This window comes from Bos indicus x Bos taurus, chromosome 9, assembly GCF_003369695.1.
Source record: "Bos indicus x Bos taurus breed Angus x Brahman F1 hybrid chromosome 9, Bos_hybrid_MaternalHap_v2.0, whole genome shotgun sequence".
Classification (NCBI taxonomy): Eukaryota; Metazoa; Chordata; class Mammalia; order Artiodactyla; family Bovidae; genus Bos; species Bos indicus x Bos taurus.
This window is the reverse complement of record NC_040084.1, coordinates 82890562-83129914: the sequence shown is the minus strand read 5'-3', so window position 1 is coordinate 83129914 and position 239353 is coordinate 82890562. Positions and strand designations below refer to the sequence as shown.

The following is a 239353-nucleotide window of genomic DNA, read 5'->3' as shown; positions in this document are numbered from 1 at the left end:
TGCTATCCAGCCATCTCATCCTCTGTCGTCCCCTTCTCCTCTTGCCCCCAATCCCTCCCAGCATCAGAGTCTTTTCCAGTGAGTCAACTCTTCACATGAGGTGGCCAAAGTACTGGAGTTTTAGCTTCAGCATCATTCCTTCCAAAGAAATCCCAGGGCTGATCTCCTTCAGAATGGACTGGTTGGATCTCCTTGCAGTCCAAGGGAGTCTCAAGAGTCTTCTCCAACACCACAGTTCAAAAGCATCAATTCTTCGGTGCTCAGCCTTCTTCACAGTCCAACTCTCACATCCATACATGACCACAGGAAAAACCACAGCCTTGACTAGACAGACCTTTGTTGGCAAAGTAACGTCTCTGCTTTTGAATATGCTATCTAGATTGGTCATAACTTTTCTTTCAAGGAGTAAGCATCTTTTAATTTCCTGGCTGCAGTCACCATCTGCAGTGATTTTGGAGCCCAAAAAGATAAAGTCTGACCCTGTTTCCACTGTTTCCCCACCTATTTCCCATGAAGTGATGGGACCAGATGCCATGATCTTCGTTTTCTGAATGTTGAGCTTTAAGCCAACTTCTTCACTCTTCTCTTTCACTTTCATTAAGAGGCTTTTTAGTTCCTCTTCACTTTCTGCCATAAGGGTGGTGTCATCTGCATATCTGAGGTTATTGATATTTGTCCCGGCAATCTTGATTCCAGCTTGTGCTTCTTCCAGCCCACTTAGTCACTTTTATAAAGACCCTTTCCATATAAGCTACCAGTTACGGGTTCCAGGGATTAGCACCAGACATTGTTGGAAGCTGTGATTCAGCATGATTGGGGGATGCATTCAGATCCACACTGAGAGAACACAAGCTGCCTTCCTGTGATGCTGGCGTTAACAATGCTGAATGAACAAGACGTTCAGTGTACCTGCTCATGTTGAGATCAGGGAGAGAAGAGGAGTGAAAAAGACAAGACTGAGACTGAAAATCCATCACAGAACATTTCTATAGGGACTTCCATTTTGAGCTTTAGCATCCTATTTTAAAGTTTTAGGGTTTACATTCTGGAGCGGAAATAAGCAATTTGGATGTAAAAGAAGGATATGGATCCAGCCAGTAAGTGTTGGCAGTCTTTAAGTGTTGTGCCCAATTTTGCCATTCACTGTAGAACTTCACGTGCCAGAATCCTGCTTTCTGCCCTCTGTCCATCCCTCCACCTGACAGAAATGACAGGTGACTGTGTAGCTGATGTTTGTGTGGGACAAGCACTTCTGACTTCTGAATCCCTGGTGGCCAAGGGCTCAGATAAGAAATGGCAACTCAGAGTCTCCTTTAACCCTTTTATGCCACTGGCGGCCTCTTCCTTTCATGGAAAATAAGAGGTGCATCTGTGTCCCCATTTTCCCAGCACATGAGCACTGCACCTTTGGCTCCTCGAATGCTACCTAAGATGAACCCTCTGCCACTTTCAAAATGAGGTCAAAAGTTGCTTACTCCTGGGGATGCTGCCAATAACGTCTGATAATAACAATGCCTCCTGGCTTCCCTGGTTGGCTCAGTGGTAAAGAATCGCCTGCTAATGCAGAAGACACAGGAGATAAAGGTTCAATCCCTGGGTCAGGAAGATCCCTGGAGAAGGGAATGGTAATCGCCTCCAGTATGCTTGCCTGGAGAACCCCATGGACAGAGGAGTCTGGCGGGCTACAGTCCATGGGGCCACAAAGAGTCAGACATGACAGTACACAGGGTTTCCCAAATGGGGCCTGCAGGTGAGTCTTAAACTCCCTGGAACCAAATTTAGAGAGCCCCCTGCTCTATACAGACCTCCCTGGTGGCTCAGACGGTAAAGTGTCTGTCTACAATGCGGGAGACCCAGGTTTGATCCCTGGGTCAGGAAGATCCCCTGGAGAAGGAAATGGCAATCCACTCCAGGACTATTGCCTGGAAAATCCCATGGACAGAGGAGCCTGGTAGGCTACAGTCCATGGGGTCGCAAAGAGTCGGACACGACTTCACTTTCACTTTCACTTTCTGCTCTATACAATCGCTCCTACTTTGTCCTGAAAAGCTCGCTGAAGCAGATGAAGCAAGATGCAGCTGAACCCAACTCTTGGAGAGACTGCCCAGACTCTTCTCCTTCAGGACGCAGCTCCCTGAGAGAAGCTGGTTCTGGAATTTACTCTGACACCCATCGCTTCTCACTGTGATTGGGATGGCAGCTTGAACTGGAATGAAAAGTAACCACTTATTTCCTTCCAAATGCATATGGGGAGGGCATTAGAGGGGTCAAAGGTGCTGAAATGTGAACTCCAAAAGGGGCTGAAGTCAGGGATGATCACAACTATAGGGAAGAAAATAGTCCAGAATAATGAAACTATAGCAGTTTATGAAAATGTGCAGTTTATGGTTCTGAACATCCCATGCTAGAAATAAACAGAAAAGCACCATGTCTCAAATTATCTGTTTCTGTTTTGAATTTTATTTATTTCATGCTTTAGATTTACTGGACTTAAAAAGAAAAAAAGGACATTAACAGAGGAAGATAGTGCCAGTAACAACTTTGCCTACTGCTAAAGACCTAGATATGTGGCAACTGAAAAAGAAACAAATAATCATTTCAGCGTAAACTGTCTCAGAAATCTGGGATATCATCAAGCCTTGGTCCCTTTGGGCTTTTCACTTGGAAAGAATGATGTGCCTTTTCTTAAAGTTGTCTTTATCCTCCAAGCCTTTTAAAATCTCATTCATAAGCTAAATGACTTTTTAAATGACTTTATCTTTGAACCAGATACCGAAGTGTTGCCTTGTTACAAGAGGCTTTATTATTTGTTCTGTTTTTTGTTTTGTTTTTACTGTAATTGCTATTTTTACTTTTCAAAAAATGTTCCATTTCTTTTTCAAGCATCTTTCTCAATTAAATATATTTGGGGTAAATAAAAATAGTGAGGGTTATTCAGTACTAAATGTCTTTAAGGAATAAATGTGAAGATCCCCGAATTAAAGGTCCAAAGCAAGAAAAGGTAAAAAGATGAAGAATAATGAAGCAAGAAGATGATGCTACAGGCTACAGCCCTGAGGGTTTTTGCCTTAAATTAGAGTCACAGACAAGAGGAGAAGAGGTGAACTAATTTGTCAACAAGATATGAGAATAAACCACTCATACTGAGAAATGCTTTGTGGCTTCATGAAACCACTGCCACCCTTATGATTCAAATTACTCATGTGGATAAATAATAAGTAAAAAAGATTATCATGTAAGATTTTAACACAATCTACTTAGCAACAATATCCCAATAATCCCCTGGAGGAGGAAATGGCAACCCACTCCAGTGTTCTTGCCTGGAAAATTCCATGGACAGAGGAGCCTGGCAGGCTACAATCCATGGGGTCAGAAAGAGTCAGATATGACTGAGCAGCTGAGCACAACACAACAACAACCTCAACAATACATCACGAGAAAGTCTTCAAACCCCGGTATCCTACGGAGCATAGGTCTTGCTGCCTGACAACTAGCCACTTAATGAGTCAGTAAAAGCAGCAGGAAGCAGCAGCCAGAAGATGCTGCTTGTCAAAGTTACCTTTCTAAAAATACTTAGATCACGTCATTTCCCTACTTAATACCTATTCCAGCTCCTTGTTGACAATGGAAATGTCCCAAACTCCTGAGTAGGGCACAACTGTCCTTTATTAGCTGGCCCAGCACTACATGTCTGTTCCCATCTCAGCCACTGCTGTGAACTGTATTGTTCCCCACTCCCCAAATTCATATGATGAACCCCCGGTGTGATGGAGTATGCCCTGATGGCTCAGTTGTTAAAGAACCTATGCAGGACAGGACACACAGGTTCAATCCCTGGGTAGGGAAGGTCCCCTGGAGGAGGTCGTGGCAATCCCCTCCAGTATTCTTGCCTGGAGAATCCCATGGACAAAGGAGCCTGGCAGGCTACAGTCCACAGGGTTGCAAAGAATCAGACGCAACTGAAGCAGCTTTCCGTACATGCACGTGGCAAAATGCCAGCTCACCAATGTCATTTTCATCCAGATGACTTAAAATATTTGTTGCTTATTGAAGGGGCTATACCACTTAAACTTGGGCAATATATTACAACATATGAGCATTTATCCATGCATTTCTTTGGAAACCTGGTCTTATATATGTCCACTTTTTACAGCTAGTCTCAGTTATAGTAAGCGTGTTGTTCTAAAAATTTCTCCTTTGGTTAACCTTTAACCAAAATTTCTGCATTCATTTTTCTTATTTTCAGGCCCCAACATAAGTCGTGCTTCATCTAAAAAGCCTTCACCCCTTCACCTGTGCTTCCTTGGGTTTTCTTTTGCACATTGATGATGGCACAGGGTATTATGAGCACTGTGGTATTTGGTCGGCTTACACAGCCGCCTCCAGGCTGCGTGGCTGTGCCAGGTGTACCTTTATATCCTATTCATTATTACAGAGTCCGACACAGTTGTTGTTCAACGTCTGATATCCTTAGAGCCAAGCTCCAGTCTAGTGAGATTTAACACTAGGCAGAGTTTGATCTTCCTCACTCATTCATGCATGCAACCAAAATTAACTGAGCACTTACCACAGGCCAGGTACCTATTTGTGGCAGAAGCTGAAAATACTGAGACTAAGACTTCGTCCCTTCTAGCTCTAGAATCCGGGAAACTTTGGTGGCATGTAAGAGAGGGTTTTCTAAGACACTCATGGAAATAGTTTGATGGAAAACAAAGACAAAATTTTCTGTACTTCTTCAGTACTCTTATACAGGCATAAAATCTCTGTTTCAGAGAGAAATGCCACATCTCATACATTCGGAACATAGAGTTTGACACTCAAAACATGAAAGTAGTTATTTAACCCTGTCTATGCGACTGGTAAACTGTACTTTAGATTTTGTGAGTACAAACATCAGACACAATACCTGTCTTTAAGTACACATTGCACTCTTCGATGATAAATACTTGTGTTAAAATAATTTTAGCAGTGTAGAGGTTTCTGTTAGCATACAACTTAAATTTAAGTTGCAAAAGGCTAAATGGTGTTTACAGATTAACAATGGTTCAACAAAAATCTACTTTCAATAACACTAATGAGACTGCAAAATATGTTTTATCATTCAGAAGGAACAGAGATAGAATTCCACTTAAGGTTCAAAAGCAGTTTATACTCTTCCTGGCATTCTGACACATGCTGCTTGTCTTTCTTTTTTTCTGTTCTTCTAATTATGGTGTTCACAGCCTGCAAAGCTGACTGGCCATTGTCAGCAAAACTTCCACAGTTTTTCATATTAGTTTGGAATCAGAAACATCAATTAGAAAGCAATTCTCTAATGTCCACTAACATGTCCTCGTTCTAACTGACATCTTATTACTGCTTAGTTGGTGACCCTTACTATACTGACTTTTCATTTCTTTGTTTTTGTACTTGTATTACAAGTGTCTTTCATTTGTCATTTGAAAAGGCGCTCCCATATTGCTTTTTGGAACACAGACAGTTTTGTACCCAAATTGGTATTATTATCTCCAGGCATTGATTTGACCAGATGGGTAAGTTATTCTGAATAATAATGATGTATACTTTATAGTACAAGTAAATACTATGTTCATAGAAAGAACAGCACTGAAAAGAGTACATTAAATTGAAATGTTAAATATTTTATTTTGATTTTCCCATAGAAACAATGTTACAATAGAGTTCCTAACCAGAAGCCCCATGCCCAAATTCTATAAATTATGTCAAATGTCATACTAAATAAAAATAAGTAGTATATCATTTGAACAGTGTCATTTTTCTAAAGTCCATATGGATCAATTAGAAAAATGCAAAAACTAACCATCAAGAGAAAATTACATTTCATATGACAGGCTAATTAGGTGAGAGGAACTTGTTGGTCTTTTGCTGAATTCCAAGTCAGGATTCACTTCTTCAAAAGCGATTGGACCTACATTTTGCTTATGTCTGCTCTTATCTAAAAGTACATGCGTGCGTGCTAAGTGTCTTCAGTTGTGTCCGATTCTTTGTGGCCCCATGGACTGTAGCCTGCCAGGCTCCTCTTTCCATGAGATTCTCCAGGTAAGAATACTGGACTGGGTAGTCATTCCCTTTTCCAGGGGATCTTCCTGACCCAGGGATCAAACCCGCATCTCTTATATCTCCTGCGTTGGCGGATGGGTTCTTTACCACTAGCACCACCTGGGAAGCCCACTTATAAGTACATGCACACACAAAAGCTGCCTGAGCAGAAAGTTTGGCTCGCTTTTCATGTTTCTGGAGATTCCCATGCTGTATATTTTATACCGCCAAAATATAAGGTCCATAACAATCACAAACACAATGGTTGAGATTAGATTTGCTTGGTATTCTGCTATGAATTATATAATTGGTTAGTGAGTCACCAAGTGATGTCTGACTCTTTATGACCCCGTAGACTATAGCCACCCAGGCTTCTCTGTCCATGGGATTTCCCAGGCAAGAATACAGGAGTAGGTTGCCATTTCCTTCTCCCCAGGAATTTCCTGGATCAGGGACTGAACTCGTGTCTCCTGCATTGGCAGGCAGATTCTTTACCACTGAGCCACCAGAAATATAGCCGTGAATTATATAGACATACAGGCAAATGACTCATTTGAAAAGACCCTGATGCTGGGAATGATTGAAGGTGGGAGAAGGGGACGACAGAGGATGAGATGGTTGGATGGTATCACCAACTCAATGGACATGAGTTCGGGTAAACTCTGTGAGTTGGTGATGCACAGGGAGGCCTGGTGTGCTGCAGTCCATGGTCGCAAAGAGTCAGACACGACTGAGCAACTGAACTGAACTGACAGGCAAATGAGAAGAGCAAAGTCAGCGTAGACCACAAGTAAATTCATGTTTGTCAGCCCCGTCGTGAGGAGCCATGAAATCCAAACCACAGAACGCTGCAGGTCTCAGTGCCAGTAGTAGAAGGGCAGGATGCTCTGTCTTCCAGCATTAGTGTTTCAAACCTTTAGATTTTCTGTAGTTCTGTGATGCATTTGTTGAATATTGTAGAGGGAAGAAAGAACAGAAGAGAATTGCTCTGTTCTTTAACAGTTTTTTATTGAGGTGTACATTCACATAATAAACAGCACACAATTAAATTTTCAGCTTTATAAATTTTAACATCAAAATATCCTCATGAAACCATCACTACAGTCAAAACCATGAGCATCTCCATCATCACAAAAAGTTTTTTCATTTATTTTTGTCATCAATCCCACCCCCACCAAATCCCCTCAATAGATCTGCTTTCTGTCACTAGAGATTCATCACATTTTCTAGACTTCTGAATGAATGAAATCAAACAGAGTACACATTTTTTTTTGCCAGGCTTCTTCCCCTAAGCATAATTTGTTGAAGATTTATCCATATTGTTACATGTATCAGTGACAGAGACAATCATAGTTCTCACCCTATCCATTTTTGTCTCAAAAGGATCTCTCTCCTGCATTGCCTGAGGTCTAGAAAACCATTGTTTTATATATTCAATTTTATCAAGGGCAGGATTTATGCTCCTGTTATGAAACAAACAAACAATAAAATTGAATCTGCAATGGCCAATGAACTAGCTACCTGCCACATGTAGCTCTTGAATGCTTTAAATGTGGCTAATGTGACTTGGGAACAATATTTTTCATTTATTTTAGTATGGGTTAGTTTAAATTTAAAATAAACCTCCACATGTGCCTAGAGGTTGATGTATTGAGCAGTGCAGATCTGTCTCAAAGAAGTTTCCATTTCTCACCCATGAAAGTGAAGTCGTTAAGTCATGTCCAACTCTTTGCAATCCCATGGACTGTAGTCTACCAGGCTTCTCTGTCCATGGGATTTTCCAGGCAAGAGTACTGGAGTGGGTTGCCATTAGCATTTGTAAGATATTAATTCAAATCTATGAGAATCAAATAAAGGCTCCAGCTTCTCTCTAGGATTTCATTGTAGTCACTCTTTTTCCCCTTCCCCTCCAGACAGTATACACACACACACACACTCTCTCTCTCTCTCTCTCTCTCTTGCTGTTGCACTAGATGAATAGCTATTTCCTGAGTATATCTTGGGCTTCCGTGTTGCCCGGACTTTATAGCTGTGGTTTTACCTGCCTGGCATGCCCCTCCCCTTTGCCTTGCAAATGTCTCTTTCATTCTCAAAAAGTCATCTTCTCTTTCTTGCTCCCCTGGTTCCCGTGGACAGGGTCCCTGGTTCCAGTGTTGCTAGGTAAAGATGATATAAAATGGAGTATCTATCAAGTCATACACAGCGAACAGATGGAGTAGCAGGGAAAGAAACAGGAGGCAAGAATATCCAAATCCAAATCAATACCACAGAACTGCAGAGGGCATGAAGTGTCCCTAGTACCACATCAAACCTCTTTTCGAGATAAAGTTCAGCTCTGCCTCAGTTATCTGTAAGATGGTTTAGGGCATATTGCTGTTTTGAACAGGGTTGCTATAGTTCCTTCAGTTGAGAAATACAAGTTTGTGTCATAAATGTACCCCATCATCTCACGTGGAGCACAGAATTGCCAGTTTGGGGCTTTCCAGTAGAACATGATGGCTCCCCAGGACACTTGGATACGACTCTCCTGAAGGGTAGAGTTCAGGAGTCTTTACTCTGTTACTCTTCAATATGATCACGGTGTCCCTAGAGTTGGTAAGAATAGGGCAGACTACAAAAGAAACCTTTCAGGGCACTTTGGAAAGAGTGCTCTAAGTTACTTCTCATTACTAAAGGACAGCTGAGATGTGCCACTCACATACAAAGAACTTGCCCATCAAGCGGATGCAGTGAGCTAACATCCTGCAGCTTTGGTACCTTCGGGAACCTAGACAGCTCCCAGGCACTGCTTGGGCATGGCTTACAGGAGCCCTGCCATCTCTCTCCAATGCAGAGCTCCCCTTCAGTCAATCTTCCCACCACAGCTGCCTTTTGGGTTGGCCCAAAATAAAATGAAAACAGACTGATAGATGAGGGGAAAAAACAGGGGAGAGGAAGGTGGGAGAGGGCAAAATAGATGCAAGGGATAAGAGGCACAAACTTCCAGTTAGAAAATGAAGAAGCCACCAGGATGGAATATATAGCATAAGGAATATGGTCAATAGTATTTGAATAACTTCGTATGAGGACAGATGGTTACTAGAATTACTGTGGTGATCATTTCATAATGGACGCAAATGTCAAATCACCACACAGGACACCTGAAAAACAAACCTCATCAGTTTTTTCATAACCACCAAGAAGGTTGATTTAGAGAAAATTAACAGTCGAGTTGCAACCAAAAAGGCATAAAATCTGAATGTGCAGTTAACTGTTGGATCCTGTGGAAGCAAAAGCTAAAAAAAAAAAAAAAATGGATTCTTTGGGTTTTTGTCAGTTTTTGATCTATTCTTTAGCATGCAGGGTACAGAGCCTCCCCGACAGGGGTCATTAAAGCCCTTACAGATTACAAAAGAAATCTTCTTGGCTTGCCCCACCCAAGCACACTTTTATGAACGTGTTGATCAAATAAATTTAGTTTATTTGACTAGAAACAACTGTTATCTTCTCAGACAGTGTTTCCAAAAGATAAGGTGGAAATTTTTGAGTTTTCAAGGCCATATGCAATAACATTTCCTTTTAATCAGAAACGAGATCTCAGCCAAAAGGCTGAGAAGTGATTCCCTTTCCAATCAGGAAGGAACATTACTAATGGGGTAGTTGTGACCTCTACTCAGTTATGTTCCTTATTGTCAAGTTCAATTCTTCAGCTGGGTTCAGAGTGTTACTTAAGAAAAAGTTGAGGATGTGGATCATTATTTATGACGAATTCAACATCAAACTTTTCATATCGTATTCATTTACTTCTTTTAGTCGGATTTTAGGCCTGTAATTATCCAGTAATTATCCTGTAATTATCCAGTTTGAAAACTGCTGAGTTATCCGTCACACAATGCCAGGTTTGATAGGCAAAACTCTACTAGTAACAAGAACAAATAAGAAAACAGACAAGTGCCACATCATATAGGAAGCTCTGTAATATCAGAAAGAGTTAAATCCAGTTTGGTGAGAGTAAGAAAGTAAGACAAAAACTGGAACCTGAAAAATGAGCACGGATTGGCAAGATTTCAGCAAGGTTTGGGGAAAAGGGAAAATGCTAAGTTAGAAAAAGTAGCATTTGCAAATTTCCCTGAAGCAAAAGAGACTGGATAGTGTTTAAGGTTAAGTATAGAGTTTGGAGGGCTTCTCTGGTTGCTCAGATGGTAAAGAATCTGTCTGCAATGCAGGAGACCCTTGTTTGATCCCTGGGTCAGGAAGATCCCCTAGAGAAGGGAACAGCTACACACCCCAGTATTCTTGCCTGGAAAATTCCATGGACAGAGGAGCCCTGTGGGCTACAATCCATGGATCACAGAGTTAGACACGACTAAGTGGCTGACATTACACTTTTCATAGCGTTTGGAAGAATGAGGGCAGGTGATGCTGAAAGGTAAGATTGGAGATGCAAATGGGACCAGGTCCACAAGGAAGGATGCGTTCATGGAGCCTTCACCTTTAAACTTCGTTGCTAAATCACAGGTATGCTGACTCCTCATTTATTCCCCATGACAAACACGCTTAGAAAGTGTATTGTCATTGTTATAAAAGAAATTAAATTGGCTCAGTGAAAAGTGATTTGCTACATTTATTTCATAAAGGTACTCTGTATTCTGGGCATGAGACAATCCCCTCGACATGAAAGTGACAGGTGGTCGAGGAAGGAATGTTGAGAGCCAGAAGGAATGTTGCCTTTCTTTCTGCAGCTCACAAGCTGTTCCCAAGCCACAGATTTCCACACCCTTCTGCACACCCCATTAGGAAATTCGTCCATGACTCTTGTAGGATTACACCTTAGACTGATTCCCAAGGGGGGTCTTTGGCCAAAATAAAAAGTGACTCATTCGACAGAATTAGGACCCTGAGAGTCTTGCTTCTATTTTTAAAGGTATTAGATCCAGAGAATCCAAGTTATAATGACAGACTTCATGGGTAAGTTAACTGAGTAAGAATGACAAACCAAAACTTCCCTGGAGTGTAAATTGCATAGTCACAACTACTTGGCAAGGCTAAGAACAAAGCTTGTACAGTACTTGAGTAATGTGGTGACCTGTCTGTCCTCTCCATAAAAGTACTGGTCACCAGGCTGACAGATGATAAGCTAAATCAAGATAAAAGGGTTTTAAGTAATATAAAATTAGCATTATTTTATATTGCACTTATTGCTCATTTTTCAAGGGTCCTTGCTAAGGTCCTTATAAAACAATGCCTAAAACATTGTATTAACAAATTAACATGTATTACTACATAATATGTAATAAATTAATACGTGGCAACAGCAGGATTTCTATTCTTTGAGCAAGTATAATCTTTGACTTTAGGTCTTCTCGATACCTTCAAGTTGGGAGGAATAAAACTGTTAAAAATAATGAATAAAATTATCTAGGAAACAAGTCCAGATATTTAGGTCTGTTGAGGTTTCTTATAGTTATCTGTACTCCATATCACAGTTCAACTATATCACAGTTCTGCTCTTAGCAAACTGGCAAGCTTCCCATTGGGGTTAGGGATGCAAAAAGAAATAAAAAGTATGTTCTCTCTTAAAACAAATATGACTGTGTGACTTTGCATTCCAATTAAAAATTAATGAGTATATTGGAACTTTCTCAAAATTAGGTTGGAAATCTATTGTAAACCACTTTAAGCTTTGGGGTGGAGGGGGCAGAATTTATTGCCTTAAGTAACCAGACAGGCCATTATGGGTCGGCTGTGAACAGGTTCAGGAGAACATGCACTGTCGTCAGGCTCTTTTCTCCACCTCAGCTGTGTTGCCCTCATTCCCAGGCTCTTTCAAAGGGCTGGCAAAGATGGCACCAAGCCACTCTAGACTCCATTTCCTTTATGGCTGTAGGTCCCAGTGAAAGAGAGCACCTCTCCTCTTGACAATTAGAATTCCTTGCCCACCCTTGAACTGTTTGCTGTGTGCAAGGGAGTGAAGGAGTCTTGACTGATCTGGCCTAGGTAGCTGCTACCTTGACCTTGGATGAATGAGGAGTGGGTAATGGGTTCGGTCTCCAGAGAAAAAAAAGTACAGAGTGAACAACAAAAAGAAAACAAAAAGAAAAAAATAGGTTGCAGATATCTTCTAGTTCAGTTCAGTTCAGTCGCTCAGTCGTGTCTGACTCTTTGCGACCCCATAGACTGTAGTACGCTAGGCTTCCGTGTCCATCACCTTCTAGACAGGCAATCAAATCAGAAGTTTCTTTATCAAGAGCTAAAATATATAAACATCTTTAGAAAATAATTTTCCACAGTTCTGTCCACACTTCACAAGAATATGTTATAATACTGTTTAGAAGGAAAAACTATTTGTCTGTTCTACCAAAAAGGATTATTTCAGATCACAAAAAATTTCCCAGGACACTATATTAAAACGTATTTTAAAATAGTGTATTTAAAGTCAAATGACTATCAATAGACATATTATTTGCAGTGGAAACAAAAACACTTTGCTCAAAATATGTCTTAATGGAAGTTAATTGGCTCACATACCAGGCAAAGAAAAAGAATCAGAATGACATTTTGGGAACTGACTAAAAGGTTGATCTACGTCTGAAACTTATTCATTGTGCTATACAACCAAAACCCACTAGCTTCTTGATGAAAATTCTTCAGTTCAGTTCAGTCACTCAGTCGTGTCCAATTCTTTGCGACCCCATGAATCGAGGCACACCAGGCCTCCCTGTCCATCACCAACTCCCAGAGTTCACCCAGACTCACGTCCATCGAGTCAGTGATGCCATCCAGCCATCTCATCCTCTGTCGTCCCCTTCTCCTCCTGCCCCCAATCCCTCCCAGCATCAGAGTCTTTTCCAGTGAGTCAACTCTTCGCATGAGGTGGCCAAAGTACTGGAGTTTCAGCTTTAGCATCATTCCTTCCAAAGAACACCCAGGACTGGTCTCCTTTAGAATGGACTGGTTGGATCTCCTTGCAGTCCAAGGGATTCTGTAAATCCTTAGGGTCTTCAAAACTTTCTTTGTATAAGATACATTAAATAAAATATTGACAAACATATCTTTATACATAACCTAGAGGGAGTGATCTTTATTCCATTACCGTTAAATAAAAGGATGCTTTGTTGCTGTTTAGTCGCTAAGTTATGTCTGACATTTTTGCGACCCCATGGACTGTAGCTCACCAGGCTCCTCTGCCCATGGGATTCTCCCAGCAAGTACACTGGAGTGGGTTGCCATTGCCATCTTCCTGAGCCAGGGATTGAACCTCTGCCTCCCACATTGGCAGGTGGATTATTCTTCACCTCTGAGCCACCAGGGAAGCCCTAAATAGATGCTTGCAAACATACTAAGTCACTTCATTCATGTCTGACTCTGCGACCCTATGGACTGTAGCTTACCAAGTTCCTCTGTCCATGGGATTCTCTAGGTTAAGAATACTGGAGTAGATAGCCTTTCCCTTCTCCAGGGGATCTTCCCAACCCAGGAATTGAACCGGGGTCTCCTACATTGCAGGCAGACTCTTTACCAACTGAGCTATGAGGGAAGCCCTGGAGTGGGTTGCCATTTCCTCCTCCCGGGGATCTTCTCAACCCAGGGATCGAACCTGTGTCTCTTACCTCTCCTGCATTGGCAGACAGGTTCTTTACCACTAGTGCCACCTGAGAAGCCCCAAATAGATGCCTACTCTTAATCTGTTGCTATTGAAGCCAATTTTGAGAGTGAAGACGGGAGAGAAGGAGGGGTGGAGTAGGGAGAGAGAAAAGGCTACAGAGAGAAAACAACCAATGTTTTATGTTAGACAGACAGACAGAGAGACAGAGAGAGAGAGAAAAGAAGAGAAGAAAAAACAAACCAAGAAAAAAATAAAAGAAAGATTGACTTGTGAAAAAGCTGGTACAGTATCAGACCATAAACAGAGCAGATTATACAAAAGGCATTTCACAAGTTAAACAATCCCCTAACCATCAAGGTTGTGAAAGACCAGAAACTAAAAAAGGAAGCAGTCTCTCCTCTCTCTGTATTGGTTAAGACAGAAATTCCTAGTGTCTTTGAGGCTGAATCTCAATCTCATCTTGAGTTTGATTCCCTGACATGCTCTCCAACCCCTCATTTCTTCTACAAGTGTGATATACTATCCATTCCTCATGAAATTAAAGCTAATTTTATTTTAAACACATTTTATTCCACCTTTTAATTTGCTTGGGCTACACTGTGAGCTCTTCCCAAACAGAAAGTGAGGATGTAGAGTTAGCAGATGAGAGCTGCCTGGGAAGGAGCTGACCTTTACAGGCATAGTGCGTGGTGGGCTTTTCCATCCACCCTCCCTTTCTCCACTGGGCACCTAACTATATTTAAGTATAATTTCACCCTGCATGAGCTTTTTCTAGGTAAAGACTGGTTTCTGGGTCAGAACTCTGCTCTGTGAATACTACTAAGGTCCATGTTTTGAACATACAGGCTTTGAAAATCACAATTTCTTTTATTTTAACAGTTCTGAGCACAAGATGGTTAGGTGCTTAGATAAAAAAGAACCACAGTACCTCCTTCTCGGGCTTCCCTCCTAGCTCAGACAGTAAAGAGTCCACCTGCAATGCAGGAGATTTGGGTTTGATCCCTGGGTCAGGAAGATCCCCTGGAGAAGAGAACGGCTACCCATTCCAGTATTCTGACCTGGAGAATTCCATGGACAGAGGAGCCTGGCAGGCTACAGTCCATGGGGTCTCAAAGAGTCGGACATGACTGAGGACCTAACATACACACCTATACACCTCCTTCTCGCAGAGCAACTTATGGAATTATTACAAGCAATTTTCCCAGTGGTGGAGAAAGCAAGAAAATTAGTGCCTGGTAACCAGATGCCTGCACAAGCTGGTTTGTCTCGAATAATTATTACTAATGCCTCCTTTTACTCTCGAAAAAGTTCTGGTGTGGATGAAAAATATAAGATCACTCTACAAACAACCCTAGAGATATTTTTAAAGATACCCTTGCAGTCTGTGGACATGGATATATACTATGACACACACAAGAGTTCCTTGACAATAAGTGATTAAGGTAATTGCAATAATCAGAAGTCTGAAAACATATCACAGGCATTCACTTTATTGTCCTTTTACAGATACTGCATTTTTTTACAAACTGAAACTTTGTGGTGATGCAGTCCAAAGAAATAATGAGTGTGCTGCTCTGCGTGCAAAGTGGACTCTTGAGGAGAAAACTGCTCCTGGTGAAGATGTTGAGAAGATTGTTGAAATGACAACAAAGGATTTAAAATATTACATGAAATCAGTTGATAAAGGAGCATGGGGTTTGAGTGTGTGTGTGCTAAGTTGCTTCAGTTGTGTCTGATTCTTTGTGACCCTATGGACTGTAGCCCCACCAGGCTCCTCTGTCTATGGGATTCTCCAGGCAACAATACTGGAGAGGGTAGCCATTCCCTTCTCTGGGGGATCTTCCCAACCAAGGGATCGAAGATGCATCTCTTATGTCTCCTGCATTAGCAGGCAGGTTCTTGGAGAGGACTAATTATGAAAGAAACTCCACTATGGGAAAATGGTATCAAAGAACATTACCTGCAACAAAGACATCATTCATGAAAGCAGGAGTCACTCAATGTAACCAACTTCATTTCTTTTCTTATTTTAAGAAGTTGACATAGTCACTCCACGCTTCAGCAACCACCGCCTTGATCAGAAGCCATCAACACGGAGGTAAGATTCTTCAACAGTGAAAAGAATACAACCCACCAAAGGCAAAGATGATGGTTAGCAATAAAATATTTTTAAGTTAAAGTATGTATATTGTATCTTTAGACATAATGCTATTGCACATTTAACAGTGTAGTGTAAACATGACTTTTGTATACACTGGGAAACCAAAGCATTCTTGTGACTCACTTCATTGCCTATTCAATTAATGGTCTGGAACCAAACCTGCAATATCTCTGGGGTGTGCCTGTAAGCAATTAGTGATCCATTATCTTGTTCAGTTCTAGATTTTCCACTGAACCTGCCTGTCAGTCCTGCTGAGCCCTGAGCAGTAGACAGTGAGCACATAGGCATGCAAAGAAGACAGGGCTGTCTGGGAAGCAGGGGAAAGGCTTGCACCACCCAGAAGAACTGGGAGAATATGAGCCCTGGGAAGGAACTCACGTGTTTTTAAGCGTGGAAGTCATTACAAAATGATGAGTCCGGAGGGGAGGGAAGGGGTGATAGGAAATCATATGTTGCCTCTGCCTGGTTCTGCTCCTGCCTATTTTATCTCACCTTGTGGCAAGGGGTGAGGAAGTTTTTAAAAAGCACTTAAGTTAAAAGCGCTTGTATTGCCACCGTCCAGCTTAGAATATACTCTGCCCAACATCACACCAACTGTCCAGGATGAACTGCCCCTCGTGGCCGCCCCCCACCCTCCCTGCATGTGTTTACTTCCAACTGTAAAAGGGAAGTTACGGTGCAAGCATGAAGGTGACAACCGCTTGGGAGACAAGTTCCTGACAGAAGGATGGCATCGTCAGTGGTCTGTTCTGTTATCTAAACTGCAGTGGGGACACTCATAGTCGCAACTCAAACTGCGAGAACATTTACAACCATAATCATCGCTGGAACTGCAGGGAGGAAAGAAAACCATGCGGTGAATAAACACTAGTCAGCTTAAAGAAAAGAATATTGCTCAGTATACACACGAGTACTTTCTCCACAGCAGAAATGCCTAATTTTTAAATAAATAAATTGAAATTTATTCTTGGTTTTAAATGGTTTCCTCTGGTGTTTGTTATATTGTAACACATTATGAAAGCAGATCAGCAAAGCAAGGATGTCTGCTTGGCATTACTCCTTGAGACTCTTCAGTTTTCACTGATGAAATAAGAGGAAAAAGTCACTTGTATTAGGACTCTCCAGAGAAACGAAACCAATAAGAGATATATTAAAATTTTTGTATAAAAATATATTAAAAGTTTATCTAATATAGATCATTATATATATAATTTACCATACAAATTAGACCTACATGTATATAGATATTTACATTATATATATTACCTCTTCTGTTTTTTATCTCTTCTGATATATATAAGAGAACAAGAGAGAGAGATTCATTTTAAGGAATTGCCTCATGCTGTTGTGGAGGCTGGCAAGTCCAAAATCTGCAAAGTAGGCTAGGAGGTGCAGACCTAGGCAGGAAATGCAGTTCAAGGCCACTGGCTCTCTGCTGGCTGAATTGCCTTTCTTTCTAAGAGGTCAGTCTTTTTTGATTAAAGCCTTCAACTTATTGGATGAGGCCTACTTACATTAAAGAGAGTAATCTGCTTTACCAAAGTCTACTGATTTAAATGTTATTCTCACTTAAAAAAATCCACTCACAGAAATGTCTAGAATAATGTTTGACCAAGTGTCAGGACAGAGTATCCTCACCCAATGGATATATGAAATTAACCATCACAATCAGTGACCCCAGTGTGATGCTACCTTAGTCTTGGTCACACCTTCAAAGCCCACTTAATAGTCAAAGGGACTATATTTGTAACATAAATAAAAATAAGACACCTAATAGAAAATTATTTGCAATTAGTAACATGGAGCAGAGTTCTTTCCTAATTTAGTACGAAATTAATTCTCTTGATTTTGTCCAGGTTTCCTGAACTATATTGTGAAGGATACCACCTCTAGGCAAATGATCATACTGATTCAGTCTTTGCAACTGAGAAACATAATCATAAGATGTAGATAAATACAGAAGGCTACATTGACTCATTCAGACTTGCTGCTTCTGACCTGAATAAAAGAATATGCAGTGGATTTATCTCAGAACATTGTCAGGAAATCGTGTTTTTAACTTGGAAATGCAAAAGGTTTTTTTTAATAAAGCATACTTGATATGGAAATGTGTTTCACCACCAGCACAGCCCTTCTATTTTTAATCAAGGGTAGTTTCCTAGTGTGCAGTAGTCACTCTGCACAGCCCCTAGGACAATCTTGGAATGGAGTGGTGACCCAACAGTGACTGTCCCAAGAGGTTCTCTAGATGCCAGAATACCTGAACCCCAAACAGAGGCCCCTGGGCTGACATGTGGGGCTGTCAATAGCACAGATACTTTAAATAGAAACTTGAAACTTGCTGTCCCAGAAAACCATACCAGTGTTTATTTTTCTTTCAGAGAAAAGTAGGCTGTCAAAGAGATTTTTCAAAAATAGACTAAGACACTTACATAGTGAACTTAATATAAGTTATCTCCATATAAATGTAAGACATCACCCTGAGATGAACTGTTCTTTATAAAAGAAGTAACATTGATTCCTGGAAATGAGAACAAAATATTGTTTGTGGTGAATGATTTCTATTTGCATTTTATCCCTGGTAGTAAATAATTATTTTTACCACTTAAGATTTAGATTAATGAAAAGTGTGAAATAGTCAATGATCTTTTCTTCCTGTTATACTCTCTTGTTTTGGAGAATATTTTCTATAAAGATGATAGTTCATTCATTTTGCTCCTTCAACATATTTTGAAAGCTGTGTGCTGGCATTGTGAGATATGCCAGAGATCGGTCAAAGAGTAAGACTCAGCTCGTAACCTCAAAGAACTCCAGCGCTAGCAGGCTAGGGGAGCAGACAGGTGAGCACCACGGGTATGTGTCATGAAAATAGAGGAACAAAGACACAGGGCAGGAGGGATGAGCCTTATTCAGAGAGAAGAGGTTAATGACAGTGTCAGCCAATAAGAAATACGTAAATTCTCTAAATGTGTGCTATGTGCCCAGCACTAGATGTCATCACCTTCTTTTGCCTGCTGTTAATCCCTCAGCAATGGAGACCCTGAATCAAGTTGAAGCTGTGTTGACCTCATGGCTCTTCAAGTGGGCTTCATGGAACATGGGATCTGAAAGAGGGCCCTTCTCACAAAGCTTGATTACAAGTCAGAACAGAAGCTCCAATGAGAGGCTGATGACTGAAGCACGGTCTTTAGGAAACTCAGAGCACATCTTCCAACATCTGTCAAACATGAGGGCTATTACCCCCATTCTCCTGTCTCGACCATCCTCCATTTGAGAGGTGTGAAATAGTCTGTGTGTATTTACTTATCAACATTTATTGTTCATACCCTGCTGCCTACTTCCAGAAAGAATTTGGGAACTCTTCCTTTTGGTAAAGATATCCATATGACATGGCCATTGAAAAAATAAAACAATACATGGTAAGTAATTGAGGAGGTAGTGAGTATTTTAAGCAAGTTTGCTGCAAGTGAGCATTAAATTTACCTCTATTCGTACACTGATAGTCAAGGGGGGAAAAGGAAAGAAAGAAAGAAGGTGGGGAAGGGTGAACAAGATGGCACTCACGGAACTTTTATCATTAGATAGAAAAGAAAATTAGCAATTCAGAAAAGTCTTTACTCTTCCTCTAGGGCAAAATCCCTAAGAGAGGAATAGTGTAAAAATGTCTCTACAAAGGGAATTATGTAAGCAATATTTAGGCAAAGGATGCAGATACATGCTCTGTGTGTGGTGTGTGTGGGGGGGGTGTGTGTGTGTTTGTGTGTGTGGCGTATGTGTGTATAGCTGAAAGCAAATTGTTAAAGCTTCCAAAAGGTCCTTCTATAGGGAGCCAACATAATGATAATAGCTCGCATTTATTATATGTTGACACTGTACTAGGGCTTTATGTGTATTTTCTCTGATAATGTTGTAAGATAGATGCTGTTTCTCTGATAATGATGTAAGATTGATGTTCTTCCACAAGCTACTTAGAAAGGAACTTAGAGAGACCAAGGAATTTGGCTAAGTTGTAAAGCTAAGATATGGATCTGTCTCTGCCTGATCTAAAGTCTATATTCTTTCCACTCTACCCACCAAAGCATGTAGAATTCTGTTGATTTGACGTGGAGACAGAAGTAGAACAACCTGGAAAGTGCTAATCATCATGTCCTTATATCTCCAATAACTATTGTCTAAATCCACTTTTGACACAGTCAGAAGACCAAACCATCTGAGTTTAAGATTGCTGACAAAAATCTGCAATGCTGGTATTTTGCAAAAGAAAATTTAAATGTTTTATACACCGGGACTCTAAGAAGCATAGCAGAGTTTCTTTTAAAGGAAGGTCTAGCCAGGTATACACTTTTCAAGGTGCGGACTAAATCCTATCTTCCTGCAAGGTTAGGCTGTGGGGCTGATTATGGTTAAGGCCAAAGCTTTTCTTCCTAGCCAGGTTAGCGCGCTGGATTCTACGCAATTAAGCTTAAAATAACATACGTCAGATAAGACTCTCACTTGAAAGTGACAGAAATCCGATTTGAATAAATATGGAAAAAGGATTAGTGATCTTACAAGATCAAAGGAGAGGTGAACATCCAACCACCTGAAAGGTAGAGATTGTGCCCATGAGTCAAAAGAATTTCCCACCAGGTCTCTTTTCTCTCTCTCATTTGCTGTCTCTTTCTCTGTGCCGAGTTCTTGCACTGAGTTAGGCTTTCTCCATGTGGCAGGAAATATGATCACTCACAGTTCCCGAGTTTTACACAATTCCATCATAGGGTAGGGCTGTCTCATACAAACTACTTCTCCCTCCCCAAGAAACAAATAAACAACCCGAGTAGAACATCTTGGTTTGGTTGCCCAACTGTGGAGTACTCAACACTTTCAAGGGAACAGAGTTGATCAGAGAACTGCATGATTATAGTAGAAAGAAGAGCAATTTCCAGAGGAGTTGTTTTTCCAGAAGTCAGGAGATGATTGGTAAAACAAACAGTAAGTACACTCCATAAGATTGTCTTGTGTCAGTGACTTTTAAAAACAGAGATTAGCAACAGTCAAGTATTTCTGTATAATAAAATAATATTTTTTAACTGATGGATTAAAATTTTCATTTGTTAATAATCTTATTGCAAAAGACATTCATGATCACTTAAAGGGATATATAAAATAAACCAGTTACCAATAATATATGACAGTAAGTCATAAACTACAAATTATATGAAAGTCGAAAAGTTAAACATGGAGGCAAAAGTAGAAGTAGAAATTAATTAGGTGAAGAGTGCAATCATACTGTTTATTTTGAGTTACAAATTTTGCTCTATAAAAGGGAATGATAAGACAATTCATGGTACCCATAAAATAAAAACAAATCTATTTCTCAAAATGACCAGGACTAGTCCTTATAGTAGGTCCAAAAGAGAAATGTTCCTGAGCTGCTTCATAAAGTAGAGAAAGTGTATTCCAATAACACAAGATCCAGAGGAGAATTAATAGAAAAATTCTCAATACAAACCCAGGGCTGCATACCCAGTACAATTCAAGAACAACAATTCTGCAGGGGATGTAACAGTCTGTTCTGGAAATACATCTCCTGGCCCTTAAGAGATTTAATCCAGTGATAGATTTCATACATTTACCCAGTGAACAAGCACTGTGGTGTGCCTACTAATTGCCAAACATGGATGTTGGAGATATAATGGGAACAAAATAGGACGGAAAAAGTGGAATGTGCGTCTTTCCTAAATCATTCTTGGACACTGCTTCTCTTAGTTGAGCTTTTAGTAACAACAACAAAAAATAACCTGAATAACAAAGAATTAAAAAATGTACTCTCAGGTTTCCTGCGTGGCACGGTGGATGAGAATCCGTCGGCCAGCACAGGGGACATGGGTTCAATTCCTGGCCCAGGAAGATTTCACATTCTAGGGAGCAACTAAGCCCATGTACAACAACTACTGAAGCCTGAGTGCCTAGAGCCTGCAATAAGAGGAGACACCGCAGTGAGAGAAGCCCATCCACCATAACTAAAGGGCAGGTCTCACTTGCAGCAGCTAGAGAAAGCAGGCGCATAGCAACAAAGATCACTGCAACCAAAAATTAATAAATAAATAAAAATTTTTTTAAATGTACTCTCTGGCAAGTGGCTGCTGCTGCTGCTAAGTCACTTCAGTCATGTCCGACTCCAGGTGGCTAGCAACATTCTATTTTGCCAATTAAGGACACAATCATATGGCTCCTGCAGGGAAGAGTGAGGGTTAGAATAGATAATTTGTGAAGAACGAAGAACTTAACAAAGACATTTTCCCTGAAACAATTCCACTTCCTCCTGGAGGTGGAGGAATTTTTGTAGGCAGAGCCAAGATCTTTCTTAGAAAATGATGACTGTCAAAAGGCTCCAACTTTCTCCACCAGATAATTTGACAATTATTTTAGTTGACCAAAAAAAAATCATAAGGCAGTATAAGTATATTTGAATGCCAATCTCAACATACTAAGATCCCTATAAAACACTCAAGAGCACCAAGTTTTTAACTACTCTCTGATACAGCCTCCAAGAGGGAATATTTGTCAAATATACATCCAGGTAAACAGACAAGACATCATACTACATTGAATATTAATAATAAAGACTGAGAGTTAGCCACCAAAAAATAACTCTGAAGTTCTATTTTGGGGGGCTCCCTTGGTAACTCAGCTGGTAAGGAATCCATCTGTAATGCAGGAGATCCCGGTTCAATTCCTGCATTGGGAATATCCACTGGAGAAGGGAATGGCTACCCATTCCAATATTCAGGCCTGGGTCCCAAAGAGTTGGAAATGACTGAGTGACTTTCACTTTCATTTCTTTTTTTTTTTTTGGAAGGGAGGCAATAATTGAGTCAATTGCCTGTTAAAGGTCCTACATTATGTTTACAAAATTGTACCAGATATGTCTATAAAAGTACTTTCCAGAAATCTGTAGTACAGACCTGTGGACTAGCTCTCCCTTTTAAAAACTCAAGTATAGTTGATTAACAATATTGTGTTAGTTTCAGGTGTACAGCATAGTGATTCAATTAACAGATACAAATTACTATCCATAGGATAGATGTGCAACAAGGATTTACTGGACTAGTTCTTTTTTGAGCAGACTGTATCCAGATAGACCTGCCTGGTATCCGCAAAACAGGTATCCCAGATAACTCTCTATGTTGCTAATGTTAAATCATTCCTCAGAACAGAGTTACATAGCACTGACTATATATTATTATTACTATTATTATTATAATTTTAGCACCACCAGTCAATAGGTTAAGCTGATTTATGAAACTACTTTAATTCTATAAGGGTATAACTCTTACTACTTGACTTGTCAAGAGAGCATGCATCTAATTAATACAAACCGATTTATTGGCTCTGTTTATGAATGAAATTAACCTACCAGTTCTTATCTACTCTTATTTTTACAGGTAGTCTTGTGGTAAAGTGTCTAAATCTACATTGAAAGCCTGCTATTTATATTGAAATGATCAAGGTTGGCCCTTGGATCTCTATTAAACCAAAAGAAGACAATAAATGATGCACAGGTCTGATTTTTCAAAAGACACAGTCAAAGACATTTAAATAATAAGGAGGTTACATTTTCTGATACAAAGGCCTTCATTTCCTGGCTACATACAATTTCTGAAGCATTTAGTCACTTAATATCTCAGAATGCCAGTTACCTCATGTGAAAAACAGAGATAAGAATAAGGCCTCCCAAATAAGTTGTCAGGAGAGTCAATCTAAAGGCTCTACTGAAAGTGTTCCTTGAACAGTAGTAGGGCATTGTGATAATTTTTCATGATCAAGTTAGTAACACATGAATAAAATTCTCAAGAACAAACTTGACATTTGATTGCAACTTCTGTTGCTTGATAAAAATATTAATAGCCACAATTCTCAGGGGTTGCTAATATTCTCCAAAGGCGGATTGCAGATATTATGTGCCTTCTGGCTGCAGTATACTTATTCTTGGCAAGTATTCTTGCCAAAAAATAGAACTTGACTCTCATCAAGTGTCTAGATATAGTGACTGATGTACAGGAAATCTTTACAAAGCTGGAGGGCCATCAGTAAATTCTAGACTGAGGGAAACCCTCTAGGACAAATGACCTGGTTTCTTTAATAAAGAAACTTCAAGGAATAAAATAAAGAGAGGACAAAAAGATGGAGGAGGAAACTGGAGGTTTAAAGTGATTTAAGAGGCACACAAATCAATTGCAAATGTATGGCATACCACCCAGTTTATTCAATAAATCCTTTTTAGGAGTTAAAAAGAGACAGGGAGAGCCCAGCATTTAAGGTAGACTTCATCAAAATCTGAAAATATATGTTACTCAAAAGACATCTTAAGGGAAGGAAAAGACATCAGCAAAACACATATAATAAAGGACTTTTATGTAGAATATAATATGAATTCTCAACACTTAAAAGAAATTAATTTGCAAGTGTCAGTTTAAAACATGGACAAATGAACAGATACTTCATCAAAACGACATGGGTGGCAAATAAGCAGATGAAAGATGCTCAATATCATTACTCACTAGGGAAATGTGAATTAAGACCATAATGAGATCCTACCATGTATCTATTAGAATGGCTAAAACTAAAAGAAAAAAAAAAAACCTGACAATATCAAATACTGGGGCAGATGCAAAGCAATTGAAACGCTTATACACAGCTGCTGAGCCTGCAAAATGGTAATCCTAGAAAATAGTTTGGCAGTTTCTTACAAAGTTAAACTGCACTTGTGAGTCAGCAGTCATACTCTTAGGTATTTAGCTAAATTTACTTAGAAATGTGTGTTCACACAAAAATCTGTATGTGAATGCTTATAGAGGCTTTAATCATATCAAAACTGAAAAAACCCACATATGGATGGTTAAACAAACTGTAGTGTGTCCATACAATGGAATGCTGCTGCTGATGCTGCTGCTAAGTCGCTTCAGTCGTGTCCGACTCTCTGCAACCCCATAGACAGCAGCCCACCAGGCTCCTCTGTCCACGGGATTCTCCAGGCAAGAATACTGGAGTGGGTTGCCATTTCCTTCTCCCATACAATGGAATAGTACTCAGCAAAAAAATGGAGAAATTACTAATTACATAATCAACATAAATGAATCTCTCTACTTTAAATGTGTTTGAAATTTTCTCTAATACAGCATTTATTTTTTATCTTTTTTATCATGAAGCTTGTTTTATTATAGCAACTAACCTAATAGTAAGTCTTAAAAATGCAGCATACTGTATATTGTTTAACATAAGTTAACATGCTTATTTAAACAAACTTTGGCCACCTGATGTGAAGAACTGACTCATTGGAAAAGACCTTGATGCTGGGAAAGATTGAAGGCTGGAGAAGAAGGGGACGACAGAGGTGGCTGGATGGCATCACCTACGCGATGGACCTGAGTTTGAATAGGCTCTGGAGTTGGTGATGGACAGGGAACTTCGGAGTGGTGCAGTCTCTGGTGCCGCAGAGTCAGACATGACTGAGCGACTGGACTGAACTGAACTGAAGTTGCACTACTTTTTGTAATGAAAGATTTTTACTAAATATTGAGTAACAATTTAATCCACCATCTTTATAGTTCTTACTATGGTCTTTTGGCCCAAACTCTGAGTACTGCTCCCTATAGTGAGAAGATTTAAAAAATAAAAATTGTGGACTCTTTTGCATGGAAACTTAGAGTTTGTTTTTTCTTGTAATAAGAACACTTGACAAGGGATCTACCCTTTAACAAATTTGTAAGTGCATAATACAATACTGTTAACCGTAGGCACAATATTGTAGAGCAGATTTCTGGAATTTATTCCTCCAGTATAACGGAAGCTTTATACGTGGTGAATAGCAGTTCCCACTTCCCCCTCCCCCAGACCCTGGCAACCATTTCTGGGTTTACATATCATACATCCAAAATAGTTAGAATCAGGATATTAAAGAGATATCAACATTCCCATGTTCATTATTACATTATTCATAATAGCCAAGATCTGGAAACAACCTAATGTCCATTGACAGGTGATTAGATTAAAAATGTGGTAGAAACATACAATGGGATATTTTTCAGCTTTAAAAAGAAGGAATTCTTGCCATGTGCAGCAACATGGATGAACCCAGAGGACATTATGTTAAGTGAAATGAGCCAGTTCCAGGGCAAGTATACAATTCCACTTATATGAGATATCGAGTGACACTTTTAAAAGAATGGACAATAATTAAAAAAATAGAACTCTTCACTCTATAAATTAAAATATATGTATATATAGAAAAATAAATCTCTGCCAGGGAAGTCAAGGCAAATATGGAAATTTAAAGTGTGAGTTGCTTTTTAAATTCCCAGATGGTACCAATCTTCACTGGAAATCCATCATGCCTGGCATCAGTTCTTATTTCCAGACACTTACTCCACCTTAAGCTAGTTGTAGTTTGATCCTAAGGTATGAAGTCCTGAGCTTCTGAGACATTATTATCACAGATTTGCCTCATAGTCTCACATTAACCTAAAATATTTTAGTGTTCAGTACAAACCATAGGCCTCTGTATATTTCTCTCATTGTTGCTGTCTGTTCTTAGAAATGTTCTCTGCTTTCTGGTTTTAGAGTGCTTTCTCTTCTAGTTAGAATGACTATAAGAGACGGGAAAGGCTACCCACTCTGGTGTTCTGGCGTAGAGAATTCCAAGGACAGTCGCAAAGAGTCGGACACAACTGAGCAACTTTCACTTTCACTTTTCATACCAATGGTACAAATTTTACTTCATGGAACCCTGCTTCAGACTCTGGAAAATGCAAATGTATTCATAGGGGAAGACAACAGACAGATATATAGGGTCTTATTACAGAGTACTCAATAGTTGGAGGAGGTCCTCTTATGATGGAGTCACTTCTGTTTTTAAAACGTCCTCCCGTTGTATATAGTCTTCAAGTCTTCAGTACGCCTCTGTTCTTCATTCCTAATGAAGTCACAGAGGACAAGAGTCAGAGCAGGAGAGTCAGGGCCACAGGCAGAGGAACACCACCAAACCCGTGGACCAAGGCCAGCCTGGCTCAGGCCAGAGCAGGAAGCAGCCAGCAGCAGCCAGGCCAGCAAGAACTTGGCATGGGTGTCCGGGTCATGCAGCCAGAGGTAAACAGGTTGGGGGAGGTCAGAGCCGAGCAGGGCCTCTCGGAGCTCACGGGACAGAAGGCTTGGCCCAGCCCTGCCTTTCCCCGTGACCAGGCATTTGTGAAGTGGTTGTATTTCAGGCACTGACTCGAGCTGCCTTGCTGTTCTCGCCTGTCTCCTGCACTTCTGAATGACAGTAAACTCCTTAGTTTTTGCCCCTTCAGCGGCTCATTCTGAATCTAAAGTTGCAGTAAATATTAATCAAATATTTAACTAATATTAATCAGGGCAAATTGCAGAAACTGTCAGTAAGCAATTTGGACTGTCAGACTTCTATGAGATATGTGGGTTATTTTTTTAAGTTTAAATGCCTCATTTCCAAACATGATATTTTTCTTGTATTAAAACATAGTATTTTTTTCCTGTGTGGTTTATAGTAGAACATTTTATGAAATACTTTATTTAAATGGAATTATGAATGAAACGAGACATTTAAATCTATGGTTCTCTAAATCACAAATATAACAAAACACTATTAGGATATAGATGACTTTTTGAGGTGTCTTTTAGTCTAAAATTAGAAACTAAACTACCTTTCTTTTTTTTTTTTTTAACTTTACCATATTGTATTGGTTTTGCCATATATCGAAATGAATCCACCACAGGTATACATGTGTTCCCCATCCTGAACCCTCCTCCCTCCTCCCTCCCCATACCATCCCTCTGGGTCGTCCCAGTGCACCAGCCCCAAGCATCCAGTATCGTGCATCGAACCTGGACTTGTGACTCGTTTCATATGTGATAACTGACTTCAATCTGGGCATCACTAAAAAAAAAAATATGAAGAAAGTGGTTTGTTTCCCTTCCAGGAGCTACTGATCCCCACAATCATAGGTATCTCTCTTGTTCCATTGAATTCCCTTGTCATTAACCCACAAATCCTTAATTCCGATAGAATGGATTCAGGACCTAGTTCCTAATCTTTTCACCACCAAAGCTTCCCAAATAGATAATTCCTTTTCTTCTTCTCTCCATGTATGCAGAAATAACACTATAAATGATAATTTCATTGCCACCCTGAGAAGGAATAATATCACTTACAAGTAAAGAAGCTCAATCTTTCCTTAGCCTCTGCAGTATATAATGTGTAGTGGCTATACCCAGATAGAGCATACCGGTGGCCTCATTAGGAATTGCTGGTTGTGAGGTGTACAACTACAGAAAGAAACCCTTATAAACACTCTGAAAAAGAAGGCATCAGTATGTTGCTCTTTTTAAGTGCGGCCTCAAAGTGGTACACGTGAACTTATTTACAAAACAGAAACAGAGTCACAGATGGAGAAAACAAACATGGTTACCAGAGGGGAAAGGGGAGGAGGGATAAATTGGGAGATTGGGATTGACATATACACACTGCAATATATAGAATAGATAATTAATAAGCTCTATATAGCATAGATCTCATCACTTCATGGGAAATAGATGGGGAAACGGTGGAAACAGGGTCAGACCTTATTTTTCTGGGCTCCAAAATCACTGCAGATGGTGACTGCAGCCATGAAATTAAAAGACGCTTACTCCTTGGAAGGAAAGTTATGACCAACCTAGATAGCATATTCAAAAGCAGAGACATTACTTTGCCAACAAAGGTCCGTCTAGTCAAGGCTATGGTTTTTCCTGTGGTCATGTATGGATGTGAGAGTTGGACTGTGAAAAAGGCTGAGCGCCAAAGAATTGGTGCTTTTGAACTGTGGTGTTGGAGAAGACTCTTGAGAGTCCTTTGGACTGCAAGGAGATCCAACCAGTCCATTCTGAAGGAGATCAGCCCTGGGATTTCTTTGGAAGGAATGATGCTGAAGCTGAAACTCCAGTACTTTGGCCACCTCATGTGAAGAGCTGACTCATTGGAAAAGACTCTGATGCTGGGAGGGATTGGGGGCAAGAGGAGAAGGGGACGACAGAGGATGAGATGGCTGGATGGCATCACTGACTCGATGGACGTGAGTCTGGGTGAACTCCGGGAGTTGGTGATGGACAGGGAGGCCTGGCGTGCTGCAATTCATGGGGTCGCAAAGAGTCGGACACGACTGAGCGACTGATCTGATCTGATCTGATCTGATATAGCATAGAGCTCTAATGGCCTATATGGGAAAAAAAATCTAAAAAGAGCAGGTATATGTAGATGCATAACTGGCTCACTTTGCTGTATACCTGAAACTAATAAGACATTGTAAATCAACATACTCCAATAAATTTTTTTTAAGTTTGTCAGACAATTAGTTTGCTGAGTTTCAGCTGTTCTGATTCTGCAGTTAACACCATGACCTTGTACAAGTATTCAGTGTCTGCTTTTAGTGTCTTTATTTATAAAACGATGGGTTAATCATCTCTAAGGTCCAACTTATTTGCTCATCTTATTCCTGAAAGAAGGAAAATACAAAACCAGTGGACCCCAGCTCTGCTTTCTGTTCTGTGGTTTTGTGTTGTGAGACCTGGAGGTCAAACTCACTTGCACGCTGCTTGCCCCTGTTTCCTCAAGTGCTAAGTAGGGATAGTTTGACTAACTCATGAGATCGATAGTGAAGTTACAATAATTGGTTATATAAACAGCTTGAAATAATTTATTATACTATAGTGTATTATACAAATGTAAGGAACCCTCCACTTAAAATTGTGCTCAGTTGTTCTGTTGTGGCTGACTCTTTGCGACCCCATGGACTGTAGCCCGCCAATCTCCTCTGTCCATGGAATTCTTTAAGCAAGAATACTGGATGGAGCATGCACAGGGACCCATGGGGAATAAAGAGGATTTCTTTACCACTTCCCCCCTCAGTCAATTTTTTTTTACCATCCACCCGATCCGATTCCTGATCCTGAGGTCCTTATCTTTTCAGGCATCTAGGTCAAACTCAAGGGTGCTTTAATGTTGCCCTTTATATCATCCCAAGTCAGGGGCCTTGTAAACCATGAGTTTGTACAACAGTTAGATTAGGTGCATTTACTTTGATGTACTTTGCATCAAGGCCAGTCCTGAAAAGTACTAGAGTAGTCCCTTGGTATCGGTGGGGCATTGGTTTCAGGACTCTGTGGATACCGAAAATTCGAGGATGCTCAAATTCTAGAGTTGGCATGCCATATATGGTAGCTCTCCATCTGCCCTAGATTAAACCAACCGACCCTATACTACTGTATTTGTTGAAAGAAAAACCTGCACACCGGTGGATCCATGCAATTTAAACCCATGTTGTTCAACAGTCAACTGTATTTTTCTCTTCTTTCCAAAGTCTGCTTTCCTCTATTTTACAAATGCATATGTTCTTTAACAAACATGAAAAGCATTTAACCAAATGTGGGAAGCAATTGAAAGTTATTCTAGTGCTGAGGCATCAGTCAGTTCTATTTCTATAATGTCCAGGAACATTATTGTGTGACCTCACTAGGAAGGGAAGAGATAATGTTGTTTATAATGTTTCTCTGCATAAAATATGCTGAGCAGTGAGTGAGCAGAATCAGGGTGTGGCTGGCTGCTTTAACTCTGGACACAGATTAGGCCCCCAGAAAAGATGACGAGGCATTTGAATTGTGGTGACATAGGCTTTAATGAATGACCTAAGTGGGTTCGCTCTAGACCTCTCCATTTCTGGTTGGAAATGAAATTAAGCTTCTGATAAGTAAACTGCAAGTCCATTTACGGTTAATTTAATTTTTTTATGTGTGTTTGTTTTCAATATCTTGTTAATTAAATCACAGTGTATGGTACTTAGGTCCTCGACTCGAATCCTGGATCACAAATTGATTTTGCTGTCCCTTCTACTCACAAATACGGATGATATGAAAATCCGTAATGCCTTGGATAACATAAAATGACAATGAAGTTAGTTCCAGGATTTCCACGAAAAGGATATTAAGGGGAATACACGTTGGCCTTCCTTTGTGTCCAAAAACTTCGTAAAACTTCTACATGGATCAAAACTTGCCCAGCACTATCAAGGAAAATTGACGAAGAGGATGTCAGAGTTGTAACCCATGCAATTCTGATTATACTACAACTTAGTGTACAAACTGGGGCTTCCCTGGTGGCTCAAACTGTAAAGAATCTGCTTGCCAATGCAGGAGACCTGGGTCCAACCCTTAGGTTGGGAAGATCCCCTGGAGAAGAAAATGGCAATCTACTCCAGTATTCTTGCCTGGGAAATCCCAGGGACAAAGGAGCCTGGTGAGCTACAGTCCAGGGGGTTGCAAGCTTAGGACATGACTTAGCAACTAAACCACCATCACTGTGCAGATTGTATGAAAACAAACAAACAGATGCAGACCTAGACCTGGGATCACTGAGACTCTCTCCAGAGTCCATCGGTGAAACAAAAAGGATATGGATATAAACTTCCAGAGCTAAATTTGGAAGCTTCCATTTCTCCTTTTAATCTTCTCACCATCCTGAGCCCCACATTTCAGATCTTCTTCAGACTTTCAACTGTCCATAATCCTTCTAAATAAAGTACTGCCTAGTCAAGGGTTATCTGTCTTTTAATAGGTGATCCTAGAAGACCTCATAGTCATCAAAGAAACACAGTGATAAATTGGTGTCCCACCCAGAGGACTTGTCTTTCACATAGCTGTGTAGACCTCAGATTTCCCAACCTTGAAGAAGACAAGACACATTCTCTGCTAGAATCTTGTTTTCTTCAAAGGAAAGTCGAGAGAGAAACCAGGAGGCCATTCCCCAGACAGTAGCTTCAGCTTAGTAAAGAATGGAGAAAGCTCTCACTCTTGAATCCTCTGAATTCTGGAGGAGAGAATTAGAAAGGCCCACTCTCATCTACACTCTGAAAGACACCTAATTTTTGTTTTACTGGGAAAACGCCCCTAAGTTCTCATTTTGGCTTTCAGTACTGATGTGACAGACCCTTTCCTATTGCAAGCCTTTCCTACATTCCTGCGGACCTGCTAGAATGATCGCTGGTATCAGCTAACACTTATTGGACCTCCCCAGTGGTCCAGTGGTTAAGACTTTGTGCTTCCACTGCAGGGGGCTTGGGTTCTACCCCTGGTTGGGGAAATAGGATCCCACATGCTGCATGGCCAGCCAAAAAAAAACACAAACAAACAAACTTCTTTCTTCCAGCCCCATCATCTATATTTTCCCTCCAGCCCCATCTTCTAAATTCTGAACACATACTGAACCGTTCGTCTACCTAGAGAGAAATGAAAGTGTGTGTGTAGGCATGCTAAGTTTCTTCGGTCGTGTCTGACTCTTTACAACCCTATGGATTGTAGACAACCAGGCTTTTCTGTCCACAGGATTCTCCAGGCAAGAATACTGCAGTGGGTTGCTGTGCCCTCCTCCAGGGGATCTTCCCGATCCAGGGATAAAATCCACCATCTCTTATGTCTCCTGCATTGGCAGGAGGGTTCTTTACCACTAGGGTCACCTGGGAAGCCCAGAAGAGACATGAAAGTAATGCTGGTTAATTGATTTATTCAGGAAATTCTCTGTCTAAGCAAGACAAACTAACCAGGCTTGTCACTTCAGCTATTTCACTGGGGTGGGAAATAACCCATTGATCCTGAAGATCAGCTTGCCTCTGCTCCTAGAAATATGCCAAGGTAACTGTGGGCAGGTGAAGGGCTAGCCTAATGTTATTATGCACTCTCTTTCTTTTATTCTCAACATGTAAGGTCTTGCAAGAGAAAAGTCTGTGAAAACTTGCTGCCATCTCAAAGTACAAAATAATAATAATTTACTACTACTGGGGCAACACAAATGTCTTTTAACAAACATTTGTTTAACATCATCTGTATCATAATCCCCTGTGTTCTGGGGAAATAGGCAAAACAGACAGTAAACCCTGACTCTAGGTCATTTGGGCTTACTAGATTGGTACTCCAAGGCTTAATAGAAGCATTGTTATAAATCTTGATGGTAGGACTCACCGCCTTTCACAGGTTCATCTCACAGGCTGCCTCAGTTGTGTCTGGGTTTTCCCAGGGAGTTCGACACATGTGCTCAAGAATAAACCCACTAATGATCTTCTGCACTGCCTCTTCTTCAAGGCCCAGTGCCTTCCATGAGGACATACTCTTACCCCTAGGTTTCCATAGGTAGTCCTGTCATTCTGTCAGGCTCTTCAGCAGTTTGTCCATGGTTGTACACAAATGGGAACAAATTTTCCTCTACTCAACACAATATCACAACTTGGCTTGAAGCAGCACAGAAATAGCTCTTCCAGCTTCTACTACTACATCTTCCTGGCTAAGATGCCTGACTTCACTTCTAGAATCTGCCTGAGGATAAGATGCCCAACATTACTGAGTGCTCATATGTGCCAGGCATTGTTCTAAGCACTTTATGTGGATGAACTCATTTAAACCTCACACTAGCCTATGTTAGGCGTAGGCGTGGACTGTGCTATTACCTTTTCCACCTTAAAGATGGGGAAAATAAGGCATAGTATGTTAGTTATCTACTGGTACACAACAATTGACCACAAAGTTAGCGGTTTAAAACAATAGATACTTATGTCACATTTTCTATGGGTCACTGCATAACTTAACTGGTGCCTCTGCCTCAGGGTCTCTCATTTGGCTGCAATCAGAGTGTTGGCTAAGGTTCAGGTCTCATCTGAAGTCTTGACTGGGAAAGATCTGTTTCTGATCCCATGTATATAGCTATTGGCAAGAGTCACTTCCTCTGGGACGTTGAATTGAGGGCCTTAGTTCTTAGCTGGCGGTTGTCCTGTGGACACCCTCAGATCTCTGCCATGTGGGCCTTCCCAACCGGGTGAATTACTTCATCAAAGCAAGCAAGGGAAATAGTCTGGCAAGAAGATAAAAGTCACAGTATTTGTAGCCGAATTGTGGAAGTGATACCCCAACTCCTTTGACATATTCCATTGGTTAGAAACAAGTCACAGCTCCTGCCCACACCCATAAGAAGAAGATTATGTAAGTGTCCATACATACAAGGAGACATGAGTCATTGGGGGCCATTTGCGGGTCTGTATGCCACATGCAGAGAGGTTAAGTAACTTACTCTCTTATCCCTTTGGGACAGCTATAACAAAATATCACAGATTAAAGTGACTTACAAATAACAGGCATTTATTTCTTCCAGTTCTGGAGACTGGAAAGTGCAAGACCATGGCACCAGCAGATTCAGTGCCTGGTAAGAGCCCTTCACTGTACCCTCACTTGGTGGAAGGAGCACAAAGACTGCTGTAGGGACTATTTTGTAAGAACACTAATTTTATTTATGAGAGCTCTGCCCCCATGACTTAATCACATCTTACAGGCCCTACCACCTAATGCCATCACCTAGGGGATTGGGTTTCAGGATATGAATTTGGGTAAGAGCCACAGACATTCCATCTACTGCACTTACCCAAGAATTAACAACTAATAGACAATTAAGTCAGCATTTGAGTCCAGGAAAACTAGCTCCAAAGGATAGTGAAGTTCAAATGGACTGTAAATTAGGCTACACTCAGAACAAGGATGTTCTCTTTTATCATCCTTGGAATGAGTCACTAAAGTAAAAGTTGCTGAAGATGGAGGCTTTTTTGTGGTTATTGATTTTTTCCCCCATACAGGTTTTCAAAAACATGAAAACAACACTATGTGACTTAAACACAATTATCTAGATTGCCCTGGGTTCACGGGTGCTCAGGAGTGTCCGACTCTGAGTGTCCACTAGACTCCTCCCTGGAATTTTCCAGGCAAGAATACTGGAGTGGGTTGCTATTTCCTCCTCCAGGGGATCTTCCCGACCCAGGGATCAAACCCATATAGCCTGCATTGCAGGTAGACTCTTTACCACTGTGCTACCTTGAAAACATACTTAGGCTGCCAGGAGCTTTAAAAAAAATAAACAGAAGATGTGGTAAGCCTGTTTCCTTCATTTTCAGGTTGCAACAACTATTGTCTACAGCTAAGTAACAACTTAGTAACAATATGCTTGTCTGATTCCAACAACTCCCTCTGAGCCCATTTCCTGTTACTAGCATGCCCTTTGACTGTAGGCATTTGATTTTGCTACCATTAAAATTGAAAAGAGGGCATAGTAGGCCTGAACACAGAATTAGTTCAGTTCAGTCGCTCAATCATGTCTGACTCTTTGCGACCCCATGAATCGCAGCACGCCAGGCCTCCCTGTCCATCTAGTCAAGGCTATGGTTTTTCCTGTGGCCATGTATGGATGTGAGAGTTGGACTGTGAAGAAGGCTGAGCGCCAAAGAATTGATGCTTTTGAACTGTGGTGTTGGAGAAGACTCTTGAGAGTCCACCAACTCCCGGAGTTCACTCAGACTCACGTCCATCGAGTCAGTGATGCCAGCCAGCCATCCTATCCTCTGTCTTCCCCTTCTCCTCCTGCCCCCAATCCCTCCCAGCATCAGAGTCTTTTCCAAAGAGTCAACTCTTCGCATGAGGTACCCAAAGTACTGGAGTTTCAGCTTTAGCATCATTCCTTCCAAAGAAATCCCAGGGCTGATCTCCTTCAGAATGGACTGGTTGGATCTCCTTGCAGTCCAAGGGACTCTCAAGAGTCTTCTCCAACACCACAGTTCAAAAGCATCAATTCTTTGGCGCTCAGCCTTCTTCACAGTCCAACTCTCACATCCATACATGACCACAGGAAAAACCATAGCCTTGACTAGATGGAACTTCGTTGGCAAAGTAATGTCTCTGCTTTTGAATATGCTATCTAGGTTGGTCATAACTTTCCTTCCAAGGAGTAAGCGTCTTTTAATTTCATGGCTGCAGTCACCATCTGCAGTGATTCTGCAGCCCAGAAAAATAAAGTCTGACACTGTTTCCACTGTTTCCCCATCTATTTCCCATGAAGTGATGGGACCGGATGCCATGATCTTCGTTTTCTGAATGTTGAGCTTTAAGCCAACTTTTTCACTCTCCTCTTTCGCTTTCATCAAGAGGCTTTTTAGTTCCTTTTCACTTTCTGCCATAGGGTGGTGTCATCTGCATATCTGAGGTTATTGATATTTCTCTTGGCAATCTTGATTCCAGCTTGTGCTTCTTCCAGTCCAGCGTTTCTCATGATGTACTCTGCATATAAGTTAAACAAACAGGGTGACAATATACAGCCTTGACGTACTCCTTTTCCTATTTGGAACCAGACTGTTGTTCCATGTCCAGTTCTAACTGTTGCTTCCTGACCTGAATACAGGTTTCTCAAGAGGCAGGTCAGGTGGTCTGGTATTCCCATCTCTTGCAGAATTTTCCACAGTTTATTGTGATCCACACAGTCAAAGGCTTTGGCATAGTCAATAAAGCAGAAATAGATGTTTTTCTGGAACTCTCTTGCTTTTTCCATGATCCAGTGGATGTTGGCAATTTGATCTCTGGTTCCTCTGCCTTTTCTAAAACCAGCTTGAACATCAGGAAGTTCACGGTTCACATATTGCTGAAGCCTGGCTTGGAGAATTTTGAGCATTACCTTACTAGTGTGTGAGATGAGTGCAATTGTGTGGTAGTTTGAGCATTCTTTGGCATTGCCTTTCTTTGGGATTGGAATGAAAACTGACCTTTTCCAGTCCTGTGGCCACTGCTGAGTTTTCCAAATTTGCTGGCATATTGAGTGCAGCACTTTCACAGCATCATCTTTCAGCATTTGAAAGAGCTCAACTGGAATTCCATCACCTCCACTAACTAGCTTTGTTCGTAGTGATGCTTTCTAAAGCCCACTTGACTTCACATTCCAAGATGTCTGGCTCTAGGTCAGTGATCACACCATCGTAATTATTTGGGTCGTGAAGATCTTTTTTGTACAGTTCTTCTGTGTATTCTTGCCACCTCTTCTTAATATCTTCTGCTTCTGTTAGGTCCATACCATTTCTGTCCTTTATCGAGCCCATCTTTGCATGAAATGTCCCCTTGATATCTCTAATTTTCTTGAAGAGATCTCTAGTCTTTCCCATTCTGTTGTTTTCCTCTATTTCTTTGCATTGATCGCTGAGGAAGGCTTTCTTATCTCTCCTTGCTATTCTTTGGAACTCTGCATTCAGATGCTTATGTCTTTCCTTTTCTCCTTTGCTTTTCACTTCTCTTCTTTTCACAGCTATTTGTAAGGCCTCCCCAGACAGCCATTTTGCTTTTTTGCATTTCTTTTCCATGGGGATGGTCCCGATCCCTGTCTCCTGTACAATGTCACAAACCTCATTCCATAGTTCATCAGGCACTCTATCTATCAGATCTAGGCCCTTAAATCTATTTCTCACTTCCACTGTATAATCATAAGGGATTTGATTTAGGTCATACCTGAATGGTCTAGTGGTTTTCCCTACTTTCTTCAATTTAAGTCTGAATTTGGTAATAAGGTAATAAGGAACACTGAATAGTGAGCCTGTTTATGGGGTAACTTAAAATTGGTTTCTCCCTTATATCTAACCTATATCAAGTTTCTTTGAATAAGGCAGTGTTTATACACATAAATTAAATATCACCCTCAAGATGTGCTATCAGCTTAACAAAGTTACACATATTTATTTGTAGACCATTGATATAAGACAATGTCATTATTACCCTCACCTGCGAGAAGGCTACCTGCTTATCTGCTTATGCACAAACTATTCTACCTAGTGGTAGCTACCTGAAATATAAATGCAACACCTTAGAGGAACTCAAAAACCTTTTGGGAAATAGGATTATTCATTTGTTCCTTTATTTGATCAGTAGACATATATTCTGTACGCTAGGGCATGCTAAGTCACTTCAGTCATGTCCAACTCTTTGTTACCCTATGGTCTGTATGCTAGTAACTGTACTAATAGGCCTAATTATAATAACTAAAATTGTGAAACACTGAATGCAGATGATTGATAATATCAACAGTGTCCTATACCAAGTTTGTGGTATACAGGAACAATACCTGGGTCCTTGTTGTTCAGTTGCTCAGTCGTGTCTGACTCCTTGCGACTCCATGGACTGCAACATACCAGGCTTCCCTGTCCTTCACCATCTCCCAGAGCTTGCTGAAATTCATATCCATCAAGTCAGTGGTGCCATCGAACCATCTTGTCCTCTGTTGTCCCCTTTTCCTCATGTCCTCAATTTTTCTCAGCATCAGGTAGCCAAAGTATTGGAGCTTCAGCTTCAGCTTCAGCACCTGGGTCTTCTACTTTTCGCAAAATTCCAAGCTGCCTTGGTTCAAATCCCCTCAGTGGTAGTGGTTTAGTTGCCCAGTGGCGTCCAAGTCTTGCGACCCCATGGACCGTAGCCCCCCAGGCTCCTCGGTCCATGGGATTTCCCAGGCAAGAGTACTGGAGTGGGTTGCCATTTCCCTCTCCAGGGGATCTTTCTGACCCAGGGATTGAACCCATGTGAAAAAGTGTCTCCCGCATTGCAGGCAGATTCTTTACCACTGTGTCACCTAGGAAGACTCAAATCCCCTTGATTATTTAAATAAAATGGCAAGGTTGATTTGGGGTTATGAACATTATCCTTGGCAAGCTGTTTCTAAATTACCATATAATTGTATGTTATTTGTCACATTATCCATACTTCAAATAAACTATATAAGAAATATAATTAAAGCTATTAGGTTCTAAAGTCTGGCAATTAGGTGATTCAAACTGGCTCTTTCTCTCTTCTAATTCCTTAGGCACATATCATAAAAGAGGAATGGTATCCCCCACCGCAGCCCCAGCTGGCAATTCTGATTGTCCCGTGATTTCACAGCTGCAAATCGGCCCCCACCCTTTCACACTTGTCTCAGGCCAGGGATGCTTTCTTTAATTAGTACATGACAAACTTGAGTCCTGATTTGTCTGTTGCTTTGGTCCCTGGGTTACCTGAGTGCAGGCTCGTCTAATTGGGAAAGAAAACCTACTTAACCAGTGATGCTATTTGCCTTACACTGAAAAAGGGGGAGAGTAATTTTTCTGGTTGTTGAGTTTGCTTTCTTTATCTACTGCATTTGCACTCACTGGGAACTTCTCTCTCTTACAATTTAGTATCATGTCTAAGCTTTGTACCTACATTTCTGCTGTTATTTTCATTCTTATGGTTCTTAAACCTTCTCCAACTTGAAAATGGCCTCTTAAAAAAGCCACTAAGAGCTAAGCCTGTGAGAGACAGCCTGCAGAGTGTGATTTGAGGAGATGCAAGGCCCTCCTTTTTGAGGGCAGAGGTGAAGCAAACCAAATACTGCCCTTTCTTCCTTTTTTATTTTAAATTGTCAGGGTTGCTTAACCACTTGTCTCAGTGGTTAAGTCACATAGATGATAGCTTTGTTCTAGAAGTCCAAGTTGCGCACAGGTAGAGAAGAGAGCTTAGGTAAGGAAATCTGTGATTCCTGGCATTCTCTCTGCTTGAAACAAAAGTTTAAGACCTATTTTCTTAAAAAGTTACCAAGAGGTTTCCTGAGGAATGAGACCATAGGACAGACAGTGAAAATGGGGATAGGATAAAATGAGAGAAGCATATGTTTTATTTGCTTTGGAAGTGACAAACAAACATTAAGCATCTACGTTATACAGGAGGTAGTCAAGGCTATGGTTTTCCAGTAGTCATGTATGGATGTGAGAGTTGGACTATAAAGAAAGCTGAGCGCCGAAGAATTGATGCTTTTGAACTGTGGTGTTGGAGAAGATTCTTGAGAGTCCCTTGGACTGCAAGGAGATCCAACCAGTCCATCCTAAAGGAGATCAGTCCTGGGTGTTCATTGGAAGGACTGATGTTGTAGCTGAAACTCCAATACTTGGGCTACCTGATACGAAGAGCTGACTTATTGGAAAAGACCTTGATGCTGGAAAAGATTGGGGGCAGGAGGAGAAGGGGACAACAGAGGATGAGATGGTTGGATGGCATCACCGACTCATTGGACATGAGTTTGGGCAGACTCCAGGAGTTGGTGATGGACAGAGAAGCCTGGCGTGCTGCGATTCATGGGGTTGCAAAGAGTTAGACATGACTGAGCGACTGAACTGAATATTAGATACTGAGGGGAGATACGAAAACAATGCAAAACATGCTTCCGTGGGGCTGGAGATACTGCAGGCTGATACACACTGGTGAAGCAGGTGACAGTGGCATGAGGCAGAGGTCAAAGTGCTGCACACAGGCAGGTTGTACTACAGAAGTGCCTCACGGAGGACACGGGGTCAGAGCTTCACAGCTAAGAGGGAAGAAGTTCAGACACTATTATTACATGAGCACAGATGACTTGGAATTGGACTGTGTATAGTGTGTGATGGAGACAAGAAGGAAACTGATCAGGGTAGAATGAAAGATTTACCTCAGGCAGTTTAAGACAGGAACTGAGACTTACCCCATGAGCATTAGATAGTCATCATAGATATCTGAATAGAGAAATGACAAAATGAAATGGATGTCATAGGAAGAATGAAGTTGGTGGTGGTTTTGAGGTGGGAAGCACTGGAGGAGGAAAGACAGGTCAGGAAATAGCAGAAGTCCAAATGTGCTTAGGATGGTAACAGGAAGAAATGAACAGGATGGGAAGAAAGGATTTTTTTGTTTTTTAACGCCTGCACATAGGATATTATTGAGATGGAGGGGGCAAAGAAGACTGTGAGGTCTACCCCCTAAATGACTCAGCTTGAGAGGGGTTGAGAGTGACTCAGTGTCAGCTAGGTGACTTAGTAAAGGGGAAAACCCCAGATTTCAATAAGTATAAACACAGAATCAAGAGAATTTAAAGCTACAAAGGGCTTCAGAGATCATCTATTCTAGCCCCTTCATTTGATAGGAGGTCAGCTGAGGCACAGGGCAGATGTGTCACTCAACCTAGGGCAGTGAGCAAATGTAGGGAAACCGAGGAGCAAAGGAGGGCCAGTGTAGCAGCCCATGCAGATGGCGGCCCACATCTTTTCCCACTGGGCCATCCTGCCTGCTTCACCATTCATTCTGTCTAGTTCTCAGGACAGTAGCTCTCAAACTCAGGACTAAGGACCAGGGCCCATCTACTGCCAAATTATTAATAGACAAAATAAAAATAGACTAACTTTTTCAAAAAGCTAAGTTCATTTATTTAAAGAACTAACCTTTATTAAGGGAGTATGTCCTTGTTTAATAGTTGCTGTTACAACCCCCTTTCATTTAGGAAATGAGGCACTGATATGCATGGTACAATTTTTCCTGTCTTTTTTAACACTAGCTTTTATATACTGTTAGTCATCATTTCTTTATCCTTCTCTTGCCTTGGGCAGGAGCCCTCAGGATGGACACTGGGGTAGAGGTAAGGGGAAGTGAAAGTGAAAGTTGCTCGGTCGTGTCGGACTCTTTGCAACTCTATGACTATACAGTCCATGGAATTCTCCAGGCCAGAATACTGGAGTGGGTAGCCTTTCCCTTCTCCAGGTTTCTTCCCAAACCAAGGATTGAACCCAGGTCTCCTGTATTGCAGGTGGATGCTTTGCCAGCTAGGCCACAAGAGAAGCCCATGAGGGGATATAAGGGATAACTACTACCGGGCACTTTTACTCCCTGTCCCTTGGCCTTGGACCAAGGCATGGCAGTAGTGGTGGGAAATGGACCCCAGTTCTTTGATATGGCTCTGTGATATTTCTTCAACCCTTAGTCATTTGCAAAGTAACCTGCAAAAGCAGTTTCTAGCTGCCTTTCCATTAGATCGCACTGTCTTTCCCACAAAGTCAACCTCACTGCTATGGTCTGTGTGGAGGATCATAGTCCCTCACAGAAGCAGACTTTGGTGGGCTGCTCCACCAGGGCTTCGAGACAGCTGCCTGAATCCTGCTGGGCTGAGCTTGGTCCCAGGGGAAGCAGAACTTACAAGAATCTGGACACCCCAAGAAAAAGAAATGCAAAAAGTCAAAATGGTTGTCTGAGGAGGCCTTGCAAATGACTGAAAAGAGAAGAGAAGTGAAAGGCAAAGGAGAAAAGGAAAGATAAACCCATTTGAATGCAGAGTTCCAAAGAATAGCAAGGAGAGATAAGAAAGACTTCCTAAGTGATCAATACAAAGAAATAGAGGAAAACAATAGAATGGGAAAGACTAGAGATCTCTTCAGGAAAATTAGAGATACCAAGGAAACATTTCATGCAAAGATGGGCACAATAAAGGACAGAAATGGTATGGACCTAACAGAAGCAGAAGATATTAAAAAGAGGTAGTAAGAATACACAGAAGAACTGTACAAAAAAGATCTTCATGACCCAGATAACCATGATGGTATGATCACTCATCTGGAGCCAAAGTCAAGTGAGCCTTAGGAAGCTTCACTACAAGCAAAGCTAGTGGAGGTGATGGAATTCCAGCTGAGATACTTCAAGTCCTAAAAGATGATGCTGTTAAAGTGCTGCACTCAATATGCTGGCAAATTAGGAAAACTCAGCAGTGGTCACAGGACTAGAAAAGGTCAGTTTTCATTCCAAACCCAAGAAAGGCAATGCCAGAGAATGTTCAAATTATTGCACAATTGCACTCATCTCACATGCTAGCAAAGTAATCCTCAAAATTCTCCAAGCTAAGTTTCAACAGTATGTGAACTGAGAACTTTCAGATGTCCTAAATTGCCAACATTTCAGAGATCAAATTGCCAACATCTGCTGGATCATCGAAAAAGCAAGAGAGTTCCAGAAAAACATCTATTTCTGCTTTATTGACTACACCAAAGCCTTTGACTGTGTGGATTACAACAAACTGTGGAAAATTCTTTAAGAAATGGGAGTACCAGACCACCTTACCTGCCTCCTGAGAAATCTGTATGCAGGTCAAGAGGCAACAAACAGTTAGAACCTGACATGGAACAACAGACTGGTTCCAAATTGGGAAAGGCTGTATATTGTAATCCTTCTTATTTAACCTATATGAGCCACCAGGGAAGCCCTAATATGCAGATTGCTGCTGCTGCTGCTAAGTCACTTCAGTCGTGTCCGACTCTGTGTGACCCCATAGACAGCAGCCCACCAGGCTTCCCCGTCCCTGGGATTCTCCAGGCAAGAACACTGGAGTGGGTTGCCATTTCCTTCTCCAATGCATGAAAGTGAAAAGTGAAAGTCAAGTCACCCAGTCGTGTCCGACTCTAGCGATCCCATGGACTGCAGCCTACCAGGCTCCTCCATCCATGGGATTTTCCAGGCAAAAGTACTGGAGTGGGGTGCCATTGCCTTCTCCGAATATGCAGATTACATCATGTGAAATGCTGGGTTGGATGAAGCACAAGCCGGAATCAAGATTGCCAGGTGAAATATCAACAATCTCAGGTATGCAGATGACACCACCCTTATGGCAGAAAACAAAGAGGAACTAAAGAGCCTACCAATGAAAGTGAAACAGGAGAGTGTAAAAGCTGGCTTAAAACTCAACATTTAAAGAATTAAGATCATAGCATCCGGTCCTATCACTTTATGGCAAATAGATGGGGAAACAGTGGAAAAAGTGAGAGACTATCTTCTTGGGCTCCAAAATCATTGCAGATGGTGACTGCAGCCATGAAATTAAAAGACGTTTGCTCCTCGGAATAAAAGCTATGACCAACCTAGACAGCATATTAAAAAGCAAAGACATTACTTTGTCAACAAAGGTCTGTAGAGTCAAAATTATGGCTTTTCCAGTAGTCATATATAGATGTGAGAATCACACTATGTAGTAAGCAAAGCGCCGAAGAATTGATGCTTTTGCACTGTGGTGTTGGAAAAGACTCTTGAGAGTCCCTTGGACTGCAAGGAGATCCAACCAGTCCATCCTAAAGGAAATCAATCCTGAATATTCACTGGAAGGACTGATGCTGAAGCTGAAGTTCCAATACTTTGACCACCCGATGCAAAGAATTGACATTTGAAAAGACCTTGATGCTAGGAAAGATTGAAGGCAGAAGGTGCCGACGGGGGATGAGATGGTTGGATGGCCATCACCAACTCAATGGACATGAGTTTTAGTAAACTCCGGGAGTTAGTCATGGACAGGGAAGCCTTACGTGCTGCAGTCCACGAGGTCACAGAGTCGGGACACAAGTGGGTGACTGAACTGAACTGGGCCCTATATCACACAAGACTAGGGCACATTGGGTCAGCCGGCAGGAAGGCCTGCTCATCAAAGATTCAGTGACAGCTGCCGCATTTTCTAAATATGACGTAAGGGGAAGACTGCTGCACCCAGAATTAAGGTATTTGGGTTGCTTATCCTACAATTAAAAGTAGTCACTTTCAATTGGGTCTGTTTCCTGAATTCCAAAACTGCGTGCCTAGGATTCCGTTCAGGAATACAAGCTTCTAAAATCGAACAGGATTCGGTAGACTTGCAGGGCAGAAGTCACGTGGAGTCCAGCTGGAACCACCCCCCCGCCGCAAGCTGAACGCGAGGAACCCAGCGAGTTCTGACTCCAGACCACACCCTCCTGCCACGTCCCTTCCGGGGAGGAGGGCGAGTGACGGTGGGACCTCAGCGTGCGCGCCCCCGGCAGGCTCGGCGCGCGCGTCTCCGCCCGACTTGCCACAGATCCCGTCTGGGCTGGGTGGGCGGGGCACAGCGGAGAGGAGCGGAGCGGGGCGGGGCGCGCGGAGAGGACCGGCGCCCGGATAGGAGGCCGGGGAGGAGGAGTAGGAGAGAAAAGCCGGCGGCCCGGTGGGGCAGAGGGGCGAGCAGGAGGCCGGTTGCACGGGTGTGTGGGGCGCGGAGCGGCGCCGGGACAGCGGGGAGCAGCTGGGCACGGGGGCCGCGGCAGCCGGGATTTGGGCCGCGGTTCGGCCGGGCCGGCCGGTGAGTGTCGGGGGCAGCCTGCCCGGGAGGCTGGCGCGGCCCGAGCTGTGCCCGAGGGCAGAGGCGGCGGCCGAGCCGGAGGCGGCGTTGCGGCGGGCGGGCCCGGCCGGGCCTGGGGCGGAGTAAACACGGCCTCACAGGGATTCCGCGAGTCCCAGGCCGGGTCCTGGCGGCGAGAGGGCGGCGGCAGCTTGGCCTCTGCGCCCAGCCCGCTGCCCGGCCGGCCCTGGAGGCCGCCGGCAAATGGCGCCTCAGACCCCGCGGGCCGACCCCTCGGTGCCACCCGGGCTCGCGGGTCTGTGGGTGAGGGTAGGTGGGGAGAAGCCAGAGTTAAACTTAGGAAGCCCTAAGATCCTCGAAAACCCGGCTTCTCTTCCCTTTTCCAGATTAGAAACTTGCTTTGTTTGGGAACAGACGGGTGAAAGTAATGCTGAGAGGCATCGCAGACTGTCTCCACGGGATGAGTGAAGTTGGTAACTTTTCCATTCATGGAAGTGAGAGGATCTTAGTCTTAGCCTCAGTCCTCGTTTAAGAGGAATATCCTGATTTTATAGGTCTGAGGGATATGACCATTTCCAAGTTGTTTGTGTCCTGTCTCGTGGAAGTGCATTGCTGGGAAGGTAGCATAGCGTGCACGTTGAATTCAAAGTAATCTCCTTTGAGCGCGTTTTTTTACGCGTGTATTTAGAGAATAGAGCCAGAACAGCGTTTTGTTTATCATGGTTCTAGTACTCCATTCCCCGCTCTCCCTGTGTCTTGTTTTTCTTTCTGAGCCATGTCGTAAGTCTTGGATAAAAGATGCTTGGGAAGGAATTGACCTTTTATTCCATAATTACTTTGTTGACTCGGATCCAAGATGAAGTTATTTATGGGCATTCTGGTATCAGTGTAGATTAACTTAAAACTTTACATACAAAACCCCAAGCTTTCTAAGCTTTTAATTTCTGTTTGCTACATTTCAATCCATTTTTGTGTCCTTTAGAGTCCTAGAAATTCTATTAACAGATTTTGCATTTCCTCATATTTTTTAAGCTTTTCCAGAGTTGTTGACGGCCAAGAGGGAAGAGAGTAGCATAAAATGTAAGATGAGGGTTTTCCTAAGGGATCAGGTTTTCAGTTTACAGTTTTCGCTGAATCATGTTCTTTATGCTTAGTCACTGTTTCTTACTACAGAAGTTTAATCGGGGATAACATGATGTTTTGCTAACTTTTTAAGTTGCTAATTTGTTTTTATTTGGTATTTTAATGCGATGACATAGCTCTTTTGTGTATGTGTGATTCTGGAATTGTTAGTGGGTGGAGTTTTGAGAGTGTTATCAGAGAACTGAAGTTTCCGATATAGGCAAACTTTTATGCATTCCAAGTGTACTAGGTATTTAATTTCAATCCAGTACTTTTGTATGGCTAGCATTGGAGACTTTTCTTTTTTTTTTAATAAACAAAATGTCCTAATATGCTATTAAAGAAAAATAGTACATATTTTGGGATACTGTATATAGTTAGAGAGGTGCTTTAAGGTCACCAAAATAGGTCTTGTTTCATGTGTGTTTACTATTTGATAGGCTGTGTTACTAAAATGTGGCTTTTAATGGCATAAGCCTTATGCTATTTGGGGTGGTTTTGGTAACTCTTGTAACTAAGTTACCATGACTGCTTGTTTCATTAAAAGAAGTTAGCACATACTTTGGAATGACATGGTATTTGTAGAATTTATTAATGTTCAAGTCTTCAGTCAAAAGGCTATAAAATATTATTTAATTTCAAATTTATTTTTGATGAAATAAGTGAGATTGGCTTTGGACTAGTGGTTTTTACACTATAGGTAGCTCAATAGTTAAATACAAGATAAGCATGCCTCAATTACAACCCAGTCTTTGGAAATCTTTTTCCAAAAAGGTTTGTCTTTTTTTTTAAGAGTGGGTAATGTTAGCATTAGATCCTCATATGATTGTTTTTAATAAACTTTATAAGTATAAATGCCCTGATATAGAAATATATATATATAGATAAAGTTTTGTGCATGTGTGTGTGTCTGTTGTGTAAAGTGATCTGTCTTCTGAGCAATACTTGTTTGTGTCGTACTGGACACGCTAATAATTATAACCAACCTTTGTAGAGTACAAGGTGGTTTTCACAGTACAGTAATTACATCACGGTCACAAAGCTGAGTTCTTGGAAGCCCATTCCCCTGTTCCATGCTGCCCGTTGTAGTAAGTTGAGTTCCACCATTCTGGTGGATTATTTTTATCTGAGTATCAACTCAAATAGGTTCTGGTATGAATATTAAATATCAATATTTGTTATTTTAATTTCTGATATAAGTCTATAGTAATTTCTTTTGTTTATTTAGTGGAGAACAATTTCAAGTAGTTAGGATTTTCACTTTGAGATGTTACCTATGATCGTATTTAGAAATGCAAGATTTATGTTTTGATTATATCATAACTGGAAGGGTAAAAACTTGAAAACAAAATTCCACATAATTAGGTCATCATTCTGTTAAAAAAAAAAAAGTCAGAACCAAAATTTAATAAAAGAATGTATACAGTGTAACCAGTTTAGCCATTTTGAACTCATCAGTAGGCCAGGTAGTTTGAGATGGGAGTTTAATGATCTTGGATTTTTCAGTCTTGGCTAGTCATCCCAGCCCCCCTTTTTATACCAATAAAGTAAAATATCCAATTGAGGTTATATTTTTATTATGGCCTTTCAAACTGAGTGCACCTATCAGTAAATCAGCAGCAATGTTTGTATTTATTGTGCAGTAGCACCTCTGACTATGCAGTAAGCATGGGACTTGCTCTGGAGGAGTTAAAACTGATTGCTAAATATGAAATTTCAGTCATAGACTTACTGGTTAACTAATGAGCCAGTCTGTCTGTCTGTAGTTCCATTTCAGCCTTTCAGTGAAGCAACATTTTATTGTCTCAGTGGAATTTTTTTTTAATCTAATATCATTCAGTTTAGTCGCTCAGTCATGTCCGACTCTTTGCAATCCCATGGACTGCAGCACGCCAGGCTTCCCTGCCCATCACCAACTCCCAGAGCTTACTCAAACTCATATCCATCGAGTTGGTGATGCCATCCAACCGTCTCATCCTCTGTCATTCCCTTCTCCTCCTACCTTCAGTCTTGCCCAGCATGAGAGTCTTTTCCAATGAGTCAGTTCTTCACATCACGTGGCCAAAGTATTGGAACTTCAGCCTCAGACCTTCCAATGAATATTCAGGACTGCTTTCCTTTAGGATGGACTGGGCTGATCTCCTTGCAGTCCAAGGGACTCTCAAGAGTCTTCTCCAACACCACAGTTCAAAAACATCAGTTCTTTGGTACTCAGCTTTCTTTACGGTCCAACTCTCGCATCCATACATGACTACTGGGAAAACCATAGCTTTAATATACGGACCTTTGTCAGTAAAGGTCTAATATCATATTGTAATATTAAGGAAGTAGACTTATGACACTTCCTTTCCTCACCCTCTGCGTACTTAGTCACCTGCACACATGTGGAGACCTTGATTTCTGCTTTTCTTTTTGAATTGCATCCCTCTATAGTCAGTAAACTAACCAGACTGCAGGATTCGTTAAAAAGTTAAAGAAAATATACAGTTAAACATTTCCTTCTGTGCCTTTTGTTATTATTTTTTTAAACAATGGAAGATTGAAATTAATTTTCTTTATTTTTCCCTTTGATTTGCTTTTTTTGATGGACAGTTTAGCTTATTCCACATATAATGCCTGGAACATATGCCCTAGATGCTCAGTAAATATTTGAATACTTTTGACACTTTGTAGAAGGTACAATGAAGTAATTTTTGATTTTGACTCAGTCTGGTTGACTAATAATAGATTTATAAAATATGTTTTTATGACGTATGTAGCTTTCCATGGATCAAGAATTGTTTTGGAATCCATTTGGTTATTTCTTGTACTATAATAATTTCACTCATATTAATAAACGAGGCTCTAATTAAGGCACAATCTTGAATACAAGGAACACTGGAGATCCCCTGGAGAAGGAAATGGAAACTCACTCCAGAATTCTTGCCTGGGAAATCCCATGGACAGAGGAGCGTGGCAGACTATAGTCCATGGGGTCATGGAAGAGTCAGGCATGACTTAGTGACTAAACAGCAAGAGCAACATGACTGGTATTACCAAGGAAAAATGCTGTGTGTGATGAACACATGAGTATATGGAATCTGTGTCTTACCTTGCCTTTGCGTATGTGGAAGAGTACCATTTAAGCTGATAAAGATTTGAGACAACAGGAAGGGGGGAGGAGAGAGAGAGAGTGTGTGTGTGTGTGTGTCCGTATCTGTGTCTGTCTGTCTGTGAGTCAGAGGCAGACCTTAAGATCAGCCTGAGGCAGCAAGTTGTGTTGAATATTTGGATGACTTGATTTAGCGTATTTTAAAATCACGTTAATTTGCAGTTCTTTATTTATCTACGTATTGTAATGAATTTGGAAAAGTAATTCTTTTTTGAGGCAATATCTTTATGTCTAGAAATAGCCTTAAATAACAAGATCTCATTTCACTGTATGGGCAAATGCCATGTCTTAAAATTGTTTTTATGGATTGCTTGTCAGCCACAGATTATGAGTTGGCCTAGAATTTCTGTTGGAGAAAATTGAAACTATTGTAAAGCATTTAATCATTTACAGTATTTTGCAGTCTAATGAAACTTTTTCCAGTCATTCAACTTTAAGTGTAAATAGATATGTTATTTGGAAGATTAAGATTCTGGTTTAGAGTTTTTTAAAAAACTTAATGTTGGGGAGTTTTAAATTAAGCTCATCTTGAGCATGAAGCTCAGTTGTAACAATATGTTTTCTGCCAAACCTGCTGTGTCACTGTTCAACTGATAAATCAGGAATCAACATTTTAAACTTGTTTCATAGAATTCCTGAGCGATTGTGAAATACTTTTTGCAGGCATATTTAATTTGATAATAGCGATTTTGAAAGAGGATGGATCTGAAAGTTGTAAATTTTGAAAGAATACCTGAGAATACTCTTTGGGTATTGTCTAGTGCATTCTTAAAAATCTTATTTCTTAATATATTTAATTGTAAAATTGACTTAAACTTGATTGCTTCTTTGTATAACTGTTTTGAGTAAACAGCTCAGTTTACAAACAGTAAATTTGTACTGTTTTGTACATTTATATTGAGCATTACATATGTAAGTTTTTAAAAAAATAATTTAGTAAAACACTAATGTTCAAAGCAAAGTAATGTGCTATTATAATTAGAAAGGACCAAGAAGACTTTCTTGACCACAAGAGTGATTAAGTGCTGGGATAAACTACAAGCAAAGCAAAGTTGTGTAACCTCCATTCCTCAAATAACATCTTAAAATTGCATCACTGGTTACTGAAGTGCTGTCTTATTTTCTTAAACTTTTGTAAGTAAGCATATCTGTTTTTGTCCATATATATTGATCAGATATAGATTGCAGTCCTAGCTCTGCCACTTACTAGGTAGATGACCTTGGGTAAGTCACTTAGCCCTTCTGTACCTCAGTTTTCTCTGGGCTGTTACAAGGATTAAGTGACATTAACATGGTATATATTAATACCAAGAAGGATAGAGTACCTAGTTAATGTTCCTTTTTCCTTTAAGCCTACTTCAATAAATAATAAATGTTATGGACTTACCGCTGTGGATACTTGTTTTTATTATTTTTTTAAACATTTGTCCAAAGGAGGAATAGTGTGGAGGAGTCTATTTATTTTGAACCTTGAGAGCCTTCTACTTCAGCCTTTTAAAGTTGTTGCTGTTATGCATTAACTCAGTTGTTTGTAACAGTTGCTATTTTAAACACATCTGAATTAAGGGATGTTTTGAGGTGTGTTCTGTCTGGTGTGGTCATGTGATGTGCATGTAACATAAAGTGTTCCTATTAGTTCTGAGAGCATTGGTCACTTCTGTTGGAACTGCTTGTATTTTTAGGTTTCTCTCTTAGTAACAGTCAAGTTTATAACCTTCAGCATGTGAGATGAACTCAGTCTAGTTGTTGCAAAATAAGAAAGCTGCAGCTGTTTTCACAATCTAATCATTCAGTAAAATTTGTCTTCTTATTAAAGTTTCTCTGCATAAGTTACAGATGTCATCAGTAGCCTGTCATTTGTTCTATTTTGACCCCTTTAGCAGTATATCTTTAATTTATAGGTCATTTCCTTGGCTTTAAATTTCATAGGGATAAACATTCAGAAGTATTCATAATTTGTAACTTTTAAAAACATTTTAAAATGTAGTTTTGTTGATAAATGTGTGCCTTGTTTTCTTCTGTCCCTGGCATCAGTACATACCATAATATCAACTCAGAACTTTGCTGCTTAATCAACAAAAACTCTGTCAAATAGCAAAAAAAAAAAAAAAAAAAACTTGCTATTTGAGTTTGAGGAAAATTAAGTCTGTCCTAGAGACAAAGAAATAGCTATCTGGGGAATAATTATTTTACATTAGCCACCTAGATGCAAGATTTGAATTTATGGAAAAAAATATTGAAAGAGCTAGCAATCTCTTATGCACTGAAGTGAAGAAAATAGGCTAAAAATTGGCTTCTTATCCAGGAAATTATTAATTTGGGGAATTTTGAGGTGAGTTACCTGTGCCATATGCAAGTGGAGGTATATAGTAAGTACGTAGCTGTAGAGATCTGAAGTTTGGACGAGGGATCTGGGCAGGAGGTACAGATAAGTTTTCAGCATATAAATGGCAATTGAAGCTTGTGAGAAATTGAGAGCACCCTGGGAGAATGTATAGATTGAACCAGAAAGAACATGGATCCTTGAAGAAGAGAAATATTTTAGAAGAAAAGATTAAGGAATAACCAGAAATAGGGGGAAAAGCAGGGAGAATGTATAGATTGAACCAGAAAGAACATGGATCCTTGAAGAAGAGAAATATTTTAGAAGAAAAGATTAAGGAATAACCAGAAATAGGGGGAAAAGCAGGGAAATGTGAGATCATAGAAACTAAAGAAAGATAGTAGTTCGGAAAGGAGGAGGAATTAGTCAACAAAGTGATGTAATGGCTAAAAAGATGAGGTCTAGAAAAAATGCCCTTTGAATTTAGCACTGGGAATCTTGATGCAGCGGTTTTAATGAGTGGTTGTAAAAATAAAGCCATGTTAGAGGGCTGAAGAGTACATGGGACGTTAACAGGCTTTGTTTATTTGTTGCTTTTCTTTTGAAAGCTTGAGTGAATAGGAACAACGTAGTAGCAAAAGCAAGATACTGCTTTATTACTTAGGGTTTAAAGAAGAAATAGTCTTCTAAGTTTTTGCTGCTAATAGGAACAAGCCATTAAAGGAGTTGAAGATTTACAGAAAAGAAGACATTGAATAGGCTTAGTAATTATAATTTAAATCGGTGTATTGTGGCATTGCTTTCTCTGTGTATAAAACTTTTCTTGATAAAAGCAGGGAAAACCATTAGTTATCTGTAATCCTTTCATGTTATTTTATGGCTGCTATTTCTTTGCTTAAAATCCTCAGTGGTTTCTAACTACTTGAAGTCTGAACGCTTTAGAATAACATACAGCACACTTTCCGTGATCTGTCTTATTCCTGTCTGGCCTCATCTCTCACAGGTACTTTGCATGTCACCTGTGAGCCAACAACACTGGGAGACTTGAGGGCCCCTCAGCATGTTTTGCCAGTTTTTGCGTTCTGTATTTGCATATGCTGTTACTTCAGCATTGAATACCCTTCTTCCTTTCTAACCCTACCCTCCTATGCTTAAGACTTCTCATCTTTCAAGACTGCTGTGAATTCTTCTCTACTCTCTTCTCGTATTGATTATTTTCTCTGTCGTGTTAATCATATTAAAAAGTGGCATGACTTTACTTTCATCTCTGATCTTGTGCTGTAGCTCCTTGAAAAGTGGCACTGTGTCTCCTAATCTTTATATTGCCATACCAAACACATGGTACATGGCAGTTAAGCAATAAATAAGTGTTGAGAATGGAAACCATGGCCCTCAGAAGTAAGTGATTTGCCCACTGTCACAGAACTGGAGCTAGAACTTATATTTTTTGGTTAAGTGCCCTCTATGTTTTATTAATAATAAGGCTTACTCTCTTGATTTGTTAGAGAATTTCTTAAGGCATATGTAGAAGGAGAGGTCAATAGCTGAAATCTGAATTTATGTATTTAGAAAGAATATAAAGAAAACTTCTAATCAGATGCTAGTTAAGTATTTTCATGAAATTTAGATTATTTTAGGAATATGATGAGGTCTGTGCAATGTGGGGTACATTATAATCAGTTTAATTAAAATGTAAAAAGATACAAGTGTTCTCTGAAATCTGGAAGTTAAATATGTATTAACTTGTTTTTGACATTAATTTATATACTAAACAATGTACTAGAATTTAAGTATTATATTTTGAAACGTTTGGCCTTTTGAGCAGATTGTTATGTGTTATGTAAAAATGAATTTTTGACTTCTTGAGTTGATTTCTTAAGTCGGTTCAAGATAGATCAATTATATGTAAAATAAACTCGTTAAATGTTTATTGTATATATTTCATTCCGTATAAGCCAATATACCTTCATGATTTGATTTTTATTCTTAAAACATTGTTTTAAAAACCAACTGCTTTTTGCCTAACATCTTATTTCTTTTCCATCTCAATAACCAGAGCTGGACTGGCCATCATGGAGGAGGAGCTGCAGCATTCGCACTGCGTTAATTGTGTCAGTAGACGATGTATGACAAGACCAGAGCCTGGGATTTCCTGTGACTTGATTGGTTGTCCATTGGTTTGTGGAGCAGTTTTCCATGCATGTAAGGCTGATGAGCATCGACTTTTATGTCCATTTGAACGAGTGCCTTGCTTAAATAGTGACTTTGGATGTCCATTTACAATGGCTCGAAATAAAGTTGCTGAACATCTAGAAACGTGCCCTGCAAGTGTGGTGTGCTGTACCATGGAATGGAACCGATGGCCAGTTAGTTATGCAGACCGGAAATCATATGAAAATCTAAGCAGAGATGTTGATGAAGTGGCACAATTAGACATGGCCTTGGCCCTTCAAGACCAACGGATGCTCTTAGAATCTCTCAAAGTAGCCACCATGATGTCAAAAGCAACTGATAAAGTGTCAGAACCTAGAGAACAGATCTCAGTTAAACCAAGTGTCTCAGAAATACCACATACTAATGGTTTGGTGTCAGTTGATGAAGAATCTTATGGTGCACTTTATCAAGCTACTGTTGAAACAACCCGAAGTTTGGCTGCTGCTTTAGATATTCTGAATACTGCTACAAGAGACATTGGCATGCTAAGTACGAGTCTTTGTGCTTCCCTAAATGAAATGAATGAAGAGCAAAAAGCCAGGGAAGGCTTACAGAATAGAAACCAGAAAGACCAGGACCATCTTTATGAGGATGAGATGGGAGCAGTAGGTGGAATTGACCATAAGGACACGAGTCAGAATGCCCAGTTGGAACAAAATGGTTCAAGTGATTTATTATGTGACTTTAATGCCAGTTCTTATGGCACTTCTGCTCTTTGTAATGGCTTTCCTTTGGAAGATATATGTGCACAGGTCATTGAGCAGAACCAGGATTTACATACTGACTCAAAACAAAGTAACTTAACAAATGGAGAATGTGTAGCATCAGGTGGCTCTTCAGAACCTTCTAGTTCACTTTTAGTAGCAGCACAAGTTCGGGAAGTAATACCACCTAATGCTTTGCCTAATGGCACGGTTCAGCATATCCTCGTGCCAGATGATGATGAAGACTTGTGTTGGAAAAAAGTAGACTTAGGGGACCTACGGAATGTGGATGTCTTATCTTTCAGTCACCCTCCTTCATTCAAATTTCTTTCGAATTCATGTTGGTCTAAACCAAAGGAAGATAAAGCAGTAGATACATCAGATTTGGAAGTTGCGGAAGATCCAATGGGTCTCCAAGGAATAGATCTAATCACAGCAGCATTACTGTTTTGTCTAGGAGATTCTCCAGGTGGGAGGGGTATATCTGATAGTCGCATGGCTGATGTTTATCATGTTGACTTTGGGACTCAGACTTTTTCACTTCCATCTACCATTTTAGCTACAGATACAATGGTTGGGGAAATAGCTTCAGCTTCAGCTTGTGATCATGCCAACCCACAGCTTTCAAATCCAAGCCCTTTTCAGACACTGGGGCTGGACTTAGTATTGGAATGTGTCGCTAGGTACCAGCCCAAGCAGCGTCCAATGTTTACATTTGTTTGTGGACAATTATTTAGAAGAAAAGAATTTTCATCACATTTTAAGAACGTGCATGGTGACATTCATGCTGGACTCAATGGCTGGATGGAACAGAGGTGTCCTTTAGCATATTATGGTTGTACCTATTCACAGCGTAGATTTTGTCCATCAACACAAGGAGCAAAGATTATACATGACCACCATTTGCGGTCATTTGGAGTTCAGCCGTCTGTATCTACAGTGTTAGTAGAGCCTGCTAGAAACTGTGTGCTGGGTTTACATAGTGACCATCTAAGTAGTCTTCCTTTTGAAGTCCTGCAACATATTGCAGGATTTCTCGATGGCTTCAGCTTATGCCAGCTCTCATGTGTATCCAAGTTAATGAGGGATGTGTGTGGCAGTCTTCTCCAGTCTCGTGGAATGGTCATACTTCAGTGGGGGAAAAAGAAGTATCCAGAAGGAAATTCGTCATGGCAGATAAAAGAAAAGGTTGGTGTCATTTAATTGTATCAACCCCATATTTGACATATAATAGGCAGTTAATAATGTTGTTGCTGTGAAATTGATCATCCTTGTTGTGAAATTGCGTGCATGCATGCTAAGTTGCTTTAGTCATGTCCATCTCTTTGTGACCCTATGGACTGTAGCCCGCCAGGCTCCTCTGTCCATGGGATTCTTCAGGCAAGAGTACTGGAGTGGGTTACTGTGCCCTCCTCCAGGGGATCTTCTGACCCAGGGATCAAACCTGTGTCTCTTAATGTTTCCTGCACTGACACGCAGGTTCTTTACCACTAACGCCACCTGGGAAACCCATTGTGAAATTGACCATCCTTAAAAATAATTCAGTATGATGACAAACTTTTTTATAAAGATAATTAATAAAAATGTGAATACATTGTTAGAATTGTTAGTCATAATCACATATTTACTGCAGACATCCTAGAACTAGATTCTAATGTCATATGACAGAGGCCACTTGTAGTTCTTCAGTTGAGGGGTTCTGTTCCTACTTCTTCTGAAACAACTCCCTTTGCTTGAGTCCATATTAACCACCTTCTTTCTAATTTGGGCTCCATCTGAAACATTTGCACTGTAGGATGATGGAGGAATCAAGGAGAAGGTTTCTTTTTAATTGCTTGCAGTTGGCAGCTTCTGTACATTCTTAGCCCTTTCTTTCTTAGAATTTGGTTGTTACAAGTAAAACTTAAACAAGGAGACATGAAAAAAAAAAGTCTCCTACTAGCAGGTGACCAGTGGAGTATTTGGGGTATGTTGTTCAGTCCCTAAGTTGCATCTGACACATTGCAGCCCCATAGACTGCAGCAGGCCAGGCTTCCCTGTCCTTCACTATCTCCCAGGGTTTGCCCAAATTCATGTCCATTGAGTCTGTGATGCCATCCAACCATCTCATCCTCTGCTGCCCACTTCTCCTTTTGCCTTCAGTCTTTCCCAGCATCAGGATCTTTTCCAGTGAGTTGTCTCTTCACATCAAGTGGCCAAAGTATTGGGGCTTTGGCATCAGTCCTTCCAATGAGTATTCAGGGTTGATTTCCTTTAGGATTGACTAATTAGGTCTTCTTACAGTCAAAGGGACTCTTAAGAATCTTCTTCTGTATCACCACAGTTTGACAGTGTCAATTTGGGATATAGAAAACAAAATGGATGGATGTGGAGATGGCTTGCAGTGAAATAAAGGCAGTAGGATTTGTTGGTGGTGGTGGGGACTGTGGGTTTAGCACGGAACAAGGGTGTGTTGAAGATTGGAAGCTTGACCAGGAGATTTAGGCAGGTCTGGGAACAAAGCCTAGCTCCACCATTTTCCTTGTGTGATATCTTATTTTTGCCAGCTTCTGTTTGAGGCACTATCCAGTAGAAACTAGAAGGCATTACAACTGTCTTTGATTGAAAGTGTTTTTTCATTTTAGAGCATTTATAAAATGAAACTTTGATTTCATAAAGTACAAAAAACTTTAATAACCTTCATATTGGTTGAACAGGGGTCATATTTCTGGGTACTTTGTTTTTACCACCCTTAGGTTTTCTCTTATTTTTACTCATTGCTCCAGTTTTGTTTTGTTTTTTTTTCATTGCTCCAGTTTTTGAGAATTTTGCATCTGCTTCTGTGCTCTCCTGAAACTTTGACCAGTAACTGAGCACGTTAATTATTTTATGTAGAAAATTTCATAGTTGCTGTGTATATGTGAGCATGTGTTTGTCTTCATTTACTACATGATTTGGTGTATTTCTGCCGTTGGGCTGGGACACTCAGAGCATGGTCCCTTTTTGTCCTTGCCCACTAGTATTGATCTATGAGGTGAAATATTTTCTGGGGATTCTGTCACTACAGAAAATGTCATCTACTCGTGGAGTTTAAATTGCCATCATTTATACAAATTGCTTACATGTGTATATCCCTGGCCATTTTCTCCTCTGAATTCCAGGTCATTATATATAGGCACCTACTGGACATCTCCATTTGATTATCTTCAGTAAACTCAGCTTATCCAGCCTACTCCATTTCTCTACCCCTCTTAATCTCAGAAAGTTGCATTAGCATCTCTTAAGTGGCCTAAACTAGGAATTTGGGAGTTAAGGTTAGCCCCTTTCCCCCCTTTATTCCCTTCTCCTGGTATTCACACAGTTCTGCTGTCCCTCTTCTTGACGTCCCTCAGGTTCACTTCCCTTTTCTACTGCTGTTTCCCTGATTGGTCCTGCCTGCCGCTCTCTTCTGGGTTACTATAGCAGCCACTTCCTTACTGGGCTTCTGTTTCCAACTGAGTCCCTCTCCAACATATTGCCTGTAGAAGACGTAGAGTGGTAAATAATTTCTTGAATACAGTTCTTACGCTGTAGTGCTTAAACACTTTTAAAATGTCTGTCCATTGCCCTGGGTTAGGGGCAGATTCCTTAATGAAACATTTAAGAGTTTTCATAATTTTGTCCTTAGTTGCCTCTTCAGTTTCCATTCCAGCCATGGAATTTACTAGTAGTTGTTGAATGTTTTCTTCTTGCTTTAAGGTGTTTGAGTACACTGTCCCTGAAACGTCCGTTTGAATGCTTGAAATGTGTAGATGGTGTGCACTTTTATTAGTTTATTTAATCTACTGTCCCTATTTATGGATTAAAAAAAACTGGTTAAGTAACTTGTCCTTGGATTCAGACCTGGGAACCTGTTTCTGGAGCTTGTGATCGTCATCTCCTTGGTATATCCTGCTTATTCTTCAGACCTTATCTTGTCAAGAAAGCCTTCTCCAAAAGTTCTTAGGTGCATTTTTTCCCAGAAATGCATTCTATAATGATATGGAATTAAGAACTGTTCATTTTACAAAAAGTTCTATAAAAATTTCCAAAAACATTGAAGTACTTGTATTCGTCAGTATTACTAAATGCCTTTACTATTTATACATAGTGAAGAGAAAGGTTCCTCTGCACAGTATCCTAGAGTGTTTTTTAGTATACTTCATATGGTGTAATGGACATTTTTTTGGAGAAAAAACACTTGTATTATCAATATCTCCTATATACATAGTCCTTTGGGTAGGATGAAAATCTAGTACAGTATATGTTATTTTAGGAAGTGACTCTAAATGTTCTATAGAAATTAAAACTTGCTTAATGAGCTAGGTTGGATATGATTTTTTAATGCTAAGTTTTTTTCTTTTTTGTTATTAGATTTCTTAAAGTCATAATGTCATAGAAGTTATCTTATAAATATTTAATAAAAAGATTTGTATCAAAACGAATTTTGTAGCAAGCCACCTGAAACTTATTTCTTATAACAGAAATGAATGTAGTTCGAGCAAGAAACATGTTTTAATTCTTATAAATTGGCTGGTTTAAATCTGAAGTAGAATTTTGTTCTAGGTATGGCGATTCAGTACTGCATTTTGTTCTGTCGATGAATGGAAGTTTGCTGACATCCTGAGCATGGCTGACCACCTGAAGAAGTGCAGTTACAACATTGTAGAGAAGCGGGAGGAAGCGATCCCACTGCCGTGTATGTGCGTGACACGAGAACTCACTAAAGAAGGACGTTCACTTCGCTCAGTTTTAAAACCTGTACTTTAAAAAGTCAAATTCCACTTGCACATACATGCAAGCTCCTAGTATAATTTCTTTGTAATATGTGACACCTTATTAATGTATTAAAGATTACAACTAGCTAAATTTATTGTCACTATGTATATAATGTTTTGAAGTGACATATATTTTTATAAAGTACTGATTAGTTGGGAAAAAGTTGCCTTAATATTTGAAATGTGTGAATTTTTTGGAACTTGCTGGACAGGGTGATTTAATTTTTGGCTACATAATTTTCAGAATTAGTATTTTTAATGGTGTGCATATTTTGGTTCTTACATTTTTTGCTTCTTAAACTAACAAGATCCTGACCAAACAATTTACTCCTCATTTTCTGTGGGTTACAACCCATGCATTCAAAAAGCAAAACTTTGATTCTGATTTTTACATCATAGGCTCTTCAGATAAAACATTCAGTTGCTTAAGCACTGCATAAAAACATTATAAAATTTTTATTTTCTAGTGTTCCCGTTACATAATTGTTGATATGGAAATGATCTGTAATGTAAACATAATATTTAAATCGTGAATGATGTTGATAATGCCATTTATCGTGTTTTAAAAATAATCCACAAAAATATTGTCTCCTTTTGTGTTTACACCTCTCATACAGAGAGTTACCATTTGCACCTTTTTTTGATTAGATGCCACATCCAAAGACTCATAGCAATATGTTACATGACAGGTTAAAGCAAAATCAAACCCAAAAAAAGCCTGTGAATTTAATTTGAAATTGTATATATTTGCTAGGAATTTGATATTTGGAGAGAAGAAAATACAGTCGACCCTTCATATCTGGATATCCATGGATTCAATCAAAGGATGGAAAATGTTTGGAAAAAAAAAATTCCATGAAATTCCAAAAAACACAACTTGAATTTGCCACTCATCTTCAACTATTTACATAGCACTTACATTATATTTGGGCTTTCCTGGTGGCTCAGACGGTAAAGTATCTGCCTGCAATGCAGGAGACATGGTTTGATCCATGGATCAGGAAGATCCCCTGGAGAAGGAAATGGCCACCCACTCCAGTATTCCTGCCTGAAGAATTCCATGGACAGAGGAGCCTGGCAAGCTACAGTACATGGGGTCGCAAAGAGTCAGACATGACTGAACAACTAACATTACACTACTACTACATTATATTTACAATTATTTACATGGTGTTTTCATTACATTCAGTTCAGTCGCTCAGTCTTGTCTGATTCTATGCGACCCTATAGACTGCAACGTGTGCCAGGCTTCCTGTCCATCACCAACTCCTGGAGCTTGCTAAAACTCATGTTCATCGAGTCGGTGATGCCATCTAACCATTTCATGCTCTGTCATCCCCTTCTCCTGCCTTCAGTCTTTGCATTAGGTACTATTAATAGTTTAGAGATGCTATAAAGTGTATGGGAGGTGTGCATGGGTTATGTGCAGATACTGTGCCATTTTATATGAAGCAGTTGAACATCTGTGAATTTTGGTACTGCAGGGAGTCCTGGAACCAATCTTCTGCAGACACTGAGGGACAACTGACTGTATGCCCCATTTTAAGTTTGAGTTGGGCATGTTCTGTGAATAAATTTCAGATATTCACAGTGCAAAGGGCTTAACCTTTTTCAGAAGTGTTTAAAATTTTTGCCTTTTGGTGTTTATAAAAATCACAATTATGTTGTTTTAAGACATGTAAAAATGTGCCATTTGCTGTCCTTTTAAGATGACAATCATGAACTGCAGAGAAGCCTGTCTTGGTTGACAATCTCTTTAAAACATTTCCAGGTTAATATTCCATACACTTCTCTACCAAAAAAGTTAAGAATTGCACCTTTATGTAAAAATCAAAATTTAACAGAAATATCTTCAAGGACCTGTTCTTGAGGTATTTGATTATAGTTTTCAAATCGATTTATGCTATCATTAACCTGATATGGTCAGTTTAAAAAATGAATATATCAGTATTAAGAAATAAATGGCAAAGATGGGGACATGTACTTAAATAATTTAGGTAACTTCTGGCATTTGGTAGTCTGAAATGGTTACAAATTACATTGTTATATATAAAATTTCAAAACTCTGTTTTGTCTTCTCTTCCTACTTTTGTCCCTAAGAGTGCTCTATTGTTAACTAGATTCTTGATTCCCATATATGGCATTCGGGCTGGGAAGAGGCATTCTTTGGGCATTACAAAAGAATTCTGAATTGCTTAAAACCTGATTTGGTTGGATCAAGTCCTTATTACAGTTGAAAAATACAGCATTGAAGACTAATCAGTTGTTTTGCCTCACCTGTCATTTTAACTAGTAGAATACTTATTTCTCAGTACTTAAACTATCATTTTGAACTGTGAGATTTGAATTACATAAACAGTCTATTTCTGTGAAAAAGTCAGAAGTAAGATATCAAATACTGTAAAATATAATTCTGCCTCTTGAAGTTTTGCTGAAGAATATGTCTGGTTAGGATAGCACAAACATTAACTTTTTGTTTTATGGTTGTGCTTTTTAAAAATCCTTGTTCGTTTAAGTTTAGACGCCTTATTTTCACACTAGATCCAGAGATATTTACCATTTTTCACCTTTTATTTTCTTTTACACATCTTTGGCTGTTTTCTTTTTGTTTGTTATGCCACCATATTATTTTGTTAAAATGTTTTCTTTGTGTAGTATTTGTTCAAGTTCTAATAAAATTAATATTTTCCTTTATATGGCTCAGTAACTTGAAAAAAACCTACATTTAAAATATTCATCCTTGTTTGACAAAGTTGAGACACAGTCATACTGTTTCTATAGTGCGGTTTTCTGCATGTTATAGGAGTTGCTTGATGATTATCATTGCTCACCCATGTTTTAATGGTGAACATTATTACTATTTTTATTTAATACGGAAAACTCAATAGTTAGCTTTCTCTGCCCCTTCAGTGTCTTCTTTAAAGTAGCCCCACCTGGGGCTGTTGAATGGCTGAAGAGTTTCTGGCAATAGTATTTTTCTAAAACTTGTAGTGGGAACAATCTGTCTAGCCTTTTAAGCATGAAAAGGTTTGTGTGTTGGCCAAGTATGTTGTCATTTGAGGTCTTTATTGATTCCTTAGTCTTTGCTAGCCAGCAAGATAAAGGCAAGTATTAGGAAGGAAGGAAATACCTGAATTCACTTTTCTCCTCTGCCTTCATCCCCAGAACTGCCTATTAGCTTAATCTCAACCTTTCTTTTCCCCCTTCTCCCTCCGTCCTTGCCTCTTTCTCTCTCTCCCTCTCTTTCCCCCCTCTCTGTCCCTCTTTCCTTCTCTCTCCCTCACTCTAGCTTCTGAGGTTCACAGATCACTTAAGAGTAGTGTTTCCCAAAGTATGGTCCCTTGACCATCAGCATCACCTGGGAATTTGTTCAAAATGCAGATTTTTGGACCTTTTCACAGACTTACAGCATCTGAAACTCTGTGGTGGGAACCAGTAGTCTTGTAACAAAGGCCTCCCCAGAGGATTCTGATGCATGGTAACGTGAGAATTTAGAGGAAAGCCTGGGACATGCCCAGTTTTCTCGTGAGTAATACGTTGTTAGAACAGATACATGTGTGTATGTACCTACATGTATAGTCCCAAAATTAAGAGTAATAGTAATTTATTAGTATTACTTAAGTGATTAAATTTAATGATATATGTTGTCTTGATCTTACAGCCATATGACAAATATTAATACATTGGGTACCATGATTGTTGGACATTTTTTAAAAAGCTAGTATTTACTAGTATTTTAAATTTACTTATTACTAGTGTTTCACTAGTGTTTCTTCTGGTCGAAGTAAATTGCAGATTGTTTATTAGCACTAACAGTTAGCTTATCGTCATTCATTCTCTTGTTTAGTGATTGTAGACTCGTGAACATATTAGATTTCTAGGATAAATGGGGTAGATATAAAAAGATACTGGATTAAATTTGAAAAGAATTCTGTAGTAATTCTTTCAGTGCTATCAATAAGAGGTATTAAAGATTGGGTTTCTGATTTATCAGTAATACTGACTCTCTTTTGGTCTTTGACCCTGTGCTACATGTCCCAAGAATATTGTTACTATTATTAACTATCCTTTAACATTGAAGATTGGGATCCTTGCAGATTTGGTAGTTTATTCAACAACACTGCTAATAGATTTTTAATTTCTGGCAATCTGTATGTAGGTGTTGGTGTTTAGAAGCAAAACATGATTTCATGTTTTGCATCCCAGTCTAAAAAGACAGTTTATTTTTTAAATTTTCTAAGGGATAGTTTTGGAAACATTAAAAAATATATCATGCATGACACATCACACTGGAAAGTGATTAATTGGAACCTGTAGAGGTGAGTGTTAAGAATTACAGTAGAAAGAAATCCCTCATTCTTTCAAAAGGCTGGACAGAGCCTTCTGATGGAAATAATTTCTCTGATGTATATTTAGCTGGTTAACTAAATGTAGCTCTTTGCAGTTTTGACAAGCCTGTGAGGTCTTGGAAGCAAGAATGTGTAAGTCATGCCTTTAATCAGTTTATCAGTGACTCATCCATTGTGGTTAAAGTAATTCAGTGATATTTTTAAGATTTTGATATAAATCTGATTTCTGAACAAAAAAGTATAAGGTGTACAAAGTAAAGGCCAACTAGTAAAGTCCTTTTTAAGTAAAATAAAGGAAGAGGAAGAACAGTTTCCTTTAAAGTCATCTTTTACACTGTTTTTCCTTGATTTAAAAGCACTAAGTAAGTTCAAAAGGTAAGACCTTTCTTTTAAGTTAGCATTGTATGGATGAAAAAACCTAGGTACTGATGAGTGTATTAGAGTGAGAGCAATGTGTTCTGACACAGTTGTTTACAAATGCATAAAGAGAAGGGACATTCAGATGTAGGGAAATTATTTTGGAAAATATCGTTGCATAGAATATTTGATTCCTAACAAGTGTTTTAGAATGAGTTATTGGGTAATACCAAAAGGAAACAAAGTATTAATAGAAATCAAGTGCAGAATGCTGCTCTGAAAATCCTTTGCAAAAATATAGTCTTTTGCTGAGTTTTCAGGAGTATTTTGCTGCATCTGTGATTTGTAAAATTCTGTAAATGTATTGTCTATACATATATTTATTTGTATATGAAATCTCCATAAATCGGCCAAGTATATTTTAATAAACAACATGTTGAGATATACTAATGGAGATACATCTTGAAGTGCTGTTTTACCTTAGGACATTTCAAAACTGACGTTTTGTATTCAGAATGTTCGACATTCCAATGTGTTATGTGGGGAGTGATTTTAAATTAATTTAATAAACTACGTAGAAACGAGTTACATACAAGGATGATGCATGAACATGCTCTGTAGAAATACAATAAAATTCATTGATGAATCTCCTATTTTATAATTTTTTATTTTTGACATGCTGTACTGAAGCATCTTATTTACTATGAAGAAAAGCATTTTCTGAAGCAAACTGACAGCAGAAGTAATGGAAATCTGTTTCTTTTTCACTAACACCAGTAGAATTTTAAGCATCCCCCAATCGTATTATTAACCTGTTTGCTTGTAAATATGATAAGAAATGATCCTCCAGTACCTGAGTTGTAGTAGTGGTGTTTAATTGTTTGTTTGAAAGAAAGAAAACTGCATTTCTGTTGAACTCTTTTAAGACTAACTGACTAACCAGGTCAAATTGTCCTTTCTCAGTAAAAGCAAATTTATCAGGTTTAATTTTTCCCTTTTTCTAATACAAATTATTAGAGTTTTTTACTCAGATCTTCAAACAGGTAAATAGGTAGATATATGTGTTGTTTCATCCTTGTGGTGGAGGAACTGACTAGAGTTAGATAGCTTTCTATACCCCTTCCAGTCAGAGAGTAACACTATTAAATTCTTATTCAGTGGTCTAATACAAGAACAGGAGCAATAATTTGTTCTCGTTCAAAAGATTAAAGTTGAAAAAAGAAGATCCTGCCTTTTGTTGTCCTAGATTTTTTTTTTTTCCCATTGAAGTCTTCTTTCCATATTAATTGCCATTGTTTCTTGTTTTATCCTATGACTTCAATTTTCTGATCAGGTGATCAAAAAACCCAGATTAAGCACATAGAGTTTTCAGAAACTTTTGCTGATCAGCCTATGTTTTGTCACTTGGTCAAGAAAGTTCAGATTTGATAAAGTAACTTAGTTTTTTTTAAAGTCTTCTTTTAAAGCTCACAAGTTTGTAGGGTTGAAGAATTATCAGTATTCAAGTTTCATCACATTATTTGATTAAAAGAAGTCAAGTCATAGAAATAGAAACAATAATGGGTTACTACATCTGTTCAAGAGTAAAATTACCCAGTGAATATTTAATTATGTCAACTGGATGTCTTTTATATCAACCAATAACTTTAAAAAGCTGTTAACCTATTAGAGATTTGAAATGAATAGTTTTGATTGCCTACAACATTCCAGTAGTCTAGGATTAAAAACTCTGACATATGAAATACGTTGCTTTAAATGATTACTAAATCAGTGGATATGAATTCTAAAGACTTTTATGCTGCATTTAAAGTGTTGAAGATGTATTGTTCATCGGAGCAGTGTTTAAGCACCAATCAATCCTGAAAACTTGAATTGCATTCTGAGAGGTAATTGCACTGACTTGTTAACTTACCTCAGATGTCATTTAGTTTCCAAAGTATCTTCTTTTCTTTCTGATTGACATAGTTTTCTTTATTTTAATTGCAAAAGGGTATGGTATTTCTTGAAAAACATGCTAAGCGAAAGAAGCTATACACAAAAGGCCCCATGTTGTAGGATTCAATTCCATTTATATGAAATAATCCAGAATAGGCAATTCCATTGAGAGAAATAAGATTAAGGGTTGTGCAGAGGGAATAGTAGGAAGTGACTGTCTGATTGGGTACTGGTTTCCTTTCAATAGTAAAAATATTCTAGGACAAAACATTGTGGATCACACAATGCTGTGAATGTACTGAATGCTACTAAATTGTTCATTTTTAAATGGTAAATTTATGTGTATTTTACCCCAGTGTTTTTAAAAAGAGGGAGTGTTTGCAAGTCATTACTAAAGCCAAAAAGTAAAGTGTTCTCAAGTGTGCATGCTCAAGCTGTGGTTTAGAATCAAATAACAGTGTTAGTAATGTAACATTTATTCAGTTTAAAGTCCTGGTGAAATTCATGAATTCCATCACAGAAGTACTGCTGACAGCAGCAGAAATAAAATTGTAATTCATCTTAATTCTTCTTATATTTAAAGAACTGTTAACAGGGAGTATTGGCATCCATGTTCATTTTTCACCTTTTACATTTTCTATTGATTCTTTGCGGCACAAATCAATCACACTTTTTAAAGATCCGTATATAAAATCATGCTTTGAAAAAATGTGTATAATTTTCATGGTCATTTTTTATAGTTTTATATTTTGTGTTCCTTTTAAAGAGCAAATACACTGATGTATTAGATAAGACTAATAAATTGAACTGATGTGTATACATTTTGTATTTTGAATTGTCTTGTGGGAAAATACCTGAATCTTGGGATTAGTAGGGATTTTAATGATTTAATTTCTCACTTTGTGTTTGGAGAAATCGAACTGTTTGTCTGTGTTTGTTCATTAAACAAGAATTTCTTGAGTGCTGATGCCAGGCACTGTGTCGGCTGAATTCTGGAAGGTTATGACATGCCTCATGAATTAGTACTACCTGCTTCCTCCTCCTTCTCCTCCTATGACTACTGTGTATGTGGTAACTAAGCCAGATACACGGACAGGTGGATAAGTTCCAGAAAAGGAAAGACTTCAGGCACTTCTAAGTGTTCTTCATATATATCTTCCTCAAATTCGAAAGACATATTCTTTAGTACAGTAAAATACACATGATTCCAAAGAGTCTACTACTTGAGGAATGCATTTATTAACAGGTTTGTTTTCACGACTTTAGAAAGGAGGTATTTTTAGGTTACTTTAAGCCATTTACTTTCCATTGTGTTCTAAAGAGCTGACTCTGAAAAAGTGTTGATTAAAATTGATGTTAAAAAAGTTAAATTCACAAATAACTGTGCATCTCATGATTGGGGGTATATATGCCAACTAAGGCACAGGTGTGCTCCAACTTGAGCAATAAGTATAATTAAATGAGCTGAATAGACTGAAGCTGCCAGTATGATCTAAACTGTTAAGATAAATGGGGTAGACAAAAGGAGACTTACACCACAATAGGTCCACTTACACCCTGCAGTGAGGTCCACAGTCAAAGACTAGGAGGAAGGGAAATAATTGTGATAATTCATACTCAATTTGTTGTGATTTTTTACTTTCATGATTTATCAATTTTGTGATATTTCTACAATAGCTAGGACTTCTTATCAAAGAGGTTATTTGACCCAGATTTCCTTAATCATTACTTAATCATCATAATCTGTCTTCTTGTAGGCTACATTTCTGCACCATTTCTCAAACAGTTTATATCCTTTCACATCTCTGAGCCTTTACATATGCTTCTTTTGCCTACAATGAAAAGGGAAATTGTTAGTTGCTCGGTGTGTCTGGCTCTCTGACTCTTTGTGACCCCATGGACTCTATCCATAGAATTCTCCATTCCTTTCTCCAGAGGATCTTCCTGACCTAGGGATTGAACCCAGGTCTCCTGCACTGCAGGTAGATTTCTTTACTGTCTGAGACACCAAGGAAGTCTTGCCTAGGATGGCCTCCAAATTTTTTCGTAAACTTCAGATGCTTGGTAAGGATCCAGTTCTGATATCACCTGCTTTTTCATAGACCATCCCAAGCCAATGAGTTGCCCTCATCTATGTTCTCATCCACTTTTTTAAAAAATTGTATCTTTTTTTTCAGTATTCATTACACTGCACTGTCATTTGCTGATATCTACCCTCTAGGCAGAAACCATGTCTTAATTAGCTTTGAATCCCTGTGCCTAGCAGAAGGCCTTACACAAGGCATTCAGTAGTTGTCTGCTAAACTAATCATGAAAAACAATTGAATATTTTTAATGCTATTTCAGTTAGCTGTTAGTGGTAAAGAATCTGCCTTCCAATGCAGGAGACTCAAGAGACACAGATTCAATCCCTGCTTTGGGAAGATTCCCTGGAGGAGGAAATGGACTCAATCCCATGGACTGAGGAGCCTGGCAGGGTTCATGAGGCCACAAAAGTGTCACATACGACTGAGAACCTGTACTTACCTTTTGCTGCATAACATGCCACCCCAAAACTTCATGGCTTGAAACTAGTTTAATTAACTTATGATTAGTTGACTGGGTTTGATCTGGCCTGACTTAGCTGATCTCTATCTGGTTGGCTTATGCACCCACGGTCAGCTGATGGGTCAGCTAGAGGTTAGGTGATCTAAGACAGCATTACAGACATATCTGGCAGTTGCCAGGTTGTTGGCTGGAGTGGTGGGGATCATTAGGCCACATGTCTCTCATCATCCCTCAGGCTAGCCCAGGCTTATTCATGTGGCAGCAGCAAGAACACAAGAGAGTAAGCCCCAGTGTGCAAGCTACTGCTTGTCACCTCTGTGAATGCCCCATTTCCCAAAGCAGCTACATGCTAAGCCCAGATGCAAGGGATGGAGAAATAGATTCTGTATCTGGGTGGGAGAAGAAGTAAAGGCATGTTGCAAATGAGTGTGTGTATAGAAATGGGGAGAATCTGGCCATTTAAATCTACCACAAATGCCCAGGAAATTTCCAATCTGGTAGTCCTGCCTTTCCTCTTTAGATTTTTCTAGCAAAATCCCCTAAATATTACACACTATTCAAAAATTAAGAGCCAGTTCCAAAATGGAGGAGAGCATCATGATTTCTAAGGGCAGGGGGTGGGGCTGCACAGGTCAGAGAAGCAGCAGCAGGAGGGGAGCATTGTGGTAGAAAAGGGACTCCTTTTTATACTTTTAATGTTTACAGGATCTGTAGTCATCACCTATCTCTCATTGCTAATATTAGTAACTTGTAAGTTCTTTTTTGTTTTTCTTAACTACTTTTGGTAGGGCTTTATCTCTGAACTTTCTATCCTGTTGATTGGTCTATATGACCCCCACTCCTAGGCATATACCTGGAGAAAACCATAATTCAAAAGATACATGCAGCCTAATGTTCAATGCAGCACTGTTTACAGTAGGCAGGGCATGGAAGCAATCTAAATGGTGATCAATAGAGGAATGGATAAAGATGATGTGGTACATATATACAATGGAATACTATTCAGTCATAAAAAAGAACAAGACAATGCCATTGGCAGCAATATGGATGGACCTAGAGATGGTCATACTGAGTGAGCTAGAGAAAGACAAATATGATATCACATGAAATCTTAGAAAAGATGAGCTTGTTTACAAAACAGAAGTAGAGTCACTGATATAGAAAACAAACTTATGGTTACCAGGGAATAAGCGGTGGGAGGAGGAGAGAGAAATTGGGAGACTGGGATTAACATATGTACTGCTGCTGCTGCTATCGATTCAGTCGTGTCCGACTCTGTGTGACTCCATAGATGGCAGCCCACCAGGCTCCCCCGTCCCTGGGATTCTCCAGGCAAGAACACTGGAGTGGGTTGCCATTTCCTTCTCCAATGCAGGAAAGTTTAAAGTGAAAGTGAAGTCGCTTAGTCGTGTCCGACTCTATGCGACCCCATAGACGGCATCCCATTCCTGGGATTCTCCAGGCAAGCACAATGGAGTGGGTTGCCGTGAAAGTGAAAAGTGAAAATGAAGTCGTTCAGTCGTGTCCGACTCTTCTCGTCGCCATGGACTGCAGCCCACCAGACTCCTCAGTCCATGGGATTTTTCAGGCAAGAGTACTGGAGTGAGGTGCCATTGCCTTCTCTGGACATATGTACTACTACATATAAAATAGATAACTAATAAGGACATACTGTATAGTACAGGGAACTCTACTCAATAATTTGTAATGGCCTTCATGGGAAAAACAGTGGATATATGTATATGTATAACTGATTCTCTTGCTATATACCTGAATCTAACACAACATTATAAATCAACTATACTCCAATAAAAATTTTAAATAAAAAATTAAAAAATAATGCAAAAGATATATCCTGCAAGCAATAATCAGAAGAGTTGAGTGACTCTACTCATATCAGACAAAATAGACTTCAATAGAAATGTGTTACTAGATGTGAAGAAAGATTTTATAATGATAAAATGAGCAACCCATCAAGAAGATATGACAACTATAAACCTGTGTGCATTTAATAAGGGAAACATAAGATATAAAACAAAACCTGTCAGAATTAAAAGGAAAACTAGACATTGAACAATAATAGTTAAACCTTCAATAATTCACATTCAATAATGGATAGAACAAGCATCCCAGAAAATCATCAAGGATATAGAAAACTTGATTAAATACTATTAATCAATTAGATCTAAGAGACACCTATGAAACATTCCATCTAACAATGGCAGAATACCTATTAAGTGCACATGGAGAATAATCCAATGAAGACCATATTTTAGACATGAAACAATATATTTAAAAGGATTAAAATCACACATAATCTCTGACCACAAGGAATAAAATTGGATGTCAATAATAGAAGGAAATTTGGGAAAATCACAAATATGTGGAAACTAAGCATCACATGCCTAAATAACCAATGGATCAAATAGGAAATCACAAGGAAAATTAGAAAATAATTTGAGATGAATGAAAATAAAAACACAAAATACTGAAATAGGTTGAAGTTAAAGCAGTGCTACAAACACCTTTATAAATGTCTACATCAAAAAAAGAAACATCTCAAATATCTCAATCAATTAGCTAATCATCTACCTTAAGAACGTAAGAAAAAAAGAACAAACTAAACTCTAAGAACATAAGAAAAAAAGAACAAACTAAACTCCAAGCAAACAGAATGGAAATAATAAACTCTATAGAAGAAATAAAGGAAATGGAGAATAGAAAGTATCAACCAAACCATCAGTTAGTTTTTCAGAAAAATCAATAAAACTGACAAACCTTTCCCCAGACTGACCAAGCAAAAAAGAAAGAGGACCTAAGTTACCAGAACAAGAGATGAATGGGAGGACACTGCATCATTCCATTCGTACGAAATGTCCAGAATAGGCCAACTCATAGAGAAGGACTGAGACAAAAGGAATATATGGAGTTACTCTTTATAAGTTGGGGATTCTTCTTCAGGTAGTGAAAATATTTTGTAAAAATATACTTGAGGCTTCCCAGGTGGCTCAGTGATAAAGAATCTGCCTGGAAGGTGACACAGGAGATGCAGGTTTGATCCCTGGGTCAAAAAGATCCTCTGGAGGAGGAAATGGCAGCCCACTCCAGTATTCTTGCCTGGAAAATTCCATGGACAAGAGGAGCCTGGCAGGCTGCAGTCCATGGGGTTGGACATAGAGGTGGACATAACTGAGCATGCACATATACTACAGAGCAGTGAATTTTGCACCTAAAAAGGGTAATTTTGTGGCATAAGCTCTATCTCAATTTAAAATATCCACACACAGGATTTATTATCATTAACCTACATAGGGTATTGAAATTTTCACCTGTGCTTTATTTTGTCTGCTGTTAATTTGATCATCAAAATTGTTGTTACAAACAGAAATGTTCAGAGCATTAATCTCATTTGTGTGCTGCAAAGTAGATCTAACACTCATAATTTCCTCATTTATCTTTGCTTCCTTCTGCATTAAAAATGTATCCATGTGTAAAATTAAAAGTACAAACAACTGATTACAACATCACAACTGATAGGCACTTTGAATAATTGATAATCTAGCAACAGTAAAAGGTTCAACAGTGATAGTCACCCATTAATGAGTACAGCACAGAAAGGGACTTCAGTTATTTACCATTCTCTTCATGTTGACTCTAATATCCTCTCCTTTTTTTGCTACTCAACCAAACACTTCTGGAAAGCCAGTGAGTGGAAATGATGTTTACCTAGTGATGAACTTTAAACTGCACCATTGTCAAACTTTGGATCTTTGATACTAATAGCAAGTTAGTATGAGACACTGGAGTTGAGAACTTGAGGACAAACCCTAGTGCAAACCCCAGGCTACTGAATATTTACCTCTTAAAATAACCTCCTAAAAAATAGTTAATTCTTTATTGTATTACTGCATTCACATTGCTGCTCTCTACCATTATTCAGCTCCTTTTTCAACTCTGATCAATACTTTCTTAAGGAGGTATACTGTGAACCCTAGAAAATCCTGATATCAAAGGGTGTGTGGAAACTTTTAGTTCACTGTTCTCATTGAGGGTCAATGTCAAGAAAGTATTTTCTAAACAAAACACCAAAAGGCATGCGGAGCTACTCAGCCACTCTGCATTCCCTCAGGGTCTGGAACATCTCCATTCCTTCACTCTCAGTGGGGAAACTTGCTTGTAACATAACAGGAAACAGAAGATTCAATCAGACAGCCCAGCATGTTCCTCCCCATATTTATTCTAAATTGTTTTTTTGCATGTGTATTTATCTTTCTCTCCCCCTACCAACCTTTGTTCGTTAAAACACTCCTCCTAAGTGGTTTAAAAGGTTAATCTCTTATATTAGTGCTCTGGATCTCATCTTTCTCTCCATCCAGGGAAATACGCTCCATGCATTAGCATTTATTGCCCTGTACATTCAAATTCCATCTCCATATTAAATGTTCTCTCAGTTTGTAAATACAATTGCGTTCTTCATCTTAAGCAGAAACCTCCATGTGTGTTTCACTGCCCTCCTCCCTTTCCTCCATCCCATCATATCTCGTGGTTTATCAAGCCCCTTGAAAGAGTAGTTTACCCTCACTGTGTATTAGTTCATGTCTCATTCACTAGCCACCTTAAGCAATTTGCTTTCCCCTGCAGCAATGGCAAAGAAACCATTTTTAGTAAAGACTTTTTAATTGCCAATTCCATGAGAGTATTTTTCTGTCTTTATCTTATTTAAACACTGTGACACTTGAAACTCTTGCTTCCCTTGTCTTCTCTTAACTACTTCCTCCTATTTTCCTTTAATTTATTTTGGCTGCTCATAACTGGTCTTCTAAAGGGCATGGACTATGTCTTCTTTGTCTTTCCATTACCAAGCTCCTGCCAGGTAGAGCGGACACACAAGTAATTGTCAAATGAATGAGTAAGTGCTCCTTCTCTGTGTCAGGGCTCTTTGACACTGGGGCACACCAGAACTTCACCCTTGGCCCTTTATCCACTCATTGTAGCCAATTAACTGGGTAATTACCTTCACTTTTCATGTTCTGGCACTCCAGATTTGATACTTCCAAACAGACATGACTGAGGGACTGAACAACAACAGCAAAATCCAAACCTCCTTTAAACTCTATAGTGTTGACCTATTTGTCTTTCAGGTAACATCTCCTACATGGCCTGCAAGTACCACAGTTCAACATGGACAAAGCTTTCCTCATCTTCCTTTCCAAATCACTTCTTTAGATCTACATGAGCAAGCTCCGGGAAATAGTGAGGGACAGGGAAGCCTGGCGCGCTGCAGCCCACGGGGTCTTAAAGAGTCAGACACGACTAAGCAACTGAACAACAACAGATGTCTACATGAGTGGCTGTTAACAGCATGGATGCTGTGAGCAGACTACTTCTGTTCTCAATTAGCTAATTTCTGAGTGGAGAGTGCTTTGATTCCTTTAGTTTTCGAAAAGAAATATTCCTGAGACAGACAGTTTTCTTACTAATAGACTGTTTTTATAGCCCTCCAGTACTCTTGCCTGGAGAATCCCATGGATGGAGGAACCTGGTAGGCTGCAGTCCATGGGGTCGCTAAGAGTCGGACACGACTGAGCGACTTCACTTTCACTTTTCACTTTCATGCATTGGAGAAGGAAATGGCAACCCACTCCAGTGTTCTTGCCTGGAGAATCCCAGGGACAGGGGAGCCTCGTGGGCTGCCATCTGTGGGGTCGCACAGAGTTGGACACGACTGAAGTGACTTAGTAGCAGCAGCAGCAGCATAGCATAACCTATATGGGTCTTGGGCTTCCCTTGTGGCTCAGCTGGTAAAGAATCTGCCTGCAATGTGGGAGACGTGGGTTCAATCCCTGGGTTGGGAAGATCCCCTGGAGAAGGGAAAGGCTACCAACTCCAGTATTCTGGCCTGGAGAATTCCATGGACTGTATAGCTCATGGACTCGCAAAGAGTTGGACACAACTGAGCAACTTGCACTTTCATATGGGTCTCTGAATCTTTTCTATGCTTTGCCAAAGTCTAAAACTTCATTTTGGATTATTCTGTTTGGGGATGGACCAGAGCCTGAAGATATCACTGGGAAAAGTGTGTGTGTGTGCGTGTGCACACACGTGCAAATGTGTGTGTACACTGTTAGTGAAAAAAATTGAGAAAAGAAAAAATTCCATTTTGCCACATATATAATAAAATGTAAAAGTAAGTATCTTTTAAAATATTTTTCTATTTATCTAGAGATACAGATAGATATTGAGCATTAAAAATTTTGACCTTATCAAGCACAAATGTAATGCTTATTCCAATCGCATTGCTAGCTCCAGACAACTTGCTATGTAATTTCATCTTTTGAGTATATTTAACTACATGTCATCAGCCCATCTGCTTGTCTACAGTTTCCTCAGATACTGATTATAAATAATAACCACTTGTTTAATACTAATAACTCTAAAGATTTTACCACTTATGTAAGTAAAAAGCTAATTTGTTCATAATTTGTAGATTAAATATCCTCCTGTTATTTTTTCCCGAGGTGAACTCCTACTATCCCACTGTTCTTTTTTTAATATTATACTTCATTTTATTTTATTTATTTGGCTACACCAGGTCTTAGTTATGGCATGTGGATCTCTTTTTATGTCACGTGAACTTCATTGTTGCATGTAGGATCTAGTTCCCTGACGAGGGATTTAACCTGGGCCCCTTGCATTGGGAGTGCAGAGTCTTAGCCACTGGACCATCAGGGAAGTCCTATAGCTACTGTTCTTATCCATGTCCTTGTGATTTGGAGCTGCTCACGTCTCCTTCTTACCACAGCTAGGATGATCATTATTCTCCATCCCCAAGCCTATTAGTGCTCTTAAATACATACCCAGCCCACCCTCCCCCAACAGAGCCAAACTACACTGAAAGGTCATTATTTTTCTACCTCACTACTCTTATATTACCTCTGTTGGGCTTCCTTGGTGGCTCAGAGGTTAAAGCGTCTGCCTACAATGCGGGAGACGCGGGTTCAATCCCTGGGTGCCCTGGAGAAGGAAATGGTAACCCACTCCAGTATTCTTGCCTGGAGAATCCCATGGACAGAGAAGCCTGGTAGGCTACAGTCCACGGGGTTGCAAAGAGTAGGACACGACTGAGCGACTTCACTTGCTCACTCACTCTTATATTGCTTTCCTTTTCTTCTACTGTTGTTAGTCAGCACACACACGCACACATCCTAAATCTCTTAGGATTCGTGTTTAGGATTTTAGGATTGTGTTTTTGCTGTTTTATTAGAAAAGACTCACAAATTCTCTTTGGGATTTGTGAATCCCAAACCTCATGTATGATATTATAGTTTAATGAAATCTTTTATTCAAAATCAAATCTTAAGTGGTCAGGGATTTAAATGATATTCCTTTTGCAGAATCAGACAATTAAATTTATTTCTTTATAGTGTGCAGAAATTGAGAAAAATGCTACCTAACATCACTTTTTAAAATCATATAAGTTTCTCAGAAATCTATCATTCTTGATTTTGAGACACTAAGTTAGTAATACTGTCCAGAGTTAGTTTCATGTGTTATCTTTAGCTTAGCTAGCAATAAAAGAATCATATCTAGAAAGCTCACAAAAAAGTTACCTTGACATTTCTAATATTTTCTACTGAAGATGTAGCATGTATTACATTTGTGAACTTATATGTAATTTTACTGTTGAAAACTTTTCCCCTTAACCATAATAATTTATTTTGTATTTATCCTCAGTAAGGCCAAAGTTTAAAATAAACATGGTTTTTTATGACCTTTTTTTCTAATAAAGGATCACTTTACTGTGAAGAAAGAAAGAGAATGTGGTTCAGACATTTCAAAAGAAGTTGCTAGAAGTTACAAAGTAAGATCAATAAAATAAAAAAACATGAGTCAGAGGGCAATAAGATTAGAAAAAATAGTGATTTGACTCATGGAAATTAAGTGGAAATTAGATGGAAAGAATAAAATGGGAGAGAAAAAAAATGTATGCATAATAGGCAATGAGGAGAAGAACAATGAAAAAATACAATTTTCAAAGCTTCTATTTCAATTCATCTTGAAAAAGGTTTTACAGGGGCATTATTCCAATGATTTCAAGTTTTCTGCTTTAGAATAATATCAAACTTTGATGTTATTGCCCATCATGCATAATAATTTTTTTCTTTTTCATTTTATTCTTTCCATCTAATTTCCATAAGTTAATCACCACTTTTCTCTAATCTTCTTACCTTCTGGCCTACCTTCTTTTATTTATCTTAGCTTTAAAGTAAATTAAAATACAAAAATACAAGTGAGCTAAACATTTATCCACCAAAATGAATTTTTGTCATAACAAAAATTGGATAGACTTGAGAGGTAACCAGAAAACATATCTTACCTCTGTTAATTCGGGTATTAAATTCCTCCTACTTGATTATTTACATTATTCTGCTAATTAACACCTGTTTTCCCTAAATGACATTGTTTGACTTCCCAAGAAAGAATATGAAATTCAGTATTTATTTTAAAATAGAATTCTTTTATATTTCCTAGATTACATCAACCTCTTTAATGTATAAGTATTAAATAGTTGGTTTTTTTAAATTTAGAAACATGTTTTCAAGGAAAGTGTAGATTGCTTTTTAAAGTAGTCCTCCCAAATCTCTACTTACCTCAAGTCTCAGTAATATGTTTGATGTCTCTATTAACTTAGTGTCATTTGACTGTAGCATTTATGTGGTAGCAAATAAAAGCAAAGCCTTACAAATATCTTATTAAAGAGGCCATGGGAGTCATACAGTTTTGGGTTCAAATATTGGGTCAACTCTTTCTAACTTGTAACGGAAGAATAATTTACTTAACTACTTGAGCTTCACTATCTTAGTCAACAAAATGGAATCATAATTTCTAGTTAAGAAAATTAAGGAGATTTTATTTTGTGATAAATAAAATTGTGAAAAGCAAAGGAGAAAAGGAAAGATATACCTATTTGAATGCAGAGTTCCAGAGAATAACAAGGAGAGATAAGAAAGCCTTCCTCAGCGATCAGTGCAAAGAAATAGAGGAAAACTATAGAATGGGAAAGACGAGAGATCTCTTCAAGAAAATTAGAGATACCAAGGGAACATTTCATGCAAAGATGGGCTCAATAAAGGACAGAAATGGTATGGACCTAAGAGAAGCAGAAGATATTAAGAAGAGGTGGCAAGAATACACAGAAGAACTGTACAAAAAAGATCTTCATGACCCAGATAATCACGATGGTGTGATCACTGACCTAGAGCCAGACATCCTGGAATGTGAAGTCAGGTGGGCCTTAGGAAGCATCTCTATGAACAAAGCTAGTGGAGGTAATGGAATTCCAGTTAAGCTATTTCAAATCCTGAAAGATGATGCTGTGAAAGTGCTGCACTCAATATGCCAGCACATTTGGAAAACTCAGCAGTGGCCACAGAACTGGAAAAGGTCAGTTTTCACTCCAATCCCAAAGAAAGACAATGCCAAAGAATGCTCAGACTACCGCACAATTGCCCTCATCTCACACACTAGTAAAGTAATGCTCAAAATTCTCCAAGCCAGGCTTCAACAGTACGTGAACCATGAACTTCCAGATGTTCAAGCTGGTTTTAGAAAAGGCAGAGGAACCAGAGATCAAATTGCCAACATCCACTGGATCATGGAAAAAGCGAGAGAGTTCCAAAAAAGCATCTATTTCTGCTTTATTGACTATGCCAAAGCCTTTGACTGTGTGGATCACAATAAACTGTGGAAAATTCTGCAAGAGATGGGAATACCAGACCACCTGACTTTCCTCTTGAGAAACCTGTATGCAGGTCAGGAAGCAACAGATAGAACTGGACATGGAACAACAGACTGGTTCCAAATAGGAAAAGGAGTACGTCAAGGCTGTATCTTGTCACACTGCTTATTTAACTTCTATGCAGAGTACATCATGAGAAACGCTGGACTGGAGAAAGCACAAGCTGGAATCAAGATTGCCAGGAGAAATATCAATAACCTTAGATAGGCAGATGATACCACCCTTATGGCAGAAAGTGAAGAAGAACTAAAGACCCTCCTGATGAAAGTGAAAGAGGAGAGTGAAAAAGTTGGCTTTAAAGCTGAACATTCAGAAAACAAAGATCATGGCATCTGGTCCCATCACTTCATGGGAAATAGATGGGGAAACAGTGGAAACAGTGGCTGACTTTATTTTTCTGGGCTCCAAAATCACTGTGGGTGGTGATTGCAGCCATGAAATTAAAAGACGCCTGCTCCTTGGAAGGAAAGTTATGACAAACCTAGATAGCATATTCAAAAGCATAGACATTACTTTGCCAACAAAGGTCTGTCTAGTCAAGGCTATGGTTTCTCCAGTAGTCATGTATGGATGTGAAAGTTGCACTATAAAGAAAGCTGAGCGCTGAAGAATTGATGCTTTTAAACTGTGGTGTTGGAGAAGACTCTTGAGAGTCCCTTGGACTGCAAGAAGATCCAACCAGTCCATCCTAAAGGAGGTCAGTCCTGGGTGTTCTTTGGAAGGACTGATGTTGAAGCTGAAACTCCAATACTTTAGCCACCTGATGCGGAGAGCTGACTCATTTGAAAACACCCTTTTGCTGGGAAAGATTGAGGGCAGGAGGAGAAGGGGACGACAGAGGATGAGATGGTTGGATGGCATCACTGACACAATGGACATTGGTTTGCGTGGACTCCAGGAGTTGGTGATGGACAGGGAGGCCTGGCGTACTGTGGTTCATGGGGTCGCAAACAGTCAGACATGACTGAGCGACTGAACTGAACTGAACTAAACTATTTTGTGATATAACTCAAGTTGCAGCTCAGTGACCACGACAAGGCAGCGCCTATTAAACGGCCACTTCTATTATTATTACCAAATTATTTGAGGAAATCCAAGTATTTGTGAAGGAATTTGACTTTTTCCCAAACATTTTACTTCTTTATTTGGCTATTTCACTATCTAAACAATGAGATGCATTATAGACTCTTCTATATAAACAAATATTAACCCTGTGAAATTTCTTTGTGCCTAAAATAGTTTTGAGTTGCGTATTTCTTCTTGCAAAAAAATGTCACACTTTCAATTTTTCAAGTAGAAATTGTCAAATGGATCCTATCCATAAAAGAACTGTTTTTTGAAGCCAGTAAATACAAGGGAAGTTAGCAAAATTCCCCCCATTTCACCTCCTTTCCTATCGTTACTCAGCAACCAGCTAATATTTTTGAAAAATCTCCTTTGAATACTAAATTACCATGAGATTTGTGTCTGTTGCCAAAAGGAAAATCAAATATGCAAACACAATTTCCCTAAAGGACACAGTTGAAATCTAGTTAGTATATTCTCGTTGCCTTTAAGAGACTGATGTTCTGCTCTTTCTGTTTAGGAATACCATTATGTGCTGTTACTTAAGCATAATAACTTCATAATAACATCCCTGAGACTGGGGTTGTAAATGGGAACATGTCATGGAGCCAACCCCTCCTCTTTAATACTTAATACGAGCCAGTCCTCCAGAAGCATTCCTTATTTGGTTTGAGAACACGCCACATTAAGTGTGATATGAATAAAGTACATTCTGGTTTGCCTAAGATGGATCTTGTTTAGATCTGTTCTAAGTCAGTTAGCACAGTTCATTATTTTAATACTTCTTTCCATCCTCAAAATTGACGTGCTTTGGACAATAAATTTCATAGTCATCCTAGATTTGAAAAATCGGGGGGTGGCCCAGAAGAGTCATGAAAATAATCAGAGCCATAGGAAATAAATTCTATGAAGAAATAACTAAAGGAATTCAGTTTATTTATTTGTTGAAGAAAAGAGAAAACAGGGAGGTTACACTCTTCAAGGAGAAAACACAGAAGCAGTTACTCTAAGAAGAATCAGAAATCTGTTTCTTCTTTCCCACCCAGGGCTGCATAGAATTAAAGTTCTCCCACTGGAGATATGCCATGTAGAAAGCAGAGGTTAGGAAGATGCTGCACACACTGAGTTGAATCCTAGTGAAGGTTACTTTTTCCTATTTTGGGTATTCTTTAAAGAACAAATAGAATATGAACATACTTTATGGTTTAGCAATTCGACTTTTAGTTACCTACTCCAGAGAAACTTTTGCATGTACACCAGGATGTAGATACCAGGCTGTAAACAGCTCCACTGTTTATAATAGGACCATACTAAAAATAATTTGCCTATCTATTGACAACAAAATTTATAAAATATGAAATATTCAAGCAATAAAATATACTGTACATAGACAAAAATTTAATTTCCATGACCCAATATGAATGTATCTCAAAAACACCATGTTGAACAAAAAGCTTAAGTTATAAAAGAATACATGTGCTATGGTTTCATTTACACAAAACTGAAAAAATAGGTGAAACAATTTTTTAGTATATCTGTCTTCAGAATCCTAAATCAAGGACTCAGATCAAAAGTTAATTTGAAACTTATGAAACTACTGATATCTAATAACTATGACTTGCAAAAATGACAAATATGGTTCAATCCTATAGTTTATTTTGGGAAATAAAAATATTAGTAGCAGCAGGGAAATAGACAAGAAGTGGAAGCCGACAACATATGGTACTTTTCAAACCAGCTATTACCATGGATGACTAGAGCTTAGCCCCATCAGGGAACTCAGGGGAGCCAGAATTAACTTATTTTAGGGGCAAAGAAGTTAAGATATTTATACACCATTTCTTGTTAATTTTTATTGGAGAGCTGCTCCGGAGTTTGCAGAGATGCCAGACAGCACTGCTGACTACCTCCAACATCTCTAGTTTGATGGGAGCAGCTGAGACATATGCTACTAAAGGCATTGCCACTTGTACCGTACGCTGGAATTGCTGCAGAGACCTTTTTCTTCTGGGCTCGACCACAACTGGTAGTCTTCCAAGGGACCCAATGAACGGGCTGAGGGGATATTCTCCTGAGGTATATATTCTCCAAAATCCAAAGAGGCATAACAGAGTCTGTGTCTTTTTCTTAGTTGTAGGAATTGCAAGGTGGCAGTTCCTTACTTCCAAGGGAGTATGCTGGCACATCTCGGACTACTGACTCTCAAAACACTCTATTGGCTCCCCAAGAAGCAAGGTCAGTTGATGGCTTCACTTACCCTGTATTCTAAATAAAATCTAGCCTGCTCACCCCATTGTCTTTTTATCCCTTCCTTAATACTCCGCCTCGGCTTCCCTGGTGGCTCAGTCAGTAAAGAGTCTGCCTGCAACGTGGGAGAACTGGGTTTGATCCCTGGGTCGGGAAGATCCCCTGGAGAAGGAAATGGCCACCCACTCCAGTATTCTTGCCTGGAGAATTCCATAGACAGAGGAATCTGGTGGGCTACAGTCCATGGGCTACAGTCCATGGGGTCACAAAGAGTCAGACATGACTGAGTGACTAAATTTCTTAATACTCTGCCAAGGCAATTTCAACATTCACATCATGCACTATGCACTATCTTCCCCCCTTCCTACTCCCCACCACCCCAGATTTGAAGGAGCCATTCCTAGAATGTATTAGGACTGACTTCAGGAGTCCTTGCTAAAGATGATATATACTGAAGTACAGGAGAGGGCCTTCAAATAAATAACCCAATATCTTATCCAGCTTATATTCCACTCCCTCATTTTCAGGTATAGCTTGTCAATTTCTGCCTGTATGTTTTAGCCAGGCCCTGTAGCACATTTGATAAATGGTTTCCTCTCAGAGAAGAATAGTTCATTTCCTATCAGACTACATTGAGACTTAACCCTAGTAATTGCTAGGGAATATTAGTGGGATACTAGTAACCTCTGCCATACTATATGATGGTTATATATGTAGGAAATAAAACTATAAAGAGAAATGAGGAAATTATTATCACAAAATGAAAGTTTTCAATGTTCTTCAGTAGATATGAATGATTTAACTAGTTCTAAGAATGGTCTGGATTTGCACAGGTAGTTTTTACCTTGCCATCTCAAACTGCTGAAGCATTAGTATTATTAAAGACTAATTGAGACACATTACTGAATATCCAATTTACTAATGAACATATGCCAGCTAGGTGATCTGTGTAACCTAGCTAAGAAATAAAGCAAAATGACTTTTAAGCCCTTGCATTTTAAACATAGACTTCACTGCTTATTCTTAAGGTCAGGACTTATTCTTAAGGTTTACTTTAGCACATATTCCTGAATTCCGAAAATATCAGTCTTAAAATCCATATTGTTGACAGTTCTTTCCTTCCATTACTCTCATAACCTTTATTACAAAGGGAAAAATTAATGAGTTATTTTTACCCAGGAGGTTTGCCTGTGTGAACTAATTGTTCTTTCTTTTAATGAAAATGTAACATTCCAGATGTATATTATGTTCTTGCAAGCAACCAAATTCTTAACAATAGTGATGATGAGAATGATGGCAATAATATTTGCATAGTGTTTATTATCTGCCCAGCATTGTTCCAAGCACTTTCCCATATATGATATCTCATTTGATTTCTTCATCAACCCAGTGAAGCAGGTTCATTTTTCTTCTCCTTTTACAAGTGAAGAAAGTGAGACAGAGTTTGAGAGCTTAAACAAGATTACATAGTCGGGGATAATGAACACAAGAAACACAAGTTGAATCAGCTGACACCAAAAAAAAAGAGCAAAAAGGTACATAAAACCTAAGCACAGAAAGGCGGGAGAAGTGCTGACCTGAGAAAAAGGACTCATAGCCTTGAATAATGAGATGATTCTGTCTCTTGTCTTTGCTTCTCTTCGTGTGTCAGCTCCCTTCTCAGACTGTCCCCTTGAGGCTAGAACCTTTGATGCAGGTAGCTCTCAGCTTTAGTCTTAGAACTAATATTCAAAGAGTTTTCCTTCTCCGGTTGGGAAAGAAATCTTAATGGACCAGCTTAGATCACGTGCCATTCCTTCAACAAGGGTCAATAAACTGTATCCTGTACCTAGTTTTCTGCTGTTGCTAAGTCACTTCAGTTGTGTCCGACTCTGTGTGACCCCATAGATGGCAGCCCACCAGGCTCCCCCGTCCCTGGGATTCTCCAGGCAAGAACACTGGAGTGGGTTGCCATTTCCTTCTCCAATGCATGAAAGTGAAAAGTGAAAATGAAAAGTGAAAGTGAAGTCGCTCAGTGTGTCCGACTCTTAACAACCCCACGGACTGCAGCCTACTAGGCACCTCCATCCATGGGATTTTCCAGGCAAGAGTACTGGAGTGGGGTGCCATTGCCTTCTTCAACCTAGTTTTCTAATAAAGCTTTATTGGAACCCAACCACACTCATTATCTTACACATTGCCCATGGTGTATCTGTGTCGCAAGTTGAGTGTTGGAACAGAAACCGGGTAGTCCACAAAGCCTAAAATATTTGCTATCTGGCCCTTTACAGCAAGTTTGCTGACCTCTGCCTTGAGGCAATCACTGTGGCTGCTTGATCGTAGGTCTTTATATTGTTGTCACTTCATTTCAACCATGTGTCTGGTTGTGACTACTTGTGACTGGTTTGCCCTCCAAAGTATCTTCAAAAAGTTTACAATATGATCCAGTCTAGAATCTGAAAACTTCATGTATACCAGAAAGGCAAGGAATCAGCAAAATATAAGTTTTATGCAATTGAAGAAAGAACTTATCATTAGTGAAAAGATCACAATTCCCTCTGTGCTCAGTTGCCTCAGTCGTGTCCAACTCTTTGAGACCCCATAGACTGTAGCCAGCCAGGCTCCTCTGTCCATGGGATTCTCTGGGCAAGAATACTGGAGTGGGTTGCCATTTCCTCCTTCAGGGGATCTTCCCAATCCAGAGATCGAACCCCCTTCTCCTATGTCTCCTGCACTGCAGGTAGATTCTTTACTGACTGAGCCACCTGGGAAACCCACTAAAAACTTCTAAATTTGTTTTATTCATATCTGGGTCAAAATTCTAGATGTCTATAAGGAGATTTTAATGTTAAACTTTTTCCTATTTTCATGCAAAGCAATATCCAAAAGTGCTTTTTGGGACCTGACAGAGATTGCCACAAGTAGATGAAGCAGAGTTGTTTTGTTACTAAGATACCTGCAAAAGTCTTGTTTATCACATGCCAAGTGATGCAACTAAAGGCAAGAGAGGTGCCATACCCCTTAGTATAATGGCACAATATGTAAAACTGTGACAGGCTCACGTGAACAACTGCCATCAAGGTATCAAACTTCAAATTTCAGAAGCTACTGCTTTAAACCAAAGGCGCCATGTGATTCTTTTGATAGAAAACAATGCAACCATAAGTTTAGTAAAAAGAAAAGTACCAGTATCAAAGCTTGTAGATTTGATTATCAGTGGCTTGTAAAGACATCTGAGAGACAACAGTAGAGACTTTAAGGCAATTCCATTTGTATGAAATCTCCAGAATAGGCCAATCCATAGCGATGCAAAGTTGAATGGGGATTACCAGAATATGGAGGAAGAGGGAAATTGAGACTGTTTAAGAATATGTAAAGAACCCACCTGCCAATGCAGAAGATGCAAGACATACAGGTTCAATCCCTGGGTCGGGAAAATCCCCTTGAGAAGGAAATGGCAACCCACTCTAGTATTCTTGCCCAGAGAATCCCATGGACAGAGGAGACTTGTGGGCTACAGTCCATGATGTTGCAAAGAGGTGGACATGACTGAGCATGCACTTGCACACACATGAGTATGTATGGGATCTTTTTTGGATTGATAAAAAGTTCTGGAATTAAGATTTTGGTGATAATTACACAACACAGTGAAAACATTATTATTCATCATGGATTGGGAATGTTCTGGTGAATGTATCAGTGACATGAGGTTACCAAATAGCCCTTCAGGAAAGGGAGTGAGAATAAGGAGGATAGAAATAAGAGGAAGTGTGTCTCTAATAATCCTTCATGTTTTAGGAACCTAGATGTATAGGCAAAAACAAATGAATGGAAACTTAAAAAATGGTTTTATAAGCACCTTAGTTTGCTTGTGTGTCACACAAAGAGGCTGGAATACGCAGGACCAGGAGGATCTTGAAAATCTGCAGTTCTAAATACAGTAGCTTGAATTTTTTAATTCAGGGCAATATGGTAAACTAACTATATTAAACTAATTAAATATTAAAGGCATTAATCTGGTGAAACAAATGAGTTTTTCTTTTATTCTATGGGTGAATTTCTAAATTGAATTATAGGATCAATTGCTACTCCACCTGGAACATACAGATGTAGTTAAACCACAGATTCTGTTTTTTTTTTCCTGCTGAATTTAGTGGCCCTGCAGTGACTATGTCAGAGCTGGACATTTATTGAAAATTAAAGACTCTGGAAAATCAATCCTTACCTCAAAGTGGTAATAAATCACACTTTCTAAAAAGAGTGTTGCTGCATCCCAAAGAGATTTACTTAAGAATGCACTATCAGTACCTAACCTAATACTTCAAAAAGTTTGATACCTAAATGAAATTATTAAATGTATATTAGCCTTTCCATGATTAATATTATTTGCCTGAGAGGCTTGAAGGTGATGCACTCACATATTCACTACGGAAGGTAATGAGCAAATAGCGTATTGAAATTTACCATGTGCTCATTTCTGCTGTTATACAGCAGAAAATAGCATAAATGAACTCATGTCTTTATATTGAACTAAGGTATGTGAAATGCTTCACCTCTTGATTTCAATAAGTTTCTTATTCTCTCGTTAGACATTAAACACCCAGGACATTTTCTTTTCTTTTTCATTTTCCACTTCTTTGCAATAGAATTTCCGTAACATACTTGTCTCTTTCAGAGAAGGCAATGGCAACCCACTCCAGTACTCTTGCTTGGAGAATCCAGTGGACGGAGGAGCCTGGTAGACTACAGTCCATGAGGTCGCTAAGAGTCGGACATGACTGAGTGACTTCACTTTCACTTTTCACCTTCATGCATTGGAGAAGGAAATGGCAACTCACTCCAGTGTTCTTGCTTGGAGAATCCCAGGGACAGAGGAGCCTGTTGGACTGCCGTCTATGGGGTCGCACAGAGTCGGACACGACTCATGCGACTTAGCAGCAGCAGCAGCAGCTTGTCTCTTTAACCATTGTTTTTTTTATTACAAATTGTGATATGTGGGGGCTTCCCTGGTGATCCAGTGGTTGAGACTTCACCTTCCAGCGCAGGGGGTACAGGTTCGATCCCTGGTCTACATGCCTTGTGACTAAAAAAGCAAAACAAAAAACAGAAGCAACATTGTCACACATTCAATAAAGACAGAAAAAAACCAAATTGTGGTATTTGAAACATGTGAAATAAAGTGCATGACTACTCTAAAATGTAACTGAGTGAGGCAAAATCCATGTCTGTTATATAATTATTTTAGAAAACCAACTTCCGGAATCCTTATCCTTTGCTCCTTTAAAATGCCTTTACCTTAAACATGCTTTGAGGTTTTCTGCGTCCGCTTTTGTGGGTGCAGTCCCCTGACTTGGGATATCTGTGTCCCCTTATCTCCATCTCTTGTTTGCTGTCTCTCCCAGGCTCTGCTTCCAAGTTGTTGGTGACCTGATTGTCAGACCCAACCGTCCGGGTCCTTGGTTTTTCAGTCCTGTTCGGACCTTTTTGATTTCTGTTTCTAGTTGTCAGTCATTGCTCGGTTACAAGTAATTTAGTATCCTTATATTAAAAATAATATCTGTGCTGTAAATCTATTTTTCACATGTGTTTGTCTCCAACGACTACACCATAAACTCCTTGAGGGCAAGGATCATATATTTATGAAGTCCAAGTTGCCTAATCCAGTGCTGTTGACTTCAACAGTATTTGTATATTGATTTTCTGATATGAATTGGGGGAGGGATTTGAAAAAAATGAAATGGTTATTTTTCCTATCTACCACTGTAAAGTACAAATTAGAACTTTAGTGTATGGTGAAGTGAACAAAGTCTCTTCTAGATTTTTAGAAACCAAGTTTATGTCTGTTTTCCTTTAAAAAGCAGAGTTCACAATTCACATGACTTAAAGGGGCAATACAACAGTTCACTTGCTGTTTTTTGGGTATATCCTGCAAGCTCTTTTTTTTTTCGTGTGGTGGCATAGAGAGAATAGCACCTCACTCCATCTGGTTCATATTTATATTGATAAGTTGAAGTGGAAACAGCTAAGTCAGGTTCAGAAAACTGTTTCCCTCATCACAGCCTCTTCTGGCCTCCTTTTAAGGAAGGAAGCAGTAGAATTTTTGTTTCCTGCTTCATTCATCTCTTGGAGTTCCTGGAGCTACAGAATGACTGTGAAGCCTCTAGTTCTCTAAGTCTTAGCAGAGGGTGCAGACTCCTCCACTTGGTAGACCTCCAAAGGCAAATAATCTCATCATAGAGAATGTATATAACATCTGGACTACTGTTCTACATCTAGTTAGATACATTTTTTTTTTCCAGGCTGATATATATAATCTGCTTAGAGCTGTAATTTTTGCAAAGGATCTGTCCTAATGAGTGAAAATATTGATATTTACCAAACTGTGTCTAAACAGTTATCTTTTTTTTTCCACTTTTAAAAAAATAATGCTTTTTCTTCTTCCCTCTCTGCCCTCCTTCCTTCTTACACAAGCTCTGCACTGTGATACTGTGTCTATGAACATATTATGTGGCAGACTGCTGCCTTTGTTTTAGTTCATTTACTTTAAAAAAATTGATGTACAATATTATGTTATAGATGTATAATACAGTGATTCACAATTTTAAAAGGTTATGCTCCATCTATAGTTATCATAAAAGATTGGCTATATTCCCCATGTTTTACAATAAATATATCCTTGTAGTCTCTTTTACATCTAATAGTTTGTCCATCTTAAACCTCTATCCCTGTATTACTTCTCCGTCTTTCTCCACCAGTGACTACTAGTGTGTCCTCTCTGTGAGTCTGCTTCTGTTTTGTTATATTCATTAGTTTGTTGTGGTCTTTAGATTCTACATGTAAGTGATACCATACGGAATTTATATTTCTGGCTTATTTCACTGAGCCTAATGTCCTTTAAGTCCATCCATGTTGCTACAGTTTTTTATGGCTGAGTAGTATTTCATTGTATATATACGTCACATCTTCTTTATCCATTCATCAGTTGTTGGATACTTAGGTTGCCCCCATATCTTAGCCATTGTAAATAATGCTGCCATGAAAACTGGAGGGCATGTTTCTTTTCAAATTAGTGCTTTTGTGTTTTTCGACTAGATACCCAGGAGTGGAATTGCTGGGTCATATGGTAGCTCTATTTTTAGTTTTTTGAGAATCCTCTGTACTATTTTCCACAGTGGCTACACAAATTTACATTCACACCGACGGTGTATGAGGGTTCCCTTTTCTCCACATCCTCGCCAACCTTTGATATTTGCGCTCTTTTTGATGACAGCTGTTTGGACAGGTGTGAGGTGACACCTTGTTGTGATCTTGGTTTACAGTTGCCTGATTATTAGCCATGTTGAGCGTCTTTTCATGTGCCTGTTGATGATCTGCATTTCCTCTTTGGGAAAATGCCTATTTAGTCCTGCCCATTTTTTAATTGGCTTGTTTTCTTACTTTGGAATCAGGGCTTTAGCTTACATATGTACCTTTGTAAGAACCGGGAATGTTTTCCTCTGGGAGAAGGAAATAGTGATGTGTGTCACCCTAGTACTCCCAGCCCCCATGGCTTTCTGTGGATTTACTCTGTGGTACTAGGCTTACCAAGGAGCAGGTGTTTTATGGGAAGAAAAAAGGACACAGATTAAAAGGGTTTGCAAGTGCAGCATGGGCTGTGTTTCAGCTCCACTGATGCCTCCAGCTCAGTGCTTCTGTGCAATATGTGAGCCGCACAACCATATGCTGGAGAAGACGTTCCTGAGTACAGTCCCTGGCTCTGTCATTTATCAGCTGTACGGCCTGAGGCAAATCAGTTAATGTTTCAGAAACTTTCATCCTTCTGTATAATGGAGATCATAATTATGTTGTGGAGGTGTGGAGAAGGTTAAGTAAGATGAGGTATGGTAGACACCCAGCACGGTACCTACCTCATAGTAGCTCAGAGCTCAATAAATGAGAAGTTATTATTATTATTATTGTATATTGTTAGGAAAAAGTATCCAAAACTTAGAAGTAAGATGCAAGTTGACTGCATGTTGGGCAGACGGGAACAGTGTCCATCAGATGCATTCAAGAATTATTTTTCCTGCCTTGATTTATGTTACTGTTTGTCATTGATTAAGACCCTACCCTTAAAGTTATATATTAAATTTTGTAAATGTTTGGTGGTTAAAGATGCAATTGATTTCTGTGTGGTGGAACAGAGAAATCTAAAGGTCACAGTTTTATTGTTCAGTGGGAAATTAATCAATTTTGTATCTAACCCAGTGATCTAGCAATTTTTTAGTGTCTATAGACTTTGTTTCTTGAATTGTTTTTCAACCATCTTTACCGTCCTGCTGGTTCCCTTATTAATTTGCAGCAGATTCATTCTGGAAAATTATACTTTGGCAATGTCCATAGTGCCTGCTTGGACAAGTATATTTCTTTAAAAAGTGGCTGGTTCCATTAATTAAAATATGAAGACGTGCCCTCCTTCTAACCTATTTCTGCATTTCCAGGGAGCCCTGAAAAGAATTAGAGATTTGGGGAAGGCCCACGGCATTTACTCAGATCCTGCTTTATCCTTTCTTTCCTCTTGAAGGCTAGTGGGGTTCCCCTCAGGTTTCTCCCTATGGTTCCCACCAATGCCTACCTTCTCTCTAGGATCCTGGCCTTTGTCCAGCTGGTGGTGGAGTAAAGGAATGTTGTCACACCAACTTTCTGCCTGCCGTTTTCTTCCCACCTCAGAAATAGGCACCCTAAACCGTTTCATGTTTAAAGTATTTATACTTAATATAGGGCTTTTTTAATAGGACTTCCCTGGTGGCTCAGACGGTAAAATTGTCTGCCTACAATGCAGGAGACCCGGGTTCAATCTCTGGGCCAGAAAGATCCCTCTGGAGAAGGCAATAACAACCCACTCCAGTACTCTTGCCTGGAAAATCCCATGGATGGACAGAGGAGCCTGGTAGGCTACAGTCCACAGGGTGGCAAAGAGTTGGACATGACTGAGCAACTTCACTTTCACTTTCGCTGGTGGCTCAGATGGTAAAGAATCTGCCTGCAATTTAGGAGGCCTGGGTTTGATCCCTGGGTTGGGAAGATTCTCTGGAGAAGGAGATGGCAACCCACTCCAGTATTCCGGCTTGGAGAATTCCATGAAAAGAGGAGCCTGGTGGGCTACAGTCCATGGGGTTGCAAAGAGTCAGACATAACTGAGCAATTAACACACATACTTAATATAAACACATATAATACAGTGTTTAGGAAAAATATGCAAAGGGTAGATTACAGTGCATTCAAATTCTTAAAAAGTGCTGTCAGGTTTGCCTCCTGGCCTCCCCCAACCCCCAACAACTGTCCTCCTCTCCCACCTCAATCTCCATTCTCCATTTAAGGATAAACGAGCCAGCTCTGCTTTCAGCTAACCTCTTTCCTTTTTCGCAAATGCTTTGAAAGTTCCCTTGGGAGTTTTAAATCATCCCTTCTACCTACTGCTGTTTTATTCCCAAGTGTTGCGTTATCAGGCTCTCTACCCTCCTGGAGAAAGGTGTTAATTAGCTTGCCATGCAAGTTATCCAGGCCCTAGGAGGATCTTTTTACCACTGAAGGAACTCTAAGCTGGTGTCTCTAACCTCAAGGTCTGGCCACCTAGCTTGGCTCTCTCCTTTCCATAGGAAAAGTCAGCTGAGGTCATTGCCTAACAGAAACCAGGCTGACCTGCTGAATAGAAGCTCTCAATTGAGAAATTCCAGGAAGACATGTGGATTTCACAACTCAGAGAGTGGGAAGGAATGTGTGAGGGAAGGGGCAAAGTTAATGCCTTTGGAAAAGGTATGCGTTTCATTGTCATCTTAAACTTGGAGCATTTTAAAAATTAACCCTTTTGATTGTATACATTACAGAGAAACAAGCATGACAAAACTAGCTGTTGTTGACGATGCATTGAAAATGCAGTACTTCCCTATGACTGTGCGGGGGTGGGAAATGGAATTATTGGAATCTCCTGGAGATAGAAGATTTTTACATATATCAAAAAGGAACATGGATTTTTTAAATAGTTGAGTAATGTTGTGGGATTTTTGAACAAAGCCTTGGTAGAGTTCAAATCCTTCTACTGCTCCAGATACTCAAAGAGATTTCAAGTAGCTTAACCTACAGTTTTCCAAGCCGGAAGAGAAGCTGCAATATGCAAATATTTTTAAGCTGTATTCAAATTCTCGCTGGAAGGTTTTTTTGTTTGTTTTTCCTTTTGTTATTTGTTTTTTAAGCTACACAATTGGCAGTAGTATGTGACACATTTAATTTAGTATATTCTGACAAGTAATAAACTAATCCTTATAATGGTTTCTAAACTACTTGGTTGAGATATGTTACATCAGTGAGTGTGTGAATACATACACAATATTATAAGGAAAGATTTACGATAACTCACTGACTAGTGAAAGATTGCTTCAGAAAACAGAAATCACCAGATCCCAGTAATAGCTTTCCCTGAGGGAGCTTTGAAAGAGTTTACATTTGAATTGGATCCTCAAACTCTAAATTTGAACTTATCACCCATCTGTGAAGATATATTGTAGTTATATAGAAGATAACACTACAGAAATGAAATTAAATGACAACAAATTAGTTTTGTCTTTTAAAAATTATTATCAGAATTATGTTACTCTGCTGAGCTAATTCTTGTTCTAATTCTTGCCCTAATTCAGCTGGTCATTATAGCATCAAGAATCTGATCCCGAATGGGTTTCATAAATAATCTCTTCTAATAAGTATCCTCAGTTATTGAAATGTAAAAAGAAATCTCACATAGACAACAAGGAAAAGGAGATGGAAATAACACAGCTTAATGATTGGTAAATTTTTTCATACTGCCTTCTTAAATCTGTTTCCACTGCCAACAAGATAGGCATATTAAGGCATTAAAAGTTACCGTTTTTCTATCACCTGAGGGCAAATTCACATTAAATACCAAGATATTTATGTTTTTTACAGACTCATTGATCAGTTAAGACTGCCACTTATGATTCATCTGTTCCAATTATTCCTAAGCATGAATTTTGTTACAGGAAATCATTACATAAAGTTCATTTTTTAAGAACTAATGGGGAATAACCTATTTAAATATGCTGGGATTTCAAATTCTGTAAATGATTTAATTATCAGAAAACAAATATTATATTAAATTGTCTTTAACTATGAGCTCAATGGATGTCTTTTAGCACGTGGTTCTGCCCTTTCCTTGCTGTGTTGACTAGACCTCTCTAGCCTGGTTCCTCACATATAAAAATGAGGACAACAACTGCAGTCATCTCATAAGAGTGGTGAGAGAATTAAATGAGATAATATGAATATGAAAACCCTGTGTCTGGCCCATAAGAAAGGGCTCCATAGATATTCTAATTATCACTGTTAAAAAGTTCAAATGATTGACAAAGTATGGATGAGACTTTAAAATATGTCTTTTAATCCATATCTGTCTCTCTTCCCAATTGCATTTTACCAAGGGTACAATGTAGCTAGCACTTTTATACTATATTTAAATTCATGCCAAAAATGCTGCTGCTGCTGCTAAGTCGCTTCAGTCGTGTCCGACTCTGTGCGACCCCATAGATGGTAGCCCACCAGGCTGCTCCACACCTGGGATTCTCCAGGCAAGAACACTGGAGTGGGTCGCCATTTCCTCCTCCAATGCATGAAAGTGAAAAGGGAAAGTGAAGTCGCTCAGTCGTGTCCGACTCTTTGCAACCCCATGGACTGCAGCCTACTAGGCTCTTCCATCCACGGGATTTTCCAGGCAAGAGTACTGGAGTGGGGTGCCATTGCCAAAAATAAGCCGTTACAAATTTTGTTTAGGGCCTTAAAAACGGTGCTTCCAACTGTTACTCAACTTCTTTATGAGGAGAGAGGAGAAAAGGAAATAATGTCTATTGAACAAATACATTGTTTTCGTTTCTTGCTAATGTTTCATCTCCAGAATGGGTAGTATTCCCTCTGGAAGAGCCAGTGGGAATAATGCCATCTGGAACCCACACAGCACGGGCAGCATGCAGAACTCAAGAAAGGTCTAGACTGCCAGCTTTCAGGGTCTTTGCATGCCCAAAGCACTCTCATTTTCCCGAAATTACCCTGAGAATATTGTGTAACAGCAATTTGAATACACTGACTCACTTCCACTGTGATTTAATGTCTACTTTGCTACCAAATTAGCCATATTTGGCCAGCTCTTCTGTCTTCACAATTTTCTTTGTGTTTATCCTTATGCTTAGCAACTAACCAAACACTGACTGGAATATCAATATTTAAAATGAAATGTATTAATAGCTTACTAATTGTTCCACTGAGAGACTGAGTTTGTAGGTTACAGATTTGTACTTCTTTGTTTTACTTATGATATTCTGAAGGCGTGAAATGTTGACTTTCTCTCCAACTATTCGCAAGCTTTAAGCAAGTGAGTGCGTGTTCAGTAGTGTCTGAATCTTTGCGACCCTATGGACTGCAGCCCACAAGCTTTTCAATACTAGTAAAAAGGTATCCTTTAGTGTCCTTAGTTCACAGAAGATTGATATCTTAAGTGCTGGTGAATACAGACATGCTAAGACCACGAGGAAAATTTTAATGAAGAATCAAAAAGTCACAAATATGTAAACAGGACAACTGGTTTTCTTAAGGCAGTGACCAAAATTAAAGCCCCTGTCCTCTGCACCCCATCCCCAACAGTTTTCTTTTGAACAAACAGCCTGTGTTTCTGGGCCCAAAATGATGTTTTAAGTTGAAAAAATATTACTGACTTTTACTGGAAGCAAATTTAAAGCAAAAGGTTTTATTTTATGCCATTTAAAAATTATCAAAGCCATAAATTTATAGTCATAGAATTACCATTTTTTATTTTTGGTTTGTTTTACCTTGGAAAAGCTTGAAAATGTTTACTGTAAACTCATTTTACACATACTAAAAGTATTATAACATTCTTCCAAAAAAAAAAAGGGATCGTGTGTCATTTCAGACATCACATTGGTCTAGACAAGGGAAAAGTATGAAATGTTTTTGCATGAGATCATGGCTCTGAGTAGTGCCTCTTGCACTAACCAGAGAACTTTTAGAGCTGGAAGGGGCTTTACAGGTCATTATTTTATTTCCTCAATTCACAGGTAAGAACCTGAGGCCCAGAGAGTAAATGACCTATGGAAGGTCTGGAGTTCATGTTCCGAGGTGTCTAATAGTAAGAGTTGTTCTGATGGTCTTTTGCAGACTGTTTAGAAAGGGCAGTTTCTATTATTCTTAACACAAGACCTCTAATACATGGAATTATACAACATCCTACTAGGGCCATCCTCCAAATACAATGATTAGGGAGGTCAGGAGAGCAAATGGGAATACATTTGGGATGTACTTGGATGTACAAATGGAAATACAATCAGGATGGAGAAAGGATTATCTATCCCTGAATTTTCAGCCAACACATTAGCCAAGGTAGTAAGACTTTGCAGGGCTCTTGTTGTGCCATAAGGGGCGGCATGGTTGGGTATGAAAGTACAACATTGACCTCCTATCATGACACATACGGGCTTCCTTGGTGGCTCAGTGGTAAAGAATCTGCCTCCAAGGCATGAGACCCATGAGACGCTGGTTTGATCCCTGGATCGGGAAGATCTTCTGGAGAAGAAAATAGCAACCCACTCCAGTATTGTTGCCTGGAGAATCCCATGGACAGAGGATCCTGGCAGGTTACAGTCTATAGGGTCACAAAGAGTCAGACATGATGGAAGCGACTGAGCATGCACACATGCATAACACGTACTCCCTACTTTACTGCCAGGATCATGTCTAAGGCCAGTGTGTCTCCCAGGTCATCTTACTGGTTGAGTCTAATTGTTTTCTATTCCCTTGATAGTGTATCTAGTATAGTTGACAAACCTCTGCTGGTTATAATAAATATAGTTTATCCAATCCACATTTTTATTGATGGTGGACCATCAGAATAATACCGGTTCTAATTCCTTTGCTATCTGGTTTCTAGCTTTGCTCTAGGGTTTGGTATAAATCCTTCACCTCTACCACGGTGACCTTAGTAGGGTCATTAGGAACTGAGGGTCAAGTTTGTTCAGAGTTCTGGGTCTATGTCACTAATGAGGAGGTAAAATTTTTAACAAGCTGAATAGGTAACGTTCCCAGTGGATATCTCCTAGTAGGTCTGCCCCTAGTCCATACCAATGCTCAAGAGACAGATGCTTATCTCTGGTTTGACTGTTAACAACAGTGGGTTACATTGTAGATTCTCATAATCATCTCGGGGTACCCTCCTTGCCAGGGATAATCTTTTAGTTCCACTAGGGTGGGAGCTGCTTTATATGGCTCAGCCATGTAACCAATCCTGGGTAGTCCACCATACTTTGGCCAAACTATAGCAGGGGAGTTGGCATGGATCATTTCCTGACATGCCCGATATGGTTCAGGACAAAGGTACTTATGTTCTTCAGATAGCTGTTTTTGGCTGTGTAGGTCACCATAAGGCAAGACCTGGAAAGCATCAAATTTCAAAGTTAGGGGATCCATGCTCATGGTCACATTAATAATTAAGTTGACCTGATAAGGGCTGTCCCCAACAATCAGCATCTTGGTATACAGAATGACCAAGAAGGATATTAAGGTCTTTTCAAAGACAGCTTTGTAGGATTGGGTGCTGGACCATAGCCCATTGTTCTTTTTTGTTAGGGGATGGAGTCCCTTTGATTCTCCTGTAATGAGTCCAGCCTTTCTCTGCAGTGCGGGCAGCTGTTTCCTTCGTGAGCAGTACCTTATCAGGTCCTTCTCAGGCCAGTTTGAGTTTGTCTTCCTTCCAGGTTTTTCTCAGAACACGATCACCAGAATGATGAGGATGCATGGGAAATCCAAGGATGGAGCCTGAGCCAACCAACAGGCCCTGCAACTTAAGAGAAGGCAGAGTAGAGGAGAGGCCAAGTATATGTTTCTCAGAAATTGGTCTTTAGTTTCCATGCTTGGCAGGTCAGCAATTTGACCCAAATATGGTAACCCGTACAGCATCTCATATGGGGATAATTCAGTATTCTTACGAGGGGCAGTTCTGATTCTGAGAAGAGTAATTGGGAGGCACTTGGTCCAAGGAAATTTGGTTTCTAACATTAATTATTTATTTATTTTTCTTCATCCCTACCTACATATACCTTCTGGCTTCTCTTAATTTTTCTAAACTTCTATATTTCCAATTGTCTAATTTCTTAGAAATATCTGGCCAAATATTAGTTACAAAATGGAATTTTAACATATTTTGGCCAAGAGGATCATCTAAATTCAATCCAGAGTATTTTCTTATTTGGTCTTTTTTAACCTACTCAGAAATTCAACCAGCCCTTCATCTTTTCCTTGCTGGATGTCAAAGGCCTTAGTAATATTTTGGGATTGGGGAACTGACTCTCTGATCCCTTTTATAATTAGGTCCCTGAGATCTCTCATATTACCCCTATGTTTAGGATTGTTATTATCTCATTGTGGCTTCTTGGTTAGGGAATTTCACTTCAGCTACTAAGGCATTTGAGCCAGCTGGGTATTCCCTTTTCCAATCGGCCGGCCATCACTGCCAGAAAACACAACACCTAAGATAGACATAAGCTCGGCCCATGTGAAAATTTGGGGGCCTAGAAGTTGATCTAGCTGGTCTGCAACCCCAGGTGGATCCTCTAATAGGGGCTTCAGTTCTTTCTTCAGTTCTTGAAACTTGGAGCTGGTAAGGGGGATGTCCACAAATCCAGTTCCCTTTCCTCCTAGGGGAACTTCTCGGAGGAAGTAGAGGGCCTGAGGTTTCTCTCTTTTTGGGGGGAAGGGTAAAATTTGAATGTCCATTTTACATTGTTTTATCTCCTTCCTCAATGGAGGAAGGGAGGGGAACAGTGCTGGAGATGGTGCTGAGGCCATGGTGGCCATCTCGGTTTCCCTCTCTTCTGTTCTTGTTTCCTCTTCTATCTGAGGCAGTTCAGGCTGTTCCTGGGCAGTTCAGGCTGTAGGCCTCCTGGGTTATAAGGATGAGGCAAACCCCACCAGGCTCCCCTGTCCCTGGGATTCTCCAGGCAAGAACACTGGAGTGGGTTGCCATTTCCTTCTCCAATGCATGAGAGTGAAAAAATAAAGTTCCATCTTTAAGGGGAATAGAACCATTGGCCCCTTTCTCCAACAAAGAACATAATCTATTTCTTCCTGGGCAACCAGACTCTTGTCATTAACAAATTCTATAGGCAATTGGAAGATCCAATCTTCATCTGACCCAAACTTAGGCCAAAATACTGATGGTTTCAACATAGGTTCTTGAGTCCAAATGAAACAGAAATAGTTTACCATCTGTTGTTTCCCTTTCGTCCTAGGATTATCTCCCCAATGTTGGAGCATGTGTCCTAGGGGACCGTCTAGGGGAATCTTGTTGTTGGCCTTTTTCCCCTTGGAATCCTTCTTGCCTAAAGAAGAATTCTTACTACCCATCCCTATCATCTGATTCTTGGAGGAGGGTATGGCAACCCACTCCAGTATTCTTGCCTGGAGAATTCCACAGACAGAAGAGCCTGGTGGGCTACAGTCCATAGGTTGCAAAATCAGACACGACTGAAGCGAGTTAGCACGCACACATCTTCTCTGATTGTGTGCACTTGACTGGAGGCTCATCACCATCCCCACTCGCTCCCCCCCCGCCCTTCTTTCTTCAGAGGTTTCTTGCACTCTTTTCCAGTAGCTTCAATTCTGTCTCCAGCCGTTTCCCTTTCCCTCGTGGGAGAAATATCCCCAGAAGAGGTACTTCTTAGCTACTGGTAGGTGTGGGTAGTTCATTCGACCTCTCCAGGTGATGTGGATCCCCGAGGAGCTCCCCAATTGTTGGAAATCTAATCCCACTCATGCCGGGGAGAATGAGAAAAATACTCGACAACAGTCTGGCGGGCAATCACACTGAGCGGGAAGTCTGCTCCCCTCCGTGTTTATCCCTGACATGTTGCACCCTACTCTGGGAGATGGTGAGGGACCGGGAGTCCTGGCGTGCTGCAGTCCTTGGGACCCTGAAGACTCGCACAGGACTGGGGAACTGAACAACAACAACTTGGATTGATGGGAGCATGGCAGCACAATCCAGAGCGATTGGCTAATTCAAGTGAAGCAGCTGCCAAGTGAGGTGGCTGGGAACAAATGAAGCATCTGGGTGGGGGAGGGGCTTCCCTGGTGGCTCAGTTGGTAAAGAATCCGCTTGCAACAGGGGAACCTATCAACACGTGCAGCTTGGCTACAGGAACTTTCCTAATTGTTGTTCAGTCGCCCAGTCCTGTCCGACTCTCTGCAACCCCATGGATTGCAGCACACCAGGCATTTCAGTCCCTCACTATCTCTGGACATTTGCCCAAGGTCATGTCCATTGCATCGGTCATGCCTCCTCCTTTGATGCCCTCTTCTCCTTCTGCCCTCAATCTTTCCCAGGATCGGGGACTTTTCCAATGAGTTGTCTGTTCGCTTCAGATGACCAAAATACCAGAGTTTCAGCTTCAGCATCAGTCCTTCCAGTGACTATTCAGGGTTGATCTCCCTTAAGATTGACGGGTTTGATCTTCTTGCTGTCCAAGAGACTTTCAGGAGTCTGGTCCAGCACCACAGTTTGAAGGCATTCTGCCTTTAGGTTCTGCCTTCCTTATGGTCCAGGTCCAGCTCTCACAACCGAAAGTGACCACTGGGAAGACCACAGCCTTGACTAAATCGGACTTTGTGGGCAGGGTAATGTCTCTGCTTTTCCACACACTAAGTTTGTCATAGCTTTCCTGGCAAGAAGCAGTCCTATTCCGATTTCACGGCTACAGTCACAGTCTGCAGTGAGTCTGGAGCCCAAGAAGAGGCAATCTGTCACTATTTCCACCCTTTTCCCTTCTATTTGCCATGCAGTACAGGAACTTAAGACTACAAAATGGAGTGGGTTTCCTAGGAAGGAAGTTAATTATATTCTTTGATAGAAAAGACCACATGATTCCTATACTCACAGAAATAATTTCGAGTCTTTTGGAAAGGTCACTGGAAAATCTCCGAGTTTATGGGGAGTTTGCTTTCCTAACCTTTTTTTTTTTTTTTTTCGCTTTCCCCGAGTCCCCAGCCAACCGCGGAGCCGCTAGAAGAGGCAGCCTCCTTCTCCCGGCGCGACGGGTCGTGGCCGCAGCGAACCACCTCCCGCGACCAGAGGCCCCGGCCTGGATCAGGCTCGGGCTCCTGGGCCGCGTGATGCAGCCCAAAAAAGGTGCAGCCTCGCACGTGTCCCCGCCGGCGCCCGGGACCCAATCGCCGCGTCCGCCTAGCGCTCGGGCCGCGTCCGCCGGTCGCAGGGACAGGGGGGACCCGGAGTCGCGCCGCCCGCCGCCGCCATGCGGTTCCGCTTCGGGGTGGTGGTGTCGCCCGCCGTGGCCGGGGCCGGGCCGGAGCTGCTGGTCGTGGGGTCCCGGCCCGAGCTGGGGCGCTGGGAGCCGAGCGGGGCCGTGCGTCTGAGGCCGGCGGGCACGGCGGCGGGCGCGGGCGCGCTGGCGCTGCAGGAGCCGGGCCTGTGGCTCGGGGAGGTGGAGCTGGCGGCCGAGGAGGCGGCGCAGGACGGGGCGGAGCCGGGCCGCGTGGACACGTTCTGGTACAAGTTCCTGAAGCGCGAGTCGGGAGGAGAGCTCTCCTGGGAAGGTACGGGGGCTGCGGTGCCGCCCTTCACCCGGGGGCCCCGGCCTCGGCCTGGGGCGGGTTCCACTGTCTCCGCCGCGGCTCCCCGGGCGCTCGGCCTGGGTCTCGGGCTTTGCCCGCCGCCCGGACTGCCCGGGCGCCCCGGGCTGACCTTGGTCTGGCCGCCCAGCTGTCGCCACCAGCCGGGCGTCCCGCTCCCGACCAGTTCCCCTGGTGGAGGCTGTGTTCCCGGTCTGCCGTCCGTTCGGTCTCTGCCCCTCCGGCCTCTTTCCCACACACCTGGGACCTGGTGTCTTGCCCCCGCTACCCCGGCGCTCGGGCCTCCGCCCGCCTGGCCCCCCGCGTCTTCTCTGAGGGCGTCCCCGGGCTCCCTGGGCCCCTACGCTCCTGGGTTTTGCTCCTCAACTCCGCCGTGACTGTTTTTGTGCCCTCATTTTCCTGCCCCAATTCACTAAAAAATGACCCACCCAGTAAAGCTAGCCTTTTCGCTAATCCTAAACGGCACCATGCTGCTTAGTGTATTTTGTTTCTCTTCTTTTCCATTTGAGACTGAACAAATGGCAAGATGTTGAGCGTTTTCTCTTTTCGAATTTTTTTTCAAAGCACGGAAATTGTGGCTTCCCTGATGTCCCAGAAGGTAAAGAATCCGCTTGCAGTGCGGGAGAACTGGATTCGATCCCTGGATCGGGAAGATCCCCTGGAGGCTGCTGCTGCTGCTGCTAAGTCGCTTCAGTCATATGTCCGACTCTGTGCGGCCCCATAGACGGCAGCCCACCAGGCTCCCCCGTCCCTGGGATTCTCCAGGCAAGATCACCAGAGTGGGTTGCCATTTCCTTCTCCAGTGCATGAAAGTGAAAAGTGAAAGTGAAGTCGCTCAGTCGTGTCCGACTCTCAGCGACCCCATGGACATGGGATTTTCCAGGCAAGAGTACTAGCGTTGGGTGCCATTGCCTTCTCCGTCCCCTGGAGGAGGGCATGGCAACCCACTCCAGTATTCGTGCCTGGAGAATCCCATGGACAGAGGAGCCTGGCGGGCTACAGCCCATGGGGTCACAAAGAGTCGGACACGACTGAGCGACTAAGCACAGCATAATTTGGCAGCGGAGATATGCTCCGATTTCTTAAAATACAAAACCAATACATGGTGGCTGGGAAAAAAAAAAGGCAAAAACATGTACAAAAAAAAAAAACTTGTTTGCTCCACTCACCCTAAGCCCATGTATTCCAATACATGACGTGTCTGTTTATCTCACACACAAGTTGTATATTATTCACCTTCTTGCCTCTTCTTGCTCTGCAACATGTTGTAAAATACTTTTCAGTGTTACTCCATGTAGATGTATTTCATTTTCTATGTGGTAACGAAATATTCTGTATCTACCAGTGTGCATTTAGATTGCTTTCCATCTTCTTCTGTTATAAACACTAACAGCTTAATTGAAAGTCCTTGTATAAAGTTCTCTTTGAGCATTTGGGAATGTCCTTGTAGGGTAGATTCTGAGAAGTGAAACTGTTAGGTCAAAGAGTAGCCGTGTTTTACATTTCAGTAGTAGTAGTAGTAGTGTTCATTGCTCAGCTGTGCCCGACTCTTTGCAACCCCGTAGACTGTAGCCTGCCAGGCTCCTCTGTCCGTGGAATTTTTCAGGCAAGAATACTGGAGTGGGTTGTCATTCTCTTCTCCAGGCCATCTGCCCCACCCAGGAACCCAACCCAGGTCTCCTGCATTGCAGGCAGATTCTTTACCATCTTTACCACCAGGGAATAAGGGCTGCCAAATTATTCCCTGAAAAAGTGATGCCACGTGTAGACTCCCGCCCGTATGTGAATGTAGACAGCCCTTTCTTTAAATGAAATGTACAGAGTAGGGGACTGGAGTGTGTGTGGTTCAGTGGTTGTCTAAAGCGGATGAAAGGTCCCTGGGGAAGTTTATATGAAAAAGTGGGCCATTTAGTCCACGCTGCTGCTGCTAAGTCACTTCAGTCGTGTCTGACTCTGTGCGACCCCATAGACGGCAGCCGACTAGGCTCCTCTGACCCTGGGATTCTCCAGGCAAGAACACTGGAGTGGGTTGCCATTTCCTTCTCCAATGCATGAAAGTGAAAAGTGAAAGTGAAGTCGCTCAGTTGTGTCCGACTCTTAGCGACCCCATGGGCTGCAGCCTACCAGGCTCCTCTGTCCATGGGATTTTCCAGGCAAGAGTACTGGAGTGCCCATAGTGATGTGGAAACAAAGAATCAGCAAAGAGCATGAGTGTTCTGTAATATGTTTATATGTTGTCCTTGTTCCTCTTTTTGCACCTTACTGAGTTTCATAGTCTGGTACCATTTATTGTCCTTTTCTGTTACCATGCCAGAATTGAAAGGTGCTCTCATTGATTATGCCCCTATTTATAGGATATTCTATTATTAATAGTATTGCATATTTTCATAATGAAGTAATATCTGATAATTTTAATAAAAATTAAGATGGTTAAAAACAAAGATCTTCCCTTTCCCCAGTCCTCCTCCTTTTCTATTTTTAGTTTTTCTGAATTCTCCTAAATTCAGATATTCTTCTGAATTTCTTAATGTATCCACTTGAATTTTTCTGTGTTTAGGTTTTCTGAGAGTTGCCACATGAATTATATGTTACACTTTAAAATTAGACAATGTCTACTGACAACAGCTACTATATACGTATAAAATTAATCATCTTACTTGCTGTGAAATATGAGAAGTTTAGCTCGGGTTCATTATCTCTCCCCTCCCTGCTGATTTTTATATTATTATTTTACATTATACTCATGTAGTTTACTGTTGATTTTCTATTATATAGAAATTTCTGTATTATGCTTCTTTTATATAGAAAGTTGCATGTGTGCATGCTAAGTCACTTCAGTCATGTCTGACACTTTTCAGCCCTATAAACTGTGGCCCCCTCCCCAGGCTCCTCTGTCCATGGGATTCTGCAGGCAAGAATACTGGAGGAGGTTGCCATGCCTTCCTCCAGGAGATCTTCCCAATCCAGGAATAGAACTTGTGTCTTTTATGTCTCTTGAATTGGCAGGCAGGTTCTTTACCATCAGCGCCACCTGGGGAGCCCATGTATATATAAAAGGTTGAGAAAAATAACACTTGCACATTCCTTTCCTTTTCTTTACTTTGGTTAATCATTGTTTCTATGTTAAGTTCTATAAAATTTGTATTTTGTTTTATAATTGTTACTATGCCATTTTGTTTTAGGCTGATAGGTTGATTGGAAGAATTGTAACTTAACAGACAGCATAATGAGAAGCAGCATGCTGCTGCTGAAGCAGCATAGCCAACATTTAAGAGCAGGGATTCTGGAGCCAGAATGTCTAGCTTCATCAACCAGTGTGTGACCTTGGGCAAGTCACTTAACTTTACTGTGCTATTGTTGAAAGGACCAAACTGGCTAATAAATCTAATAAAGCTTAGGATAGGACATATATTAAGTGTTAAATAAGTGTTACTTGTTGTTATTTTTACTATTATGATTGGGAAATAATTATTTCAGAACCAAGTAGTGTAATTATACTAATTAAAAAGTTTAGAAATACAATTCTGTGACATGAAACCTGTGTACTAGGAGGAAAAGTTCTCTTACACTATAAATCATGCTCAGATTTTATTTAAAATGATATCAGAGTTCATTTTACTTTATATTTGAGTGGCAATATTCTTTTACACCTTGTTTAAACTTTCTCGTTACTTATTAAAAACAGGAACAGCACATTGATCCTCAAAATTTCCTAGTTTAAATGAACTATCTGATGAATGCAAATTCCTCATTTTTTGAAAACATTCTGTTCCTTGAGGATTTGGGGGTTTTGTTCTAATTTTCACTGCTGCTGCTGCTGCTAAGTCGCTTCAGTCGTGTCCGACTCTGTGCAACCCCATAGACGGCAGCCCACCAGGCTCCCCTGTCCCTGGGATTCTCCAGGCAAGAACACTGGAGTGGGTTTCCTTCTCCAATGCGTGAAAGTGAAGTCACTCAGTCGTGTCCGACTCTTCGCCACCCCATGGACTGCAGCCTATCAGGCTCCTCCGTCCATGGGATTTTCCAATATTGATATATGTCTTTCTGAACATAGCTATCTGGGATTTATATTATTGTTGTTGCTTTTACTTGGACTCCTGTGTTAGTTGCATTGTTTAGGATTCCACATTTTCCACTTTCTTGAATATCTTAGTCCTTTCATTCAATCGCATCCTCAAATAATTTAAAGAAACAGTAACTGAGAGATAAACTACCTGAGTTCTTAGATGCCTGAAAAAGTCTCTATCTTGCTTTCACATGTGGTTAGTCATCTGGTAGAGTATTCTAGTCTCAAAATAATGTTTGCTTTGAAGGCACTGCCTCAGTACCTTCTAACACCAGATGTTAATAATTTTCATGTCAAAGTAAGCTCATTTCTTTGTTGGTACTTTTTTTTTTTTTTGCTCTTTGAAGCTTAAAAACTTTTCCTTACATTATTTTATCAGGTTGTATCTCAGTCTTTTGTTGTTGTTGTTCTTATGACTTGACAATTGGTTGCCTTTTTCAATTCCAGGAATTATTTTTTTTACTAATGGAAACTGTCTATTGTTTCTTTATTTCCCCCTCTCTGTTTTCTCTGTTCTTTCCTCTGACATGTATTACTCATATACTGTACCTTCTGCTTTTATGTGAGTATCTCTTAGCATTTCTCTTGTGTTTTCCATCTTTTGTTTGGATAGATTTCCCGGACTATGTTTCCAGATCACTGTTTTGTTTTTAATACTACCCATCCCATTATTTACTTCTTATACTAGACTTAATATTTTTTTTTTGACAATCATTTTTAGTCTCCCACATTTTTCTGTTAGTCTCTAATTTCTTTTTTTTCCAGAGCTGGTTTTTCTTCCGGTATGGATAATATTTAAATATTTCTGAGGACATTAAATAGAATTGATTGAATTTGTTTTGTCTTGCATTAACTTTTTGTCCCTTTCCTCATAGCAATATTTTTTTAATGCTAAAAGTTTTCCTCAAGTGTCCAGTAATCTTTAGGTGACCATTTATTTTTATGAATAAAGGTTATGTTGATTTGTAGAAGCAACTGTGCTGGATTCCTGCTGAAGTTGCTTATGTTTATCCAAAATCGCCTCTAAATGGAAGTATACTCATGGGATATCGTGTAATTTGGCAGATCTTGTGGAGGGGAAGGTTTCTTCACTTAGGGTTAATGGGTGAGAATCCAGAGGACTCCTGGTCCTTATCATTAACAAAGTAAAACAAAACAAAGCAAACAAAAATGTGACTGTAGGTAGAAATATTTCAGTCTATTCTATTCCTGAATGGTGCTCCCTTTTTCTTTTACCTTCTAGTCAGTTGGTGAGTGAGTGAGTGAAGTTGCTCAGTCGTGTCCGACTCTTTGCGACCCCATAGACTATAGCCTACCAGGCTCCTCGGTCCATGGGATTTTCCAGGCAAGAGTACTGGAGTGGGTTGCCATTTCCTTCTCCAAGTCAGTTGGTGAGTACATAGTTATCTCAAGATCTGTTCTGTTCAGATCTCTAGACCCTACACCTCTTCTCAGGTCCTTTCCAGGAAAACCATTCTGTCCTCTATTGAGAGCATAGTTATTTCATGTTAGGGATAAGGTAGGGTGGAAGGAGGCAGGTGGGAGACCATTCCTTCAACTTTTCCACGTTGGCATCTATTTGTTAAGTCTCTTCTTACAAGTCTTCTTTTTGAAAAATATTTATTTATTTATTGATGCCATTCCCCATGGCATATAGGATCATAGTTCTCTGACCAAGGATCAAACCCATGCCCCTGCAGTGGAAATCGAGGATTCTTAACCACTGAACCACCAGGGAAGTCCCACATGTCTTTCTTAACTACTTTTTTGTTCTTTCTTTTGGCACCTGTTCCTTTCCTTATACATCTTTTATAGTTTAAAATTACATTAGTTATAGTGACTTGGACTCTGATTGTAAGCAGTAGAAGCAATATGAACAGTAGGGAGGAAGATCTCCCCCCTCCAAAAAATGTGGACTGTTTGAGAAACAGTTTGGAATGCAATAGACTGCAGGTTGGGTTTCCCTGGTAGCTCAGCTGGTAAAGAATCAGCCTGCAATGAAGGAGACCTCGGTTTGATTGCTTGGTTGGGAAGATCCCTTGGAGAATGGATAAGCTATCCACTCCAGTGTTCTTGGAGGCTGGTGGCTCAGACAGTAGAGTCCACCTGCAATGTGGGAGACCTGGGTTCGATGCCTGGGTTGGGAAGATCCCCTGGAGGAAGGCATGGCAACAGGCTGCAAGTAACAGAAAACACAACAAGCAATTGCTGAGACAAATAAGGGTTAGTTTTTGTGCTATAAAAAGTTCATAGGTAGGTATGGTGATAATGGTTCATAGCTTGTGGGTATCAGGTAAGGTGCCATTGTATTTTCTTAGCTTTTCCCTCAAGGCTATAGCTGCTATTCTAATCATCGCATCTGCATTCAGTAGAATATAAGGAAGGAGAGGGAAGAGTGGAAATGTCAGCCATAGGCATCCCCTTTAATCTAGAAAGCATTAACTTTGCTGGCATTCTCCCTACCCTTCAACACACATACAGGTATACCTTGCTTTATTCCACTTCACTTTATTGAGCTTTGTAGATGTTACATTTTTTTTTTCTTACATTGAGGATTTGTGGCAACTTTGTGTTGAACAAGTCTATTGGTGCCATTTATAAACAACATTTGCTCACTTTATATCTCTGTGTCACATTTTGGTAATTCTTGGAATACTTCAAACTTTTTCATTATTATTATATTTTTTATCCTTCTGGGAAAGATTCACCATCCTAGATGCCATTCAGAACATTTGTGATTCATGGAAAGAGGTCAAAATATCAATATTAATAGAAGTTTGGGAGAAGTTGATTCCAGCCTTCATGGATGACTTTGAGGGGTTCAAGACTTGGAAGAAGTATTAGCAGATGTGGTGGAAATAGCAAGAGGACTCAAATTAGAAGTGGAGCCTGAAGAGGTGACTCAGTTGCTTCAATCTCGTGGTAAGGCTTTCCGCATGAGGAGTTGTTTCTTATGCATGAACAAAGAATGTGGTTTCTTGAAATAGAATCTACTCCTGGGAAGATGTCATGAAGACTGCTGAAATGACAAGAGGATATTTAGAATATTACATAAACTTAATTGATAAAGCAGGAGCAGAGCTTGAGAAGATTAGCTCGTTTTGAAAGAAGTCCTGTCATTGGTCAAAGGCTATCAAATAGCATTGTGTGCTTCAGAAATACTGTTCGTGAAAGGAAGAGTCAATATGACGTGGCAAAATTTTACTGTTGTCTTTTTTAAAAGAAACTGCTACAGCCACTCCAGCCTTTACCAGCCACCATCCTAACAGGTCAGTAGTCATCAGCATTGAGGCAAGACCCTCCATCAGCAACCAAAATTATGACTTGGTGAAGGTACAGATGATGGTCAGCATTTTTAGCAATAGAGTATGTTTAAACTAAGGTATTTAAATTATTTTTTAAATTTGCCTTATTTTGATATTTGCTTTATTTTGATAGCCTGGAACTGAATTGGCAATGTCATTAAGGTATTCCTATAGTTCTTTTTCATATTTATAATTGAACAGAACTATTGTACTGGGCTACAACTACTGCAGAAGCCCTAACGAAAAAATCAGTCATTTCTCCAAAGAGCTCTGGTTTGTTTTATTGTAGAATGATATTAAAAACCACCCCTTCATGGATCACAGCTTTATCATTGTGAAGGAGCTATGAGCCATTCCATGCAGGGCCATCCAAGATGGACAGGTCATAGCAAAGACTTCTGACAAAATGTGGGCCACTGGAGAAAGAAATGGCAACTCACTCCAGTATTCTTGCCTGAAGAACCCCATGTACAGTCTGAAAAGGCAAAAATATAAGACACTAGAGCCCCTCCCCCAGGTCAGAAGGTGTTCAATATGCTATTGGGGGAGGACAATTACTAATAGCTCCAGTAAGAATGGAAGCGGCTGGGCCAAAGCAGGAATGATGTTCAGCTGTAGACGTGTCTGGTGGTGAAAGTAAAGTCCAATGTTGTAAAGAACAATATTGCATAGGAACCTGGAATGTTAGGTCCATGAATCAAGGAAAACTGGATGTGGTCAAGTAGGAGATGGCAAAAGTGAACATCAACATCTTAGGAATCAGTGAACTAAAATGGATGGGAATGGTGATTTTAATTCAAATGATCTACTACTGTGGCCAAGAATCCCTCAGAAGAAATGGAGTAGTCCTCACAGTCAAAAAAAGAGTAAGAAATACAGTGTGTGCTATGTGCTAAGTCATTTCAGTCATGTACAACATTTTGCGACCCTATGGACTATAGCCTGCCAGGCTCTTCTGTCCTTGGGATTCTCCAGGCAATAATCCTGGTATTGGTTGCCATTTCCTCCTCCAGGGAACCTTCCTGACCAAGGATCAGAACCTGTGTCTCTTATGTATCCTGCATTGGCAAATGCGTTCTTTACTGCTAGTGCCACCTGGGAAGCCCAAGAAATGCAGTACTTGAGTGTACTCTCCAAAAATGACAGAATGATCTCAGTTCTTTTCCAAGGAAAACCATTCAACATCACCAGTAATCCAACTCTATACTCCAAGCACTTATGCTGAAGAGCTGAAGTTGACCTGTTCTATGAAGACCTACAGCACCTTCTAGAACTAACACCAGAAAAAGATGTCATTTCATCATAGAGGATTGGAATGCAAAAGAAGAAAGTCAAGGGATACCTGGAGTAACAGGCAAGTTTGGCCTTGGAATACAAAATGAAGCAGGGCAAAGGCTAATAGAGTTTTGTCAAGAGAACACACTGGTCATAGCAAACACCATTTTCTAATAACACAAGAGTCTACTCTACACATGGGCATGACCAGATGGTCAATATTGAAATCAGATTGATTATGTTCTTTGCAGCCAAAGATAGAAAAGCTCTATGCAGTCAACAAAAACAAGATCTGAAGCTGACTGTGGCACTCTGTCTACCAGATGTAATCCCTTGAATCTGTTTGTCACCTCCACTATATATATATATATATGAGGGATTTGATTTAGGTCATACCTGAATGGCCTAGTGGTATTCCCTACTTTCTTCAATTTAAGACTGAATTTTGCAATAAAGATTTCCAGTTGTTTCCATGTCCTGGCTATTATAAACAGTGCTGCAATGAACATGGGGGTACATGTGTCTCTTTCAATTATGGTTTCCTTGGTGTGTATGCCCAGTAGTGGGATTGCTGGGTCATATGGCAGTTCTATTTCCAGTTTTTTAAGGAATCTCCACACTTTTCTCCATAGTGGCTGCACTAGTTTGCATTCCCACCAACAGTGTAAGAAGGTTCCTTTTTCTCCACACCCTCTCCAACATTGTTTGTAGATTTTTGGATAGCAGCCATTCTGACTGACATGAGATGGTACCTTATTGTGGTTTTGATTTGCATTTCTCTGATAATGAGTCATGTTGAACATCTTTTCATGTGTTTGTTAGCCATCTGTATGCCTTCTTTGGAGAAATGTCTGTTTAATTCTTTGGCCCATTTTTTGATTGGGTCATTTATTTTTCTGGAGTTGAGCTGCAGGAGTTGCTTGTATATTTTTGAGATTAATTCTTTGTCAGTTGCTTCATTTGCTATTATTTTCTCCCATTTTGAAACCTGTCTTTTCACTTTGCTTATAGTTTCCTTCATTGTGCAAAAGCTTTTAAGTTTAATTAGGTCCCATTTGTTTATTTTTTCTTTTATTTCCATTACTCTGGGAGGTGGGTCATAGAGGATCCTGCTGTGATTTATGTCGGAGAGTGTTTTGCCTATGTTCTTCTCTAGGAGTTTTATAGTTTCTGGTCTTATGTTTAGATCTTTAATCCATTTTGAGTTTATTTTTGTGTATGGTGTTAGAAAGTGTTCTAGTTTCATTCTTTTACAAGTGGTTGGCCAGTTTTCCCAGCACCACTTGTTAAAGAGGTTGTCTTTAATCCATCGTATATTCTTGCCTCCTTTGTCAAAGATAAGGTGTCCATAGGTGCATGGATGTATCTCTGGGGTTTCTGTTTTGTTCCGTTGATCTATATTTCTGTCTTTGTGCCAGTACCATACTTTCTTGATGACTGTGGCTTTATAGTAGAGCATGAAGTCAGGCAGGTTGATTCCTCCAGTTCCATTCTTCTTTCTCAAGATTACTTTGGCTATTCAAGGTTTTTTGTGTTTCCATACAAATTTTGAAATTACTTGTTCTAGTTCTCTGAAAAATACTGTTGGTAGCTTGGTAGGGATTGCATTGAATCTATGGATTGCTTTGGATAGTATACTCATTTTCACTATATTGATTCTTCCAGTCCATGAACATGGTATATTTCTCCATCTATTTGTGTCCTCTTTGATTTCTTTCATCAGTATTTTATAGTTTTGTATATATAGGTCTTTTGTTTCTTTAGGTAGATATATTCCTAAGTATTTTATTCTTTTCGTCACAATGGTGAATGGAATTGTTTCCTTTATTTCTCTTTCTGTTTTCTCATTGGTGGTGTATAGGAATGCAAGGAATTTCTGTGTGTTAATTTTATATCCTGCAACTTTACTATATTCATTGATTAGCTCTAGTAATTTTCTGGTGGAGTTTTTAGGGTTTTCTATGTAGAGGATCCTGTCATCTGCAAACAGTCAGAGTTTTACTTCTTCTTTTCCAATCTGGATTCCTTTTATTTCTTTTTCTGCTCTGATTACTGTGGCCAAAACTTCCAAAACTATGTTGAATAGTAGTGGTGAGAGTGGGCACCCTTGCCTTGTTCCTGACTTTGGTAGAAATGCTTTCAATTTTTCACCATTGAGGATAATGTTTGCTGTGGGTTTGTCATATATAGCTTTTATTGTTTTGAGGTATGTTCCTTCTATTCCTGCTTTCTGGAGGTTTTTTTTTTTTTTATCATATATGTATGTTGAATTTTGTCAAAGGCTTTCTCTACATCTATTGAGATAATCATATGGTTTTTATCTTTCAATTTGTTAATGGTGTATTACATTGATTGATTTGTGGATATTAAAGTATCCTTACATTCCTGGGATAAAGCCCACTTGGTCATGATGTATGATCTTTGTAATATGATGTTGGATTCTGTTAGCCTCCAATTAAAATAAATAAATTTAAAAACCCACAACATTGTAAATCAACTATGCTTGAATAAAATGAATTAAAAAGAAAGAAAAAAAAGAGCTCCAGTCTCTTCTGCAGTAGATGTAGCCCAGTACAACAGTTCTGGTTTTGTTCACTTTTTTTTTAACCATTCTAATAGATGTGTCATGGTATCTCACTGTTTTAATTTGCAATGCTCTAAAAATAAATTATGTTGAGTATTTTTGTAAATACTTATTTGCCATCTGTATAACATCTTTAATTGCAAGTCTGCTCAGTACTTTTCTCTGTTTTTTAGTTGGTTGTTTCCTTGTTAGTGATTTTTAAGAATTCTTTGTGTATTTCATATACAAATTCTTAAGAGATATGTTATCTGCAAACATTTCCTCCCTGTCTATAATTTGTCTTTTTATTCTCTTTGTAGTGTCTTTTACCATGAAAAAATTTAATTTTAATTCAGTCCAGTGTACCATTTTTTCCTTTCATGGGTTGTGCTTGTGGTTTTTGAATTAAAAAACTCTTCCCCAAATCCAAGGTTATCTAGATTTCCTCATACATTATCTTCTGGAAGTTTTATAATTTTGCACTTTATTTGCAGGTCTATAATCCATTTTGTGTTAATTTTTATGTATGGTATAAAGTCTGTATCTAGGTTTTTTTTTTTTTTTTTCTTTCTTCTCTATACAAAAGTGAAAGTGAAGGTGTTCAGTCATGTCCGACTCTTTGCAACCCCGTGGACTGCATATGAGTGTCTAGTTTTTCTAGCACCATTTGTTGAAAATACTATCCTGTCTTGTTTGAATTGCCTTAATCAAAAATAGGTTGACTGTATTTGTACAGATCTAGTTCTGGGCTCTTTATTTAGTTCCACTAATCTGTGTCTATTGTTGTACCATACCACACTGTGTGGATCACTGTAGCTTTATAGTAATCTTTACATAGTGTAGCATGAGTCCCCCAAGTTTGTTCTTCAGTATTGTGTTGGCTTTTCTTGGTCTTTTGCCCTTTTATATGTATTTTAGAATCAATTTGTTGAATCTACAAAATGGCTTGCTGTAATTTTGTTAGGATTGCGTTGAATCTATAGATCAAGTTCAGAAGAATTGACATATTAACACTATTAAGTCTTTCAATCTGTGAACAGGGAATACATTTCCATTTAATTAGGTCTTTGTGCAGACTTTCCTGGTAGTTCAGTGGTTAAAACTCCATGGTCCCAATGCAGGGGGCGTGGTTTTGATCCCTGGTTGGGGAACTAGATCCCGCACATGGCAACAAAGATCCCAAGTGCTGCAACTAAGACCGAGTGCAGCCAAATAAATAAATTAAAAACATGTAATTAGGTCTTTAATTTCTTTTACCAATGTTTTATAGTTTCCAAATACAGATCTTATACATGTTTCATTAGATTTATACATTTTTTTAAAATGGGTGGTGATATTTTTAATGGTGTATTTTAAAACTTTTCAATTTTAAGTTTCAATTGTTCATTGATAGTATATAGAAAAAAATGACATTTGTATCTATTGATTTTTGTTTGGATGGTAGACATTGTAATTTTACATTGTTTTCAAGAACGTTTGGAATTTTTCTTTGTAGCAGTTCTTTATTGATTAGCTTGTCCCTTTTGAGGTTTGTCTTGAAGGTTTATAGGAGCATGGCACAGTAACTTTTACTGTAGAGCTAGTTTAGCCCCACTACTAAGCAATGATCCCTCTACATTTTCTCCTGGTTGCTTCATGTATTAAATAAGATCTTCTCACTCTATCTGATGGAAATGCAAATGTTTCCCAGCTCTCTGTGAGCTGTGCTAATTCTTTGGCTTACAATTTTTAGAAATTTTTTTTCTTATCATTTGTTATATGACTCTGTCAAATTCCAACTTATAGGCAGATAGGCATGAAACCAAAGAATCTAAGAGACCTTTATGAATATTTATGGACCTCTCCATATATCTTTCTCCTCTCTAGAATTAAGCCCTGCAAATTTTAGTCAGTTTAATCTCCTTATATTCGTATTTCTAATTCCTCAATCAGTGACACTGTTGGATGCTATTTGGGATTCCATCCCTGGGTCATGGTTCAGAAATTCTCTACAAGCAGAAATCCATGGCATTCATATTGTTCCCCTTGTCTTTTTTCCTTTTCTCAGAGATATCTGTCCTGTACTACCTTTTGTTCAACATCCAAAAAACGTTGTTCATATATTTTGCCATTTTTTAAGTTGTTGCTCTTAGAGGAAGAAGTCTCTGTAACTTGCCTGTAACAAGTCAAAGGTTGTTGCTGAGCCGTGAAAGACGCTGGGATTCTTGGCCTCCAGAGGAGAAGAATTCAATCCAGGGCCAGAGACGAGGCTTGATTGCTCAGAGTTTTTGTGTAGTAAAGTTTTATTAAAGTATAAAAGAGACAGACAGAGCTTCTGACATAGACATCAGAAGGGGGCAGAAAGAGTGCCCCTTCTGCTAGTCTTTAGCCATATGTCTGTTGCTGCTGCTACTGCTGCTAAGTCACTTCAGTCATGTCCGACTCTGTGCGACCCCATAGACGGCAGCCCGCCAGGCTTCCCCGTCCCTGGGATTCTCCAGGCAAGAACACTGGAGTGGGTTGCCATTTCCTTCTCCAATGCATGAAAGTGAAAAGTGAAAGTGATGTCACTCAGTCATGTCCAACTCTTAGCGACCCCATGGACTGCAGCCTATCAGGCTCCTCCATCCATGGGATTTTCCAGGCAAGAGTGCTGGAGTGGGGTGCCATTGCCTTATGTCTGTTAGAAAACTATTAATCAGATAAAAGAGACACCTCAAGGCTGAGGGAGTTTCACCAGGCCCCTCTCTCACAACATGCATTTTTGAGATAGGATGGCACAGGTGTGTCATCCCCCAGCCATGAAGCAATTGGTATGAATACTGGTTGTTGAGCTATTATCAGCTCAAGGTTTGAGAAAAGAAAAAAAGCTAGTCTTAGGAGGAATCATTTTGAAGAAAGACAAATTCCAAAGCAAATACATAATTTTGTTAACATTGCTTAAGAAAAACATTTCCATAAGAAAAACGCATTGGTTAGCTCAAGGTTTGAGAAAAGTTAAGTTCAGGTAGAACCAGGTGTCATCATGGCAACACAGAATTTTAAGAGAAACCTGCTTTTAATTTTGTATGGAGAAGGAAAAAAAATCTGGCACTTGTAGTTTGTTTCCTCCTGCTGCTTAAGGGAGAGAGAAAAATATCTGACACTTGCAGCCTATTTCCTCCGATTGGAGACCCCTGGCCTTCTTGCCTGTTACCCTCTCACACATCTCATTCCATTTTTAAAAGTTTGCTGTTAAAATTTTTTACAGCATATTATTAAAAATTTTGCAAAATGACAATTCCTTTTCTGTTTAATTTATTTCTAATATATTTGTGTATGGGTGTATATATGTGTGTACACACACAGACACACACACACATTAGAATCTACCCTATATCTTTCTTGTTAAAATAGGCTTTTTTATTTGGTACCATTTTCTTTCCTGCTGAAGATTCAGTTCAGTTCAGTTCAGTCAGTCAACCAGTCATGTCCGACTCTTTGCAATCCCATGAATTGCAGCACACCAGGCCTCCCTATCCATCACCAACTCCCGGAGTTCACTCAGACTCACATCCATCGAGTCAGTGATGCTGTCCAGCCATCTCATCCTCTGTCATCCCCTTCTCCTCCTGCCCCCAATCCCTCCCAGCATCAGAGTCTTTTCCAATGAGTCAACTCTTCGCATCAGGTGGCCAAAATATTGCAGTTTCAGCTTCAACATCAGTCATTCCAATGAACACCCAGGACTGATCTCCTTTAGAATGGACTGGTTGGATCTCCTTGCAGTCCAAGGAACTCTCAAGAGTCTTCTCTAACACCACAGTTCAAAAGCATCAATTCTTCGGCACTCAGCTTTCCTCACAGTCCAGCTCTCACATCCATACATGACCACTGGAAAAACCATAGCCTTGACTAGACGGACCTTTTTTTGGCAAAGTAATGTCTCTGCTTTTCAATATGCTATCTAGGTTGGTCATAACTTTCCTTCCAAGGCATAAATGTCTTTTAATTTCATGGTTGCAGTCACCATCTACAGTGATTTTGGAGCCCCCCAAAATAAAGTCTGACACTGTTTCCACTGTTTTCCCATCTATTTCCCATGAAGTGATGGGACCAGATACCATGATCTTCGTTTTCTGAATGTTGAGCTTTAAGCCAACTTTTTCACTGTTCTCTTTTACTTTCATCAAGAGGCTTTTTAGTTCCTCTTCACTTTCTGCCATAAGAGTGGTCATCTGCATATCTGAGGTTATTGATATTTCTCCTGGCAATCTTGATTCTAGCTTGTGCTTCTTCCAGCCCAGCGTTTCTCATGATGTACTCTGCATATAAGTTAAATAAGCAGGGTGACAATATACAGCTTTGACGTACTCCTTTTCCTATTTGGAACCAGTCTGTTGTTCCATGTCCAGTTCTAACTGTTGCTTCCTGACCTGCATATAGGTTTCTCAAGAGGCAGGTCAGGAGGTCTGGTATGCCCATCTCTTTCAGAATTTTCCACAGTTTATTGTGATCCACACAGTGAAAGGCTTTGGCATAGTTAATAAAGCAGAAATACATGTTTTTCTGGAACTCTCTTGCTTTTTTGATGATCCAGCGGATGTTGGCAATTTGATCTCTGGCTCCTCTTCCTTTTCTAAGACCAGCTTGAGCATCTGGAAGTGCACAGTTCACATATTGCTGAAGCCTGGATTGGAGAATTTTGAGCATTATTTTACATATTGAGATGAGTGCAATTGTGCGGTAATTTGAGCATTCTTTGGCATTGTCTTTCTTTGGGATTGGAATGAAAACTGACCTTTTCCAGTGCTGTGGCCTCTGCTGAGTTTTCCAAATTTGCTGGCATTTGAGTGCAGCACTTTCACAGCATCATCTTTCAGGATTTGAAATAGCTCAACTGGTATTCCATCACCTCCACTAGCTTTGTTCATAGTGATGCTTTCTAAGGCCCACAAGACTTCACATTCCAGGATGTCTGGCTCTAGGTGAGTGATCACACCATCGTGATTATCTGGGTCATAAAGATCATTTTTGTACAGTTTTTCTGTGTATTTTTGCCACCTCTTCTTAATATCTTCTGCTTCTATTAGGTCCATACCATTTCTGTTCTTTATCGAGCCCATCTTTGCATGAAATGTTCCATTGGTATCTCTAATTTTCTTGAAGAGATCTCTAGTCTTTCCCATTCTGTTGTTTTCTTCTATTTCTTCGCATTAATCACTGAGGAAGGCTTTCTTATCTCTCCTTGCTATTCTTTGGAACTCTGCATTCAGATGCTTATGTCTTTCCTTTTCTCCTTTGCTTTTCACTTCCCTTCTTTCCACAGCTATTTGTAAGGCCTCCTCAGACAGCCATTTTGCTTTTTTGCATTTCTTTTTCTTGGGGATGGTCTTGATCCCTGTCTCCTCTACAATGTCATGAACCTCATTCCATAGTTCATCAGGCACTCTATCTATCAGATCTAGGCCCTTAAATCTATTTCTCACTTCCACTGTATAATCATAAGGGATTTGATTTAGGTCATACCTGAATCGTCTAGTGGTGTTCCCTACTTTTTTCAGTTTAAGTCTGAATTTGGCAATAAGTAGTTCATGATCTGAGCCACAGTCAGCTCCCGGTCTTGTTTTTCCTGACTGTATAGAGCCTCTCCATCTTTGGCTGCAAAGAATATAATCAGTCTGATTTTGGTGTTGCCCATCTGGTGATGTCCATTTGTAGAGTCTTCTCTTGTGTTGTTGGAAGAGGGTGTTTGCTCTGACCAGTGCGTTCTCTTGGCAAAACTCTATTAGCCTTTGCCCTGCTTCATTCCATACTCCAAGGCCAAATTTGCCTGTTACTCCACGTGTTTCTTGACTTCCTACTTTTGCATTCCAGTCCCCTATAATGAAAAGAACATCTTTTTTGGGTGTTAGTTCTAAAAGGTGTTGTAGGTCTTCATAGAACCATTCAATCTCAGCTTCTTCAGCATTACTGGTTGGGGCAAAGGCTTGGATTACCATGGTATTGAATGGTTTGCCTTGGAAACGAACAGATTACTAACTCTTTAATTATAAAATGGCATTTGTTTCCACTTAATTACTCTCTGGATTCGACATCCTAATCTTAGATTTTAATGATCATAAATTCAACATCAAGTTATCACTATTTTTTACTCCACTTTTATTGCTATGCAAAAACTAATTTGTCTTCATGTCATATTATTTTTTTTTGGCCATAGCTGTGATTTGTTTAGAGTAGTATTGATATGTTAAAAGTTTTAATCCTTAGATAATTGATTATTATAATTTAGGAAGATTATACAAATAAACATGCAACTTTATGTTTTTACGATAATGTGTTTTTTTGCTAAGGCTGTCATAATAAACTCCTATTGACTGGATGGCATAAACTACAGAAATTTATCGTCTCACAGTTCTGGAGGCTAGAAGTCCAAAATTAAAGTGTGGGCAGGGTTTGTTTCTTCTGATACTCATGAGGAAAGACTGTGTTCTAGGCCTCACCCGTTGACTTACAGATGGTTGTCTCCTCCCTGTGTCTTCACATCACCTTCTATGTGTCTCTCTGTCCAAATTTACCCTTTATGCAGATACCAGTCACACTGGAATAAAGTCCACCCCAGTGCCGTCATTCTAACTTTATTACCACTGCAAGGACTCCCCAAATAAGTTTACTCTAAAGAAATGGGCATTGAGTAAGGCTTTAGCAATAGAAATTTTGGGAGGCACAATTCAACCTATAACCAGTAGTAAGTCTTTTCCAATGTATATTTAATTTATCAAACTGTTCTCTACATTCTGTATTATTAAGGCAGGTTATCATTTGTCTTTGGGTAGAAAAAATCCTTCTCTATAGTTACTTCACTGTTATTGATATTCTAGATGAAAGCACCTATTTGGAAGGCAATAGGAAGGGAAATAATAGTACAGTAGGAAGAACAAATATTTGCAATAAGATAAACCCAGGTTAGACTGCAGATTCTGCCAGAATTATTGTATTACCTTACATGAATTACCTAATGCCAGGAGTTCATTTCTTCCCTTCTACAAAAGGGTAATTAACACACCAGGGCTATTGTGAGGACTAATTTATAAAGTATCTAGAAAAACATAGTAGCTTTAAGATAGTCAGCAGTTTCTAGCAACTGAATTACCTGTGCCTTTCCATTTTTACTAAGGTGAAATTTCTTGATCTTAAAGACAGTTTGTGTTTATTGAGGCACCAGTTTTAAGTAATATTGGACTACTCCATACCCTGATCCCAAACGATACCTGTGTTGCCAGTGTATTCTAGACCATGCTGCAGCCTCTGAAAAATTACTTGCACCACCCATTTCTACTATGCTTCTGCTTTTACTGTGCTATGCCTTGGTGAGGACTGGGTTTGAGTGGAGGATAGATGGATACATACTGCATAAGAGGTATTATCCACATTCCTGTCCAATTTTGTGAATACAGTTCATTCACTCTTAATTGGATAAACTTTGAGTAGAAGAAAGTTCTCCTAAATATAACTTTGGTCCTTTGTTTCACCCATTAGGAGATGAGGGTCTTTCAAGAGCATAACTATGCTTACTGCACTCAAACTATCAAATAAATCATTAAAAAGGGAACATAAATTGAGGTACCTGGTAGAGCATTACATGAAATAGCTTAATGAGATAGTTATGAAAAACAAGTATAAATAAAACTTTGAAGAGTGACTCATGAAATGCTAAGAAACAAATATTCATTTCAGCAATAGTTTATTACTGTTGAATGAAAAATTCTACTCACTAAAAATTACAATAAATTTAAGTTTACTCTTTCTTAATCATCTGAAATCATCCTAGGAAACCTGAGTTTATGTTGAACCATAACATCACCAAATTAACTCTCCTCATTTTTTGATGGAATAAGTGGGACCTATAAAGTTTAAGTGGGTGACCTAAGCTCACACACTGCTAGCCTTGTGAGAAACACTAGGCTAGAACACAAGTGTCATGATTTAGCACTTTTCCTTCCTGACAGTATCACTTCTGCTAGGCAGGGCATGGAGATTTGATGAGTTAATTTTATTATTTTTGCATTTTTAAAATTGGAGTTTAGTTGCTTTACAATGTTGTGTTAGTTTCTGCTGTGCAACGTGAATCAGCTAGTTAGGTATACATATATGCCCTCTCTCTTGAGCCTCCCTCCCACCTGCACTGCCCCACCCCTCTAGATCACCACAGAGCACTGAGCTAATCTCTGTTACCTGTTTTACACATGGTAGTGTATACATGTCAGTGCTACTCTCTCAACTCGCCCCACTCTCTCCCTCCCGCACAAGTCTGTTCTCTACATCTCTGTCTCTATTCCTGACCTGAAAATAGTTTGATGAGTGAATTTTAATATCTTGCACATAAACTCTGAGCTCTGGGACTTCATAGATGAGCAGGAGGTCATGCTGCCTGTGTAATACCCAGGCTATCTGCACGGTCACTAAGAAGGGATTTGATGGAGAAACAATGGAGAAGTCAGTTGGGACTCGATTTATTCCACATGGTTCTTTCTTTTGACACTCTCTTAATCTTCTTCCCACTTTCTTTTCCTTCAAAATATTTTTTTAATGTGTTGTTTCAGCTAAAATGACCCAAAGTTTTGAGAACAACAGAAATGATATTGAAATAAAAATAAATGGCATTTTTCTCCCTGTTCTTGGACCAAACCATGGTCTACCACATATCCACATATCCAAAATAAATTGTGCCAGACTAAAATAATCCAGGAATAGATGTTATTACACTTCCCTGATAGCTCAGTTGGTAAAGAATCTGCCTGCAATGCTGGAGACTCCTGTTTGATTTCCTGGGTTGGGAAGATCCACTGGAGAAGGGATAGGCTACCCACTCCAGTATTCTTGGGCTTCCCTTATGGCTCAGCTGGTAAAGAATCCACCTGCAATGTGGGAGACCTGGGTTCAATCCCAGGGTTGGGAAGATCCCCTGGAAAAGGGAAAGGCTACCCACTCCAGTATCCTGGCCTGGAGAATTCCATGGACTGTAGAGTCTGTGGGGTCACAAAGAGTTGGACATACAGTTTCTCATTCCATTTCCCCCAGTATCTGACCCTCCATAATTTGCCAGAGAACTGAAATGAAAATGCTTGCTGTTTTTAGATGACTTATTCATGTCCTCTAGAAGCAGAATGGGGTTCTAATTTTAGTGAAAATTAAAGAAAATATCATTGCATCCTCACCCAGTGAGAAGGGAGAAATGCTCTGGAAATTTTTTTCCCTAAGAGGTGGCAGAACAACTAAAATCTGAAAGGTGCTCCTGTAGAAACAAAATGAGCTGGATAAAATATTAGTTTAAACCAGTATAACATATTTTATGGTGGGGAATTTAGGGAAATGAAATGTATATGGTGGAGATTTTATACTCCAGTCAACATGTTTCTTTGTGTAAAGATAAAGCTCAGGAGTGTCTGGAACATGAGAGTGAATGAGGAAAAGATTTATAAATTGTGATTTGTAGAAAGTCAGAGAATGGATAGCTTAATGAGATGAAAGAAGCCCAAGGAGATTTCAACTTTCTGTGAAAGAAACTGACTTGGCTGACAGGTCAAGTCTGACCAGCTGGGTGGGCTTCCGCTAGGCATGAGAGATAGCTGTGTCTTGGTTACCAGTGTTGGTGCCAGTGTTTCCATACCAGTTTTCACTTTCATGCATTGGAGAAGGAAATGGCAACCCACTCCAGTGTTCTTGCCTGGAGAATCCCAGGGACGGGGGAGTCTGGTGGGCTGCCATCTATGGGGTCGCACAGAGTGGGACACGACTGAAGCGACTTAGCAGCAGCAGCAGCAGCAAGCTAATGAAATTTTTCCATTATTCCAAGATGACCATCAATTTGAGTTTCTTTATTTTCTGTTAAAAATTTTCTGTTTTCTGCTCTGATGGTGGAATCATGGGCCATGTGCAGCTGGCTGAGTTCGGTAGTACAGCCAGTATACAGTAGAGTGAGATACTTAACATTTTCAGTTTCATGACCTTCATTTTTTTAAATGTTAAATCATAATGTTACATTAACAAAGAGCTTTATCCCAAATTTTAGCTAATTAAAGAGAATCAGAGGAATGGTTACTTTGAAATCATTTCCTTTTTTCAGCTTACTTGTAAAAGGCTCTATTCTATGAGAAATAATAGATTTGACCTGTTATTGACAAAATTTCTGTTGTAGTACAATCGACTTTCACTTAGCATAATGTTTTCAAAGGTTCATGCATATTGTAGCTTGTTCTAGATGTTATGTTTGTAGATTTATGCTTGTAATATAGCATTTACATTTATGTCTTTACTACATTTATGTCATATACTACTGTCTTTACTGACCACAATCGCTAAGAATCTATGAGTGTGAGAGTGTGATGAGTGTGAGAGTCACTATCCAGAAAAAGAATAATTCAGAGTCCCATATGCATAAAATTATATTTGGGAGTTATACTGTTATTTCCGTGATCTTAGATTCAGAACTATTCTGTTGCTGCTGCTTAGTCACTTCAGTTGTGCTGAGTCTGTGTGACACTATGGACTGTAGCCCGCCAGGCTCGTCTGTTCATGGGATTCTCCAGGCAAGAATACTGGAGTGGGTTGCCATGTCCTCCTCCATGGGATCTTCCCAACCCAGGGATTGAGCCCAGGTCTCCTGCATTGCAGGCAGGCTCTTTACCACCGAGCCATCAGGGAAGCCCTCAGAACTACACAGTATATATCACTTATTAAATTCTGAGTTTGTGCAGATTCTGGGTGTTGTGCAGAACACATTGGTTTTAAGTGTTGCTTTAACACGTACTGATTCAGAATAATTATGAAGAAGAATTGAGTTAATATAGAGGAGCATTCTTTGTAAATTAAAGTGATAAATATTTTGTATTAAAAATATTAAGATTTTGTTATTGGCCTATTTATCTTTATTATTTTTTGGTTACATTTCCAATACTGTTTGTAATCAAGGAGTATCCCATAAAAATTTATTAAAAGTATTTTACCCCTGAGCTGTGTATGCTTTTTTTGCACAGACTTTTGTCTTTACTTAATTTGTTTAGAAATCTGAATCAGAAATTTTCACTTGATAATGTTATTTTTGATGGTGGTTGAAGAGGTTTTGTTATTTCTCAGAGAGATGTACTTAGAATTCATTAGTGGATCAATCTAATTAGGTGTGAATAGAGAGACGTAATCCAAATCAAACTCAAAAAAGAAACTCTTCTAGGTAGTCTGCTATTGCAAAAGGGAAAGTGTCATGAAAATAAAAAATGTATCAGTATCATTAAACCACCAATTTTATTATTATTTAAAACCTTACTTTGGTTTTAGCCTTTGAGAAAAAAATCTTTATTACTTTCCCTCCCTCAATTAGGCAAAAACTAAGAAATCAGAATCTGTATTGACTCGTTTATTCAATTCATTTAACAAAAAATTTTGAGGCTCAGTTATCCATCTGGAATTGCAATAGGTGCTGGGAAACATAGATGAAAAATTCACAGCCCTTGCGTTTGAGAGACGTATTCTAGCTGAGAGGAAAAGACTTTTAATCAAGTAAGGACTGTGACAGAAATCTACAAATCTATATATGGTGTTATGGAGGAAGTTCATCCAGGTGGGAATTCAAGGAGTTGGGAAAGTCTTTACAGAAGGGGTAGTATTTTGAACTTGGTATTTAAAGAATAATAAGTTCTTCCCTGCCCCCTTCTATCTGTAACTATTAAAATAAAAACTAGATCATTAAAAAAAAAATTTGCCTGATGTGTATCCAATCGGAAATTGGTGTCCTGCCTTTATCCTCCTCAAGTGAGAGTCCTGGTTTTACTGAAGTGAGAAGGACAAAGCCCAAATCTGAGGGCTCAGAGGCATGTAAGCCATTCAACCTTTTGTAGAGGGGCTCCCTGTGTGTCCTGGGGTCAGGCGGGGTGAGCTGTAGGAAAGTAGGGTTTTGGTAAAGGAGGTGCTGCTGTAGGGGCAGCTGGTGAGGAGGGTGGTAATGGTGTCTGCAGGGGACCTGGGGGCATCTGCTGTGGGCTGATGAGGAGGGCCTTCTTTCTTGGGACTTAGAGGACTTGGGCGGAAGCAGCCTTTCTTGCCGCATTGCTCATTTTGAACCTTCTCTATTGGCATCTTTTTCTTCTAATATAACTCAAGTAACTCTCTGGTGAAGTTTCTAGGTGCATCAGTGACCCCCACCCCAACCTTTTGGAGCATTGGAATCACCAGGGGAGCTGTTTAAAATACAGGTTTTGGGTCAAACACTGACTTAACAGAATCTCCAAAAATGATGCTTGGAAATCCATATGTTTTTAATTCAACCTTTTGGAGGATTGGAATCACCAGGGGAGCTGTTGGTTTTTCCAGTATTCATGTATGGATGTGAGAGCTGGACTATAAAGAAAGCTGAACACTGAAGAACTGATGCTTTTGAACTGTGGTGTTGGAGAAGACTCTTGAGAGTCCCTTGGATTGCAAAGAGATCCAACCAGTCTATCCTAAAGGAAATCAGTCCTGAATATTCATTGGAAGGACTGATGCTGAAGCTGAAACTTCAATACTTTGGCCACCTGATGCAAAGAACTGACTCACTGGAAAAGACCCTGATGCTGGGAAAGATTGAATGCAAGAGGAGAAGAGGACAACAGAGGATGAGATGGTTGGATGGCATCACTGACTCAATGGACATGAGTTTGAGCAAGCTCCGGGAGTTGGTGATGGACAGGGAGGCCTGGTGTGCTGCATTCCATGGGGTTGCCAATAGTTGGACATGGCTGAGCAACTGAACTCACCTGAATAAATAAATATAATTTCTGAAAAAAAAATACAGATTTTGGGTCAATCACAGACTTAACAGAATCTCCAAAAATGATGCTTGGGAATCCATGTTTTTAACAGTTTTGTTGAGATATAATTCACATATCATACAATTCACCCCTTCAAGTTGTATAATTCAGGGGTTTTCAACATATTCACAAAGTTGTGTAACCACCAACACCCATTATCAAATATTTTCACTACTCCAAAAAGAAACCTTGTACTCATTATTAATCAGTTCCCATTCCACCCCACACCCCTGTCCTCTGGCAAACACTATTGTACTCTCAGTCTCTATGGATTTGCCTGTTCTGGGTATTGCATGTACATGGGACCATACAGTATGCAGCCCTGTGTAACCGACTTTCACTAAGCAAGATGTTTTCAAATGTTCCTGAATCCTGTAGCATGTCTCAGCTCATCTTGCTTTAATGACTGAATCATATTTCACTCTATGAATGTACGACATTTTGTTTATTCATTGCTCAACCCTTATGGACATATGGGTTATTCTAAGTTTTGAATAATGCTGCTATAAACATTTGTGTACAATTTTGTGGGGACCGATGTTTTTACTTCTTTTGGGTATATACCCAGAAGTTAGCTGCTGAATCATATGGGAACTCCATTGTTTAACTTCTGAGGAACTGCCAAACTGTTTTCCAAAGTGACTGCAGCATTTTAAATTCCCACCAACAATGTTTCAGAGTTTCCGTTTCTCACTTGGTTGACAATACTTGTTATTTTCTGTATTTTTTATTTTAGTCATCCCAGGGGTGTGAAGCGATGTTTCATTGTGGTTTTGATTTGCATTTCCCTAATGGCTGATGATGTTGAGTATCTTTTCCTATGCTTATTGGCCACGTGTCAATCAGAAGATACATGTGTGTTGTATATTCTTGGAGAAATGTCTATTCACATCTTTTCACTCATTTTTCATTGGGCTATTTGTCTTTCAGATGTTTAATCACTGAGAGTTTTTTTTTTTTTAACCATCTCGGGTGACATTGATGTAGATATTTGGATGGAATAAAAACTATAGAATGGGCAGTGGGCATATTAAAGCATGAAATGCATGAATTGGTTTTGTATAGTGCTTCACTTTGTTGTAAACAAGTGGAGCAGTTTGGTTTAATGCTGATTTATTGGAATTATCTGTTAAATACATTTATCCTTTCTTGGCTAACCCTAATATTACCATATTCATCTTTCTGTGCACTACTGTTAGGTCTAAGTGCTCTTTGAGCTTCTTCCCTCAGATCACCTCTCATATTAAGTTACCTTCTTTCTTAGGAGGACCTCCTCCAATTCCATGATTATATAGCTCTAGCTCTAATCCCTCTTCTGGGTTTCAGGCTTATGTATTCCATTGTCTATGAGACTTTTTCATCTGGATGTCCTGCAAGTACTTTAAACTCAGGTTATTCAAACCTCAACTTATAATCAGCCTTTGCAAAGTTTCTTTTTCTGTTGTCATAGTTTGAAGACACTATAGCTTAGTCACTCAAGTGTGTAGAACATTCATACTTCTTAGACTGAAATGCCTGCATCATGAGTCTCTAGGGCATTTCCTAGGCCAAGATTTTGATTTAATAATTCTGAGATTGTCCAGGGAGTAAGAATTTTACAAGTGCTTTTGACAAGCTGCTGACTTGGAAGACCACTGTAAGAGATTCTGCAGGTGAAATATTTCAGACTGCACCTGCATCCTGTTTTATGTTCATCTTCCTGCCTCTGCAGTCAGTTTGGTTCCTTGGCATTTCAGTGACTTCTACAGGTCTAACTCCACTGCATCCTTTCTCTATTTATTCTTTCTTCCACGCTGCTGTCTTCCTAAAGCACAGATTCAATAATGTCCCATGTGTGATTGAGTATTCTTTGACGATTTCTTATTTCCTATAAAATGAGTCTAAACTTCTAGTATGACCTTTCAGTTTCCTCAAAATCTGGCAATTATTTATTTTAAAAAAGTTACTTTGCCTGTACTTTCCTGCTATTTCCTAAGAACAATCTAACTTTCAGTCCACCTAGAGGCTTATTTTCTCGCAATATTTTATGCACCTCTTTATTAGTGCTGTATCCTTTTCTTGGATTTCTGTTAAAACTATAGCAGTCTCAGATCTGTAACAAACCATGCCACATTATTCCATTGGCTTTGGGGAAATAATATGAAAACCAGTTAGAGGTAACTTCTTTAAGGAAAAGGGAATGGCAAACCACTTCAGTATTCTTGCCTTGAGAATCCCAGGAACAGTATGAAAAGGCAAAAAGATGTGACACTGAAAGATGAACTCCTCAGGTCGGTAGGTGCCCAATATGCTACTGAAGAGCAGAAAAATAGCTCCAGAATGAATGAAGAGGCTGAGCCAAAGCAAAAACAACACCCAATTGTGGATGTGTTTGGTGGTGAAAGTAAAGTCTGATGCTGTAAAGAACAATATTGCATAGGAACTGGGAATTTTAGGTCCATGAATCAAGGTAAATTGGGAGTGGTCAAACAGGAGATGGCAAGAGATATAAATATAGATTATTTAACCTCATTCAATAATTTATATTTTTTTATAAAATTAAGTACAACAAATGACTATATAATATAAAATTGTTAAATCTATCTAAAAAAAACCTTCTGATTCATGCATAACACACATACATGCATATACATACTTCTTTGGATTAGGAATGTAGGGGTTATCATCTTACTCCCTAAGGGGTGTCTGTCATGTTCCACTGATGGCATTTCTAGGCGAGCTATGAAAATAGCATGGTTTAGTGAACTCATATATCTTGGTCACCCTGCTTATTTAACGTATATGCAGAGTACATCATGTAAAATGCCAGGCTGGATAAATCACAAGCTGGAATCAAGATTGCCATGAAAAATAACAACCTCAAATATGCAGATGATACTATTTTAATGACAGAAAGTGAAGAGCCTCTTGATGAAGGTGAAAAGGAGAGTGAAAAAACTGCCTTAAAACTCAACATTCAAAAAACAAAGATCATGGCATCTAGTCCCATCACTTCATGGCAAATAGATGGGGAAAAAGTGGAAACAGTGGCAGATTTTATTTTCTTGGGCTCCAAAATCACTGCAGATGGTGACTGAAGCCATAAAATTAAAAAATGCTTGTTCCTTGAAGGAAAGCTATGGCAAACTTAGAGAGCATATTAAAAAGCAGAGATATCACTTTGTTGACAATGGTCTGTATAGTCAAAGCTGTAATTTTACCAGTAGTCATGTAAGGATATGAGAGTTGGACCATAAAGAAGGCTGAGCACTGAAGAATCAATGCTTTTGAACTGAGGTGCTAGAGAAGACTCTTGAGAGTCCCTTGGATAGCAAGGAGATCAAACTCATCAACCCTAAAGGAAATCAATCCTGAATATTCATTGGAAGATCTGATGCTGAAACTGAAGCTCCAACACTTTGGCCACCTGATGTGAAGAGCTGACTCATTGGAAAAGTCCCTGATGCTGGGAAAGATTGAGGGCAAAAAGAGAAGAGGACAATAGAGGATAAGATGGTTGGATGGCATCACTTACTCAATGGACATGAGTTTGAGCAAACTCCATGAGCTAGTGAAAGACAGGGAAGCCTGGCATGCTGCCGTCCATGGGGTCGCAAAGAGTTGGACGTGACTTAGCAGCTGAACAACATGTTCATCATATATGCAATTAGTGCATATGCTGGTTCTGTTGCCCCTACTCAACTTGTAGGTTTAACATATGTGTAAGTAAGGCAGCAATGATGATTGATAATAGATATAATTTGCATTTATCTAGCTCTGGTAGCCCCACCCACATAGCTATAGTTTTGTGTATATGTAGATTAAGTAACCCTGCCATGTGATGAGGGAGTAACCCTGCCATATCTGATGAGATATGGTATCCTTCCCTGAACACAGGCAGCTTCTATGAGTTTCTCTTGATAAAGTGCTGTATCCAGAACTAGGACTTAGAGTCATCACTCATACTTACAAACATTCCAAATACCTTTTCTTGGTCTACTTGTTTAATACATACTCATTTTTATTTCCCATTTATGAAACAAATATTTCAAGCCCTCTAGCCTTCTGTGAGGCAATGGCACCCCACTCCAGTACTTTTGCCTAGAAAATCCCATGGATGGAGGAGCCTGGTAGGCTGCAGTCCATGGGGTCGCTAGAGTTGGACACGACTGAGCAACTTCACTTTCACTTTTCACTTTCATGCATTGGAGAAGGAAATGGCAACCCACTCCAGTGTTCTTGCCTGGAGAATCCCAGGGATGGGAAGTCTGGTGGGCTGCCATCTATGGGTCGCACAGAGTCGGACACGACTGAAGCGACCTAGCAGCAGCAGCCTTCTGTGATAGATTTTCCTTTTATTTATTTAGCTGTGCTGGGTCTTAGTTGGGGCATGCAAACTCTTAGATGTGGCATATTGGGTTCTCTGACCAGGGATCAAACCCAGGTCCCCTGCATTGGGAGCGTTTTAGCCATGGGACCACCTGGGAAGTCCCTAACCTTTCTTTTTGGTATTTAAGTAAAGTTGCTTGAATCCCCATCCCACATATTGAGGGATCTGACCTCTTTCCTCTGTATAACCGAGAACTACTTTTTCTCAGCATATTTGGAACAGTTAGGGGTATGGTAGTTGATTATTGTTTACCAATATCTACATCCTTTCCCTGTGGGAGATTGTTCTTTGCCCAAATGAAGATGTATACCTTTGTCATATGGCTTGCTTTAGTCAATGAAGTGTAAGAAGAAATGATGTATGTCATTTCCTGTTGCTTTGCCTTACTTTTTTCTCTCCGACAAGAGGTTACTATTCATATTCCAAACAATGGTTCCTCTTTCTGAAGGTCCCAGCACAGAGATGACGACAACATGAAGGAGAGTCCTTACTTAGCCAATCTATAATGAGCTCTAGCACAGGAGAGAAGTAAACCTTTGTTTTTCTATGCCACTGAAAACTTGGAGTTGTCAGTTATCACAGTGTGTGTAAGTGTGTGTGTGTGTGCTGTCAGTTCATTCATGTGTGACTGTTGCAACGCTATGGACTGTAGCCCACCAGGTTCCTCTATCCATAGGATTCTCCAAGCAAGAATACTGGAGTGTGTTGCCATGCCCTCCTCCTGGGGATCTTCCTGACCCAGGGATCAAACCTGAATCTCCTGCGGCTCCTGCATTGCAGGCAGATTCTTTACCCGGGAGCCACCAGGGAAACCCCAGTAGGGTTCTACTTTAATCTATATTTCTGAAATCCCTTGGAAATGTTTGAGAAGACCACATAATCTCTGAGTCTCACTTTTCTCCTCTGTGAAGTGCAGGTTTTGGACAAGGGTGGAGATAGAGGCTCTTTTTAGAAGGAACTTCGTGGTATCAGCAGCAGCGGAATGAGTGCCAGCAGCCCTGAGCCCTGGTGTTTGCTTTGCTGCTGGATAAATATAGGACTTTGTCAAGTCATGTAATCTGCTAGAACCTCAGACTCAGGAAAAGAGATACTCACATGTTTGTTGTCTGTCCCACTGGGTTTTTTCTTTTTTTGAGAAATAATATATTTGAAAGTACTTTTAAAATTATTAAGCTCTATTGTTCTAGTTGAAAAGTGGTATGAAATTCTTGCATTCGAAGATTTTATTTCTATCTTAATTCCACTGGGTGGCAGTATTTCACTTGCACTCTACTATAATTTTACAGTTTGTATATTATCTCATAGAAAAGAATTTAATCACCATCTCATTTTCTCCCAATCTTATTTCCACCCTTCCCCATCCCATGCACTCCCTCCCAAAATAATTCTGAGAATCTGTTACCATTTGTTTAAAAGTGATTGACATAAATGTGAGGACAGTCACTAAAATTTAGCAATTTATCCAGAACTTTTGGAACCCTGGTTTGATCCCTGGGTTGAGAAGATCCCCTGGAGAAGGGGATGGCTACCCACTCCAGGATTCTCTCCTGGAGAATCTCATGGACAGAGGAGCCTGGCAAGCTACGGTCCATGGGGTTGAAAAGAGTTGGACACAACTGAAGGACAAACACTTTGCTTCTTTTGGGAAGAAGCCTTAGATAGCTTAACTTAGCTCTGCTGCTGCTGCTGCTAGGTCGCTTCAGTCGTGTCCAACTCTGTTCGACCCCGTAGATGGCAGCCCACCAGGCTCTCCCGTCCCTGGGATTCTCCAGGCAAGAATACTGGAGTGGGTTGCCATTTCCTTCTCCAATGCATGAAAGTGAAAAGTGAAAGGGAAGTTGCTCAGTCGTGGCCGACTCTTCGCGACCCCATGGACCGCAGCCTACCAGGCTCCTCCGTCCATGGGATTTTCCAGGCAAGAGTACTGGAGTGGGGTACCACTGCCTTCTCTGTAACTTAGCTCAGATGTAGTTAAATTACTTTGATGTCGGTAATTAAAATCAGTTAAAAATCACCTACAAATATCTTGCTGTTGGCTTCTTTTGTGAGTGCTTTAACAATTATTTTTTTCAGTAAAGTCATATAGACATTTTTGACTGGTAATACCACTGATGCTAGTTTTATCCTATGTATCCTAAGATAATAAAGTTGTTATGCTGAATCCTTTGATGTCTATGACATATTTGTGAAACACAGTCAGGGTTCCGAATCAGTTTACCTTGTGTCAGAATTTCTTAGAAAATTAATTCTACAAGATCAGTTCAATAGGAAAAGTACAGTTGTAAAGCTTGATAAGTTATTCCTTGCTGACTTCTTTTGATATTTAAGGCTTCCATATAAGGGATGGTTGGCTTCCCAGGTGGCTCAGTGATAAAAGAATCTGCCTGCCAATGCTGGAGTCACAGGTTCCATCCCTGGGTCGGGAGATGCCCTGGAGAAGGGCATGGCTACCCACTCCAGTATTCTCACCTGGGAAATTCCATAGACAGAAGAGCCCTCCGGGTTACAGTCTGTGGGGTCGCAAAGGAGTCAGATATGACTTAGCAACTAAACAACAACAACAAAGTGATGGTCCAGGTCTACTTGAGTTGTCTTTCCATGTGGCATGAAAAAAAAATCAAGATTCTTTAGTAACATAGTGGGTTGCTAGTTTCCACTTGGAAGGAGCCATCGGTGCAGTTTCTAAACTGCCATTATTACTGCATTCTATATAAAAGAAAGTAACTCCTTTGAAAAGCTGTTTAAAAGTTGCTTGTAAAATGGTGTAAATAGAGAAATCTCTATTTTTAAATGGCTGACATTTGATAGAAAATTTAAATTTTAATTGTTTTATGTCAAATAAATTTTTGCTTTTTTAAGGAGGAAAAAAGTAATGATAGAAGGATAGATGTTTACAAATGAATTGATTTGTTAAAATGAATGTCGTTTCTTTCTCTTATGGTCATAATTATGAATCATATATCCTCTCTTCTTATGTACAGAATAGTGATAAGCTATTTGCACTGTGTGCATGAACACACACAATTTTTTTTTTTCTGGAAGATGATCCATAGCTTTTTATTGATTCTCAGAAGAATTTATGACTCCAAAAAGTTAAAAATAAACTCTGGCATTTCATCATCATTACATATTTTAAAGTAGGTTTAAAAAATTTTTTTAGAATTTTTACTTCGTAAAATATCAATTCTCATGTATACAAATGGAAAAATGTAGGAACAGTGTATCTTAGTTTTGTATATCAGTGACCAGTTTTGCAAACAGACCAGGAGGGGAAGAGACAGAAAGAAGAGTAAAAGTGCTCCTACTGAGTTGTTATTTTAGCTCAGATGGTAAAGAATCTGCCTGAAATGTAGGAGACCCGGGTTCGATTCCTGGGTCAGGAAAATCCCCTAGAGAAGGAAATGGCAACCCACTCTGGTATTCTTGCCTGGAGAATTCCATTGTCAGAGGAACCTGGTGTGCCACAGTCCATGGAGTCACAAAGACTCAGACATGACTGAGAGACCAACACTTTCACAGATTAGAAAGTGACTGAGTGGCTAATAGATTAGTTAGGTGGATTCACTGAAGTTGTACAACTGACCTAAAGTACTCTGATTGATAAATCAGTAGGAACATGAGGGTAAGTGCAACTGGCGTTTCACAAGTCACTTTATTCTAGGTCCTTTCCTGCTAAATCTCTTTATTAGTAATTTAGGAAGCATGCTTGTCACACTTGCTGATAAGAGAAAACTGGGAAAGAGTTGCTATTTCATTTGAGAGAAGCATTATTCAAAATTTTAAGTCCCTCAAATAGGAATAAACCAACAAAAAACTAATAAAAGTCAAACCTTATATGTGCATTAATAAATTATTCTGTAAAAATAGAGACCTAGAGAACAATTCAAAGTGAAAAGATTTGGGAGTTTCAATTAGTTCTGAATTTAGGAAGAAGTTAGTATGGTTTGATAAGAGATTGGTCAGAATTTGTAAACCAGCTGAGGTGCTGGAAAGAAATCATTGGTCTTATCTTTGGAACATGTAGATCTGAACAAAGCTGTTAAAAAATTTTGAGCTTATTTTTGAGGTATACCTGTTTTGCATATCAGTGACCAGTTTTGCAAACAGACCAGGAGTGGAAGAGAAAGAAAGAAGAGTAATAGTTAAGTGTTCCTACTGAGTTGTTATTGAACAGCAACTGTGGTAGGTACTGTGTTAAATCCTTTAAATTAAATCACTTAATTGAATTTTCTCAGAACAACCCTATGAAGTAGATAGTACTACTCTCCCTTTTTCACAAATGAGAAAACAGAGGCACAGATTGCTTAAATGACTTATTACTGTTTACAAGTAGTGAATAGTATAACTTGGAATGCAGTCTGAGTTTGAACGTAGAGTCCATACACTATCATACTGCTATGATATTCTCCCATCCAGGGGAATAGTAATATGGAGCCGAGAGAAGAGAGTTTCAACAGAGTACACACTACCATTACAAGCTGGAGGTTGGTAAAGAAAAGCGAAAAATGAATCTGAAACGATGACTTCATTTAATGTTGCTTTTTTTCCCCTCAGTAAGCTGATGAGGGTAGATGACAAACTGTAGCCCCTGAAGAATGAATAGGGAAATGAGGATATTTATTGAGAACTGAGGCAGTTAGAAGGAAAATGAGGTTGTCAGAGGTGATGGTGGGGCAGAGACTAAAGGAAAACTAGAAGAGGAGGGATTTGGGGTGGTTTAAGAGTAGGAGATTCCCTGATAGCTCAGGGGTAAAGAACCTGCCTGCCAATGCAGGAGATGCAAGAGATACAGGTTGGAACCCTGGGTTGGGAAGATAACCTGGAGAAGGAAATGGCAACCTGCTCCAGTATTCTTGCCTGGAAAATTCCATGGATGGAGGAGTCTGGTGGGCCACAGTCCATGGGGTCACAAAGAGTCGGACACGACTGAAAGCACACACTCATAAGGCCACTCATAGAAGGAGAGTCTGTGTTATAGTGAAGAGGTTATATTAGCACAAGACAAATACAGTCAAGAACCAGACAGCCTATATTCTCTATTTGTTTAAGGGTGGGTTGTGGGCAATTTTCAAGTGTTTAAAATATATTAAAATGCTTTTAGTTTTATTGTCAACTTATTTAAAAATATTTTACAAATAAAAATTTAATGCATTAGGTACTTTTGGATTAAATCAAGGAGAAACATGAGATACCAAAAGAAATTTGGTCTATCTTCTGAGATGATTTGCTGGAGAAAGATGATGTGTTCCAACCCATTATCATCACCCTCAGCAGCCTAATTAGCATTTGTTTTTCCCCATTTCCTCAGGATACCAGAAATCCTTATTTTCGCAGAATACCAGAAATCCTTATTTGTTTTGGTAGCAACGGGATCAGTCATTATTGCTCTAATCAGTGTGGTACTCTTACTCATCCTGGTTAATAATCGGTCTAAGGATGTCCATGTTGCCTAGTTCTAGCTAATGAGATGTAAGAGGTCTTTTGTAAAAGGCTCCCAGGAACGCTTTCAATTTTCTCATGAAAATGAACCAGGGGCTCTTCACTCTTTTTCATGACCAGTAGAGTGTCACCCTTTGAACAAGAGTTGACAGGCATGACAGCAAAGTCAATATGTGAAGGATGGCAAAGCCGACATTTAGAAGGTACTTGGTATTTCACCAGTTCTGGCCTGCCTGGCTTTGCATCTTTTGTTACATGTGAGATCTATGTGTATTTATTGAAGTCACTGTTGGTTTTTCTGTTGCTTGCAGTCAGACATAAGATTTAGAGAAGCAAAAATCTTCATCAACTATTTTTCATACATGTGTAGTTTATGCTTTGGTAAATTTTAAGAAAATCTCTCTAATTTATTTTAACAGCTTATAATGTCTCATTAAAAAGGTTTTAATCTGGCTTATCAATTTCAGAAACAATTTAGTGTTTAAAAACATTGGGCCACTCTATCCTTTATTTCAACTAGCTGTTTATTTCTAATTTCTTTTCAGTAACTAGAGCAGTGCTTATGTGATGTTTACATTAGCTGTATCTCCATCATATAAAAAATATTTTTGTCATGGAAGAAACTAAAGCATGAAGCCACAGAGATGGTTTTCACATTGGACCTTGATCAGTTCAAGGGAATGTCTCATTAAACCATTTAGTCCACTTTCTAGAAAGCATTGACTTACTTTGGAACTACTGAAATGCCTGTGCACTGCATGAACTGGGTCAGAACGAAGTTAAATGTAAAACAATGCTCAGTGTTTTTCAGAGTTCCTGGGATGAAGATGATTATTTTGAGTTCTTTGCATCTAAACATGGGACATTTGAGATATAGTTACTAGGGAAGGTATTGCCTTCTGCCTCAGTTTGTTTGACTTAAAGTACATAAAGATAAGGGCTTCCCAGGTGGCACCAGTGGTAAAGAACCCACCTGCCACTGCTGGAGACATAAGAGATGCAGGTCCCTTCCCTTGGTTGGGAAGATCCCCTGGAGGAGGGCATGGCAACTCACTCCAGTATTCTTGCCTGGAGAATCCTATGGACAGAGGAGCCTGACAGGCTACAGCCCATAGGGTCTCAAAGAGTCAGACATGACTGAAGTGATTTAGCACGCATGCACAAAAGATAGGTGACATGAGAGCTTTTGTCGTGGGCTTCAAGGTATGTCATACAAAGTAGTGAAATTTGGTTGAAAGCATTTGCTTCATATAGTGAGTCTAATATTAATGTAGATGCTTAATTTTTATAGTGTAACTTGGATTTGTGTTCAGACAATGAAATGCAATGAAATTTCTAGTCAAGTCTAAGAGTGCTATGGAGAGAAAAATTGACCTGACAATTTAACAATAACAAAAGTCTAGACACTACTATAAAAATTGTTTAAATGGCAGGAGGAAAATCAACATTAAAAATTATTAGAGCAATCAGATAAAAATATATTAAATACATGAATAAACATCACTGCATGTGACATAGAAAGTAACTGCAGTATGTAGAAATATGTCCAATTATGCAGAGATGGAGCATTTTAATATTTGGATCTGCTTGTTTAATCCTTTGAGTCATGGCATAATTAGCTACCACAAGATCTGATCACTTCAAATCAGGTGGTCAAATCTTTTGGCTTCTCTCTAGATTAGCATCACATTGAATGAATTATTAATATTCAGTCTTGGTGCTTTGAGTCAAGCCTATTAAGAACAATCTAAGTTTCATATTTTCTCTAAAAATTATATAAAATGGAGAGCTTTGTTGTTGTAGTTAATTTTAAATGGAAGTATAATTGCCTAGTAATGCCATTTTGGGGATGTTTTTAAAGAGAATCTTCAATTTTTGAGATGCTTTCATTTTAAGATATGTGCATCCTTATGAATCATTAATTCATAGAAATCATCTGTAATAAAAAAGGAAGTCTGGCTTCCTAAATAATGGTTAGAAAACATAATATTCTTTTTGGCTTTTCCAAGTCATGAAATCCGGTTGTTTTACACAGCTTGCTTTAGAATTTGGAAAGTATTATGGACCCTACAAGTCCCTATTTTGTTCTCACTCTACCCACTAAAATAGACATTTGTTCTTGTTAACTATCTCCTGCTTTAAATCATACTCATTGAAACATTATTGTGGCTAGTTAAGTATCTAAAGCATCCAGTGTTGTCATCTTTGTTATGTATCTAAAGCATCTGATATTGTCATCACAGTTTGTGATCCATCCTCTTTATCACAAAACATTTCTCACTAGATGTAGCTCACACAGATACTCCAAAATTCAGTCTTCTATATCCATGTGAAAAGTGAAAGTGAAAGTCTCTCAGTCATGTCTAACTCTTTGGGATCCCATGGACTATAGAGTCCTTGGAATTCTCCAGGCCAGAATACTGAGTGGGTAGCCTTTCCCTTCTCTAGGGGATCTTCCCAACCCAGGGATTGAACCCAGGTCTCCCACATTGCAGGTGGATTCTTCACCAGCTGAGCCACCAGGGAAACCCATGTATACACCACAAATCTATCATAGTTTCCTTTCCTAGTGAGCCAACTGCTCTTTGGAATACATCCCAACATCGCATTCCAGTCATAATGAATGGAAAATGTCCCTGGAGATTAAGCTTATTTGCAGTCCTTGAATAGTCTGCTTATGTATCAGTGTCTTCAGTTCAGTTTAGTTGTTCAGTCGTGTCTGACTCTTTGCCATCCCATGAATTGCAGCACGCCAGGCCTCCTTGTCCATCACCAACTCCCGGAGTTTACCCAAACTCATGTCCATTGAGTTGGTGATGCCATCCAGCCATCTCATCCTCTGTTGTCCCCTTCTCCTCCTACCCACAATCCCTCCCAGCATCAGAGTCTTTTCCAATGAGTCAACTCTTCACATGAGGTGGCCAAAGTATTGGAGTTTCAGCTTCAACATCAGTCCTTCCAAAGAACACCCAGGACTGATCTCCTTCAGAATGGACTGGTTGGATCTCCTTGCAGTTCAGGGGACTCTCAAGAGTCTTCTCCAACACCACAGTTCAAAAGCATCAATTCTTCGGTGCTCAGCTTTCTTCACAGTCCAACTCTCACATTCATACGTGACCACTGGAAAAACCATAGGCTGACTAGATGGACCTTTGTTGGCAAAGTAATGTCTCTGCTTTTGAATATGCTATCTAGGTTGGTCATAACTTTCCTTCCAAGGAGTAAGCGTCTTTTAATTTCATGGCTGCAGTCACCATCTGCAGTGATTTTGGCCCCCCAAAATAAAGTCTGACATTGTTTCCACTGTTGCCCCATCTATTTCCCATGAAGTGATGGGACCAGATGCCATGATCTTAGTTTTCTGAATGTTGAGCTTTAAGCCAACTTTTCCACTGTTCTCTTTACTTTCATCAAAAGGCTTTTTAGTTCCTCTTCACTTTCTGCCATAAGGGTGGTGTCATTTGCATATCTGAAGTTATTGATATTTCTTCTGGCAATCTTAATTCCAGCTTGTGCTTCTTCCAGCCCAGCGTTTCTCATGATGTACTCTGCATAGAAGTTAAATAAGCAGGGTGACAATATACAGCTTTGACGTACTCCTTTTCCTATTTGGAACCAGTCTGTTGTTCCATGTCCAGTTCTAACTGTTGCTTCCTGACCTGCATATAGGTTTCTCAAGAGGCCGGTCAGGAGGTCTGGTATTCTCATCTCTTTCAGAATTTTCCACAGTTTATTGTGATCCACACAGTGTCTTAGGTAGTTTGAAAATTATTTTCATCATTTAGTTTAGTTTTGTTTCATTCACAAATTGCTTTGTGTAACTGTTGTCTAATCAACAATAATTTATTCATTGTGAGAATCGTGTTGTAAATTTCATTTTGTCTACTTCATTTTACCCCAGGACTGGATGTACAACAATCTCTCAATAATCCTTGGATAGTCCATTAACTGAATTAAATTCTAGAATATTTCATATATGTGAATGCATTCATTTGCTTGAGCTGCTATAACAATATACCATTGACTGGGTAGATTACATGATAGAAATTTATTTTCTCACAGTTCTGAAAGTTAGAAGTCCCAGATCAGAGGGCCAGCAGATTTGGTTTCTGGAGAGGACTTTGCTCCTGTTTTGTAGATGGCTGCCTTCTTGGTGTGTCGTCACAGAGCCTGTCCTCAATGCCTGCATGGAGAGAGAGATTCTGGTTTCTCTTTCCCTTCTTAGAAGGGCACCAGTCCTTTTGGTTTAGGACTCCACCCTTATGTTCTCATTTAACCTGAATTCCCTAACAGCCGTATAGCCAGAGAAATTCACTTTGGGGGTTAGAGTTTCAACATATAAATTTTGGGGGTACCTAATTTTGTTTGCAACGAAGAGATATTAAATTATTAGCAAATCTTTTAGGAAAAGAACTACTGAATTTTTTAATGCCCATAATCATTTTTTAAATTATATTTCTTCAACTTAGCTTGATCTAAACCTCAATTTAATCATGGAAAATTTCCCTCCTAATATTTTGCTCTGCATGGTTTGGCAGGTGTTAATTACGTTTTTCTTTAAATTCTTAGCTGGAACTGATCAAGGCTCTTTGGGGAGTTTTACCTAAAAGATCCCCTCTGGAGGCCTGGCAGAGAGTGAATCCAAGGCTAAGCTTTATTAATCACTCCTGCTGTTCCCGTTTTCTGCACACCTTAAGCTCAGCTTTGAGAGGACCAACGCATTACACCTGCCTAATAAACAACTGTCTAAGGATTTTTGTTGATTGTCTCATAGACTTTGAAGCATAAGTGAATGGTCTTAAGTCTGATTATTAACGAGAACAAATGAAGCCATACCTATTACGTACAAAGGTAGGAGCCCCCTGACTTGTGGTTCTGTCCAGTAACCATCTTAAGCTGAGTAGCTTATTTTGAAGGGTTAGACAAATTTACCTGTACAGATTTACAGAAAGGATGATGCTTAGATATCACATTTCAACTTACCATTGCCATAAAAATATCAATCACCAATAATAATCAGTTGTTTTTAACTTGAAAAACAGTCACACACACATACACACATTTGCATGCATGTGTGTGTGCACACACACACACGCACATACAGAGGAGTCAGATGTTTGATTCATTATCATAATCATCCTGTCACATTTAGTGTTTTCCTTTCTGGTCCTCCAAATTCTAGCCTCCTTAACAATAATATTCTCATGTCTAATGTAGAAAAGCCTTATTATCTCAAAATATAGTTCCTATTTTCATCATTGTGAAGTGTCTTTGTAGTCATTACTATAATTTTAAATCAAAACTTTTGGAGCTCTTTCCTGAATTTGTGGAATTGTTTGGTATTGGATTTTTCCTTGGAGTTATTTTAGCTTTAACTCGTGGCAAAGGACTCGAGTATATAAACCTCCTATTATTTTAATGCAATATTGTTATACAGGAAGTGAACTTTCATCTACATACCTACCTGAATTGGTATAGAACTTTCTTCCTGCCTGTAGATAGTCTTTGATTTCCTAACTTTCATTAGCCAGATATCATTTTTTTTGCCATTAGCATGAAGTGTTGTCTACTTGACACTTTGCATTTAAGATTTTTGCATAATCAAATGAGATAAAAATCCTGTAAATAATAATATTCTTTCATAATTTTGTATTATTTATTTTCCTATTAACTTTTCTTGTTTTCTCTCTTAAAATTTTATTTTGTGGTGTGTACACAGATTCTGAAAGAGACTGTATAACTCCTTAGGTTAGATATTAACTGTGGTCTTCCTCCTTATGATACATGTATGTATCCCTGTTCCTATAGCTTGGGGAGGATGGAATGCTCTCTAAGATAACTGTGGAGAAGGGAAGATTTAAATCCGCTGGGTCTTCCTTACTTCTGCTTCCCTGCTTCTGCTCTGCTTAGCAGATATAGCTTCTTGTTGCCCTGCTTTATATTGCCCTGTTATACATCAAGTCAACATTGGCAAGAAATTAAGTTTTAAAATGAATTTTCATTAATGAACTATCCTCTTTCTCTCTCCATGCAAGAAATTTGTGTGTGAATGTAGTAGGTTATATTGAAGGTCGGGGTGGCGGGGGGGTTGGTGACTAGAGAGGAATATTATAGAAGGACAAACAACTTCAAATTAGGTATTAAAACTTGCCTTTACCTGCTCTCTGGTGGTCTCACGGCCAGTGTGTTTTGATTATCAACTTCACTTTACGTAGTCTGCTGGCTGCATCTTCCCAGCTCTCTTCTCTTTCTCCATCTCCCCTTTCCTTCTCTTTCTCAATCTTCACATTTTCTTTTCCTGTCCTTTCCTTCTTTGATTGCCCCCATGTCTTGTCTTCTGTGATGCAATTTAGCTGTTTCCCACCACTACTCCTAAACTCAACTATTTTCAACCATTGCCTGCTGCAATTTATCAACGTGCTCAATTGGAACAAGATCCACTCTCTCAAAGAGGCAGTTGGTTGAACAAAAATGTTTTTTTGCCTTTTATTTTGTTTTGCTTTCGCCATTGGAATAGAATATCAAAACGCCAGAGCTGGTAATGATTACACCATGTTTGTACAACTTTATGCACCAATAAGTTCTGGAGTAGTAAGTAACAGATGGGCATGAGAGCGATCTGATTTGGGTGAATTACTAGCTAAAATTAGAGATTAATGTGTTAGGTTCAAATTGATGTTCATGTGCTAGAAATAAAAACTGCAAGGTAATTAAACTCTGAAGAGGATAGATTCAAATAAAACAACATATGCAAAATAATTAGAATTTTAAGTAGACTGCTATCGAATAAATTTTGCTTGTCCCATATTTCAAACGTTCTGACTAAAAAATAAAGTCATTTTAACTTGAACTTTCAAACTTACAGAACTATTTAAAATAATGTGTTAGTCCAGAGTTTTAGATTTTTTGAGGTTTTTTACTTCCCTGGCTTTAACTGGAATGCCAGAAAGCTGTCTTCTTACTCCTTCACATTCGTCACTTTATTTTAATTTTCGTGATTTGCCTCAATGAACAAATAACATTATGGCCAAGTCCGCGCTAAGGAAATAGGCATTTATTGTTAATTAAATGAATCCTTTTCTACTTTTCTGCCAATAACACAAGTTAGTTTATCTTGCCTTAGTGAGTTGTTTGTATGTTTATTTAAAATTAATGCTAATAAGTGACTGACAGTGGGCGGCTCCAATGGAACAGAGAATTCACTCCTGCAGGCTCCCTCCCCATCCTACCCCAACCTTCAAAGAAGCCACAAAGTTACCTTTTAACCTGACAGCGTAGCCAACTGACACCTTCACGAGGTAGAAGAGACCTGGAAAAGTTAACTAAACCTCTAGGCATAAATGATCACAGTGCTAGTGAACAATGCGTTTATTAGGATGAGATGATTGGACGGCATCACCAGTGCAATGGACATGAACTTGGGCCAACTCCAGATGTTGAAAGACAAGGAGGCCCGGTGTGCTGCAGTACATGGTTCTCAAAGAGTCTGACACAACTGGGTGACTGAACAGCTACACACTGTACTCTTAGGCCAGTCCTATGGAACAAAAAGTGGATTGGAAACCTAAAAATTCTCTAGTCTATTTGGAAAAAACAGGCAAACCAAGATTTATTTATTTTTGAATGAAACTTTTTTTTGAAGTAATTTTATTTTATTCACATGCAGTTATAAGAAATAATACAAAAAGATTCAGAGTAACTTTTGCCTTCTCTCATTGGTAACATATTCACCACCAGGATCTTCCGTGTCCTCTTTACAGCCTCACCTGATTTCTACCTTCTCTAACCCTCCGACCCCTGGCAACCACTAAACTGTTCTCCATCTCTATACATTTTTTTTCAAGAATGTTATAAAAGTGGTATTATATAATATGTGGGATTGGCATTTTTTTTCACTCAGCATAATTTTTTGAGATTTACCCAGGTTATTGCATTATCAACAGGTCATTCCTTTTTTTTTTTGGCTGAATCATGGTATGGACATACCAGAATTTGTTATTCACTTATTGAAACACATTTTCATTGCTTTTTGTGTATTTTGGTTTTGGTTTTGTAGATTCCACATGTAAGTGAGATCATATAGTATTTATCTTTCTCTGTCTTATTTCACTTTGCATAATCCTTTCCATCAATCCAGGTTGGATTGATACTTTGACCACCATATAATTTCCCTCCTTATCTCTAGTGCTTTTCTTTGTTTTCAGGTTCTAGTTTATATGATAATAATGTAACCACTTCTACTTTCTTTTAATTAATGCTTGCATGGTGTATCTTTTTCTATACTTTTACTTTTCACTTGCCTGTTTAATCTGAAGTGAGTTTTTCCTAGACAGCAAATAGCTGGTTCACTAAAAAAAAAAAAAAATCTACTCTGAAAATCTCTGTATTTTAATGTGTATTTAGACAGTTTATGTTTAATGAGATTATTGGTATATTAGGACTTAAGTTTGCTATTTTTTTTTCATTTGTTTATGGTAATTTTCTGTTTTTTTTTTTTTTTTTTCTGCTTCCTTTCTCTGCCTTCTTATGGAAATATGGTTCATACTTAAACATTTTTTTGAATTCCATTTTGATTCACCTACATTATACAAACATAACTTGTCATAGATGACTGGTTTCATTATTTTGCCATATTAAGTGAATTGGAGGAATCTTATTTCTTTGCCCTTCTCCATATAACTGCCTTAAATATCTCCAGCATACATGTAGGACATCAGAGAGCACTGTAATATTTGTTAGAAACTCAAGAGAAGAAAGAAAATCTACTGTATTTACCCATTTGCTTATCATGTTCTTCCTTTCTGATGTTAAACAACTTCCTTTCTATTTATAGAGATCTTCTGTTTAGGCCCCCCCCTCCCCCCCCGCCACCTTTTTTTTTTTGAGAAAACTACTGACATCAGTTCAGTTCAGTCACTCAGTCGTGTCCGGCTCTTTGCGACCCCATGAATTGCAGCATGCCAGGCCTCCCTGTCCATCACCAACTCCCGGAGTTCACTCAAACTCACGTCCATCGAGTCGGTGATGCCATCCAGCCATCTCATCCTCTGTCATCTCCTTCTCCTCCTGCCCCCAATCCCTCCCAGCATCATAGTCTTTTCCAATGAGTCAACTCTTTGCATGAAGTGGCCAAAGTACTGGAGTTTGAGCTTTAGCATCAGTCCTTCCAAAGAAATCCCAGGGCTGATCTCCTTCAGAATGGACTGGTTGGATCTCCTTGCAGTCCAAGGGACTCTCAAGAGTCTTCTCCAGCACCACAGTTCAAAAGCAACAATTCTTCGGCACTCAGCTTTCTTCACAGTCAACTCTCACATCCAAACATGACTACTGGAAAAACCATAGCCTTGACTAGACAGAGTTGGCAAAGTAATGTCTCTGCTTTTGAATATACTGTCTAGGTTGGTCATAACTTTCCTTCCAAGGAGTAAGTGTCTTTTAATTTCATGGCTGCAATCACCATCTGTAGTGATTTTGGAGCCCCAAAATTCAAAGTCTGACACTGTTTCCACTGTTTCCCATGTATTTCCCATGAAGTGATGGGGGACCAGATGCCATGATCTTCGTTTTCTGAATGTTGAGCTTTAAGCCAACCTTTTCACTCTCTTCTTTCACTTTCATCAAGAGGCTTTTTAGTTCCTCTTCACTTTCTGCCATAAGGGTGGTGTCATCTGCATATCTGAGGTTATTGATATTTCTCCCAGCAATCTTGATTCCAGCTTGTGCTTCTTCCAGCTCAGCGTTTCTCATGATGTACTCTGCATAGAAGTTAAATAAGTAGGGTGACAATATACAGCCTTGACGTACTCCTTTTCCTATTTGGAACCAGACTGTTCCATGTCCAGTTCTAACTGTTGCTTCCTGACCTGCATATAGGCTTCTCAAGAGGCAGATCAGGTGGTCTGGTATGCCCATCTCTTTCAGAATTTTCCACAGTTTATTGTGGTCCACACAGTCAAAGGCTTTGTCATAGTCAATAAAGCAGAAATAGATGCTTTTCTGGAACTCTCTTGCTTTTTCCATGACCCAGTGGGTGTTGGCAATTTGATCTCTAGTTCCTCTGCCTTTTCTAAAACCAGCTTGAATATCTCGAATTTCGCGGTTCACGTATTGCTGAAGCCTGGCTTGGAGAATTTTGAGCATTACTTTCCTAGTGTGTGAGATGAGCAATTGTGAGGTAGTCTGAGCATTCTTTGGCATTGCCTTTCTTTGGGATTGGGATGAAAACTGACCTTTTCCAGTACTGTGGCCACTGCTGAGTTTTCCAAATTTGCTGGCATATTGAGTGCAGCACTTTCACAGCATCATCTTTCAGGATTTGAAATAGCTCAACTGGAATTCCATCACCTCCACTAGCTTTGTTTGTAGTGATGCTTCCTAAGACCCACTTGACTTCACATTCCAGGATGTCTGGCCCTAGGTGAGTGATCACACCATCGTGATTATCTGGGTCGTGAAGATCTTTTTTGTAGAGTTCTTCTGTGTATTCTTGCCACCTCATCTTAATATCTTCTGCTTCTGTTAGGTCCATACCATTTCTGTCCTTTATCGAGCCCATCTTTGCATGAAATATTCCATTGGTATCTCTAATTTTCTTGAAGAGTTCTCTAGTCTTTCCTATTCTGTTGTTTTCCTCTATTTCTTTGCATTGATCACTGAGGAAGGCTTTCTTATCTCTTGTTGCTATTCTTTGAAACTCTGAATTCAGATGCTTATGTCTTTCCTTTTCTCCTTTGCTTTTCACTTCTTTTCTTTTCACAGCTATTTGTAAGGCCTCCCCAGACAGCCATTTTGCTTTTTTGCATTTCTTTTCCATGAGAATGGTCTTGATCCCTGTCTCCTGTACAATGTCAAGAACCTCATTCCATAGTTCATCAGGCACTCTATCCATCAGATCTAGGCCTTTAAATCTATTTCTCACTTCCACTGTATAATCATAAGGGATTTGATTTATGTCATACCTGAATGGTCTAGTGGTTTTCCCTACTTTCTTCAGTTTAAGTCTGAATTTGGCTATAAGTAGTTCATGATCTGAGCCACAGTCAGCTCCCCGTCTTGTTTTTGCTGACTGTATAAAGCTTCTCCATCTTTGGCTGCAAAGAATGTAATCAATCTGATTTTGGTGTTGCCCATCTGGTGATGTCCACGTGTAGAGTCTTCTCTTGTGTTGTTGGAAGAGGGTGTTTGCTCTAACCAGTGTGTTCTCTTGGCAAAACTCTATTAGTTTTTGCCCTGCTTCATTCTGTATTCCAAGGCCAAATTTACCTGTTACTCCAGGTGTTTCTTGACTTCCTACTTTTGCATTCCAGTCCCCTATAATGAAAAGGACATCTTTTTTGGGTGTTAGTTTTAAAAGGTCTCGTAGGTCTTCATAGAACTGTTCAACTTCAGCTTCTTCAGCGTTATTGGTTGAGCATAGACTTGGATTACTGTGACATTGAATGGTTTGCCTTGGAAATGAACAGAGATCATTCTGTCGTTTTTGAGATTGCATCCAAGTACTGCATTTCCTACTCTTTTGTTGACCATAATGGCTACTCCATTTCTTCTAAGGGATTCCTGCCCGCAGTAGTAGATATAATGGTCATCTGAGTTAAAGTCACCCACTACTGACATAAGAATGATTATTTTCCCAAATTGTTATTTTTCTCTGGCTACTTTCAAGACTTTTTCTTTGTGTTTAGTTTTCAAAAATTTAATTATGATATGTTGTGGCATGGATTTCTTTTTGTTTATTCTCTTTGGAGTTTGTGCAAGTTCTTGAACCTGTATGTTTATTGGCAAATTTGGAAAATATTTAGACATATTTAGATATCATTTTTCTCAAATATTTTCCCGCTTCAAATATTTTCATTTCTTCTTCAGATGCCATTTACAGGAATGTTACATCGTTTGTTATAGTCCTACAAGTCCCTAAGGCTCTATTTTTTTTTTTTTCCATCTGTGTTCTCTCTGTTGAATAATTTCTGTTCTATCTTATAGCTTGCTATTTCTTTTCTTTCTGACCTCCATTCTGCCCTTGAGCCCATCCTCTGAGGTTACTATTTCAACTGCTATATTTTTCAGTTCTAGAATTGCCATTTAGTTCCTATTTACATCTTCTATTTCCTTGATAAGACTTTGTGATTTTTCATTTCAAGTGTGTTCAATGGATTGTTGAAGCTTAAAGTCTTTGTCAGATAGTTCTAACGTGTCTGTCATCTTGAGTTTAACATCTTTTGAGCATTTTGTGCCATTCAGTTTGAGATCTTTGTGAGTCTTCATATAGTGAGTGACTTTCTATTGAAGCTGGGGCATTCTGAGTATATTATAATGAGACTCTGCATCTGATCCACCTTCTAGTTCTCTGACATTGCTTTAGTAGGAGGGTGGAGGTACCACCTCATCACCCAGGTTCCCCATCCAGTTTGCATTGACAGCTGAAGGGATCAGACTCCTTGTTACTACTGAATGGGGTGGGAGCTCCCACTCTCCACTACACCTTCACTGATATGATACTTCTCTGACTGAGAGAGATAGATGTGTCTTGTTACTTCTCTTAAAAGATGTATTTGTAAAAATGAGTAATTAAAAACCCCAATTCTAGGAATGAAGAACTCTTAGGAAGTTCATGTTACATACATAATTTTTCTTGAACAGTGTAATTTATGTATATTTGAGTTCCTCAATAATTATATTTATTTAAGTTATAACATGTAAATTGTTGTCTTGTACTGATCAGCAGGAGCCATAGATATTATTCTTTCATTGCTAAAAAGTAATGCCTTCTTTTTATAGCAAATCCAATGGATTAAAAATAGTTTAGAGTAAAATAGTCCTTCCTTCCCAGTTACATTCTCCAGATATAACTACTGTTGCTAGTTAGACAGGCATCCATCCTGTCTTTAGTCTATGGTGTCAATTATACTCCCCCACCTCACTTACTCACTCCTAGTTTTCCTCTACAGCTTCTCTTTCTATTCCTCCTTTCTAATCTTATCCTTCTCTATCCAGCTGTAAAATGTTGAGATGCTTTCAAAATTGGTTCTAGAAGTCTTTTCTCCTCAATCACCATTGTTTTTCTTTGTAAGTCATCTATATCGTTGTCTCAGTTACCATTTATACTTAGATGACTTATGAACTTATTTTTCTACTTCAGATCTCGGGTCTGAGTGTCAAATCAATAACTCCAGCTCTCTACTTGACAGCTCCTTTTGTATCTAAATAGCACTCCAAGTCCCAAATGTGAAAACCAGACTGACCGTCTTTTCTTCCAACTCTGCCAGTTTTTACATCTCAGTGAATGGTATCACTATATATTGAGTTGTATTTGCCAGAAGCCTAGGAATCATTTCTGATTCTCTTTTTATCTTCACGTCCCATATCCAATTAATCATTAAATCCTGTGGCTTTTCCCTCCTGAATTGTCCCATTCCTTTCTATTTCTATCTTCAGGCTTTTATCACCTCTTACGTGGGCTAACACAGAAGTTTCCTAAGTGGACTTTCTGCTTCTAATCTCATTGTGTTTGAGTTAATTTTTTACTCTGTAACCAGAGAGATATTTTCACAATAAAAATTTGGTCATGTCAACTGCCTGATTAAAATAATTCATTTTTTTAAAATTGCTTTTATGGGAAATACCTAAATCCTTAACAAGATTTAGCACAATGCCTGTCATATAGTCAACATTCAATAAGTATTTTTGGGAGAATGAATAGCTGAAGTGAGAAGTTTGTAGTATTTGCTATTAAAATAGTATTGTTACACACATGTATGTATCCATGTATCTTTCTTTACTTTTGTTATATTTCTGTTGGATATGTCTCTAGAATTAAGATTGCTAGCATAGTTTGGTTTTCTCTATTAAATATCAAGGTTAATAAGGCAATTGGTGTAGTACCTTGTAGCCATCAAGAGAAAAAGAAGAATCTAAGCTAGGAAGATCAATGATGATTTATTTATTAAAGGGGCCATCCTGTACCCTCTGTCTGGTAAGGGGAATTATGTTCGAAAGAACTGCCCAATGACTTAAGCATTTTAAAAAATAGATTATATGCTAAATAACCTTAGATAAAATATTTTGGAAGACAGAGCAAGGAATGAATGAATCGAATTTTCATATTCATAGTAATTGTGACTTATTCCTATTTTATTTTGATTGTATGTTTTTCTTGGACTTCTCTGGTGGCTCAGATGGTAAAGAATACACCTGCAATACAGGAGACCTGGGTTCAATCTGTGGGTCGGAGATCCCCTGGAGAAGGGAATGGCAAACCACTCCAGTATTCTTGCCTGGAGAATTCCGTGGACAGAGGAGGCTGGTGGGCTATAGTCCATGGGGTTGCACAAAAGTGGACATGAGTGAGTGACTAATACTTTATATGTTTTTCTTATTAATGACAATATATGAAAATTAGGTAGTTTAAGGAAAGGATTGATTTGAAATGTGGTGGTCACATAAGAAGAGATTATAAAAGTAATGTAGAAATAACAATTTTCATAGAAATTGAGGGTCTGTTTACTAGTGTAGTGGATACCGGGCAGAATTGTGATGTAGGCAAATAATGTTATCAGAGGCATGTTGTCCTGTCTCTGCCTCTTTTGCTGCACTCCCTGGAGGGCAGAGGGTCTGTCTTGGTGCTTTTGTAGAGTAAGCAGTAGAAAACAGCCTGAAGCTATCAAGTGCCTAAAAGGTGGGGGACTAGGGGTACCAGGTTACTGATCACTCTGTACTTTGTTCTATGATCCTGGGCAAGCTGGTTAACCTCTGTGATGCTTAGTTTTCCCATCTGAACATAATACTAACTACTGATTTACATGCAAACTGGATTGGATATGGTCCTTTATTTTATTATTTATAAATGTATTTTTAAAAAAAAAAATTAATCTGTTGTTTGAGCTGATACTGAAACATTTTATTACTGATTTTAGTCATAAATGTGGACGGAGTCATAAATTCCAGGGAGATAAAAAATATGCATCATAGGGACATAAATGGCCTTAAGAGCCCTTATCATCAGCTTGAAAAATGAAAAGTAAAAGTGTTAGTCACTCAGTCGTGTCCGACTCTTTGTGACCCCATGGACTGTAGCCCACCAGGCTCCTCTGTCCATGGAATTCTCCAGGCAAGAATACTGGAGTGGTTTTCCATTTCCTTCTCCAGGGGATTTTCATGGTCCAGGGATTGAACCCAGGTCTCCTGCATTGCAGGCAGATTCTTTACCATCTGAGCCATCTGGGAAGCCCCTTTCAGCAGCTTATCAGGATGCAGAGTGACTCATAGTGGGCTCTTAAGGCCCTGCGTGGTCCCATGAAATTCTGAGTTAATATGCTTTTGTAAATATCCATGTATCCATTGAGAGCATAGTACTCTGAAGTTAACAAGTAATTCTTTACATATTTTTACTGTGTTCTCTCTTCAGTTCAGTTGCTCAGTGGTGTCCAACTCTTTGCGACCCCATGGACTGCAGCATGCCTAACTTCCCTGTCCATCACCAACTTAGTCTATTTTTGTTTATACTGAGATGTGTAGATTATGCAGCTTTGTATTTATTTTTGTCTTGCTATTAATTTTGCATCAGCAACTCTATGACTGTTGAAGCAAAGCATTGATGTAATTGCTTTGTTTGTCATTTCTTGTTCTAGGCAACGGGCCTCACCACGACCGTTGCTGTACTTACAATGAAAACAACTTGGTGGATGGTGTTTATTGTCTCCCAATAGGACACTGGATCGAGGCCACTGGGCACACCAATGAGATGAAGCACACGACGGACTTCTATTTTAATATTGCAGGCCACCAAGCCATGCATTATTCAAGGTAAAAATAGTGCCATGTTTATAAGCATAGAAGTAGGACAAGGGTAGCATTAGGACAATGGAAGTGGTCACTGTTTAGAACTGCAGCCTCTCCCTCTGGAGGGTTATATAGGCCTGTGGTACTTTGAGGAGGTAAATTACAGTGAATTACTGTAAGAGCTCTTCTGGTTCTAGACATGAGGAATCCTTTTTATAGAATTTTTTTTACTAAATACATACTCTGGCATCAACATATTTTGACCAGACACTAGTTAACCAATTGTACTTATATAGTGTGTTAAAAATAAAAACTAGACTAAAAATAGCCTAAATCAGCTTTTGTATCTTTTACACTACTGACCAGCAGTGAAACAAAAATTGATGTCTCTTTATAAAATATGATTCAAATAAATATGTGTGAAGATCTAGACATAAGACTAGATTGGATGCTTTGTTATTTATTAACAGATTTATTTTTATTTATTTGTCTAATTATTATACTAACAGTATGTATCATAATACAAATTCAACACTGAAGAGGATACTAAATGGAAAATAAGGTTTCCTTTCATTCCCACTCACCAGAAATAATTATTTTAAACTATTTTATTGCTAGTTTTTCTGAAACTTAAATCCAAGTCTTAAATAATATGCATATATTTTATTTATTAATATGTCAATTTGAAAATAGCTTTTGAAAGAAATAATACTAATGAACTTACTTACAAAACAGAAGAGACTCACTGACTTAGAAAACAAACTTATGGTTGCCAGGGGGAAGGATATGGGGAAGTGATAGGGAATTTGAGATGGACATGTACACACTGCCATATTTAAAAATGGATAACCAACAAGGACCTTTGTATAGAACACGGAACTCTGCTTAATGTTATGTGACAGGCTGGATGGGAGGGGAATTTGGGGGAGAATGGATACGTGTATATGTATGCCTTAGTCCCTTTGCTGTTCACCTGAAATTATCACAACATTGTTAATCGACTAGACTCCAATACAAAATAAAAAGTGAAAAAAATTAAAATATTTCAGAAAAATAGAAAAAAAATAGCTTTTGACTCCATGCTATTACATGAGACAAATTTAGCTCACTTATTTTTTCATCCCTCTTCCAACCCCTACCAGGCTCATTAAAAAAATTCTTTTGTTATTTAACATCATAAAAATTCTATTTCTTGACCCATAAATTTTTGACAGTGCCCCTTGACTTTCTAATGTGTGAGATCAGAGATTTATTGTCCCTATGTTTTCCTCCACATCTACTTCCACCCATTAACTTCTGTTTTTCATTATTTTTACATTTTCAAGGGTTATAGAAGTTAGATTTAATTTAGCAAATATAAATGAATCTTTTGTAGTTTGGTGATTTAAAATTTAAAACCAATATTCAACATTTAAAATTCTCTGTATGTATTATTTACTGTAGGACACACAGTGTTTGTACCATAGACAAAGATGCATTCTCATGTTCTTAAAAGTTGTATTGCTTTGAATGAGAGATATAACTAGTATAAACAGGGTTGTAAGGGGTAGGAGAGACGGAGAAAACAACTTCATCATAGTGTTAGGAAATGAATATTCTTCTTGGACACACTTTTCTTATAAATTCATGTTAGATGTTGGCTTTGCTAATGGATTGGATGCACAGCAGGAGGCAAAGAGTTCTGTATGACTTGTGTTTTTATGGTCTGAGCAACTGGATAAATAAGATGAGGAAGATTTAGGAGAAGAACAATTTGGAGTAGGGACTGAGATGAAAATTTTATGTTAGACATATTGCCTTTGAAATGTAGGCTAGATTGCAGAAAAGAAATCCATGTGTTGTGTGGAGTTTGATCCTTCTCTCTTTCGTTGTTTGTTTAAAAAGTAACTGCTAACCCTTAATTTTTCATAGTTATTATTTGAAAGAGTAGGTTGTTTATTAGTTCTGGAGTTTCAGGGATAGGTTGGAAATGGAGATATAAACTTGGGGTTATCAATATACAGGTGACATTCAAAGTGATCAGTCTAGTTGAGACCATGTAACAAATAAGTAAAATAAAGAGAAGGAACTGGCAACCCACTCCAGTACTCTTGCCTGGAGAATCCCATGGACTAGGAGCCTGGTGGCCGATGGAGTCACAAAGAGTCAGACATCGTTGAGCCAATAGATGACATGATGAAAATAAAGAAGTTACAAAGAAAAGAATCCTCGGATTCACACAATTTAGGAATCAAGGAGAAAAAGATCAAAAGAAAAGAATGAGAAGGAACATCCGTTGAGATGTTCTGACACTTAATGAAGATGTGTTAATGGATTATTTTGCATTTTTGCTGAGCCACATTTTCTGAACCCTTTCATGTGTTGAGTCATGTCTTGGGCTCTAGGGATTTTTTTTTTTCTGCCCTGGGATTATTTCTCCTCCTTCCTTATCTTTGTTCTGTCATTGAAGACACTCTTTATATGGATGTTAGACCGCTTGGATTTATACTGTATTTTTGACTCTTTAAAAATATTTTTCAGCTTCTGGTTTTATTGCTTTACATTTTGGGAGACTTCATTGTTTTTCCAGCTTACCTCATTTTTTTTTTTTTTCCTCTTAATTTTGGTTCTTAATTTTGATGGGCTCTTCCTTGTTCTTTTATTCTCTTTTTGCATATTTGTTTGTTCTAGTTTATGAATGAGTACTTGCTTAAAATACTATGGAGAATTATTTTAAAGTTATCTTCTATTGCTGGAGTGATCTTATTTCCTCCTAAATCAGTTGTTCTCTATTCATTTTTGATCCTTTTCTCTTTCGTTGTTTGTTTAAAATGTAACTGCTAACCCTTAATTTTTCATAGTCATTATTTGAAAGAATAAGTGGGCATGAATTTCATCTGCCATTACTAGCTTCTATACCTATGAGCGTGTTCACCCAGGCTGTGTGCATTTGGGCAGATCACATCTCAATGAGTGGAAGAGAAGCCTGGATAATCAGCCTGGGCCCTCCTACCACCCCTCCCAGAATGAAGAGATGGGAGGATCTGTGTGGGGCACACCTGTCACTCTGAGAACTTCCCCCCACCCCCTGCCAAGTAAACATTACAATTTTTATAAAAAAATGTTGCAATGTTTAAAGAAGGTATTTCTTCAGTTTCACATATGGTCTCATGTCTGTATATGGATTGAATATGAAACATAGTTCATGTACTCATTGTTTATGCAAGAAAGGTTACATTAAAAATTTTCTTCAAAGCAGTTTAGTTTCACTAAGTCTCTGTCCTACTGAATTTTCAGGTAATTAAACCTGTTATCTTCCTCAGGTATAAAAAGAAAAAAATATATAATATATAAAATTATATAATAATATATGTACATAAAATAGATGATAGACACAAAATATAGAATATATATATTTACACATGGGGTATTATATATATATGTAGTATATGGAGAAGGCAATGGCACCCCACTCTAGTACTCTTGCCTGGAAAATCCCATGGATGGAGGAGCCGGGTTGGCTGCAGTCCATGGGGTCGCTAAGAGTCGGACACAACTGAGTGACTTCACTTTCACTTTTCACTTTCATGCATTGGAGGAGGAAATGGCAACCCACTCTGGTGTTCTTGCCTGGAGAATCCCAGGGATGGGGGAGCCTGGTGGGCTGCCATCTATGGGGTCACACAGAGTCGGACACGACTGACGCGACTTAGCAGTAGCAGCAGCAGTATATAATACACAGATATGATACCTACATACATATATAAGTGAGAAAAAATCTCATGCTCAGAATTTTGGGCCTAACAGTATTTCTTCTATTTATTTATTTCTGTAATAGAGATAACTGGGAACTTGTAAATAAATAGCAATTGTTCATAGTGGATCTGTGGGCATCTCTCTGATTTTAAGAAGTTCCATTAATCTCCAGTGTTTCTCACAGTTCAGTCTCAAAATTACCTACTTGAAAATCAATTGGGTGGTGTGATTTTTAAAAATAAAAATCAATTGGGTGTTTTGTTTTTTAAAAATATAGATTGATGAGCCAAATCAATTCCTGGAATTTCTTTTCCAACCTCTTCATATGATTTTTTGAGACATAAAAATTTGAAAACTTCTGTGATTAGTTGAATAAAGACTAATTTAGAATTTAAAAGGGGAAGACTTTTATGCACTATCAGTTATTTCAGTCTAACTCCCCTTATAAATTTTAGCTACAATTCATCCTCACTTGAAACTGGACAAGATAAAAATTGAATTCAGTTTATGAGTTGAAAAGACAATAATAACATATTTCATTGTTAAATTGAAAACATCTAATAGCTATCTACTTACTGTACTCATTTGACATACAGTGCTAAAGTAATTTGTGGATTTGTTTTTGTTGCTGAAAGAGATGCATCCGTGATAGGTTATATGTTTGAGCATATGTAATAATAGAGATAGTCACACTCACCTAATAATTTATAATCACAAATTATCAGCCTTTAGTTTGGATATGGGAATGGAATTTTGCCTAGTTTTATTTTTATGGTTGGGGTAAAAAAATTGTGAAGTCAGTACCCTTCATAATGATAAGACTGTCAAGATCTGAAGATTTAAAAAATATCTAATAATTAAATGTTCAGTTCAGTTCAGTTCAGTTGCTCAGTAATGTATGACTCTTTGCAACCCCATGGACTGCAGCAGACCAGGCATCCCTGTTCATCACCAACTCCTGGAGTTTACTCAAACACGTGTCCATCGAATCAGTGATGCCATCCAACCATCTCATCCTCTGTCATCCCCTCTCCTCCTGCCTTCAATCTTTCCTAGCATCAGGGTCTTTTCCAATAAGTCAGTTCTTTGCATCAGGTGGCCAAAGGATTGGAGTTTCAGCTTTAGCATCAGTTCTTCCAATGAACACCCAGGACTGATTTCCTTTAGAATTGAATGGTTTGATCTCCTTGCAGTCCAAGGGACTCTCCAAGAGTCTTCTCCAACACCACACTTCAAAAGCATCAGTTCTTTGGTGCTCGGCTTTCTTTAGTCCAAATCTCACATCCATCCATGACCACTGGAAAAATCATAGTCTTGACTAGATGGACCTTTGCTGGCAAAATAATGTCTCTGCTTTTTAATATGTGTCTAGGTTGGTCATAACTTTCCTTCCAAGGAGTAAGTGTCTTTTAATTTCATGGCTGCAGTCACCATCTGCAGTGATTTTGGAGCCCAGAAAAATAAAGTCAGCCACTGTTTCCACTGTTTTCCCATCTATCTGCCATGAAGTGATGGGACCGGATGCCATGATCTTCATTTTCTGAATGTTGGGCTTTAAGCCAACTTTTAAAATCTCCTCTTTCACTTTCATCAAGAGGCTCTTTAGTTCTTCACTTTCTGCCATAAGAATGGTGTCATCTGCATATCTGAGGTTATTGATATTTCTTCTGGCAATCTTGATTCCAGCTTGTGCTTCTTCCAGTCCAGCGTTTCTCATGATGTACTCTGCATAGAAGTTAAATAAGCAGGGTGACAATATACAGCCTTGATGTACTCCTTTTCCTATTTGGAACCAGTCTGTTGTTCCATGTCCAGTTTTAACTGTTGCTTCCTAACCTGCATACAGGATTCTCAAGAGGCAGGTCAGGTGGTCTGGTATTCCCAACCAAAATTCTGGTTTCAGAATTTTCCACAGTTTATTGTGATCCACACTGTCAAAAGTACCTTCAGATAAATGCTAAATAATGCTTCCCAGGTGGTGCAGTGGTAAAGAATCCCACTGTCAATGCAGGAGACACAAGAAATGTGGATTCAAACCCTGGGTTGGGTAGATCTCCTGGAGGAGGACATGGCATCCCAATGCAGTATTCTTGCCTGGAAAATTCCATGGACAGAGGAGCCTGGTGGGCTACAGTCCATGGGATCGCAAAGAGTCGGACATGACTGAGTGAGCACACACACAAACAATTGATAAAAAATATGACTATATTACTACTTCTTGATTTTAGTTTTTGGTATTATCTATTGCTTTCACACCACGAAAAATGAAACTGTTGCTCTTTTTTCTTCCTGTTCCTCCACAAACCTCAGTGACATCCTTCTCTTGTTCAATCCACCCAATATAGTTGTACCATCACCCTAATGAGATCAGTATCCACGTTTATTCGTATGTCTGTGTAAATGCTATTTAACACCCCTAACTGTTCACACATATCTAAGTCTTCTGTGAAGAATGTATTCCTTCCAGGTTTGCTATTGAGTATTGAAGCCATTATGGCTCCTGATCCTTTAGGTTTGAACTGTGTTTTTCCCCTCTGGAGAAGCTGTCAGAATCTTCATTTTCAGTATTGTGAAATTTAGTGATGGAATGTCTTGATGTGGCCATTGTTTTATGCATTTTGCTAAGCTCTCAGGGAGTAGATTTCCTAATTCTGTAAATTCTGAAATTCCAATTTAGGTAAACTACTTAAATTATTTCTTTGATGATTGATTTCCCTTTCTGAACCTTCTATTATTCAGATACTAGAATCCTAGTCTGAGTCTTATATTTTGCTTATCTTTGGGTATTTTTTTTTTTCTGTTCTAGCAGATTTTCTTAACTTACTTAATCATCCATCACTACTATTTAGTTTTTTATTTCTGCTATCATCTTTTTGTTTTCCAGAAACTCTTCATTTAATTATCTGTGTTGCCCACTTCAGAGACTTGTTTAACCTTCCACAGAGAACACATTTCCACTCTTTATCAGGAGCAATGAGGCAAAGTGTCCCAGCTGAAGAGAGTGGGAAAATGAATCTGAGGGTCTGGCTGTGTCCTAAATAGACTTTCCAGTTCTGTGCTTTTCACTTACATCTGGAAGTATCTGGAAATCCAGTTTCTGAGCCTGTTGGGGATTCTGTAGTTCAATTCCAGTTGGTTCTCAGCTTTCTTCACTCTTGGCCTTAGAATTTGTTTTTCCTCAGTCTGTTAAATTATTCAGTCATCAATCAATTGCTTTCCAGTTTCCACAATTCTGTTGTCTTTCCTCATGTTATCTCTTTCTTGGGGTTTTATGTGTTTAATTTCCCACAGACTTTCTTTATTCTTGTTGTAAAGGGATTTGGTGAAAGTCAAGTTAGATGTGTGAAATCAATTTTTCTGCAATAAAATTAAAGTTAAATAAAGTATTCAAAATGTTTGAGATAAACTTGGTAAAGAGTAGCTCAATAAATATTAAGTACATTCTTCATTTCTAATATTTAGTTTGTATTTTGTCCTCCAACCTAAGATTCTGCCATGCCAGAATGAGATTTTAGAAATCGGTATGCACTTCCTTATTCATATATTTGGTACCAAACTACATCTCCCTCATCAATAGATTTTTTTAATGCAAAAGAATGAATGTTTGCATTAAAGACACAGATAACTAACCTAATGAGACTTTAGTGGGAAGGGACTGTGCTGTCTGTATCTTGAAAAGGCTTATTGCCAATTAAACGCATTTCAAGAGCCATAAATTAGACTTTATGAGTCACACTTTAAACTCTTATAAAAATGTTATAGTTTAGAAAATGTGTTATAAAAGCACACTTATATTTTGTAGCCTCTTTGGTTTATAAAGAAAAGATATTGGGTAATTTTCAAAACTCAAAATTATTTTATACACTGTAGAATAATAATTTCACACATTTTGGATACTGTTTTATCTAGCACATTTTCCAAATGAATGGCATTAATTACCTTGGAGAAAGAGTGAGGAATTTGGTGCCAGCCTAGCTCTCTCATTTACTGCAGGGCAACCTTGGGAAAAATCCTATAACAGTTCTGAATTTCAGTCTCCTGATTTGCAAAGTGAGCTAGTTGAACTTGATGAATGCCAAAGGCAGTTCTAGAGATAATCAAGGATTACAGTTAAAGACAAAAGCATTATGCAACATTTTGCTGATACATTATATTGGCCTAATGGTGACTGTACCCCATATCAGCTTCTTTGGCTTCAGATGGAGCCACCAAATGCCTGTAATCTTGTGCTGCTTCTACATGACACTTTACTTCATTTTTATAATCCCAGGACCTACATTCATTCCCACTCTACAGAAATATTTGGAAATATACAACTTTATAGTCAGTGTACAATTAATCCTTAATAAGTATGTAAATACTTATTCAGTTAAGTTCAGTCAGTTGTGTATGACTCTTTGCAAACCCATGGACTGCAGCACACCAGGCTTCCCTGTCCATCACCAACTCCTGGAGCTTGCTCAAACTCATGTCCATTGAGTTGGTGAGGCCATCCAACCATCTCATCCTCTGTCGTCCCCTTCTCCTCTGGCCTTCAATCTTTCCCAGCATCAAGGTCTTTTCCAATGAGTCAGTTCTTCGCATCAGGTGGCCAAAGTATTGGAGTTTCAGCTTCAGCATCAGCTTCTAATAAATATTCAGGACTGATTTCCTTTAGTTGCTCAATGGTGTCCAACTCTTTGATTTCCTCTAGGATTGACTGGTTGGATCTCTTTGCAGTCCAAGGGACTCTCAAGAGTCTTCTCCAACACCACAGTTCTAAAACATCAATTCTTTGGCACTCAGTTTCTTTATGGTTCAACTCTCACATCCATACATGACTACTAGAAAAACCATAGCTTTGACTGGATGGACCTTTGTTGGCAAAGTAATTTTTCTGCTTTTTTATATGCTGTTTAGGTTGCTCCTTCTTCCAAGGAGTAAGTGTCTTTTAATTTCATTGCTGCAGTCACCATCTGTAGTGATTTTGGAGCCCAAGAAAATAAAGTGTGTCAGTGTTTCCATTGTTTCCCCATCTATTTGCCATGAAGTGATGGGACCGTATACCATGATCTTTGTATTTTGAATGTTGAGTTTTAAGCCAACTTCTTCACTCTCCTCTTTCACTTTCATCAAGAGGCTCTTTAGTTCTTCTTCACCTTCTGCCATAAGGGTGGTATCATCTGCATATCTGAGGTTGTTGATATTTTTCCTGGAAACCTTGATTCCAGCTTGTGCTTTATCCAGTCATAATGATATTTTTACATTGCTCATATTTATAATCAAATTTTGACAAGGAATCTCTCTTGGAGTAAATGGGGAGTAGTCACTAAATTCTATGTGCTACAGAATTTAATTACATTGTACTGCTTTTGTAGTTCACAATCAACACATTTCTGGCCAAAGGAAGAATGTAATTCAATAGATTTTTGCATTTGATTGAATGATTTGAAATTTTTCTAAACATAAAAGCCAAGATTATAATTGATCATCATACTAGGGATAGAGAAGCAACATAATCTTCCTTCTTATTGAGTTCTTCTGATTGGGCAGTGAATCCATTAATTTGCCCACAAAGGTCTGTATAGTCAAAGCTATGGTTTTTCTAGTAGTCATATGCAGATGTGAGGGTTGGATCATAAAGAAGGCTGAGCATCAAAGAATTGGTGCCTTTGAACTGTGGTGCTAGAGAAGATTCTTGAGAGTCCCTTGTACTGCAAGGAGATCAAACCAGTCAATCCTAAAAGGAAATCAACCCAGAATATTCATTGGAAGAACTGATGCTGAAGCTCCAATTCTTTGTCCACCTGATGCAAACTTCCAACTCATTGGAAAAGACCCTGATGCTGGGAAAGATTGAAGGCAAAATGAAAAGCGAGCGGCAGAGGATGCATCTGATAGATAGCATCACCGGCTCAGTAAACCTGAATTTGAGCAAACTCAGGGAGGTAGTTAAGGACAGGGAAGCCTAGCATACTACAGTCCATGGGGTTGCAAAGAGTTGGACACAACTTAGGGACTAAACATGGAGAAGGCAATGGCACCCCTGTCTAGTATTCTTGCCTGAAAAATCCCATGGATGGAGGAGCCTGGTATGCTGCAGTCCATGGGGTCGCATAGAGTCGGACATGACTGAAGTGACTTAGCAGTAGCAGCAGTAGTGACTGAACAACAATAACAGCAACAATTTAATTGTGTGAGATTTCTTTAAAGAGTTCCTTTTCCCTATATAAATAATTCTGTTTATATTTTATAAGGTCAAATTGACGGATGTCCTGTTTTTCTAATGATTGAAATACATATTTTTATTTATAAAAAATTTAAATATATTAAAATAGATTATATATCTCATGTTATATAGATTCTTATATTGGGATGATTTATTTTCAGTATCATATAAAAAATAAGTGATAAATATTAGCACCCTAAAGATAATATGAACTAATTGTAAACCTTCCCCTTAATTCTTTTTTTTTAGGAGTCATTTAAAACGTGTCTGCTAGTTTATGGAGAAGTCAGTTTCTGCTGATAGTGCTGTTGTGGCTTAAGTACAAGTATAAAAGGAAGCAGCTGGATTCTGTGCTGCCTTTTTTTATTGTCAGCAACATTGTTATTTAAATTATGATTGAAATGTCTTGTTCAGGAGACTGAGAGAGAAACTTGATTAAAAGAGAGAACTTGATTTTCAGATCTCAGGGTATGTCTATAGGAATGGTAGTAAGAAAAAAGGACTATTCTATCATATAAGTTAAGCAGTTTGGATTCCTAAGTCATTATGTGGGGAAAATATGACAATTTTGCTATAAAAGACAGCAGAGAATCAAGGAAATATAGGGTAGGAGAGGGTCATATGTAAAATGGGTGCTATTACAGAATGCTTGGGTGTTAAAGACAATGATGCCATAAAGTGGAAAAAATTAATGATTTAGAGAAGAAAGGGAAGAATCATGGGGCAAAATATTTTTTGTAAACAAGAGTGATCTGAATATGTGAGAGCAAAGGTTCATCCGTGGTCTCGGAGGAAGCAGATAATGGGTATGTGTGTAGGTAGGTCAGTGAAGTAGTGAGGGCAGGTGGACTGCTTCTCTTTTCTCCATGAGATAGGAACCAAGGTCATCAGATCAGAGTGAGAAGAGACAGGACTTTTAGGTTTGAGTGAGCAGTATAAGGGCTTCCCAGATGGTGCAGTGGTAAAGAATCCCCTTGCCAGTGCAGGAGGTGCAGAAGTCGCAAGTTGGATCCCTGGGTTGGGAAGATCCCCTGGAGGAGGAAATGGCAACCCACTCCAGTATTCTTGCCTGAAAAATTCCATGGACAGAGAAGCCTGGCTGGCTACAGGCTACAGTCCATGCGGTTGCAAAGAGTTGGACACGACTGTGCAGGCATACACTCACGAGCTGGGTAACTAATGGAATGTAAATGTACTGACTCATGAATTTTAATTTTTGCAAGACTCACCCAATTCCAATATTACAGTGGCTATGACAAGCAAAGAAGTTATTCCCTCATTTAAAATGAGTACAGAAGACAGAATATTTTTGATAGTTTTCTGTGTGACTCTACCCAGATCAGAAAGTAGTCTAAGTAATTATGCTGACCATTATGGAACGTCCACTTCTAGAAGAACAGTGGTCCTACTTATCTTGGAGTCAGTGAACACACTGGGGAATGCTCTTTCCTGTTTTCAGAGGGTTGGTATATGTATATTACTTTGCCAGTCATTGATTGCAATCATTTAAATAGATTGAAAATGACTAGTTTCTTAGATCATAGTCTCATCTTTGGCCGAACAGAATGCAAAATTATGAAACCCATGGAGAAGGGAATCAATGAAGAAAGAATAGTGAAAATGTGTATGTTACATACTAAATAAGATAATCAGTTTTGCTGTTGAATATTTCTACATCATAAAAGCCCTGTTATGACTTGTACATTCAAAGATTTGTTTTGAAAAGTAAGATCTTTATTTTCATGCTTTGATAAGTTGTGAATTGCCTTTCTTGTCCTTCTTTCTCAAAGTTCTTTACATTTTTTGCTTTGAAGGTCCTGTAGACTTATTGTTCCTGATAAATAAATCAATGGTGATTAAATATTAATTTAGTTGATTAGCATATGTAAATACTAAGTGTTTCACCAAGTAGTTGATAAATACTCTGGAAAAAACACTGGATGTAGCAACACACACACACACAGACCCTAATAACACCTACTTGTTCAGGCTCTTGTTTTATAATGAAAGGATTGTTTTCTGTCCACAGGCTACAGGAAGTGTTTAACAGGAATGCTGCGGCCTTACTCTCAGATTTAGGCTAATGAAAGCAGGGAGTAGGTTTTAGAGGATGTACAGAGGATTCTACTGGGCAAGTAAAACCGAAATAATGCTTTATGTGCTCAGTTGTGCCCGACTCTTTGCAGCCCCATGGACTGTCGCCTGCTAGGCTCCTCTGCCCACAGAATTTTCCAGACAAGAATAATGGAGTGGGGTGCCATTTCCTCCATCAGGATATCTTTCCAACCCAGGGATCGAACACACATCTCTTTTGTCTCCTGCATTGGCAGATGGGTTCTTTACCACTACACCACCTGGGAAGCCCATAGAATGACAATAGGAAAGGAATTTATTCCTCCTCTACAAGAGTCTGAAAAATCTTTCTGGAAGTTACATAGGGAAAAGTATCTAAACCTAGAAACAAATATTTCTAAACACTGCAGGAAAATGAAGATTCAAAAATTGTATGAAAGCCCCTAATACATGGCAAGATTAACATGACATTAATTTAATTAAAAATCAAAACCACTTTTGGATTTGAATTTAGATGGCTTTTTATTACTTTAACTTAGAAAAGGCAAAGTAGATTTTCCTAGTATTTAGCTTTTTGAAATAGAAATAGCCTTATAAGGCATGTCATCCCATAGTTGATCTTTTATTGCTTAATTATGAAATGAATTTTAATGAAAACAACATAGCTTCCATCTGGAATTCAGTGAACTATGCCATTACAGAATAAGTTGAGTTTTAAATGAATAGGAAAGGCATCTTCTAAGATTAGACATAAAGTGAAAATGAAAGTGAAAGTCGCTCAGTCGTGTCCAACTCTTTGCGACCCCATGGATTCCATACAGTCCATGGAATTCTCCAGGCCAGAATACTGGAGTGGGAAGTCTTTCCCTTTTCCAGGGGGTCTTCCCAACCCAGTGATCGAACCCAGGTCTCCTGCATTGCAGGGGGATTCTTTACCAACTGAACTATCAGGGAAGCCTTTAGTTGTAAGGAACAACTAACTCTGACTGAAGCTGTCTCAGAGGTCTAGTAATTGCAAGGAGAAGAAATAATGAGTCTAGGAGCAAAAACCATCTTTTGTGTTGTAAGTGGTGAATCCAAACTACAGATCTTCATTAAAAATAAGAAGCCCATATATTAAAAAAAAATGCTATAGAGTAGTTCAGCACAGGTCATTTAATGGAGCATATCTATAAATAAAACACAAAATAAAGAGAAGGTGAAGCATGACTGCATGCCTAGACAGATGCAGACAGTATTTACTATCCAATTTTGGCTTAACATATTTTTTTCTTGTTGACCAATTTCTGTAGCTTATTTAAAGATGTTTGTCTCAGGCTGCCCTCTTGCTAATGCAAATAGATTTTCTGGGACAACTGAAATATTAATAGCAAATGTAGCATGCACATAAAGGTAGCTAGCGTGCTAAGACAAATTAAGGAAACGAAGTTTAACCCAGAAGTTGAAAGACCAAACATAGACTTATGATATACTAAACTGATGGGAGTTTGATACTAACAGTTTAGGACAAGGTTAAAGAGCAGTCCCCAGAGAGGCATCATCACCTGAGTGATCTTATGTCTGAGTTCAGCAGACTCTGGGAACAGACATTGTAAATCTGCTGTTTTAAGAGCTAAATGTCCGTCATTTGATGAGAGCATGAAATTGGTCCTTAAAATGAACTTGAAAATCTTCACAAAAGGCCGCTTTGTGTTTCTAAAATTCTAATTCAAATCTGCCCTGTAGCAGCTTCAGATCCCAACTGACCATACAGATTGTTACAAAATGCTACTTAAATTGAAAGTTAGGTCTCAGATTATGGATCAGGTGATTAAGAGAAACTAGCACAGAAGGAGAAGGAGCTAATGGAAGAAAAGAAATAAAGAATGTAAAAGAAAAAAAGCACAGAACACTGAAAAAAAATTTCTAGCATTTCCTAAAAAATTGACTAATAAATGTAAGATTCAGATTATTTTACCTGTAGAAGTACAATATTCAGTTGCTCCCATTTTTATCTATATGGTTGGGCAAATTTTATGTTGCCACCCTATCAAAGGAGTGGAGAACAAGGGTATTTTGAGACTTTAAATACTGTGCATGGCATCCTGCAGATAGAACATAGTCACACTGGATCAGGAAATTATCCCATCCAGCTTCATATGGCTCCTTTGGCAGCAGGACTGTACCTGTGTCAACTGTTTTCCATGATGATGACGCTGTGTCATCATATTGACATATCTGGGTGTAGATCAGGCCCCTTCTCTGATGCCACCTACCCTTTTCTGGTAATGAGAGTAAAGACTCTATTTCGTTCACTGTTGTATTCCCAGTTGTGGTGCCTCCATGTTATAACCCGTGTAAAAGTTAGTTAACGATGAATCCTATAAGAAGCTTATATACTCCTTCAGTGAAGGATATATGCTTGAATTCAGCATCACATCTGTTCACTGCTTTTAAAACAATGCCTTGCACATAACTGATAGTTATAGGTGTAGAGGATCAATGCATATATCAGAGTGTCAATTGATCACAAAGCATAGAGGGGAATTTTTAGATCACGGTAATTGAATGCTTCATGTTCACTGTGCAGAAAAAGAACAGAGCAGGTCTAAAATAGCTTATTCTTTGAAAGACATGCTTGCAAGGTTGGCTCTCTTGCTGGTCTCTGGGAATCTAACTAGTAAACACTGCCCCCCCCGCCCCCGGCCCTGCCACCGCAAGACTTATAAAAAAAAATTCCCTAAAAAATAATGGTGGCTCACTACATCCAAACTGCAAAAAGATATGTTTATACTTAACACCTGCCTTCCTTCTGGGAATCTAGAGTTTTGGTACATATTAGGCAGGGCTTCCCAGGTGGCACTAGTGGTAAAGAGCCTGCCTGCCCACACAGGAAATATAAGAGATGTGGGTTTGATCCCTGGCTGGGGAAGATCACCTGGAGAAGGACATGGCAACCCACTCCAGTTTTCTTGCTTGGAAAATCCCACGGACAGAGGAGCCTAGTGGGCAACAGTTCATGGGGTCGCCAAGAGTTGGACACAACTGAAGTGACTTAGCATGCACACAGGCAGAGGATACATCCTACATCTCAGCCTCCAGTAAAATCCACTGATGGTGTCTCTAATGAGCTGCCCTGGTAGAAAATTCTACCTATTGATTTTAACAACTTGTTGCTGGAGGAATTGAGCATGCCCATGCAATTATGCTGTGTGTTTTGGGGGACTCGGAAGCTTGCATCTGGTTTCATCCAGCCTTCTCTATGTACCTTTTGTGGATTTTGCTTTGTATCTTTTTACTGTAATCAAATCTCAGCACAAGTACAACTATGTGCTGAGTCCTGTGAGATCATCTGGTAATCACCAAACCTGGAGTGATCTTGAGGAGCCCTGACATACTCATTTTATGGTATTCAGCCTAGGTAATGTGTTTAGCCAGTCCTGGCCAGGATTGCAGGGTCTCAGAAGGCCCATCACCACCAACCAGCAGAAGTGCAGGTAGCCTTTCAGTCTTAGACTGTTATCTGGTCATCCCCATGTGAATTCAAGGTACATCATACTTAATCTGTGTGAGTGGCCTTTTTTCTCCATCATATTTTAATGTATTCATGAAAAGCATGTGCTCTGAGTTGAACTGCCAGGTATTGAATTCCAATTTTACCACCTTCTAAGCAGTAGAGCTTTGTTACTTAACTGCTGTGCATCATCTGTAAGATAACAGTAAGCTAAAACCTTAATAGGCTGTTGCCAGGATTAAAGGAGATAAAACATTAACACACTTAGTAAGTGCCTGCTGCTGCTAAGTCACTTCAGTCGTGTCCGACTCTGTGCGGCCCCATAGATGGCAGCCCACCAGGCTCCCCCGTCCCTGGGATTCTCCAGGCAAGAACACTGGAGTGGGTTGCCATTTCCTTCTCCATTAAGTGCCTAATACACGCTTAATTATTTTCGAAACTGGCGCTACGAACAAGCAACAACTTTGTCTTCCAGAATTCAGTAGGAAAATTCTCCCGGATAAAAGTTTGGGCAGATCAGTAATTTCCTTGGTCACTTATAGACAATAAAAACTCTATATTTATTTGAGTCTAAAATACAATCTTAATTTTCTACTCAGAAGTTTGTCTCCTTTGAAAAAGTCAGATCTTTCAGTTAATATAAAATGAAATCTTTTAATATTCTTGCCTTGAATTCAATCTTGCCTGCTATTAAAATCTTGTTCCTTAATTTTTGCAAATTAGAATCTAATGATAAATTAATAGTAAAAAGATAAATTTTTGTCTATCCACTTATTTTGCTGCTGCTGCTGCTAAGTCGCTTCAGTCGTGTCCAACTCTGTGTGACCCCAGCTGTCAGCCCACCAGGCTCCCCCGTCCCTGGGATTCTCCAGGCAAGAACACTGGAGTGGGTTGCCATTTCCTTCTCCAATGCATGAAAGTGAAAAGTGAAAGTGATGTCGCTCAATCGTATCCAACTCTCCTTGACCCCATGGACTGCAGCCTACCAGGCTCCTCAGTCCATGGGATTTTCCAGGCAAGAGTACTGGAGTGGGGTGCCATTGCCTTTTCCGTCCACTTATTTTACTCATTTCCAAATTAGTGTTTTTACCTTGCCTTTTATATTTAACATGTAGTTAGATTTATATTTTGTGTCAGTGGAAAAGTAGTTTTCCATTAATAGGTAAATATAGCGTGTTAATATTTAGTGTTATAAGATGCTCAGTTTTAATTATACCATTTTAAGTTTCCCGTTTTTAATGCTTTCTAAATATTTCCTGTTATTCTTTCTTTTCTAAATGATCTTCTTTCAGATAATTAGAAGATATACAGACTGTTTCTTGTCTTCCTTTAGGTTATGTTTTGAATGTGAACATACTGTTACTTCAAATTCAATTTAATCAATTGAAAGCACCCAACAGGCCTCCTCTTGAATGACTGTAGATATCATTACATAGATAGATAAAGAACCCACTCTCTTGGCTACAATCTCAGTTCTTAGTATTAATGGGTTTTTTTCTCCCTGTCCTTTACAATTATTTATTTTTAATATTGTACGGCTTTATTTTTTAGGTGATAGCACATTGTTTTGTCATTATAATCAACTCTTTAGATTTAATTACATATTTAAATAAATTGCTTGATGATCATGTCTTTCATATAGGGGCATTATCTCCTCTGAGTCTTTTTAAAATCATCCCCGGGTTAGTTAAATTAAGTTACAGGGTAGTTTTTCAAGAAGGATTCATGGGAGTTTTTTCTTAAATCTTTTACATATTTAATATGTCTTTATATTATAATCTTTCGGAGAAGGCAATGGCACCCCACTTCAGTACTCTTGCCTGGAGAATCCCATGGGCGGAGGAGCCTGGTAGGCTGCAGTCCATGGGGTCGCTAAGAGTCAGACACGACTGAGCGACTTCACTTCCACTTTTCATTTTCATGCATTGGAGAAGGAAATGGCAACCCACTCCAGTGTTCTTGCCTGGAGAATCCTAGGGACGGGGGAGCCTGGTGGGCTGCCATCTATGGGGCCGCACAGAGTCGGACACGACTGAAGTGACTTAGCAGCAGCAGCATATTATCTTTATACATAGATGGCATAGAGTTTTTAATTATTTTCAAATAGATTTAGATATTGTTTTTAGTCTCCTGACTTGATTATCACTATGGAGAATTTTGAAGCCAGGCTTATGTTTGGGGGATCAATGAGGATTGGTAAGATTAATTTTATTCATTTATTTATGGTCATGCTGCACAGCTTCTGGGATCATAGTTCTCTGACTGGGGATTGAACCTGAGCCTGTGGCAATGAGTGTGTGGAGTCCTAACAACTAGACCGTCAGGAAATTCCTGTTTGTAAAATTTAACGTACTTACCTTTGACTCTTTGGAACTGCCATCTTTAGGGTCAGAAGAAGTTCAAATGGTGGTTATCTTTATAATGACTAGAAAGGAGCTCGAGGAGAGTCTTCTAGGGCCTGGTAGAAATTCTGTTTCTGATTTTGGGTCCTGGCTATATGAATATTATTTATAAAAAAATCATTGAGCAGTACACTTACGTGTATTTTTAGTGTATATTACGTTTTGGTGGAAAGTTTTTTAAAGTTCATGTACTGAGTATTGCTGCTGCTGCTGCTGCTGCTGCTAAGTCACTTCAGTCGTCTCCAACTCTGTGAGACCCCAGAGACCGCAACCCACCAGGCTCCCCCATCCCTGGGATTCTCCGGGCAAGAACACTGGAGTGGGTTGCCATGTCCTTCTCCAAAGATGAAAGTGAAAAGTGAAAGTGAAGTCACTCAGTCATGTCTGACTCTTCTCAACCCTATGGACTGCAGCCCACCAGGCTCCTCCATCCATGGGATTTGCTTAGAAAACTTGATAGGGTGCAAACTCCTAACGTGTTACAAATATTAACAACCAAAACAACTTGTTGCAGCATTTCCTTTCAGTAAAGGAAGGGAAGGAAATTAAATTCCCATTAGAAGCAAACAGAAAGGGATGGTAAAGTACAGGCAAAGAAAAACAAATTTATTTATTTATTTATTATTATTATTTTTTAAATTTTTTAAACTTTTATTTTATTTTTAAACTTTACAATATTGTATTAGTTTTGCCAAACATCGAAACGAATCCGCCACAGGTATACCCGCGTTCCCCATTCTGAACCCTCCTCCCTCCCCCCTCCCCTACCCTCCCTCTGGGTCGTCCCAGTGCACCAGCCCCAAGCATTGAGTATCGTGCATCGAACCTGGACTGGCGACTCGTTTCATACATGATATTATACATGTTTCAATGCTATTCTCCCAAATCTCCCCACCCTCTCCCTCTCCCACAGAGTCCATAAGACTGATCTATACATCGGTTTCTCTTTTGCTGTCTCGTACACAGGGTTATTGTTACCATCTTTCTAAATTCCATATATATGTGTTAGTATACTGTATTGGTGTTTTTCTTTCTGGCTTACTTCACTCTGTATAATAGGTTCCAGTTTTATCCATCTCATTAGAACTGATTCAAATGTATTCTTTTTAATGGCTGAGTAATACTCCATTGTGTATATGTACCACAGCTTTCTTATCCATTCATCTGCTGATGGGCATCTAGGTTGCTTCCATGTCCTGGCTATTATAAACAGTGCTGCGATGAACATTGGGGTACACGTGTCTCTTTCCCTTCTTGTTTCCTCAGTGTGTATGCCGAGCAGTGGGATTGCTGGATCATAAGGCAGTTCTATTTCCGGTTTTTTAAGGAATCTCCACACTGTTCTCCATAGTGGCTGTACTAGTTTGCATTCCCACCAATGGTGCAAGAGAGTTCCCTTTTCTCCACACCCTCTCCAGCATTCATTGCTTGTAGACTTTTGGATCGCAGCCATTCTGACTGGCGTGAAATGGTACCTCATAGTGGTTTTGATTTGCATTTCTCTGATAATGAGTGATGCTGAGCATCTTTTCATGTGTTTGTTAGCCCTCTGTATGTCTTCTTTGGAGAAATGTCTGTTTAGTTCTTTGGCCCATTTTTTGCTTGGGTCATTTATTTTTCTGGAGTTGAGCTGTAGGAGTTGCTTGTATATTTTTGAGATTAGTTGTTTGTCCGTTGCTTCATTTGCTATTATTTTCTCCCATTCTGAAGGCTGCCTTTTCACCTTGCTAATAGTTTCCTTTGTTGTGCAGAAGCTTTTAAGTTTAATTAGGTCCCATTTGTTTATTTTTGCTTTTATTTCCAATATTCTGGGAGGTGGGTCATAGAGGATCCTGCTGTGATGTATGTCGGAGAGTGTTTTGCCTATGTTCTCCTCTAGGAGTTTTATAGTTTATGGTCTTACGTTTAGATCTTTAATCCATTTTGAGTTTATTTTTGTGTATGGTGTTAGAAAGTGTTCTAGTTTCATTCTTTTACAAGTGGTTGACCAGTTTTCCCAGCACACTTGTTAAAGAGATTGTCTTTAATCCATTGTATATTCTTGCCTCCTTTGTCAAAGATAAGGTGTCCATATGTGCGTGGATTTATCTCTGGGCTTTCTATTTTGTTCCATTGATCAATATTTCTGTCTTTGTGCCAGTACCATACTGTCTTGATAACTGTGGCTTTGTAATAGAGTCTGAAGTCAGGTAGGTTGATTCCTCCAGTTCCATTCTTCTTTCTCAAGATAGCTTTGGCTATTCGAGGTTTTTTGTATTTCCATACAAATTGTGAAATTATTTGTTCTAGCTCTGTGAAGAATACCATTGGTAGCTTGATAGGGATTGCATTAAATCTATAAATTGCTTTGGGTAGTATACTCATTTTCACTATATTGATTCTTCCAATCCATGAACATGGTATATTTCTCCATCTATTAGTGTCCTCTTTGATTTCTTTCACCAGTGTTTTATAGTTTTCTATATATAGGTCTTTAGTTTCTTTAGGTAGATAAATTCCTAAGTATTTTATTCTTTCCGTTGCAATGGTGAATGGAATTGTTTCCTTAATTTCTCTTTCAGTTTTCTCATTATTAGTGTATAGGAATGCAAGGGATTTCTGTGTGTTGATTTTATATCCTGCAACTTTACTATAATCATTGATTAGTTCTAGTAATTTTCTGGTGGAGTCTTTAGGGTTTTCTATGTAGAGGATCATGTCATCTGCAAACAGTGAGAGTTTTACTTCTTCTTTTCCCATTTGGATTCCTTTTATTTCTTTTTCTGCTCTGATTGCTGTGGCCAAAACTTCCAAAACTATGTTGAATAGTAATGGTGAAAGTGGGCACCCTTGTCTTGTTCCTGACTTTAGAGGAAATGCTTTCAATTTTTCACCATTGAGGATAATGTTTGCTGTGGGTTTGTCATATATAGCTTTTATTATGTTGAGGTATGTTCCTTCTATTCCTGCTTTCTGGAGAGTTTTTATCATAAACGAATGTTGAATTTTGTCAAAGGCTTTCTCTGCATCTATTGAGATAATCATATGGTTTTTGTTTTTCAATTTGTTAATGTGGTGTATAACATTGATTGATTTGCAGATATTGAAGAATCCTTGCATGCCTGGGATAAAGCCCACTTGGTCATGGTGTATGATCTTTTTAATGTGTTGTTGGATTCTGATTGCTAGAATTTTGTTAAGGATTTTTGCATCTATGTTCATCAGTGATATTGGCCTGTAGTTTTCTTTTTTTGTGGGATCTTTGTCAGGTTTTGGTATTAGGGTGATGGTGGCCTCATAGAATGAGTTTGGAAGTTTACCTTCCTCTGCAATTTTCTGGAAGAGTTTGAGCAGGATAGGTGTTAGCTCTTCTCTAAATTTTTGGTAGAATTCAGCTGTGAAGCCGTCTGGACCTGGGCTTTTGTTTGCTGGAAGATTTTTGATTACAGTTTCAATGGGTCTGTTAAGATTTTCTATTTCTTCCTGGTCCAGTTTTGGAAAGTTGTACTTTTCTAAGAATTTGTCCATTTCTTCCACGTTGTCCATTTTATTGGCATATAATTGTTGATAGTAGTCTCTTATGATCCTTTGTATTTCTGTGTTGTCTGTTGTGATCTCTCCATTTTCATTTCTAATTTTATTGATTTGATTTTTCTCCCTTTGTTTCTTGATGAGTCTGGCTAATGGTTTGTCAATTTTATTTATCCTTTCAAAGAACCAGCTTTTGGCTTTGTTGATTTTTGCTATGGTCTCTTTTGTTTCTTTTGCATTTATTTCTGCCCTAATTTTTAAGATTTCTTTCCTTCTACTAACCCTGGGGTTCTTCATTTCTTCCTTTTCTAGTTGCTTTAGGTGTAGGGTTAGGTTATTTATTTGACTTTTTTCTTGTTTCTTGAGGTGTGCCTGTATTGCTATGAACTTTCCCCTTAGGACTGCTTTTACCGTGTCCCCCAGGTTTTGGGTTGTTGTGTTTTCATTTTCATTCGTTTCTATGCAAATTTTGATTTCTTTTTTGATTTCTTCTGTGATTTGTTGGTTATTCAGCAGCGTGTTGTTTAGCCTCCATATGTTGGAATTTTTAATAGTTTTTCTCCTGTAATTGAGATCTAATCTTACTGCATTGTGGTCAGAAAAGATGCTTGGAATGATTTCTATTTTTTTGAACTTACCAAGGCTAGATTTATGGCCCAGGATGTGATCTATCCTGGAGAAGGTTCCATGTGCGCTTGAGAAAAAGGTGAAATTCATTGTTTTGGGATGAAATGTCCTATAGATATCAATTAGGTCTAACTGGTCTATTGTATCGTTTAAAGTTTGTGTTTCCTTGTTAATTTTCTGTTTAGTTGATCTATCCATAGGTGTGAGTGGGGTATTAAAGTCTCCCACTATTATTGTGTTATTGTTAATTTCTCCTTTCATACTTGTTAGCATTTGTCTTACATATTGCAGCGCTCCTGTGTTGGGTGCATATATATTTATAATTGTTATATCTTCTTCTTGGATTGATCCTTTGATCATTATGTAGTGACCATCTTTGTCTCTTTTCACAGCCTTTGTTTTAAAGTCTATTTTATCTGATATAAGTATTGCTACTCCTGCTTTCTTTTGGTCCCTATTTGCATGGAAAATCTTTTTCCAGCCCTTCACTTTCAGTCTGTATGTGTCCCCTGTTTTGAGGTGGGTCTCTTGTAGACAACATATGTAGGGGTCTTGTTTTTGTATCCATTCAGCCAGTCTTTGTCTTTTGGTTGGGGCATTCAACCCATTTACATTTAAGGTAATTACTGATAAGTATGATCCCGTTGCCATTTACTTTATTGTTTTGGGTTTGAGTTTATACAGTTTTTGTGTTTCCTATCTAGAGAATATCCTTTGATATTTGTTGGAGAGCTGGTTTGGTGGTGCTGAATTCTCTCAGCTTTTGCTTGTCTGAGAAGCTTTTGATTTCTCCTTCATATTTGAATGAGATCCTTGCTGGGTACAATAATCTGGGCTGTAGTTTATTTTCTTTCATCACTTTAAGTATGTCTTGCCATTCCCTCCTGGCTTGAAGAGTTTCTATTGAAAGATCAGCTGTTATCCTAATGGGAATTCCCTTGTGTGTTATTTGTTGTTTTTCCCTTGCTGCTTTTAATATTTGTTCTTTGTGTTTGATCTTTGTTAATTTGATTAATATGTGTCTTGGGGTGTTTCGCCTTGGGTTTATCCTGTTTGGGACTCTCTGGGTTTCTTGGACTTGGGTGATTATTTCCTTCCCCATTTTAGGGAAGTTTTCAACTATTATCTCCTCAAGTATTTTCTCATGGTCTTTCTTTTTGTCTTCTTCTTCTGGGACCCCTATGATTCGAATGTTGTAGCGTTTAATATTGTCCTGGAGGTCTCTGAGATTGTCCTCATTTCTTTTAATTCGTTTTTCTTTTATCCTCTCTGATTCATTTATTTCTACCATTCTATCTTCTAATTCACTAATCCTATCTTCTGCCTCTGTTATTCTACTATTTGTTGCCTCCAGAGTGTTTTTAATTTCATTTATTGCATTATTCATTTTATATTGACTCTCTTTTATTTCTTCTAGGTCCTTGTTAAACCTTTCTTGCATCTTCTCAATCTTTGTCTCCAAGCAATTTATCTGTGATTCCATTTTGATTTCAAGATTTTGGATCAATTTCACTATCATTATTCGGAATTCTTTATCAGGTAGATTCCCTATCTCTCCCTCTTTTGTTTGGTTTGGTGGGCTTTTATCCTGTTCCTTTGTCTGCTGGGTATTCCTCTGTCTCTTCATCTTGTTTAAATTGCTGAGTTTGGGGTGTCTTTTCTGTATTCTGGCAGTTTGTGGAGTTCTCTTTATTGTGGCATTTCCTCGCTCTGTGTGGGTTTGTACAGGTGGCTTGTCAAGGTTTCTTGGTTAGGGAAGCTTGTGTCGGTGTTCTGGTGAGTGGAGCTGTATTTCTTCTCTCTCCTTTCGAAGACTTGGGTTGGTTTTCTGGGTGCCTGATGTCCTCTGCCGGCTTTCAGATGTTGTTTTGTGGAATTTACTCGGCGTTTAAATGTTCTTTTGATGAATTTGTGGGGGAGAAAGTGTTCTCCCCGTCCTACTCCTCCGCCATCTTAGCTCCTCCCTCTCAACAAATTTCTTTAAATACCATTAACTGGTTTTCAGTGCTGCCGCTAAGTCACTTCAGTTGTGTCCAACTCTGTGCGACCCCATGGATGGCAGCCCACCAGGCTCCCACATCCCTGGGATTCTCCAGGCAAGAACACTGGAGTGGGTTGCCATTTCCTTCTCCAATGCATGTAAGTGAAAAGTGATTTTCAGTAGATCCACCTAAATTGTGTTTTAGATCTTTGGTACTGTACTTATTTTACTTGTTGATGTTCATCTCAAGAATGCAGTGAGGCCAAAAGATTATATTTGTAAAAGTGCTTTTTGATGTTCATTAAAACAGGATGGAAAAGCCAAAGTAATAGGAGTATAGCCTTTTTATTGATCATAAAATGAAAAAACAAAGCCTCTTATATTTGAAGCATCACTGGTCCTAGTCAGAAAATAGAATTACTTAGTGTTTCAATAAAATGGAGGGACCATACTCTTTTTATGAACAGTTAGTATCATGCCAGTTACCTGCTTTTAATATCAATGAAAAGAGGATGGATGGAATTTTCACAGATGTAATGTGTATTGGAAACAATAAAACATATCCCAACCTTTTCTGCAGATCTCCTTTGGCCTATTTAATAAAGTAACAGAATCCTAAGTTATGAATTTTTTTACGCACTTGAGTAACTGAGAGGTCTCAATGCAGGTAGGCAAGTCACTAGGGCCGAGAGCCTAGCTCAGTCCTCCTAATCACTGCCACACTCCCTCTCCTCTTTTGGTTATTTTATATTCATGATCATTAGTCCTTCTTCCCTTATATAAATATAAAAATATACCATTCAATTCATGATTCTGTTTGCTGAATAGAGAAGGCAATTCATTAATACATCACTCAATATTTCTGGTTGCAGAAATGCTATGCATTGCTAAGCGGAGGAAAAGCCTCTCAGGAAAGCTTCCTTTACATTGATAGAAACAGGTGTTCTCTTTTAGTTGTCAAGTCAGCTCCCTTCTGAGAATCTCAGATAAGTGGTCCAAATTACATCTAAGAGGAAAATTCACCAAAGCATAATTACTTTTCATCAGGGTGCCACGAATAATGAAAAGAAGAGAGCACTGGAAGTATATTGTAGTCTACTTAATCACCATCATTTTAAAAAGCTGATGTAGAATTCCTTACTTCAAGACAAAATTGTGTGGCTTGGGTGGTAAATTAGGCATATTTTCTAAACACTAAATTATATTTCTTCTAATTCACATTTGGCTAAGAAAAGCTGACTAGTCTTTGTAGTAACGGAATATAAGTGATAAGGTTTGCAGCTGCAATTTCAAACAGTGCATTTTTGTCTATTCTTCAATAGCTTCCTGTGTTTCTATTCATACTGAATGAATTCCTTTCTTTATCTTTCTTGGTAAGATACATTTCAACAGGGTTGCTATCTGTGCAGGATGCAGTCAGATTCCTTATATCACCTGGCTCTCCATTCCCCTCCTCCCTTACCCCCCACTCAAAAGCTCAGCTAATGGAGAGCAATAGATTATTCATATGGGTAGAAATAGTAAAGCTTTGCCCAGTGATAAACAATTATTTAGCACAGTGGATGAGAAATTCTGGTCATCAGAATTTTACCTAGCACTTATCTGCATTTAAGAGAATTTCTAAAGCCAAATAACTTCAGTGGAGGCATAATGGGAAATCTGAGACCAATAAAACAATTTTTGACTAAGAGCTCAACCATTAATCAGCTATGGGAAAGTTGCATAAACTTTGCTGTTTATTCCTCTATAAAATTAGGATAATTACACATATATATATATATAAAGAAACAAATAGCATAACAAAAGCATTTTTCTAGGAAAGCATTTTTCTAGGATTGTTCTTGATTAATCATAGTAATTATAAAGGGAATCTAATATTTTGGGGAGGATGAGTAGACTTTTGGGAAAATGATGGGAAAACATGTTCTTCCTACGTAGCACCTTTAAAGAGGGTCAAGGACTTCGGGTCACCTTCTGTTTTTCCAGTTGCTTTCCATTTTTTCCTCATCAGCAGTTCTTCTTCTGTGATCTTTGCTGTTTATCTTCCAGACCATATAATTGAGAACCTCCATATCCAGTCTCTCTTTGCCTCCAACATTGATGGCTCTTTTTTTCTGTCTCTCTCCAGCCAACTGGGTTGATGGAATAGACATGCCTATTCATAGAATACAATTTGTCTCGGTTGAGTTACTATGGAGAAGAGCTGTAGGCTTTGCTGTATATTAAACATCTTAGATGGGCATTGGCAAAGGGTCGCACAGTATATATTTTAGGCTATGTGGGCCATATGGTTTCTGTTGCAGCTACTCAACTCTTTTGTTGTAGTGTGAAAGTAGATACAGGAATATGTAAACAAATGAGAATGGCAGCGTTCCCTGAAAACTTTATTTACAAAAACAGATGGTCGGCTGGATTTAGCCCACGGGCCATAGTTTTCTGGATCTCTAAGACATGGAGATGAATCACAGGATACTCGTGTTTAAAGGGACATGGCAGTCATGTAGTCCAGCTTTCTCCAAAGTGTGATCCGTAGAAAGCTGTCCCCCTGCAACCAAAGGTTAACTGGTCAAATATATTTTGAAATGCTACATGATGAACCTCCTTCTTAAAGGTTCATCAATGCACTAGCAATACTCAGGACCCTGACTCTTTTTGGGGGGTGTAATATTAGTAGTAGAAATGGTAACTAATGCTTTAACAGTGATTACTACATGGCCAGAACTATTGTAAATGTTTTTACATATATTATTTCATTTAATTTCAAAACTCTATGAAGTATGTAGTATTTTTTTTAAATTACTTACTTATTTGACTGCACTAGATCTTCTTATTTTGTTTTAGTTGCAGCATGTGGTATCTAGTTCCCTGACCGGGGATCAAACCCAGGTCCCCTGCATTGGGAGATCGGAGTCTTAGCCACTGGACCACCAGGGAATACTAACAATGTAGTATTGTTAATGCCACTTTATATTTGATGAAGCTGAGGCACTGAAAGTTTACTTAATCTGCCCAAGGTAGCATAATCAATGGTGTCCCGATTCAAATTTAGGCGGCTTGGCTCCATGGTCTGTGCTTTCAGCCACCTTTCCACCTCCGTGTAATGCCTTGACATTTCTGGAAAATAGTGTGAGCTGAGAAAGCACGTCTTTCTTCCAGTTCTCTCAGTTAACACATTGGAAAAGCAACATCTAGAGAGATTCAGGTGACTTTGCAAAGGTCAGAAGTATAATTAATGACTGAAACCAGTCTACAAGTCAATTCAGTCAGTAACTGGTACTTAAAGAAATGCTTAAATTAATCCTTTATAAAGACAGAAATCCTTTTAAAAATGAATAATCATCTCTAATTTCCCCTTTTTAATTCAGATTTTTATAATGAGCTTCATTTCAATGGGGGTAAATAAAGACTTTGATTTTTAAAAAGTAGAATTATTTTCACTTTAAAAATTCTGATAGGCAATCTCCTCTCAAGAGAAAGATGATGAATATTCATCTCTAACTCGGACCTCTTTTCTGGCTCTGAGTCCTTGATTCTCAAGCCTCAATGTATGGTAGAATCACTCGGGGTACTTGGGCAAAACAATGCTGGGCCCCACCTTACAGCTTCAGAAACTACGTTTTAACTGAGGAGCTGGTGTAGGTATTTCAAAAGCTATCCCCAGGAGATTCTCATGTGGAGCCGGGTTGTGAATCACATTTGTTATTGTGTGCTAAATTTGTCCAGCTGCATTAACAGCTTACATTTAAAATACTACATGGCATGAAATGAAACTTATGGCTATGGTCCATGGGTTATAATTAATAAAAATGTGACCACATTCCAAGCATGAGTGGAACTTTATTATTGCAGATAAATTGTACTGGTGGCTATAATATTCAATCAGTTTTATGTGAGTGGGACTTTTGGATTGACACGCATAGCTGCAGAACCAGACTACTCAAGAAACTCAGGGATTCTGGTAGGTTGCCAGGAGTCTGTGTGGCTCAAACAGAGGCTGATCTTGACTTTTTTTAAAAAAATGAAGTATAGTTGATTTACAATATTGTGGTAGTTTCAGGTGTACAGCAAAGTGATTCAGTTATTTTTTTCTGATTATTTTCCATTATAGGTTATTACATGTTTCTGAATATAATACCCTTTGCTATACAGTAAATTCTTATTGCCTATCTACTTTCTGTTAATGCCATCCTCCTAATTTGTCCCTCCTCTTTTTAATTTGATGTGACTCTTTAATACCTGGGACTTAAGGTGGAAGAAACATATTTTAAAGGATTAGGTTTTTGCCACCATTCTCTATCTACTTACAGATATTAAAATAATTTATAATAGAAGAATTTAGAGAATAAATTATGTGTAGTAAAATAATTTAGGTAGAAATTGACCATCTATGAGAGGAAATGGGATAGAAATTATTCGTGAGTTGAGATGGTCTAATTACTACTATTGAACACTAAGTTTGTCTTTAACTTTTCTGGTAGTTAATGCAAAACAAGGAAATGTGCTGGGTGAAATAGCTTTATATTATGGCTAAAAACAACTTCTGCATTTGTCTGCAGAGAAAACTGTTATTTTGAAACTAATTTCAATCAGTAATTTAACACTTACATCCTTGGGATAACGCAATTAAAAGTATCTTCACTACAGTTTCCCAAGTCATAGAAACGCTGTTCAATTGGTGATAGCTGTAAGAACCGTCACGCAGTCAAATGAACCAAGTAAAGACATTTGTTCAGTCATTCATTCACTCATTCATTTATTCAATCATCTGTTTGCTTTTAATTGCTAACATTATGATGGATACAATGTTAAATTCTGGAAATACAGTGATCAATAAGATGTCATTCTTGTTCTCAAGCGGCTCATAGTGCTGTGGAGAAAATGCTCAGAGAAACCAAAATTTTGAGTGGGAGAGGTCAGAGCCTGAAATAAAGGTGTGTGTGTGTTGTGCTGTGCTGTGCTTAGTCTATCAGTTGTGTTCAACTCTTTGCAGCCCCATGGACTGTAGCTTGCCAGGTTCCTCTGTCTGTGAGAATACTCCAGGCAAGCATACAGGAGTGGGTTGCCATGCCTTCCTCCAGGGGATCTTCCCAACCCAGGTATCCCGCAGTGCATGAAGATCCTTTTCTGTCTGAGCTACTACGGAAGCCCAAGATTACTGGCATGGGTAGCCTATCCCTTCTCCAGGGGATCTTCCCGACCCAGGAATTGAACCGGGATCTCCAGCATTGCAGGTGGATTCTTTACTAGCTGAGCTATCAGGGAAACCCCATGTGTATGTTATGGGAACACAAAGAAGGAGGACCTAAGTGAGATTGTGAGGGACCAGGGAAGACTGAATAGGTTTAATCAGATGCATGAGTAGTGAAAATGAATCCCAAGAGGAAGACCGCAGGATAAGTGGCAGAGAAGGGAGCATGCACACTGCCTCAGGAGAATTACTACTATCTCCCCTAAATGGAGAGTGGAGTTCATATGGGGAATCAGGATGAGAGACGTGTGCAGGGGTCAGATTCCCAAGGGTCAGGCTGAAGACTTGAGACTTCATATGAAAGTGATGGGTAGTCACCTTAGTATTTTAGGCAGTGAAGTCACGTGATCAGATTTGTGTTTTAGAAAGATCACTTTAGCTACAGTGTGGAAAGGAGACAGACTGGGAGGTTATTTTAGTCTATTAGTGTAATTCACTTCTAGAGTATTGAGGATCTGAAGGAAAGCAATGGGAATGGAGAACAGAGGACCGATGCTACAGCTTCAGGAGCTTGACTTATATGACTGAGATAATGGCCTGTAGGGAGGGGAAGTGGAAAGAAGGAAGAAAAGTTCCCTGGCTTAGGTGACTGGGTGACTTGTGGCACAATTCATGGGTCTCTAGAGCAACCAGGAGGATCAGGTTTATGGATCAGGAGCAAAGAGTAGAAGATGGTGGAGATGAGTTCAGGTGAAACTTATGGGAATATGAGTTGAGAATTCCAATAGAGCCTTGAGGTCTGAGCTGCAGGCAATATATTTGAAATTTACCAGCATGTAGATGGCAGTTATAGATGGAAACGTATGTTAGTGAAATAAGAGTATATAAATCAAAGAGAGACCAGAGTCTGAAATGCTGAGAAATGCACTTACAAGGCTTCTAGAGGACACAGTTTATGAAGGAAGCAGAAGCATAAGCAAGAATAAACTAGGCGTTTGTGGGATAATGGAAGTGATCAATAGGATATGTGTAACTTGGGATAATGTAATCAGGATGTAATTTGGTAATTTGCTAGGTGTAATAGGGAGGTAATTTGAGACAGAGATAGAAAGTGTTCATTAAACCGTGAAATGTCAACTGTGCCAGATGGGACTTGACAGGTGTTGGGTCCCTGGCTGCTGGACTGATTTCTCTTAGTAGGAGTCTGTAGAGGATTTATATTATTCAAGAGACAGAGATTTAGATACCAGTTATGTTTCAAAAGTTTGAAATCTGAACATTCCTCCACACACTTAAACCCAGTTGCGAATACAGAATAAGTTTCCTGAAAACTCTTGAAAACATCTAAACACAGCACAAGGTTGGGGTGATGATGTCCTTGGCCATGAAACATGGAAGAGGCAATTTTAGCTTGAACAGTGTAAGGCCAGTTTTCCCCAATGAAGCACTTAAATGAATGGAAGTTCTATATGCTCAGTGGAATGGATGACCCGAAATAAAACTGTATTGAGAAGGTCTTGGCAGAATGAATTAACTGCATATAAGAGCACCACATAACTGAATGCAATCTCGTGATGACTAGGTTGTTTGAAATTTCACCAATTTAAATGTGGCAGTTTTAGTTTGGGTATTGTTTGTATTTAATTCTCTTTGTGAATTGTATTAGAATACATGTCTGTTTATTTAAGACCACTTGGCATATCTGTGGATTTTTTCCCACATATTTATGGGTTCTCAGGATGTGTGGGTAACTTTAAAGAAAACAGTAGTCTTGATTCAACCTCCTTAAGCAGGTTAATTGACTGTCATGACTGTGTTTTGGACATCATGAAATATATTTGCCCCGAATGCAGGCAGAATGAAAGAAGCAAAATTCACAGGGATTTTCTAGGTCCCAGTATTAACAATATTTATAGGTACAAAGCAGAGTTATTACTTTGATAACAAAGGTCTGTCTAGTCAAAGCTATGGTTTTTCCAGTAGTCATGTATGGATGTGAGAGCTGGGCTATAAACAAAGCTGAGCATGGAAGAATTGATGCTTTTGAATCAATTCAAAAGTTGATTTGGTGTTGGAGAAGACTCTTGAGAGTCCCTTGGACAGCAAGGAGATACAACCAGTCCATCCTAAAGGAAATCAGTCCTGAATATTCATTGGAAGGACTGATACTGAAGCTGAAACTCCAATACTTTGGCCACCTGATGCGAAGAACTGACTCATTGCTGCTACTGCTAAGTCGCTTCAGTTGTGTCCGACTCTGTGCGACGCCATAGAAGGCAGCCCACCAGGCTCTGCCATCCCTGGGATTCTCCAGGCAAAAACACTGGAGTGGGTTGCCATTGCCTTCTCCAATGCATGAAAGTGAAAAGTGAAAGGAAGTCACTCAGTCGTGTCCAACTCTGTGCGACCCCATGGACTGAAGCCCACCAGGCTCCTCCATCCATGGGATTTTCCAGGCAAGAGTACTGGAGTGGGGTGCCATTGCCTTCTCCGAATTGACTCATTAGAAAAGTCCTAATGCTGGGAAAGATTGAAGGTAGGAGGAGAAGGGGACATCAGAGGATGAGATGGTTGGATGGCATCACTGACTCAATCAATGGATATGAGTTTGAGTAAACTGCGGGAGTTGGTGATGGACAGGGAGGCCTGGCATGCTGCAGTCCATGGGGTCGCAAAAAGTTGGACATGACTGAGTGACTGAAATGAACTGAACTGAACTGATAGCTACAAATCTCTCTCTTCTGTACTTGCCATCCAAACTACTTACATCTCAAGTGGGAGAGGTGGTGTTTAATGTTCATCTTTCTGCAACCTTATCTAACTTCTGACACCCCTGACTGTGAAAGTGAAAGTCGCTCAGTTGTGTCAGACTCTTTTCAACCCCACGAACTATACAGTCCATGGAATTCTCCAGGCCAGAATTCTGGAGTGGGTAGCCTTTCCTTTTCCAGGGGATCTTCCCAACCCGGGAATCAAACCCGTGTCTCCCGTATTGTAGCTGAATTCTTTACCAGCTGAGCCAGAAGGGAAGCCCAAGAATACTGGAGTGACTAGCTATTCCTTCCCCAGCGGATCTTCCCGACCCAGGAGTTGAACTGGGGTCTCCTGCATTGCAGGTGGATTCTTTACCAACTGAGCTATCAGGGAAGCTCACCCCTGACAATAACACTGCTAATTGTACCAGAGCTCTCAACCATTTAAACTCCCAGGTGTTCCACAAATTTCAAGTCTTGTGTGTATCATTCCCAGTTTTCAGCATCCACATGTAAAAATACTCAAGTTTTATTTTAAAAAGACAACACAAAGGGGAATTTTTCATTCTATCAAGAGGCCAATAAGCATTGTAAATAAGAAGAAAAGAGGAATGTTTTAGAACCAAGGGAGCTTATTATGTAAATATAACCATTTGGCTTTCTACAGATTTTTCAGTGAGAAATCAAGAAAGAGGGCTAAAGAGATTTAATTTTTTTTTCTGTAATTAGTAGAATTTTTTAAAATAGCAAGCCTCTCTGCTCAGGGATTAGGTCTGTAGTATTAGTATCAACAATAGAGATAAAAGGCTTGTCTTTCTGTTTCTACTTGCAAGAGAACCTTATTTTGTTCCTTCTCAGTACACCTGAACATTATGAATTGTATTGATCAATTGTGATGTATGGGGCTACCCTAGTGGCTCAGTGGTAAAGAATCCACCTGCCAAAGTGGGAGACTCAGGTCTCCTTGCTACTCAAGTGTGTTCCAAGAGTCAGCAGCATTGATACTATTAGAAGGGAGCTTGTGAAAATGCAGAATCTCAGGCTCTAACCTAGATTTATTGAATCACTATCTGCATCTTCTCACGACCCCAGATGATTCTTCTGTATATTAATATTTAAGAAACGCTGGTCTAGATGAATAATAACCATACAAATACCCTGAATGAAGAAAATTATAAAGAAAGCACCTGCTATGGCTCAAAGTACCTAATGGAAACCTTTTCACAATAGAACTTCCTTTTATTTCAATCAAATGATTAATGGCACTGATGAGGAATTAACATCAGAAAGAAAAACAATCATGATTTTTTTTCATTTTCCAGCCTTTTTGTATTCTAGCTGAAATAAAGACCTTCAGGTACAAAGAATAAAATTTTTAAAAGTAACTCCTTAGAGAACTGATTAAATAAATCAAATCAGTTTCACTGTGTACCACTTTGTCTGCAGTGGCTTCCCTGGTGGCTCAGATGGTAAAGAATCTGCCTGTAATGCGGGAGACCTGGGTTCAATCCTTAGGTCTGGAAGATCCCCTGGAGAAGGGAATGGCAACACACTCCAGTATTCTTGCCTGGAAAATCCCCTGGACTGAGGAGCCTGGTGGGCTGCAGTCCATAGGGTTGCAAAGAGCTGGACACGAGTGAAGTGACTTAGCACGTGTGCACACACGGAAGCTTAGAGCCATTTTAGAATCTCTCCCTTTCTTCAGTCCTTTCATCTAATTAATGTGCAAATGCTGTTGGTTCCACTGCTAAAGTACATCTTGAATCAATCCACTTCTCAATCTGTGCTACTAACTCTATTCCAAGCCATCACTATTCAAAAGGTCTTTCCTCTTTCTCATAGCAGCCACACTCACCTTTTAAAAACTATAAAACAAGTCCATGTGACTTCTAGACTTAAAAATCATTCATTGACATTTCACTGCTTTTATATTCTTGTACAGATTCCTTAGTGGATCAGTGAGGCCTGGCATGGTCTTTTCCATCTGTCTCATGCCACACTTCTTCCTTATTCCTTTCACACCAGTATCGGTTCCTAAAGTATATACCTTCTTTCTCACCATTAAGCATGGTATCTCTTGCTTGTTTTTCTACATCATGTCTCGGTTTTAATGTCATCTTTTCAAGGGAACCCTTGTACATTGTTGATAGGAATGTAAATTGGCATAGCCTGTATGGAAAACTGTATGGAGGTTCCTAAAAATCTAAAACTATAGTTACCATACAATCCAGGAACCTACTCCTAGGCATGTGTGTGTGTGCGCTTAGTCGCTCAGTTGTGTCTGACTCTTTGCAACCCTATGGACTTAGCCCTCCAGGCTCCTCTGTCCATGGGATTTTTCAGGCAAGAATACTGGCTGGAGTGGCTTGCCATTTCCTCCTTCAGGGGACCTTCACGACCCAGAGACTGAACTCACGTCTCCTGTATCTCCTACATTGCAGTGGGATTCTTTACCCAGTGAGCCATATACATCCAGACAAAAGCATAAGTCAAAAAGATATATGAACCTCTGTGTTCATAGCAGCATATTCACAGTAGCCAGGACATGGAAACAATGCAAATGTCCACTGACAGATGAATGGACAAAGAAGATGAGGCACATATACACACTGGAATACACTCAGCTATAAAAAGGAACGAAATAATGCCATTTGCAGCGGTATAGATGAACCTAGAGGTTTCATGGGCTTCTCCGCATGGCTCATGGGTAAGGAATCCACCTGCAGTGCAGGAGCTGTGGATTTGATCCCTGCTTTGAGAAGATCCCCTGGAGACTTACTCCATTTTTCTTGCCTGAGACATCCCATGGACAGAGCCTGGAGGGCTATAGTCCATAGGGCTGGACCGAAGCGACTAAGCATGAGCATGGGCTTGTAGAGTCATCATACTAAGTGAAGTGCGTCGGAAAGAGAAAGACAAATACTATATGACATCACTTATACATGGAATCTAAACTGTGACACAAATGAACTTATCTGGAAACAGAAACAGACACAGATACAGAGAATAGACGTGTGGTTGCCAAGGGGAGGGGGAGGAGGAGAGGGGTGGCGAGTGAGTTTGGAGTTAGCACATGCAAACTAGTATATCTAGAATGGATAAACAACAAGGTCCTACTGCACCGCATAAGAAACTATATTCAATATTCTATGATAAACCATAATGGAAAAGAATATAAAACAGAATGCATGGATATGTTATAACTGAATCACAGTTATAAACTGTGCAGCAAAAATTTACACAACATTGTGAACCAACTATACTTCAATTACAAAAAATGAATAATGTCACCTTTTCAGGAATGACCTTCCTGATTGTCTTATGTAAATTCTAGTTCCTCTGTGGTTCTCTGTTTAAGCTCCCTTTTTATGTAGTCTATAGCACAGTTCTGTTCAGTCACTCAGTCATGTCTGACTCTTTGTGACCCCAAGGACTGTAGCACACCAGGCTTCCCTGTCCGTCACCAACTCCAGGAGCTTGCTCAAACTCAGTGTCCATCGAGTTGGTGATGCCATCCAACCACCTCATCCTCTGTCATCCCCTTCTTCTGCCTTCAGTCTTTCCCAACATCAAGGTATTTTCCAGTGAGTCACTTCTTCACATCAGGTGGCCAAAGTATTGGAGCTTCAGCTTCAGCATCAGTCCTGCCAATGAATATTCAGTACTGATTTCCTTTAGAATTGAATAGTTTGATCCAAGAGTCTTCTCCAACACCACAGTTCAAAAGCATCAATTCTTCGGTGCTCAGCTTTCTTTATGGTCCAACTCTCACATGCATGCATGACTACTGGTAAACCCACAGCTTTGATTAGATGGACTTTGTTGGCAAAATAATGTCTCTGCTTTTTAATATGCTGTCTAGGTTTGTCATCGCTTTTCTTCCAAGGAGCAAGTGTCTTTTAATTTCATGGCTGCCATCACCATCTGCAGTAATTTTGGAGCCCAAGAAAATAAAGCCTGTCACTGTTTGCTTCATTTCCCCATCTATTTGCCGTGAAGTGATGGGACCAGATGCCATGATTTTGTTTTTGAATGTTGAGTTTTGAGCCAACTTTTTCATTCTCCTGTTTCACTTTCAACAAGAGGCTCTTTATTTCCTTTTTGCTTTCTTCCATAAGGGTGGTGTCATTTGCATGTCTGAGGTTGTGTGATGTGATGGTGTGTGGTATGAGGTTGTGTGGTGTGAGTGTGATTACTCACCTAAAGCCAGACATCCTGGAGTCTGAAGGCATCAAGTGAGCCTTAGGAAGCATCACTACGAACAAAGCTAGTGGAGGTGATGGAATTCCAGCTGAGCTATTTCAAGTTCTAAAACATGATATTGTTAAAGTGTTGCACTCAATATGCTAGCAAATTTGGAAAACTCGGCAGTGGCCACAGGAATAGAAAGGGTCAGTTTTCATTCCAATCCCAAAGAAAGGCAGTGCCAAAGAATATTCAAACTACCACACAATTGCACTTATCTCACACGCTAGCAAAGTAATGCTCAAAATTCTCGAAGCCAGGCTTCAACAGTACGTGAACCATGAATTTGCAGATGTTCAAGCTGGATTTAGAAAAGGCAGAGGAACCAGAGATCAAATTGCTAACATCCATTAAATCATTGAAAAAGCAAGAGAATTCCAGAAAAACATCTATTTCTGCTTTATTGACTATGCCAAAGCCTTTGACTATGTGGATCACAATAAGCTGTGGAAAATTCTTTAAGAGATGGGAATGCCAGACCACCTGACCAGCCTGCTGAGAAATCTGTATGCAGGTCAAGAAGCAACATTTAGAACTGGACATGGAACAATGGACTGGTTCCAAATTGGGAAAGGAGTACGTCAGTGCTGTGTTTCATCAGCCTGCTTACTTAACCTATATGCAGAGTACATCATGCGAAATACCAGGCTGGATGAAGCGCAGGCTGGAATCAAGATTGCTGGGAGCAATATAAAAATCATCAATAGCACAATCCAAATTAATTTATAAATTCTATACATTTTGAATATTTATTTAGTTATTGCCTGTTTTCCTCAAAGAATATAGGCTCAAATAAGGGCATAACTTGACTGTTGGCTCACCATTCATGGTTCAGTACCTGGCAAAAAGCAGACATCATTACATTTTTACTGAATAGACAAGATGACTTTAAAATAAATACAAAATTCACATGCTTAATATTTTATTACTTCCTTGATCTTCTGTGGTACCTAATTCATTATGGAAGTGATTAATTTTGAACAAATCCTCTCAAGTTCATTAGTGAAGAAATATTAAACATGACATTTTACTCTTTCAAGGAATGCTCAGCACTGGAAACAAAATTAACATGCCAGTAGGATATTTTAATAGAACATTTGTTGAAATTTGTATCAACGTAACCAACTGAGGCTGCTTTATTTGTCTAGTTATTTGTCTCAGTTTGTGGTACCTTGTGATTGACTAAGAAAGTGAAGTGTGCTGCTGCTGCTGCTAAGTCACTTCAGTCGTGTCTGACTCTGTGCGACCCCATAGATGGCAGCCCACCAGGCTCCCCCGTCCCTGGGATTCTCCAGGCAAGAACACTGGAGTGGGTTGCCATTTCCTTCTCCAATGCATGATAGTGAAAAGTGAAAGTGAAGTCGCTCAGTCGTGTCAAACTCTTAGCGACCCCATGGACTGCAGCCCATCAGGCTCTTCCGTCCATGGGATTTTCCAGGCAAGAATACTGGAGTGGGTTGCCATTGCCTTCTCCACAATATGGCATATAAACCTATATTTCAGGGCAACACATATGCAAAAATAAGAAGGCCAAACTCTTTGGGATCTAAGAATCTGAAGAAGTTATGAATCTGAGAGACTGTGCTCTTATACATTTCAGGTAATTCTCCATTGTCATTCATTCTCTGAAAGCCAAGGGTCCCAAGATTCTTCTGTATTTATCAAAACTAAATACCTCAGGCCTTTAGAACTGAGTCATTATATTAAGAAAAAAGACAAAAGCACAGTCAGGGGCCTGATGGTCTCTTCTGCCATGTTATAAGTGCTCAAGTGATGGACTGAAGGACCCGAATAAAGGAGGGAGGGTGGGCAGTATTGTGTGTAAGAGAATAATTTGGCACCATAACCAAATGTTAGTTGTGTTTGTAGAATTCTGAACATCAGGATGAAAGTTGAAAAATATCTATTAAAATACTTAACTTTATGTGCACCTGATATATGGATATTTGAAGAGTCTGGTTAATTGTATATATTTTACCTTTGAATTTTAGACCCTGTATTCATTTCCTGGGGCTGCCAACAACAAAGTGCCACCAACCAGAGGGCTTGGATGCCAAACATATATTGTCTCACAGTTCTGGAGACTAAAAGTATGGGATCAATGTGTCTATAAGATTGATTTGCTCTGGAGGGCTGTAGATCGAAACCTCATTCTATCTTCACATCATCTTCTCTCCATACATGTATGTGACCAAACTTTCTCTTCTTATGACAACATTCCTATTGAATTAGCCTTCTCTCGTGGCTTCACTTTAACTTGATTACTTCTTGTAGAGAACCTATCTCCAAATACCATTACACTTTAAGGTGCACGGGGTTAAGGACTTCAACATAGGAATGTGGGAGAAATGTGATTCAACCCATAACAGACCTTCACAATTAATTTACTTATATGGCATTTTATGATATAGAAAATAAAAGAACATATGTAAAAAATGTTTGCTTCATGTGGCTAAAAACTCCATTGCACATCCAAAAAGTCTAAGAGACTAACTGCACAAAATTCACATATGCTCTCTATACTCTGCCGTCTATGACCCATAAGCAATAATAAAATTATTTTTTATTGAAGAAGTTAATTAGCCTCACTCACTAAATTAGAATTTGTCTTTAAGCAGTTATTCAGCCTTGACTGAAATCTGTTACAAGCACCCTTTTGGGGTAGAAATTTGACATTAATAACTTAACACCTGACACCAGAGAACAAATTTTCAGTGGAAGGAGCTGTACATGCTAATGAAGCTTGGAGCTTACTGGAGGTTGATTTTAATGTTTCTCTTGCTTTCTCACTAATGAGATCTAAATTATAGGACTGACAGACTTTTTCTTCACCCATTATTTAAAAGCCAGATCACATTTTAATTTCACATCAGATTGCCCACAAAATATTAAATAAGGTAAATGTAGCACAATTATCCATCTTAGGAAATGTGTTCATTTTTCTTTTTGCTCCTAAATTCTTAAGCTGGATTTTGTGAAGAACCTCAGCAAAATCTGTTTTCTCTGTCTTTGAAATGGTTCCGTGTCTGTATGGCTAAGAATAGGGTGCCACAATTCAAGAGCTGTATCTCTTAGTGTGATGAGAAATAAACAAAAGCTTATGTTCCTACATTGATGTCACCATTCCTATAGTTTTCCTAATTTTTTCTTTCCTGTGGACAAAAAATAATGCTAATTTTCACCTTTAGGAAAAGGTTATTCTGCCATTTCTTATGGCCATTAAGGATGGAATTTGCTATGTGGAGCCTATAAAACTGTCTCCTTTCTTGATATTTCTCTTGTCTTTTGCACCCTCCCCCTCCCCTTCTCTCAATACCCTGTGATGTTTTGTGCAAAGTGCTTGGGTGCTCATTTTGCCCATTGTACTCCTTATTGCCAGTGAGGGCTCCTTTGATGGACAGCTGAGATGGCAAGTGAATTCTGATTCATATGCTTCAGTAGCTGTTGTACCACAGGTCCCAGACTGACAAGGGAAGCACATGGTGTAGTATTGTGATGTAATTACCTGGAACCACAAATCTAGATTCACTCAAATGAAGGCAATTGCTTTTGATTTGCAATCCAAGAAAGGAAGGTTCCAGAATGTCAGCCATCCATGTCTTTCCCTTGGTCTTTAACCAAGTTGTGATATTACTAGGGTGGATTTTATTTAAATTCAACCGTGTTGAATCATGGTGGCAATAGTCGAAACTGAAGTGAGTAGTTTTTTTCAATAATGGTACATTCTTGGAACGCCCCTGGTGGTCCAGGGCTGAGACTGTCCTCCCGTTGCCAGGGGCCTGGATCCAAACTCTGGTCAGGAAACTAGATCCCACATGCCTCACAAAGGGTTTGCATGTCACAACTAAAGATCTTGCATGTCCCAACAACAAAAAAATAGATCCCACGTGCTGCAACTAGAGATCCTGCATTCCACATACTCTCTCACAACCGAGAGTTCCCATTACTCACTGTCTGTCCAGGAATCATTTGTCATCTTGAAATTAGTGTTGGAGAAAGTAAGAGCTTCACTTTACTGGTCCATGTGTAGAGCTAAACAAGTCCATGTCCTCTGGTCTCCATGATCTTTATTGCTACCAAAAGGTACTGAGATTTATATACTCAGCTCCTCCTGAACATTTATTGGGATCTTCGGAGAAAGCAATGGCACCCCACTCCAGTACTCTTGCCTGGAAAATCCCATGGGCGGAGGAGCCTGGTAGGCTGCAGTCCATGGGGTCACTAAGAGTCAGACGTGACTCAGCGACTTCACTTTCACTTTTCCCTTTCATGCATTGGAGAAGGAAATGGCAACCCACTCCAGTGTTCTTGCCTGGAGAATCCCAGGGACGGAGGAGCCTGGTGGGCTGCCGTCTATGGGGTCACACAGAGTCGGACACGACTGAAGTGACTTAGCTTAGCTTAGCTTAGCTCTAGCTAATGGTTCTGGAATCTAGCTGCATGTATTATGCATGTAATATGGTTAATTTCTAAGAAAATAAGATAAAAATCAATTCACAGAATCTGAGACCTCACTTTGGAGCCACTTTGTGAGTATCTCTGGGATAGATCCTGGTAATAGTTTTATAAAAGCACCACATGTGTCTTGAATGCAAAGCCACATCTGGGTTGACTGTCCATACCCATTTGGTACAGTGCTTTCTCTTTGACCTTTCCAAATAATCTATAGTGAAGATGCCAGAAATCTCTGATGTTATTCATGATTGATAGTGAGTTATTCATAAAATAGTTCTCTGGAAGTTTTATGATGTCATTTACAATATAAGTGCAAGCTATGATTTTTATTCTGTTGTTGAGTCTTTGAAGTTTGGTATATCTTGCCATTAAAACTACCTTACAGAAGATTTTTTATTCCCTAAATCCCATATTTCAACAAATTGCTTCTCACCTTTAAAAAAAAATCCTAATTTTATCATCTAAAGTATCTTTGACACCAAAAGGAGATTAAAACTGAGATGAGTAAAAATTGATTTTTAATGGTGTCAAATCATTCTCTTTTGAGTGGAGAAGTAAAAGTTTAATTACTATTTAGAAAGGACACACACGACTAGAGATGTATCACCTCCTATAAGAGACAACAAGCTGAAACAAGATGCATATCAAGGGCACATTAGCTGTCTGATTAAGCATATTCTGTGGTTCTGTGTGTTTCCAACAAGCCCAGTATTTTGTCTCCATATCCCATAGAATGGTTCTGTATAATTTACTTTACAACTTCAATTCTGTCTCCTTCAATACGCTGCTTGTTTTCAGAATTTATCTTTAGTTACCCACCTCCTAAGTTCAGGACATCTTACTTTAGAAAATCAGGAGTTATTTTATATTAATTTCTTAAATCTGTACTCTGACTCCTAGCATTTTTAGAGGACAAATTAATTATGCTATGTGAAAGTTGGAAATATCTGATATAGAAACTGGTGTTATTCATGTGTATCTGTCAGTGTGTATTGCAAGGGCTTATTTTCATTAGAAACTTGATGTGGGAAATATGTATGTTAAGGTTCCAACTTTGGGCCTCTTTATCTTTGATTTATTCTGAGTTTCTTAAGGTTACTGGTTAGTTTAAATACATTTGAAGACCAGGACTGAATGAGATGATAAAATAATGCTCTTTTTAAGCAACACAGTATGATCTATATAGTGAGTCTGGTTTAGGATTCTGATTTCTTATTTCATAGGCTCAAATGTCCTGATTTACCCTTTGTATATCTCTATGAACTCTTTGGTATTTATGCAATTGTTGCATGCTAGCCACTTTATTTTGGTATTTATTTCCTAGTGAATACTAAATGCTCCTACTCAAAGAGTACAGTATTTAACAGAACTCCAGGTAACATTAGGAATTTAGCTTGGCTGTCATGAATATTCATTCTAATATGTAATTAGTTCACTTCAAGATTCTGCCAGTAAAAGTACATGATTGTTCAGAAGGCTGTATAACTGAGCTGTCCACTTGCTTCTTTTCCAGTTGAGTGTACATATGTATGCTCAGTTAAACCCCAAAGAATAGGTATGGCGGCCCAACACTATTACCTGCTTTGGCACCCAGCAGATTGCTGCGGGAGGAGTCTTTATGAGATACTTTGAAAGAAAGGAGGGAATGTCCAGATAGAGGAAGGTTCCAACTCTCATTACAACAGCCAGAGAGAAGAGGCAGTGACCCATAGGTGTGACATTTCCATTCCTGCAAAGACTGACTACTCAACTCACACAGTCCTGGTCAAGCATAGCTCTGGGTACGCTAAATGTGTCCCTGCTGGTGGTCTTTCTCTCAGTCCATTGGGCCCAATGGAGTGTCTGAGAATTTTTTGGAGTCAGTGATAAAGTAAAAAAACCTCTGCATCCTATGCCCCTCTTCACATGGGGTTCCCTGGTGGCTCAGACTGTAAAGAATCTGCCTGCAGTGCATGAGACCTGGGTTCAATCCCTGGGATTGGAAATTCCTCTGGAGAAGGGTGACAGAAGCAAGGTCCGATGCTGTAAAGAGCAATATTGCATAGGAACCTGGAATGTTAGGTCCATGAATCAAGGCAAATTGGAAGTGGTCAAACAGGAGATGGCAAGAGTGAACATCGACATTCTAGGAATCAGTGAACTAAGATGGACTGGAATGGGTGAATTTATCTCAGATGACCATTATATCTACTACTGTGGTCAGGAATCCCTTAGAAGAAATTGAGTAGCCATCATAGTCAACAAAAGAGTCCAAAATGCAGTTCTTGGATGCAATCTCAAAAACGACAGAATGATCTCTGTTCATTTCCAAGGCAAACCATTCAATATCACAGTAATCCAAGTCTATGCCCCGACCAGTAACGCTGAAAGGCTGAAGTTGAATGGTTCTATGAAGACCTAGAAAACCCTCCAGAACTAACACCCAAAAAAGATGTCCTTTTTATTATAGGGGACTGGAATGCAAAAGTAGGAAGTCAAGAAATACTTAAAGTAACAGAAAAATTTGGCCTTGGAGTACAGAATGAAGCAGGGCAAAGGCTAATAGAGTTTTGCCAAGAGAATGCACTGGTCAGAGCAAACACCCTCTTCCGATAACACAAGAGAAGACTTTACACATGGATATCACCAGATGGGCAACACTGAAATCAGATTGATTATATTCTTTGCAGCCAAAGATGGAGAAGCTCTATACAGTCAGCAAAAACAAGGCCTGGAGCTGACTGTGGCTCAGATCATGAACTCCTTATAGCCAAATTCAGACTGAAATTGAAGAAAGTGGGGAAAACCACTAGACCATTCAGGTATGACCTAAATCAAATCCCTTATGATTATACAATGGAAGAGAGAAATAGATTTAAGAGTCTAGATCTGATAGAGTGCCTGATGAATTATGGGCAGAGGTTTGTGACATTGTACAGGAGACAGGGATCAAGATCATCGTCAAGAAAAAGAAATGCAAAAAAGCAAAATGGCTGTCTGGGGAGGCCTTACGAATAGCTGTGAAAAGAAGAGAAGCAAAAAGCAAAGGAGAAGAGGAACGATATAAGCATTCAAATGCAGAGTTCCAAAAAATAGCAAGGAGAGATAAGAAAGCCTTCCTCAGTGATCAATGCAAAGAAATAGAGGAAGACAATAGAATGGGAAAGACTAGAGATCTCTTCAAGAAAATTAGAGATACCAAGGGAACATTTCATGCAAAGATGGGCTCAATAAAGGACAGAAATGGTATGGACCTAACAGAGCAGAAGATATTAAGAAGAGGTGGCAAGAATACACAGAAGAATTATACAAAAAAGATTTTCATGACCCAGATAATCACGATGGTGTGATCACTCACCTAGAGCCAGACATCTTGGAATGTGAAGTCAAGTCGTCATCACTACACAAGTAGTCATCACTACGAACAAAGCTAGTGGAGGTGACGAGATTCCAGTTGAACTATTTCAAATCCTGAAAGATGATGCTGTGAAAGTGCTGCACTCAATATGCCAGCAAATTTGGAAAACTCAGCAGTGGCCACAAGACTGAAAAAGGTCAGTTTTCATTCCAATCCCAAAGAAAGGCAATGCCAAAGAATGCTCAAACTACCTCACAATTGCACTCATCTCACCCGCTAGTAAAGTAATGCTCAAAATTCTCCAAGCCAGGCTTCAGCAATACATTAACCATGAACTTCCAGATGTTCAAGCTGGTTTTAGAAAAGGCAGAGGAGCCAGAGATGAAATTGCCAACATCCGCTGGATCATTGAAAAAGCAAGAGAGTTCCAGAAAAACATCTATTTCTGTTTTATTGACTATGCCAAAGCCTTTGACGGTGTAGATCACAATAAACTGGATAATTCTGAAAGAGATGGGAATACCAGACTATCTGACCTACCTCTTGAAAAACCTGTATGCAGGTCAGGAAGCAACAGTTAGAACTGGACATGGAACAACAGACTGGTTCCAAATAGGAAAAGGAGGCCATCAAGGCTGTATATTGTCACCCTGCTTATTTAACTCCTATGCAGAGTACATCATGAGAAACACTGGGCTGGAAGAAACACAAGCTGGAATCAAGATTGCCTGGAGAAATATCAGTAACCTCAGATATGCAGATGACACCACTGTTATGGCAGAAAGTGAAGAACTAAAGAGCCTCTTGATGAAAGTGAAAGAGGAGAGTGAAAAGGTTGGCTTAAAGTTCAACATTCAGAAAACGAAGATCATGGCATCTGGTCCCATCAGTTCATGGCAAATAGATGGGGAAACAGTGGAAACAGTGGCTGACTTTATTTTGGGGGGCTCTAAAATCACTGCGGATGGTGATTGCAGCCATGAAATTAAAAGACGCTTACTCCTTGGAAGGAAAGTTATGACCAACCTAAACAGCATATTCGAAGGCAATGGCACCCCACTCCAGTACTCTTGCCTGGAAAATCCCATGGACAGAGGAGCCTGGTAGGCGGCAGTCCATGGAGTCGCACAGAGTCGGACACGACTGATCGACTTCACTTTCACTTTTCACTTTCATGCATTGGAGAAGGAAATGGCAACCCACTTCAGTGTTCTTGCCTGGAGAATCCCAGGGACAGGGAAGCCTGGTGGGCTGCTGTCTATGGGGTTGCACAGAGTCGGACACGACTGAAGTGACTTAGCAGACAGCATATTAAAAAGCAGAGAGATTACTTTGTCAACAAAGGTCTGTCTAGTCAAGGCTATGGTTTTTCCAGTAGTCATGTATGGATGTGAGAGTTGGACTATAAAGAGGGCTGAGCACAGAAGAATTGATACTTTTGAACTGTGGTGTTGGAGAAGACTCTTGAGAGTCCTTGGACTGCAAGGAGATCCAACCAGTCCATCCTAAGGGAAATTGGTCCTGGGTGTTTATTGGAAGGACTGATTTAAAGTTGAAACTGCAGTATTTTGGCCACCTGATGTGAAGAGCTGACTCATTTGAAAAGACCCTGACATTGGGAAAGATTGAAGGCAAGAGGAGAAGGGAACGGCAGAGGTTGAGATGGTTAGATGGCATCACTGACTCAGTGGACATGAGTTTGAGTGAACTCCGGGAGTTGGTGATGGACAGGGAGGCCTGTCGCGCTGCGTTTCATGGGGTCGCAAAGAGTCGGACACGACTGAACGACTGAACGACTGAACTGAACTGAACTGAACTGGAGAAGGGAATGGCTACCCACTCCAGTATTCTTGCCTGGAAAATTCCATGGACAGAAGAGGCTAGTGGGCTATAGTCCACGGGTTGCAAAGAGTTCGACATGACTGAGCAACTAACATTTTCACTTTTCCCCTCTTCAGGGCACCATGAAGTCTTTTCTGGGTTTCCAATGTTTCTCTTTGTTTAAAATTTTATCCTTTTATTTTTTCCATAATAATCTTCAATATCCACAAGGAAATTCCTGCCCCCAGATGGCATCAGATTCCACAGGTTAATTGTTTAGTCCTATAAGACACCCGCCATGCCCTCAACCTGCCCTCAGAGGTCAGTTGCAAGCCCAGGTTTGTAACCTGTGTTTCTGACTGACTGGCTACACACTAGGGATTCCCCATACCCCTCCTTAGACTTGCATTTGATTAATTTTCTACAGCACGTCACAGAACTCAAAGAAACACTTTACTTACTAGATCACCAGTTCATTATAAAAGGATGTAACTCAGGAACAGTCAGATATCAGAGATGCCTAGGGGAAGGCATGGGAAAGGAGCAGAGCTTCCATGTCCTCTGCTCTCCCTTTATCCTGTATTCACCAACCTGGAGGCTCCCCAAACTTTGCTGTTTGAGGTTTTATGGAGGCTTCATTTCATAGACCTGGTTAATGAAATCACTGGCCAAAGATGACTGATTCAATCTCCAGTCCCTCTCCCTTCCCAGGAGATCAGGGGGTGGGATGAAAATTCCAACCTTCTAATCACAAGGTTGGTAACCCTGGCAACCAGTCCCACCCTTAGCTGCATTTCAAAAATTACCTCATTAAGAAAAGACACCTTTATGGCTGTCATCACTTAGGAAATTTCAATGGATTTAGGAACTCTGTGTCAGATATGGGGATGAAGAACAAATATATATTTCTTATAATAAATCACAGCATCACAGTATGTCTACTTATTTGTTGCTATTGTTTTTATAATGTCCTCTAATAAAATTTTATAGTTTTTTCTGGATTAAAGACATTCCTAGGTATTTTATAATTTTGTCATTATTTTTGAATAAGACTTCCCCTCCTCCTCCCAATCTATTACTACCTGGCTATTAGTAGCACAGAGAATGGTTATTTGATTTTTGTGTATTTTCCTTCATCCAGATAATTTAATCTTAATACTTTTAATATTGTTCATAGCTCTTATAGTTGAATCTTTTTTGACAGAGAGATATTTCTTCTTCTACATTATAGCTTTAGATGAAGCATATAGAATAATGTTGAATACTAATGGAAATAATCCTTACTTTGATTTTATTTAAAAGAAGATTGTTATTAGTTTGTCTTAATCTCATACTATTTGAAATTTTTATACAGAGCTTTAAACAGGAATGACTGCTGAATTCTAGCACATATTTTCCAGAATTTATGATATAGTCATAGGAATTTTGCCCTTAATTTGTTAGTACTTTGAAATATGTTGATGGATTTCCTAATATTGAACCACATATACATTCATGGAGGACTTATTTTAATATATTGGTAGATTTGGTTTCCTGATGCCTATACCCTGACCTTCTAGTTAATTGAATTATTTGTTTCCCTCAAAACACCACCACCAGTATTTTTGTCTTTTAATAATAATATTGGTTCTCATGTTCTTAATACAGCTTTTCCTGTGCCCAGTGTTAAAGGTTAATTGCATTTTAATACTGCATGTTTTATGCAGCTGCTATAACACCAACAATAGTTATAGTTGACTCCATGTATTCTTCTTAGGATTCTACCAAATATCTGGCTGGGTAGCTGCCCTCGCCAAGTGGAACACGTAACCATCAAACTGAAGCATGAACTAGGGGTTACAGCTGTAATGAATTTCCAGACGGAATGGGATATTGTACAGAATTCCTCAGGCTGTAACCGCTACCCAGAACCCATGACACCAGACACTATGATTAAGCTGTATAAGGAGGAAGGCTTGGCCTACATCTGGATGCCCACACCAGATATGAGCACTGAAGGTAAGTGTCCGAGGGAGCTTGTTGGATGTATTTCAGAGAAGCCCCTGTTGGTTTTTGCCTGTCTGTCTGTCTGCCTATCTACCTACCTACCTGTCTATAACTGAAAACCTATATGTGAATGATAGATATGGAAAAATATAAGGTTTGGGGGTTAATATATTATATATATATGTATATGGTATAGATAAGATATATATATCTTTTGACACCTTGGCTAAGATTCTGTTTCACATTGGTTCTTTTAATTTATTTATTCATCAAACATATTTATTGTGTATCTACTATGTGTGTGGGGCCCTAGGCTGGTGGCTGGGCATTCAAAGGTGAAGAAAAGCAGGCACAGCTCCTGTCCTCATGAAGCTACAGTCCAATAGGAAAGATAAGCAGTAATCAAATGGCTGCAAATAGAAATGTAAAGCTCTGGTCAGTTTTCTGATTAGAAAGTTACATAGATGGTGCAATGAGAGCACGCACAGGCAAATCAGACCTAGGAAGAAGGGCCAGGGAGGGTCTTCTTGGGTGTGCTTGAGCTGAGATCCAAAGTGGGAGTTGGGCACAAGTGAGGTGGGCAGAGGCTTCCAGACAGAGGGAGTAGCTTGGAAAGAGTCCTCCTTGCAGGAGAGCACGTAGTGTTGTAGGAACTGAAAGATGAGCAGTGTGGCTGCCGGTCTGGGAAGCAGGGAATAGAGTCCTGCACGACTTGGGACACAAAGAAAACTTGAGACTCTATCCTTATGCAGTGAGCAGCAGTTGAAAGGGAGGGTGGCTGAGAGATGCCAAGATAACCTTTCTCCCCGCCACCCCCCAAAAGTGCCCTTTGATTGCAGTTTGGAGTACGTGGGGCTGGGCCCACAGCGGGTCTGGGGAGGCCAGTTAGGAGTTACTGCAGCAGTTACAGTGAGAGGTAAGGAGAGAGAACCGCAGCTCGGGGCAGGGTGGGGCTAGTGATGCTTCCATTTACTGCACAAACACCGGCTGAGCCTGTCTCCTGAAGAGGGAGTTAGGGTGTGACCCGGGTGCTGCCAAGAATCAGAGACAAATAAGGAACGGTTTGATCTCGTGGTAAGAGGCAGTAAGGCAAGTTCAAAGCTAATTAAAGTGCAAAGAAGAAGGTAATGAGGATGAGTCACACGGGCTAGGAGGCTTATGGTGTGGGAGGAGAATTTCTGCAGAGAAGCAGAGGGAGGCCATGTGAGTGTCCTGGGATTTGAGGTGGGTGTGGCAGGTCAATGTAGAGGGAGAAAGGGCATGCCGGGTGGGAGAAACAACCAAGGCACAGAGGCGTGGGGTTTTAGAGGAATAATCTGTATTTCAGCCTGGTTGGGGAATAGGGTTCTTGAAGGAAAGGAGTGGAGATCTCTGAATCCAAGAGAACAAGCTACTCGAATAATATCAATCAGAGGCCAGCAGAGGGCAGCAGAGAGCTATGGACTAGCGCAGAATGAGGGCATTACAGTTCAGTTCAGTCTGCGACCCCATGGACTGCAGCATGCCAGGCCTCCCTGTCCATTACCCACTCCGGGAGCTTGCTCAAATGCATGTCCATCGAGTCGGTGATGCCATCCAACCATCTCATCCTCTGTCGTCCCCTTCTCCTCCTGTCTTCAACCTTTTCCAGCATCAGGGTCTTTTCCAATGAGTCAGCTCTTCGCATCAGGTGGCCAAAGTATTGGAGTTTCAGCTTCAGCATCAGTCCTTCTGAGGGCATTTGGTGAACTGCTATTCTGGAGGAAAGAAGGAAGACAGTGATGCCCAGCAAGGAAAAGTTTCTATCATCAGTCGTCTTCCCCGCAAAATGCATTATGTATCAAACTCTGGTTTGAACAATTTCGAACGTTAACTCATTTAATTCTCATGACAAGAGTCCAGGCAGGTGTTATCTCCATTTTGCTGAGAAAGAGAATGAGGGACACAAAAGTTAAGTAACCTGGCTGGTGTCATACCGGAGAGACACAGCCTGGATTTCAGCACACGCAGTCAGACTCAGAATACTGCGCTTGCCACTGTGCAATGAAGCTTCTCTACATGCTCATATGGACTCTTCATGCACTTTATACAGACCACCACCCACATTTTTAACCTGCCATGTTCATCATCAGCTGGATTTAGACAAAAACATGAGTTTCTTGGTCTTCCCTGGTGGCTCAAAAGGTAAAGGATCCACCTCTAATGTGGGAGACCTGGGTTCGATTCTTTGGTTGGGAAGATTCCTTGGAGAAGGGAACGGCTACCCACTCCAGTATTCTGGCCTGGAGAATTCCATGGACTGAGGATCCTGGCAGGCTACAGTCCACGGAGTTGCAAAGAGTCGGACACAACAGAGCAACCTTCACTTTCACTTCGTGAGTTTTTAGGGAGATAACTTGTCTCCCCAGTCAATACTCCAAGATGTAGGTGGGGACCGGGGGACTCTGACAGTCTTAGGACCTTGGCCATCTTGACTCTTTATGAATATGTATGGTCCTACTGGCCAGGCCAGGCCCCTCAGTGGGTCTGTCTGAACTGAACTATCATTGGGGATGAGGAATTATTTTTCTTTCTGAAGGTTTGGTTGGTTGGTTACTCTTCTTGGTAATGAATGCTGATCCAAAGAAGCTTGATTTAGCTTCTAGAGCTCCGTCTTTTTTCAAGGAATTAAAAAAACCCGAAACATTATTTGCACAGAAAAGCACGGTGAGCCTGGGTCGTATTCGCCCTGTCCAGTTTGCTTCTCTGGCTTCAAAACTGAGAAGGTTGCTAGGATAGTGTGCCCATGGCTTCCAGGGAGGGTTTTGATTTTCACTTCTTTGGTTGTGATCTTCTAGCTTTGTTATCCCATTGGAATAGGATGTGAGACTAGGCTCAGAGAAGCTGAGATAAATATGGCCTGCCCTACCCCATGCACTGATTACCCCAAAACCCTGCTAACTGGTAGGCAATTTGCTTGATAGTTTGGGAATATGCAGAAGCCTGAGGGAAAATGCTACCCCCAAGGAACCACTGTATTTGTATTAAAATCTCCTGGGGGTCATGGATCACCAGGACCCACGCATACAGTGGACTGTCTTTCACACTGAGGCAGTTTAGAAACAAGAGAAATGGCAGCAAAGTGAAAGCTCCCACTTGAAAAAGGCCAAAACCCAAGAGTAAAGAGTTTCTTTGGTTCAGCAAAACCTGGGGGAGTAATCAAAGGGTTAACAACCACTCCTGAATTACAGAGGAATTTTTGACCAATAGATCAATCTCCATGGCTCACAACATTAGCACAATGAACACATAGATTAATTCAGCTGAATATTTTTAGAACTCTAGAGAAAGATCCATCTGGAAGTGTTTTGAGCCACAGCATAACGCTGTCAGATAAAGTCTGAGAAGGAAAACAGTTTGTTAGGCCTGACTGTCACCACTGGTTGTCACAGACCTGTTATAATCAATTGTGCCATCGATTCTCACTCTTGTACTTTTTGTCATGCAGAAGGGTTGGGATTGTTTAGGTTTTTGTTCTCTTCTTTAAAAAAAAAATTTTTTTTTTTTTGGTTTGTGTCTTTCACCTGAGAAACGAAAAGCTCCCACATGTAGCACTCACCTGAACACATAAAATCTGTTCACTAGAAGTAAGTTATCCTTCACACAGGAAGTACTCAGACTGTGTTTTGACCTCTGTCAGCACAGTGCCATTTATAACAAACTGTCTAGCCTGCCTCCCAAATGGGTTAATATGCTCTCCAGAGTCCTTGGCCACCCCTTTGTTGCCATGGTCTGAGTCTGTTCTCTGACTCAACACACTAAATGCAGTGTTGCCGTGAGGCAAAGACACTGACCTTGGAGCCAAGGCACCTGGGCTTGAGCCTCATCACCCTGGAGCAGCTGTGTGATACGGGCAGACTTGGGAAATGGGGAGTAATAATATCTGCCTTACAGGATTATAGCAGTAGAATAAGATAATTGATATGGAAGAGCTTTGAAAATTCCAAAGTTGGGGCCATATTATCAGTGCCAGTTCTTCCGTTTCTATTAAAGGGTGTTATAGATAACAGGGACCTTATCTATATTACAGAAAAGAAGATGCACTCAAATAAAATTGTAATATATTCAGCATTAATCTGCCTCTGGATTAAGATAGGAAAGACATGTGTGTGTGTGTTGGAAAGGCTGAAACTTGTGCCAGGAACAATTTCTTTCAAGGTCAGCCTTAGGTCAACCTCAGATATCTTCAGGGACCCCGAAAAGCCATTCCAGAGTTGGATTAACTTGGAGGAGATGTGGACCAGAAATTAGATAAGAAGGGTCTTGGACTGTCTCAGATCAAATCAGTATTAATGGTTTTGTTTTAGTTAAATTCACGTATTCAGTGAATGTTTATTGAGCATCTATGGGGAGCCAAGGCCTGTTTTAAATTCCAAAGTGAAAATCACGGAAGGTGGAGTGTTTTGCTGAACCTGCACTGGCTTTAAAATTTTCAACCTACTTGCCAACATTTAAAATTTGGAATATTTTACATTAAAAAAAAAAATCAGTGGTTCTCTCTTGCTTTGGGGGTATTGTTATTTTTAAAAATGGAAGCACTTTATTGAATTAAATTCCATCTGGAGGCTAAACATACGAAACATTCAAGTTAGGGGCTCTGGTTGACGCTGGCTTTATTGTGTGAGCCCAGATCCTGGGCACCCTCGTGTGATTCCTTGGTGGGTTATGTATAAGAAATGGAATATTTCCTGCCATATCAGTAAACAAGGATGTCAAGTCATCAGTGATTCCAGCCCTCTGATGTGAGCTTGTGAGGTCAAAGGGCACTGAGGAAGAAGAATACCCATAATCCAGAGCACTCAGACTGCAGTCACTCCCTATGGTTGAGCCCATAGGAGCTCAGGATGTGAAGAGCACAGGATACTGGCCCCAGAATAGCTCAGATGTATATGAAAGGAATGGTTCCAGTGAGCTCAGACTCTTGCATCTTCCCCTACATAGAAAAGATACATTCCTTAACTGGGGACATCTGGTTTCCTTTACTTAACAATAATCTTTTGATGTTCAAACTCCCTGCCCTTTGTTGTAAAACTTCGATATAACCTGGCAAATCCCCTCACCTCCTTGGAGCAGTTCTCTCAGGGTGACTTGAGATGCTGTCTCCTGGGCTTGAAGTCCTAAAACTTCCCATCAAATAAAACATAACTCCCAACTTTTAGGTTGTGATTATTTTTTCAAGATGACGTGTATTTGCTCAGGCTCCCTAGAATGGGTTTTCAAGCAAGAAGACAAGCACTTGTAGGGCACAGACAGCCATCTGGGTAGGGACAGAGATGCTGAGCCCCAGGGAGGGTGTCACTGTCCCATTGGGGTGACAGCTGCAGCATGACTAGGGAAGTGGGGGACAGGGGCTCACTGGGGCTTCACATTGACTGCATGGGGGCCAGCAAGCCAACCATGGACCAGCTAGGTTAGGGAAGATAGTAGTACAGAGGTTAAAAGCAGAGACTTCAGAATTTGGACGGCTGGGTTGGAGTGGCCGTTAAGGAATAACCTTGCACAAATTTCTGATATGACTGAGGGTGACATCAGTGCCAGGCCCACATTTGTTTAGAGGCGGCTGTAAAGGAGCCATTGCACACAGAGCTTAGAACAGCGCTGAGCAGATAGAAAGAGCTCAGTACATGTTTGCTGTCATCAATCAAAGTGAAGTGAAATGAAAGTCATTCAGTTGTGTCCAACTCTTTGCGACCCCATGAACTGTAGGCCACCAGGTTCCTTTGCCCATGAAATTCTCCAAGCAAGAATACTGGAGTGGGTAGCCCTTCCCTTCTCCTGGGAATCTTTCCAACCCAGGAACTGAGTCTCCCGCATTACAGGCTGATTATTTACCATCTGAGCCACCAATCAAAGCGGAGTCAAAATAAAGGAGGGCTCCAGCTGAGGCCAGGCTGAGATGGGTGGGCATCCTAGATAGGCTGGTGCCCCTTTTATTCCTTCTGCATGTTATTTAAATAAGTGTTCAGCAGTTCTTAAGTGGGACGGCTGAGTGATTCTAGAAGACCTCTAGTGGGTGAGACCTGTGTTTAAACTGGGAGCCTTCTGGAGTTTCCGAGTGGCAGCTGACATTTACATTCCAGGATTATGTGTCTGAGCTCACTGAACCTTAAACTAACACAAATCCTTTCTCAACTTCTAAAATACCTGTTGAAGAATCTTTTACAGATAAAAAGGAAAGGGGGAAATACTAGGTCATTTTGGCCACTTGGTGTAGATCCTTCCTTGGGGTACTTCTGGCCAGAGAGAAGGTCAAGGGAGGGGATTCTGATGAGTCCATGTAGACCTGGCCAGGGCAGGCTGGTCCTGATGCTACAGAAGCTGAGCATTAACTCTGGGTCTCTGACTCCAGCAGCTCCTCCTGCCAATGGCCACTGTGGTCTACTTGTGTATTGGGCATTTACTGAAAACTCCCATTAAAAATGTTTCTGTTAATTCCCTGGCAATGAACATGGAAACTGGAGAGGCAACTGTAATGGGGAACTTGAGAAGTGATGCCAGCTGTGCCAGGAGCAGAAAGAGCCCAAGCTTCCTGGATCCATCACTGGAAGTTCCCTTCCTGACCAACAATCCTTAAACTTCTAACAACCCACCCCCCCCCGCACCCCCCTCCTCCATGGAAGAGAAGTTCTGCATTGGAACAGGCCTCCCAGTTACCAGCAGGGTCGCTCACACAGACCTTGGAGGTTTTGCCTCATCTGATTTTCCAAGTCAAATAGTGGACCAAATACACAGCCCTCTCCGAGACACCCAGCAGGACCGCTCTCTGATGCATGTGGAGTCTCACAGCTTGTTTCATCGCCGGTGTTTCTTCACTGCCTCTAGGAGAGTGCTGTGAGTAACCCACTGTAAGGCAGGCGCCCAAGCTCTGTCCTCAGAGCACCCTGAACCAAGCACAGAGGCACAGATCAATTAAAGCTTATGGCACAGTTTGGACTCAGAAGTCAAGCAAGGCCTAGGGGCTGGTGTGACTTCAATTCAGATGCCCTCAGGGACTAGGCAGGGAACATGAAAGTGTGGCAACAGGCACTGGGGAGAGATGGAGCTGCAGGAACTGTGAAGTGTGCTCTGCTTAAATCACTCCTGTTAAAACTATCTCTAAACTGCCATGTGGGGCCTTTCAATTCCTTAGTCAGAGGGAGTAACAGAACGCCAGGAGCTACTAAAATCCTTTTTGGCTTCCATATAGATGTCTGACTTTGATACCATAGCAGGGTGGGCCTAAAGCTAAGGCCCCTCCTGTCACAGTAGAGTGGTCACTGGGAAGGTCTTCAGGCCACAGGGGGGGTTTTGGTAACTCTCTCCTTCTAAGGTGCTAATGCCTGATTGCAATGTGTTGTGTTGGCCCCTTCAAGGCACTTGCATTTAAAAAAAAAGGACATCTAAGGAAAGTTTAAACTTACCTAAGCAGCTTCATGGGAGAATTCTAGGCCTCAGTGAGGAAAGGGCATTTCCCACCTCTGCAGTGATCCAGTGGGATGGTAAGTGTGAAGGCTGGACAGGCCTTCTCTGTGGCCCTCGAAAGATCCCCCGCTGGGCTGTGGTGTCTCCGTGTGGGTGAGGACAGAGAGCCGCTGGAGGATGTGAGGTCATAGCACATAGAGACCCAAGTCTCTGTATAGTTTCTCTCTTCCACCCATTCTTGAAGTAATTTACAATGACCATCCTCCACCTTCCAAAAATAATCCACCAGATTCATTTTGCTCTGAGAATCTGAGAGCAGAAGAAACTCTAGGCAACTAAGAGTTTGCTGGCTTTAGGGGGCTCTCTGTGCCTAGGATGACAGAGAGGGCGTGGGTCCAGCAGGCCTCAGCAGAGCATTGTATATCCTGTTTCAGTGTGCTGAGGGGAAGACACTGGACATCTAATCATCAGGACAGGAGCCACAGGGCAGCAACACCTATAATCATAATTGCCTAGTAAAGGGAAACTGAATCAGTGTTAATACACACTGTGATGGTAATGGTGGTGGTAGTTTAGACACGAAGTCGTGTCCGACTCTTTGTGACCCCATGGACTGTAGCCCACCAGGCTCCTCTGTCCATGGGAATTGCCAGGCAAGAATGCTAGAATGGGTTGTCATTCCCTTCTCCAAGGGATCTTCCTGACCCAGGGATTGAAGCCAGGTCTCCTGTGTTGTAGGCGGATTCTTTACTGCTGAGCTACCAGGGAAGCCCCAATGCACGCTGTTATCTTGAGGGGATACATAAATGCCTGGCTACCCCTCGTGTATCAATTAACAAGTTAGCCGTTCCCCTGGACAAATCAAAATTGGCTTTTGTCTGATGAGGCAGATGGACTCCTTTAACCAAAAGGGACTAATTCTGCTTGCATTTACCTGGAAGATCCTATTGGATTAAAGGAAATTCAAGTGATAGGACCTGTGAGCTTCTCTTTAAAATCCTTTAAACCTCTGCCCAGACCCCTCTGATAGACGAGAGGACCCATGCTTCTGAGGCTAGGCTCTAGTGAACTTCCCTTTGAAGGGAGGTTTGCACGATGCAGGCTCACTCAAAAGAGCAGCAAAATCCAGTGACAATTCAGATCTGACTTATTGCCTCCCGGCTGCTCTTTCCACTTTATGATGAGCAGGTTCTGCTATCGTCTCACCTTTTCCTTCTACACAAAGGAGGGAAGCAAGCTCCGCCATGCCCGCCTCTCCCGCCGAAACGCCGCGATTTCTGGGGTGCGCCGCAGGAGTGACTGTTAGGGGCGGCCGGGGTGGTTCCGGTCTCACCGGTCTGTGCTGTGCTCTCTCAACGCAGGCCGCGTCCAGATGCTGCCGCAGGCGGTGTGCCTCCTGCACGCGCTGCTGGAGAAGGGACACACGGTGTACGTGCACTGCAACGCCGGCGTGGGGCGCTCCACCGCCGCCGTGTGCGGCTGGCTGCAGTACGTGCTGGGCTGGAGCCGCAGGAAAGTGCAGTATTTCCTCGTGGCCAAGAGGCCGGCGGTGTACATTGACGAAGAAGCCCTGGCCCGCGCAGAAGAAGACTTTTATCAGAAATTCGGGAAGATTCGATCTTCCGTGTGCGGTGTGTAGGGTGATGATGGATCCGCCTCCCTCCTTCCGAGTTTCCTTAGGAAGCCTGGAGTGATGCTAGTTATTGACCTAAAAGCCAAGATTCTTCCTCGACGGAAAGACGGGTCCTGCCACCCCTACTCCCCCCACCCCCCGATCCCGACCCGCCTTCTTTAGTCTGGGGCTGACTTTCGGCTCTGCTTTGGTTGAACTGGATGTTCTTTGAAATATTTTGCAAAGGGTGCTGTGACTGATCCCGAGAAAAATCCAGGAGCAGTTGGGCTGTGCAGCGCGCTTCCAGCATCAGACGGAAAGGGAACGGGCTCAGGTCTGTGCCGGCGGGCAGATGGCACCTGCTGCACGGTCAGTGCTTTGCTGTCCTGTGGACGCACCACTGCTTTGGCTTGTTGCCTTGTGACTTGGCAGGCGGAAGAAAAGTTCGGGAGTTACCTAGATGTTACACACACACACACACACACACACACCCCTTTTCTGCTGAACTGAAATGGAATTATAAAGTAAGAATTGGTCAGTTGGCCAAAGAAGAGAATAGAGTGGGTGAGAGCCTGGACTATGATAAAGGGAGAGCCCCATATGGCCCAAAACGATGACTTTCTAGCTTTTTTTTTTTTGCATCCTACTTTAGAGTTGTTAGAACGTGTTCCAAAGCCTCACCTTCCTTCTGTATGCACAACCCAGTGTGATGACCTCAGTAACCTTACTATCTTTATGTGTTTTAGCTGAGGCTCTGTGCGCAGAGCTAGGGTGCCCGTGTCTCAAGGCTGGTCAGGGATGAGCTGGAGTTTATCACTCAGGTTATTTGACTCAGTGTTGTGAAAAGCACAACACCTGTGGTGTTGCCAGCACACTTTGGTGAGTTCAGTCTCTCCCAGTGGAAGGTCAATTTGTCTGCAGCAGTTTCTACAGTGAGAAATGGAGCAGTGTTCTAACAGTCACCATAGAATTCAGGAAAGTTAGTTATCCTAATTTAAACCACAGTGGGCTGTCTCTAGGCTGGAGTGGCCTGAGCCATACGTCACTCACAAGAGGAGCTGTGTTCCCAGAAGAGCCCCAAGTGCCAAAGCCCATAGTTAATTGTTTCACAGATTAGGGGTGATCCTGGTTTACCCTCAGTTTAATGCAAAACAGTTACTGTACCTCCAGACAGTGCAATTCACTATCTGGGGCTCTATAAGAAATTCAAAGATTAATAAGATTTTGCCTTCAAAAAGCTCATAGCCTAGAAGCATCCCTGTGTTCAATCAGGTGCACTGCAGGGTTGAACTGGCAATGATTGGCTGGTATGGGAAAGGGAAATAATTTTTATTGGGTGCCTCTTATGTGCTGGATGCTTTACAATCTTATGCAATGTGATCTTCATGGTACCCCATGTGGAAGGTTTTTATTATCTCTGTTATAGAGATGAGGAAACTAAGATTCACAGAGATGAAATCAACTGTCCTCAGTCATGTGGTGAATAAATAGATGAAATATGATAAGAGTTGTTTGACTCAGAGCCGTACTTTTTTCTGTTAACCTACAATGCTTATTTATTTTTCTGCTCCTTCTTTTCTTCCATAAATATTTATTGATAGTTGTGAGAGAGTCTGTTTTAGGAAGTATGGGAGCTAGAAGGACAAAAGGTGAGTTCCAGTGGAATGCAGAGGAGGGAGAGGTGTCCTGTAACTGGGACTCAGAGGAAATGGTGTTTCATTTGAGCAGAGAAGGCTAGACAGGACAAATGTATCCTGTGATTTTCAGAGTAAAATTTATAAGCTAAGATTATATAATGTGAAGACCATCTCTCTTGTTAAAAACAAGTAAAAACTACTGTGTTCAAGTAATCCATTTATAGTCAAAACGTGTTTGGTAAAATTTAATCTTAAAAATGGAATATTTCTAATTATATAAATGTGTGTGTGTGTGTGTGTATGTGAATTTCTTTAATGTCTAGGAAGTCCAGCTATGTAACTTCCACTATAGAAAGACATTTTTTTGGGTAGATTTTTCCCTGTTTTGTTTTGATAGACAAAATCAGTTTAGGGTTATTAAAAAATGTTTTGGAACAACTTCCCATCCTCAATGAATGGGATGTCCAATGTATTTAAAAATCACCTGGAACTTTTGCTAAATAAAAGCATTAAAAATGACTTCTGTGTACAGGATTTTTAAAATGTTTCTAACTTAGTCTGAAATCTCAAGGAACAAACTGTTTCCTTATTTGAAAAAGAGTCAGTTGGCTGAGCTAAATTGTTTCTTCCTTATCACTCACTTTCTCATTAGCTGATCAAAATGGGCAGTTACAGGACAAAAGAAAGTCATAGGTGAGGACACCACAAAGACGTGAAGATGGAAAGCTCAAGGGTGTGTCAGAGAAAATCAAAGTGATGTTGTTCCATCAGCTGCTTGTCACTGGCATTAACAGAACTTTTCAGTCACACATTTTTCAAAGAAAATCATAACATCTCACCCAGGGTAAAGAAGTGTCCAAATAAGTTTATTTTCTCTTAGACTCAAAACATTTTCCTTTAATTATTTTGTGTGCTAATGTTAGGAAAAATTAAAAAAAGAAACACACTCTTTTGATTAACATTAAGGTACGGGTGAAAACTATTTGGTTTGACCATTTTAAGAAAAAATGTGGTTAAAATTTTGGAAACTATAGGAAGTAATGAAGGGGGGAAAAAATTGAGGATGAGCTCACTAGGAAATGAGAAATTGCCATACATGAAAAAATACTGAATAACTAAATAGAGTCAGTTTGATCAGAAGTTAGAACTGAAAATATCTTTGGAGATAATCTAGTTTGATTCTTTTATTTTACAGAGGATCGAACTCAGAGACCTCAAATGACTCTTCCTGCAGCAAAAAAAAAAAAAAAGAATTGAGGATGGGTGGAAAGGGATGAGCTAGGGAGATAGGTCAGATTTATTGCCATGTTGATGGGTTGCAGGGGAGTTTCATGGGAGTGAGAGCAGACAGTGTTGTTAGTGGGGAAGAATTGGTGGGAGGATTAATGGAACCTGGAGTAAGTGCAAGAGAAATGGCTAAAATGAGAAAAAGCAAAGAACAGCAACATTTCCAAAAGAAGAAAAAGCAGGTGTTTCCTTTTATAACGATGCTACTGGGGAGATTGAGAAGGAAGATGTGAATGTAGAAACGGGGGGTAGGGGTAGGATCAAGTATCCATCTACTTCTCTATGGGACTAGATCACAATAGGAAAAAGGATCAGCTTGCTGTAGCGTGTTGACCAAATAGAGGGGTGGGATGCACAGTGGCTTATTACCTGCTGGGAAAAAAGAGAAAATCTGAGAGGAGATAGATTAAGAATAAAAAGAGAAGGACGGGTGAAACTACCTCTCAAAACAACCAAAATAATGGCAATAATAGAACAGCAGTGACAACTTGGCTCCTTCCTTCCCCAAACCCTTACTCCAGAAGTCTTCCCCAGTCCAGTTAATATAATAAGCTTGCAGAGTCTCAGGTTCAGACCTCAATGGAATTGTCATTCTTGCTTTTTGTTTTCTTTTTTTTCCTATTCCAGGTTTCCATTTCTATTGATCTGATTGCTGAGAAACCTTGGTGGCATTAAGTCATTTTTTGCCCCATTCTTCCTTTCAAACCTCACATTTAATCCATCAGGAAAATCTGTTACCTCTCCTTTCGAAATATCTATATAGCCTGACTATGTTTTACCTCCTCCCTCAAACAACCCTAGGTAAACCCACCATGAAGTAGACTGGACTTCAGAAACAGCCTCCTACCTGATCTCCCTGCCCGTGTCTCACCTTGCCTCTCCTCCTGCCCTTACCATGCTCATAAGTGGCCGGGGCAATCCTATAAAATGTATGTCAGATCATACCACTCCTATGCTCACAACCTCCAGTGTCTTGCCTTGTCGCTCAGAATAAAAGGACCTCCACAACCTGGTCCCCTGTTATGTCTCTGACCTCCTACTGCTTTCTGCCTCACTCTGCTCTACCCACATTGGCTGTCATGCTCCTTGATTATTCCGTGTAGACTCCTGCGTCAGGGCACTTGCACTTACTCTTCTCTCTGCCCGGAGTGGTCTTTTTCCTTGTATGTGCAGGGCTCACTCCCATCCCTTCTCTAGCAATGCCTCTCTGCACCACCCTACTGAAATCACCACACCCAGTCCCAGCCTCCCACTCCTCATTCTCTGCTTCATTTTTCTTCATGGAACATATTACTGGCTGGTATATCACATCATTTGCTTATTTGTTTTATTGTCTGCGTCCTCTTTACTACAAATGCGAAAATCATAAAGGCCAAATTTGTATTCGTTTTGTTTGGAGGAGGAAATGGCACCCCACTCCAGTACTCTTGCCTGGAAAATCCCATGGATGGAGGAGCCTGGTAGGTTATAGTCCATGGGGTCTAAAAGAGTCAGACATGACTGAGTGACTTCACATTAATCACAACATAGTGTTTGGTGATGTACTGACAGTGCCTGTTTTGGAGCTTGGTGTGGTTTGATGGGTTAAGGGCAAGAGTAGCTAGTAACTACTGAAAGCATACGGGGTCCATGTAAGTCTAAGTGCTTTACATATATCAGTATATTTCATCTTCCCAGCAAATCCTATAAGGTAAATATTATTACTATCCCCATTTTACAGATAAGAAATCTAGAGTCACAGAGAAAATGTGAACTTACTCTAAGGCAAGCAGGACAGTTTCACTCCTGGTTTGGTGGTGCCCCTGCTCAGTTGCTAAGTCATGTCTGACTCTTTGCAACCCCACGGACTGTAGCCCTCTAGGCTCGTCAGTCCATGGGACTTCCCAGGCAAGAATACTGGAGTGGGTTGCCATTTCCTTTTCCAGGGGGTCTTCCTGACCCAGCAATTGGGTCTCCTTCAGTGGCAGGAGGATTCTTTACCACTGAGCCACCAAGGAAGACCCTTGGACCAAGTTTTTTTTTTTTTTAAACAAAAACACCAAAAACATTTTGTATTTTATTCAAAACCCTAACATAAAACACATTCAGAACTTTCTTTGGTTGAATAATTAGCTATTTTTAATTATGTAAGATTATTCATAGTTTGGTAAAAATGTGCTTGTGTATTTCATATCATTCGTCTTCTACTGAGCAACTCTTGTTGTTGTTCAGCTGCTCAGTCATGTCCGACTCTTTGCGATCGAACGGACTGCAGCATGCCAAGCTTCCCTGTCCTTCACCATTTCCTGGAGTTTGCCCAAACTCATGTCCATTGAGTCGGTGAGGCCATCCAACCATCTCATCTTCTGTCATCCCCTTCTCCTTCTGCCTGCAGTCTTTCCCAGCACCAGGATCTTTTCTAGTGAGTCAACTCTTCGCATCAGATGGCCAAAGTATTGGAGCTTCAGTTTCAGCATCAGTGCTTCCAATGAATATTCAGGACCGATTTCCTTTAGAATTGACTGGTTTGATCTCCTTGCAGTCCAAAATTCTCAAGAGTCTTTTCCAACACCACAGTTCAAAAGTATCAATCCTTCGGTGCTCAGCCTTCGTTATGGTCCAAGTCTCACATCCATACATGACTACTGGAAAAACCATATCAACTCTTATCACCTTCTAAAGATGTCTTATTAGTTTTTCTTGCTTTTTTTTTCTTTGATTTCTTAGCATTTAGTGTCAACATAAAATATGTGGTTAGTTTACATTATAGTAGGCATAGAATAGTTAAACAGTTAGGCTCCTGTAACTAGAAGAAACTCCAGTACTTTGGCCACCTCATGTGAAGAGTTGGCTCATTGGAAAAGACACTGATGCTGGGAGGGATTGGGGGCAGAAGGAGAAGGGGAAGACAGAGGATGAAATGGCTGGATGGCATCACTGACTCGATGGACGTGAGTCTCAGTGAACTCCGGGAGTTGGTGATGGACAGGGAGGCCTGGCGTGCTGCCATTCATGGGGTCGCAAAGAGTCAGACACGACTGAGCAACTGAACTGAACTGAACTGAACTGAGCTAGAAGATATGATAGAGTACCTAAGAATCTGTCCAATGGGGAAAATCTTTAAACTCAAATACGATTGGGAAGTTATCATTTGCCTCAAAGGACAGAAACCAAAGAACAAAACCCAGAGACAGCTGAAGAAATATTTGGAGGCAGACAGAAAATGTGGGGCCACTCAAATAACAGGCAGGATGAATTCCTATACTATAGTCATATCAGGCATTAGAGCAACATCACTAAAGGAAATGCTACTTAGCATTCAGTGAGTAAGACTGTTGTCATTTAAAACCTGAACTGTAAATGATTAGTATTAAATGGCCTGGTATGTATTACAAAAAAGAAATTGAGAACAAACTGGACAGTGAAAGAATAAAGAGCTGAACCAAGCACGGCACAGAACAGGTAATTGTCATGGTCACACTTATCAAGGCTTTCATCAATTCCTAGTGAGAGAAAACCCAAAACTCATTGAATAAAATTTAGTTCGATAGAATATATTCTTCATTCAATAGAGATCCCTATTGTTGCTTTCTTAAAGCTAAATGACAAATCCAAAGATGGATTCATGGTCCAGACAATTGCAGTGAAGATTCTGTACCCATTGTGGGTGAACAAGATAAGCATACCCCATTTCTTACAGAATGATGTTCAAACAAAACTTTTGTCTGCCCAGCATCTCACATGTTTCAGGGGCTTAGACCATTTCTGTTTATTGTGATTACTGATATATTTGGACATATTTCTATGGTTTAGTTTTTATTTCCCAATAATTTTCTGCTTTTCTAGCCTTATTTTCTCCTTTCTTGCTTTTAGTTTTGAATTTATTTCCTGTTCTTTAAAGGAAAGCACATTAACATTGACCTACAGCCACTGGTCTTTATCCCTCCTTCCTATTGACATTATCACAATTATAATTATGAATTGTTTTTTACTTTCTTTTTCTCCTTTTTGTATTTCTGTTTTTCAGTTGTTAGGGAGGGCAAAACAAATGTTGATGAGGACACATTCTTCACTGCCAGACTTACAGGTACTACCCCATCTGATTTTCTTCCTATTTCTCTCAACTTCCATTATATGTAAGAATTTTAAGCCCAGTGAATTTCAAGGTTCCAATGAGCACATTACAGCCCATCTCCCTGCAGTATCACATCTCCTTGTTAGGTGTTTTGAGCCACAGTTTTGTTCCTTTAGGTCATCCATCAATGCACTTCCAGAAACAAGTGCTGAACGATCTCATCTGCTGGTCATCCTTCTTACTTTTCTACTCATTGTTGCAGGTGGATTTCTACCCTCAAATTTTATGTTGTAATTTCCATTCAGATGTCAGGAGGGATAGCAGGTTTGCCATGTTAAATTAGAATTTTCTCAGTCATCATCTATACTGCTGCTGCTGCTGCTGCTGCTAAGTAGCTTCAGTCGTGTCCGACTCTGTGCGACCCCGTAGACGGCAGCCCACCAGGCTCCTCCGTCCCTGAGATTCTCCAGGCAAGAACACTGGAGTGGGTTGCCATTTCCTTCTCCAATGCATGAAAGTGGAAAGTGAAAGGGAAGTCGCTCGGTTGTGTCCGACTCTTAGTGACCCCATGGACAGCAGCCTAGCAGGCTCCTCTGTCCATGGGAGTTTCCAGGCAAGAGTACTGGAGTGGGGTGCCAGTGCCTTCTCCGTCATCTATATTAGTGACACCCAAACCTCAGTCCTCAAGCTCTTTCTTGAGTCCTAGGCCCATATATCAAAAATTTTTTTCTGAACATTTTTATTTGGACATCTCCCAGGATAGCTATCAAATTCAACATGACATAAAATGAAGTTTTCTTTCTTTTACTGAGCTTCCCATATTTTCTCCTTTGGTCAGACAGTGGCCACATCTTTCTCCTAGTTGCTCAAGTCAGAAACTGAATGTCGTCTTTGCCACTTTGCTCCCATTCACCAGCCCTCTAATGATTCAACAAGTTCTTTCAATTATTTCTTTCAACTTCCTAAATATCTCTTAAGTGTTTCCACTTCCAACTATCTTCTCTGACATGCTTATTAAAACATTCTGACTTATATTCCTACGGTTATTCTTACCCTTTTCCAGACAATTCTTTGTATGGCTACCAGAGAAACTTTTCTAAAATTCAAATATGATCCTGTCTCTTTCTTGCTCAGGATTTCTCAATGGCTCCTCATTGTTCTAGCGAAAAGGTTAAAAAGTTCTTATTGTGAAATGGAGGGCTTCCCTGGTGGCTCAGTTGGTAAAGAACCCACCTGCCAGTGTAGGAAACACAAAAGACACAGGTTTGATCCCTGTATTGAGAAGATGCCCTAGAGGAGGAAATGGCAACTCATTCCAGTATTCTTGCCTGGAAAATCCCATGGAGAGAGGAGCCTGCTGGGCTACAGGCTGTGGGGCTGCAAAGGGTCAGACATGACAGAGCACTCACTCACACACACACAAAGCTTCTTATGATCCAGATCATGCCTTTCCTTCTTTCTTGTAACTTCTGTAACTATCTTTCAAGAGTACATAGTGAATTAAATGTTCTATGACTTTTTCTTACCCTCTGGCTTTTGCACATACTCTTTCTCTGCCTGGAACCCTCTACCTTCCATCTACGCCTGGCCTGTTCTTTGTTCTCCAAGGTCACCTTCTCAGAGGTGTCTTCATTGGTGCTTAAAGTGGTCCTCTCCATTATTTTCATAGGACCCATGTTTGATGTTCTTCAAGCACTTACCCCAGTGGACCATAACATATTTAGGTAAGAATTGCAAATAGTGTTTAGCAACATAGGCTTTTGCACATTCTTAGATATTAATTTAGCTAAATACTTCTTTAGCACTGGTGCTCGGGTCTAATTTTAACCTAAGAGAAATGTGAAGAAAACATGTCATAATAACTTTGTTTCATGTAAGTTAATGATTGGGTAATTTATTGAAAACTACTATAAGAGGCTTGCTTTTTTTTGTTTAATATCCATTTCTGTATATACCACTAGTATTTAATGATATTCAGTTCAGTTCAGTTCAGTCACTCAATTGTGTCCAACTCTTTGCGACCCCATGAAACAGCATACCAGGCCTCCCTCTCCATCACCAACTCCCGGAGTTTACCCAAACTCATGTGCATCGAGTCGGTGATGCCATCCAGCCATCTCATCCTCTGTCGTCCCCTTCTCTTCCTGCTCCCAATCCCTCCCAGCATCAAGGTCTTTTCCAATGAGTCAACTCTTCGCATGAGGTGGCCAAAGTATTGGAGTTTCAGCCTCAGCATCAGTCCTTCCAATGAACACCCAGGACTGGTCTCCTTTAGGATGGACTGGTTGGATTTCCTTGCAGTCATAGCAAATATATATCAACATCAGAAAGCCATGATCCTAAAAATTTTATATTGCATTTTCAACCCAATCTCTTGCTGAAAATTGCATTTCTTCAATCCCCCTTTGGTCTGCCATCATAGGCTAATACTGATGGCTTTCCAAAAAGAACAGCCTTATGAAATACAATGTTATGTGTACCAAGAATATTATTGATTGTACTGTACTGCTTAGTGTTCTCACGATGAGTGATCTTGTGGAAGAAATTTCCTTCTGATCAGGGAATTAGGCACAGTTGTTTTCTTGAGCAATAAAAAGTACTTTATGTGAGTGTGAAGCTTACAAATAATTGTTTTCCTCTTCTCAGTAACAACTAGGATTATGTAATATGCATTTCTTGAACTAACTTTACTCTACCTTGTATTTCTACCCATTTTTACTCCATTGCCTCATCTTTCTTACTTATTTAAAATTTTATTTTCATTTTTCTATATTGTTTAATCCATTATAAGTGTCATATATAATTCCTTTTGGAGAAAGAGCAGTTTAAATAAATACACAAATAAAATAGTTGCCATGTTGAAGCATTTGCACAATAAAGAATGAATACTATTTGTATAAATGTCAAAAAGAAGTGAAATGTCATATGTGTTTCAGGGTAAAATTCTGTCTTTTTAGAAATGAAGATACTCTGTGTGTGTGCATGCTAAGTCACTTAAGTTGTGTCCGGCTCTTTGCAACCCTATGGACCTTAGCCCATCAAGCTTCTCTGTTCATAGGATTCTCCAGGCAAGAGTACTGGAGTGGGCTGCCATTTCCTTGTCCAAGGCCTCTTTTCCACCCCAGGGATTGACCCTACTTCTCTTATGTCTCCTGCATTGGCAGGTGGATTCTTTACCACTAGTGCCACCTGGGAAACCAGAAGATACTCTAAAAATAATATTATCCTTCATCCTTTGCTTCATGGACACAAATATCAGAGGATTGTCTCAAATCCACAGACTGTCTTCATGCCTGTGTATTGATTTGACTGATAGGTGCATTCTTACAATTAGGCAAGGATAAGCTAGAATTCAGGTCATCATTGTATGTCTAAAACTTTACAGATGGAGGGATGTGTTTTTCTTTTCCTTTTCTGGCTAATCCAACAAATTGCCTAATGTCCATAATTTCATTTATAATAAATGGAGTAAGTAATCAGATGTGAACACCTGTTCTTCTTCTATTTATTCTGTTGAGCATAAATACAGCTGCAGTCCTCAGAAAGTCATAAATAAAACTCACAACTGAAAGATTAAACAAACTAGTGATCTGTTACACTTCAGATGTCTGAATAGTGGAATTCTCTCTTCCAGAGAAAACTGCAGATCTGATAGTATTTTTATGACATTAGCAGTATTCCCTTATGAAATTAACATCATTTTAATTTTTTCCTGTATATAGTATACTGTTTTCTCCAAGGATAATCAAAAACTATTAACTTATTTCTTAAAAAGATTCAAATATCTGTACACAGAAATTTTTCAGTGTTTTAAATATATTAAGCTTATTATTTGAAAATGGAGGTGACATTCTTTGGAAGATAATAGATCATTGCATATGTAAACCAATTAGATAAAGTAGGCTTGTGTATAATCATTGGCAAGCAGTAATCAGAGTTGTGTAAAGAAAAATTTTTTATTATTAAGTTATTTAAATAGTTCTGATTAAGCATGAGAAAGAACAACTGATATATTTCAAGTGTCTTTTGCAAAGTGATTTTGAAGTATCTATAAGCAAATGTCTCAGTTTGAAGTATTTGCCAATAGTCTTTCTCCAGGAATTTGTTGTTAGCACAGAATAGGTTTTATCCCTCAGTGGTCTACTTTTTTTTAAGATCAAAGAGAAAACTTTTCTGATTCATATGATATACGATTTTTGATTGCCATTTTTAATAAAATAAATAGAAGATACATAAACAAAATCCACATTTTAGTCAGAAATCAATCTTCCCTCAGCTCATAATAAAAATGTTATCAATGAGATATTTTGAAAAAATAAAAAAGAGAGAAACCTGGTTTAGGAATAGTGAAAAAAAATCTAGGGTATTTATATAAGCCCACCATTTGCTGTTGTTGCTAAAAGACTAACAAAATGATGCACTGATTTTAAACACAAAAACATACAAACAAGGAGCACTGAGGTCTCGACCACATAAAGTATTTAGTACGTAATTTTTGTTTTGACCACGAGTTCATTGAAGAATTATGCTGTTTTGTTAACAAGTTTGCAGTAGAATATTGACATTTACAGATCAGACAGTTTTCCAAAGAGGATTTCTGATTTCTTCAGAAGTATGGATAGAGAAAACAACATCCAGAGATTGCTTTGTGGGCTTCCCTGATAGCTCAGTTGGTAAAGAATCAGCCTGCAATGCAGGAGACCCCAGTTCAATTCCCGGGTTGGGAAGATCCCCTGGAGAAGGAAAAGGCTACCCACTCCAGTATTCTGGCCTGGAGACTCCATAGACTTCATAGTCCGTGGGATCTCTTTGTACTAGTAAATTCAACTTTTGAACAATCGTGCAAATGCTTACTATTTTTTAGGTAGTATTTGGGACTTCCACTTAATATTCACAATGGTTTTATTAAATGGATGCAAGTATCAAACTATATGTAAACGAGCTTGGGACAATTCATTTGGAGAGAAGAAGACTATGGAAAGAAATAACACTCCAAATATTTGAAGGACTGACATATAAATAAGGCAGTTTTTGCACTTGCACTTGCTTCTCCAGAGGCCAATAGAAATGTTCATGGCTGGGAGTTATATGGTGGTGGTTTTGGGGTTGGGAAGATCCCCTGGAGAAGGGAATGGCAACCCACTCCAGTATTCTTGCTGGGAGAATTCCATGGACAGAGGAGCCTGGCAGACTACAGTCCATGGGGTTGCAAAGAGTTGGACATGACTGAGAGACTAACACTTTCAATTTTGGCTTTCTTTAAGGAATAACTTTCTGAACAGAATTGGAGAATGTAAAACAGATTTGCTTTGTGATATAATGAGTTTTGCACCACTAAATGATTTTAAACTAGAAGTTGAAAACTCTGCCTCTACAAATATTTTAAAGAGGATTGGTTCCTAGATGGAAGACTTGATCTTATGACTTCTGAGGTCCTTTTCAAAGTTAACAATCTATGCTTCTAATGAATGATTTATGTCAACTTTCAATTTCTTCTTTTCCCTTGAACATTGAAAGCTACAAACTGACATTTACCAAGGCTGTCAAAGGACATGAGAGGACAGTACAGATGTCCTACCATGCTCAAAGAGAAACCTAAATGCTTAGTTGGCTCTTGCTCCTCCCTAATGATGTTGGAGAAGATAGTGTAAAGGAAGGCATGAATGAATGAACAGATAAATAAATAAGTATAAGCCTTCTGTTGAGATGCAAGGGTTCACATTATGTATGTAGGCAACACTGGAATAACATATCTGAAGCCAAATGGAATGAGCTGCAGAGAACTTCTCTAATGAGATGAACTTTAAAGGCAAAAGAAGCTCATAGCGTGCAGGAGAGAAGAGGCCATCTTTGCCATACGAGTCAATCTCTGAAATAATTTGGAGTTCATATAAGTGTCTTTATTGACTATAAATTGTTATCTTCTCTGTGCATTTTCCATGTAAGATGTTTATTTGGAATTCATGAAAATTTTACTTTAAAACATCTCTAACGACAATCCAACCTGGTATCAGGAAAACTTATTTAAATATGATCATTTCTGGACACAGTTCTAGTTTATTGGCAGACAATTCTATGGTTTATGTTCATGCATACATACTAAGCTGCTTCAGTTGTGTCCGGCTCTTTGCAACCCTTTGGACTGTAGCCCACCAGGCTCCTCTGTCCATGCGATTCTTGAAAGATAAGGTATATTGACTGATCAGTTCCCTTTGATATAATTTACTGCTTATTCTGTTAAAGCAATTAGATATTTGTGTTAATTAGATATTTATTGTCTGTGCTGAAGTGAAGGTACTTAACTCAGGATGGGAAATGGCTTGCAGAAGTTTATCCTGAGAGTAACTTTTTGTTTTGCTGTTTTCTCTGAGGCACAGTCTATTTGTTCAACCCTGTTGTATGGCTCTCTAAAAATACATCAAACTAAAATGACCCTCAAAGCAGCACTTCTTCTGTGCTGTTTGCTGCTTAAAAATGTGTTGATTATACGAGTTTATTCTTTAGCACCACTGGAGAAGAGAGGTGACCGGATAGAGAGGTGACCGGATAAATAGGTAATGTGCATAATCCTTCTCATTTACCACGATTCAACTGTTTATGAAGTGAAACTTGTGAAACAAGTGTAAGGAATAGCAAAAGTATTTTCATATAAGTACAGAGAGCACGAGTCATTTTAGGGAAGAAAATGACATGAAAAGGGCGTTAATAAAGTAGCTTTTCTAAAAAAGATTTTTTTTGATGTGGATCATTTTTAAAGTCTTTATTGAATTTATTACAATATTGTTTCTGTTTTTTTTTTTAATGTTTTGGTTTTTTGGCATTGAGGCATGTGGGATCTTAGCTCCCCAACCAGAGATTGAACCTGCACCTTCTGCATTGGAAAGTGAAGTCTCAACCAACGTTTAACTCTGGTATTTTTGCAGCTTTGGAAGGTGTACGTTTGTGCGTGCATACACCAGTCTGTGTGTACATAAAGCCATTTTTGAAACCTATGCACTGTCTTCGCCCTGCACAGGTGAAGTGCCTGACAACGGACATGGTAATTGATAAGAGATAAAGGGTTAAGAATAGAAGGAAGCAGCAAAGGGTTTAGATAGTGAGTGTCGACCTCACATGGTATCAAGAGCTTTAAAATACAAATGGAGTTTTCCTCTTGCCTGCTCACTCTCTTGATTTATATTTCCCTGAACCTAGAGTGAGGTTCAGGGAAGGAGATCCCATGCCAGCTGAAGATTCAAGAACAGTGATATATTTTCCTCCTGATCCTCCCGTCCACCTTGCTGTCAATCAAAGCAGTTGCGTCATCATCACCTCTTTTCCGTTTCAAGCCACAAACCAGTGTCGTTTCACCTCCTCTGCATTCTGAATTCTGTTCATACATTGTATTGGTAAACTACACTGCATTTTGCTTCATGTTTCCCTCTCATATCTCTCCCACATTTTTTTCCATGCCAGATAGCTACCTGTCCCAGATGCTTTTAATTTTGTATATTGATCAATTTTAGTCTCCTCGTGGACTCCCTACCTACGGCTGTTCTGCACGTCTCACTATCGTCCTTGGGGTCAGCATTGTTTTCCTCATCCACACCTTAGCCCCTTGAAGTTCTTCCTAAAATGTTCTTGGTCATTTCCCCAAAAGGGTTACAGTGTCTTGTCACTGACATGTTCTCCAGAATTGGGCTTCACTGGTGGCTCAGACAGTAAAGAATCTGCCTGCCGTGCAGGAGACTCAGGTTTGATCTCTGGGTTGGGAGGATCCCCTGGAGAAGAGAACAGCTACCCACTCTAGTACTCTTGCTTGGAGAATTAAGATGCACATAGCATTCATCACAGTCTCTCACGGACAAACTTTGGACTTCATTTCCTTACTTCTGTTCTTCAGTTCATGTGTCTTTAATCTTATTAGATCAGTTCAGTCGCTCAGTCGTGTCCAACTCTTTGCGGCCCCATGGACTGCAGCATACCAGGCTTCTCTGTCCATCACGAACTCCTGGAGCTTACTCAAACTCATGTCCATCGAGTTGGTGATGCCATCCAACAATCTCTTCCTCTGTCATCCCCATCACCTCCTGCCTTCAACCTTTCCCAACATCAGGGCCTTTTCAAATGAGTCAGTTCTTCGCATTAGGTGGCCAAAGTATTGGAGTTTCAGCTTCAGCATCAGTCCTTCCAATGAATATTGAGGACTGATTTCCTTCAGGATGGACTGGTTGTATCTCCTTGCAGTCCAAGGGACTCTCAAGAGTCTTCTCTAATGCCACATTTCAAAAGCATCAGTTCTTTGGTACTCAGCTTTCTTTATGGTCCAATTCTCACATCCATATATGACTACTGGAAAAATCATACCTTTGACTAGACAGGGCTTTGTTGGCAAAGTAATGTTTCTGCTTTCTAATATGCTGTCTAGGTTGGTCATAACTTTCCTTCCAAGGAGCAGGCGTCTTTTAATTTCATGGCTGCAGTCACCATCTGCAGTGATTTGGGAGCCCCAAAAATAAAGTCCCTACTGTTTCCACTGTTTCCCCGTCTATTTGCCATCAAGAGATAGGACCAGATACCTTGATCCTGGTTTTCTAAATGTTGAGTTTTAAGCCAACTTTTTCACTCTCCTCTTTCACTTTCCTCAAGAGACTCTTTAGTTCTTCTTCACTTTCTGCCATAAGTGTGGTGTCATCTGTGTATCTGAGGTTATTGATATTTCTCCCGGCAGTCTTGATTCCAGCTTGTGCTTCTTCCAGCCCAGCATTTCTCATGATGTACTCTGCATGTAAGTTAAATAAGCAGGGTGACAATATAGAGCCTTGACATACTCCTTTTCCTATTTGGAACCAGTCTGTTGTTCCATGTCCAGTTCTAACAGTTGCTTCTTGACCTGCATATGGGTTTCTCAGGAAGCAGGTCAGATGATCTGGTATTCCCATCCCTTGAAGAATTTTCCACAGTTTGTTATGGTCCACACAGTCAAAGGCTTTGGCATAGTTAATAAAGCAGAAGTAGATGTTTCTCTGAAATTCTCTTGCTTTTTTTGAAGATCCAATGGATGTTGGCAATTCAATCTCTGGTTCCTTTGTCTTTTCTAAATCAAGCTTAAACAACTGGAAGTTCATGGTTCACATGTGTATTGAAGCCTGATTTGGAGGATTTTGGGCATTACTTTACTAGTATGTGAGATGAGTGCAATTGTGCAGTAGTTTGAACATTCTTTGGCATTGCCTTTCTTTGGGATTGGAATGAAAACTGAACTTTTCCAGTCCTGAGGCCACTGCTGAGTTTTCCAAATTTGCTGGCATATTGAGTGCAGCACTTTCACAGCATCATCTTTTAAGATTTGAAATAGCTCAACTGGAATTCCATCACTTCCACTATCTTTGTTCATAGTGATCCTTCCTAAGGCCCACTTGACTTCACATTCCAGAAAGACTGGCTCTAGGTGAGTGATCACACCATCACAGTTATCTGGGTCATGAAGATCTTTTGTATAATTCTTTTGTGTATTCTTTCCACCTCTTCTTAATATCTTCTACTTCTGTTAGGTCCATACCATTTCTGTCCTTTATTGTGCCCAGCTTTGCATGAAATGTTCCCTTGGTATCTCTAATTTTCTTGAAGAGATCTCTAGTCTTTCCCTTCTATTCTTTTACATAATTTCTCTGCGTTGATCACTGAGGAAGACTTTCTTATCTCACTTTGTTATTCTTTGGAACTCTGCATTCCAATGGGTATATTCTTCCTTTTCTCCTTGGCCTTTAGCTTCTCTTCTTTTCTCAAACAACCATTTTGCCTTTTTGCATTTCTTTTTCTTGGGGATGATCTTGATCATTGCCTCCTGTACAATTCGTGAACCTCCATCCATTGTTCTTCAGGCACTCTGTCTATAAGATCTAATCCTTTGAATCTATTTGTCACTTTCACTGTATAATCGTAAGGGATTTGATTTAGGTCATATCTGAATGGTCATGTGGTTTTTCCTACTTTCTCCAATTTAAGTCTCAATTTGGCAATAAGGAGTTCATGACCTGAGCCACAGTCAGCTCCAGGTCTTATTTTTGCTGACTGCATAGAGCTTCTTCATCTTTGGCTGCAAAGAATATAATCAATCTGATTTCAGTATTGACCATCTGGTGATGTCCACGTGTAGTCTTCTCTTGTGTTGTTGGAAGAGGGTGTTTACTCTGACCAGTGTGTTCTCTTGGCAAAACTCTATTAACCTTTGACCTGCTTTGTTTTGCACTCTGAGGACAAATTTGCCTGTTACTCCAGGTATCTTTTGACTTCCACGTTTGCATTCCAGTCCCCTATAATGAAAAGGACATCATTTTTGGGTATTAGTTCTAGAAGGTCTTCTAGGTCTTCATAGAACCATTCAACTTCAGCTTCTTCAGCGTTACTGGTTGGGGCATAGACTTGGATTACTCTGATATTGAATGGTTTGCCTTGGAAATGAACAGAGATCGTTCTGTCATTTTTGAGATTGCATCCAAGTACTGCATTTCAGACTCTTTTGTTGACTATGATGGCTACTCTATTTCTTGTAAGTGATTCTTTTCCGCAGTAGTAGATATAATGGTCATCTGAGTTAAATTCACCCGTTCCCGTCCATTTTAGTTCCCTGATTCCTAAAATGTTGATGTTCACTCTTGCCATTTCCTATTTGACCACTTCGAATTTGCCTTGATTCATGGACCTGACATTCCAGGTTCCTATACAATATTGCTTTTTACAGCATTGGACTTACTTCCATCACCAGTCACACCCACAACTGGGTGTTGATTTTGCTTTGGCTTCATCTCTTCATTCTTTCTGGAACTGTTTCTCCACTGATCCAGCAGCATGTTGGGCACCTACTTGCCTGGGGAGTTCATCTTTCAGTTTCCTATCTTTTTTCCTTTTTATACTGTTCATGAGGTTCTCAAGCCAAGAATACTGAAATAGTTTGCCATTCCCTTCTCCGGGGGACCATGTTTTGTCAGAACTGTCCTCCATGACCCATCCGTCTTGGATGGCCCTACATGGCATGGCTCACGGTTTCTTTGAATTAGACAAGGCTGTGATCAGTTTGGTTAGTTTTCTGTGATGTGATTTTCGAGATGGTAAGAGAGGTGTGCCTGTTCCCCTTGTCCCTTCGGTTTGGGGGTCAGGTGCTGCTTCGTTGTTGTCATCCTCACCACCTGCCATGGAGAACTGACTTTTTTGGCCGGGCGCATGCCCCATGTTCCCTCCTCTTTTGTGGGGGTTGCCTGCAGGCGTGGGAGTGATCATGGTGGGCTGGGTTGTGTGTGAAGGGGGGCCTTCGGGCTTCTCTCACACACCCCCATCCAGAGGCTGATGGATGTCTTGTTAGACAAACTTATCTCACATTCCCATGATATAGTTATTCCAGTGTAAATGCAAAGCCTTTAAGATAACAGCCTTGTAAGCCTAGATTAGGTTTTCTTTCAAATCCACCCAAGTGTGTCTCTCTTGTCATTAAATAGTCACCATCACTAGTCTTTCCTGAAGCCTTTCTGGATTAACCAGAGGGAATAGCACTTTTCTTTATGAAACGCATAATTCCTGCAAATGTCCATGGGCAACTCCATACCCCTTCCAATTTACCTTTGACCTGTTTCTAATGTCAACCCAGCATATCCATAGGTGATGTTCTTAATTGGGTATCTCAGAGATTGGTAGAGGCCATTCTGTTGCAGGATGTGTGTATGTATGCACGTGTATACGTGTGAGTCTGCAGGTTTTGAGAGGACTCAACCGAGGAACTCATGTACCTTGTGTCTAGCAAAGCAAACACACTCGTGTATATAGGTACAGAATTGATTCTTTGGGATGACAGTGAAAAGGTATTGTCAAGATATCTATCTCCTTGGCTGGCACCAGACACAATAATAATCTTTGTTTTTTTTTTTTTTTAGGTTCAAATTCTTTTTTTTTTTTTTTTACACATGGATGTATGTATTCTTTTTCAAATTCTTTCCCTATTTAGATTGTTATATAATATTGGGCAGAGTTCCCTGTGCTATTCAATAGATCCTTGTGGGTTTTAAGTATAGCTGTGTGTATATGTCAATCCCAAACTCCCTAACTATCCCTCACCCCTATCCTTCCCCACGGTAACCAAAACAGTAATGGTTTAATGAGTACGGCTCATAACAATTTTTTGATGTAGGTATTATGATTGTTCTCATTTGCTGATGAGAAAACTGAGATACAGAGAGGTTAATACCTTTTCTAAGGTAAAACAGCTTGAAAGTGTTAGAGGCAGAGGTAAAATCAGGTTTTCTGATATCACAAACCCACTCTTAACCACTGTGCCATGTTGCCATTACAGCTGATGTATTTTTTAGATTTGTATTGAAGACAAACTGTATATATTTTTTAAAGTAGAAGAATAGTATTTAAAATGGTTAATAAAAAACTATGGAGCCTTTATTTTTGTCTTGGAATAGCTCAAATGGATTCTGGTTAGCAATTTAGAAATTCTTTCTGCATAAAAGTTTAATATAATATATAAATATTTAAATTAATATTAAATGTAAACATATGCTTTAAAAAGCATATGTATTTTAAATTTACACCAGGGTATTGAGTATTATTTTTCCTACACATAAAAAATGCACCAATGTGGAAAATGAATGATGATGTCTAAAAAATAAAATAAATTGCACAGTTAAGAAATGAAAAATTAAATTACACGTATGTGCTGCCTCCAGAAGTTCATGCAGGGCACAGAAATAGCTGTGTAGGGGGCACAAGAGCCATAAGCAATTTGGTTTTTATTCATGCAGAATTAAACTTCTCTACTCTTGTTCCTGGACTTGATTTTCATTTTCTTCTTTGTCTCTTTATTGGATGTGAAATTAATAAGAATTTAGATGGTTTCTAAGGGAATTCTCAATTAGCACAAGTAAAAAACTATATGATGAATAGGTAGGGTTATAAGTGGCTTCTTTGTCGATGAATCTAAGGTGTGATGAAAGTTTCCTGTAGTTTATTTTTTCACAATTTCTTCTTCTTTTTTTCAATAAAAATTTTTTTTAATGTTTATTTATTTGGCTGCACCGCATCTTAGTTGTGCCACACAGGATCTTTCTTTTTGGTGCACGGACTCTCTAGATGTGATGCACGGCTCAGTGCTTGCAATGCATGGCTTAGTTGCTCTGAGGCATGTGAGATACCAGTTCCCCAACCAGGGCTTGAACCCACATCCCCTGCATTGCAAGGCAGATTCTTAACCACTGGACTGCCAGGGAAGTCCCCACAATTTGGTCTTAACCGTATTAAATATGCTGCCATTTGATGTATCACTTTTTGAAAGCATATTTTTTGGTTTTTTTGACCATGAAATTTTTTATTTTAAATATTTTTAATGGACATAAATGTTAAATAATGATATAAAAATTTGATGCTAATGTTACCACTCCTTTTTTTGCATCTGGAAAACAGCATAAGCAATGTGTCTTTGCTTTGAATGTCAGTTTTCCTGAATTACAGTGATGTTGGTCTATCTCTGAGCCATATATAGGAGCCATATATATTTCTTATTGAAGCTTGCAGTCAGCATAATCATACTCGTACTTTTTTGTGGCTGAAATTTAGAATGAAGAATTCCTGTTTAGCATCCCTGTTTCAGAGAAGAGTCTAATGGAAGAGCCTGAGTTTATGAAGTACGCATGTCCTGGTACAGGGTCAGGTACCAGGGGTTGGTGATATCAAAAGTTAGAGTAGCGCCCAAACTGTTCAGAGTATGTTTCTCTGTGTTTCTATAAAAGATAGGGAAAAAACCGTTTAATACTCAAATGAGAACGTGTTAAACTGAAAAGTATTTGACTTACCATGTATGGCATGTTGGTATAATTGTTATAACTGGTGAATACATATTGTTGTTATTAGAAATTCTGAAAGGTCTCTCAAAGGAAGGTTGGCAGTTAAAGCCACTTTCCGACTTTCAGAAGCAACATTTCTATAACAAGTGGACCATGAAACATGTAATCTGTCACTGGAAAAGTTGTAAATTTAATCTTTTCCATCACATAGCTGTTCCTTTTGTTGTTATTGTTGTTCACTTGCTGAGTCATGTCCAGCTCTTTGCGACCCCATGGACCGCAGCACGCCAGGCTTCCCTGTCCTTCATCATCTCCCGGAGCTTGCTCAAACTCATGTCCAGCTGTACCTTTAAGCATCCATTACTCTTGCTGTTCCTTCCTTCCCTCTTCCCACCCCTAGTGATGCCAATAAGGCATGCCTCGCCTGGCCCCTAAGCAGGTGGTTACAAGCCCCCTCTCTCCTCATCTCTCCAGCCTATCTGATATTACTTCCTGGTTGTGACTTACTCTCATGGTTGGGCTGACAGTATTCTAAGTTCCAGATGCAATATGATTGAATAGAAAAAATTTGATGTATATGGTGCTCCGTCCAAAATTTGACACAAAAAGGGACCTGTTTCCACATGGCAAAAATACCCAAGGAATGAATCCCTAGTAGTGAAATGTGTGATAGGCTGACAGTCTTGGTGAGTTCATCTTTAGAGGCCAGTGGACCTCATTGGTGTTTCTCAAACTCAGATCTTTTTCTACATACTTATATTTAAGGTCCTCATGGTCATTTGAAAGTAAGGTTGGAGGGAGTTGGAGGTAATATAGTCTATCTGATGCTTTCCAAAAAAAAGTAATATTATTGCCTAAGGAATGTATATTTTGCATGATGATATGAGAAAGAAGCAGCTACTCTCATTTATCCATTGTTTTCAAACTACCTTTCTTTTCTGTTTCTTTAAAACAACTTGATGAACTATTTGATTTATGAAAATTATTCTCAGGCTCTGCTGCTAAGTCACTTCAGTCGTGTCCGACTCTTTGCGACCCCATAGACGGCAGCCCACGAGGCTTCCCCGTCCCTGGGATTCTCCAGGCAAGAACACTGGAGTGGGTTGCCATTTCCTTCTCCAATGCATGAAAGTGAAAAGTGAAAAGGAAGTCACTCAGTCGTGTCCGACTCTTAGCAACCCCATGGACTGCAGCCTACTAGGCTCCTCCGTCCATGGGATTTTCCAGGCAAGAGTACTGGAGTGGGGTGCCATTGCCTTCTCCGTTCTCAGGCTCTAAATGCCACTAAATAAATTATTTATTTGGAAGATTGCTAGAAAGCCTAATGGGCTTGCCTGATGACTCAGCAGTAAAGAATCCACCTGCAATGCAGGAGACATGAATTCGACCCCTGGGTTGGGAAGATCCCCTGAAGAAAGAAATGGCAACCCACTTCAGTATTCTTGCCTGGGAAATCCCATGGACAAAGGAATCTGGCAGGCTACAGTCCATGGGATCCTAAGAGTTGGACATGACTTAGCGACTGAACGATCACCACCATAAAACTAAGTGGAGAAAGTTTTATTTATGAGGAAAGCATTATTTCATGTTGGATAGAGTATTTCAAGATACTCTTTTGTGTCTGGGTTAGATTTTTTCCAATGGTTATATTTTGTAGATTCAATATAGAAAACAGAATCATTCAAATATATGTCTTTTATTCTTTACCAGAAATCACATTTGTTAAAAGAGAATTATCATAAATGGTCTAATGTGCCCAAAATCTAATACATTGTTCTTGAATGTAATAGTAAATTCCTAAAGGAAAGTTTCAACTCTTTGTATACAGTAAGACTATCCAGCAGGCATAATCACATTTCTCAAATTCTCAAGAAGTACAAACTATTTTATTTCTTAAAATGATGTTTTAAAAATGCACACACATTTTAAGCATTTTTTTTCCCATGGCCCCAGAAGAGCATAAAGTCTTGTTATCCAATTAGGTTTCTGTAAATAAATGTTTTATTGCTTATAAATCTGTTGAGTAAAAATAAAATAATCGGCAAAATTCTACCCTATATATTTTTATGAAATTTCTCCCCATTATATTTTTATATTTTAAAATTCTCCCCTATATATTTTTATGAAATTTACCCTGAAGGTCCTTTTTTTTCTCATTTAAGTTGCTTAAGATATTGTTAGTGATTTGGGATATGAGAGTGTATTTTATGTTTCAAATCACATAACTTAGCTTTTTTAATTGAAAGGGATTCTAAGAGATTGGTTTTAGAATAACTTCTTCATTCTACAGATAAAAAAAAGTTGAATCTCAAAGAAGCTATGTAAGCCATCTGATATACATGTCAGAAACACTAATTCCCAGTTCAAGGCACAGATCAGTTCAACAAACATTTATTGGGTATTTCTTAAGGATTTTTAAATAATTGAGAAATAATGTTGCCCTTCTAGGAGCTTATTATACTCTATTAGGATGTGCAGACCAGTAAATACATAATATCAATATAATGTGTGAAGTACAGTAATAAAGACAAGTGCAGGATTAAAGTATAAAAACAGAAGAATGGATTCACTTGATAAGTGATTTTATTTTTCTTCAACTAGCATTTGTTGGGTGCATGCATGCGTGCTAAGTCACTTCAGTCACGTCTGACTCTTTGCAACCCTATGGACTGTACCCTGCCAGGCTCCTCTTGTCCATGGGATTCTCCAGGCAAGAGTACTGGAGTGGGTTGCCGTTTGCTTCTCCAGGAAATACTCCTGATGGTTACCTACACGAAGTGCCAGGTGATAAGTATTGGTGAAGTAAAACTGACACAGTCTCTGATCTCAGGATTCTTAGTCTTTTGCGGGACAGATGTCAGTAAACAAATCACATAAAAATGTATGATAAAAACTGATATTGGTGTCTTGAATGCAGTTCTAGAAGGGCACACAACAAAGGGACCTGACTGACCTCCCCAAGTCAGGGAAGTCTTCCGTCACTGGGATAACCCACAAATTAAAGGGGTCAGGCTTACTGACTTTTAATAGTTAAGCAAAAAAAAAAAAAGGTTTTTCTTTTATTTAGGAATAATAGATTCTCTTCCAGATAAGATGTATAGGACAAAGCATGCGGGAAGGGGCGGGGGGGCTTCCACGTCCTTGCTGGACGTGTCACTTTTGAAGCACCTCCATGTGTTCACCTCTGAAGCTCTCCATACCCTGCCCTTTTTGGGTTTTTTATGGAGGCTTCATTACATAGGCACAATTCATTAAACCCAGTGGCTACTGGCGACTGATTCAACCTCCAGCCCCTTTCCCCTGCCAGGAGAAAGAAGGAGGGTTGTAATTTCCAACTGTTTAATCATGTGGTTGGTTCCTCTGGCAACCAGGCTTTATCCTATGGCGATGCTTCTTTCTGTGGGACACACCTGTGCATTGCAGAATATTTGGCACACCTAATCTTTGGATGTGTGTGTGTGTTTGTGTGTGTGTGTGCTTAGTTGCTCAGTCATGTCTAGCTCTTTGTGATTCCATGGACTATAGCCTGCCAGGCTCCTCTGACCATGGGATTTCCCAGGCAAGAATCCTGGAATGTGTTGCCATTTCCTTTCCTTGTGGGATCTTCCTGACCCAGGAATTGAACCCACATCTCCTACATTGACAGGCAGATTCTTTAACACTGAGCTACCTGGGAAGCCCCAATTTTTGGGTATCTAATGCCAACAGAATCTATTGTTCATTGTGAGAAATCTAAATACATATACACTTTTCCTCAAGCTCTCTGAAGAGAAATGGCACTACTTACAGCTGAAAGTTACTGTTATATTTCTTTAATAAAAATAATAAAAAATAAGGAGGACATGTAGGATGCAGAGAAAGCTGTACTCGGAAGCAAACCATAGCACTAACACCATTGCATTATTCTAAAAAAAGCAATAAATATAAACAAATTAAGCCTTTAATTTGAGAAACTAGAAAAGCAGGAGTAAAGAAAATGGAAAAATTATGAAGAACAGAAATAAATGAATTAGAAGAAAAAAGCTGAATTGATATATACGAGATCAAAAGAAGCCTCTGGCAATGTTAATCAAGAAAAAATCAGTAAAGCACAAATCTATAACATGGAAAATAATGGATATAACTACATATATTAAAATAATTTAAAAAATGAAAATACTATATAATATTATGTACACATTTGAAAATTTTAATGAAACACTTTTCCTAGCAAAATTGAAATTATGAAAGATAAGAAATCAAGAAAAAGTAACTTTGAAAAGAAAAGGAGAAATTTATCATTCAAAACATCTTCAAACAAACACACACACGACTGAAGAAATACACATTAAGCTTATATTATACAGGAGTTCTAGGAACCTTCAAGGAATAAATATTTCTATAGCATTGGAACTCTTTTATAAAAAGAATTGAAAAGTTTTGCATACAATAGTACTAAAATGGAAAATGTGAGCACACACACATATACAAATCCAGAGGACTGACTTTATTTTACCTGAAAATATAGAAGCAATATATAAAGCACCACTGGGCTTCCCTGGTGGCTCAGACGGGAAAAATACTGCCTGTAATGCAGGATACCCAGGTTCAATCCCTGGGTTGGGAAGATCCCCTGGAGAAGGGATTGGATACTCACTCCAGTATTCTTGCCTGGAGAATTCCATGGACAGAGGGAGCCTGGCGGGCTACAGTCCATTGGGTCGCAAAGAATTGGATGCAACTGAGCAGCTAACACTAACATTGCCTAACTACAGCACCACTAAATTGAAAATTGTATAATGACCAGTCATGGAAGAATGTTTTATCAGGAAATCTATTAATCTATTTTATCAAAGGATAGAAAACATTTGTCAGTCTCAACACTAATAAACATATTTGATGAATCATAATATACATTACTGATATGTTGCCTAAGAACACTAAGAGAAGGACATTACCAACCATAACACTTATATGTTATTAGCTGTTAGGGCTTTTAAGTTTCTATTATAGTTATAACTATATAATCACTGTAGTATTACTGTTTGGGATTAACATTCTTTATTAACACCGTGTTTTATTGCATTGTGTTCTGAGAGGACAGATCCCAACAGCCAGCATCATTAGTCAGAGGGCTTTCCTCTAATAGAAAGGGAAGGCCATGGTCAGAGGGCTTTCTCATTAAACCAAGATGCAAATGGGGACGCAAACAGTTGTAGCTACTATTGCACATTTTTTTCTGGAAATGCAGCTAGGTAAGCAAGCAAGAAGGAAAAAAAAAGTCTAAAAATGACTGTAAAGGAAGGCAAAACTCACTGTTATTTGCAATAATGTAACTGCTTCAAAATTTTTTCTGGAAATTAAAGAGTTGAAATGTGACTGGCTTCAAAGTCAATATAAAAGAACAGTAGTTTTGCTTCCTACCTAGAATAATAGGTGACTAGAAAACAAAGATTTAAATATGTTTATTGTTTAAAAGAATAACAAAAATGTGAAATAAAGCTAACCTAAGATGCACATGTTACATCTTTGTGCATTTGAACAAATGAGATGATGTAATCTGTGCAGTCAGTGTATAGTTAAAGCTGTTAATTCTCTTGAAATTGCAATTCAGCTAAACAGAAATCAGTGTAATACGTTCTGAGAATTTATTACATGATTTTATACTCAATCTCAAAAAAGTAAATTAATCTGAGTAACTGTAAAGTTTAAAGAAATTTAAAGGTAATATATGATTTCTATAACTAAAGATGGCTCTGTTGTCAGAGAAGAAAGATATATCAAAAGAATAAAATAAAAAATATAAAATAGATCCCTAAATTTACAATTTAATAGCAATAAATTTAAAAATTAAAGTCAGCGGGGAATACAGCTGAGTTACTATTTCAAAACATACAATAGACTAAATATTCAGATTTTAAATTACATACATGTTAAAAAAAATAAATTCCTATGGCCAAAATGACAAGACTAGAGCTAGAAGACAAATGACAGAACAGGATAAATAAGGTACAAAATATGAAAAATTCTCATAAATTCTTACTTTATGAATCATTGTTTTAAAACTTTAGAGAAACTCTAACAGAAACAAAACAAAATCACCAAAAAGAATATATATAAAATCAAAACAGCTGTCATAGGTTCTTGCAGTGGAAATAAAAATCAGATCAGCTCTCTTGAAGGTCATTTTAATAATATTCATTAAAATTCTTTAGGATATACACACCCTTAATCTGGGAATTCTATTTCTAGAACTTTATCCTAAGGAAATAATTAAATAAGCACACAAAAATATGCATGCCAAGATGATTATCCAACTTGATCCTATCCCAGTCCACAGTTCACAGTTCAGTCGCTCATTTGTGTCCAACTCTTTGTGATCCCATGGACTGCAGCAGGCCAGGCTTCCCTTTCCAGCACCAACTCCCAAAGCTTGATCAAATTCAAGTACTTCGAGTTGGTGATGTCATCCAACCATCTCATCCTCTGTTGTCCCCTTCTCCTCCTGCCTTCAATCTTTCCCAGCATCAAGGTCTTTTCAAATGAGTCAGTTCTTCGGAGCAGGTGGCCAAAGTCTTGGAGTTTCAGCTTCAGCACCAGTCCTTCCAATGAATATTCAGGATTGATTTCCTTTAGGATGGACTGGTTGGATCTCCTTGCAGCCCAAGGGACTCTCAAGAGTTTTCTCCTGCACCATGGTTCAAAAGCATCAATTCTTTGGCACTCAGCTTTCTTTATAGTCCAACTCTCATATCCATACATGACTACTGGAAAAACCATAGCTTTGACTAGATCAACATTTGTTGGCAAAGTAATGTCTCTGCTTTTGAATATGCTATCTAGGTTGGTCATAGCTTTTCTTCCAAGGAGCAAGGGTCTTTTAATTTCATAGCTGCAGTCACAATCTGCAGTGATTTTGGAGCCCCAAAAAATAAAGTCTGTCACTGTTTCCTTTGTTTCCCCATCTATTTGCCATGAAGTGATGGGACCAGATGCCATGATCTTAGTTTTTTGAGTGTTGAGCTTTAAGCCAACTTTTTCAGTCTCCCCTTTCACTTTCATCAAGAGGCTCTTTAGTTCTTCTTCATTCTCTGCCATAAGGGTGGTGTCATCTGTATATTTGAGGTGATTGATATTTCTCCTGGCAATCTTGATTCTAGCTTATGCTTCATCCAGCTCAGCATTTCTCATGATGTACTCTGCATATAAGTCAAATAAGCAGGGTGATAATATATAGCCTTGACGTACTCCTTTCCCGATTTGGAACCAGTCTGTTGTCCAGTTCTAAGTGTTGCTTCCTGACCTGCATACAGGTTTCTCAGGAGGCAAATCAGGTGGTCTGGTATTCCCATCTCTTTCAGAATTTTCCACAGTTTGTTGTGAGCCACACAGTCAAAGGCTTTGGCATAGTCAATAAAGTAGAAGGAGATGTTTTTCTGGAACTCTTGCTTTTTTGATGATCCAACGGATGTTGGCAATTTGATCTCTGATTCGTCTGCCTTTTCCAAATCCAGCTTGAATATCTGCAAGTTCACAGTTCACATACTGTTGAAGCCTGGCTTGGAGAATTTTGAGCATTGCTTTGCTAACCTGTGAGATGAGTGCGGTTGTACAGTAGTTTGAACATTCTTTGGCATTGCCTTTCTTTGGAATTAGAATGAAAACTGACCTTTTCCAGTCCTGTGGCCACTGCTGCAGCACTTTCACAATATCATCTTTTAGGATTTGAAGTAGCTTAACTGGAATTCCATCACTTCTGCTGTCTTTGTTCATGGTGATGCTTCTTAAGGTCCACTTGACTTTGCATTCCAGAATGTCTGGCTCTAGGTGAGTGATCACACCATCATAGTTATCTGGGTCATGATTTTTTTGTATAGTTCTTCTGTGTATTCTTGCCACCTCTTCTTAATATCTTCTGCTTCTATTAGATCCATACCATTTCTGTCCTTTATTGTGCCCAGCTTTGCATGAAATGTTCCCTTGGTATCTATAATTTTCTTGAAGAGATCTCTAATCTTTCCCATTCTATTCTTTTACATGATTTCTCTGCACTGATCACTGAGGAAGGCTTTCTTATCTCTTTTTTTCTATTCTTTGGACTCTGCGTTCAAATGGGTATATCTTTCCTTTTCTCCTTTGCCTTTCACTTCTCTTCGTTTCTCAGCTATTTGTAAGGCCTCCTCAGACAACCATTTTGCCTTTTTGCATTTCTTTTTCTTGGGGATGGTCTTAACACTACCTCCTGTACAATGTCATGAACCTCCATCCACAGTTCCTCAGGCACTCTATCAGATCTAATCCCTTGAATCTATTTGTCACTTCCCCTGTATAATCATAGGGGATTTGATTTAGGTCATACCTGAATGGTCTAGTGGTTTTCCCTACTTTCTTCAATATATATCCTGGTATAAATCTTTTAAAAGCATTTATGGATTCAATTCCCTAATATCTTATTAAATATTCTTCATGTATATTCATGAGCAATGTTGGCTTACAGATTTCCTTTCTTATAATGTCAGTCTGATTTTGGTATTCAGGTAATGCTACCATCATAGATCAAGTTAGCAAGTGTTTCCTCTGTTTTTGTTTTCTGGAAGAAATTTTTGATGAATTGGTATCATTTCTTACTTAAATGTGTGAAAAAATTCCCTAGTGAAACTATCAGGGCCTGGTGCTTTCCTTTTTAAGGTTATTGATTATTAATTCATTTATCTAATAGGTCTAATAATAAGCAAAGTACTTATGAATATATTCATAAAATTATTTCTCCATGCATGAGTTTTGACAGTTTATACCTTTCAAGAAATTGGTCAGTTACATCTAAATTATCAAAATTGTGGACATACAGTTATTTCATAGGATTCCTTTCTTATTTTTTTAATATTCATAGAATCCGTAACAACCCATCTTTTATTTCTTATTTTGTTAATTTGTGTCCTCCCTCTTCTTGTCTCCTTTTTTCCCTCCCTTCCTTCACCTCTCTCTCTCTCTCTTGTCATTTTATTGATATTTTCAAAGGACCAGCTTTTGGTTTTATTGATTTTCTCTGTTATTTACCTGTTTTCAATTTTATTGATTTCTGCTCTAAAGTTTTTTATTAAGTTCAATATATTTTTAGTTGAAGTAATTTACTGATGTATAACATATTGATTCACAATTTTTAAAGGTTCTACTCCATTTATAGTTATTATATTGGCTATATACCCTGCACTGTAAAATACATCTTTGTAACTTATCTATTTTATACATAACACTTTGTACCTCTTAATCCCCTATTCCTATCCTGCCGCTTTTCTGTTTATTTTGGAGAACATTCTGGCCGTATTTCAAGATGATTACTCTCCTTCCCCTTGCTAGAACTGTGAGGAGATCTCTGTTGGTTCTTTTCCATGAAAACCATGTGAGTTTTCTGGAAGTAAAGCCCTCCGTGTGAGGGTTTCCCTTAGAAGGTGGCCCCCAGGAGTTTTTCATTCTCAGTCTAGTCCACTCTCAAAACTCCAGAAATTTGTCACAGTTACCATTTCGTGTTCCTACAGTAGATGGCTCCAGCAACTTCTGCTCAAGGTGAACAGATCTCAGCTGTGGTTGTCGGTATCCTCTTGTCTTCCCACACTTCAGAGTGGCAGTTTGCCCTGTGACTTCGGTTTTCTAATGGAGGTCATTGTTTTTTTAATTTGTGTGGCTTTCTTTTTCTCATTTTGAGGACGGGAGCGACAATTACCAAGCTCTTTATATGTCAGAACGGAAACTCAAAGTTGGGAATGCTTTTCATAAGTTTTGCTTTGCCTTTGTCCTGTGTCTTTCTTTTAAAAATCGGAATTGTACCGTGACCATGCATTGCTTGAGTCACCCAGTTATCAGTGGTCTTCTCATCCCTACTCTTGGTCTAACATCAATCAGTACATGAAACTCAGCCCCGTTACTTAGTTTCACATGAAATCCAATTGCATTTACCATTCATCATCATTCTTTTTTTTCTTCTTATTTTCGTAAGCTCTACTTAAGATTTATAGAGGCACTGAAAAGGATGACAGTCACACACTACACATCCTGCCCCTAGACAAATCCCCATGAACACAGCTCTTACAAAATCTCTCTGTCCTGTTGCTGCTTTTGGTAGTCTACTGCCCTAATGCCCTGGACGCCCTATGTACCCTCCTCAGCAATAAGACTCAGCTTCCACTTCTCAAATAAAAGTCGGATTCTACACATAATGCATCTATAATTTTGTGGAAATAAGCCCATTTGTAAATGAGAGAAATAATGAAATACTCTATGCAGTTGCATTTCTGATCATCTTTTCCTCACCAGTAGCCAGTTCCAAGAAGGTCTAATCCACCTGCACTCTCTCACAGAGGTGGGCTGCATCTGTAAACCAAACCTGGGCTGCCTCAGACTTCAGAAACATGGGCTGTTTCTACAGAATAGCACTGTCCCTTTCCCTCTGGCAAGTTTCTTTGTCACCCTCAGATTTTGTGCTCCTGTCATAGACACACCTTTTTCAAAGAGGGCTAGATCTCAGCCTTTGTTGAGGGCAAGGTCCTCTCCTAGTCATCAGTTTCCATGTTTTCTGCTGTTCCTTAGTTAGGGAGCAGCAGCTTTTGCATCTGCTACCTTTGGAGCCCTTAGAGTTCTCTTTCGTAACTAATAAATAATTTCTTGTAGTACAGTTTTTCTGTTCAAATATCAGCATGGTTTCTTTATTCTGATGGACCAGAGCCATTTGTCAATACATTGTTTCTGAGTCTTTACCTGTTTCTTTTTTGATACAAAATGTTTAAGTTTATAGACTTTAAAACATAAATCACAGACTATATTTTGGTCCCCTTTCAGTCTTTAACATCCTGCACTATTTCTGGCATGCAATAAGTACTCAAAAATAGTTTGGTGAATAACTAAATGAATAATAGTGATGATTTATTTAGCAATAACCTGGGAATGTTTATATATATTTATGATACAAAAGGAAAAACAACTTATAGCAATGAGTGACAGTTAGTATGATTTTTTTAAACTTTCATATTTCAGTATTTTCCCAAATATGAATTAGTTTGAATTGAATAAAGTTTCCTGAAGGACATTTCTCAAAAATAACTCAATTCTCCCCACATGAGAAATTTAAATTCTGTTCTCTAAGGTATTAATTCACAAAATGCATGCTTTGTCCATTCTTGTTAAGTGAAGAATATATAAGCCTCTAAAGTAAAGCTAATTTATTTTCCTGTAGCATTCATACTTTTTATTAGGTTCTTTCCAATATTAAGGGATGTTAAACTGTGAGATTATATTTTTTCCCAGAAGATAAACATGTCAATACTATACTCAGTGAAGTCTAAAAAATTCTATATCTGGCAATGAAGGCTCATTATTAAGGCATTCCAATCATCTGTATAACTCATTATGGTTCATCAGAGAAATTTATCCTGCGGCTTTTGGTGTTCATTGTCAGCAATTAAGTGTGCCCTCAATATATTTTGCAACAGAGTGAATGACAGCTAAATCTGTAAGCAGTTTTCCAAACAGACTACTATCTGATTTGTGCATGTATAACTTATATTTAATTCAGAAGCTTTATTTATGAGATTTCACCAACATTACATTTTGAAGTCTCTTGATGATAAATCGAATTATAGAGAATAAGATGGATTTGTTTAAGAAAAATGGCACACCTCTCAAGATATTAGATATTTTGGTATGTTTTATATGTCATCAAAAGTTCCTTTAACTCAAATTCTTGTTTGTTTGTTTTTTTTTTCTCCTCTTGGAAATGATATTTACAATACCTAGGACATAGAAGCAACCTAGATGTTCATCAAGAGATGAACAGATGAAGGTTTGGTACATATATACAATGAAATATTACTAAGCCATACAAAGGAATGAATCTGAGTAAGTTATAGTGAGGTGGATGGACCTAGAGCTGGTTATACATAGCGAAGTAAGTCAGAAAGAGAAAAAACAAATATTGTATATTAATGCATATATATGGCGAGTAGAAAAGTGATATTGATGAGCCTATTTGCAGGGTGCATAGAGACACAGAGAACAGACTGTGGACACAGCGAGGGAAGGAGAGGGTGGGACATATTGAGAGGGTAGCATTGCGACATATACGTTCCCGTGTGTAAAACAGAGAGTCAGTGGGAATTTGTTGTATGATGCTGGGAGCTCAACTCAGTGCTCTGTGCCAACCTAGAGGGGTGGGTTGGGGTGGGGAGTAGGAGAGAGGTTCAAGAAGGGGGCATATATGTATACCTATGACTGATTTGTATTGTT

General features: G+C 39.5%; 2 protein-coding genes across 3 annotated transcripts; both read left to right on the top strand.

The window, feature by feature from the left end:
- The first annotated feature begins 44408 nt into the window (after positions 1-44408).
- On the top strand, positions 44409-59761 carry FBXO30 (F-box protein 30). Of its 2 annotated transcripts, none has more exons than XM_027551768.1 (3): positions 44409-44601; positions 53254-55303; positions 58679-59761. In XM_027551768.1, the coding sequence occupies exons 2-3, from the start codon at positions 53270-53272 to the stop codon at positions 58880-58882; spliced, it is 2238 nt and encodes a 745-aa protein (XP_027407569.1). In that variant the 5' UTR covers positions 44409-44601; positions 53254-53269; the 3' UTR covers positions 58883-59761. The 2 variants fall into 2 exon arrangements, with proteins under 2 accessions (XP_027407569.1, XP_027407570.1); XM_027551769.1 differs by lacking the exon at positions 44409-44601 and adding an exon at positions 44988-45070 and having other exon boundaries at positions 58679-58981.
- A 39189-nt stretch (positions 59762-98950) lies between these two features.
- Positions 98951-208459, top strand: EPM2A (EPM2A, laforin glucan phosphatase). Its single transcript, XM_027551767.1, has 4 exons — positions 98951-99828; positions 149308-149482; positions 197043-197284; positions 206053-208459. The coding sequence occupies exons 1-4, from the start codon at positions 99528-99530 to the stop codon at positions 206328-206330; spliced, it is 996 nt and encodes a 331-aa protein (XP_027407568.1). The 5' UTR covers positions 98951-99527; the 3' UTR covers positions 206331-208459.
- The last annotated feature ends 30894 nt before the right edge of the window (positions 208460-239353 follow it).

What these genes read in the sequence shown, in the direction of transcription:
- FBXO30 (XM_027551768.1), top strand. Translation starts at nt 53,270, where the DNA reads ATGGAGGAGGAGCTGCAGCATTCGCACTGCGTTAATTGTGTCAGTAGA. An exon ending in CATGGCAGATAAAAGAAAAG is followed by an intron (nt 55,304 to 58,678) that starts GTTGGTGTCATT and finishes ATTTTGTTCTAG; the next exon opens with GTATGGCGATTCAGTACTGC.
- EPM2A (XM_027551767.1), top strand. Translation starts at nt 99,528, where the DNA reads ATGCGGTTCCGCTTCGGGGTGGTGGTGTCGCCCGCCGTGGCCGGGGCC. An exon ending in AGGAGAGCTCTCCTGGGAAG is followed by an intron (nt 99,829 to 149,307) that starts GTACGGGGGCTG and finishes TTCTTGTTCTAG; the next exon opens with GCAACGGGCCTCACCACGAC. An exon ending in CAAGCCATGCATTATTCAAG is followed by an intron (nt 149,483 to 197,042) that starts GTAAAAATAGTG and finishes TATTCTTCTTAG; the next exon opens with GATTCTACCAAATATCTGGC.